General features: G+C 36.6%; 1 protein-coding gene across 3 annotated transcripts; it reads right to left on the reverse strand.

Annotated features, from left to right (window-relative positions):
- Positions 1-15,436: 15,436 nt before the first annotated feature.
- TRPC4 (transient receptor potential cation channel subfamily C member 4) lies at positions 15,437-229,714 on the reverse strand. Of its 3 annotated transcripts, none has more exons than XM_082700394.1 (11): positions 229,232-229,714; positions 167,400-167,804; positions 129,363-129,881; positions 72,496-72,832; positions 54,120-54,259; positions 44,044-44,357; positions 36,685-36,880; positions 33,295-33,504; positions 21,308-21,349; positions 21,092-21,181; positions 15,437-19,359 (listed from the first exon to the last, which is right to left on the reverse strand). In XM_082700394.1, exons 2-11 carry the CDS (start codon positions 167,775-167,777, stop codon positions 18,637-18,639), a joined length of 2,949 nt encoding a protein of 982 aa, XP_082556520.1. In that variant the 5' UTR covers positions 167,778-167,804; positions 229,232-229,714; the 3' UTR covers positions 15,437-18,636. The 3 variants fall into 3 exon arrangements, with proteins under 3 accessions (XP_082556520.1, XP_082556521.1, XP_082556519.1); XM_082700395.1 differs by lacking the exon at positions 229,232-229,714 and adding an exon at positions 227,956-228,703 and having other exon boundaries at positions 33,310-33,504; XM_082700393.1 differs by lacking the exon at positions 229,232-229,714 and adding an exon at positions 227,956-228,703.
- Between the last annotated feature and the right edge of the window lie 58,644 nt (positions 229,715-288,358).

Raw genomic sequence — 288,358 nt, forward strand, 5'->3', positions numbered from 1 at the left:
CCTTCGTAACACCATGTCGTGACAGTAGGAACTGCCTTGATTCTATGTTGACGCAACTGTCTCTGGATCTCTTTTTCTCTTCACATAAAACTAATTTTGGCTTCTGTAGCTTATGAGTTTTCATCTCCTGCTATTATATGCCTCACTTACTCAATAATCAGACCATAGAAGCTTTTAACAGAGTCTACAGTGACTGTTGTTTGTGATGACATGAATCAATGACTGTTGTTTGTGATGACATGAATCAAAAAAAAGGCGTGGAAGCTCAGGAAAGAGAGCAGAGGGAAAAGTTAAAGTAGGCACAGTCCTTTAAAATTGCTCTGCCTTTCTTAACTAAAAATGCAGCAATTCAAATGTACCTTTAATGAATCTTTAATGTTACTCTATTTTTCATAGCGTAGTTCGCTCTTGGGACTAATTCCAGAATGTGTTCCTTGAGACTCACATGATGTCTTCAGACAGGTATGTTCTGTAGAGGCAGAACACAAAGGGAGGAAAGTCTTTTTGTGTTTCTACAGTAGGTCTCTGACAGGTTCTCTGATGGGAGAGAAAACAATTACTTATGTGTAAGGGACAATAGCCTATTAATCATTGTTTCCTTATATTTTAATTTTTAGTACAATATTAGTATGTAAATGAAAACAGTGTAACTCCTGCTTACTGAAACAAGGGGATTTGTGGGAAAGAAGGAATAGCATATCTCTCAATTTACCATGACTGTAAGAACCAATCCAAATACAGTTTTCTAAAAATCAGTTTGAGTTCTAAAATAAAGTGACTATACTTTGCCTTTATTTTCTCTTAATGTTGAAGACCATGATATAATCAAAAGAGCATGGGCTTTCGCCTTTAAAATACCCTACTTCAGATCCCAGCACCACTACCTTTAGGCTATGAATTACTTGGAAAATTCACAAAAACTCTATGATTATCAATATTGAATGGTATAGGGATGAGTTTATCACATCTAATTCTTATGAAAGTCTAAGGTAAAACGTTTATCCCAAGACATATCAATTTTTCTTCTCTCTTCCTTCCCTCCCCCTTCCAATCCTACTCCTGCTTTTCCTCCTCCTTCCTTTTTTTCCCTCTTTGAAGTGAGGTGCATATGCTAAAATCCATCTTATTCTACAAACATGTTATTTGAGGGTGCCTGGGTGGCTCAGTGGGTTGAAGCCTCTGCCTTCGGCTCAGGTCATGATCCCAGGGTCCTGGGATCAAATCCTGAATCGGGCTTTCTGCTCAGCTGGGAGCCTGCCTCTCTTCCCCTCTCTCTGCCTGTTTCTCTGCCTACTTGTGATCTCTGACTGTCAAATAAATAAATAAAATCTTTTAAAAAATGTTATTTGTCACAGGGCAAAATACTAGACTTCTCTCACTCTCTTTTTCCTTCACCTACGAAACTTTTATTAACAATCTTTATGTGTTACATCAAATAATATAATTGTGAAAATCTCCTCATATAAGTGTTAAAAATAGGTTTATTTCCTTCATTTGTTAAGTTTTCTCTAAACTTTGTGATTTTAGAAAACCATTGAGTTTATATATATTTTATTATTCCTACTTTTTTGATTTACCAATTGAAAAATTTGGGATAATACATGGACTTGGTAGTATGAAGGAATATTTCAAAACTTTATCAAAAATACCTAATATCTAAACACTGTTTTTGACACCAGAAACTTAAAAGTGAACAACATGGACAAAACCCCTGCATTATATAGTAGATTTTAGAGGAAAAAGGCAAACAAAACAAAACACAAGAGATGTGATAAACAAGTTTCTGGCTAAGAACAAATTTAGGTAGTCTAAAGATTTTTTTGAAACATCATAAAAATTGAGAACTAGAAATTAACTTAACCTTCTATAAAAATTGCACTAGATCTATTAGCCCCGTTTGAAGAATTTTGGGTCACCATCTTAACCAATCTCTTTTTATTTTCCTGGTTTTCAGCAATTAGTCTTAGTGTTTCAAAAAATGTGCATTCCAGTTAGTGCTTTCATTCAACAAATAAATAGATCTACTGGTATTTAGGACACTGGTTAGATTCTTAATGTCTAAGAACCTATTATAGACCAGCTCACCAGGGCTAAGATGCTCTCAGAAACACAATCAAATATGAGGCTTATTTTTCCTAGAAAGGACAGTAACATAAGTAATGTTTTCACTTTCTTCCCAAATCCAACAGGAACTTGGGAAACCAATTATTTTAGGAAATCTTGCAACATAACAAACCACCCTGTTTTATATCTTCGTATATAGTTAACTACCCTCAATGTTATTCTCCCCAGTCATCTATATTCTCCTATGATTTCTTCTTCAAATTCTCCTATTTTTTAAAAAAGATTTATTTATTTATTTTAAAGAGAGAGATAGAGCAGGTGGGGGATGGGGAGAGGGAGAGGGAGAATCCAAGTGGACTCCAGGCTAAGCACGGAGCCCCATACAGGGCTGGATGCTATCACCCTGAGATCATGACCTTAGCCAAAACCAAGAGATAGCCGCTTAATCAACTGTGACAACCAGGCACCCCAAACCCTTCTATTTTAAAGTCTGGAACAATCATTTCCTTTACTTTGTGCTAGATAAATGAGCTTTAAATAATTACCCACTGCTTTGAAAAAAAATTTTCACCAATTTTCCTTTTCTGAATTCATGCTGTTCACGGGGGAGACCTAGTCCCATCCTATAGATGTTATTCATTCTTATCATCTATCAGGAAGTTGGGATTCTAAGTCTTCTTCAAATTTTTAGTGCATATCTTATAATATTACTCCTCTACCATGTGACTCTCATGTTTAATTGCTCTAACCTACTCTGTTCTCCATTCTTATTCCCAGGGAAATTCCACTTTTATGATCTGACCTCTCAAAGTTCTTGACCATGTAAACCACTTTCTCCTAAAAATCCTTCTCTTACTTACATCCCCTGATTTTCCATCATCTTTATGGCTATGGCTGTTTAGGTTGTTTGATCATTTCCTTGGATTCTGTTCATCCCTTGAAATACTCATTGGGCCAGGCCATAGATGTGAGCATGCTTCTTGACTTCTCCGTCCTTTCCATCAACAGCTTGAGTTGGTCTTTTAAGTCAGACCCTAGATATGCATAGGTTATGCTTGCATATACATTATGTCTTATTTCTGTAATTTTCAGAATCTGATTAAGTCAAAGTGGATAGCATCTATAATCCTTTTACTTTTTTGTTTGTTTAGCAACTTAGATGGGTCTTTAATATAATCTATAAAATTAGATTTGATAATAATACTAACAACAACTGGATATTGATATTAGAATAGTCAGTATGCCTAATGATGTAGATACGTGTGTACCTTGGGAAACATGATCTGTTTGTCCCCTAGGGGGACATCTCCTAAGCTGGCCTCACTTTAAGTAGACATAAGTCAGTGTCCGGCTCTTTGCCTGCAGGTTCTAACATTTAACTTTGTAGCATGCTCTCATCTCTCACAGACTCCAGTTCAAGACTTGCTTTCTACAATCCAATGCCTACTTCCTTGTTCTGTGGTTGTCACTGTCACAAAGACTGGAACACAATAGCAGTGCATTTGCTCTATGAGTAAAGCTAGAAAGTGGGAATTAGACATTCAAATTAGAATTAGAAAGTCAAACCTAGGCATGGTATCAGAGGCTCTAGCTAACATTCCTTTATATTCACACTGGGCCAGCTTCATTCAAAGGACCTGAATGACCCAAATCCATGGGCTAACATTCCTCCTTTTCCAGGACACTATGTAATTGGAAATCCCAAAATTGGCTGCTCTGACTCTTTATCATTTGCCTATCACATTTCTCTAAATCGGGGCTGTCACCCCCATTCTGCAGGACACTTTCTTTGGTTAGCCACATTAATACATTAGATCAGGTTACAAGGAAGCCTTTTTGGCCTGCAGCTTATTCTGCTTTCTGAGGTGATCTGCATAGATTTTCTTTGATCCAAGTGAGATGAGAAGAATCTACATATCACTTAATCCTAAATTCTCTGGGATTCCTTAGGGTTATTCTCATGTAATAAAAAGAAAATCATGTACGCCTAATTCCTTATCCTTGACAAAATGTTTTTCACTTCTTTTTCCATTTTATTTTATCTTGATAACTGAGCTCCTTCGTTCAGAGTGGTAAATTTTCTTATTTTGCAGATAAGCCAATAAAGACATTGGGATAAAGCTGGAAACTGAACTTCTTGCTACCAAGTCCAATAGATAAAGCAGAGGATTCTGGTCAACAAATTTGGATTGGGCTGGCTTTGGTTATTTTCTTTCATTAAACATGATTATAACCAAATTCCTACCCAGTTTATGTAGACATACACACACACAAACGGATATGTATGCATGTCAGAATATTTATGCCCATGATTGGCCTATTTTATTTCCTCAAAACGTTTTTCTCCTTTAAATTGCCTTTGATAGGGAGGGAAAGAGTGTATGAAGGCCAGTGGGTGAGGCACTGTTATTGTCAAGAGCATCAATCCTAATCCTTCTACTAAGAGCTGTGGATGTAGTTTCACTTGTTGCCATCTTCCTTCTTATTTTTTTTCCTTATCTGTAAGGAAATCTTAATCTTCAGATATCATGGACCTAGTTTTTTGATATAACCACCCATTTTTTTTTCCTCTTGCTTTTCCAATTAACCAATTAGTCTGGTTATGACTACAGTAACTAGGTATATTATTCTTTCTATCTTATAGAGTAAGATTAATGGAATATCTTTATTGTATACACTGGCAAAATTTGGGGACATACCTTCCATATTAGTCAAAACCACTTTACAAATTATAGTAAAATTGCATTATGAAAAATAATAAGTATTTTAATATATTCCCTATTCCTCACTTCTTATTGATCAATAATGTAATTAGATATTCATAAATGAAGTCTCCTATAATGGTTAGTGTAAGCAAATATATAAAACTCAGTTCAATTTGAAAGTTCCTTCTTAAAAAGGAACCATGGAAAGCTTGTCTTCACATTACGGTATGGTGAGATGGATGATAATGGTAAGTTCAGGCATAAGTACAAATATGTTATTAATACATGAAGCCACACTGCAACTTAAATTGACAAAAGTGATAGAGACACTATACAGGGTAATTAAAATGAGACCATTAAGTAGAAATCTGCACAAAAATGGAGAATTTTATGCTTAGATACATAATTATTCTTGGCTTTTATATGTACTGCATTCAAAACAGTTTGGGTTAAGTGGCTTTATCAATAGAAGAGATTGGATCCTCAGAAATTACAACATTACTTAGTAAAAGTTTCTAATGTAATAGGACAGAAATTTTACTTTATCAATTTTAATTGATGTAATTATAGCATTGATGAATATCTTTTTATGTATTTGTGTATCAATGTCCAACTTTTTTTTAAATTTTTTATTTTTTATAAACATATATTTTTATCCCCAGGGGTACAGGTCTGTGAATCACCAGGTTTACACACTTCACAGCACTCACCAAAGCACATACCCTCCCCAATGTCCATAATCCCACCCCCTTCTCCCAAACCCCCTCCCCCCAGCAACCCTCAGTTTGTTTTGTGAGATTAAGAGTCACTTATGGTTTGTCTCCCTCCCAATCCCATCTTGTTTCATTGATTCTTCTCCTACCCACTTAAGCCCCCATGTTGCATCACCACTTCCTCATATCAGGGAGATCATATGATAGTTGTCTTTCTCTGCTTGACTTATTTCGCTAAGCATGATACGCTCTAGTTCCATCCATATTGTCGCAAATGGCAAGATTTCATTTCTTTTGATGGCTGCATAGTATTCCATTGTGTATATATACCACATCTTCTTGATCCATTCATCTGTTGATAGACATCTAGGTTCTTTCCATAGTTTGGCTATTGTGGACTCAATGTCCAATTTTTGATAATCTTAAAAGGTAATTACAATTTCATTACAATAGCATCAAAAGAATAAAACATTTAGGAATAAATTTAACAAATGAAGTGCAAAACCTTCACTTATGTAAGATACAAAACACTGTTGAAAGAAATTAAAGATTTAAATAAATGGGAAGCCAACCCATGTTCATGAATCAGAAAATACCACATTTTTAAAATGGCAGTACTCTCTGAACTGACTGATAGATTCAATGAAATCGATGTCAGACTCTTAGCTAATTCCTTTCAGAAGTTGAAAAGCTGAATCTAAAATTCATAAGCATTTACAAGAAATGTGGAATGGCCAAAACAATGCTGAAAAAGAAAACTCACACTCTCTGATTCCAAAACTACTATGAAGCAATAATAATCAAGACAGTGTGGTAATAGTAGAAAAATAAACATGTATTTCAATGAAAAGGAACTAAAGGTCAAGAAAAAAGTCCATACGTACATCTATGATAAACTGATATTTGACAAGGGTGTTGAGACCTTTCAATAGGGAAAGAATTGTCTTTTTATGAAACCATGTAGAGGCAACTGGATCACCCCTTGCAAAAGAATGAAGTTGAACCCTTACTGCATTGCATATTCAAAAATTAAATAAAAATGGATCAAAGACCTAAATATGAAAGCTAAAAATATAAAACTTTCACATGAAAACATTTGGCTAGATGTTGATGAAATTGACAAAGCATTCTTAGATATGACAGTAAAAACATGAATTACAAAAGAAAAATAGATTAATGTGGACTTCATCAAAATTAAAAACTTCTGTGCCTCACCATGAAGAATCCAGAGAGCAAGACAACATTGCAGCTCATATATATGATAAAAGATTTGCATCAACGATATATAAAGAACTCTTAAAATAAATAATAAAATACAAATAATCCAATGAAGAAGTGCAAAGGATCAGAATAGACATGTCTCCAAGGAAATTACACAAATGGACAATAAGTACATGAAAAGATACTCAGCACCATTGGTTATCAGGGAAATGCAAAACAAAACCGTAGGAGATAGCACTTCACACCCAGTAGGATGGCTAGAATAAAAAACTCAGAGGAAAAGTGTTGGTGAGGATGTGGAGAAATTGGGATTCTACACTTCTCATAGGGATGTGCAATTTGGCAGCTGCTGTGGAAAACAGTCTGGCAGTTCCTGAAATGATCATACACAGAGTTACCATATAACCAGTCATTCTACTCTTAGGTATTTGCCAAGAGAAATGAAAACATATGTCCACACAAAACCTTGAATCTAAAAATTTATAGCAGCATTCATTATTCATATTAGCCAAAAGGTGAAAACAAACCAAATGTCCATGGTTAAACAAACTATGATATATATATACTGTGGATTTTTACTTGGCTCTACTGAAGTGCTAACAGAAGTTACAATATGGATCAAACCTGAAAGCATGCCAACTGAAAGAAGTCACAAAATACCACATATATAATCCAATTCATATGAAAGTCCAGATTAGGATATCTATAGGGACAGAAAGGAAATTAGTGGTTGTTTAGGGCTGGAAGGTAGTGAAATGGGAGCACAAGATGGTGATGGTGAAAGGACACAGGTTTCCTTTTTGAGGTGATGAGAACATTTTCAAATTGACTATGGTAATGTTTGCACATATCTGTGAATACACTGAAAACCATTGAATTTTACACTTTAAGTGAGTGAACTACATGATGGATTTATTTCAATGAACTATTCAAAAAGATGATTATTCTTCAGATGACTTAAGAATTGGCTAGAGAATTCATTATGATTGAATATAAAACATATTCAGCTTTTTAAAAAGATAAAATATAAAACTAATTATAATTATATTGACTTGTTTTGCTTTAGACAAATTTATTACCCATTTATCATTGGCAGTTTGAAGGTTAGGTTATTTACAGCCATTGAGCAACATCTTAAAAATCTTTATTTTCAAAATTGAAAGGGCTCACTTTTCTTTAATTTGTAGAACAAATTCGATGATTTTCACATCTCTTTCCTTCTCTACTTTAAGAGAACCTTGTTACGATAAACTCCTACATGAAATCCTAAAGACCAACTTCAGAACAACTACTTCTCATCTTCAGGAAATGACATAAGACATCTCTTGTTAGGTGCCTTTCCTAGAGGCTCCCTCAGGGATACCATGCTTATTACACTGAATTATTATTTTCAGAAAATTTACCTTTTTTAGTTCAGTGACTTTTTGTTTTATTATTTTATTCTCAACCTGTATCATAATGCTTATCACAAAATGTGTCCTCAATCACTGCTGTGAATGAAGGAATAATTGTTGCAAAAGACAACATATCGGGTGGCTGGATAAAAATATAAAGACATTAATTGATCCGTGTATCAGTAATTAAATGTATCATTAATTAAATACATTTATTCTAGGCATGACATTAAAAAGTGTGAAAAGTTTAAAAATGTTTGGGGTGCCTAGGTGGTTCAGTTGATTAAGTGTCTGTCTTCAGCTCAGGTCATAATCTCAGGGTCCTGGGATGGAGCCCCAAGGCAGGATCCCTGCTCAGCATGGAGCCTGCTTCTCCTCCTCCCTCTGCTCCTGGTCACCTCTGTGTGTGCACATACTCTCTCTCTCAAATAAATAAAATGTTTTTAATAAAAAATGTTTCTGAAAGTGTGTCTTTTCTGTATTTCCTGTTACATTTCTACCTCAAAGAAAACTAAAATACATACCTCATTTAAAAGAAAACAGGTTTTTTTCAATGGTTTGATGAAGGATGAACAGAAAGAAATCCAGTCTACAAACACTGACTGCCAACCACCAACTGTATGGTGAACAATATCATTTCTAATCTCTTACAAAACAAAACTAAGTGAAAGCTTCCAGTCTTGACTTTGTGAGCTCCTCTAAAAAGTATAGTTAATCTTTTTATCCTTGTGTTTACCCCCAGAGACCAATTTCTAGCTGGTCATAGTGAAGGGTGGGAAGGAATGATAGAAAGTAAAAACAAAATTAAAGATCTAGATCATCTAATGAATTCAGTTACAATTTCCAACTTAGTATTTTGTAAAGTGGAAACTCTGAACTGTGTAGAAGAATTCCAGTTGTTTCCATTGATGCAGCAATTGAGATAATTGCCATATTTCCATCAGAGAATCAAAACATTGTGATGTTGTCATAATAACTTGGCCAAAATTCTAGTCCCTATTTTTAAAAATTTATTTATTTATTTATTTTAAATAAACTTATAACGTATTTTTATCCCTAGGGGTACAGGTCTGTGAATCGCCAGGTTTACACACGTCACAGCACTCATACCCTCCCCAATGTCCATATCCCCACCACCCTCTCTGGTCCCCCCTCCCCCCAGCAACCCTCAGTCCGTTTTTTGAGATTGAGTCTTTTATGTTTTTTGAGATTGAGTCTTTTATGTTTTGTCTCCCTCTCAATCCCATCTTCTTTCATTTTTTCTTTTCCTACCCCCCAACCCCCCCACATTGCATCTTCACTTCCTCATATCAGGAAGATCATATGATAGTTGTCTTTCCCTGATTGACTTATTTCGCTAAGCATAATACCCTCTAGTTCCATCCACGTGGTCGCAAATGGCAAGATTTCATTTCTTTTGATGGCTGCATCGTATTCCACTGTATATATACCACATCTTCTTTATCCATTCATCTGTTGATGGACATCTAAGTTCTTTCCATAGTTTGGCTATTGCTGCTATAAACATTTGGGTGCACGTGCCCCTTTGGAGCACTACGTTTGTATCTGTAGGGTAAATACCCAGTAGTGCAATTGCTGGGTCATAGGGCAGTTCTATTTTCAACTTTTTGAGGAACCTCCACACTGTTTTCCAGAGTGGTTGCACCAGCTTGCATTCCCACCAACAGTGTAGGAGGGTTCCCCTCTCTCTGCATCCTCGCCAGCATCTGTCATTTCCTGACTTGTTAATTTTAGCCATTCTGATTGGTGTGAGGTGGTATCTCATTGCGGTTTTGATTTGTATTTCCCTGATGCCGAGTGATGTGGAGCATTTTTTTTCATGTGTCTGTTGGCCATCTGGATGTCTTCTTTGCAGAAATGTTTGTTCATGTCCTTCTACTCCTTATTTTTATAAGTATTAGTGATACTTTTCCTTTCTAATGCAAACCTTAGAAGTGATTTTAATTAGCATGGGAATTTTAGGCCACATTCTTATTCAGTCATTTGTGTGTGTATGCACTAAATTACTTTGGTTTTGGGCGCCTGGGTGGCTCAGTGGGTTAAGCCTCTGCCTTCAGCTCAGGTCATGATCTCAGGGTCCTGGGATCAAGTCCCCCATCGGGCTCCCTGCTCAGCGGGGAGCCTGCTTCCCTCTCTCTGCCTGCCTCTCTGTCTACTGTGATCTCTCTCTGTCAAATAAATAAATAAAATCTTTAAAAAAAAATTACTTTGTTTTTGGTTCATATATATTCTCATGTAGTTATAATTTTATTATTCTAATGTTATTATTTACACCAATTAAAGACCCAAAATATTATTCTTATTGTTATTAGTAGTAGTATTTTGTTGTGCACTGTTAAAACCAAAAAGGACCATTTAAACAAATGATTGGTCATTTTAATGGTACCTAAATATTAGCTTCAAATTTAGTAATTACTCTTCAGAAATAGGAGGGTGAGATCATAGTACAGGAATACTAGGTTTTTTTCAAATAGCAATTGGATTTCAGGAAGAAGTGTTCATTTGAAAATTTTTTTTTTCATTTCTGACTTTCAGTCCCCAAATAGCAACATTTCTTATTCTTTATTGCTTCTCCATCAGATTCAGGAAGTTGGAAGAAACATAATGGAATTGAAATATATTATTTTTTCTTTATTTTTTTTAAGCTTCAGAAAATCGATCCTGCTGTAATATTTGGATGACTAAGTCAGTGTTTTCTCCTAAGAATGATTTATCTTCTTTCTTGTCACCCAGTTTTAGTATTACTTGTATGTATGCCCGTCACCAGTCCTCCTCATTCTCTTTCTATATTATATGAAATCCCATTCCTCAAGATGAATTTCTTCTGTAAATCTGTATATATACTAAGGGACTTAGAAAAGAAGATAGGAAAAATAAATATAGTTAAATATAAAACATAATGGTATAAAACTTAGGAGAAAAAAAAAGGAGAGAGTTTTCATGATCCAGGCCTAGATAATTCTTTGAATTGTTATAAAACATAAAGTTGAAAAATTGGATTTAATCAAAAATTTTAAATTTTGCTCTGCAAAAAGACCCTTATTAAGAGGACAAAAAGATGGGAGAAAACATTTGCAAAACACATATCTGACAAAAGACTAGTGTCTAGAATTTAAAAAAAAATAATCTCAAAACATTAAACACACATATAATAATCTAATTAACATTTAAAAACACACATATAATAATCTAATTAGAAAATGTGCAAAAGACATGAACAGAAATTTCACTATCATATAGATGACAAGCACAAAAGGTGTTCAACATCACTTAGTCTTCAGGGAAATGCAAATTAAAACCCCAATGAAGTATAATTACACAATGATCAGAATGAATAAAATAAAAATTGGTGGCTATACCAAACACTAGCAAAAGTTCAGAGAAATTGACTCACTCATACATTGCTGGTGAGTATATAAAGTAATACAACCACACTGGGATACAGGCTGGCCATTTGTGTGTGTGTGTGTGTGTGTGTGTGTGTGTGTGTGTGTGTTTTATAAAACTAAGCATGCAGGGTACCTGAATGGCTCAGTGGGTTAAAGCCTTTGCCTTAGGCTCAGGTCATGATTCCAGGGGCCTGGGATCAAGCCCTGCATTGGGCTTTCTGTTCAGCGGGGAGCCTGCTTCCTCCTCTCTCTCTGCCTGCCTCTCTGCCTACTTGTGATCTCTGTCAAATAAATAAATAAAGTCTTAAAAAACAAACAAACAACCAAACAAACTAAGCATACAACTACCGTACCGCCCAAGAATTACAGTCCTGGTCACAGAAAAAACTGTACATGAATGTTCATTGTAGCTTTATTTGTAGTAGCCAAAGATTGGGAACAACCAAAATATCCTTCAGTGAGTGTAGTGTTGAATTAGGTAAATTCATATCATGGAATAGGACTCTGCAATAAGAAATGAACAAACTGTTGATAGATGGAACAAATTGGATGAATCTGCAGAGAATTATATTGAGTGAAAAATGCTAATCCCTAAAGGTTACATACCGTATGATTCTACTTGTCTAGCAATGTTATAATGATACAATTATAAAAATGGAGGACAAACTAATGGTTTTCAGGAGTTTGCAATTGGGAAGTGTTAGGAGATAGATGTGGTTTGAAAAGGGGCAATACCAGGGATACTTGTGGCGATAGAAATGCTCTGTATGTGACTATGATTGTAGATACACAAAGCTATACATGGGGTAAAATTTTGTAGAACTAAATACACACAAGACCACCTACACAGGTATAAGGAAAACTGCAGAAATCTGAATGAGATCAGTCAATATTCTGAAATTTTGTATTGTAGCCTTAAAACATGTTTGTTTCCATTGGGGGAAAAATAGTAACTGGTACGTGAATATCCTTATGTTATTTCTTACAACTGCATATGAATCTATAATGATCTCAAAATTTAAAAAAAAAAACTGAATAAAAAGAACCCAGAGGAATAACTATTCAGTTAATGGTTTTTGGTGCCTTTATTTCTTCTACATTTCTACATTCCTCTTTGGTACTTCTAAGTTTAGGAAGGTGATATAACATAGTTCAGTATTATAGAGATAGATGGACATTTCCATCCAGAAGTTTCAAATATCAGCAGATAAGATGGAAATGAGTGCAATCAATGCTGGATTTGCAGTTCCTCCATAGCAGGTATGTGAACATACCAGTTTCCAGCTTTCCCATAGACCACCAGGGCATTTTGCATTCTGAATGTTGAAGTAACACATTAAGTTATTTCCTGGGAGTAAATTAAACCTTTAACTATATTGACACCCTGAAAGAAAGCCAATGCAGATAACCTCTTATTCCCAGAGTGGGGAAACCTGGCTTGTTATCTGCAGGCTCAGGAAATGAAAATCTTTAAGAAAAAAGACATTGGGTAAAACAATTAGATGTAAGGGAAACCATAAAAACAGATCAATTACAATTAATTAGAAGTCTGGATTTAAGAAAATTCTTTAAAGTAATGAAATTTTGGTCCAGTTATGATCTAAGGCTGGAGGAACAGGATTTGCTAAAGTTGGGAAAGAGAAATATTAAGTCTTAAATACCTAAAAGAAATCCCGAATGGCTAAGGTCTCGTGTGTGTGAAAAGATGATGCTGGCCCATGAAGTGGGGCCACTATTTGAAGGTCATACTATGGACTCTTTACTTAATCACAAGAAAAATAGCTCTGCAAGATAGTGAACAGAAGATAAAAATGAGCATATTGGCCTTTTAGAAAGATGTTGTCTCTCAAATACTCCTCAAAACCTTATGGTTGGCCCAATAATGTTTTAGCAACAGGGTATGAATAGATTTCAATAGATAAAAACAATTAATGAATTTTTTTGAGTGGGTTCAAATAACTCTGCTATATCAAATAGCTCTAGAAAAGTCTTCCATGATACCCTATTAGATAAAAAACAAACAAGCCACTAAATTATAGGTGTAGTATAAATTCCATTCTTGATAAAAACAATAACAACCCATAACCTATACATATATTTATGTATTTATTTATATTATAAATTATATATTAATATATTATTATATGTGTATTTTATAATATATATTAATATATTTGCAAAGGCAAGGAAAAACATGAAAAACAGAAAATTATTAGCAGTGATTCCATTAGGAGACTGGGAATCAAGGAGAGACAGCAAATTTTAATTGAATGAAAACAATATTTTTGAGTAGTTGAATACATAAGTTTCACCTATGAAATTCAAATGGTAGAAATCCATGAACTGAGTGAAACGAATAGAGATGCTCCAGAGCACCACTGTCCAGTAGAAATGTACTGCAAGTTCCAAACGCGAGTCACATGTGTGTTTTAGAAATTTTCTAGTAGTTGCATCAAAAAATTAAAAGAACCATGAAACTAATTTAACTCATATATTTTAACCCAATGCATCCAAAATACTATCATTTCAACATGTAACCAATGTAAATATTAATGAGATATTTTGCTTTGTTTTCATACTAAGTCCTTAAAATCCAGTGTGTGTTTTACACTTATAGACATTTCAGGTATTTAGTAGCCATATGTCACTAGTAGCCACCGCATTGGACAGTGCAGCTCTGGAGGAAGCTGATGGTTTTCCTACTGGTAAATTTCACCGGCAGAGACAACTTCACTCTGCCAACTCAGTGACAGCATGACCCTGTTAGGCCCTAGTCTCATCGTCTCAATCTCATGTTAGGTTCATATTTTCCAGCTCTTCTCATTTTTCATTTGAGAAGGTTTAATTTTATTTCAGACATTTTATTATTACCAGACTGTGTATAGAATTATCACAGAACCTATAGTTGAAGTGAAGATGATGAACTTACCATTTCTTAGAAAATGGTAAGATGCCAGCTTTTTGAAAAAATCCATGAACACAATTTTGTAGGAAGAAAAAGGTAGTATCTTCTGAATTGAGCTGTGGAAAGTTTGAATGAATATAAATACTTTCTACTGAAGGAGAAAGCAAAGAAGACAAAATTCAAAAAAAAAAATTCATTTTAGTCGAGACATTTATGACCTGGTATCTCATCTGAATATCTACATGAAGAGTTTTTCTTTAAGCTCCAACTCAACCACTGAGTAGCAGGGTAAATTTGGATAATTGCCAGAAATGCCCTGAACCTTAGTTTCTCCATTTATCTCTGGAGAACTTATTTCATATATTCCAAAATATTTTCTAAAGTCATGTGATAACATTAATCAAACAAAGTTCATTGTAATAGATTGTGAAATAATTAGAATAATATATTTGAAATTGCATTTAAGGGGATTTATAGAAGGCAATTTCTAAATGTAAATTACAGGGAGGTCTGAATTTTGTAGAATATAAGACAAAAAAATTGCAATAAAGCTAAACTGAAGAAAATAATTTTACAGATAAATTCTGCTTTTTAAATTCAGCTTTTTAAAAATTTAAGTCATTGTAAACATATTGATAGGGTCACACAGACGGTTTTTGCTTAGCTGATTTTTAAGGGTTCTTTCTAAACTCTTCTGCTACAAACACAATTCATGATAACTAAGAATGGACAGATTTCAGGGCTTGATGCCTACTCTTCAACCAAAAGTCATGGGACTGGACAGTCATTCATTCCATTAAATTCCAGAATTGGTAAGGATTACTAATATTAGAAGAGTGCATTTTTATATCACTGGTTATTCCTTCTATACTAATTGGAAAATTGACTGCTTCTTTGAGAATAATATGAGATTTTTCCTTTCTTTACACCTCAAAGGTTATCCAAGATATTTCATTGTTTGGATTTGTGTGTTCAATTGCTAAAGTATGTTGAGTTGCTATCTAGGTCAAGGCAAGAAAATGGGTATGCTTTTGCAATATTTTAATTACCAGCTGATAAATAAATTATCTAATTTAAGAAAATTTGATATACAAATATCCAACTTATGAAATAGTTACATTCCGAGGATGATTATCACTTTGAAAAATAATTCATCATTTTACAAAATAATTCACTACCATTTTTTTCTTTTTTTACATAGCCAGTTTCCCTACTGAAGTTAATACAGAATTATTTACACAGATATTTTCAGAAATACATCTGTTGCAAATGGTGAAGTACATCTTCATAGCATTTTCTCTTGTAAATGGGTTTTCCAAAATAGGTGATAAATGAAGTGCTATTCTATTAAACTATTCTATTAAAGTTAAACTGAATTTTTTAGACATTCCTCCACCTAACCCTGGCAATAAATAAGTAAAGATTAGCAACAAATAACAAGGTCAAAATGATGTGAAACATAGGAACAGTATTTATACAAATGAAGGTGCAATGTCAAACCTCTCTTTGGTGTTTAGGAATTTATGTTAATAGAAATATGAATGGAAATGAAAAGAGACCCCAAATTACTCATTTAAAGACCTCAAAAAATATCATCCTTCTATTTTGCAATCTGCTGTTTATGTTTTCTTATTCTTTCCCTACTCTTCATCTTCATTAATGCTACTTAATATCACCTTCTATTCAGAACAATGTTCAATCCTAGGACATATTATACTAACAATATTTGATATTTTGTTTAAACTTATAAACGCATCTGTCAGTGACATCTGAGGGTTGTTAAAAACCATCATTTTCAGAACATGAGAAGGAGGGGGTTACTGGCTCCAAGTAAATCTCTCTGCCATCACCATGTTTCCCTGTAAAATATCAGCACCCTAATCCCTGATAGAAATAAATCCCTGGGAACATATTTTGTTGTTGTTGCTTTTATTGTCAGTGGTGGTATTTGAAGGAACAGAGGACATTTGAAATTAAATTCTGGAAATTATGTATAATGATGATGTATATGATTTTTACTTTAGAAATAACAGTATTAATAACAAAAGCAGCAAAACAGAATCATTGGAAAACACTGCAAGTATTGAGAATAGGTCTGTGTTCCCTTACTACCGAATGTCTGTCTGACTTAGAACAGTTTGGGTGTTTTGTTATCCCCAGGGCTTATTGTGAGTCCTAACATATTTGAGATAAATGTGCGCTTGAGGCAGTAAGAACAGGCATTAGCCCTATTGTTTCTCCAAACCTACCAGACCCATTTCCCTATCCTGAGGACAAAACCAGATTTAGGAAAGAGTAGTATCTCAGTGCCTCTGGGTTGTAGCTTATTTGAAAACTGAAATCTAGTACTTCCAGTTGAATTCTGATGTCTCCTACCAAATATGTATTTTAAATCTACTAACTTCTATAATACGATTGAGTCTAAAAAAATCACATGTATCTTTAATTTTTTGCGCTCCTCTTGCTTTACAAGAGGGAACACAGATTTATGGAATTTACCAAGCTCTTTCTCTCTCGTAATACGTCCTTTCAGAAGCAGCAACAGTAACCCCTATAAGTGGACATTTTTGCTTGGTCTGTTTATGTTCTGAGAGGGAGTACATATTGTAATTAAGGGTATGGCCCTGGAGGACCCATCATAGCTCCATCATTAGCTGTGCACCTTTACCCAATTAGTACTTGCCTCGCTTTCATCATCTATAAAGTGGGGATAAGAATAGGAGCTCCTTCAGTGAGTAGTTGTGAGTAGTACATAGATGTTGATTCTTGCACTGCGTATAGGACAGTGGATGGCACTGTTACTGATGTTATTCCTTATTTTCCATGTATGGTAATCAGAAACTATGCAATTTGGGGTCAATGCTAAATCATGTACAATTTGTCTAGTCCATGGAGGGAGTTTCTGAAGTAAAACGAACTCAGCATTTTTCTAATGATTTGAAATACATGCTAATTGTATGCGGTGAAGGAACTTCTGTTTCCATGGTGGCTTATATAGACACAAGTTATATAACTTAAACTTTATGAAGTCTCCAGTGCCTTTTTATATCAGGTAAAAATACTTTATTTTTAGTGATTCGTGAATGAGTGTAATATAATCTAGATTACCTTTAAAACAATAGAAAAAATAAGTAATTAAGAATGTTGTCCCTCTGGGGAAAGCTTTACATTTGTATCTACTGCTAAAATTAATAATGATTTTGGGTGAGTTTAATTTTAGAGAAAAATATACCAGCCACTGGGAGAAAGATGAGGAAACCATGAGGATTTTGTACTTCTTTTGAATTCACAACAATGTCACACTGATTGAAAATACAATTTAAATTTACTTAGATTTAGAGTTTAGAATGAATTTATTTTCATCTGGATATTATGAGAATGAAATCATTTTGCTTTGTTTAAGGTGCATTAACTATTCTAATTTACTGTTATTCTTTTCTAGCACTGAGAAGCTTTGCCATGTTTTGAAATTCTGTTATTCATAAAGCCTGGTATTTATAATGACTAGCAATTGAACCCAAAAAAGGTCATTAAAAAAAACTTGAAATAAAACTTTTGTCTTGACAAAATTTCATTTAAAATCATCAATTGTCAGTACTTATGAAGACAAATATTTATTTTACTTACTGAAAGGAAAAATTGGGCCATCAAAAACTCCAAAGTACACCTGACTTCCGTTTTAAGAGGGAGTTTAATCCTGACTCCATGAGTAGAGGGCTTGCTTACTTTAATTTGTGCTATGAGAAATAATTTGTTAATATTTGTGTATTAAAGCCACACTATAAGGCTGTCTGAAAAGTCCTTGATGAGTAACCATCTCTGAAGACCCTAAAAAATTATGAAAAAGCTCGAATAGTTCAGCTACATTGTTTTTTGCATATAAAAATATCTATCATAGGAGTCAACTACCACATGAATAAGTTGCGTTTGTTTTAGTTGAAAAAGAGAGCTAAAAATTTCCTGTGGATTATTGCAACATTACAAGAATACACGGTGCATTTATTAACGACAACCAAAAACATGGGTAAAACAAATTGTGAAAGCAAAAGCTGGTTACAAAACCAGGGTTTCTGATCGCCTTTGCCTCAGTTAAACATGTTACGCATTACTATGCCACAGTTGATAAATGATATAAAGTGTTAGTTAGCTTTTGCTAATTCTCCCCCTCCCCAGAGCACTAGGGAACATATCTATATGCATGACCAACGCTTCCTCCTTCAAGTGTCACAATCTGGTGGTCACGTAATCCTCATGGCTGGCTGTGTCGGTGAGGTTTCCGTCATAGTCTATGCTAGAGTCTTCTTCCTTCTCATGCTTCTCCTTTGGTATGATTGGGACCGTGTCCTCCACCACCACCTTCTCCGACTTGAAGGAACACACTCTCTTGCCCACCTGTAAGCCCAGGGAGTCCGTATTCCGTTCTCGGTGGTCTACTAATATACACTGTTCACTGAGACCCGGGATGTTCAAGTCCCCCCGGGAAGCCAACCCTCGAGATTCCAGTTGAATACTCCTCTCCATTGGTCTTTCGGCCTGTTGACGAGTGACCTCTTCTGAAACAGAGAAGATTTGGTTTGCATTTTGCTCAGCAGCGTTCTGTTTGGATCGTCTGTGAAATAGCCCGAAGTTTTTGATATCGGTCACAAAATTCACTTTTCTCTGCTTCTCCCTGGGGGGCTCCTGCATCACCAGGGCCGAGCCGTTGCTTATGTTGTGTCGCTCGGAGGCAATGGCAGCGGATCGCGGGTGGATCAGCGTGGTTAAGTCGAAGAGGCTGAAGTTCTTTCGCTTGTCCCTGCCGCTGCCCTCGTTATCGCTCTTCTCATCCGAGTCGGCCGAATTGGAGGACTCCTTCGTGGCCTGAGCCGCCTGTACTGTGGACAGTTTGCTACCTCGTAGCAACCCCAGGACTTCAAAGCGGAAACTGGAAATGTCTTGTTTTAGTTCCTAGGTGGGATGTAAAATGACGAAATTAGCTTAGGATCTAAGCAAATAGACATCAGGAACCATCATGAGCGCGCTTCGCACAGGGTTCTGTTGTGTTTTCACTCATTTTTAAGAGCGAGGATTCCGCTCTGCTGCGATTGTCTCCCTGGTACTGGAGTCATTTTGCTTCCTGCTAATTTCCCGGTTGGAGTTCTGTAGTAATGTGGAGACTCCCTGAGCTCATGCAAAAAGAAACAAGGGTATGTTGGATTTGTGGGGGCCTGCAGCTTCAAACGCTTCCTCTCCAAAAGCTTCATCTGCTTTCAAGGCACCTCTTGTTCTCTCAGGGATGCATTTTTTAAAAAGATTTTTAATATTAGCACATTTTTTTTTTTTTTTTTTGTCCCAAAGGCTATCTAAAACAAAATACTTACAGTGCTGCTGCCCTTCTACGAGCTGACAGTTACCTTCAATAGTTTGCCACCTTGGAACTGAATTTATCTCAGCATCTGGGTGAGCTACTAAATCTCACGAATTGCTTCAAATCAGATAACATGTCTTAGATTCATCCTTTACTTTTAAATTTTTTTTTTTTTTTTTTTTTTTTTTGGACAACTGAATTCTCAATAGTCCTAATCTTTTCAGACAACTGAATGCTCAGCCCTAACCTGACTGTGGCCTTCCTGGTGGCCTCCTGCCTCCAGCCAATCTCCCAACACACCATGAATCATTCAACTACAAAATTTGGATGTTGTGGCAGCAAAGAATATTTCGGATCCTGGACAACTTCCAACCTGTGCTTTACATTTTGCAGTTCATCAACCTTTTTACCAAAGCAGCTGCTTATCTCTATTCTCTTGTGAGACCTGTTGCTTTTCACTGTTAAAGAGTCTTCTGGAGGGTTCTTTACTTGTTTTTGCCTCTATGACCTTACTGACTTCGCTCATTCTTCTAAAACCTCTAAGAACTCAGGCAGAATAGCAAAGGTATTTTATACACATGTGCAAGCATATATACATTACATGTATTCCACCTCTCTCTTCTGATAAAATTAAATAAAAAAATAAATAAAAAGGGAGAAAGACTAAGTGTGTAAGCTACACTTAGGCGCAAACCTTGAATTTTCTACTACCAAAGCTGTGCAGAGCACAAACACGGTTTTCCTTGTTGCTTTTAGCTTCTTAGCTAAATGTTTCAGGTTCAGAAATCAGATTGAAATTTCAAAAACTAAAGCTCACTCATTAGAGTGCTGGTAGGATCAGCAAGTCCAAATACCGCTGGACTCTGGGGTTTTCTCTGCCTCCAAGTATAAGTGCCTTCCATATTTCAGATTAAATGTGCTCAAAAACAATATATTTTGAAAAGAAATTTCACCCCTTTTTTTCTTCTTAATAGTTAAACAGCCTTGAATTTAAAAGTAAGAAGGGGCGCCTGGGTGGCTCGGTCAGTCAAGCGCCTGGCTCTTGATTTCAGCTCAGGTCATGATCTCAGAGTCATAGGATCGACCCCTATGTTGGGCTCTGCTCTCAGTGCAGGGAGTCTGCTTGAGATTTTCTCTCTCTCCCTCTGCATTCCGTTCTCATTCTTTCTCTCTAAAATCTTAGAAGGAGGTGGAGCAGCGACAGGAGGGGGAGACAACACATGGGCTTGCTAGAAGACATGGCTGAGTTTCCAGCTCTGATTTTAAATGTGCTGTGTCTGGCTCCACGCTCTGCGGAACCCGCCTCCTGGTGATGAGGATGAAAATGATTACCTTAAAGTTCTCTTCAGTCAGCCCTTCTTCAGTTTTGGCATCTCTGATCATTGCAGCAACGTATCGCTTTACCAGGTTCCTCATAACCTCCTGAGGTATGTCAAAACACAAGAATTGATATTCAGTGCAAAAATATGATTTTTCTCTTGAGTCAGTTCTGAAGAGGAGCAATAGTTTATTTTAAGGCAAATTTCAAGATACAATAGAATAACTTACTTGATATTGGTGATGTCTTCTCAAATTATCAGCAGCTCGCCTCTGAAAAGGAAAGAGGCATTGACTTTTCAGTTAGAGTTATATATTACCATTTTGGAAAATAATTCATTGTTCTTTTAATTGAGATTATATTTATCCTCACTTCTCCAAAGTGAAAATTTTACTAGACAATGAACAATAGCTAAAGAGTGCTTCACATGAATCAAAAGAATGAATGGACCAAAGCAACGAAGTGCAAGGTTATAATCTCTACAGCAATTAACATATAGACCAAGTTAACAATGATGGGAATGTTGTACTTTTAATAGAAGGTGACAGAGAATTAGATAATCATAGCTGATATGTACTCCAAATTACTTGAAGTAATCTAAGAGACACAGATGAGACATATCAAATTAAAAATAAGAGAAATATCAAATAAAAAAATTCTGTAGAGTAAAAAGCTCATATTATTACAATATGGGGGTCTTCATAAATATCAGTGTAGCAAGCTTCAGAATTTAGCTATGATATGCAACATGTAATCAGAAACAATGTTAGACCACTAAACCCCCCAACATTAATTTCAATCAGATGTACATTAAAAGGGACTTGCTGCTTTAATTAGGTGGTTGGGTTTAACAAAAAAATAAAAAGTTCTGCTCAAACATCGGGCTCATAAATTCATCATTTTAAAAAATGAATGTCTCAGCTGTCATTTTGAAAAGATCAGAATGGTTTGGGAGTGCAGCTAGAGTTAGTACAGAGGAGTGATTCTGGAGTGCAGAACAAAGAGAAAGGATGTTTAATGACTAAAAAAGAGTCCATAATAAATTGAGTTAAATAATAAACGGCACTAAAATTATATAATTGCAGATTTCATGGGTATTCTGAAGATACTAGAAAAAAAAGCTTCATAATTCCCATTTTGTGCATGTTGAATAAATATCAGTATTGATTCTTAAGGAAGAAAACTGACCTAATTAAAATAAAAAATATTTCTGTAGTAAAGGAATGAATTTGGTAGATTGTGAGAAAGCAAAAAGATAATGTATCTAGAGTTTAAATAAATCTTTTGATCTTATTCCTTACTAAATACTTAATCATAGGCTGATAAAATGGAATTTTAAAAAGAGTTGTGAATACATCACTGTGAAATAACATTAGGGAAAAAAAATCAAACAAGACAAAAGAAACTTTTTTGTCTCTTTAGGGAAATAGGGAAAAATGGCTTTTCCACTGGCTGGCCAGGAGAATAGACTTGTGTTTCATGATTATTAGTGACTTTTAGGAACAGCTGAGATAATGCTTAACTTCCTAAAAGCCACTAATTATTTACCATTCAGTTTTACACAAATCTTAAACAAATTTTCAATATGGTATTTTGGTATTATGGTATTCATTAAGAGATTGGAAAGTTTGAAACTTACTACAAAATTAGAGTATCTTGGAAAAAAGAAAGCATGGGAATTTTATGACCGAGCCACAAGATGGAGGTATATGACTCCTATTGAGACATAGCTCAGCTGAAATTCAAGACAAAAAACACTCTGTAAGGACACAGGCCTTCCAGATCTCCTTAAAGTTACTTCAGGGGGACAGAAATACTAAAACAAGCTATATACCAAGTTCTTTAACACTATCACTATAAATATTGTACAGGATACCCATATTCCACAATTAAGTAGATAGAAACTCTGAATTTAGTATAGAATTTAATCAACTCCAGTTTGATTACTTTGGGCTTCTTCTCTTGCATTTTGTTACCCTGTTTTGATCAAAAAGCCAATAAAAAGTAGTCAGCAGAGAGCAGCTTGAAGTCAAGATTTAACTTTAAATTTCCTTAATGCAAAATTAAAGCTAAAAATGACAGAATCAGAAAATTACAAGTAACAAGTGAAAATCATCATGATGCATTTTAGTATTGATAAGAGCACAGACTGTCTTTTTTTCAGTAGAACCTGCTCATAAACACATTTAAATTTTTTAAAACAAATATAAGAAGATCAAAGATTATATTTTGAAAACTAATCTGAGATTGATTTTTTTTAGGGATTTTTTTTTTTTTTTTTTTTTTTTTTTTTTTTTTAAAGAAGCAAAATAGACTGACAGAGAGAACATAGAAAAAATCTCCTATGATTACTTTCAGGAGCTATTCCTATCCCTATCCCAGATTTAAGCATGAATTAATATAGTTAATTGTTTTTGCCAGACAGTGTTCTTACACATCTACATAGTAATACTGCACAAATATCTGTATTCTTGTGACATTATATCAGCCAACCGAACTCCAGTATCCTAGGAAAATAAGAACCGATAAAGCTAATCCTATTCTGGATAACGAAAACAGAAGTGAATGCAATAAATTCACCAAATGATGACCACTAAAGTATGCAGTTCAGATATCTCTCCTGTCTATGCAATCTCTCCTTTTCTGGTTAGCACCGCAGAACTGATTCCTATCGACCACTACTATGATGCCCACCTGTCTCTACTTTCTTACTATCTGGGAGGTGGTGGGGTGTCACTTTAAGAACATGTACTTAGGTGTCACTTTCAAACATGTGTTTGAAAGTGACTGATTGAAAGTGACTGAGTCTAAACAAGGAATTATCTCTGAGGTCCTCTCCCATTCCCATTTTTTATTTTGCTATGTAAAGTTAAATGCACCAGATGATTTTGAAGACTGAATGAGATAAGAGATTTAAGACATCTATCACTAATGTTAACTAACTAGTCCCCATCCTCTTTCCATTTTTCCCCTTTTCACTTAATAACATGATTTAGTGCAGTTTTAAAAAAATATTCTTGAGCCATAAAACCTGTGAATAATTTGACACATATCAGGATTACCCCAGAGGAAGTAAAAGAAGATGTAATTGTCCCTCTTTGTGTGATTTGCTTGACATTTCAGGCTTGAGGGCAGCATTTTATTTAGCTAAAGAGTTGAATGCTTTTAACCTAGGCAATAGAGGTGTGGAAGTAAGAAATTTGTATTTAAATAATAGTGTGAGGGGAGGCTTTTAGTAAACATGGATAGATGTAATGCAAATTCTGTAGGTATTTTTGTTTTATTAAAACTCTTTTTAGAGCAATTTAAGGTTCACAGCAAATTTGAGTGGAAGGTACAGAGATTTCCCACATACTCCCCACACATGCAGCCTCTCCCATGATCGATGTCCCCAGCCAGAGTGGTCCACTGTTATAATTGATGAGTGATTATCAACCAGAGACCATAGTTTACATTACCGTTTATTCCTGGTCTTGTATACTTTTATGGGTTTGGACAAATGTATAACGACATGTATCCATTATTATATTCTAATACAGAGTATTTTAACTACCCTAAAATTCTTCTGTTCTTTGCTTATTTATCCCTTCCTCCTCTGCCCCCACAACCTCAACCTCTGACAACCACTCATATTTTTATTGTCTTCATAATTTTGCCTCTTCCAGAATATTATATATTTGGAATCATACAGTATGTGGCTTTTTCAGATTGGCCGCTTAAACTTGATAATATATATTTAGGTTTCTCTATGTTTTTGCATGCCTTGGTAGTTCATTTACTTTTATCACTGAATAAATAATATTCAATTATCTGGATGTACCATAACTTATTTATCCATTCACCTACTGAGCTACATCTTGGCTGCTTCCAAGTTTGGGCAATTATGAATAAAGCTGCTATAAACATCCTTGTGCAGGATTTTGTATGGACATATGTTTTCAACTCCTTTGAGTAAATGCCAACGAGTGCGATTGCTGGATTGCATGGTAAGAATATATTTAGTTTTGTAGGGAACCATCAAACTGTCTTCCAAAGCAACTTACCCTTTTGCATTCCCACCAGCAATGAATGAGTGTTCCTGTTGCTTCACATCCATACTAGCATCTGGTGGTGCCAGTGTTCCAGTTTTTAGCCAATTTAATAAGTGAATAACTCTAGTCAGTTATCTTTTTTGAGGTCCCAAAAGTGTTTTGAATATCCCTGCATGATATTGGATTTTTGCTGTGACCTCTGTGAATCTTCCTTTGTGGGTTCCTTTTTCACGAATCTTAGCTTGTGGGGCCAATTTAAGATGTATTTATTAGGTGGTTATCATTCATGGTAGAAGCTGCAAGAACCCAGAGATGAATAAAACATACTTTTTGCCCTTAAATGGCTTATAGTCTACTAGGTAGGATGCCAAGAATGTCTAGAGATGAAGACAAAAAACAAAAAAAACAAACAAAAGACAAGCAAAACCATGGGGAGTGCCTTAAGAATGTGTTTTGAGTACAGGGAAACAAAAAGTAGTATTGGGCTAAGGAAAGAACCAGCAGCAGCCTTCAAACAGGGAACAGGATTTTAGATTGGACTTGAAAGAATCATGGGACTTTGACAGAAGCACAGACATTCAGAAGACAGGAATACGGTCAGCAATATGCTGGTGCTGGAGGGTGAGAAACGTGTTAGGGCGATTTCCACCAGTACAGTTGTGATGTGCTCTGATAATCAGGATATAGGGATTAGCTCTTGTTGGAAAGTTAGCATGGGTTCTTTATGCAGAATCTCAGAAAGCACAATGAATTCAGTGGTTGGTAGGCACCTGGGGTTTTGACAAATTGAGTGATATGTGATAAAAGTGGAACTTCTATGATAATCATGTGGCAGCAGTACTGGGTAGGAAAGAGGAATATGGAGAATCAGTACATAAGACATCAGTTGGGATGCTGGTACAGAATATGATGGAAGGGTAGAATGGGTGTGAGCTGAACCGGTGTTGGTGTGAATGAAAAGGAAGAGAAACAAGGGTCACAACAGGATGAGAATGTGGAGAGGGAACAGAAGCCCTGGGGGACTTGGCAGCTGGAATGAGTTTATGAAGACAAAAATTTTTAGTCTAGCTGCTGAGATGTTGGTAGTATTAAAAAATAACAAAGAATTCCACTTTGGTGATTCTGACAGAGGACATTAAAGTAGCAATACCATTGTCTATTTTGGATTTTGGGGGAAGGTTAAGACTAAAGGAAAAGATTCGAAGAGTATATGCCCAGATGCAATAGTGTATCCAACCACAAATCCATGTTTCTCGGGATTAACACAGGAAAACTACTGTGGACAATACAATCATTGATAATTTGTAAATGTTTCTATTAAGAATGCATATAATGGCCTTTTTCTTTTTTTAATTAGCTTTCTTAGGCTAAAATTAATTTAATTGTCTAATTTCCCAGGATCTACCAAAGGCCAAGGGAAATCAGACTGGCTTTTAAATTTCGATAAAGATCTATTGTTTATTAGAACCAAACCCCCAGGGGCACCTGGGTGGCTCAGTGAGTTAAGCATCCAACTCTTGATTTTGGCTAGGTCATGATCTCTGTGTCATTAGATCAAGACCTGTGTTGGACTCCATGTGGGGTGTGGAGCCTGCATAAGAGTTTCTCTCTCCCTATCTCCCTCTTCCTCTGCCCTTCCTTGCCAAAACAAAACAAAACCCAAAACCAAAACCCCCAAAGGGTTCTAGTCTCATTGCCTCATTTATAAGTAAGGCCCACAGAGCTGAGTCAGTTGAGTGAGTAACTACAATACCACAGTGTTCTCATGGCAGTGCCAGTTCTATATCACTAGAACTGACTCTTTACACTTTGCTCTTTCTATCAAGTACTGTCAAGTAGATACTTAGAAACATTTGAATACACCTACTATGTATTCTATGATTTTTGCCTCCTTCTCCCAAAACATCTTAACTTGAGGGTCAGCACAGTTAAATACCGGATCCATATTTCTTTGAATAAAAATGAGTAAGCACAGATGCATATGCTATATGTTGTATTAGTTTCTTAGGCATGACATACCATAAACTGTGTGGCTCAAACAACAGAAATTTATTGTCTCATGGTTCTGGAGGCAAGAAGTCTCAAATGAAGATGTTGGCAGGGAACTATTCCTCTGAGACTGAGGCTAGAATCCTTCCCTTCTTCTTCCTAGCTTCTCATGGTGACTCTCCATCCTTGGTGTTCCTTGCTTTGCAACTGCATAATCCCATTCTCTGCCTCTGTCTTTACAAGGAGATCTCCTTGTGTCTCGGTGTCTTCACGAGATCATGTTTTTATATGGAATCCACTTCCTTAATAATCTTTCTGAACCCAATTACATCAGCAATGACCCTATTTCCACATAAGGTCATATTCTGAGGTACTGGAATTTAAGACTTCAAAGTATTTTTGGGGGGGACACAATTCAATCCATAATATATGTACTCTTTGCAGTAAACATAGTGATAATTTTTGTCAGTTGGTGACATTATTAAGTATTATACAGTGGAACTACCATCAACAATGGTAGCTCTCTTTTTGTCATGGAAAGATCACTTGACTTTCGTAGGCATTTACTCTCACAGGGGAAGGTCTTACATCCTGTAATCATCACTGGAAATGATCGAGAACAGAACTGACCAATTTGTGTTAAAAAAAATAATGTAATATTTTGGAGAAAGATGTGCATTTTAAGTTAGCAGTTTTCTTTGCAAATTATGTCTGAAATCTAGCAGCGTGTGCAGAATGTTCCTTGGCAGGATGGCTTGTGCTCAGGCGCCCAAGGCACACGTGTGTGCCACATCGGTGTACCTCAGATTTTGCAGGTTCCTTTGATTTTGGGGGACAAGGTAAAGGCAGTATGTGTGTGGATCACAGAACTAATGATAAAGGAAAAGACCAAAGGAACTTCTGCTGCTGCAAGGGAACTCCACATTTCCATAGAAGTGTCATGCGGCCTTAGAGCATCACAGGTTTTGCTACTGGGAAAGAAAGGGATCTGGGGAATCGGCTGTGACATGTCTCGCTCTTTATCTCCCACTGTCTGCAGGTCCACCACGTGGAGTGTCGGGCACATTTCCCCCTTTCCCGAGCTGGTTCCCTGCAGTCCATCGTCAGTGCGTGGCTCTCTCATTTCCTCTCGGGTTTTGGTCTATCACTGACTTTGAGCCCATGAATTATGCCTTTTATCCTTCGCTTTGCTTGGGGAATCCCTTAGGGGCTGAAGCTTGCTGTGCTCTTCTCCTTTTAAAAATGAGGAAAAAGGCAAGGGGCCGTTCCAAGATGCGATCCCTTTTTGAAAACTGCAATTTGGCTCATTTACAGGTAGAGCTATGTATTGTTTTCTAGAAGCACACTTTTTAAGCATATAAAAACAAATGTTATAAAATGCTTGAACATTGCCTTGTCAAGACAAATATTCAGGGTTTCGCTCTTGAAACATCAAGAACATCACGCAATGCATTCTTCCACATCCCTTCTTAGGAAAGTAAACTTAAATAAAGCCCCACCCAGCCAGCAAATTTTACAGACGTAAATTAGGGGTTGGGACATACTCATGGATGAATACTATCATATCCATAAGATTTGTTGTTAGACCTACTGGAAGCCATGAAGATTAAGGAACAATGCATTTTGATAAAATAGCACTAAAAATACAGTCTGAAAAACATGTACCATTAGAATTTTCCTCTGGTGATGCTAGCTGGTGTTAATCCATTCACTGTTTCTAATTCTCTGGCAGTGGCTTCACTGAGTGTTTGTCTGTGGCAACTGGTCATACATGGGTGTTCCATCTGAGGTCCCAGAGCTGAGTGATGCTAAATGACCCTAAGACGTGGTGTTTCATGTTTTCCTCCCTATCCTGTGCTCAGGAGAAAATCAGAAAGTGGAAAATATGAATCTAAGGAAGTTAAAATCATTTGTTATCATTTTGTCCAAAGACCTCACATTTTTTAGTTCAGCATATGGATCTATACCTTAAACATTCTATTTTAGAAAACTGGTCTATGGCATTGAAATGTTTCATATCAATTAAACATTTTGGCATTAATATATTTTTACTTAAAATAATCTGGGCCTTGGGGCGCCTGGGTGGCTCAGTGGATTAAGCCGCTGCCTTCGGCTCAGGTCATGATCTCAGTGTCCTGGGATCGAGCCCCGCATCGGGCTCTTTGCTCACCGGGAGCCTGCTTCTCTCTCTCTCTCTCTCTGCCTGACTCTCCACCGACTTGTGATCTCTCTGTCAAATAAATAAATAAAATCTTTAAAAAAAAAAAATAATAATAATAATCTGGGCCTCTTGAGCAACAAGTGCAAATGTTGATTTTGTTTTCATTTAAAAAGCTGTGCTAGATACCAGTGGTTTCTTTAGCAGGAGTTTCTAATTAAAGTTACAAGGAAATGCTTGTTAAAATAGAAATTCCTGATAATTTCTAGCACGTGTTAAAGTCTAAGAATGAGTGTTTTAATATGGAGAAAGGTATTGGCTGATAAAATGGTGTTAAGCTAAAAATTAGACAAGTAGTAATATTAAAAATCAAAAGCTACAACATGTTTCTTATTTTACTGACCTCTCACTAGGCTGCCCATTTGGTGGGATGTTCATAATTTCCCAGGGACAAGCCATTTCTCAATAATGAGTTTGCTTCCTACAACAAAGGTTTTGTTCAATAAAGCATTTCTGCTTCATTTATGTTTTCCCCGTAAAGCATTCCAAATGAAAGGTTAATTTATCTGGAACTCCCAATCACCCCTAAAACGAAGTCCGAAGTTAAAAAAAAAAAAAAAAAAAAAGTTAATGAGTTTTCAGGGCGAGCTGTATCAGTATTACCCGGAAGCCATAAATAGCCAGATAAGATCACCAATGATGGGCTCCTGGAGAGTGGCCAGTGCAGCCACCCTGAAGAGCCTTGGTCTGCCTGGTCCTGTGCAGGGAATGAGTTGCCTCAAAGAGTGTATGAACTCTACCTCCAGCTTAGCTTCAATTTTCTGCGTCACAAATGTTTTCTAAATATAAACTAGTTGAGAAGCAAACAGAAGGTAAGCCAGCCTGTGAAACAAGGGCTTTGAGATACAGGAATCTGAGAGCAGCTGAGGACAATGGCAGGATCTGCATAAGCTATTGAGAAAAATGAAAGGACGAATACACAACGTGGAAGGTATCGTTGCATCGTTATTAGATTTTTCAGGAATCACGAGAATGATGGAAAACACACTGGTTTGGGGAACAAAAGACCCAGGTCACTCCCACGCACTGTCACCAAGGGATCCTAAAACACTAGGCAAGGTAAATACTCTCTCTTTGAGAGGAAATAGTTGAGTTAAATGATTTCTAAGGTCCCTTTGAAGTGTAATGTGATATTCGAAGCTTAGAAGGACAGTACAGTGACTGTCATTGGTACCTCAAAGTCATCTTTTAATTAATGGAAATGTGTATATCTCCTTGTCTTTGTTTTTCTACACCAAAGAACGGCCAAGAGGATCAACCAAATTGAAATGAATTCACAGAAAAACCAATTACTTTTTGACATTATTTTTTCATTGAACTCTTCAATGGATATATTACCCAACCTCCTTAATTTACTTTTCTTTATCTTGTATTTTTCTTTATAAATAATACATGTTATTTTTTCCATCTAAAATCTAAATGTATAAAACTCAACTACAAGTATGCAAACCAAAATATTATGTCCTTCCTATTCTGGAAATGCAGTCTAGACAAAAAGTCAATTTATAGGATTGAGTTTGATTAGGCTGGTGCTTCCCCAAACCCTTAGTATGGTGAAGAAGTGCCAAGATTGAGTGTGGGACGAAGATAGGGAACAGAGACATGACTCACAATATTTATTTAGTTTGTCATAAATTCCCAAAGCATAAAAATATCCATTACAAAAGGTTAATAAGCTATACATGGCTAAGGAAAGAGGAATGGTTTGAGGTCACTCAGTTAATTGGGAATTCTTTTTCTGTGCATCAGCTTGGATCAAAATATTCAAAGAGACTTAAAAAGAAATTTGGATAGAAAAGAAATGTATAGAAAAGAAAGCTTCTTAACTTGTACCTTTTACCCTCTCCCTCTGAAAGGTGTGAATCACTGCTTTAATAGGAAATCCCAAATGAATGTTAAGCCCTTCTTTGCATCTAAGAAGTGATGGTAACATATTCCTAACAATGCGTCAACAGTGGGAGGATTCTGGAGGTTGTGTGGGGGAACTTGGAAGTCAAGTTCTTGAGTGGTTTTCTATTATTTCGTGGCAGCACAGATGGATCTTCTAAAATATTAGAGCAGGGCCTCATATCTTGGTTACAAGTTTTGTGGCATCTTAAAACCTAAGAGTCTCTCTCTTATTGCCTAAAATTAAATCATTACAGACAAATTTCTTTTGTGTACCACCTTTATTTTGGGGCCCATAAATTCTTTTGGAATCAAAATAGCTCCGATGAGAGATAGCATAGAACTGTACTAGCCACTGATGTCTTTTCAGAGATTGATTAAATAAAATTATTACGGATTTAAGAGTAAAATGTGAAAAAGGAGAACTATATTTTAATGTGGAAGAGAGTAAGCAGAGTTTGGCTTCTCTGAAATCTTTTTTCTGTTTATCTCAAGGAAAACAATAATTATTGCTTCACTGTTGTCATACATCTTGCGTGTAACAATATTATAATGCTAAAATATTATATGACATGTACTAAGTAATATGTCCTCATATTTGTATCTCCTGTATGAGAAATGATGTCCTCAAGGATGGAAAGTATGCCTTTGTACCTACTCCCACCCCTCAGTGCCTGGCTGGCATGTGGAACACATGCAACAATTGCTTATTAAACCAAAGTCATTATATTTATTTTACAACCCTTTTAAAATAATCCAGACTTATTTTTTAATAGAAATCAAACATTGGAGGAAAATAATTTCACTCTTTTCTAAAGTTAGTGGTAAAATCTATTAATTAGTATAAGGATTATAGGCTAAATCTTCATCATAATTTAACTTTGGTTTCTAAGATCAGATATATGCCCAAACTTTAGTCCTCCAAGTTCATGGGGTAAGAATTTGTGCGCAAGAATATAACTGTATCTCCTAACCACCTCTCTATTTGCTATACGCTCTTGCCAATCAATTTCACTTTAGAATTTGAAATGTTACTGACAAGACAGCAAAATCAATACCACTGTCCGTAGAGAAAGCCCCATTTGATGCTGATAATAATGCCTCGTAGCCAATGAGGTTAATGAGTGAGAAGGATCACTTAGCGCATAGCAAGCAGTCAAAAACCATATTAAATAAAATTAAAAACAAATTTAAAAACTTCAGTACGTTACTAGTATTACTTGGTGATTCTAATATAACGGTATATTAGAATACTTACAAAATACTTTCCCTGAGCAAGTCAAAATGACTAGTGAATGTCAGAGTGTGAATTTCCAAAGGATTACTGTGAGAACTTTAGAAAATAGTAAATTAAGTAAGGAAGAATGAAGAATAACTTGTCCCACGTCAGTGGTTTGGCTGGAACAAAGTCCTAAGTCCATGTCTCTTCTGATGGAATAGCTTGAACTCTTGGTTTCCAGCATGAAAAAATTTCCAAAGGAAGTTTAATCTTATGGTATAACAGGAGCGTGGCTCTGAGGGGTCCTAACATTTTTTAAAAATACAACCTCTTGGTATTTAAAATGACTGGGAGTAGAAGCAAAATGTTGAACAATTTGACATATTCTGAAATCACTGTACTTGAACATGATACAACATTTTCAAGTTATAATATCCATTTAATCCTTTAGTTGAGAAATTTTTGTCAAACATTATACGCTGGTAGGAGCCTATGTTAGGCACTAAGAATATAAGATGACTGACACAGCCCCCTTCCCTTACAATCCAGAGAGAGTAGTAGACAATGAGTAAGTAATGCCACAAATACCCTAAGGTTGCAGTTCTGAAACAGGCTAGAAATCAGGGTACTGAGAGGTAAGGTGTTAGTTCCCCCTCCATCACTCATGGGTCCAGGAGGGGCCTGTGTCAGGTGGGGCTCCTATTCAAATAACACTGATGGCCTTCACTGTAGGAAGCCATGTCTTAGGGTAGCTGTGTGATAAATGGTCACTAAAAACAATGAGGAAAAACAAAAAGGCTAAAAATGCAAAAATATCCAACAAGAAACACAAATATATTCAAATACACAATTAAGAAAAAAAGTAATACTAACATGCTGTGTTCTTACCCCTATTGTTCCAAAACTTTCAGGCTTTCTCCTCATCTTTTTCTTGCACAGGTGTGTCCATATCCATTTGATCAGGTACCAGAGAGACTTGGGGCTCGGGATGACATTGAAGGGAGTAGGCAGAGTACCACCTTCTTCAAAATAACTCATCCAAAGCTTTGTTCTAGCGAATTTCCATTCTATATCTGCATGGTCCTGAACGGGAGAATATGACAACAGCTGACAGGTTTCTTAATTATTAAGGTGATATAAACCTCACAGAGAGCTTATAACTTGACTTGGAGCAGCTCTTGGAACATTAATTAAATTGCTTATAAAATCAAGGCTGACTCCCAGTGATAGTCATCTAAACATTTCCGATGATGGTTTACCCTGGTAAAGAGTCAGCGCTCTTGTCAGGTTTTATCCTTCCTTCTTCCATGAAACAGACATCTAAAAGAATTCCGTGTTAAAGAGACTGCAGTGATCAGTTATGACTTGAAGATAAATTTTCCTTTCCTGCACTGTAGGCTTACATTAATTAGCTCAGCTGCACTAGATTCTGGCCACAAACAGGCCTTTCTGTCTTACCCAAGGCCTAGAATCCCTGTCTAGGTAACTGCCACCTGCATCGATGCTCATGGCTTAGCCTTCTAGTGTTTCTAAGAAAAGTCTTAGTTGATATGTTTCTGTGTGAAGAATTCCTGTCCGCCTTTAGGCAAGAGGCACAAATTCAGATAGAAGTTCCTCTAAAAAATGAAGAGTAAGGCCTCTGACACAGCATTGAACCCTGATATAAGCTTGTCCAAATGGTACCAGATAGGAGTGTGATTGGCGCCTGCCTAAAATGTATGTTCTAGGATTTCATTTTACATTTAAGGATTTTCGGATACATTTTAGGATTTCAAAATAGCTCATTTTAACCCATTAATATTAGAAAGAAGAACTCAGATTTTAGAGTAGAAGCATAAACTTAGACTGTGCTTCCCTCAAGTATTTCTAAATGGCTATGTGCTAATGAATATCTGTGTTGTGTATACATTTTTACTGAGCAATAGAGATGTTTTGTCTAGACACTGGACAGATTGTGCTTTCAACAGAAAGAGCATATCTAGAAAATGTGTGGCCCTCATTGTTGCTTAGCAAATGTTTGATGGGATTGACCGATCAATAGACAGAAGCAGAGAAGCTCCAATCTGCCCGCCCTCACCATTCTCCCCACTTCCTCTCCTTTATTTCTCCCACCTTCCCTAGCTTTCTTTCTAAACAAGCTTATAGATTCTGCAGTAATGAAAAAAGGTATTTATTGTTTGCTGTAGTCATGGAGAATGGGAGTCAGTAGATTTGGCTTAAGGTCATAAAAAGGCTGTCACTTTGATTAAAATGTTGGCCTGTGAGTAGATTCTGTTCCTTCCGATTCTCCTGGAGGCACAAATTAAGGATTATCCTGACCTCATTATGTTCTCTTATGGCTATCACAAAGCAGATTCTTCCTTTGTTTATGATTTGGAATTCTGAGAGGGTCTATAACAAAATCTATAGCAAAAAAAAAACTGAAAATGAAATGTTCTATGCTGATGATGCCCCAAACCACCATCTGTTACCCAGGTGCAAATCAGAGTTGGCATGTTCATGCTCCAAGGAGCCATCATGCCCATGATGCTGAGAGGTACACCCATCTCAGGTTCTCAGTGCCCGTTCTTCTCTCAAGTAGTTTTAGAGTTTGAGCTAAACAAAAAGAGATTTGAAGATCATTCTCACCTCTTTAGGAAGTCACCTAGAATAATATATCCCACAAAGAACCAAAAAAAAAAGTCATACTATTCTTGATGTTCTCTTCTTGATGAAATCAATACATTTGATGTTTTATAGGATCCAAATTGTATATATAGTTTCTTTATATGTTGCTTGATAATTAGAGACTTTCTAATATTTTGGAAGGGTGGTCTGGAAAATAGAATCCATGTTTTGCAAATGTGTTGACCAGAGCAATACAGAACTTCGGAAGCAATTACATAGAGACTATCTTAAGAAATCCATACTTACAAGTTGCTTAAATGAAGCTCCACAAATTCATTATATTCACCTGCAAATCCTAGGACCCTGGTATATCCTATGTAAATACTTAGTTTGTGAATAAGTAGATAAAAATCATCTATTCTTGTGTTCTATGCAGTTTTTCATCTGTGACAGGCATCTTGCCCCCATAAAGATAGTTGAAGTAAGATGCAGAATGCTGCTTCTCAAAATAACTAATAACATTTCAGCAATTTAGCAATAGACACAAAGATGCAATATAATTGTAGCTATTTAAAGAGATAATTATGGTTATGAATTATGCTTATAAAATGCTACTTATCTCAGGTATAAATACAAAAGACCTAAATATATTTTATTCCAGTATGGGTTTGTTCAGTTGCTATTGCTAATGGCCATTGACGCCTGGGAAGTTCAAGGAGACAAAGGGCGTTACCTTTCTTATTCATTGCTGTATTTCTAGTTCCTAGAATAGTACTTGGCAACAGAAGTTCTCAATAAGAATTTATTGAAAGAATGAATAAATTAACTAACTTGTTTGGATTCTAGCGTTTCAAATAGGTGTATATGGTACTGTATACCCCGTTGTAGAATTCAAGGTTACTCCTACATTGCTTTTTCTGGATTTAAGAAATTGAAAATACTGTGCAATTTTTCCTCAGACTCCCCTCAAGGCTAGCTTTTCTATCTTGCCAGGCTGGCAGGAGTTTTTTTATACCTAGACTCAGGTTCAATGGTTGGAGACAATGCAGAGTGCACAGGGTGCTGCATAGAGATAAGCCACTTGTTCATAACTCATCCCTCCCCCAGTGCTTGCCATCACCAATGACTGCCTGTAAAGATAGATTCCATTTATTTTATAATCTTTCATAATCTGGCAAAACTAAGTTAGTATGTAACCAAATATGGTACAATACTGTTTAGAAACTTCAAATTAACCATTCATATTATAATTCTGTTCTGTCTTCTCAGTAGCCTATTAGAGACTGTTTTCTATGATAAATAGGATAGAGTATGGCTAGAAACAACACATTCTATGGGGAAATATATGATCTCCCTGATATGAGGAAGTGGTGATGCAACATGGGGGCTTAAGTGGGTAGGAGAAGAATTAATGAAACAAGATGGGATTGGGAGGGAGACAAACCATAAGTGACTCTTAATCTCACAAAACAAACTGCTGGGGGGAGGGGGTTTGGGAGAAGGGGGTGGGATTATGGACATTGGGGAGGGTATGTGCTTTGGTGAGTGCTGTAAAGTGTGTAAACCTGGTGATTCACAGACCTGTACCCCTGGGGATAAAAATACATGTTTATAAAAAATAAAAAATTAAAAAAAAAATAAAATAAATCAACTTACAGCAATGAGTTGGTAAGAGTTATTCATCATAGCTATTAACATGTTGAGTAGGACAACCAGAGAGATGACATTGTATGTTCCAAACATGGTGGCACCCACAAACTCAGTGAATTCATGCTGTGCTTTGACATTGGTCACATATAAGTTGATCAGCCCAAATATTGACCAAAACAAGGACTGGAGTGTCTCAAATAATCTGGAAAAAAAGAGAAAAGGACACTAATAGCTATATTAATAGAACTATTATACAATAGGTTATAAAAATAAAATGGATTCCTATTACATATATTTACTTAATTTAAAAATTAAACCTAATAAAAGGTATTAAAATTACAAAATTAAACTTAATAAAAAGAGTTAAAAAATTATTTTCATCATATAGCCCAAATAGTGTACTTCATTTTCCTAAGAACTTCGAAAGCTATTTAGTTTCTTAGAGGAGGAAATTTGACCCATAGCCCGTTTTTGCCTGGCTCCTGAGGTAAGAATGGTTTTTGCTTTCCAAACGGTTGGGGAAAAGAGCTATTTTATGACATGTGAATATTTTATAAATTCACATTTCAATGTCTATAAGTAAAGTTTTATTGAAACACAGCCACAATCATTTCTTGATGCATTGTCTATGGTTTCTTTTGTGCTAAAATAGCAGAGGTGAGTAGTTGCAACAGAGAACATTGGGCCTACATAGTCTAAAATATTTACTATCCTTTTCACAGAAAGCTTGCTAACCAGTGTTATAGGGCATTGATAGCTAATCAATGATACATCCTCAAACTTAGTCTTTGAAACTATTCTTCCTATTTCAGGGAACACTTAATTCATTCCTGCCAATGAATGAACTCTGGTGTTTTATTGAAAGTAAAGTTTCCTTAACTTACTCCAGGAAACAAAATAAGATAAAGAGTCTCTGAACCTAAATGAAGAATGGTTTGTTTCAGCAGGACCATCATCTTAGTGTAATGTAACCAAATGATAAAGAATTTTTACACTCTTTGACAAATGGTTAAAATAAAACTTTAATCACATTATTTTATAAAAACAAAAACAAAAACTATTCTCATATCAGTCATGATGACTAAGGAGGTAGGATTTCAGAAGTCAAGTGACCCAAGGAAAGCCAATCCATATGAGGCCAGGGGTTAATGGCATGGATTGATAAGAAAAAGATGAACCCACACTATCAGATTTCCTTTCTATATAAATTTACCTTAGAAATACCAAGAGAATGAGGAAGTTGCCCAAAGGAGCCAAAATGACAGGAGTTATGATAGAGAGTCAGGGACACTGGAATTATGAGAAGCCAAAAGTTTTTGAGACAACACAAATGAAGGAAGGGAGAACTGAAGAGAAATAAGTCAGGTAATAAGTAAGAAAACACTGAAGAAAATAGACTTGGAATAGATGACTCAGATTAACATTGGTTCTCAGAGTAAACGATCTTAGAGTCCAGACCTATGTCATCTACTCTTCCTGCTCTAGATTCTGCCCCTGCTAAGATCAATCCTTGCTCAGAGGATCAAAATGCTATAATCTTGTGCATGATTCTTAGATCAAACTCCTGTTCCTTGAAACCTTCCATGAATTTCTGGTCTGTATAACTAGGAGAATCTAATGATCTCTTAATTGGCATTCAGGACTTCTCTTCTTGAGTTTATTGCTTTAAAAAAAAATAAACAGTTTCACATTTTTAATTGTTTAATTAAATTTTAATTATAAAATATGTAACTATTTATTGATTTTGCTATACCTATTCAAAAGCGGAGCAAGTTATCATAAAATGATAAGGGGGCTGATCTGATCAACTTCAATAAGACTTTGTTTTGCCAGCAAGTATGTGCATCATGTGAGGCGCTGATCATGTATTCTTAAAAGGCCAACCCAGATGTCAGATTCTAACACTATCAGGGAAAGCTTAATCTAATTCCTTGGCCCTAGGCAAAGGTTAACTCTAAGTTATTCTTTGAAAACTTTCTCAGGAAATAAGTAAATTTGATCAGGCCATAAGTTTTTTTATTTTTAGTAACTTTGAGGACAATTTCTAAAATTAATGACACTGTCATTTGGATTCAATGTAAAATAATTTTTTTCTTTCTTCCTAAATGGTATGAGTTCTTACCATGAGTATACAAATATAATTCAGCTGATTTTCCCCTGGTATCAATAGCAGTTCAGAGAGAGAGAGCTGGAAGTTACATAATGTAAGTGCTATAATAAATTATATAAAATGCCACATAAATCCCTTACCAGTTGCTTTTTTGAATGTTCAAATAAAAAGTGTGATGTAAAAAAAATTAAAATTTAAATTTAAAAAAAGTGTGATGTAGAATAAATTGATTGCTATGGTTGAATAATACTGATTTGCTTCTGTCTAAAAAAGAACTACTAATTATTAGAGAATATTAGCAAACCCGTCATCAAAAAATTTATTTAGGTTTTTAATTAGAATTTGAAAAAGAGAACATTCAAAATAAGGTGACATCTTGTGACTACTTCTGGATTCATTTTTATTTTCCTTTTCTTTTCTTTTTTCTTCAGTGAAATGAATCAAAAGTGAGATGTGAGAATAGTTCCACTTAACCAAAATATATTTACTATTAGATTAATTAAGACCTTAGTGTTTCTTATTCATATTTTTATGTTAATTATTATTTAGTTATAAGGAATTTAAAAAAGCAATCTAAGTTGACATTTTAAAGCTACTGCTTCTAGAAATGCTTCCACCATTAGTGATTCCCAAAATTATCGACAGCAAGACTGCATATAGATTGAAAGGTCATTAGCTGCAGTGCATCTCAGACTACCTTTATGTGACAACTATTTTCCCAATTCTTTGGTGAGATAAGGACAGAGTGGTTCTGAGGATAAAACCACACTTAATTAAATGATTCTTAGCATAAAGTTCTACTTGACTAGAACCTGACAATTTCTATGGTTTAATTCTATAGCATTATCTTCCTAAAGATAACATTTTTGTCTCTTGCTTCTTAAAGATATTTCTCAGTGGCTACTTTAAAATACTAGCTTGCTTCCCAGTTAAATACTTATAACTAGATAAACAGAACAAGTAAAAAGGTAATATATCCACAGTTGAGGTTTCCCCCACCCCTTGAAATGGAAATGATGAGGAGACATAAATTAATATAAGACACATCTGGTTATTTTATTCTTGGTTTATAGGGAATAATGCAATTAAAACAAAAGAAGTATGCTTTCAGTTGGCCAGTTCCAATTTAGAGGAATATACCTTCAATAAACATAAAAGGAATTTTCTTAATGAGCCAACATCTGTCATAAAGCCCATGCCCCTCTCTTCACAAGAGTCCCTTAACCAGAGATTACTAATTTAAAATTGTATGTAGAATAATGGCAGTGACTAAATATTTGGTTTTCTTTTTTTTTCCTTCCTTTCTTTTTTTTTTTAGGAAGCTCAAATGTAAATATTTAATTAGAAGGAAAAAAAAACCATACCAAACCGTGAATTTTGAAAAGCTGACAAATATTCCCAAATCAACTATTTTTTGTTTTCTTTGGTATCATGCAGTTCTTCCCACATTAAAGAGAAAACAACCTGGAAGCATGAAAAGAGTAGGGAAAAACGTGTCTATTCTCTGATGGGGAAATCGAAAGAGAGACACAGAAAACACAGACTGGGCTCTGTCCACTGGGAGCTCACAACAGTCAGGAGGGGATCAGGAAGACATCCTGGAAAAGGCAGAAGGCAATTTTGCCATGTGGAAAGGACGTTCTGGGGTGAGAGAAGGATATGGCATATTTGGGGATTGACTGGTAAATGCTGAAGAGTAAACTGTTTTGGGGGGGATAGAGAAAGATGAAGCTAGATAAGGAAACAAGGAGCAGATCATTGAAAGATCTGGTATGTCATGCTAAGGAGTTTGGTAGTGTCTGGTCAAGAATGAGAAACCATGTAGACACTTTAAATGGAGGAGTATCATAGTTCAGAAAGATCACTCAGGGAACAAGATGAAAGACATATAAAAGAAGGCAGAGGCCAGGAGTAAGGGAACTTTGATTTAGGCATGGGTGGTGAGCAAGGGAAGATGGCGCCAGGATAACGAAGAGCAGGAATAGACTATTGACTGCATGTGCAAGGGTTGGGGAGGGAAGGATCTAGAATAAAGCAAAAGTTTCTGATTTAAATTTCTGGGTGAGTTGTGATAGTACTGACTAAGAAAGAGCACTAAGGAGGAGGAAGAACAAATTTTTAAAGAGACTGATAAATTTTCCTTGGATTTAAATTTTTAGGAAAGATGTATGGAAAGGCACCCATAAGACAGCTGGACGTACAGGTATCAGGGAGAGAGGTCTGTGCTAGTGATAGGAATGTAGGAGTCGTCCCTCAGGACATCTGGGGTTGCATCCATAAGCACACATGAGTTTTCACAGAGATACAATAATATGGTCTGAGGATGGTCACAAAGACCATCACTATTTAAAAGCAATAAGTGAAATATAATTATCAGAGAACAGTGAGAAAAATTTGAGGAGTAAGAGACACAATATAAAGACATAGTAACATTGAAATTAAAGAAGGGCAAGATTTCAAAAGTGAAAGTGTTAAAGGGTCAAACAATGCAGACACATTCAATAAGCTTTAAAGAGATACATATCCCTTGACAGGGGGGATATGGAGGCTCTAGATATTTTCTAGAGCAGAGTTAGTGGCCTGACGGAAGCAGCAGCCAAACTGCAATTGGGTGAAGAATGGATAAGAAGAAAACAAGGTATCCTGTTCAGGCTTCTTTTCAGGATTGTTTGGATGTAAGGAAGGAGGGTGACAGGGGTGGAAGCTAGTAGGAAATACAGGGCTCAGTTTCGGCTTAGGTTTGCACCCTGAATGGAAGGAGTAATAAAGAGGCACCAGGGAGACATAGGTGGGAGATAATGTTCTGCCACTACTAATAATGATAAACAGATGTAGCAATTTTTTTATTATCATATTCTATAGTAGGCACTGTATTAAGTGCCTTACATGAAGTATTATGTTTTTCAATCCTCAAATGGAATAAGATCTCTGAGATGGTGGATAGTAAAAAAAAAAAAAAAAAAAAAAAAAAACCCAAAAAACAAAACAAAAAAAAAATCCAAACCAAAACAAAAAAAAACTTTGGAATTTATGGAGTAATATAAATTATAAAAAGAAATTAATAAAAAGAAATTATAAAAAGAAAATCAAAGACCAACAAAAGCGAAGAAATAAGCTGTAGAGGGCTTCGCTAGACATCCTCTTGCATTGACTGGACCCATTATACTGAAACAGGGTCATCAGGGACAGGTATGCCTGTCTCAGACATTCTATATATTCTAAATATTAATTATACCAAGAATTATTGCTATATTTTTTTTTAGTTTTTGAATAAAATAATCTGTTGTTTGCCGACTTACATTCTATGACCTGGGGAAAAAATTCAGGTAGAATACCTGATTAATTTGGGCTGAATGATTTGGGCCTATAATATTTGAGATACACAGTTATCTGTTGCTTTTCATGATAATAGAAGACCGTTGGCAGGCACGCTAAAATAATACACGATCCAAGCAATTCAATACATTTGCTTCTAGAATGCAATTTATACTAGATAGTTTGCCTCAGGCTTCCATAGCAATGACAGAGAATAAAATTCGTTCATAATATGTAAACATTTACCATAATATGTAAAACAACAGTGTGATTCCTGGGAGCTCTGGGATCATACATGAAGATGGGGTTAGCTGCAAATGATCAGATGTCTGAGAAGGGGCTGAGTCTTGGAACCAGGACTCTTCCCTGAATGAAACACAATGTGGGAAGTAACTCAGTTCTAGGTGTTGTGCGGAGGGATATGCAACACACCTAGAAAATGCGGGGGGCGAGAGTGGGGGGTGTTGGCCAGACGTTTGCATCAGGGCACGCAGTGCAAAGTGACAAGACAATTGGGAAAACCGGGCTGAGCAGAGGGGCTCTCCATCAGAAATCAAGAGACAGACAACAGAGAGTGAGACATACAGCAGAGTATTTAGGATGTTTGTAAGTCGGAAGCCTGAGGTTGGTGGGATCTCAGCTGTCAGGAGCAAATGACCACATCAAGGAGCACAAATGAGTGGGGAAAGATTAAGTTCAGGTATCAACACTAAGACACAATCCAGGGCCATGCTAGTCTCAAGGACGTTGCTGCAAGGGGTTTCACCGAATCCCTCCTGTCCCGGGTCGGAAAGGGCATGAGGAAAAGGACAAGGCTGAGTAAGTTGGTCAGGCTGGAGAACTCCTGGCTGAGAGCAAGGGATGAAAAGACAAGGGGAAGCTGCATGCCCTTTGATTTCCTCTATGACTCAGGGTTTGTATCAAATCTATTTCTGGAAGGATCTGAGGCAGCTAAGGCTGAGATTAAAATTCCATGTGCAAAGAAGCAGATGTGGATTACTTAAAATGGCGTTTTAAATATTAGGATCAAAGATAAAGCATACAGAAGTGAATCAACAAAAATACTGTAGCCATATGTGACTTACTTTATATGAAGGAATTAATTTTTCCTACTTGAGAAATTATTGCACTTGCTTATTTAACATGAAATTCTATAATGGCCAATAAATAGAGTCTGATTTTTTAGTCACCTACAAAATGAACATGTATTGTTTAGGTATTATGTAGAGGAACATGACCTAACTTCTTCATTCATCTGCTAATTAACTGTTTATCACAGTTGTCTGGTGATCACAGTGGGAAGGAAATGGACGCAGGTGTGCAGACTTTGCGAGAATCAGACATAGGGCCATGGACCCATGCTGTCAGCAAACCTGCTTGAGAATGACCAGAGGTTGGCACTGAGTGAGGACTATCACTCACCAGATATAAAGGCACAGAGTTTTGTGTGCATAATTATAGTGGCCTAGGTTAGCCCGGGGTTCCTATTTTGGATTATTTCTCCATCCTTAGGGATGTGTGTGTGTGATTAGAGAGTAAAGAACATGTAAAGGAACTTTCCTATCTGGAAAACACTGAAAGCTCAAGAAATACTTGAATTTTCTCACATGATTGGCCTTATGTATATTCTATCGTTTAACGAGCTTGTAAACTGTCAGTAGGGCAGAGGTTTCCTCTTTATTTCTCATTTTAAAACTGAATATATAGCTTTCCTTTATATGAGGTCATTTTAAAAACCATTTTACTAAAACTTAAAATAAATGTTCTGGATATATATGTATTTCAATGTCAGAAGGATCCATTCATTCACAGCCACGTTAATTCTGTTTTCTGCATTAAGCACAATTTTCTTTGCAACCACTTGTCATGGTTCAAATTCATAATGTAATGCCCTCTGAATTCTGCACAATGTTACCAATAAAAGCATCTGTTCAACTTACGTTGAAAATGCATTATTCTGCTTTTCACATCGTATGCCTTTACAGCTTAACCCTTTTGTTTCTTCATAATAGAAATACAATTGATTTAGGCCGTTTGCGAATGCTAGCAACACAAGGCAGTATATGAATAGAAACTTCAAAATGTCCAGGAGCATTCTTCCCAAAGATATTTGCAGAGGCCCCAGATGAGAATTTGCAGTAAACAGCGAGATCAGGCGCAAGGAACTGAAGATGTTTGCGATGGCAAATAAAGCTTCAGCCACCAGCGTGGGATGCCACATGTCCCAAGATTCTCGTGGATTAAGTGCACTGTACTGCAGAAAAAAGAGAAACACAGGGAAAATAAAACAAACGCATACATGTGACTATGTCAAGTTCAGGTCTGAATGCTTTTACAGGTAGATGCAGCACTGTGGTCTGTCGTCCTTCATGATGGTGGCAGCAATATTCATCTACACAAAAACAAGAGTTTATTAAAGACATTTATAATGTATAAGCTTTAATCAAGGTGGCCTTCCTGGTCTGTCCTTGCCATTGTTAATATGTGAGTTACGTCTAATCTTGACCTTTCCAATTGAACTTTAAAAAAAAGAAAAGAAAATGTTACATTGATAAAAAGCTGATTTTATATGGGGAAAAGACAGCAACATGATAGCAAAGAAAGCTATATTATAAAGGAAAACTACTAAATTTTGAACAAAATTATTTAATGGTTTTACTTATTATATTTGACACATTTGCCTAATCTAGATGAATGCATGTGGGATATAAATTACATATAAACGAGTGGAAGTACTGGTTCCTTGCCCTGGAATGGTAATGACCAGTATGGGCATAACTATCAGTGCCTTCTTTGTATCTGTTATATCTTAAGTGCATATAAAACCCAACTTGGAAATCATCCTGGAAGTCAATGGATTATTAATTATTTTAATTTAACATGTAGAGCATCTGATATTTGTTAGAACATTCCTTAATTAGATAAAGTATGTGATTTGAGAGAAATATTTGCTATTTTATTAAACCTCGACTAGCAATTATTTAAAAAGTAAGACTAAGTTAATTAAAATGCCAGCTTCGAACTATCTTGACACTGTGCTACACAAAGAGCAAAAAGAAACTCATCCTTTGTATTACTGAGGTAAATTTCTATCATTTTTTAAAAAGGATCAAATATGTTCTTTGAAATACTGTTATAGAATCTATGATTAAACCTGTATAGGAACCAAACAATAAATTGAATTCTTTTCTTCATACACATCCTTAAAAAATATGTCCAGACAACTGGCTATTTTTCCTAATAATCATGTTAGAACAAACAGCTCTTCTGTATGAGTCCCATCAGAATATCAGAATATTTCCATTCCTATTATATTGCATTTTATACCAAAGACCTTTATGAATGTTAATTGATTCTCTTGAAACTAATAGATAGTATTTTTTTTTAATCTCCCTGGGGAGAAAATACATCACGAGCTTCTGATTTTGTTTAACACTCAGAGTCTTGCTTGAGTGACAACTTAAAACAATCAAGTTTGAGCTAGAGGGAAATTATTTTCTATTTTTAAATGCTGATAACTGTTCTTGAACATTGCTAACTTCACCATAAAAGAGCTAATCACTGAAGATGCATAAACATTTGAAAACTTATTATTTTTTATTCATTATAACAAGTATCAAGGCGAGGGTTTGTGGTATCAACCACTATCTAATTCTCTTAACTTGGTCGCCTCCTATACAGGCTGCCTTTCCCTTCAAAGTCTAAAATCACCTTCACCTTTTTCCCACTTCTCTTGAAGAACACATGTTTAGGTAGAGAACATCTCCCCTCACCCTTGCATCGATGGGTAATTCTCTATCTCTCTCCCTATGCTAAATATGACACAGTAAGCATTTATAAGGATGTGATCATTTACTCGGAATTCCTTATGGCGTTTAACACGATGGAGCATGCAATGGGTATCCAAGAAACATTTTCTTCCATTGAATACTTTTTGTCCACTGAGGATGGGAGAGACATCTAATAATAAAAATGCCCAAAGAGATTAACACAAAATGCTGTGGGAATAGAGAAGAGAAAGGGATAAATTCCATCTGGGGCTGATGGGGCCGGAAATGAACAGAGATTACATGTTGTTCAAGCCTTAAAAGGGCCCTTTGAAATGATCCAGGCTTCTGGAGATGCTGTTCCGTGTTTTCGGTCTCGCAGGCCCTGGGCGCAGTGGGATATAGACTCCATCATCACAGGGTGACGTGGTACTTCAGGTCCCTTCTTAGCGAACTGTCTCAGCGGGGACTTGCAAAATCAAGAGGAAGGCTTTCTATTTTGTAAATCACGAGATGCTAGATTCTGCCCCAGTAGAGTCACTCAAGTCTGCTTCAAAGTCTAGCACTTCTGGTAATTGTTGGGAAACAATGCTCTGTGAATATGTTCACATTTATGCATGGTCAGGGCTTCCTGAGCAAAACATTGCATGGCTGTTAAAAGATGTCTGAATGGCAAATAAGCCTGGGAAGTTAAATATAGAGACTTTCTGGGAGATTTGGAAACATCTCCCCTGGAGCCATCTGCTTAGTGGAAGGATAATAAAACTAGGGACCTTTGCCTCCCCTGAGAGACGGTATTTACTTTAGAAAGTGAAGGCCTTTCTCGTTCTCCAGGGGGAAGAGGGACAGCTGACACAGCTGCCCTGTGCAAGCTCTGAGATTCCGATTTCCTCGTCTCCCTCCTGTGGTAAGAGCCCCTGTGTGCAGAGGGTACATCGGGCTCTCATCTGTTGCCCTGTGGGAACTGGAGGATGGGGAAGCAATGTCAAGCTTGTTATGTAAGTAAATAATTTGTTCTCTGATCCAGAAACCTCATCATCTGTCAGGATTCAATAAAGACATAATCATTTAGTAATTATCTCTTGATGTCATTCTTTTAAGTTTGGCTTTCTAATTTTTCTCCTGTCCTTCACGTATACATTTAACTTCGGTTTTTAAATATAGGCATGGTTTTACAGAGCAATTTTTAAAATTCTTACAAGCTACGGCATTCTTTGAACTTGGAGAGAAAAACTGTAATTCTTCAACTTCAAATGTAGTTTCCAAACTCTATGATTAGGAATTAAAATCTTAACTTGAATTTAAAATTTCTCTTTGGCTCTGTTTTCTAAAACTTCTTCACAAAATCTATATTCATTTTTTAATCTCTGCATGTTTGCCTCCCGCCATTCATGAAGCTGCTTCTCAGGATCCCTTGCCTGTCCCTCTTTCTCACATGCTCCTTAAATACTGACCTTGCTTCACAAGCCTCTTCTCTTATCATTCTGTCTACTTCCCCTGGAGGTTTTCAGTGGTTTCAACTGTCAGTTATGAGCTAATAACGTCCAGTCCTCTAACTCTAGCCCAGATGTCTCCCCTTACAGTCTTATTTTATATTCAACTGCCTCATTGACTTGTCCACACAGATACCTCACAGGCATCTCAACCTCACAGGCCAGAACTGGAACTCATGACTGTTCCTCCTCAAACTCTGTCTCCGTTTCTGCTCCCTGATCTTAGGGAGTAGCAACAAATCACCCAAAGCAGAATCTGTGGTTGAGAGTCTTCACTGGTATTTTCATTGACTAGAAATGTCCCTATGGGGACACCTGGGTGGCTTAGTCAGTTAAGTGTCTGCCTTTGGCTCATGTCAGGATCCTGGGATCAAGTCCCATGTCAGGCTCCTTCCTTGATGGGTGGGTCTGCTTCTCCCTCTGCCTGCCATTCACCCTGCTTGTGTGTGCTCTCTCTCTCTCTGACAATAAATAAATAAAAACTTAAAAATAAAAAAGCTCCACTGTTTCCCTCAGAAATTATTATAATAGCCTCCTAATTGCTCTCCCTGCCCTGGGCCTCATTTCTACAATTATCTATTTTTTCCAGAATCATCTTTTAAAAAGGTCAGTCAGACCGTCTTATATCTTGCTTAAGTACTCTGCAGTATTCTTGAGATGAAATTCCAGTTTTCCGACATGTCACATGAAGCCTCTGGAATCTGGGTCCTGACTTCTTTTTTTGAGATTGACCTACCATTTGTACTGAATTTGGTGCTTAATGCTCTGGCTCAAAGCTTTAGTACTTTTCATTCTCCAAATTACTTCACATTCTCACCAAAGTTCCTTCCTATGAATATCAGGCCCTTTGTCTAGAATGGGTTTAAATTCTAATTATTTTCATTCTTCAGCTGTTAATTATTCTTAAATATATGCTGAGTGCCCACTCTATGTTAGAAACCATCTTCAGGGCTCACAGTGGTGAGGAAATAAAATACAGTTTATGTTTTATGAGCTTATATATAGTGAAGAAAACAGACATTAAATAAGAAATGCTCATCATTCCCTTGACAAGTACTCTTTGACCATCGGGGAGTGAACACTAGGATCCTCTTGACTGGAGCTGGTAGTTGCATGTTATAGAATAATCTTTGAAAGAGAAAGATCAAATATGTTAATTATGCTTGAATTTAATTAATTAATCAATTAATTATTTTAAGAAAGGAAAGAGAAAGATCAAGAGCTACTGTATACATCGAAGCCTTCCTAGGACCATCAATTCTTGTCTTCCTCTTTCTTTCAGGTATTTGTTTTTAAATAAAATATATCATAGTATGGTTTTACTCTAAATCTTAATTTCTACTCAGATTCCTTTAAAGAGACTCACTCACTCATTGCAGACCTCCAAACCTCTAAACCTCTTGGATTACCTGTCAGTTGCCCCATGCAGGGAGCTCTGTTTGATGCATTTAAGGAAGCAGACATCTTATAGAGTGTCTTATAGATGATAGGAGGTCAAAAAGCACTCGAGGATGAAGAGTCATAGACATACTCAAAAACGTGGTTGTTGGAAAAGATGAATCATGTGTAGAGATGTGATATCTTACCGTAGCTGGAATATGGAGAGTTTGGGGATAGTGATGACTCCAAGAGGAAGCTGGAGTCAGGTCAGGAATATGTTAGCAGAAGTGTTTAAGAGAGGAAGATGACCTGAATCATGACCCTGGGTTATTTATATCTTCTATAGTCTCTGATGCATATTTATAAAACTCAGGCAACCAATAAACATGCATAAAAAATTAAACTGATACAAAATTAAAATTTTGTCATGTGAGAAAAAACAGAAAACGTAAACTGGTTTTAATGTTTGACTTTTAAGGTGAAAACCTTATCCCTTCCACAAATTGGTTAGATAATGGAGTAGGGAAAGACAATAAGAAGGCATCGGATTTTCTCCTGTGATAGATGATACCAGATTAAACAATTAGGATTTAAAATCTCTACAGAGCTCTATGCCATAAAACTAGAGAATATTTAGAAAATTCCCTAATTTGGAGAGTACGTTGCAGTTACATTTGTGAAATAGAAACAATATGTGTCTCTAGTCTAGCTGATAAGCATAGGAGAGATTAATGAGGTATTTATTCAGAACTATCTCGAAGAATGGCACTATGAACAATTCCATCATGACTCCTAAAATAAATGTTCTTATCCATAATGGTTTTTTTTTTTTGGAAAATATTATTTATATAACAGGCTGGAATAGGCATAGGAATTCAATCATTACTGCCAAATGACTAAAGATAAGTATAAGAGACAAGTTAGACATATAGACAAGGACTGGGTAATATTTAGGAGAAAACTAGTCCTAAAGAAGACAAAGTAACATTCTGTAAGAGTGCACAAACATCAACATCAACAAGCTCTGGATTAACTAGTATTTCATACATAGTGAGAATGGGAAATGGTCAACTAACCTTCTCCAAGACAAAAAAACAAGAACAGCAACAACAAAAACAAAAAAACACAAACCGCACAAAAAAACTCCCACAAAAAAAACCAAAAAACAAAAAACCTAACAGATCACGAGCTGTGAGATGTCCATGAATCAAGGTATTTAAAGAACCACAACAAAGCCTTTTGTGTAAGGAGAATAGTGAAGTCACATTTACTTTTGTACTGTCTTTGGCTGTACAATATAATGTTATTGCATGGTACATTCAAATTAAAAACAATACCAAGTGTTTATATTAAGCTCTACTTATGACATTAAATGTTTGTTACTGCAATCCTCACAAACATTCTATAGGATTTGATTAATAGTGTCATTTTACACGTAAGAAAATTGAGGTATAGTTTAAGTAACTTGCCCCAAATCACACAGGTAGGAAGTGGTGTAAGTGGTACTCAGAGGAAGTACAGATCAGATCTGATCTGAGCTCAAACCATGGCCTTAGAAGGACCCTTTGGGGTGTGTGTGTGTGTGTGTGTGTGTGTGTGTGTGTGTGTGTGTTTAAAAATCACCTCTAGGTGGAGAATTACAAAAGGATAAATCAATTAACCATGTGTGGCCCTTCTGCCACACCTATTCTAAAAGTTTCTCCCCTTGGAAAAATCTGTTTCTGAAAGGTTTTCCTTTTTGTGGACTGACAGGTTTTTTTGGTCTGGATCCATGGCTTGGCTGAAAAGATGCAGGGTTGGATTTTTACTCCTATTTATGCACCTTCAGACTGGAGGTAAAACCTGTACAATCCCACAGAGATCTGAGTTATAGCTCCTTAGTACTTGTGCTTGCACCACAACAGTTAAACTATTTACCAGTAAGCAGCATCATGGGATTCCATCTGCCTCATATTTCATAATTAATAAACCACGTATCTTGTGGCTCTTCCCTCCTAATTTTTGTTTTCAAATCCAGCCTCCAGCAGCTTTCCCTGTGTTCATTTCTCTACTTCAGGCATTCAGTATCATTTGACTCATTCTCTGCTTAAATCTTATTAATGCCCCTCTTTATTAATAGGGTAAATCCCACATTCTATAGCAGAATGTGAAAAGTTCTTCCCATCCTCTCCTCGCCCCCATTTACAGGATCGTTTGTCTTTGATATTGACCTTCTTTATATACTCAGACTCTTTTGTGCATTGTGCCCTTTCTCTCTGGATTGCTCAGGCACATTCATGAGCCCAATCAATGGCCACTGGCTCTGTCTTCGAAGATACCTCCGGTAGAGTTTAGTTCCTTCCTTGATGCTACCACAGGCCATGTTGGAGAGTTTATTGTTTGGGAACGTTCTTACTTATATGCATGTCTCTTTCCTCCACCTGATTGTGAATTGCTTGAAGCAGCAGATATATCCCATGCATCTTTGCATTCTTAGAAAACAGATGAAATCCTGGTTTATAGTGTGCTCTCAGAAATTCTTACTGATTGATTCATATAATGGCTCTTTGTCTTATTTATAGCAGTCTATTTTTATACACAAATATGGCACCTTTTCCAGAAATTTTAACTTATAAATTACTTAGAAATTAGCATGAAAAATCGAATGATAAATAAAAGAAGGTAAGGAAGGGTGAGTCAACAAGTCGGCATTAGACTCCCAAAGTAAGTGTTCTTTTGATTGTTATCATCATTCAACAGGTAATAATACTGAGGCTGATGTTAAATAACTTGCCCCAACTCACACAGGTTTCACGTGGTAAAGGTGAGTGTGAATCCAGAGCTCCAACTTTTTTCAATGAACATAAAGTAAATGAAGGGACATAATAAAGACATTTAAAAAGGCAAGTCCAATGGGCATATAGTATATGAAGGAGGAGGACATAGAAGTAAAAGAAAAAGAAGAAAAATTAATAATGCATGCTTATTCTGTAACAGCCATTTTAATTATGTCACCTCATTTACTGCTCCTACCAACAGCACAAGATAGAAATGATTAGTCTCATTTTATAGCTAAGGCACAGAGAGGCAGAGAATCAGGTCAAGTTCACATAACTAGTAAGTGATGGAGGAAAGAAGTGAGCCCAGAAAACACTACCCAATAAATTCCTCCCCAGCAACTCAAGTTTTAGTCTCACAAACTAATCATCAGAAAGGACACTCCACACTTTCCATTATAATCATAGTTGAAATCCTATGACCACAGTGCATAAACAAACTGTATTTCTTGAGATTCCGTGTTATTTACATCACTGTCATCTGAGGTAATTCATGTGCACTTTCCATCTCCTCTTCACTCCTTTACCCTTTCTTCATCACATCGGGTAAAGAATTTTCCTTGGTGTAGAATAAGGGCCAATATTTACATCTTACTATTAAAACTGATGTTGCACTTGAAGAACTTAGAACTTTTTAAGAAAATTCAAATCTCATTCATAAAACTAAGACAAAAAAACCTACAAATATTTATTAATTTATATAATTGTACCCATCATATACCAGAGTTCTTATATATTAAAATGTATATGTATTATATGTAAACACCATATAAATGTAATATATGAAATATTCTATACGTAGTATAAATATTATATATAAAAATATGTAAGAGAAGTTCTTTTTGGTATCAATCTCATACTTCTCTTAACTGTTGAACAGAATTACACAGTCCAGTATCATTAACGTATCTTCCTTAGATCAGCTACATCAGCAACATCTGATGAATTTGTTATAAATGCAAATTTAGGATCTTTTCTAATATTCCTACTTTAGAATTTCTGGGGATGGAGAAAGGGAATCTGTGTTTTAGAAAGACTTCCATGTAATTCTTTTGCAGCTGAAAGTTTGAGAACTGCCACAGTCACCAGAATTTTATACTCGTACAGGGCTACAAAAAAACAGATACATTACTTGTTTGTAGAAAGATGGATAAATCGGCCTTATAGATACACTTAAGGATCATTACAAAGAAAATAAGAATTGGACAGATATGCACTTAACAAGAGACTGCCTGGGGCTCCTGGGTGACTCAGCTGGTTAAGTGTCCTGGGATCAAGTCCCACATCAGACTCACTGCTCAGTGCAGAGTCCTCTTCTCCCTCTCTGCCTGCCGCTCCCCGTGCTTCGTGTTCTCTCTCTGTCTGACAAATAAATATAATCTTTTTAAAAAATTTTTTAAAAATACAAAAAAAGCAAAAAAAAAAAAAAAAAAACCAAAACCCTGCCTATCTCCTATATAGATGCATAACCTCCTTAGTTAAGATAGTACCTTCTTTTCTCTTAAGGTCATCAAGGGCATTAACCTCAATTCAGGTAGGAAAAATTACCAAATTATCATTCTATTCTTAAAATATAGCTTCCTGTCCATGAAATTGGTAGGTAATGCTCTTTCTGAATGTTTTGGTGAATGCTGGCAACATTTTAACTGAACAAATTCTAGAAACTCTGGCCTTTCCAACTTTGGGTACAGCTGAACTCTGTACTAAGAGACTCAGGTGGCCATTTTAAGAATTAGATGAAATGAACATGAGTTCACCTCCATGTTAGTATTTTCTAGATCAGATCCCTAACTCGCTTGAATCGTTCATGTAAAGCCCAATTAGACACTCTTTATTTTTTACTAATACACTAATCATTTTGAAAGAAAAAAAATTAAAAAGGCAAGAAAAGGAAATGGGGAAAAAGAAAGGCAGGAAGGAGATGATATTTTGGTTCAAAAAATATCCCCCAAAGTACAAAATAATCCAGATTGTCATTGCAGAACAAACATGTTTTACATAAATTCTGTGGTTTGGAAAAGACTGATATTGTACAAAATCTGGGGGAGTGACGGGTGTATGAGATTTCAGGCACTGTCATGTTGAATGGGATGAAGAGAAAGAAATTATATTCTGCTCTATTTATATCAAACTATATTAGTTTGAGCTGAAATAATTTCAATGCTTTGAAAGTAATATTTTGATCTATGTAATGTTATCGTTTAGTTGTAACTGATAAAAATAGATTTTGGTTGCCAAAATTTAAATAGTGTTTAAGGTAGAATTTCATTAGAAGCAGAGAAGATCAGAAGCGAGAGCAACTATGGTGAGTAATTTTGAAGCATTATTCAGTTTAGATGCAATAAAATTGGGTGACAACTTCAAATTGTGACATTGTTTTATGACTATAAATTGGATATTATCTATGTATTTTATACCCATCTATCAAAGTGATGAGGAGGTGAATATCACATATACATAATGCTCTAAAAGTAACATTATTAGTAAAATTAATAGCAATCAAAGGCATATCAGTATTTATCAGAACTTACGCTTTATCAACAATGTAAACAATAGTTACCTTTACAAATGCAACAATTTTCAAAGAGATCGTTGCCAAATATAAAGAATTCATCACAAAATCCATTAGATTCCACCAATCATGGATGTAATCTTGAAGTCCACCATCCCACATTTGTTTAATTTCTCCCCATATAAAACCTGCAATTACAAAAAGAGTCACCGTAAGTGTGATTTTCAAATTACTAAAAATTGAGATATGCAACTTAAAAATTATAGAATCTCAGAGCTGCAAGAGACTATATTGTTTTCCTACATGAAACATCTATTTTTTTAAAGACAGTAATATTCAGTCTCAGCCAGACTCTAAAACTTACAGGACACTGAGCTAATTGTAGAGAATGCTCTTAGGGCAGTTTCCCTTTCTTTTATTCATTTGATACATTCATAAGAAGGTGTAATTTTGGAATCAACTGTAATTTCTATGTAACTATAAATATTTCTCATGGAAAATCTGATAACACTGATAAACAAATACTTAAAGACACATTTCCGCCAAAGTTGAGATGACTCAAAGATTCATGAAAAAAACAGTGTATCTGGTGAACATAACTGTCTTAATTACATCAAGCAGGATGCTTTGTTTTGCTTTTATAACTGATTAGCAACTTCAGGGATCTGATTTCAGTTCTGAACACAAAAGAGTCATAACATGCATGATATTGCATTAGAAGACCTTCTATCTAGCAATAGCTTTGAAACTACATCTAGAGAAAATAAAAATCCCTTCCCTTTATAATGATCATATTTTTAATAGGAAATGTTTTAATTTTCAAATTCTAGCAAGTGCTACGAAATATCACTATATATCAATTTATTTCCATAATCTTATTAAAATTTTATAAATCTAATTTTCAGGCCCAATGATGAAAGAGAGAGATATCAAAGGGTGTAGAATCAGGAAATATTAAAAGGATAAATATGATTTCATAACTACATTAACATAAGCAAGTAACATGACTCTATTAAGATAATAATAGTCTGGAATGTCAAATGTATATCACAGTGTTTCATATCTGTCTTGTACTAAAAGCCAGAAAAAATCAGGTTAACTATAAAATCATAATCTTTTATGGACCTATCAAAGAGATGGGAAACCAAAGAGCCTACATATCTAAGGAAAGCAGTTTCCTCCAAAGATAGCCTCAGGGTGAGTATTAGCTCACCTGTGGCAGGGTGCAGTCGTGAGAGACAAAGGCATCATATAAGAGGGTAAGAGGATTTCAGAAAAACTTTTAAACTAGCTTCTAAAGGCTGAGTCTGAGCTAGCACAAGAGAATAGAGCCTCTGGGACAAAGACACAAGGGAGTTTCCAGCTCCTTCAGTGCTCTTTCTCATGGAGTACTCCTCTTCCTTAGGGAACCCAACACATGAGCCCTATAGGAGAAGCAGGAAACGGTCCTGGGCCTAGGGTTGACACCAGTATCATTCGAGGTTTCTTACCACAGGGGAAGGTCAGGTCTCTCATGACCTGCAAAGTGTCATTGCCCTTAAGTAGTAAGATAGGGCGCACTGAGAACTTCCATCCCTAATGCCCAGGCATCGTCCTACCCAAGTCTGACCACAGACCAGGACAACAGAGAATCTGCCTGTTTTATATCACCAGGCCAACAAACACAAGTGACAATCGGAAGCAGACAACCCCTGGAGGAGTGGCGAGAGCATGGGGAGAGAACACCTCTGAGGCACACGTGCACAGAGGAGGCCAAAAGGTGTGGGTGCTGCAGGAATTCTGAGAATTACCTTCTTTCCTACTTATCTGGGTCAGTTGAGGCTACTCTAGCTAAGTATCACAGAGCCCCACTCTATGATAATAATCAAACTTCATTTCTCATAGCTCTGAGGGCTGCAAGTTTATGATCACGGTATCAACATGGTCAGGCTCTGGTGAGAACCCTTTTCCGTACTGTAGATACTGACTTCTCTTTCTGTCCTCACATGGCAGAAAGAGATCAAGCTATCTCTTCTGGCCTCTTTGTATAAGGGATTTATATCATTCATGAGGACTCTGTCTTCATGATGTAAGTTGCCTCCCAAAGGCCCCACCTCCAAAAGCCATCCTATTGGGGGTTAGGATTTCAGTATATGAATTTGGAAGGGACACACGCATGCAGTCCATAGCACCACCTGAAGCAGAGTCTATGGTGCCCTGAAACTGACTGTAGCAATGAAACTCAAACCCGGTTGAGCTCCTGACAATATTGCCTCAAATTCCTGCATGATGTTCTTGGGGAAGAAAATGGTGCATCTATTTTCAGGCATCAATGCAATGTACTTCTGTCTGGCCTTCTGTACAGGTGGGATACATACCATCTCTAAATACACACATGCATGTACACTCTGATACATCATATTCAAAATGTTTTTAAAAAGGTAAAGAAATAATAGTGATGGCATCAGGAGTGGGAGTGGGGTGGAAATAAAAGACACATGGCATTCGAAGGAAGAAGTTGAAGCCTGACATCAGATTTGTTGTCTTAACTATGTAAGACAGGTGACATTATTTCAGCATTGAAAGAAAAAAAAAGTCTGCACAGATGTCTAAACAAGGCACAAATAACTCTCATAATTGAAGATGATTCAAAGACATTTTTTCAGACAATCAAACACTCCGTTTACATGAGACGCAGGCCACAAGAATTGCTGGAGGGACATATCCTAGGCAGAAGGCACATGATACTGAAAAAAAAAATTAGGTCTATAAAAAGAAATGAAAATCTATATCCAGGAATGGTTAAAAAGAAAATAAATGTAAAAGATATTTTTTCTTTTAGAATTGCTCAAACAGATAATTGCCTAAAGCAAAAACAGTAGCAAAGTATTGTGGTTTATAACATATATAGCATATGGAAAAGTAAAATGACAACATTAGCACAGATGATGAGAAAGAAGAATTAGAAACATACTATCATAAATTCTTAGTTTACTTGTCAACAAAATAAATATTATTTGAAGTTATACTGAACAAAATATTATATGGTAAACCCTAAGGCATTCTCTTAAAATATTTTTAAATGTAGGTAGGGGAGCCTGGGTGGCTCACTCAATTGAGCATGTGACTCTTGATCTCAGCTCAGGTCCTGATCTCAGGGTTGTGAATTCAAGCCCCAAGTTGGGCTCCATGCTGGGCATGGAGCCTACTTGAAAAATATATTTTTATATACAATGTATATAAAAGAGATAGAAGGCCAAAGAACCTATACTTCTAAGGGAAGCAGATTCCTCCAAAGAGAGCCTCAGGGCTCACTGTGGCAGACTGCAGATAAACACACACACAGACCCACACACATGTATATACACACATATGTACATGTATATATGTATATATACAAAATTAAATGTATAAAGATCCAGAAATATAAATAAACATGAAGTTATGAACAATATTCAATATTATAACAGGCAGAAAAAAAAAAGGAAAAGTGCAACAAAGAATGGATAGAGCCAGTAGGAAAAACTATACCAATGGGGTAGATTTCAAATCCATCAATATTAATAATTACATTAAAGTGTATGGTCTTAAAAAAATGTATGGTCTAAACACACCAATTCAAAGACAGAGATGGTCATATAGAAAAATGCAAAACACAGCTATATTCCAATTCTTTAACAGGATAAAAATAAAAGAATAATAAAGACATATGAAATACTAATCAAAAGAAAACTAAAAAAAAAAAAGGAAGGTGAGTTGGCTATATTAATATGACTAGATATATTTCAAAAGAAAGACTGTTACCAGGTAGGTAGAGGGATATACTAACATATGGGTGAAAAGGTCAACTCACGGAGAAGGTCAACTCACCGAGAAGACAGAACAATTCTAACAATGAATGCAGCTAACAATACAATCTTATAATGCAGGATTCCATAATTAAAATTGAAACAACAAAGAGAGAAAGGTATAAGTTTAGTCGATGGAGACCTTAGTGTTCCTCTCTGTAGCATCTGTAGGCAGAAGAATATCGAATTCTGAACAACCCTATCAACAACCTGACAGTGGTAGAACACTTTTTTTTTTTTTCAAATGCATGCATGTGTAGTATTCACCAAGAGAGACCATATCATCATGGGCTATAAAACAAACCTTAACATATTTATACAAGTGGAAATCATACAAAATGTGTTCTATGACAATATAACAAACAACAAATCAATAATGAAATGTATTTGGAAAATCCCCAAATATTTTGCAATCAAACAACATACTTCTAATAATTCTAGATCAAAGAGGAATTTGCAGATTTTTAGAAAATATTTTGAAATGATTGAAAATGAAAATACATCCAAATAAATCTGGGGTCCTGCTAACACAGTACTTAGAGCTATAGGTTTAAAGACTTTATTAGAAAAGAATAAGTCTCAGTGATCTCTGCTTCAACTATGACACTATGAATAGAAAAACAAACATGTTAAATCCAAAACAAGCAGAAGAAAGTAAAAGAGATAAGAGCAGAAGGCAATAAATTTTAAAACATAAACCTTGAGAAAAATCCACAAAAACAGATTCTAGTTCTCTGAAATGATCAGTACAACTGATAAAACTCTAGCCAGAATGGTCAAAGAAAAAAAGAGAGAATATATAAATGATCAATATCAGAAATGGAAGAAGGAGCATCAGTACAGATCTTAGGACATTTTAAGGACAACAAGTGAAAAAAATGAACAACTTGATATCCATAAATTTCACAACTTAAATGAGTTGGAACATTTTCCCTGAAAGACATTAACTTCTAATCACATTCAAGAGTATACAGAGTAACCTGGTTTGTCCTATACTTATTAAAGTATTATGAATTCATAGTTAAAAAAGCTTCCACCAAAGAAAAATTCAGGTCCAGTTGCTTTATGGTGAATTCTACCACACATTTAAGGAAGAAATAATACTAGTGCTAAGAATACAAGAACAAACACTTAAGAAAATATAAGAGAAAGAAACATCTAAGAGGCAAGCAAGTGTTATTCTGATAAAAAGTCTGACAAAAATAATACAATCAAAGAAAACTACATACTAATACCTTTTATGAATGTGCATAAAAATCCTCAACAAATACTAACCAGTAAATTAAATAGAGCACTATATAAAATTGATAATAGCTGTTTTTCCAGGAATGCAAGACTGTTTCAACATTTAAGAACCAATCAATGTGATTTATGCCATCCGCAGTCTATTGGGGGGGAAAAAAGATCTCAATAGATGCCATAAACGCATTTGACAAAATTCAACATCCATTTATAACAAAAAACTTTAAGCAAAGTGTGAATAGAAAGACTTCCTGATTTGATGAAGGACATCTATAAAAACATACAACTACCATCATGCGTATTTTGCAGAGGGCCAAAGAATAAATAAGTTAGGTTTGCAGTAAATGAATGGGTGTGGCAGTGTTAAAATAAAACTATTTATAAAAACTGTCAACTGGAACCTGGGTGATGCAACTGGTTGGTTAGGCATCAGACTCTTGATTCCGTTCAGGTCATGATCTCAGTCCTGGTCCTGGGATCCAGCGGACATGGGCGGGGGTGGGGGTGGGATGGGGCTCTGGCTCAGCAGGGATTCTGCTTGGGATTTTTCTTCCTCTGACTAGCTCCTTGCGTGCTTGAGCACTCCTTCTCTCTCTTTCAAATAAATAACATAAATCTTAAAACAAAAACAAAATCTGTCCAAGGGTCATAGTTTTCCAGCCCTTGTCTTGTATCTTGATTGTGGTGGTACTTCATGATTGTGTGTGTTTGTCAATGTTTTAAATCTCTGTGCCCTGAAAAAGAAAAGTAATGCTACAACTTGAAGACAGCAAAAAGGATGAGAGGTTGATGTTGACAAATGGCAATAGGGATAGATTAAAAATAAAGAAATAAATAAATATAAAATATATCATAAATATCATAAATATAATATTAATTGTGATATCTTGCCGATAGGTATGTTTGAAAACTCCCATAATAAGATTTTGGAAGAAATAAAAGTGAACTAGACTTAATAGTCTATCATCATTTAGTGATAACTAGAAATGGTTATTTACTATTATTTAAATTTATTTCTTCAAATTTTAAGTTAGAGCTCAGTTGATAACCTAGGTGAGGACTGATTTCAGTCTAACTAATTTTAGTGTGCATTTTTTAAAAGTTTTTACAGAAGTTCCAGTTGGTTAACATACTGTAATATTAGTTTCAGGTATACGATATAGTGATTCAACACTTCCATACATCACATGGCAAGGCCCTCCTTAATCCCCATCACCTGTTTCACCCATCCCCCACCCACCTCTTCTCTGGTAACCATTGGTGTGTTCTCTATAGCTAAGAGTCTGTTCTAACTTCAGACTTTTAAATATAGTGTAGATTTTAAAGTCTGCTGTAGACCCTGCTTTAGTATGGATTTGGTGTTTATATATCTTAGTTTTCTCTTTGAGGTTCTTTCAGAAAGAAATCTCTCTTGAGAGCTCAGATAAGATAGGGGCATAATTGGGGAGATGATAATGATCACTGCCTCCATATTGAAGAAAGGAATATAATAAACCTGACTAGGATATGATGCAAGCTCGGATTTTATAGTTTGTGGGAAACTTAACAATTTATATTATCCAGTGAGGAAAAGCGCTCTGGAACCTCTCTCCTCTCCCCATTCTGCGGTGCTTTTTCCTGCTGAGCCTGGGGACAATCTCAGAAGCCAGAACACAACCACAACCTACATAAGAAAAATCACACCAAAAGAGGCAGTGTGACTATGCTCCACTACCAGTTAATAAAGAAACCAGAATTCAAGCTCCTTAGGCAGTGCTCTTAGACAATGTTTTCTTATTTCTGAGATTTCACAATGTGGCTTATTTGTTTTGTTTTATTGGAAACTTGGCCAGTTCCCAGAGATGAGAAGATGTGTGCACTGTAATCATTAATTGAACAAATGCATTTCCAGTGAATCTTCACCAGAGATAAGAATTTAACTATAGCAGGTGAGTGAGGGGCAAGGCTCAGCTCAACTGGTACTCGGCTTTGTAATCTTAGACAATAGTGTTCTAATGTTACTCCTCATTTCAAAAGCAGAGAGGTTTGGATTATATATAGAATTCTATATATAGAATCAATAATTATACAAATCATACCATCTACCTCAATGAAATGAATCACCAGACATTACTTCTTCCTATCTGAATTATCAAATTTTACTAAAATCAGTCATCACAATAGTTTCCATGAAAGATTAAAAGCTGTTTTATACCAGAGGACACAGACTTGCTTTGGTCTGCTACAAAAAGCACAAGTTGGATCTTTGATATGAAAATTATAGGGAGAAACCTTCTTGACCAATGTAAGAGAGAATTCTCTGGCAATCCGAGTTGTTCCAAAACTGGAATGGATCACCCTGTGGGGTCAAGATTCCAATCCAAGCCTAGAATGTCTTCCATCACTCAGGCTCCAGAGTGATTCTAAAAGTAGGTGAAAACCTGTTCCATCTGATCTCTGAAGGGAATTCCAAGCCTATGAATCTGTGATTCTGTTATTTTCAGATTTGTATGTATTATAAAATGAAGTGTTTTTTAAATATCTGCTAACTAACTAGAGTATTTATATCTTTTTTCCTTTTATTGATAAATTGTTACCTCTCTTCTTGCTTCTACCAGACTGGAAAGCCAGATGTGATTATTAACAGCCACAAAATAGGTAACTTCAAATATTTTATGGATAATTACATAAGGGAATAGAGAAACTGTGGGAAAACAGTTAAAAGAACTAGTTAAAAGCTCAGTACAAAACAACATTTTAACTTGGAGCTCCTTAATATCTGAGCAGACTCTGTTCCAATTAGATGAGTTCAAGAAGATGGCACTTCCACTGGAAGCTTGGGCTAGATGACCTCTATGGTTTCCTAAGAAGGCGAAGAGCAAACCCTCACAATTCAGAGATATTACAGTTCTTTAGGAATTCAAAAAGTAGACATTAAACCTGACTCTCTGGATCACACACAAAAATTCACTTCTGACCTCTGTAAGTCACAGCTATGTGGAAAAAACAGAGATCCTGATGAAACTGAAAGTTCACACCATCATTTTTTAACCTGAGCTGTAAATCAAGACTATCAGTCAGTGCTTGTTGGCTAATAGGGTTTGGGATCTTGTGTTTTTAGAGCACCAGAATCCAGTTGCTTTTCATAGAGCTCTAGTCACCACATACGTGTTTGATAACTAATGATTTCTATTTCTTATGAACACATTAGCAAAATACCAAGTTTCCTCTGCTCTGGCGACATTCACCAAAATTTTTGAAGAAACAAGCCTTTTAGAAAAGCTAGAGGGTGCTATTAACTGGCTGGAATATGCATCCAGATCAACTATTTGTGGTAACTAGTCTGAAGAGAACAAAGCTTCAGTGAGCTCCTGTCACAAAATGTTTGTCCTGTTCCCACAATGGGAACATTTCAAAATTGCTCTCTGCTGTTTATAAACAGATGACATGATTTCTGAGAGTCACGGTGGAGGTCTAATTACTAGCATGGATGTCAAGACTGTGGGGACCAGCGAAGGAAAGATCATAGTGCAAATGAGTCAGAGAACTTCCTTTGAAAGATATTTGTGGATGCCTGGAAGTTTTTAGTATTTATTTTTCCTACCTTTCCCATAACAGTTTTCATCAGGGCTACTTGAGTGTCTGATTATATCCCACTGTGTGAAGCTGGTTGTGAGAATAGGATGAAGTAGGCAGACCTCAGACACCACATTTAACAGCCCCGATTTCAGGTAAGAAGAGTGTAATTCTGTGAACAGACCTCTTGTCTTGTTCTTCCTTGCTTTCTGTACTTACACAAAGGATAAATAACCCCTAAACAAAGAGCGAATCACCTTTTCACCTAGGGCAACCTCCAAGGACCTGTCATGGCAGCCTAAGATCTAGTCAAGGAATCTGACCTTGGAAGTCTCTTCATAGAACACCAAGTTCTATACTGTGGCACCAAATCAATGTAGATAAAAAGAACAAAAATGAAATAATTCCTCCCTGCTGGAGGTTTTGTTTTGTTTTGCTTTTCCCTCCCCAGATCATGGAATAAAAAGTGGTCTCTGGTGAAAATTTTGCTTTTGGTTAGAAAAATCTAAATTTTTTAGTAGAGACTCAGTAGAGACTCACATTCTGCTGGACCCCCAAAAAGTGCTGAGTTAAGGGGCAGCTTCTATCTTCTCAGTGCTAATCTTAAAACCCAGACAGAGATAATGATGAGAGCCCCCACTAGCTTACAGAAAATTGTAGCCACACCCTTCCCTCTAGGGCATATAAGGAGACATTAGAACCATATCTATTACCAACTAACTGGCTCTCCAATCCCATAGTCTAAACTGAGAGAACACTTGGAATAAGTGGCAAGAGAGCCATCATGTCAGGGTCATACAGTTTTTGTGCTAATTCAGAATACCAGATGGAGAGACAAAGGTGACTGCTCTCCAGCCTACCACCTCCCCTAAAACAAGTGAGGAAGAGTCTGTGAAGAATCCCTCAAAAATCTGGGGGATTTCTACAGGAAAAACTGGCATCTCAATTCCTGCTGGAGTGTCTGGTCCACAATTGGCTTGCTCATCTCTTCCTGGGTCTGGATCCTCAGGGACAATAGACAGTATGTTTTGGCAGTAAGACAGCTGGCAGCAGCCTGACCTCCTGCCGTGAGATGTGGCAAGGTTTTGTGATGCTCTTGGGGAATGAGGGCTTATCACAGGAAGAAGCCAAGCTTTAGCAATCATGCCCTCTTGTGCTTGCCAGGTCATAGGACCTCTAAAGGAGCCAAGTACTAGTTACAAGAGTTGAGGGACTGGAAGATGTCAGGCAGAGCTCTATTGTGCAGACGCAAGAATATGCAGTGTGGAAGTACCCAGGGTCTCCAGAGAACACTCATGCGCCCATCAGGAAAGCCATGAGTCACAGCTTGTCATACTGGCTACACAGTATTAGCCAGAGACACACAACCAGGAAAGAGCTGTGACCGGGGTTCCAGGGAAATCATGAAGACGTGTAACTTTTCTTGTCATTCCTCTTCCCGACAGCCACCAAGCAGGAGAACATGAACAGTTTGTGTCCCGCTTTCCATTCCAGAGTTGGGGTTGAAGAATGAGCAAACGGACAATTCTAGGTCCTTTGAGCCATGGGCCACGCTTTTGTCAGGAAGAGGAATGCTTTAAACTGATGATAAGACTCAAACTGTTTTTTATTTTTTTTTAAGATTTTATTTATTTATTTGACAGAGAGAGAGCATGCACAAGCAGGAGGAGAGGCCAGCAGAGGTAGAAGGAGAAACAGATTCTCCGCTAAGCAAGGAGCCCAACATGGGACTTGATCCCAGGACCCTGGAATCATGACCTGAGCCGAAGGTAGACACCTAACCAACTGAACCACCCAGGTGTCCATGGGACTACTTTTTAATAACACAAAGGTTTAGGAACTTGATATCTACTAAATGTATGATTAAGATATAGGAAAAGGATATCTGGTATAGGGTGCTTGGGAGGAGTGATCAGAAGTAAAACCATTTCATGTTTAGATTCTAATGAGTTGAGACTCCTTAATAAAGCTTTCACATTAATACATATTTTGCATGAAATTTTGCTTCCAGAATTGTTTCTCAGTCTTTAATGTTTAAAGACCTCTGGAATATCTGAACTAATCAACCAAGGGGAGAATTCAAAATATAAATTTTTTGTAGAAATCCACAATGATTTTGATTTTAGTCAGTTGGTCACACTTCAAGAAACACTGACTTAAAGGGACAGTGAGACATGTAAAAGAACAAAACTGGACAACTTTCTTACCCCATAGATAAAAATAAATTTAGTATGGATTAAGGACTTAAATGTGAGACCTAAAACCGTAAAAACCCTATAAGAGAACATAGGCATTAATTTCTCTGACATCAGACATACCATCTTTCTCAGTATGTCTCCCGAAGCAAAGGAAACAAAAGCAAAAATCATCTATTGGAACTACATCAAAATAAAAAGCTTCTGCACAGCAGAGGAAACCGTCAACAAAACTAAAAGCAACCTACTGAATGGAGAAGATATTTGCAAGTGAGATGTCTGATAAAGGCATAGTATCCAAAATATACAAAGAACTTTCACAGGTCAACACTCAAAAACAAATAATCCAGTTTAAAAAATGGGCAGAAGACATGATTAGTCATTTCTTCAAAGAAGATATTCAGATGGCCAACAGACACATGAAAAGATGCTCAATATCACTCATCATTGGAGAAATGTAAGCCAAACCAAAATGAGATATCACCTCATACCTGTAAAAATGGCTAAAATCAAAAACACAAGGAACAACAGGGGTTGGCAAAAATGTGGGGTAAAGGGAACTATCTTGCACTGTTGGTGGGAATGTGAACTGGTACAGCCACTATGGAAAACAGTATGGAGGTTCTTCAAAAAATTAAATGTAGAATTACCATATGATCCTGTAATTCCACTAGTGGGTATTTGCCCAAAGAATATGAAAACACTAATTCAAAAGGATATATGCACCCCTATGTTTATGGCAGCACTATTTACAGTAGCCATGTTATAGAAGCAACCCAAGTGTCCATTGATACATGAGTTTGGATAAAGAAGATGTGCTGTGTGTATGTGTGTGTGTGTGTGTGTGTGTGTGTGTGTGTGCGCGCGCGCGCACACACATGAGTGTGTGGCAGAAAATTAGCCATTAAAAAACGAAATCTTGCCATTTGCAGCAACATGGATAGATCTAGAGAGTATAATACTAAGCAAAAAAGAGAAAGACAAATACCTTATGATTTCACTTATATGTGGAAATTAAGAAACAAAACAAATGAGCAAAGAAGTCTTGTATTCTTGGGCTGTTTTTGCCACCTCGAATCCTACCCCTCAAATTTGGGGGGCAATATTTATGGAGGATAAAGGTTCTAGCTCCGGAACAACTGATTTATGAATCAAGTCTCAAGCATTTGCTAGCTCCTGATCCTGGACAAAGGATCTAACTTCTCTAAGCCTATTCCTTCTCTATGAAATGAGATACAAACATTTATTATGATTCAGTGAAGTGGAGTTACTATGAAGTTCAGATGAGAATCCACATTGAAACATTTGGCAGGGTGCCTAGCTTAGAATATCTTAGAAAGATATTCTATCTTATCTATCTTATCTTAACTATCTTAGAAAGAATAGTTTCTTTCTACTATTATTACTACCATCACTGCTGCTGCTGTCATTCTGAACTCAAGAAAACCACTTCAGCCTTCTTTCGGTCTCTCACACTGACCCTCCCTTGTTTAATATCTACTCCTCTTTCTCTATCTTTTGCCCCCTTCCCTTGAACCATCTGCTTGGATCATGTTGTCAAATATTCCCTCAAAGTGGGCTGATTTCACTTTTGGGTTATCATCATACCTAAAATACTTAATCTTCTCCCCAATAAAGAAGTCTTTTGGTCAGCAGTAGAATGTGCCCAACAATTTAAATCTACATAAATATTTCATTGTTTGAAATCTTACTGTGTTAGTCTGGATAGATCTTGGTAAGTCTTAGTAGAGGTGACCTTAAACTTTTTTCCCCAGAGATAAAAAGGAAAATGATGATTATATGTCTTACTACAATGATTATCTGGTTTTCTCGAAAATCAAAATGTCTTTTAAATAAGCAGATGTTCTGCAGCTGTGTTTGGGTGTCTTTGTGTGTCTGCCACCAGTTTACTGAGGTGGCTTAGAGTACCTTGCCAGGAGAGAGAGTGGGGAGAAACTATAAACTTGTTTCTTATAATTGCATAAATACCTTTGGGGGGCTATCTGAGAAGATGTGTAATTCAGTATGAGTACCTAAAACCAAATGATCTTAATGCCTATTAGTCAAAAGGTGGAGAAATGGTCACAAAAAGGAAGAATTATACATATATAGAATTGCTTGTCTCTATGAGTCTTTATGTAGGGGAGAATGTGATCACAAGTTTTCTTTTTCTATTTGCAATTTGGCAGCCCTTATCGAAATGTTCAGATTTGTTAATATCAACCCTTTACAAGATAAAAATATAAAATAAATCATGGAAATGAGAGGCCAATTTTGTTAGAGAAAAATTGTCAAATAAGTATGTGTTATGGGCAAGATGTATAATCCGGATATTATGAGCAATTCTTAGTTTATGCCTAGGAATTCACTAGAAGTTATTTTTAACAGAGCTCAGATTTCTTCCTATGATACATCTTTTCCTCAGTTCACCCTTCTCCTTATCATGCTCAGTGTGCATGGATTTATATACTACATAATTATGGCATATTCTTAGGCACACACATAATATCAAGTTACTGCAGCAGACGTTTTTCCTTCTCATTGAGAACAAAGTATTTCCTGCTTTCTTAGTGTGATAGCCTTCAGTAACATCCTACTTTTTTGAAAAGTGTTGTCAATATCATGGTTTCTCTTTGCTAAGTTGATAACCTAAGTCTACCTCCTGATAATTCACATGCATATACATTTGTGCAAACTTTTTTTTTTTTGCAGGGAATAAGCTATGACACGGATTTGACTGTTATAGTCAAATTATAATAGATTCTGCAGAAAAATCAAAACTGGCTTTGGGGAAAGCTTTAAAAATTAGCATTCAAAAGTTGTTTTTTTCTCCCCCTCCTATTTTACTCCACATTACCTTCAGAAAACAAATGACATCTATTTGAGATAAAACTGCTGCTATAATTTAGATAAATTCTCATTGTACATTATAAATATAACATGCTATATTTAGTTTGCATATAAATTTTATGTAAAAGGGAAATTCTGACATGAATATTCATTTCATATCCCTGATATTCTATGTTAAAAATCAAACCCTGAATAAATTAAGAGCCTCCAGGTCATGGCACAGCAGAGCACAGAAGCAGCTAGGTCTCTAATCTGGCCCCAGGCTCTTTTTAATCCATTGTCCAGACTTTCCAATGACACTTTTTCTCTGACACTGATAGAACGTAGCTCTGTCATCAAGCTCATATGCTTGCTTGATGGAACATTGTTGCACTTCTTACTCTAGTTTAAATGGGTAAGTTGGCAATATGAGAAGTATATTGGCATCTATCTGTCCAGAATCTACCTTTCGAGATAGTTCTAACTGAATTATTTGTGATTACTTTTCTCTTTTGGTTAGGACTGTATCTCAAGATGACGAAATCCTAAATTTGATCCCTGCATGAGGCTTTTAGATCTCTTTGCTAATATGCTAAAGTTGATCTTGACAGCAGGCATCTATAAGATCTCTCAAAGTTGTTCAATGGGAGAAAGAAGGGTCAAGAACTTTCCATACAAGAAAGTTCTGAAGGAAAAAATTCAAAACGCCTTGCAAGAGATGAGTTACCGCGTATCTATGAAACCACAGTGGAAGAGTACAAGGGTCATTGCAGACTGTTTTCTAAAGATACAAAACTCAATAGACTTCAATTTAAATAGTCAACAGGATGTGGAACTTCCACAGGGAAGATATTGAAAATAACAGGGAAGCATTATCCTGCCACTGTACTAAATCACAAGATAGCTGGATCTGTCACACCAAATATAAGTCTGTATTGTTGAAACATAGCAAAGTATATGAAAGAACAGAAATTCCAAAGCAAAACCATATTTCTTAAGGAGATAAAGGGATCGATTTGAGAGATTAGGTTTTACAGTTAGAAAAACTTTTCTACTCAGGAAGCGTTAAAATTTATATGAATACATAAAATGAATAAACAAAAGTCTTTTTTTTTTCCTCAGCATAAAAAAAAAGGATGGTATAAAAGTAATCATTTCTTGTAAGTTATGTTATCAAAAGTCTGGGAAACATCCCTTGAAAATGGAAGGAAAGTAAATTTAGTAGGAATGAAAACGTATTTTTTTACATACTAAGTAGCTCATAGAGTGACATGGGTTGAAAATCAAGTCAGCTCAAGAAGACTTGAGAAAAACCCCTGCACAGAGCTTCAGTCTATCACTGGGAAAAAAGCAGGACCAAGAACTTGTTTGTAAGCCACTCTCTTCTCTGTAAGTCGTTCAGTCATATTGCAAATCTAGACCCTCACAATGGAGGGACTATGAAATGTTTGACAACTTCCTTGGCCAGACCTCAGTCATTAAATGAGACAAGATAGAAGAAGACTCATTAACGGAGCTATTAAATCAGACCTGGCCTTTTTGTCTATATCGTACTTGGGTAAAATGTTACAGCATTCCTATCCTGTTGTCCTTAGTTTCCTCCTCACCTCCCACCTCCTGTCCAAAAAAGACCAATTTTCTCTGCCTTAATAATGATTGCTCCCTAGTACAGGACATTAGGACTCAGTGGGACTCTAAATCCTCCATTTTATTGAGAGGTTGTGACCACCCATAATTTAATTTTCTCTCAGTGATAGAACCTGAGATATATTCAAGTACAGTGTGTTTTCTACAAGAGCCTAATGAGAACCCCCTTTATATAGTTACAGATCTAGTAAAACACTTAGAACTCAGTGTCAGATGGGAGGCACTTAGAATTCATCAGCTTTAATGAATAATATACTGTTTGGACAGATATATTTGATATAGAAAATCCTCCAAGCGAGAGAATCATTCATATATAATTTTTATTCTAGAAAATCTCCTTTTATCTTAAAAATCCCTAGAAAAATTAACTCCATGAAGTCAGGATATCTTAAAGAAATGTTGTCTTGGGGTGCCTGGGTGGCTCAGTGGGTTAAGCCTCTGCCTTCAGCTCGGGTCATGATCTCAGTGTCCTGGGATAGAGCCCCGCATCGGGCTCTCTGCTCAGCAGGGAGTTTCCTTCCCCCTCTCTGCCTGCTGCTCTGCCTACTTGTGATCTCTCTCTCTCCCTGTCAAATAAATAAATTAAAAAAAAAAAAAAAAGAAAGAAATGTTGCCTTTAGGAGATATTTCCCTAGGTTAGAATTTTAATTATCACAATTAAACATGTACCTTATTTAACCATTCAGCTGTGGTTTGGATATAATTTCTAGCCAACATTCATGGAAAATTCTGTTACAAGTTTTGCAAGTAGGAGGCAGCCAATACGTCTTAATTTCACAAGTTAATAAAGGTTTGAAGCTTCTATTTTTGTTAAATTTTAAATTTTTTATAAACATATAATATATTTTTATCCCCAGGGGTACAGGTCTGTGAATCGCCAGGTTTACACTCTTCACAGCACTCACCAAAGCACATACCCTCCCCAATGTCCATAACCCCATCCCTTTCTCCCAACCCCCCTCCCCCCAGCAACCCTCAGTTTGTTTTGTGAGATTAAGAGTCACTTATGGTTTGTCTCCCTCCCAATCCCACCTTGTTTCATTGATTCTTCTTCTACCCCCTTAACCCCCTCATGTTGCATCTCTACTTCCTCGTATCAGGGAGATCATATGATAGTTGTCTTTCTCCAATTGACTTATTGAAGCTTCTATTTTTTAATGTTATTTACCACGTTCTGACATTAAGCAACATATCTCACTGTTTATTATCTATCTAGGTCCTCTAGTAAAATTTAAGCTTCATAAGGGCAAGGATGTTTTTTTCTTCTCTCTCTCTCTTTTTTTTTTAACTTTTGTATCACTATTGCCCTGTACTGTACTTACTACATAGAAAGTACTCTACATATTTTCATTAGTTACATAAAAGAAAAGTCTAGAAATACTATATCTGTTTATGCTTCACTATATCTATAACATTTTTCAAAATTAAATATTCTGTATTTCATTTGGAATATCAGAAATTTTAGACATTCCATATAAGTTACCCATAATGGGAATTTTAGCCTCCTAAATGCTTCTTTAAGAATTATTTACAAGAGTCTATGACTATACCACCCTGAACGTGCCCCATCTCGTCTCATCTAGGAAGCTAAGCAGGGTCGGGCCTGGTTAGTACTTGGATGGAAGAATTATTTACAAGAAATTTTCTATGGAGAAAACTCCACAAAGAACATATTCCTAATGTGAAATATTTAATTTAAATGTGAATATGCATGTTTATTTTATATTGAATGTCAACTGCAATATCATAATTATTTTATGCAAAAAGAACACAAGTTATCTAAACCTTCTTTCTAATTTAAGCAAGATCACACTTTATGCATGTCAGATTAATGAGAATGCACTCTATCTTAAAGGTCACTTAAGAAGATATTTTTTTGAAACGAGATGGGATCGGGAGGGAGAAAAACCATAAGAGACTCAATCTCACAAAACAAACTGAGGGTCGCCAGGGGAAGGGGGGTAGGGAGAGGGAAGTGGGGTTATGGATGTTGGGGAAGATATGTGCTATGGTGAGTGCTGTGAAGTATGTAAACCTGGCGATTCATAGACCTGTACTCCTGGGGCTAATAATATGTTATATGTTAATAAAAAATAAAAAAATATAATTAAAAAAAAGAAAAAAGGGTATTTTTTCTAATATATTTGTAAAATATATCAAATCTTGTTGTTATGAACTATTTTATAGTCAGTATTTAGAGTATTTATAATTTTTAAAATTGAAGAATGTATCAATGTCAGATTGAGATATAGTCCTTTTTTTTCCTGCCTTTTCCACATTTTACAGTCTCTCCAGTTGTTTTGACACTTAAGCCAAACTGATCTTCTGAGACTCTGAATCATGAAATTTTCACATATTTTCTAATTACTAAATAACGAGATGGATATGATACCAGAGAGGTTTAAAATGATGGGCTAAATTGAGAAAATGTGATTTCTCAGCAAACCACAGTAGGATAGAGGAAAGAATAATTAAAATGTAAATTTTAACTATGGCTACAATAACAAGAAGAGAGGAAAACAAAGCTTTTACCAGCTACTTTAAAGTTTTCTACCTTACCAAGATTTGCTGCAGATCCCCAAACATTTTTCTTTCTATGAAAAGAACAGAGAGATTGGAAGATGTTCTAATGTTTAATTTCCTATTATTTTGATTGAATATATTTGATTAAATATATATTTGAAGATAAACTTAATGGATTGATCTTAAAGAAAGCTTATAGTTACTTTATGTGTAGAATTACTAATTCTGCAAAGTGATTTATATTTGTCTTTTAGAAGGTGTATCTATTAAGAAAATTAAGAAAATATAGCCAATGAGATATGTTGAAGATCTTAAAAGACAAGCATACAAACAAAAATACTCAGCAAATCATTCACAGACATGAAATCACTGAAATCACAAATCCTAAAACCTAGAGTTACTTCTCATAGGCTGCGTCTGGGAGCAAGTCCCCCAAAACTTGCAAAGTATTTATTTAGTTTTGGGGATTAAGCTTTGGAGCTGCAATGACAAGAACCTGTTTTAAGTATGCCTACGTCCAAAACTTTAATGACTATTCTTTTCTGGGCAACGAAATTCCATGGCAGCAACACGTTTTTATTATATTTTCTATAGTAACACATTTACCCAGGACCCACGGTAATATCATCCACTCGACGATGGTTGGTGGTGGACCTTGCCTGTTCAAGTCTGACCTGTCGATGTGCTGAGAGGCAAGCAGCAGCAGGAACAAAAAAGTCAAATAGGACGCTGTATGGCAGATGAACTTGATAAATGGCTTTCTGATGAACAGTCCCAGTGGGCTTTTAGGAGCTATAAGGTAGCACACAGAGAAGACGGGAAAAAGAAGTCCTATGATGAAACACGTCACCATCTTCACCGCCCAGTGCCGTCTCCTCCAGCCCGGGAACTCATCGTACCAGCGAGATGCAAGCAGTTGTTGACAATTGGGCTGAGCAACAAACTAAAGAGAATGGAAAGGAAAAGGAAGAGTCAGTGTACATGCGGTGCTTCAGTTCATATGTAAGACCACAGATTTATCTTGAAAGCCAGAAGTCCTGCTTTAAATAATTTTATACTGGATGCTTGGCTGGCTCAGTTGGTGGAGTATGTGACTCTTGATCTTGGGGTTGAGATCTCTACACCTAATGTGGGTGTAGAGATTACTTAAAAAAATAAAATCTATAAAAAGTAACAATTTTATAATTAATCAAAAAGTCCTTTAAATCGTTCTGTAAATAAAGCCCATTTATTTAACATTTTGGGTTATTTAACATTTGGGTTGAGGCAATAAGAAAAACATACATGAAAGCATATTAAGATTACCAGACTGTAGATCATCATAGCTGAATTTGTTGGAAATAAAACAGAAACTTTGCCTAAGTATAATCAATTACCATAAACCAAACATTTCACAAACACAACATTATTTTATCCTGACAACATGCTGGAGATATGGTATATTCCTTACTCTCTTTTAAGGATGAGGATAGAGGGTGTTACAAGAGGTCAGTAAATTTACTCAAGGTTACAGATCTAGTAAAGGATAAAATATTAGACTAACTGCTCCAGGATTTTTTTTTTTTTTTCTGCACACTCCCTTTCTCATTGAGACTGACAGCTAGGCATTATACAAATTCAGAGGGAGTTACTTCTTCCAGACAGAATGGTCCAAGAATGCTTCCCAGTACATGTAGGCTCTGAAGGGACAGATTGTATAAGCAGAGAAGAGAGGGGAAGGCAGTTAAAGGCAAGGTATGGTGGGAAAGAGAGAACACACACTGCCAAGAAATGTTTAAGGGATGCCCTATGGGCAGTCTGGCTGCAGTAGAAGCTTCAGTTTCTTGTAAGAGACTTAGAAAAACTCTACTGGCATTGTATTTCTTCTTCAGTCTTAGCCTGTATGAATTTCCTTTAGACAAGACTTTGCCCTTACTCTTTTCTGATTGTAAGCAAGCAAAAAATCATGGAGTTCACATAAAGAGCCTTGGCTATCACAAACTAAAAGTTGCTTGAGAGTGAAAACAGAAACAGGATGATTGACTGAAAGAGCAATTCAATAGTCCAGCTGTGCAAACATATGGGCTGGACATGAAATGATTTCTCATGCAACTGTTTCTCATCACCTTGTCTTAGAAGCCCTACTCATCAAAGGATATAGCAGGCAAAGAAATATGTAATAAATCAAATCAAATTTATAATAATAAGTTAAATAGATATAGATAAAATAATACTGCATTTCTTTAAGACTTGGGTGACATGGGCTGTGTTTATTACTTGCAAGTAATCAGTAAAATCAGATTTTATAATTCAAAGAACAGCTTTTCTTAACACCATCCTTGACTATTATTCTGGTCAAAGTCAGGTATTTGACAACAAAATAGAGTTCTTGCTGATGTATCTGCAGAGTAATGGCGAAGAGTGATTAAGTCATTAACAAGCTCTGTTCTTTTTAAAAGACCTGCCCCCCGATACACATACACAATCCTTCCCATCAGCATTTTATAAACAAATCAGTCTATCATCTTCTTTCTAGTTTTTCATATAAAATATTCTTCATACCATTAGAATTTAGCACAGATGAAAGGCCTTAATAAAAGGGAGTTTAGCTTACAGAAAATACAAGATCTAACAAGCAGTTGCTATAATATCTCATTAATATTCACAAACTGAAGAAACACTGTGAGGGCATATTTAATACGCACAGAAAAAGTAAAAGAAAGGTATGTACTTTGTTTAACATGATCTGGGTGAATTCTAGGACTAACCACCTCTGCACTTCTTGGCTCAAATCTCATTATAACATGAAACACCCCCGTACAATTAAACAAATAACTTTATTAGGAGCATTTAAGGTTTTCTTGGATAAAAAATTTCTGTTGCCCAATACACACATATAGACTGTGTTAAATTACCTAGAAGAAGCAAATTATTTAGTCCTTCTAGAACACCTGCCATTGCCAAGCACTAGGTGAACCTTAATTTTTACTAATGTTTTTCTTAAAATTTTTTTTCTTTAATTATTGGAAAGTATACATCTGTGCCTAGTAAATGAAGAGGGTACGTGATTTTCTACTAAACACTGACACAGTGGGCCTATGTCGAGGTAGAGAATAGAGACAGGATTGTAAGAAGAGTAGAAGTGAGTGTATATAATATACAAGTTTCCTCAAATGTGGATATTATTTTACTACAAATCTTTTTAAATCATAGGATTGAAATAACCTGTAAGTATTCATATAAGGAATACTATTCCTATAAGGAACCCAAAGGAATAATGTAATAACCCAAAAAGAATCACTATGAATATAAATGCCCTCACAATGGTTTTATATCCTTTCTCTACTATCCCTGTTCACTACATGTCCATACCAGCATCCCCCAAATTGTACATTATTAATTAGTAGATTTTTCATGAAAAAATGGGTTTCATGTTCAATTAGCTACCAAAATAAGGATTAAAAGAATTAAACTTCTAGATTATGATTTTTTTTTAAATCTTTAATTGCTAAAGTGGATTAAAACATTTCATTATCTCATGTGTCCCTTCTTCTTTCTATTCTTTGGGTTTTTTTTTTTTCCCCCTTTCTTTCATGCTCACTGTGTACTTCATTTCTTCTTTGTCTCCCCCTTCCTGTCTTTCTTTCTCTTTCTTCCTGTCCCCCAACCCCACTGCCAGTCTCCTGGTTTATTTGGATTATTTACAAGAACAACCAGCTTTACTCCATCTCCTTCTGAAAGACCTCCTCAGAGAGGGGCCATCCTATGTCTGACACCTGCCACTGGGCCATTCCAAAAAAGCCCTCCCCAGATGGGCCACGCATGCTGGGAGCCCACAGCTCCTACCTCCCCTGCATCATCTTTCTACTGCACATTGAGTCACAGGAACTACCCTTCCAGAACTGGGGAAAGCGGAGTATCTCTTCAGGCACACTGAGTTACAGCCTCCCTTCTCCCTTCAGTTGTTGGCCAATTCTAGTACAACTCCTGCCATCACATTAAAATTCATATTAAAACATTAGGAACATTCAAATTCACATTTGTGCCATGCATTTATAAAAGACACTTAAAAAAAAAAAAGGAAAAACTTTCTATCCCTCCTTTCAGTAACTTTTAAGAAAGTTTCAAAAGCCTGATCTCATGATTATATATAGAATCATTGAATCATGATATTTGAAATATTAAAAAACCATAAATGTTATTGAAATCTAATTTTTACAAATAAAGTGAGATCCAATATTAATGATTTTTAAAACAACTACTCAAAATACTAAAACACTCAACACCATAGAAGAAACAAAAAAATGATGAAAAGAAAGGGTTAAGCTACAAAGTAAAAACAAACAAAAAACCCAAAAACTGAAACCTTACTGAAGCAAAATAAGAAACCTTACTCCTACATGGAGAGGAATTAAATATTAACTGCATATGGACAAAATCAACAGAAGAGAGTTCAAAAATTAAGGAGCCCTAGTAATTAAAATAACTACTGATCAGATTTACTTGGTAATTGTTCTTTCTTCATCTTTTCAGTTTTTAAATATATTTTCTAGTTTAAAAATTGTATCCAAGATTCAAACTGCAGCCATATTCTCTGTAAGAGCAAAATCTAGATTCTGGGGACAACCAACCTGGCTACTTTATGCATCTTGACTAAGTCAGATAGTACAGGGCAGTCTCAATTGAGTTGAGTCTCCAGAGAATTGAAGCTTTTGAGTTGAATGTATTAGAGTGATTTACATATAGGCAATCTGTTTTCTTTGCTTAAAAAGGACCACAGTTTCCTCTGGGTCTTACTGTTTATTTCTGAGCAATTAAAGAATAATCTATATCCTTTGGGGTTTCATTTCCTCTGCCCAGGAATGCTTTCCAACAGCTCATTTTGTAAAGTTGATAGCAGGGTTTAAGGATGATTTGTAGGCTGAGGAACTTTAGGGAATTATGTCCGTAGCTAGAAATGCTTTCTTCAACTTCAGTCCCTAATTTCCTTCATCTCTCCCAATACCCTTTAACCATCTGGGCCTGTCCCTGTCTCTTAGAGATAGCTCTAGTTGTGTTCCTAATTAAAACAGTTCTGGTCTCCTAGAGCCCCACTATGCTGCATAACTGATCAGACGCTGCTACTTTATTAACAAACATTATTTTCACCTGGTCCTCCCCTAATTTAATTAAGCCAGTAGCATCATCTGTGAGTTGGACCTTGCCTAGGTAAGTGTGGAGAGGACCAAGATCTGGAAGAACTGGATAAGTCTGTCTTCTGGGAACTCAACATATGTTGGGGATTGATCATGTGACCAGTCTACCAGTTTTTCTAATTTTTTCCAATTGTTTTATTTTTCATTTTCCTCACTTAAGGTCTGTCTTCTGTCTGAGGTTATGAGTAAGCAGATTTAGTTCAGTGAAGATGACTTTGCTGTCAGATGCATAGAAGTCACACATCTAGCACACAGTCTATAGTACAGATGAGTATAACAATACAGAGCACTATATAATTTGTTAAAAAAGAGGTAGAGACTCTAGGAAGGATTGTGCCAATATGAAACAGTCTGGGAAAACTGAAGATAGCAAGCAGAATTTGTAAGTTAAATCTGAAATAATGGGTAGAATTTGACAGGCCCAGTAGTAAGTGGATGTATTTTAATTTAGATATAGAGAATATCTTGTTAAATACTTGAAGATGGAGGTGGGTCTGTTCAGGTGAGCTATCCCTTGTGCTTGAAGGTCATTATTGTTATCAATGATGAATGTACCAGTGATAGAGTGTAAAGGGAAACCATAGTCATATTTTGAGACATAGGTGAAAATATTTATTGAGGCAATGGTTGAGTCCAGGTCCTTGCTGCTTGGTGTGGCATCAGCTGGAAGCTCATCAACCAGGCAAAACCTTAGGCGCCATTTTGGACCTGCTGAATAGGACTGACATCTGACAGGGTGATTCCAATGAATGTTAAAATTTGATAAACACTGGTTTAAGGAATTTGCTGTCTAATAAAGTTCTATTTAGCTCCACTGTATCTGATAATTGCTCAAAGAGTAGTTTTAATTCAATGTAAACATGCATTTGAACACTTATAAATCCTAGGAGCAAGTCTGCGGTGAGGAAGTGGGGTGCTGGGGTATATAGTGTGTGTACATGTGGGGGCTTTGTTTTAGGCTAAATTCAGCTGTGGATGGAATGAGAAGTTGGGTGAGGGGAACTAGCCACAGAGAGGAGGGTTCTCAAAATGGAGTAAGCAGCAGGATTGCCTTGAGGCTTGTTAACACCCATGTTTTAAAAGATTCTAGAAGAACTTACTTTCAGAAGATGGTGATAATTATTTAAGCATAAGGTAATACCAATAAAGTAAGTAGTTGAGTATTTTTTATTAACCTCATGAAAAGTTAAAAAATTGGTGAAGTTTCAATCATATCTGAGAAGGCATCGTAATAAATAAAAAAAAAAAAGCTCAAAATTAGGAAAACTGACTGATAAACTTTAGAGCCTCTCCTCTGCAGACTATATTGGCCAACAAACCCCTTGGCGCTATTAAGTTCTCCTACCTAGTCATTAAATCACCTGATTACTCTCTTTGTACAGAAAGGTCAAATTCATATTTGCAGACTGGGATGCAAGGAATAGCTCAAAGGGAATTACTAAGGCACCACTTCTGATGTCTCCATATCCAGAAGGGAAGATGACAACTGATCTCCATCTGATAGTGTTGGCGAAGCAGGGGCAGGATTTAACTTCTTACATCATTTCTGGGCCTAAATTCAAAATTGATTTGGCAACTGAGCTGGGATATGAGTGGGCAGTAATGGGAAGTTGAAAATGCAGAGGCAAAGGGAATCAGGTGGGAGGTGATAAACCCAATGTTGAATACATTAAATTATTGAATGTGGCAAATAAACAAAACCCAATTTAGGTAATAGGAAGGTAGAGTCAATACATATTGTTCTCTGAATCACAAAGGGCAACAGTTGGTAGAAATTCCACATCCATTCATCAATACCCCTCTCTTCAGGATGTATATGAAAGATTGTTTTAAACTATTATGGCAGATGGATGAAAAACTGCCCATCATTTCTAGGTGGCTACCGAGAAGGTTTCCTACAAATGAGTAGAGATAGGGAGGTAGAAAATTATACAGTTTGAAGGAACCACCATTTGACCATTGAATCATGTAGGTGAATAATAAGAGTGAATGGTAGACGGAAAATGGAAGTAGGTTTGGTTCTGATCCTGAGCAGCCCTCAGTGGGTTGGTTGCTCGGCCTCTGATGAACTGTTTTTGCACCTAGGAGTGGCATGTTCACAAAGGGTGTTCCACTTTTCCTCACCGTCTCCTGGGGACACGTTTCCGGAGGACCATCTTCCATTAGAAGGAGAATCCAGGAAGGAAAAAGAAGAGACACAATGGGAATGAATACCAGTTAGACTTATAAGACGAAGGATAGAGTCACCTTTGTTTCCCCCTTCCTTTCCCTGTCTCCTTTCACGTAGCATAGAGCACATATTTCTGAGAAAATTAAATTGTACAAGACTCTGCAAAATAGAGTGTCCTTATACCTTCTTTCCAGAAACAACAGTTGATATCACAGAACAGAGTCTCTCATCTATGCTGCCAATTTATACACATAGATGATATAAGCGAGGAGTTATATTTGTTTCAAATGTGTTAGATCCTATAAACAGACAAGTTTTTCGCTGTAGTCTCAAGGTCAAGAATAAAGTCATTTCCTTTATACTCGCTAATTTCTTTTCCTTGCCACTGAACTCCTTTCTGCCTCCCTGACAACGGCTCCTCAGACTATCTTAGCTAACATATTTCCTGGGCTAAAAATAACACTCAGTTGTTAATTATCTGTTTATTGAGGTTGGAATGAATTTAACTAGTCTACGCGATGCAGAGAGGAAAGCTATGTGTTTTGGAAACAGCAGAGCCCACACATTAACTGACCGACCAGCACTTTCTGCTCCAGCGTGTAGGACAACAGAGGGGAGAACAGAACATAAACAGCATATAAAAGAGCCGGAGGAGAAAACAGTTTCACATGCCTCTGCCAGCCTTTGTCATCACTCTCTAGAGCAGAGAATAATAAGGATAAAGTGGCTCTTCAAAGGGAATCATTCCTTGATGTCATTTTTCATTCTTTTTCCCTCCCTCCTCTCATTGTCACCCAGGCTTGTTTGTCAGCAAATTCCTCCTGCGCTTGCCTGCCTCCCCATCCCGTCTGCCCTGTCGCTAACCTAGTCCTCAATCTCTCACAGTGATTATTAACTTACGGGCTTCCCTCTCTCTGTGTTTTAAAAACGACCCAAGTCATGTTCTTAAAAGTGAGAGATGCATCATGGTTAGGATTTCCAATTGCTGGAAGTACCAGCGTTGCCCGTCCACACCCTGGTCTGAGCCGCCTTGTGATAACTCCCTTAGTTAATACGCAGCTTAATCTGTACGGAAAGATCGTGAAAGCATGTATGAAGATGACCTGGAAATAAGGAGTAAGCTATTACGAGCGAGGAAATAGGTTACTGAAAATGTAGACCTGTAGCCATCGGAAGGAATTCTTCAAAGGACCTCAACCTGTAACCCACAGGATATGAGGGCAAATGAGAGCCGTACTGAGTTTTCTACCCCAAAGCACCTCTATCCTTGTGAAGATTGAAAGGTTTTGTCTGTAAACTAGATCTTCATATGATTACTAAAGCTCTATTAAAATATATTTGCTTACTGTATTAGTTCCCTAGGGCTACCATTACAAAGCACCATACACACCAGGGGGCTTAAAATAATAGCATATATTATATCACGATCTGGAAGTTTCAAATCCAAAATCAAGGTGTTGAGAAGCCTGTGCTCTAAGGTAGAATCTTTCCTTGTCTTTTCTTACCTCCCAGTAGTAGCTGGCAATCTTTTGTATTCCTTGCCTTAACAGCTGAATTTTTCCAATCTCTGTCTCTCTCTTCACATGGCTGGGTGCTTCATTCACATCCTCTACTCTGTTCTTAAAAGGACGCCAGTCCTATTGGATTAAGGGTTTATCCTACTCCAATATGACCTTATCTTAACTAAGTTCATCTGCTATAACTCTTTTCCCAAATATGATCAAATTCTGAGGTACTTGGGGTTAGGACCCTAACCCCATAGGGTCCTTGGTCTCCCCAACTTTCCAATTACTCATTTTTTTTTTTTTTTTTAAGTTTCTTATTTTATTTATTTATTTGAGAGAGAGAGAGAGCATGAGAGGAGAGAGGTCAGAGGGAGAAGCAGGCTCCCTACTGAGAGGAAGCTGATGTGGGACTCAATCCTGGGACTCCAGGATGATGGCCTGAGCTGAAAGCAGTTGCTTAACCAACTAAGCCACCCAGGTGCCCCCAATTACTCATTTTCTAGGAGTTGCCTATCATATAGCTTTTGGTTTTATAGTTTCTATAAAAATTGCTCTATTTAAGGGGCGCCTGGGTGGCTCAGTGGGTTGGGCCGCTGCCTTCGGCTCAGGTCATGATCTCAGGGTCCTGGGATCAAGTCCCTCATGGGGCTCTCTGCTCAGCAGGGAGCCTGCTTCCCCCCCCCCCTCTCTCTCTCTCTGCCTGCCTCTCCATCTACTGTCAAATAAATAAATAAAATCTTTAAAAAAAAATTGCTCTATTTAAGTGCTCCAAATATATTTCTAATCTGTATGTACTATTAAAAACTGTCTTACACTCAATGTTCAGTTTGCCTCCCTCTTCTGATTCTATTTTTCTATTTCCTTATTATCTCACCAGAATTAATGATAAAGGACAATGGGCTAGGAGCAATAAAGAAGAATAAGCTATCAATAACATGATGATGTGAGGAGAGTCAACATGTAGGCAGCCAGCTATCCATATGAGTCAAGTTTAAGATTGTCTACTTAAAAAAAAAGTTCTGTATGTAAAACCATCTTCTATATCAGTGTACTACTATAATTAAATTTTCTTCCCAAGAGCTTTCTGGAAATGGGTGCATTTTAACTGGCTTAAGATGGTGCCTTGCTTAGGCAAGCAAAACACTAAGTATATACACGTGTTACCTAGTTGAGATAGGCTTTTACACAATGGAATGAAAATAAACAAAAAACCAAAAACCAGAATTTGGGTGGCTAAAAAAATTAGAGGCATGAAATCCCGATCTGGATCAGTACTATACAGCTAATGAGCAACTCTAAGGACAAAGGGAGAAATATACAGATGCTGATGATCTGAGAGAAGACATTTGAGATCAGGTATATAATAGAAATCTCTAGCCTAAGACTATGTAGAATTTTGCCTAAGGTTAAATTACCAGTAGATTTTTTTTTTCCTATAAGGAAATTATCACTTGAAAGTCACAGAGATACATATAGCTCAATGAATTTATAATTAACTATTTTGTGTCAACTATTTTGGATTGCTTATCCACCCGCTTGCAAATACTGTGTAGTGACACAGCACTTACCTACATGAGACATGAGCCCCTCTCTTCTCACTCCAGGCCCAAGTTAAGATCTAGGGAGCTCCTGGCATCAAAAACCAATGTTGTTTAACTCCAGTTCCCTCTGACTATATGTAACTCAACTATTTAAGTAGAAATAAAAAGAAAACAAACCACCTAAATTTTAAAAAAGGGGGAGGCAAGATTTGAACAAACACCATCAAAAGATATAATGATAACAAATATAGATGTGAAAGATGTTCAGCATCTTTTGTCATTAGGGAAATGCAATCAAAACCACAGTGAGATATCATGACACATCTATTAGAATGGCTAAAATTTAAAAAAAAAGACTAACCATGATATAAGTTGGTAGGAATATGGAGAAACTGGAACTGTCATACATTACTCATCAAAATGTAATCATTTTAGAAAACAATTTGCAATTAAAATAAATTAATAAATGGAACCTATATTTATCATAGGATAAACTCATTCCAGTCTCAGGCATTTATGTAAAAGAAAAGAAGGCATATGTCCATACAAAGACTTACATACAAACATAGTGGTTTTGTTTGTTGTAGAAAAAACCAAGAACAATTCAAATTTCCATCAACTAGTGAATGGATAAACAAAATGGGGCATGACCATACTATGCAAAAACATTCAGCAATAAAAAAGAAGGAACTATCGATGCGCACACACAGCTGAACCTCAAAATAAGGACACTGAATGAAAAGTTGGAGGCGGAAAAAGCACATACGGTTTAATTCCATGTATATAAACTCTAGAAAATGCAAGCTAATCTACAGTGACAGAAAGATGATCAGCAGTAGCCTGAGAAGGGGCCAAAGAGTGTAGAGAAAAATGATAAAAGGGCAAAAGGCAACTTGTGGGGGTGCCAGATCGGTTCCCTATTATGATTGTGGTGATGTTTTCACAGTTGTACCCGTATTATAAAAACTTGTCAAAGTATTCACTTCAAGCATGTTAATTTCATCTCAGGCAAGTTGTCTAAAAACGTCTGTCCTTATTTTGCTGGTGTCACAAGCACATTCAGAATGACCCACCTCCCCTCTGTGACCAGTACTATCAAGCCGGCTTCTTGGCTTCTTTTTGTATTCAAAAGAATACAATTCTTTTCACTTCAATACCACTTCAGTATCACTCCTTAGTTCTGATGATGAGCTGTCGTAACATCAGATGTCATCATTATTTCAGGCGTAAACTAGGAAAATTAGTCAGTTTTCTCCCCATGGCTATTTGATTCTGAGTTCTCCTCACCTACGCACCACACTGCTGAGACGATCCTCACAAAATGCAAATTTAACGGTGTCTCCTTCTCCTTTATATGTCTGTGCACTTCTTTCACAGACTCCAGGAAACAGCCCTAGATTTATAAAGCCTGAAAGGCCCTTAGCTCCTTTATCACGACCCCTCTCTCCTTTCCTCTACCCCTTCCCCTCAGCTTGCATAGTTCTGCTTTAGACATACAGACAGACAGACAGACATATGCGCTCTGACCATGTCTGGATCTTTCCAATTACTACAGGCTTACAGATGTTGATACTTTGTCTGGAATGATGCGACCCTCGTTTCCTCGTGGTGAATCCCTCCAGGTCTTCCAACCCAGCCTCCAAGTCTCCTGGTGGCTCCTACGAGCGACTGTTCTTTTTTTCATTCCATACTGATATTGTACCTTCGATCTACATTTACAGTTGTACTTACTCCCCTCATCTCCTGCATTTTAATTATGGCTTGAATTATGTGAGCTATTTGAGAAGGGTCTGTCATGTTTCCTCACATGATCCCTTGCACCAGTACCTGGTTGTGATAGGTCAATGAATGTTTACTCAGTTGAATTAAATGCTAAACATAGTTCAAGGCTTAGGAGTCCATTTAATCAGGTGCTAATCACTCATGGAAGTTCCAAAGAAAGGCCTGGACTAAGTCCTCAACCTCAACCTTAAAGGAGAAGGATGTTTTATCCTCTTGTGTTTATTTCCAAGAAAAACAAAATTAGCAGCTTCTCCTTCTTCTTAATGTAACGTGAACTAGTCCAGAGCTTCCTAGGGGATCCACTCTGTTTACTGATTGTAGGGTGAGAAGTTTGCTTCAGTCCAGAGTAGATGCCAATGCTTAGGAGCTACCTAAAATAAGATTTCTCTTGGAAAATACCTCTTAACAAGGAGCCCAGAGGCAAAGTATTTCAAGTAACTGGCAAGAAAATTTATTTCAGAGGAATGTGACTCAATTCCATGAGAATCAATGAAAGAGGGACAAAGTCTAAAGGTGGCAAACACGGTTTTCAGTACTCTTCAGTGCTCTTGACGCTCCTTTAAAAGAGGATAATAATGGTATTTTTTCCTACCTTGCTCTTTTGAGTAAGCAGAGATATGCATATCTGATGAAGAATGTTAAAAACAAGATAAACCAATCTCAAAAACATTGTTTCCTTGAATATAAAACCATTGATGATGTACAAAACATTGGGAAGAAAATACCAATTTTGGATTCTTGTGCAAGAAAACATTAAAGTTGAAAATGCATTCAATGGATTGTAAATCTTTTCCAAATCACTTTTAGTTTCTATATAGCAGATGGGTAGTGTTCACTATTCATAAAAAATTGAAACACATTAAAAGTGTTTTCAAAGTTTTGTTCTCTTACGAAGTTAAGTACATATATTGGAAAACATATATTGATAGGTTAAATCAAATTGTATTTTGAATTCTCAATTGTATCACTCAGTTCCAAAAGATAAATACATCCCCAAATTCCATTTCATCAATTTATAAGCTTCTGTAACTCAGTCTGTATATAGGTATTGTCTCTAAAGGATTTTCAGTACTTACCTTTTTTAAACTATATTCTATGCTGTACATTGTATCCACGTGTCTTATTTCTTTTATAACTGGAAGTTTGTGCTTTTTAATCCCCTTGTTCTATGTCGCCCATCCCCCCAACTCCTTCCCTCTGGTAACCACCAGATTGTTCTCTGTATTTATAAGTCTGTTTCTGTTTTGTTTTGTTTATTCATTTGTTTTGTTTTTTAGATTCCACATATAACTGAAATCATATGGTATTTGTCTTTCTCTGCCTGACATTTCGCAAGTAGTAATCGTTAAATATCACAAGATGTGAACATAGTGTTTAGGAGTTTGTTATGCATATATAATCTGATTATAAAATCCAAGGAAAATTCTTTAATAAGCTTAGCACGTAGAAAAGAGTTCAGTATCTATTAAGTTTCCTACGTCAGCACCAATATCCCTTCTAACCTCCCCCCAACCAAGACAGTATGATTCAGGCAGTACTATGACAGTAATCCAATGACTTTCAGTGCTCCTGCTCCCCTGGGATGTCCAAAATTGCATATCTACTTTTCCAGGAGCAGAACCAGACCGTCCTTCTACAGATGCTTGCAATAAACCAGGAATGGCTGATTATGAGATGAAAAGAACACATACAAAATTAAAGCTAATTGGATTCACCTTTAATCTTTCATTTGCATTTAAGAAATGATATAAGAGGGGCACCTGGGTGGCTCAGTGGATTAAGCCTCTGCCTTCGGCTCAGGTCATGATCTCAGGGTCCTGGGATCGAGCCCTGCATCAGGCTCTCTGCTCAGCCTGAAGCCTGCCTCCCCCTTCCTCTCTGCCTGCCTCTCTGCCTACTTGTGATCTCTCTCTCTGTGTCAAATAAATAAATAGAATCTTAAAAAAAAAAAAAAAAAAAGAAAGAAAGATGAAAGATAGTGATTAACAGAGATTTAGATCCCACAGCTGAAAGAACTGTGCCTTTCCACCTGGGGTAGATTAGTAGGTTCCTGGGTACCTACTAATCCTGTCTCTGGTCGGAGTCTCCTGACATATATACTGGCTCAGGGAGGAGGAAGGGCAAGCCATCAACATGTCTTTCACTCTCCCAGTGCCTTCTCTGTCCTAAAATAGGGAAGGGATTTCTTAGTTCAGACAGACAAGGGGCTTCCACACTTGATAGTGAATAGAGTTAAATCTTAGCAATAACAAAGATTATGATAATCACACACAATGCCTCTTTATTTTTGGTACCTAGACTTTCAGTAAACATAAATGAAAGCTATAAGGAGGTTTGCAAATGCTCAAGAATTTCTTGCTAAATTCCTCTCTAGTGGTGAAAAGTCCATTTGATAACAAGCAGAACCTATCTGTTTCATATCATCTAGACATATTATTGCCATGTGAGTAACTATTTAACCATCTCCAAACATTTATAATGCAATTTTAGTGCATCATACATATAAGAAATGTAGTCAAAATATTTACTTATATTTCTGTCACAGTAATTGTACTCTACCTAAAACATTGTTGAAAGCTGAAGACAGTTTGAGCTTTTTTTCCTTTTACTCAATTCAGTTAAGAGGAAGGTACATTTTCTGGATGATTCCTTAGGGTGCCTCATTACAAAATCCCAGGGGAATTCAAAAGTCACAACAGGAGTTCAAATAGAAATATCTTCATATCTAGTCCCAGAATTTAAGAACAGTGAGATTATTTAAAATATAATACTTAAAGGTCCTAATCGTTAGGACATCCTTGATTTAATTAGTTGAAATAGGTGAGCTAAAAGTCCAAAGAGTGGCAAAGAAACTTCCTTTTTCTTTCTCCTTGTAAATAAATGGCATCCAAGTGATATCCACCTTCTGGGCATGGTGAAGACGGGATTCTCACTTAGCAAAGGGCTAGAGAAGCCTTTACGACGTAATTTCTTGAAGTTCATGTATTCTCACTATTTCAGTTTTGAATGCTTGGCCTTTTGTTGTGTCTGCACAAGTTACAAGTCTGCACAGATGAAGGAAATGTCTTTCTCCAATTGGAACGAAGTTCAAGAGAAAATTTTCCACCCTGGTGTAACAGGATTTCTTTTCCTTTAACGCCTGGGGTTTTTGGTCCCTGGGCTTGGAAGAAGAGATAGACCAGACAAAGAAGAGGTAGACCAGACAAAGAGCAAAGCAGAGTTTATTGACCAATAGTAAAGTTTATGGAGCAACAGTACAAAGCTTCCAAAGAGGGAGAGGACCCAAGAGGGCTGCCACAGGAGTTTCTAACTGTAGGGGCTTCTATGGGCTTGTTGGCAGGCTCTTTTAATCTGATTAACCCTCCATAAACCTGTCATCCAATCAGGTTTTTGTCATCTATAACGTGGGAAAGGATGGAGGGCTCCTTCCAGGGTGGTATAAAATCCTTTTAAGGGTGGTTCCCTCTGAGGGTGGTGGTGGGGTTTTCCCCTTGTCCCTGCCTGTCTTCCAGCTATGTTTCATTACTGGGATATTATGGAGGCAGGAAATACTGGGCGGAAAAACACTGGGAGGGGCGCCTGGGTGGCTCAGTCATTAAGCGTCTGCTTTCAGCTCAGGTCATAATCCCAGGGTCCTGGGATAGAGCCCCGTATCAGCTCCCAGTTCAGCAGGAAGCCTTCTTCTCCCTCTCCCACCATCCTTTCTTGTGTTTCCTCTCTCACTGTGTCTCTCTTTATCAAATTAATAAGTAAAATCTTTAAAAAAACCAAAACCAAAACCCTGGGAGTCTCTTTTGAGGTAGTTTTTCCCAGTGTCACCGCAGTATTGACCTCAGAAGGGACCTAAGTTTGTAAAGTTGAGAATATGATTTGGGTTGAAGATCCTGGAATGTTCTCTCATTATCTAAAGGGTGATAACACTTTACGGTATTAAATGTCAGCATCCAGATGCTGCCCGATAGCCATATTTGAAGGAAATCCAAAGCATCATAAGCCATCCATTGTACTACACTGGAAAGATGTTAGTAAGTACAAAGTACAGATCATCTTGCCCTTGTAAAGGGTATGGAATTCATGTTTAAGAGCATTACTGATAATCAGTAATCACTGTGAAATTACTAGTTAAGGGAGGAAAGCAAAATTTGTACGTGAAGCAACTAGTGAATGAGAAATTCTACCTTCTTCCATCATGCACTTTTCTTCCCTTCATGCAGACATTCTAAGCTCCATAGTCCTCTGTCCCAAACATGCCACCTCCTCATTCAGCCACTCAGACAACCATGCCATCTTCTCCTACTCTGGCCAGCTTTCATTCCGAGAAAGCCTTCTAGAAATACACTTCGCAGTGGTGGGCTTTCTCTGGATATACATATACCAGCATCAATCATAATGAATAATATCACAGTTAATTCCTTATTGACATATTTACTTCTGTATACCTTCTTACCTACTTGACATTATTTATCTCTGTAGCTAATGTGTTGCAGAGTTTCTGGTACAAAGAAGATTCTTGAGAAATATTTTTAGAATGAATGAGTAAATATATAAATAGTCACAGTGGAAAGACAAAATTTATCTGCTGCTTTCAAAATCTGCCTTCGTTATTTTGCAGCTTTAATACTGCTGTTTAGCATGGAGGAAGAAGTTGAGTCTAAACATATAGCTGAGGGCTAAAAAAGAAGACCAAACAATTAGTTATCCTTGTAAAAGAAGTCAAAGATACAGAGCACACTATATGACTGGCTTTATTACTCGTCTTATGAATTTGGAGAAAATTATTTTCTCAATAAATAAACTTGATGCTGATATAGGAAAAAGGAACTATTTAATTTTGTTTCAATTTTAATTACTAATTTCTGACTTTGGCTGGATTCTTACACTCCTCTCCTGACTTACATAAACAGTGAGATAAAACACTGAGCCCCAGCCTATGTATAAGACTTGAAGTGTCAACAACATGTTGACGGTAAAACTGTTTTAACAGATAATCCATGAAGAATAAAATAAATTTAAAAAGCCACATAACTTTTTTGGAGGGAGCGCTATTTAGTTTAGTTTTAGAAGGAGCTGCATATTTATGCTTTTCAGACTTTGAGAGGGTAAGTTACTACTCCCACCCCCAAGAAAAAGTATTTCATACCATTTTCTCATTCCTATTTTTCAACTATGGTAGAATTAATTTTATAGTTTTGGTATGGAAATGATTTGTTTTCACATCAAAGAGAAGGATACACTTATAAATTTAAATATCAGATGATTGGTTCCTAGCTTAATATACTACTAACTGTATACATTCTACTTACCAATCCTGTTACTTATCCCTTCTTCTGTGAGAAAAAACTCAGCGGGTGAACAATCTTCTTTACCATCTTGAATCCCTTTTATCTCTGAGGTATAAGAACTGTGTGACTGAAGGTATCTGGCCATGGATTTTATTAATTATAAATTTTCAATCAATAATGAAACTATCTTTTTCAACTCTGATGACGATACCAACTATCAAAGACTGGGGGGATTATAAACAACACATTATTTATTGTTCATAGTTCTGGAGGCTGAGAAACAACTTGTGGGTTCACAGTCTTTTGACTCTAAGCTAGGTAGAGGGGAGAGGGATCTCTCTGGGGCCTCTTTCATCAGGGCACTAATCCCGTTCATGACAGGTCCACCCTTAACCTAATCACCTCCCAAAGACTTCACCTCCAAATGTCATCACTTTGGGGATTAGGTTTCAACCTATGAATTGAAGGGGTAGAGTAGAATACAAAGGTTCAGTCTATGGCACCAGCAAAGTAAATGAAGATAAAGAATTTTTTTTTTTTTTAAAGACAAAGAACTTTTGAAGAGAAAGATAGACTGACTTTATCAAGGTAAAGTACTAACAATTAATTTCCTGGGTCTCTATAATAGCTATAAAATACGCAATTAGCTATTCTCTCTTAGGCCAGGAAAGGTTGGTTTTATACCCTAAAATGAGATTTGATTTAAAAATCCTCTTCACAGAATAACCACAAATGAAATCTATTGTGAATATATGAATTCTCAAGTTAACATCACAGTGAATCCATTTAGATAAAATAGCACTAAACATCTTTTGTTTTAATAGTAACAGTCTATTCTTGCTGTCCGTTCTATAAATCTGCTTTTGTTTATGTTGTGAAAGCTGACAAATAAAGATTATGTACACAGCTTATTTTAAAATATTTTTTAAAGATGTATGTATTTATTTTAGAGAGAGAGAGAGATAGTACAAGTTAGGGTGAGAGAGAATCCTCAAGCAGACTCCCAAACGCAGAGCTCCATCCCAGGACTATGACCTGAGCTAAAAACCAAGAGTCACATGCTCAACAAACTGAGCCATCCAGGCACCTCTATTTTAGTATCATTTTAAATGAATGGTCAGAGTAACAGTTATTTCAAACAGAAGAACTTCTTTGCAGCATATTCTAAGGGCTTATCATGTAAGCAACAGTGCTTTGAAAATGTCAGGTGTGATAAAAATGTTGCCATGAAACCTAATTGTAACTCTATTCAAATTTGAAGTAACTGATTAATTAATCATAGAATAAACAGATCTCTTATTCTAGCTAAAAATTGAAGAGATTATTATGCTGAGTGAAATAAGTCAAGCAGAGAGAGTCAATTATCATATGGATTCACTTATTTGTGGAGCATAACAAATAGCATGGAGGACATGGGGAGTTAGAGAGGAGAAGGGAGTTGGGGGAAATTGGAAGGGGAGGTGAACCATGAGAGACTATGGACTCTGAAAAACAATCTGAGGGTTTTGAAGGGGTGGGGGGTGGGAGGTTGGGGTACTAGGTGGTGGGTATTATAAAGGGCACGAATTGCATGGAGCACTGGGTGTGGTGAAAAATAATGAATACTGTTATGCTGAAAATAAAAAATAAATTAAAAAAAAAAAAAAAAATAAAAATAAAAATTCCTAAATTAGGTGCATGTAAGTTCCCCCTCCCAAGGCTTAATTAAGTTCCCAAAATTAATGGATCGCCCAGACGTTGAAAAATTCAAAGTCCACATTGATTATTTTCCCTACCACTCAAGATATGAGTCTCACTGTAGGATGTAACAAACATATTTAAGAAAGAAATCGGTTGTTTCTGAAGATGTTTAAATTTGAGTAACTTTCTGTACTTATTTGCATATGTTTTATGTTAAATGCTCGGCTTGGCTTGATTACCTTGCCCCCTGAGAACAGACATTAATTTTTCTCAGTGTAATGCAGTACAGTCCCAAGAAATACAGTGGAAAAATATGTGTAATTTTAAATTTTCTAATAGACACATTTTTAAAAAAGGAAAAAAGAAACAGGTGAAATTAATTTCAATAAAAGATTTTAATTTAATCCAATATATCTAAAATTTTATTTGGAGATATAAGCAATACAAAATTTATTAATAAGATATTTTCCTTCTTTTGATTTGCACCAAGACTTTTAAAAATCTGATGTGTATTTGACACCTCGAACATACCTGAGATTTTAAAAGAAATCTCTCAGAGGGTCACTGAGTACTGACGGCAGAGAACATTAATTTTGTTGTTTCAGTGACCATTCATAAAAGGTTTATTCTAGAGGGGATTGACTGTATTTTCCCTGGTTGCTCTTTTCTCCACAGGGTGACAAGCAGGCAGTCACATATATTTAATGATTCCTGAACTCTACTCCCTCTGCCCACCCCGTCATCATCCCTAATACTACATGGTGTAGGAGATTAGCACTTCTCTCTCCCCTTACGGTGTCCCTTTCTAATCATGCTAAAACAAGATTAAATAATGGGAATCTATAAGGTTTATTCTTAGGATGTGTTTTGGAAGCAGATAGCGCTGCCCAGGCTCTGAGACCTGCTCCCACACATTTCCCATTGCCACCTAATCAATAAGGAACCCACGGGTGTTAATAGTTTCTATTTTTCAGGTAAATAACACCATTATCGTTTAGTCTATTGGTCACTGACAACTTTGTAGGTAATATATTTTTTTAAGATTTTATTCATTTATTTGGGAGAGAGTGAGAGCAAGCATGTGAACAAGAGAGAGCTCCACCGGGCAGGAGGTAGGGGGGAGGGGAGAGGAAGAGGGATTGGGATAAGTAGACTTCCCACTGAGCAAGGAGCAGGGACACAGAGTTCTATCCCAGACTCTGGGATCATACCCTGAGTCCAAGGCAGATGCTTAACTGACTGAGCCACACAGGTCTCCCTATAGGTAATATTTTTGAGCAGGCAATTAGTTTACTTTCCTCCTTGCTAAGATTATCTTTAAGAGCATGAAGGGCTGTAAAGTTTTGATTTGGGAGTACTTCCTTAGTGAGTGGCCTTGAAAAAATTTCTGCCAAAGGGGAAACTCACGGCCCTGGAGAGGCATGTTTGAGGTTGGGGGGGGGGGGGTAGGGAGGGGAGAGACCGAAATGGATGAGAGAGGATGGAAAGATGTGACCTGCATGTTAGCAAACATCTCAGTGCCTGGAGTCTTAAAATTGCAAATGCCTGGCTCATTATCTATCAGCTTTTATTCCTCAAAGGAGAAAGAAATAGATGATACTTGCTCCTAAATTATATGATGCACATGATTGAAAAAGTGAATTACAAAAACATAGGCTCACACATGCATCATCTTTGTCAGACCGACAAAGATTTGTCTTTTTTAGAAAGTTAGAAGTGGAAGATACTTCAAATATTATCAAGACTCACCTTTTCATTTACAACCAGGAAATTGAGGTCCGTGGAGGTCAGTTGAATTTTCTAAAGTCACAAAACTAGTTAGTGGCCGAGGCAGATTTAGCTGCCTATCGGATGTGGTGCTGACTGGGACTGTGCGGTGAGGGGCAGGAGCTCAGGACTAAAGCCAACACAATGAAGTCAAAGTTTTGAGGTTATAGTCCCAGCTCAGTAACTAAAGTTTTTGGGTACCGACAGTCTCACTACCATCACCTTGTATCATTGTGCATTCTTTTATGTAGACAATGAAAGACATTCATTCAATAACAATGGTTTAACCAAGCTCTAAAATCTGGATGAAATAAAACCAAACATTCAGTTCCTGGGTACTGGCTTTGTGATCAGGAAGGTTTCCTTTTCTTTCTCCTGAAAAGATTGTTGTAAACTCCATAATATCTCATGATCTAGATAACAAATAGCTGTGAAGGAAAACATTGTTCCCTAAAAAGAGAAATGTGTATTTCCACTACCTTCTCCTCTAAGTCTTACTTAGTGCTTTCTAAAGGGAATTACAAGAATGTCTCAAGCTTAAAGGATTGACGAAGAGTGATTTTATGCGGGATGAGAGATAGGAGGACATATATCAGGGGAAAAGAAAGAGAAGGCTAACAGGGGGAAAAAAAAAATTCCATGGGTGATTTGTTTTGCAGTTTAGTTTAGCTTTTCTAGAACTTTCCAGACAATTCTAGGGGGTCAGGCAGAGGAATCACCTATTGATCGAAAGGATTGGTGGAGCAATTTTTCGTGCTAAAAGAGACAAGTGCCCGGCAAGATGAGATGAGTGTAGTGACCGTATTTAATGAGAATCTGTGTAATTTCATCTCTTTGTAGAACATGTCTGGGTCCCTTTATCCTCCATGCCCTTTTCCCTCCCTCCACCTCTGCAAGCATTGAAGAGTATGTTCTCCCCACTTGCATTTCTCACTCTGCTCCAGTCACTCTGACCCAAGCTGCTGTCATTTCCTGTCTGAAATACTTTAGTTTTTTTGCCCCAGTCTATTCTAAACACAGAACCTACAGTGATCTTTCCAAAACGCGAATCTAATCATGACACTTCCTTTGCTGAAAGCCTTTTAGAAGTTTCTTGCGCTTTTTAGCATGAAAACCGAACTCCTTGAAGAGGACATGTCTGATCTGGCTCCTGCCTAGCACTCTCCAGAATTTCTCGAACCCTAGCTTTGTGTTCCCAGACTTCCAGTCCAGCTCTCTCATGACAGAACCCCCTGCAGAATGCCCCTTGTCTGCAATGTTAGCCATACCCTTCTCCCCCTTCATACATTCACATTCCTTTACCTCTTTATCTCCTACTCTCACTCAGTCTCTCTAGAGCATCTAGACTAGTTCAGATCTCCTGTTGTCATCATTATATAGCTCCTGATATTGTCCCTCATTATACTTTACAAATGTTGTGCGAATACACTTACTTAGATAATTATTTTTTGTATCATTTTCTCCTAAGAGACTACTTGTTACATAAGGGCAGAAACTATACTTGTCATATATATAAATGCATATATTGCATTTGCGATGCCTAACAACGCCTGGTGCATGTAGGTGCACAAGTGATGTTTGCTTAATGAGAGAGAAATGGGCATATGTTTGGATGCATCAATAAATGAATGAAAGCAATGTGATTCTTATCTCTCTTTCCTTAAAATAGTTTTCAGTGTCCCAATAAATTTGCAGGGATTTCATGGTCTGAACCTAGAAAAATTTGTCTATGCCTCACTTCCAGACTTGTCCATCCTTTCCTGGGATCTTCACCAGAATAGGGCTGGACAGTATAATATGTGCTACGTGATGTTGCCAAAGCTGGGACATGTCATTTGCAGGCTAGACAGGAGACCTCCTGTGACAATACATAGACCTATAAGGAAACCAACAGAGTACTTAGCTTGTGTTAAACAGTAGTAAATGAATACCAGAATCTTCTGTTTCACAAAAAGAATACTCTGGTGTTATATAAAGGTCTAGGATCCAGAGCCAGAAAGACCTGTCCTTTGATGATGACAAAAGTAGCTGTTTTTTTTTTTAAAGAAAGAAATGAGTCAAAATAACAAAAGTAATTATCACAGTACCAAGCCCCCAAATTATGATGATTCTTTCTTACTTCCCACCTCCTTTCCCAATGCACATATCTGCATCCAGATATCATACAGCTCAAATGAAGTTACAAATTGTTCTACATTCACTTGCAAGTGAATTGATAGTGAAAGAGGTGGGCTCACTAGGTTCAATCATGTGTTAGCTACTCTGAGCATTGCATCTGACCTTATAGGAAATTATTACTCATTGGATAATAACATCATAGGCAGTTTTATCACACAAAACACCTGGGAAATCTGCTAGTTGAAATGTGATCTTGGTGATGATCCAGAATTGGCAACATGCAATCCTGTCTGTCTCTCTTCTCCTGTTAACTGTGTGTGGAAGCTTGTCAGTAGCCAAAATTGAGTTCCTGACTGGGAACTATCCCTACCAATCTATGAGAAATCCAGCAAGATGACTCTGAGGAGCCATGGGAATGTGCCTCAGTTTCCCAGTCCTTCTCAGAAGCCAACGGCATGCCTAAGGTTTCCTATTAATTTTTTACATATAGGGTTTTGGCATGTCCTTAAGAGACTCCTGACTTGGTAAAACTTTGTTAGAATTAAATACACAGTTTTAAGTGTTTGTATTTTTTTTAAAGATTTTATTTATTTATTGGACAGACAGAGATCACAAGTAAGCAGAGAGGCAGGCACAGAAAAAGGAAGGGAAGCAGGCTCCCCGCTGAGCAGAGAGCCCGATGCAGGGCTCGATCCCAGGACCCTGGGATCATGACCTGAGCCTCGATCCCAGGACCCCGGGATCATGACCTGAGCCGAAGACAGAGGCTTTAACCCACTGAGCCACCCAGGCGCCCCAAGCATATGTATTTTTTTTTTTTTAAAGACTAAGAGGAAATGTAAACTTTTCTTTGTCTCTTGTATACATATATTTTAAAAATCTTTTATTTAAATTCAGCTTCATTAACATACGATGTATTATTAGTTTGGGGGTAGAATTTAGTGATTCATCAGTTGCATATGACACGCAGTGCTCATTCCGTCAAGTGCTCTTTTTCTCTTTTAGCAGCAAATCAATGGCAGAGAACAACCGTTAAACGTATTTAAATTTTTTTTTCTGAGAGAAATTACCTTCTGTGGTTGTTGTTACTTCATGGACTGTGTCTCAGGCACAGTTGTACTTAGACTATCACTTTATCCTCACACTCTAAGGAGATTCTACATATTAAAAAAATATAAGTTAGGGCACCTGGGTGGCTCCATCAGCTAAGCGTCAGACTCTTGGTTTTGGCTCAGATCATGATCTCAGCGTCATGAGTGGAGCCCTGCCTCAGGCTCCGTGCTGTCTTCCACCTGCCTGTGATTCTCTCTCTCCCTCTCAAACTCTCCCTCTTCCAAAAAATAAAATTAAATTAAAATAAAAAATTTTAAAAATATATAAGCATTACAAGTAGGAAGATGAACCAGTTCATTAGAGTAGGCACTTCCTAGAATAGGAGAAAAAGAAGTAGAAAAAGTTTAAATTAGTGAATGTATTTGATCAGTGACCTTCCTAAGGAGTGCAGAAATACATCTCTCTTTAAGCACTAAAAATTCCTGGTAAAGCCTCTGTCACTAAAATTTAAACTCGATTTTTTTTTTTTAAGAAGACAATTTTTTTTTTTTAAAGATTTTATTTATTTATTTATTTGACAGACGGAGATCACAAGCAGGCAGAGAGGCAGGCAGAGAGAGAGGAGGAAGCAGGCTCCCTGCTGAGCAGAGAGCCCGATGCGGGGCTCTATCCCAGGACTCTGATATGACCTGAGCCACCCAGGAGCCCCAAGAAGACAATTTTTTTTTAAAGGATTTTATTTTTACTTATTTGTCAGAGAGAGAGAGAGAGAGCGCACAGGCAGGCAGAGCAGCAGGCAGAGGCAGAGGGAGAAACAGGCTCCCTGCCGAGCAAGGAGCCCGATGTGGACCTTGATCCCAGGACATTGGGATCATGACCCGAGCCGAAGGCAGCCGCTTAACTGACTGAGCCACCCAGGCGTCCCTAAACTCGATTTTTAAAATGAATTTTCGAACCATAAATTTACAAATCAATAGACCTTAAAACTATTCATTTAAATTTACACTTCTATTTCATATCAACTTTTTTTTTTTTTTCATTTTTATGAACAAGGAATTTTTTACCACACATTTGTCAATAAGGGCTGTTTCATGGAAAGAACACTGGCTTTGTCTTTTGAGCCAAGCTCTGTATAGGAAAACTTCTAAACTGAGTTATTCTTTTTCAAAATAAAGTTGAACTCTGAGCCTACAGGGCATACTAAGAAAGTGGTTAATACTAACTGAGTCTCAAAGCATATGGAAGAAGTAGTTAATATTGTGTATACGTGGTGGGGGGGTGGAGGGAGTGGCTGGCTCTGAGGACTTAAAAGACCTTAGTGATGAAATATGAATGCTGATTCTTAAATATTTTTGACATAAAATCTCAAATAAACAGATCTTAAAAAAACACCATCTTTCTACTTAAGGGCTATTTTTAATCATTGCAAGTCTCAACAAGCATGATATTTTTAAACTAGGAAGCTGGAAAAAAATTTTATTTTTAAATTGTCCTCTGTGAGTTTATTTTCCTCATAGCTCCTTCTCTTGGGTACATCTAAGTGAGTTTCTTTTCTACCCACCCCCCCACCCCTTAGGCTCATATAGAAGACTGTGGTGAGACAGAAGTTTGGTGTGGGAAGTAGCAAAATGTCATAGGCTGAATATGTATTTATAAGCATATGCACGGTAGCTTAACTCTCTGACATGGAGATTTGGAGTGGTAATATCCATGGATAGAAAACAGAAACATCAGAACCGAGGCTAGCCAGGAGATACAAGCTCTTCCCATGACATTTCATATTCCCAATATTTTACAGGAAGCTATACAGAGAGAAACAGGTTCAAGAAAATTTTTCAAAACTGATCATATAGAACTTGTGATAAGTGAGTTAATATAATTTAGAGATTTAAGATGGTTTATACTGGAGTCTCACAAAAATAGATAATAGATAAAAATATAAGGTGATCATTTTAGAACAGAATACAACTTTTGTTTTACAAACGGGAAGCATGTAGAAATCTTCATGTTAACTACTGCTGGTTCATGAATGTATGAAAAGATGGTAAAATGGTTCAGACTTAAGATGTTGACCATTGTAATGAAATTCATTGTAGTGTCACTAATACAGAGACTCATAAATGCTTAAAGAAAGGGTTTCTAAACATATAATTAGTGCTCTTTAAAAAATGGTTAATCTTGCATTTTGTTGGTGCTGCTCTTCAGGTTATTGTTTTCCAATAACATCATTTCAGTGAGAGAAGAAGTACAATGGGAAAGTTAAATAATGTCCTTGTATTGATTAATTCAACAAGTATGTTCAACCATCAGTCAGGATGTCCGTTGTATTCTCAGATATTGTAACAAATGGGAAAAAAAAAAAACTGTCTTAGTGTAGCTTACTTTATGTCTAGGGAGATAGGCAACAAAACAGAATTAAATGCCTGAAACATAAGTCTGTGAACTAGTTAATGAAATAATGAGAATTGTTTACAAACTCAGAGAGCACCGTAAAGATTTTGGCTATAATCAGAGTGAAATTGAGAATCACTGGAAGGTTTTAGATGGGGAACAGTGAGCAGTGACATTGTTCTATGCATCAGTTCAGAAGCAGGGACAAACCCAAAAAGTATTATGAAGTTTAACAGAAGTTGATTATTGGGAATGAGGCATAATGGAGAGGAAACACTCATGTTTGTGATACTGATATTGAATGAGTTAGGAAAGACTGCATTTAGGCAGCAACATAGATTTAATTTTAGAAATTAACATTGTAGTTGTCTTTGTAGCTATTTCTGGTATGTAGGAACAGGGATGGAAAAAGTGCTTTATCTTGCAGGCCAACATAAGTTATTAGTGATGGGGGCCCAGATCATACACTGAATAGGAGTATGAGACAAAATTAGAATTCAGAGGAATTTTGTAATGTCTCTAATTTCTATAGCTGAGCTTCAATTTTAGAATAGCTGAAATTTTTTCTTATAGACTATTAGGAGCTGAATTTTGTCGTCTCAAGATTGATATGCTAAAGTCCTAATCCCTAGTATCTCAAAACGTGATAATGTTTGGAGATACGGTCTTTAAAAAGGTAATGAAGTTGACAGATGAAATGAAAATGACAGATACATATAAGTATCAATAAAACTAATTCTTTGTACTTACAATGCTATGCAACTTTTAATCAAGAGTAGATATATTTTTCCATTTTATACTTGAATGTATATTTCCCATGTTGCTAATGAGAGCTTTACGTGGGTATATTATACTTCATTTTCAATTCTTTAGGGATATATATTTAATATACAGAGACACAGCTCAGGAAATTTATGCAAAACTCAACAGTTGGTGGAGTCCAATCTTTAAATGCACAGATTTGTCAATGATTTACACGGCAAACACATGGGCTCATGTAAAAATATTTGCCACTGCCTGGCAAAATATTTATTATGAATACTTGGAAGAATTTGAGGAAAAGGACCGTTAGGAGACACATCCCCCCAAAAGAATTGCTTCTTTCTAACCTCACAGACGAGACACAAAGGTTTCCAAGAGACAGACTATGAATAGCTCTATTCTGTTAAGGAAGGAAGAAGACTTCTCCATTATGGCCTCTTTTTCATAACTTCTTGTATAGAAAATAGTCCACTGCTAAATAAGACTAGACAAAAAAACCCTTAGTTTTTTATGGTTTTTCCTCCAACAATGTCTTAAAAAGATTAGCAAATGCAGTAATAAATTTAAGGTTGCCTTTCAATCTACCTATTTTTTAAGTTTTTAGACTGACACAGTAGGTCATTTCTTGAAATGCCAAAGACTGTTAATAAAAATGTCCCTAGGGATTTTGTAAAGTGATATTCAAAACATATTATTTAATATGATTGTTAAAGTCTGGGGCTTTGAAAAAGAGAATCTTAGGGCTTATCCTATGACATTCTTGTTAGAGTATTGCAAAGGAATATTTGCCCAGTGTGCTTGACCCTATGGTGTGTCCCTGAGCATTATAAAGCATCCCAGAATGACCAGCCAATCAGATAAGTAGATTTTAAAACATTATAAACCCATTATTTTACCTTCAAAAATGTTATTAAATAAAAATGTCCCTAGGAATTTTGTAAAGTGATATTCAAAACATATAATTTAATATGATTGTTAAAGTCTGGGGCTTTGAAAAAGAGAATCTTAGGGCTTATCCTATGACATTATTAAATGTTCAAAGATTATTTAACTTTGAACTGATTTGTTTATAAACAACTTAGAAGAAATATTTTCAAATTAATTTTATTTGAATAAATTTTAATTTTCTCATTTCATACTTCAATCTCTTATTGTAAGAGCAATGCAACTTGTGGGCTATTTTAATTTATGACTCTTCAGGCAGAATGTCCTATTCAAGAATCAATATTACCATAGTAACATTTATTTGAATATTATGGCAGAGGATTCTTGATTATCTTCTTTGATAGGTCAAACTGGATGTAACCAGAAGATTCAAATTTGCTTGTACACTGACTTAAGTACTAGTAAACATCTAGTACTTAAGGTACTCATTAGGGATTTGGTAGGTCTACTTAACCCAAAAGTTGTTGCATAAATCAATGTCTTTAATACCATATAAGAAGAATAAATTTTTATATATAAAATGCTTAGATATTTTTAAAGGTCTAAGTTTTTAGAGCTACCCAATATGTTGTTTTCAACAATGTCATCATAGACAAGATGTCCCATTCTTTCTAATCAGTATACAAGAAAGTATGGTAGTATTTGGGTTTCAAAATATGTCGTCTTTATTTACACATAGCAGTAAATGCATGAATTTAAGACCAAATAGCAATGGCTTTGATTTTATCTTTATTCATTCTCATGTTAGTAGTAAATGAGAACTTGTTGTGTGACATTATTGTTACATGAGTAACAGGGAGTAAACATGAATAAGACAGAATCTCTGAATTTAAGAGTGTACTGAGGGAACAGAAATGCAGATAAGTAAACATGAGACATCTGGTTGTAAAATCATAGAGACCTGTAAGAGTACAAAGGAGGGATAGTTAATAAAGGAATTGGGGAGAAAGGGTTGACTGATACTTGTTGGGACCATTTCACTTAATGTAATGTCTTCCAGATTTCTCCTTGTACATGGCAGAATTTCCCTCCTTTTATGGCTGAATGATATCCCATTATAAATATATCACATTTTCTTTATCCATTCATCTGTTGACAGATGGTCATTTCCGTACCTTGTATTTTGTAATAATGCTGCAATGAACTTGGAAATGCAGATATCTCTTCTAGATACTGAGTTCATTTCCTTTCAATACATGCCCCCAAATGGAATTCCTGGATCATATGATAAGTCTATTTTTAATTTTTTGAGGGATTTTCATACTGTTTTTCATAATGGTTATAAAGCCAGACACAGCAAAGTAAATACTGTATGATCTAACTTATATGTGGAATCTAAGAGAGTTGAACTCACAGAAGCAGAGACTAGCATGGTGACTGCCTAAGGCTGTGAGGGTGGAGAAATGAGATTTAGGTCAAAGGGTACAATAATAACATTGTTATTTAAAGGGTACAATGATAATACTGTTATTGCATACTTGAAATTTGCTGAGAGTAGATCTTAAGTGTTTCTACCACACATTCACAAAAAGTAATTATGTGAGGTGACAAATGAATTAATAGCTTGATTGTGGTAATCACTTCACAATGTATAAGTGTATCAAGTCATCATGTCGTATGCCTCAAATATATGCAATTTTAATTTCTCAGTTATATCTCAATAGAGCTGAAAATATAACCTTAACAAAATAATACTTAACGGGATCTGTGGCAGCTTAGTTTGTACTATATTGAGTCCCATAAAAGAACAGTGGCAACATCTCTCGCTCTCTCTCTATACATGTACAAAGAAAACATAGGAGAACATTTTATAATCTTGTATCAGGGGAAGCCTTTCTAAATGAGATAGATATTTGAAAACACATAAAGTATATGACTGATAAGTTTGAGTGCAGCAAACTATAAAATGTTGTACACCAAAACAGAAAACACAAGAATATTTGCAATATATAAGCAAATGATTGATATTCATAACATACAAAGTATGTTTACAAGTCAATAAGAAGAAACATTCAATCCAATAAAAAAATGGATAAAGAATATAATCATTCAAGACAAGCCGAAACTACAAATGGCTAATGAATATAGGACTATTATCAATTATGCCAATACTTTGATGAAGGTAAATTAAAGCAATAAATATTTCCTCTTATTAGATTTGTAAAATTCAAAAAGAGTAAGACTGTCTAGGGGTTGACAGGTATGAAAACCAGAGAGGTCACTGAAGGAGAAGAGATTGAAAATGGTGAGGTGAAAGACTGAAAGATACATTTTTTTTCTTTGCAATTTAATTTACAACTCCCACTATTGGTGAGAGTAAAAACTTTTGTCTTTTTAATAGGAAAAAAAATCAATCTACAAAATTTCATTAAACACCTAATAGGATGGAACTATTCCTCTTCAAAAATTCTATCTTACAGACACACTCTCTCATAGTACAAAGATACTTTTACAAAAAAGTTCACTGAAGCCTATTGTGGTAAAGAAAGATTTGAAAACATAAATGTCTGCTAATCAAAGATCAATTAAATAAATAATGAGTTGTGAAACAGATAATGATTTATGTCTTATTTATGAATTTCATACATAACTTAAAAATAATGAAACAAATTTGTAATTATAATATTTTAAATATCTTCATGACATATGAACAATAAAGGAAAAATAAACCGCAAACACATACAGAATAATTTCACTTATATGCATTTAAAAATAAAAATCTAACCATTTAAAACTGAACGTGTGCCTGTATGTGTCTAGGGCGTGTGTGTTCTGTGTGCAAGTGGATGGGTCGAGTGTGAGGGTGTGCACAGACAAATATCCAGGAGTGGTGCGCCCAATATATTCAACAGTAATTCCTAACTTTGAAAAAAGAATTTGAAATAGTTTGTAACTATTGCCACTCTGCTTTTAAACAATACGAAATTTGTACATTGAGCATATACTTAGGTATTTCTTCTGTAATTCTAAATGACACATTTTTAAAATTTTTTTAAAAAAATTTTGAATTATACAATTTTCTCTTATCACATTAAACTCTGGAAGAGAGGGAACAGCAAACATTTCCTGAAACTGGGAAAACCTAAATAAACTCTTAAAAAGAAATGAAATTAAAAAATGAAAAAAATAGGGGATCAGGATACTTTCTGGTTACAAAAATAAAGATTTCGATTTTGGAAAGAAAAAGATACAAGGAGAAAGAGAAAGAAAGCAAAAACTTAAAATTAAGTATAATTAAAAGTTCTTCTACACTGTTTCTTCATTTCTTCTTTCTTTTGAATTAGTGTGACTAGGTATCACTTTGATAAACATGAGTAAGTTAATAAAGGAATGGAGAAAGCTTTTCCCAACAGAGGGGATTCATGTGGAAATTTGCAATTAAGCAAAATATTGTCTTGGGGGAAAAGGCAATTCTATGGCCATATGCCAAATGGGTTTTAGAGAATTTCATAGACCACATGTAAGATGATATATGATATATGTAAGACAATCATCTATTCCATTAAAATTAATCATTGGTTTTATTAACCACCCAGGATATTCTGGCAAAGGACCCACCTATAGAAATTCCATTTCCGTATCATAATCAGTTGTTAGCCATCAAATTGAAATGGAATAAGACTTCTGTTTTATAATGATATGAACATGAAGCCGTACATCTTTCATAAGTCTAGTTATGGATCTCCACAACTGACAACAGCTACAAATTTATTTTAGCTAGTGAAATATATTTATTCAAAATAAAACTACATGTCTATAGCCAAACAGAAAGTAGAGATTGCTGGCTATGCTCACCTGGGGTTTTTACTGGGTTTTTCCATGTAGATTATGAAAAAAATTATATCAGCATTGCAATAGTTAATCAAACTAAAGGCAAGCAAACTTTATTTAACTTCGAACATGCGATGGCAACTAATGCATATTTAAATGCCTTCAGGCTGTAATTATAGTGATTTTTAATCATACAATTGGGAAAAATAGTCTTGGCATTATTTTGTGAGTAGTGTGCTTCCTAATTCACCTATTTCGGGGGAAAGGGAGCGTTGTGACTATGTGTCTCAACAACTTCGGTCATAATACATCGAATGCTAAAAACAAAATGAAAAGGAACTGAAAGTTCCTAAGCTGCACACTGCTGGGAGCGTCAAAGATGCCGAGATGCTGGTGGTCACTCTACAAGCCTGCAGGGCAGCGTTGTGGAGTGGTTGTGGTATGGACTGTGGAAGCCAGCTGTGTGGAATTCTGGCTCTGGGTGCTCACCTTCGCCAGACTCAGCTTCCACATATCTCAGAGTATGATAGTAGTGATAGAACCTATCACTGTCGTGAGAATTAAAAAAATTTGAATTTTTTTTTTTTAAGATTTTTTATTTATTTGACAGAGGGAGATCACAAGGAGAGAGAGAGAGAGAAAGAGAGAGAGAGACGAGGAAGCAGGCTCAATGCCTAGCAGACAGCCCGATGTGGGACTCTATCCCAGGACCCTGAGATCATGACCTGAGCTGAAGGCAGAGGCTTAACCACTGAGCCACCCAGGCAGCCCCCCCCCCCCAAATTTGAATCTTTATTACAAGCGGATCAAGACATCACTCAGCACCAACCAAGTATATTTATGTGGTTTTGTTGGCTTTAACCGTTTACATCTATAATCAGAGCGGTCTCAGGTAGAGCTGCTCCAGTTGTTGGGAACATCGCTGTGATGATGGAGTAATGGCCCTGGTGTCCTCAAGAGGGCTTTTTCTAACTTTCCGGAAAGGCCTCAAGTTCAACCTGAAGCTTTAGTTTTTTTCCACTAAAACTAATTTGCAGACACCTGGAACATAGGAGGTATTCCACAACTTCTCACTGAAAGAGTGCTTGGAAGGCTGAATTAGTGATGCGTGTATGAACTAGTGACTTAAACTAGTGACTATGAACTAGTGACGCTAAAACTTAATGCGGGAAAAACAGGCTCCCTTTGAGGGACGGATCTAACCGGAGGTCACCGAAGAAGAAGAGAGTGAAAATGGTGAGGCAAAGGACTGAAAGATACACTTTTTTTCTTTGCAATTTAATTTACAACTCATTCTGAGGGTAGAACGACACAAAAGAATAGTCCCTGCTTTTCTCTTGATTTGAATTCTGCTCTGTGTTGTTCGGGTCCTCTCCTGTTACATACAGTTGGAAATCTGGTATCTCATAGATTTGTCCTAAAATAATTATGTCAACTAAAATAAGTAAATTCAGGATTTTTGATATAAATTTGAAATACCCGTAGATTATGTACCCTGTCAACTTTATTAATTTGAGTATATTGAGTATATTGAGTGTTGCATTCAGGTGTACAACATAGCTATTCAACTTCTCCTACATAATGCCCACCACCAGCCAATTGTTAGAGGAAACAATAATAAAACAACCAATATAGGGAGTGGTAATTCTGTTTTGCTTTGTTTTCCTCACCACTCATAGTCAATAAAAAAGTCAAATTCAATAAAATAAATTTGAAACTTCCCCATTCCATACTTGCTAACATTTTTAAAAACAGCAATAATGAAAAAAAATTCTCATCGAATGCCAAATAATAGCAGAACAACATACATCTGTCTATAGAAGGGACTCTCAGTTTGCCGCCTAAAAATCCTTGGGTTAGGACTCGTGAGTGGATACAGCCGCTGAATAAAACAAAATCAAAAGTACCTCTTAGTGTACAGTAAGCTTATTATGAGTAATAGGATAAACAATAAATGCATTTCCTTTAAGGACACTATTCACTAATTTCACAAAGATAAAGATTCAAGATTTGGGAAAGAGATGTTAGTGGAGGGGACTCTTGTAGTCTTTTCCTTACTGGCACACAAGCATAGTCTAGCATTATTTATTAGGGCATTTTATTAAAAAGATTGAGTTTTTAAAAATACTGTTTTTGGGGAGGCACCTGGGTGGCTCAGTGGGTTAAAGCCTCTGCCTTTGCCCCGGGTCATGATCCCAGGGTCCTGGGATTGAGGCCCACATTGGGCACTCTGCTCAGCAGGGAGCCTGCTTCCTCCTCTCTCTCTCTCTCCTGCCTCTCTGCCTACTTGTGATCTGTATTTGTCAAATAAATAAATAAAATCTTTAAAAAATTATTTTTTTAGAGCAGTTTTAGGTTCACAGCAAAATTGAAAGGAAGATACAGAAGTTTCTTAAGGTACTTCCTACTCCCCACCACCTTCCTTGTCTCCCCCATTAGGAATATCTCCCACCAGAGTGCTACATTTGTTACAACTGATGGAGTATATTGACAAATCCTAACACCAAAGTCCATAGCTCATTTTAGAGCTCACTCTTGGTGTTGTACTCTCTATGGGTTTGGACAAATGTATACTGACACGTATCCATCATTATGGTCTCATACAGAGTACTTTCAATGCCCTAAAAATCCTCTGTGCTGTTTTTACATCCCTCCTCCACACTAAGCCTTGGCAACCATTGATCTTTTTACTATCTCCCTAGTTCTGCCTTTTCCGGAATATCACACAGTTGGATTTATATGGTATGAAGCCTTTTCAGATTGGCTTGTTTCACTTAGTAAATCTACATTTAAGATCCATCCCTCCGTGTCTCTTCATGGCTTGTTAGTTCATTTCTTTTTATCACTGAATAACATTCAACTGCCTGTATGTATCACAGTTTATTCATCCATTCATCTACTGAGGACATCCAGGTTGCTTATTAGTTTCAGGAGGATTGGGGGGTTACTTTTTCTCAGATTTTCTGCACAGATAACTATGTCATCTGCAAACAAATGCAGTTTTATTTCTTCCTTCCCTCTCTGTATACCTTTTATTTCCTCTCCTTGTCTACTAAATTAGCTATATCTTCCAGAACAATGTTAGCAAGCAGTGGTGAGAAGGGGCATCCTTGCCTAATCTTACTGGAGAAGCTTCAAGTTTCTGAGCATTACTTACCATGTTAGCTGCAGGTGATTTGTAGATATTGTTTATGAAGTCAAGAAAGTTCCCCTCTATTCCTAGTTTACTGAGAGAATTTTTATCATAAATTGGTGTGGGATTTTGTCAAATGCTTTTTCTGTTTCTATTGAAATGACGATGCGATTTTATCTCTTAGTTTATTTATGTGATAGTTTGTATTAATTGGTTTTGAATGTTGAACCAGGCTTGCGTGTCTTGGATAAATTCTGCTTGACAGTGTATTCAATGATTTTATATATTATTGGGTTTGATTTGCTAATATTTTATTGAAAAAAATGTAATAAGAATTCAATTTTCATCATAAGTCTCAAGAGCTTGCCTTGATTCTTTGATTTACTTATATGACTTTTGTCTTAAAGACTAATATTTGAGTTTGTTGGTTTTCCAGATCTTCCACTCTTGGTACAAGACTATTTTGTTTCTGTAGTTAGTTGATATTTTTCAAGATCTTCATTCTCTCAAATCTTTTCCCTTAGGTTTACTAAGTTTCCTTTCAGTGTTAACACATTTAAAATAAGAATAACATTAGTCTCATAAGGTCTCAATCAAAATTATGTAAGAAAGAGTTGTGAACAATGCTTAAACTATAATGTACTTACATATATACTCTGGAACTTACAGACTAACTATTAATACATTCATAGTAGTTTGCTAGTGCTACCATTAAAAAAAAAAAAAATGCCACAGACCGGATTCCTTAAACAACAGAAAATTATTTTCTCACAGTTCTGGAGGCCAGAAGTCCAAGATGAAGGTGTGGACAAATTTGTTTTCTTTTCTGATCATTCTCTTTGGCTTAGAAATAGCTAACTCCTTGATCTGTCTCACCTGGCTTTTCCTCTTTTTGTAAGTTAGGGCTCCAACATATGAATTTTGGCAGAGGGGGTCATAAATCATCCCATACAAACATTCCACCTGATTGTTGTAGACATTATTGATATTGCCTTCCAAATAGTATTAAAGTAATAGGAATTGGAGATGGATTGTATCTCCCATGCCTTCTACAGAGGCTAAAAGTAGAACCTACATAACACAGTAAATGCAACATTTAAAAGTAAAATAACTTACTGATACCACTAGAGTTAGTATTTTTATGTGTTTATGTATTTTATGTGTTTATTATTCTTACTTCCCCGACTCACCTCTTGAAGGAAAGCAAAATATTCAAATTCTTTAGGAAAGCCTGAAACTGTCAGTACCACAAAGAATATTATCAAATGCTGAATACTGCTGTCTATTACTGTGCCCTTCACTACTTCTTTACAAACACCTCGAAGTTATTTGCTTATGAAGACCTTCCTAACAACTTTTGATTGCCTGTTGTGAAAGCAGTTCAAACCACAGCAATTTCAACATATTTTGCATGAAAATTTGGTGGGAGCATTTCATGAAGTATTAGAGCAAATATAAGCATCATCAATGTTCTTTCACTGCTTAACTAGGTAATTTGGTTTAGAGCAAGTAATTACGTTTATTTAATATGATTAGTTTAAAAAACTTCTTGTATTTTTCTTATAATTAAGGCATTCTGTAAATGCTAGCAGCATTTCTCCCATTTGTTCCCATGTTGATGATTTCTAATATATTAAATGCTTGGTTAATTAATTAAAATGTCAATACTTCCTATCAAGTCTATAGAAATTATTCCAGAGTATTTAATTATACTTTAATTTTCAAAAGGCCTAAACATTTTCATAACATGGTATCTTATCTGTTTGTACATACACATACACACACACACACATTCATTTCAAATACGAATAATTTGTTAGACAACCTTGATCCATCTGAAACCCAAGAAAGTAAAAAAGCTCTCACAAAAGTTGATAAATGTCACAGTATTCAGGCATTAAATTTTTTGCACTCTAATTATAAAGGAGTCCTTAGGCCTTCTCTCAGATAATTTTGCCTTTATTTTCCCACACTTCTACCTGAATCGATTAAACCAAAATTGAGTAAAATAGATAAATATAAAAGTGCAGACTCATCGACACCAACAAGAACTGATAATTGAAAGCCTAAGAATGCGGAGAAAGACTTCAAAACCATGAAAAGCATAGATTTCTTCTGCAATTTCATGTGGGCCAAAAGAAAGGGCTATTAAAATCAGTGTTTAAAAAATCCTAAACTTCCAACTAGACCATAGAGGTTAATTCAACTGAGGTTAATTCCAAAACTCTGAATTATAAAGAAAAGGTTAATTATGTTCTTCATATATTGTTTAAAAAGGAGATATTATATAACATGTTAGATTTTCAGCCAAAGATTTTTCATACATTGTAAGAAAAAAAATGTTGTCTCTTAAAACTCAACTATTTTGAACATTATTTGCATGACTTTTGGATCTCTTCATTCTCTAATACACTTGGATAACAGATTTTCTTGCATATTCACTCACTGCCCTTTTCAAAATGGTTTGCCAAGATTCTAAGACATTCAGTCCCATAGTCACCATATAGAAGCTAGATTACTGGACTTATCACAAGGGCCAATGCTGTTTGTACGTCCTGGGATATTGATTATTTTTCCTTAACAGAAAAAGCTGCAAAATGCCAATCTCTGCCTGTAGAGCCAAAGTCCGAGCCAGAGTTGTGTCAGCAACCATTAGCCCATGAAGAACGATAAAACAGAAGTAAAACCGGAAAGGAAAAAGACAAGAAAGTACATAGGAAGGACAGAAAATAAAATGGTTCGATGCAACAATATCTCAATTATATTTTTAATAGCCTTTACAGCTTCCTGGCATGATCAATGCTATGTAAATAATGTTTATAGCCATTTGTTTGAACAGATAGAAGTCAAAGTGTATATGGGATAGAAATGGAAATTAATCAGTATTATTAAAATGACTTTAATTTTATGTTAAATATTTAGTTAAAATAATTAAAAGCAAAATCATACAAAATAATTATTTTTACATGTTTACTTAAATATTATTTATTTTTAAAAATATTTTATTTATTTCTTTGTCAGACAGAGAGAGAGTACAAGAAGGGGGAGCGGCAGGTGGAGCGAAAAGCTGGCTCCTCAGTGAGCAAAGGGCCGGATATGGGACTCCATCCCAGGACCCTGGGTTCATACAACCTGAGTCAAAGGCAGATGCTTAACGGACTGAGCCACCCAGGCATCCCTTATATAAACATTACTTAGTTATTTCCTTTATCTTCAAGGCCTCACTTTACTATTTTTCTTGTCCTTGCCTATGGCATTTACCAGTGCCATAAACACGAGGGACAGTCAACAAAAATTATACACAAAGCCTTGTTACTTTCTCCTCACCAAGGATCAAGTTATTCTGTAGCATAAAATCTTTTCCAAGAACTACCAAGAAGATATTAGAAAAAGGAACTGTTTGACATGAAGAAAAACAGTATTGGTTCAAAAAACATTTGTTGAGCTCATCCCATGTTCCAGAGCCATCACAGATGCTGAATAGAGCAAAAGAAAAATCACAGTACTTGGCTTCAAGGAGCTCACAGTCTTATGAAGAGGAGAGACATGTAAATGACTAATTATAATATCACGTGGTAAATGTACATGCTCCAGACATGGAAGGGGGAGTGAAAATGCATCCTGAGAGAAGAAATGGGGAAACTTTCTGAATCCTGAGTCTTAAGATCTTTTATTTTTTTTCTAAGATTTTATTTATTTATTTGACAGAGAGAGATCACAAGTAGGCAGAGAGGCAGGCAAAGAGAAAAGGGAGGAGGAAGCAGGCTCCCTGCCAAGCAGAGAGCCCAACGTGGGGCTCAATCCCAGGACCCTGAGATCATGACCTGAGCCGAAGGCAGAGGCTTAGTCCACTGAGCCACCCAGGTGCCCCAGTAATATTTTATATATAAAATAATATATAAATATATATTATATGTATGAATAATATAAATATAAATTTATTTATATATAGATATATAAATATATAAATAATATAATATATAAAATGATAAAGTAAAATAATATAGTAATAATACATAAAATAATACAGTAATATTTATATATAAAATAATATAGTAATATTATATATAAAATAATATAGTAATAATATTATAATATTTTATATATAAAATAATATAGTAATTTCACCCCCCAATAGTTATTGGCAGTGAGCTGGAAGGAGCAATAGAGAGCATATACAGACAACACCACATACCAATGTCACTGGGAAGGCAAAAGTGATGGGAAGGCCTGGAGCCCCAAGTGAGGCCCTCTCTCTAAGAATGAGCCTTGGAACACTTCCATTCAGTAGTCATGGTTAGAGATGAAGACAGACTTGCTGGCTGCAGCCCCGGCCTGACCACGTGAGGTCTACTTTCCTTGGCAAGTGAGGGTATTGGCCTGGGCTCTCTTGACAAACTCCTCCTGGGCAGTCCTCAGGTTCTCCTCTCTCCACCCCAGGCCTTCACAGGGCAGAAGTCTGCAGAGCTCGGCTACAGGAGAAGATCAGGCCCAAAGCTTCAGCAGGGGGTAGGAGGGGGTGCTATTATATTTTAACAGATGGATTTTAATGTAGCAAATGTTTACATATGAATTGTTCTGGAATGTTATATGAACTTGGATGGGATGAGATAGCCATGGATCCAGGGAAACTAAGTGAAACACACTACCTAACACTCCCTCAAACAGAGCAGGAAGAGTAAGGCAGCAAGGGAGGGAAATGATTTGAGAAATATTAGGGAATCTAATTGGCAAAAAGATTGGCAGGCTTTGGTGATTAACAGAAGCCCCAACTATCTAGGCTCCAAAGCGTAGTGGTTTAAAACAACAATTTATGACATTTCACAGCTTTGTGGATGTCTCAGTCAGTTCAGACTTTTATAACAAAGGACTACAGACAGGGTGGCTTCAGCAAGAAACATTTATTTCTCATAGTTCTGAACGTTGGGAACTCTAAGATACCACAGATTCACTGTCTGGTGATCTCTTGTCTTCTTGCTGCATTCTCACACAGTGGAAAGAGGACTAGGGAGCTCCTTCATTCTCTTTTATAAGGGCAAAATAACCCCACTCCTGAAGGAGCCACTGTCATGCCTTATCTCCTGCCAAAGGCCTCACTTGCTGATACCATCACTTTGAGGTTTGGTTTCAATACAGGAATTGTTTGGTGGGGACACAAACATTCAGTCCATAACAGTGGACCAGGAATTTGAACAGGGATGAGGTGGTTGATTCTTTGGTTCCACATGGCAACAACAGAAGTTGCTAAGTAAGACTCCACTAGAGGAAGGCCTGGGGTGTGGGTGTAGGGCAAAAGTTAAAGTTGACTCTTAAAACTCTTGTCACTGGAGTGTCTTAAGGCTGGGCTCAACTGTGTTTACCAGCAAGCAAGACTACTCATTGTCCTGTGTGGTGGCCTTGGGAGTCAGACTTTTTACATGGAATCTCAGGTTTCCCACAGAGCCTAGGTGGAAGCTGCAAGGTGTCAGAGGGCTAAGCTTTGGGAGTCACAAAAAGTCGTTTCTGTTGCATTCTTTTGGTCAGGCAGATAGCCAAGGCAGGCTCTGACTAGAGAGAAAGATAATTACATGGCACCTCAATTTGCAGCTGTCTTTCACATCAAGCTTTTAGAAATGATGGATAAAAAATTATCAAGGATGACTCAGATTTTTAACATGACTTACTGGGAGGACCTCCTACTTGACAGAGATGACAGAAGAAGGACTAGGCTTAAGAGAAAGATAACGAATTCATCTTTGGATAATATAAGTTTGAGACAATAGTACAGAAAAAATTGATTTAAATCATGATTAAATAACACAAGATTTTATAAAATCCATGTTCCTTTGGTATCTATTCTTTGTCTTTTTTCTCTCATCTCCACTTCTGCCACATCCCCTAACATGGGATTCTTTACTCAGCACGCCTCTATTCCAAGCAGAGGACTTACTCTGGACGCACTGGACTTAGAGTCTTCATCATGTCAGACAAGATGATACTGTGTAGACAGGGGCGGAAGACAGATAAAAAATAATTAAATACACACATAAATAAAATGATTTCAGATTTTCTTATGGGTCAAGAAGATAATAACATTGTGATAGGAAAGGAAACAACGAAGGACAGGGGAAGAAGACAGTAATTCGAGTAGGTTTTCTGGAAGTCTTCACTGAGAAGGTGATAATATGAGCTGAGATGTGATAAAGAAGCCATCCACACATAGCAGGCTGCAGGGAGGCTGTGGGGTGGCAATGAGTGCAGAGGACCAAATCCATGATTTGCACATGACTTTTCTTCCTGGAATGCCTTTTTCTAACCTCTTTGCTTGGATGGCTCCTAACTTTCCACTGAGGTTCAGTTCGGGCACTTTCTTCTCCAGGAAGGCTTAGGTGAAGTTAGGAAACTTTTCCAGGCCTCTCAGAAGGCAGCTCCGCCATGGCTTCCATAACCAGCACACCGTGATAGCTGTTTACTTGTTTGCTAATAATCTGACAGTTGAAGGTAAGACTTTTGTCTTTGATTTGGGTATCACCGGCGAGTAGCAAATAGTGAGGGCTCTCTTCAGTGAGTGAGTGAGGACTAAATAAGGAAGGAAGAAAAGGAGGGAAGGAGGGACGAAAATGAGGGAAACATCAGGAGCGTCCTTACAAAAGGAGGTAGCGTATAAAGTGTTCGTGAGATCTGGCTACAGTGATATTTTTAGTTTATAGTCAGCATTTTCTGCGTGGGTGAGTATGTTAGGGCACACACACACACGGACTTTATTATCTAAGCAAGAGTAAAATTCCAGGTTCTAGGAAGCTTCTAGAAGAAATCTAAACTTGGCCTAAGGCTTGCTGTCATCTCATTCTGCAGGCCTCGGTTTTTGGCACAGGAGAGACATTTGTGGAATTAATTATACCTGGAGAGAGAAAGGGCATCTCTTGGCCAGAGCTGCCTAGCTCCTTCCACTAGCCTCCTTGTGGGTTTATGGCCAACAAGATTTCCAGCTACCCGTCCCCCTCCCCCCAGGAGATAAAGAGGAGAATGTGACAAAAAAGTTTCCAGGAAGCATGTCCCACAGCCGCCTGGCAAAAATCACTGAGCTTGGAGAATGCCATGGAGAAAATAATAGTGTCTATCATTTAAAAATAAAGCAGTGGTCAAGGGAAAAGCAGGTCTTTTTACAAACACGCAGAGAGCTGACAACAGGGTAGCTGGAATCCAGAGGAAGGTAAAAAAAGTAAACCATGGAGGAAAAAAAGCCTTGTTTTTTTCTGTAGCTGCCGAGGGCAAGCCACTGTGTGCTCTAAAAGCTGAAGGGAAAAAGGAAACAGAATGAGACACAAAGCCCAAGTACACAATCCTGTGTGATTGTTTTACCTGGATTATCCGTACATTTAACACAGCTTCAGAATCATGGATCATGAAATTATAGCACTAAAAATTATAGCATTAAAAATCTCAGAGTTTTACTCTAGGTTTGTTTCCAAGAAGTCCAACGATTTAGAAAACCTGACTATGCCTCCTATGGTCAAAGGAAAATGAGGGGAAGGATAAGCTGAAATGTTTCCTCTCTGACGCATGATTTATCCGGGATCTAGAATAGGAGTTTATGTCTTAAAACCATCAAACATTTCTTGCAAACAGTGTTTCTGTTTTATAAATGTCCAAGACAATCTATTGGGCTTTTGTAATTTTTTTAGGAAACAATGTGAATTGGAATAAACTGTTAAACGGGCAATTTCAAAAATTGGTAAATCTTAATTAATTTTGCTTAGTGATCAGAGACAGAGAAAATAGACCATTAAATAACAACCCAGGAAAAATAACCCTCAAATGTAAATGTAAATTTTGTGCAAAAAAAACCAAAAGAAATGATTTTTCATCATTGACAAACTAAATGATTGCATCTAAACAATGGAAAACAGGTGACCTTCTTGCTACTCTTGCTTGTCAATAATCACGGAGGCAGAAATACCAATTTCATACAGAAAACTAATTCATTTGCAGACTGAGAGAAGGTTTTCAATACACGGTGGATTTTTCAAAGATATTATCATTAACTTAATGTTTTTAGTTTAGATCTGTGGCAAAAGAAAGCTACATCAGAAAGTGTTGCTAATCCTGTGGGTATATGCATTTTTCTCAAGTGAATGGAAGAGTATACTTCTGAAAATAAATTGCTTAACCCTTTCCTTTTTGTACTTTTTTTTTTTTAAGATTTTACTTATTTATTTGACAGACAGAGATCACAAGTAGGCAGAGAGGCAGGCAGAGAGAGAGGGAAGCAGGGTCTCTGCTGAGCAGAGAGCCCGATGCGGGGCTCCATCTCAGGACCCTGAGATCATGACCTGAGCCGAAGGCAGAGGCGTTAACCCACTGAGCCACACAGGCGCTCCCCCTTTTTGTACTTTTTTAAAGCATTATAAAATATAGGAATGAATATGTTTTGTATCTAATTTAAAATTAAGATTAGTTATTTTAGGTTTGTAAGGTATTAATTGATCACTTTCTAATGAATGCAGTTTCAAAGGATACATATATACAGCATTTTGGACATATACAATTTCATGTTTAATTGTGGCAAAAAACCCAACCACTTTCAGATATGAATCAGGAGAAAGTGGTTTCATGTCATTTAATTAGTTGTAAACAAAACAAAACAAAACCTCATGGGGATTTGAATTTCAAGCTCTAAAAACCAAGTGTTAAATTAAATGCCTAATGACCTGTCATAATTTCTGTCAGTTGGGCTGACAAGTCCTGAGCAGGTCTATGCTTCATCCATGACACAGAAGCAGGTCCGGGAATGTTTGGTCCCTAGTGGGAGGCTGGGCGGAGGCATTAGGGAGTCTGTGATCCATGTTGCCTTTGCCGAACAACAGCAAGCGTGTGTCAACATGCCTGGAGCACGGCGAGGCAGAGGCCCCGGAATCAGTCAGTGAGTGTGCTCTGGAGAAGAGTGGGAGAAAAAAACTATGCTAGAGGAATGCTTCTTTTTACAACTTTTATAAGTCTCGTCATCATCTGTATCACTCAGTGTGGCCTCATGTATTCGAATCCTACTGTATCTTGGCATTTTGTTATAAGAGCTGCTGTGATATCAGTTCCCAATTCTGAGGTGTAGCGGGATAGAGGCATCAAAGCCTAAACTATATTTAAACATACGACCCAGAAGAACAAATTCAAGTCAAGTATATAGTATGCAATAAGAGATACTTTTGCCAGCCTATAATGGAAGCATTAGAATATGGGTGACCTTAAGAGTTGAGATAAAACTTCTACAATAAACATTTTTGATGAGAATATATGTTTTAATATAAATGGCTCAGAGAACTGACTCTACCAATAGACTAAGGATAAACTTATCTTTGATATTCAAAAGTGTAATGTGACCCATGAGGCTTAGATGAGCATTCATTACAAATATTAAAACACTAAATGACAAAGTCAACCCTTTTAGCTGCATCATATACAAAAGAATCGTGTATAGCATTTTCCTGTACATGTGTAGTCTTTCATATTAGGAGTCTATGAGGGGATAAGCAAAAAGAGTGACAATAATAGTAATAATAAATAATAATAGTTGGCTATTATTTCATGGGTAAATACGGCAGGAACTTGCATTATCTTGAAAACCAAAACAAAAACAGAACAAAAAATGACACAAAAAATTCTTCAGCGGTGCTGTAGGCATCGGGCAGGAGGAGGTAAGACTAAAGGCAAGGAGTTCCGAAACAACACAAGAAAAGAAATAAAGAGCAATAAAGCTGCCAGAACAAGAGAAAGCAACAATTAATTTTGACTTGGGAATATGTTGAGGGAAGGCTTCCCAGAGACAGTGGTATTTGAGAAGAGATCTGAAGGGCATAAATGTTTTCAAAACAGTTCAAATCGGAGAAGAGAAGAAAAGAGGAGGAACATGGTAAGTAATATCAAACTGAATTCGAATAAATAAGTACATGTTAAATTACTAAACCAAACTAAGGCAAAGGCATTATCAGCTTTCCTGAGATAAATGAGTCTCCAAGTGTCTTCAGCAGAAAGATCTCAGTTATGGAGAGGAATAGTGTCTGCAGTACTTTTTCTTATTTTTCTCCCTAAAAGTACTCTCTTTGCCATTCTTCTAGAACAGTTATGTGATGTCCATGAGACAATGTCTCTATAGTATGAGATATTTTCCCCTCCAAATTATTCATATTTTGATGTGGAATTTACCAGGCACAAGAAAATTATGAAAGGTATATTTCAGACACCCCAGATTTGAACAAGAATGAAAAAAATGGAAAACATTAGACTAAAAGACAATCAATGGGTCAATAATAATAATAAAATGATAATAGTTGGTCAGCTTCTCTGCCTCGTTTGTCCCAAAAGCCAAGCTTTGCGTGGCTGCAGGCCAGCCATCAAAATCTACTGGATCTAAGAGGAGAAAGCCATTGTTGGCCAGTGCCATCCCAAGGTTCTGATACAAAAGCCAGGAAGCAACATTAACATTGGTTTCTCTGTGATTTATTCATTTTTAATCTTTATTTATTTATTTGACAGACAGAGATCACAAGTAGGCAGAGAAGCAGGCAGGGGGTGGGGGAAGCAGGCTCCCCACTGAGCAGAGAGCCCAACGCAGGGCTCAATCCCAGGACCCTGGCTGGGATCATGCCCTGAGCCAAGGCAGAGGCTTTAACCCACTGAGCCACCCAGGTGTCCCTCATTTTTAATTTTTGAAAAAAATTTTTGTTTGTATTGTTTGATGAAGATAGGTAGTGGTACACCTGCGAGGGTTGGTAGTTTCCAAATAAATTCATACACAGAATGCTGTTTTTCCTCAATTGCTACCACAAGCACAAAATGACATCTGACTACAGATCTCCAGAAGGAGCTTCCCACATAGATTTCAGGTAGATAAAAAACATGAGTGCATGTTTTATTCATTTTTAATATGAAATTCATACAGTCGCAAGTTCAAATTGAAACATTTATTGCTTTTCAAATAAAATTTGAATTAAAAAATTCTGTCATGATTAACTTATCAATAAATAACTTATAGAAAACAAAACTTATGAAATAGAGGTAAAGTCTAGCCCTAGGCAGTTTTACGAAGACGAATTTCCTTTGTTTCTGCTCCATTTATTATTTAACTGCTCCTCCCACTGCCCAACACTCTTCTGCCGCCCTCACCTTCACCTCTCCTTGTCTCTCACCTGGGGCATCCCCTGGTTGTATTAGGGCTCTATTCTCCGTGGTTCTCCTGGCCCCTAATCTACTCCCTATGTCTTCTCTTTCTGACAGTAGGTTTGGTTCTTGACTCCATAGCAAGGAATTTTGAATAAATCAAGAAACTGAAACCATAAATTTTGAGAGATTTTAAGAGCTTTGATTCTGGAATATTTGGAATCAACTGAGTTCACCATGCAGGATGATCGATGGCATCTGATGGACAGGAATCTCTTCACATTTCTCTCACTGCTCCATTGACAAGATAAACAAAAGATAAGAAGGGTATGAATAGTGGGCTGTTTAGACGTTGGTTTTTTTCTCCTCCCTCTTTAACAACTCCATTAATTAATTTATAAGAGAGAACCTAGGTTAGTACCAAAGTTTAAAATTAATGTTGCAAGGCTGCTGCCATACTTTCACAAAAGAGAAAATTAAATTGAAAAAGATACGCTGTTGACTATGTAGAGTTTTTTTTCTAACTTTAATTTGAAGAACTATAACGAGATTGAATTGTAGTGCTTCCACACAATAATGTATTTCACTGCTTTCTATTATTATTCAAGATCTAAGGTTCTTTACTGTGGACTAGTACCTTCACAATGTGGACAACCATGTGTAACAAACTAGGTAAAGTCTTTGCTGTGAACATATTTAAGGAACTCATCAAGGTCTCCAAATATATACAATGATTCTGCAAATATTAGGCAAGAACAGTGACAGCATGGAAGTGATATTTAATGGCCATAAACTCTATATCGGCCAAAATTACACCAGGAGCCAAGGCAAGAGTTACCAGTTGAAGATATGTCCTCAATCACACCTCACTTTTATCTAATCCACAGGAGGAAACTGAGTTCCGAGGGGGTGGGTGCTTGGTTCTGGCTTTTTTTTTTTTTCCCCCATTTTCCTTTGACACTCTTCATTTTGAAGAGTAACACTAGAATGGGGTGCTGACTTCTACCCCTCGTGAAGAGGACTTTCCCTGCTCTCTTTTCAGAGTGAGACTAAAGAGATTACTCTTTGAAGAAAAAAAAATAAAAGTGGGTTAAGAAAGAAAGGAAAAAGAGACTTTGCACTCTTTGAAGAAGGCAAATGCTTTATCACAATGCAAAAACTAAAAAACAAAAACAAAAAAACCCTTCATGTCGAAATGCATGGCTTAATTATGAAGAAGCTGAGTTATGAAATAAACTCACACACTCAGCTGACCTTGGCTAGAAGTTGTGCTTGGATCAGATTTACCTCGTATTCACCATGAGGACACCTAGGTGGAGGCAGTAGCGGATACAGCAGGTTTTGTAGTTAAGTATTAATAGAAACAATAAAATCCTTCTGCCTATGCCTATAAAAACATCCATGATATTCAATTAATGCAGGCCTTTCTTTTTGGATGATATTACAGAATTACCAGAATAAGTCTGTAATCAAGTTCTCGCAACATGAATTGTTTTAATATTGGAATTCATAAGAAGGCTTATGGAATTCATAAGTAGGTAATTAACCTAAACACTGCAATTTAATCAGACAAAGAAACATGCAGGGAACCGTCCAGAATTAAGAGATTCTGCAACTTCGGGTATGTTCATATTGAACACCTTCTGCCTTTCAGTACAGAGTTATGACTGGTAAAGATGACGGCTGTGTTCCTGATACTCCTACCGGGAGGAGAAGGGCGAAATGCAACAATACAATGCAAAACAGAATGTGTGGAAGGAGGGCATTTATCCCAGAGATTGTACGGAGGGGGACTGCTTCATGGAACCTCCCTATCGGAGGGGAGACCTGATATGAGTTTGGAAGAGTGAGTGGGACTTAGCCATGGAAAGATCAGTAAGAAGCCATTCCAAAAACGTAAGAGATGGACCAAAGACAAACCACAAACTTTTTTAAACTAAAACTGGGAGAACTTCTGGTAAAAAGACATAGGGCAAGACATTTATGCTAACGCAGAGTTTCATTTAAGACATGCGATCTTGAGGAGGAGTCAAGATGGCGGAGAAGTAGCAAGCTGAGACTGCTTCAGCTAGCCGGAGATCAGCTAGATAGCTTATCTAAAGATTGCAAACACCTGAAAATCCATCGGCAGACCGAAGAGAAGAAGAACAGCAATTCTGGAAACAGAAAAACAACCACTTTCTGAAAGGTAGGACCAGCGGAGAAGTGAATCCAAAGCGACGGGAAGATAGACCCCGGGGGGAGGGGCCGGCTCCCGGCAAGCGGCGGAGCAACCGCGCACAAAATCAGGACTTTTAAAAGTCTGATCCGCTGAGGGACATCGCTCCAGAGGCTAAACCGGGGCGAAGCCCACGCGGGCTCAGCGTGGCCTCAGGTCCCGCAGGGTCACAGAAGGATCGGGGGTGTCTGAGTGTCGCAGAGCTTGCGGGTATTGGAACGGGAAAGCCGGCTACAGAGACAGAGCCGACAGTAAGCTCACAGCTCCGGGTTACCTTGAACCGGTCGCAGGCTCGGTGAGCTCGGAGCGCGGCCGGAGGTCAGGCAGACGGGAATAACTGGGCGCTGTTCTCTGAGGGCGCACTGAGGAGTGGGGCCCTGGGCTCTCGGCTCCTCCGGGCCGGAGACCAGGAGGCCGCCATTTGTGTTCCCGTCCTCCGGAACTCTACGGAAAGCGCTCAGTGAACAAAAGCTCCTGAAAGCAAACCCGAGCAGATTACTCACCCCGGCCCCGGGTAAGGGAGGTGTAATTCCGCCTGGGGCAAAGACACTTGAGAATCATTACAACAGGCCCCTCCCCCAGAAGATCAACAAGAAATCCAGCCGAGACCAAGTTCACCTACCAAGGAGTGCGGTTTCAATACCAAGGAGAGCAGCAGAATTCCAGAGGAGGAGAAAGCCAAGCACGGAACCCATGGCTTTTTTCCTGTGATTTTTTTTGTCTTGCAGTTAATTTAATTTTTTCTTTTTCATTTTTTTTTTTTCTTTTTCTTCTCGCCTTCGGGTAAATTTTTTTTTTTTAACTGTTACCTTTTTCTTTTTTAACGATTTTTTACTAGTTTATCTAATATATATATTTTTTCTTTTTTACATTTTTCTCAGGTGTTTTCTTTTTTTAAAAAAATTTTTTTTTCTTTTCTTTTTTTTTCTTTCTTTCTTTTTGAACCTCTTTTTATCCCCTTTCTCCCCACTCACGATTTTGGATGTCTTCTAATTTAGTTAAAGCATATTTTTCTGGGGTTGTTGCCACCCTTTTAGTATTTTACTTGCCCCTTCATTTACTCTTATCTGGCCAAAATGACAAGACGTAAAAATTCAACGCAAAAAAAAGAACAAGAGGCAGTACCGAAGGCTAGGGACCTAATCAATACAGACATCGGTAATATGTCAGATCTAGAGTTCAGAATGACAATTCTCAAGGTTCTAGCCGGGCTCGAAAAAGGCATGGAAGATATTAGAGAAACCCTCTCGAGAAATATAAAAGCCCTTTCTGGAGAAATAAAAGAACTAAAATCTAACCAAGTTGAAATCAAAAAAGCTATTAATGAGGTGCAATCAAAAATGGAGGCTCTCACTGCTAGGATAAATGAGGCAGAAGAAAGAATTAGTGATATAGAAGACCAAATGACAGAGAATAAAGAAGCTGAGCAAAAGAGGGACAAACAGCTACTGGACCACGAGGGGAGAATTCGAGAATTAAGTGACACCATAAGACGAAACAACATTAGAATAATTGTTTTCCAGAAGAAGAAGAAAGAGAGAGGGGAGCAGAAGGTATACTAGAGAGAATTATTGGGGAGAATTTCCCCAATATGGCAAAGGGAACGAGCATCAAAATTCAGGAGGTTCAGAGAATGCCCCTCAAAATCAATAAGAATAGGCCCACACCCCGTCACCTAATAGTAAAATTTACAAGTCTCAGTGACAAAGAGAAAATCCTGAAAGCAGCCCGGGAAAAGAAGTCTGTAACATACAATGGTAAAAATATTAGATTGGCAGCTGACTTATCCACAGAGACCTGGCAGGCCAGAAAGAGCTGGCATGATATTTTTAGAGCACTAAACGAGAAAAACATGCAGCCCAGAATACTATATCCAGCTAGGCTATCATTGAAAATAGAAGGAGAGATTAAAAGCTTCCAGGACAAACAACAACTGAAAGAATTTGCAAATACCAAACCAGCTCTACAGGAAATATTGAAAGGGGTCCTCTAAGCAAAGAGAGAGCCTACAAGTGGTAGATCAGAAAGGAACAGAGACCATATACAATAACAGTCACCTTACAGGCAATACAATGGCACTAAATTCATATCTCTCAATAGTTACCCTGAATGTGAATGGGCTAAATGCCCCTGTCAAAAGACACAGGGTATCAGAATGGATAAAAAAACAAAACCCATCTATATGTTGCCTCCAAGAAACTCATTTTAAGCCCGAAGACACCTCCAGATTTAAAGTGAGGGGGTGGAAAAGAATTTACCATGCTAATGGACATCAGAAGAAAGCAGGAGTGGCAATCCTTATATCAGATCAATTAGATTTTAAGCCAAAGACTATAATAAGAGATGAGGAAGGACACTATATCATACTCAAAGGGTCTGTCCAACAAGAAGATTTAACAATTTTAAATATCTATGCCCCCAACGTGGGAGCAGCCAACTATATAAACCAATTAATAACAAAATCAAAGAAACACATCAACAACAATACAATAATAGTAGGGGACTTTAACACTCCCCTCAATGAAATGGACAGGTCATCCAAGCAAAAGATCAGCAAGGAAATAAAGGCCTTAAACGACACACTGGACCAGATGGACATCACAGATAGATTCAGAACATTTCATCCCAAAGCAACAGAATACACATTCTTCACTAGTGCACATGGAACATTCTCCAGAATAGATCACATCCTCGGTCCTAAATCAGGACTCAACCGGTATCAAAAGATTGGGATCATTCCCTGCATATTTTCAGACCACAATGCTCTAAAGCTAGAACTCAACCACAAAAGGAAGTTTGGAAAGAACCCAAATACATGGAGACTAAACAGCATCCTTCTAAAGAATGAATGGATCAACCGGGAAATTAAAGAAGAATTGAAAAAAATCATGGAAACAAATGATAATGAAAATACAACGGTTCAAAATCTGTGGGACACAACAAAGGCAGTCCTGAGAGGAAAATATATAGCGGTACAAGCCTTTCTCAAGAAACAAGAAAGGTCTCAGGTACACAATCTAACCCTACACCTAAAGGAGCTGGAAAAAGAACAAGAAAGAAACCCTAAGCCTAGCAGGAGAAGAGAAATCATAAAGATCAGAGCAGAAATCAATGAAATAGAAACCAAAAAAACAATAGAACAAATCAACGAAAGTAGGAGCTGGTTCTTTGAAAGAATTAATAAAATTGATAAACCCCTGGCCCGACTTATCAAAAAGAAAAGAGAAAGGACCCAAATAAATAAAATCATGAATGAAAGAGGAGAGATCACAACTAACACCAAAGAAATACAAACTATTATAAGAACATACTATGAGCAACTCTACGGCAATAAATTTGACAATCTGGAAGAAATGGATGCATTCCTAGAAACATATAAACTACCACAACTGAACCAGGAAGAAATAGAAAGCCTGAACAGACCCATAACCAGTAAGGAGATTGAAACAGTCATTAAAAATCTCCAAACAAACAAAAGCCCAGGGCCAGATGGCTTCCCGGGGGAATTCTACCAAACATTTAAAGAAGAACTAATTCCTATTCTCCTGAAACTGTTCCAAAAAATAGAAATGGAAGGAAAACTTCCAAACTCATTTTATGAGGCCAGCATCACCTTGATCCCAAAACCAGGCAAGGATCCCACCAAAAAAGAGAGCTATAGACCGATATCCTTGATGAACACAGATGCAAAAATACTCAACAAAATACTAGCCAATAGGATTCAACAGTACATTAAAAAGATTATTCACCACGACCAAGTGGGATTTATTCCAGGGCTGCAAGGTTGGTTCAACATCCGCAAATCAGTCAATGTGATACAACACATCAATAAAAGTAAGAACAAGAACCATATGATACTTTCAATAGATGCTGAAAAAGCATTTGACAAAGGACAGCATCCCTTCCTGATCAAAACTCTTCAAAGTGTAGGGATAGAGGGCACATACCTCAATATCATCAAAGCCATCTATGAAAAACCCACCGCAAATATCATTCTCAATGGAGAAAAACTGAAAGCTTTTCCACTAAGGTCAGGAACACGGCAGGGATGTCCATTATCACCACTGCTATTCAACATAGTACTAGAGGTCCTAGCCTCAGCAATCAGACAACAAAAGGAAATTAAAGGCATCCAAATCGGCAAAGAAGAAGTCAAATTATCACTCTTCGCAGATGATATGATACTATATGTGGAAAACCCAAAAGACTCCACTCCAAAACTGCTAGAACTTATACAGGAATTCAGTAAAGTGTCAGGATATAAAATCAATGCACAGAAATCAGTTGCATTTCTCTACACCCACAGCAAGACAGAAGAAAGAGATATTAAGGAGTCAATCCCATTTACAATTGCATCCAAAACCATAAGATACCTAGGAATAAACCTAACCAAAGAGACACAGAATCTATACTCAGAAAACTATAAAGTACTCATGAAAGAAATTGAGGAAGACACAAAGAAATGGAAAAATGTTCCATGCTCCTGGATTGGAAGAATAAATATTGTGAAAATGTCTATGCTACCTAAAGCAATCTACACATTTAATGCAATTCCTATCAAAGTACCATCCATCTTTTTCAAAGAAATGGAACAAATAATGCTAAAATTTATATGGAACCAGAAAAGACCTCGAATGGCCAAAGGGATATTGAAAAAGAAAGCCAACGTTGGTGGCATCACAATTCCGGACTTCAAGCTCTATTACAAAGCTGTCAGCATCAAGACAGCATGGTACTGGCACAAAAACAGACACATAGATCAATGGAACAGAATAGAGAGCCCAGAAATAGACCCTCAAATCTATGGTCAACTCATCTTCGACAAAGCAGGAAAGAATGTCCAATGGAAAAAAGACAGCCTCTTCAATAAATGGTGCTGGGAAAATTGGACAGCCACATGCAGAAAAATGAAATTGCACCATTTCCTTACACCACACACAAAAATAGACTCAAAATGGATGAAGGACCTCAATGTGCGAAAGGAATCCATCAAAATCCTTGAGGAGAACACAGGCAGCAACCTCTTCGACCTCTGTCGCAGCAACATCTTCCTAGGAACAACGCAAAAGGCAAGGGAAGCAAGGGAAAAAATGAACTATTGGGATTTCATCAAGATCAAAAGCTTTTGCACAGCAAAGGAAACAGTTAACAAAATCAAAAGACAACTGACAGAATGGGAGAAGATATTTGCAAACGACATATCAGATAAAGGACTAGTGTCCAGAATCTATAAAGAACTTAGCAAACTCAACACCCAAAGAACAAATAATCCAATCAAGAAATGGGCAGAGGACATGAACAGACATTTCTGCAAAGAAGACATCCAGATGGCCAACAGACACATGAAAAAGTGCTCCATATCACTCGGCATCAGGGAAATACAAATCAAAACCACAATGAGATATCACCTCACACCAGTCAGAATGGCTAAAATCAACAAGTCAGGAAATGACAGATGCTGGCGAGGATGTGGAGAAAGGGGAACCCTCCTACACTGTTGGTGGGAATGCAAGCTGGTGCAGCCACTCTGGAAAACAGCATGGAGGTTCCTCAGAATGTTGAAAATAGAACTGCCCTATGACCCAGCAATTGCACTATTGGGTATTTACCCTAAAGATACAAATGTAGTGATCCAAAGGGGCACACGCACCCGAATGTTTATAGCAGCAATGTCCACAATAGCCAAACTATGGAAAGAACCTAGATGTCCATCCACAGATGAATGGATCAAGAAGATGTGGTATATATACACAATGGAATACTATGCAGCCATCAAAAGAAATGAAATCTTGCCATTTGCGACAACATGGATGGAACTAGAGCGTATCATGCTTAGCGAAATAAGTCAAGCAGAGAAAGACAACTATCATATGATCTCCCTGATATGAGGAAGTGGTGATGCAACATGGAGGCTTAAGTGGGTAGGAGAAGAATAAATGAAACATATGGGATTGGGAGGGAGACAAACCATAAGTGACTCTTAATCTCACAAAACAAACTGAGGGTTGCTGGGGGGAGGGGGTTTGGGAGAAGGGGGTGGGATTATGGACATTGGGGAGGGTATGTGCTTTGGTGAGTGCTGTGAAGTGTGTAAACCTGGTAATTCACAGACCTGTACCCCTGGGGATAAAAATATATGTTTATAAAAAATAAAAAGTTAAAAAAAAAAAAAAGACATGCGATCTTACTAGAAAATCTTACATCATTATTCTGAAGTCAATAATTTCTAAATAATTTAGGAATATGTTTCATAAAACATGACCTATGATTTCAAAGAGTTTATATGAAAGTAAAACCTTATTCTTGATTTAATAATGCTATTAGTCACCCAGTATTACTTTGCTTTGGAAAAATTGTTCAACCCAAAGGAAATGTCTTCTTCACTATTGAATGAAAGATATCCCAGAACAACTCTGTAAGAATTTTGTTTTAATTTTACCCTCTATTATCATTTCAAAAGATGAAAAGAGAAAATGCAAATGCAGTGTCTTTTAAAAAGCGTATCTTTTAAAAGGTATTACTACTTCTTTTTTTCTTGTTACATGTTACGTGTTTTTAGCCACCCTTCATCCTGTTGTGTCATTAAGGATGATCAGCCTCCAATTCCCACAACTGCATATTCGCAAAAGGTACAAGCATCTTGAAAGAAGTCTTAGAAATGATCAAACGCTTTCTATAGCTTTCCTTCTGACACTTCTAAGGACTCAATTTGTGGCTTTTTGTTGAATAGGCTTTGAAGTTAAGCATGCTTTGTATATTCCTGGAATATACAAAAAAACCTAAGCAAAGAAAAAAAGTTTAGTAGGAATGAATATTTTTAGGAGTTCAGAAACAAGACTAAGAACAATATAGATTTAACATTTTATGGTCTCCCTGTAATAGACTATCAGCTCTAGGACAGAGCCACACCCCCATGGAGTCCTAAGTGCTCTGAGCAATCCCTGGCATGTGTTTGGTAAAAGACATGTTCAAAGAGTTAATGAATGAAGAAATGAATGAATGAACAGAATGTATAAAAATGATTTGTGGGTAAAAATATAAACATATGTTAATATGTAAGAAATCTGTACTACTTTTTTTTCTTTTCGGTCTTAGACAAACTTTTGACAAGAATTTGGGAGCTTCGTTTGATTAAATGTCACCGTAGTATTCCATTCAGAGAGTATGGTAAAAGTCTCAATGAGCATTTTGTTCCAGTGCTTTCACAAAAGTCATTGTGGCAAAGACAAAGTTAAATCGGTTCTGATATCCGGACCCATATCAGGGTGGGCATAAAATGGAGCTAGGTTCGTTCACTAACTGCAGAGCGAACAAAAATGCAACAGGTGAGCAAAGCCAGTTGTAGCTACTGCGTTCTTTCTTTCATTTTGTGGATTTCTGCATCCTGGGAATTTCATCTCACTCACCATTCACAGGATAACATCAACCCTGGACAGATTTATCATAGGAAAAGACCTTTGTAATTACTGTGCCAATCCCTTAAATCTCTTTCCCCACAAAAAACTAAAGAAAGAAAAGCATAATACTGGGTTAATAACAGATACTTGAGAAGAACTAGCTCAAATTCTAAGCCACATCAGTATCTTACCTCATTTTATCCACTTTTTCTTTTTTTTTATTTCTTAGATTTTTTAATTTTTAAGTAATCTCTATACCCAACGTTTGGCTCAAACTCACAACCGGCAGTGGAGTCACATGCTCCACAGACCGAGCCAGCCAGGTGCCCCTCATTTTATCAGTTCTAGTACATGCTATTACTTTAAATGTCATATTGAGTACATAAAAATCTCTAATCAAGTAAAGTTTTTCATCATTTTTTATAGTTGTGTATTAAAATTATTCTAGTTCTGTTAAAATATTAGTTCCCTGAGCCCTAAACACAAGAAGCTAATAAAAAAAATTAGTTGATACTGTTGACAGGGCTCCAACTAACATGTGTAATCTGGAATCAGAGGGAATGCACACAAAAGGAGCTGTTTCCTTCATTGTTAGGGGAAAAGATCATTTCAACTAGTTTCAGTCTCCAATGACAACTGGCCAAAAACTACAGAAAAAACTCAAGGAAGTAAATTCAGGTAGCTTGATCCTTAAATATTTAGTAAGTAGCAGTAGACAAAGCAGCCAAAGCTAATGTAGAAAGATTAGGGCCGACTGCAAAAAAAAAAATGAATACATTTTTATTCAGAAGTCTCTTTTATTTTTCATCTTTCCTTACATACTTTTCTCCAACTGATTTCCTAGAATAGATAATTACTATAATTCAAGAATAAACATAGAACCCATATTTTCTGAGGATGGAAGTAAAATGGATTTTGGAGAACTCACTTAACTCAGTGATGGAAACAAAAACAATTATGCTAGGTGATGAGCATGACAGCTCTGAGTTTTCTTTACTTAATATTCAAATCATGGAAATTTCATGAGAAATTATAACTCTTCTGCAACTAGGCATCTTTAATCTCTTATTCCTGACCAATCAAGAGACTAAGCCAGATGTGAGAGGTTTCAACACTTTCATCTGTTGTTGGACTAATATTTTTTCTTTATTAATAACTTCTAATAATGTATTTTATTAGCATAAGGACTTATAATTTACTAAAGCCTTCACACACATCCACACATTTTATACTTCTACAAATTTCCGAGGAATATATTTTATATGTATAAATAAATACATAATAACAAAATATTATAACTATTAAACAGAGGAGGAAACCAATCTCAAAGAGATCTGTAAAGGAACAAGAGTTACAAATGGTAGAACCAGAACCTTCAGTGTGGAGATTCTAAAATTCATCAGTTTTTCCATTTTACCACAGTAAATGTGTACATCTTAACACATTTGCCTAATGCCATCACCAGTTATTACGCCATTTCTTGCCGTTCTTCCTTGTGTTTCGTAATTATTAATCTGGCAAACCATAAATATCATTCACTTCCAGATAAGTAGAAAAGGCTCTAAAGCCCAAACATAATTTCAGAGTATCGGTTGACGTCACTGTGATTAAATCATATGATATTTTGATAAAAAGGTCTGGCAACACTCACCTCTTTTTGACGGTACTTTATGGCCAATTTGAGTCTGGCGAGATCATTTCCACTTTGTTCTTCTATAAGGCTACTGTCATCTCTGTAATTAAGGATGATTTCCAGTTCTCTGGAACTCCTTGTCTGATCCAGTAGGTCCTTCGCAAACTGTTTGCACTGTCGGGACAGCTCCTCATACTCCGACTTGAATTCATTTTCCACTTTACTCAGCTCCTGAAGCTCCCAACTTAGCTGAAAGGCTGTGAGAAAAGGATCTTCACTTGACAGTGCGATGAGGGAGGGGCTGGCCAAGGCCTTGTAGATGTTGAGTCTGGAGCGTGAGTGGCGGAGGCTATCCACGTCCGAGCTGGAGACGCATTCCACGCAGTTGCAGCGGACCTCGTGGGGTCTGGGCACAGAGACTCCTTTCTGAACTAGAAGCTTGATTATTTCATAATTATTTGTATGGGCTGCCAAAATGATTGGTGTAATGTCTGGAGTGAATTCAGAGAACTGCTTATCAAGGAGTATGGGAGGCACCTAGAAAAAAGAAGAAAGCCGAGGTGATGAATATTTATTCATTTGTTCAAGCCAGTGAATTTCAAACAGCGTGCTAGAGCGAGGCTGAACAAAGTTCATAAATCTTTGCCAAGATTTTCTGCAGGAAAGAGATGGCTTTTTTTTTTTTTTTTTTCTGCTGAAAAACAAAAGAAAATTCTTGGAAAAAAAAACTTTCCAATATAATGACACATTATATTGTCCAATCTCCAATATAATGACACATTATATTATTATATTTGTTTAACCTGAATTTTGACATTTTATGAAATCTTAAAATAAGTGACTATGGGAGGTCTTTACTTCGTAAAAGACTTTCTTCTCCCAACTTATTTTCTGACACCCAGTCTTTGCTTTTCTTTCCCCAAGGTGTGGACTCCCAAAGTAATCCAGAAATACACTGAATAATAGTTAATCATTTATTTTAACCCAAGCTTTTCCTCTACAAGAGAAGTCTTTTAGCTCTTCAGTTGCTTTTGTTTGTTAAAACCAACTCAATGATTAATGGTGGCAGCAGAATGTAAGAAGGCTAGCCTCCTGCTTTCTGCTTTCATCTAATACTTTATGGTCTGTTTTCCAGAGGACCACAAGTGCTCCGTCACCATTGTATCAGAAATAAATAAATGGTTCTCAATGAATCAGGTCACCGGTGTGTTCATGCGCCATTTCCTTTGGGTTTTTCTCTTGGAATGGTAATGACAAAAATGCTGTAATAGTCACTATTTAGTGGACATTTGCTAGGTGCCTTAACCCTCACAATTCTTCACACTTTCTAGTTGGGAGCCTTCAGTTCGTTAAGTGCAAGACCCAGTGTTTGCACCGGGGTCCTCCTGACACCTGAGCCTGGGCATATTCCACCACACCACACCACTGTCCAATGTTTGGTTTAATAGTTCTTCCTGCGGGCATAAAGAGGCATCTATGAAAATAAGTGCTGTATAAGGATAAGTTAAAAAGACATGGTAGAAAAAATGATGACCCATGTACTGTATAAAATACACTGTAAACTAAAAAGGAAACCATAAAAGGATCGAAAGCAAAACAACTACATAGAGAAAAACAAAACTCATATGAAACCTTAATTAGACTATTTATAAGTAGAGATATATCTTTATGAGAATAATTAAGCCTGTGTGCTTCTTAACCTATTTGACCATTTAGAATCTCTATTGGGGGCGCCTGGGTGGCTCAGTCCTTAAGCTGCTGCCTGATCCCAGGGTCCTGGGATCCAGCCCCGCATCAGGCTCCCTGCCCCACAGGAAGCCTGCCTCTCCCTCACCCACTCCTCCTGCTTATGTTCCCTCTCTTGCTGTGTCTCTCTCTCTCTGTCAAATAAACAAATAAAATCTTTAAAAATTAGAATATCTGTTTGTTTTATAAGAAACACTCCTTAAAGAATAATGAGATTTAGTTATCTATTTAAAGGTTATTTAAAATATATGCAATCAGTTGATAAAAGATAGTACCTACTTATTATAAAATTCGGAATAACACTGTTGAGGTAGCACTGTATGTTCAAGCAGGATCAATACATACCTCATTACTTTTTAAGTAACTATCTTACATTTTCAGTATTACATAGTTGAAAATTTAACTATGTATTTATTACAAAGAGAAAAATGCCCCTAGTTAAAATTAAACAAGAATTAATCTTTTAATTAACTATATTTCAAGGTTTTCAATGGCAGACATGAAGAAAAACAAAAACAGCATAATAAGTTCCTGCATTAAATGTATATTTAAGAGATAGCTGCAATTTGGAGGGGTTTTCTGGATTCAGTAGAATTTCACTCTAGATTTCTGTAGTTCTTAAAGCTATTTTAAAAGTTATTTTAATTAAAAATAATTTTAAATTTATTAACCATAAAATGCAACTTTGAAGAATATTTCAGCAAACTTTTATGAAAAAATAAGTATAATATGGCCATATTAAAAAGCATTTATATTTCAGGAGAATGTCAGTGTCATAGTATTAGAAAGAGAGATGGCTAAATAACTGATAAAATATACCAAAAATAGATACTCTGTTCATGAGTCTTAATAGTCAAAAAATCATTGTGAATTTTTAATTCTTTAAATATATGGATGTCACTATATCTTTTATAAGCATTTATTTTAGAAAATAATCTTTAATGAAACTTTTTTTTTTTTAAGATTTCATTATTTATTTGACAGGGTGGGGGAGGAGCAGTAGGCAGAGGGAGAGGGAGAAGAAGGTTCCCCACTGACAGGGAGTCTGCTGTGGGTCTTGATCCCAGGACCCTGGAGTCATGACCTGAGCCATAGGCAGACGCTTAACCAACTGAGCCATCTAGGCGCCCTTGAAAGAAACTGTTTTAGCTATAATATAATAATTCAGTGGTCAATAGATAACTATTTTTTAAGTTATGTAATTTTAATTATCTTAGAGTTACCTCTTACTCTAAAATGTGTTCTAAATTCAATAATATATTATATGTTGTCTTTACCATTAGTTGTTTGACAACCAGCTCAACAGGGACCAGAACCTGGGCCTAAGACATGCATAAACACTGACGTGTGCCTGCTTAGCTGGCTGGTCAAAGGCACCACAGACTCCTGCATGAAGGACCTCTAAGGCCAAACAGTCCCCAGGGTCCAGCAATCTTTTTTGTAAATTCCATTCTGCATAATATTTTGATTTATGAAGACAGCACAGTTTATTTAATATTCTCTTATTGATAATATTTGTGTGATTTACAGTTTCTACTTGTAGCTAAGAATACAATTTCTATGCATATTTTTGTCTGTGTCTGCTAATACATATCTAAGAATGCAATTTTGGGTCAAATATTTTTCTTAAGCAGTTACAGCAATTTTCAAGACTACCAGAAATTATACTTAGTATTATCAATTATCTACCTATTAGTTTATATATCTACCTATTTGTTTATGCCATTCCTTATGTCAAAAAATCATTTTGAATTTTTTATTTATTATCAAGGTTGGCTGTTGAATTTGCTAAGGCCTTTTCCATGGAGATGATTATATAATTGAACCTCTTACTCCTAAAAATGTGGCTAATTAAATAAATCAATTTTTTACTATTGAAACATTCTAGCTTTCCTGAAATGAATTCCATTTGCTTAAATGTGTAATATTTTTATTTAGAATTGTTATACCCATGTTCATAAGTGAGATTGCTTTATAATCTTTACTATGCTGTCTTCATCAAATTTTGGTATGAATACTGTGTTTGCTTCATAAAAAAAACATGTAGATTCTCTCTTCCTTTGGAATACAGGGAGATGTGCCATTCAGAACTTTCTTATTTTTCTTTCTTTTTTTCTTTTATGATTTTATTTATTCCTTTGAGACAGAGAGTGCAAGCAGAGGGAAAGGGAGAGGCAGACTTCCCGCTGAGCAGGGAGCCTGATGTGGGACTCGATCCCAGGACACTGGGATCATGACCTGAGCCGAAGACAGATGCTTAACTGATGGAGCCACCCAGGAACCCCTCAGAGCTTTCTTCAAGAGAGGATTCACTGCCTACCTGGCAGTGCGTTAATAGACTCCAGCTGTCTACCTCTTCAGGTTCTTCCTCAATTTTGGAGCCCTGGACAGTAGACTGAATAAGTGGGTTGACAAGGACCTAGCTATTTCCACCCAGTACGGGACATCTCTAGTAGGTAATTTTTCTCTGAGTTCCCCTTTACACTGGCAAGGATTTTTGTCAGTTCTGGGTCATGGTCTAATGGCTTCCCCTTCTCAATCTCGCTTTCCTCCCTTTTACTTTCAAAATGTTATTTTTCCAATAAAACTTTTGCAATCATCTCTTTTATCTGCCTCTTGGGGCACCTGGGTGACTCAGTCAAGCATCGGCCTTTGACTTAGGTCATGATCCCGGGGTTCTGGGATCAAGCCCCCATGTCAGGTTCCCTGCTCAGCGGGGAGCCTGCTTCTCCCTCTCCCTCTGCTGCTCCCCTCTGCTTGTGTTTTTTTCTCTCTCTCTTTCTATTTTTCTCTCAATCTCTCTCAAATAAATGAATTAAAAAAAAAAAACTTTATCTGCTTCTTGAGGAATCCAAAATGTGATCGATCCATTTTCCATATTGTGTGGGAAAAAATAGGTGACACTGAAATTATTTGATCTTTGAAAGTTCAAAATTATAATGTGAAAACCCTGAGTGCCTGCTATTCTTTTATGGGATACTCAATAACGTTTCCTATTTATTGCATAATAAATACCTTGGCTTTTCTATCAATAATAGGGTCTGTTAATAAAAACTGCATTTGGGGGGAAGTTATTGAGTTCATCTAGTTTCATTTAGAAAAGGCAGTTTTAAATGTGCAGGAATTCAGGAAATGCTAGGCTTACAATGTCCCTCCTGAGGGATCGACCGTGGGACAAGACGATGGGGAAGTGAGGAAAGGACAAATGAGAGGCGCTAAATGGATGGAACAGTTAATCAAAGATCAATGCAAAGGTAGGAAAATATAAATTTCTAAATGTTCTAAAAAGAAAGAAAGAACAAGAGGAGAGATTGAGAGAAAGGAAGATGTGGAGCAAAAGGCTCTCTACTTAACCAGCTAATAGAACAGAAGCCTTGGTAAAGCAAAAGGGGGACATGAAGGTTTTATAAAAGGTATTAATATAAAATACAAACTACTCTAAATAACCAGAAAATACAAGTCTTGAGGACCTTTCATTCTTTCCCGCCACTTTGCAAAGATAAATTTTCCGAAATGATAATCTCTCAGACAATTCCCTTTCTTAACATACTCCCATGGCTTATAACTATTTGATTTAATATTCACTTGTCCATCAATCAGTGAATATTTATTGACTCCATTGTCTGGTGCAATGTTAGACTCTGAGAAATTAAGAAAAATGAAGGTAAAACAGTCCACGCCCTCACACAGAAGATTGCCATACTTGACACATTCCCAGATCTCTCAGCAAAGTGAATCAAATGTTTACTAACTTACTATAAATCCAGCACCATAATAGGTACCATGCGAAATACTCAGAAAAACAAGAAACAAGTGTTTGCAACAGCATATCAGATGCTCACCAAGTTTTTAATTGTTCTGAAATTTTCCAAGTGCTCGCCAAAATCTCAGGATAGTGTTTCTGCTTTATATTCTTTATAATGGGGCAGTAGAGTTAGCATAAACTATTAACTGTAAAAAATATGTTGTAGATGTTAAGAATTATTTGGTGACTTTCATTCAGTATTAACAAGAATTTAGTACTCTGCAACATTTTACTTTCCTTAACAAGTATCAAATATACTGGGAACAGAAAAGTGCAGATTTAAATGGTTTTTATGGAAATGTTAGAATATTGGGGCTGCTATTCTTTTTTCCACTTAATGAAGTACCTAATGGTATGTGCTGCAGACTATGATACTCGCTGTGACTGTCATTTCCTGGGTGACGTCATGGAATCAGATTTCTGAGTTTTCCAATGAGTAACTGAAACCAGCTCCAATGCAAAGGACCCAATCACAGTCAATCACAGAAGGTGAGAGAAAATGAAAGGTAAAATACGCCCCTCAGTTTTTTGCTCTGGTAGCCCAGGCATTTGTAAGTTGATACAACTTTGTTATCTATTAAATATTCAGAACTTTTTAAAAGTCAGCAATGTAAGACATTGGATCTCAGAAACTTTTAGAAAATTCAGAAAATGAGCTTGCTTCCCCTTTGTCATACTTCATTTCTAACCAATCTACTTTCTGTCCCAATAACTCTTCTTTGCTTTACTATCTTCAACATGTAACTCACTCTCTCTCTCTCTCTTTCCTTTTGTGGTTCCAATGTTATGGGTGAAGAGCAAAGCTCCCAACATTAAAATAAATAAATAGGTCATTGTAGGTACTCAGTAGCTATTACCTAAACATGATTTTGATAGAAAAATAGGTGTTTTTTTCAATTTTCTTTTTTAATTTGCCATCTGGCATATTTAAGGACAGATGTGAATATCATGAGCCTGTAGATGAAAATCACACCATACGTGACTTTTAGCTGAAGTAAAATCTATAGACATAAAAGCATTATACCCTGACAAATATACAAGCATAAAAATATATACTCACATCATTAATAAACAAACAACACACATACATGCCCTTTTTTAAATATAAATTCAAGTGGTTGAATGGCATATTTCACTTAATATCCACAACAAAGTAGAACATGCAATTAAAAGAGTATCCAAAAACCAAGGAAAAGTTGTTTCTTATATTGCAAAACTGGAAGGATCTCTGGTCTAAGCTCTATTAATGAATATTTGTTCAATGCTTTTTTGTCAACCTTACCATAACACTAGTTACATTATTAATGGAATCATTTTCATGCCACATAACATTAAAAGTGATGAATACAAAGAATCCATTAACTTGTAAGTAGATTGCTTTTCTCAAATTTATTAAAAATCTTCACCTTGAAGTGATTCAGCACCAATCTGAGGCATATAGCTTAAAGTCTAAAGTATGATATTCTACCCAAATATAGAAATGTCTCTTTGCCACTAAGATAGATGTTTTTGAACTGTCAATACTGAAATTTAAATTTCTAGGAGAGAAATTCATCCTAGAGTAACATTCATTCAATTTAAGAGTACCTATTTCCTCAAATTAGCATTTATTATAGTGGATTGTATAAAATGAGTAAAAGAAATTTACTTGTATTACAATATTTAGAGTGTCCTAAATCACTGACTAAATAGATCTACATTCTATTCTGGCTCTACTCTTAATTAGTTAATGAGCTTGTGAATTCCTCCTAATAAATCTGCTGTATGAAAAACAATATCCCAACTCTAACATAAAATTTCTATGGTTCAATCACTTTAAAAAAATTCCAGTTGATGGCACAATAATAGAAAATTTATGAGGCTTTTTTTTAAGTGCTTCAATAAAAACTTGTTGAATTCTTTAGTATCATCTTGCTTTTAGCATCAATATTTTTATCTAATGTATCAAAACCTTCATTTTTAAAAACTCAGGATTATAAATATTAAATTTATCTCTTTCATATACTCAGTCTAACTCAAATCAGCATAAGGGAGTTTCAACTCAGAGTTATGTTTAAAAATTCATTAGATATCGGTTATTTAGAATTTGAAATTTTCACACACCACACCCACATGCATGAAAACCAAATAGTTGTCATATGAATAAATACATGAATGAATAAAGAGACAGATGGATGAACAAATGAATGGTTAGATTACAATCTTACCTAAACAAAGTCAACTTTATTACTTTAGGCCCATACTCTTGCCTGGAAAGACTAAACAGAATTCAAAATTCTACTGTGCAGAAAAAGAAATTCCCTTTGCTTTTGGTCTCAGCACAGGACGAATGATTTATCGATATGTTCACAGCTGATCTATAAGAGCAAAGACTCTTGTGCTTTCCCCTACTTCTGAGTGGTTGAAGTCTTGAAGACACTAATAGTTTGATCTGACTTCTAATGAAACCTTAATCTAGAAAATAATTGCACAAAACAGCTTAACAGGAATCAGACACTATTATGCACATATGACTCAAAATCAGGAGTTCTCCAGTTTTCGTGTACCTCACAAAATATGGAGCAGGTTGGGGACCCTTATTCAGAAAGAAGAATGTTTCTAAACATAAATGCATAGTATTATATAGCAAAAAGTACTTAAATATATTTAAAATCTATTTAAAGACAAATACGTGATGTAGTAACATATATTCTTTTCTATTGATGGATTAAACACAAAGATCTATTGGCAGGTAATTAGACTAATTTTGAAGTAATGACCAACATGTAAATATATCAGGTATATGGTAAAATGGTAATAGGATGGGAAAATACCTATGATTTCTGCTATTGACAAAAACATGAGAATTTCTAGCAAAACTAAATTTTTTGGCTTATGTTCATAAACAAAGGAAAATATATATTCCATTTAGAAGTTAGTAAAAATAAAGATGTGGTGTTTTTCTTCCATTTAATCTTAGTTCACAGATATCCTTGAATTTTATCTATTGCATCCCGAAGTTAAGATCTTCAAGTCTGGCTTAATTGGAATTGGAAAACTCAAATGAGAATTTTAACTAGAAAGCATTAACCAGAGAGTTGTTTCTTAGGAGAAGTAATTAAAGAATTTGAAAGGTGTCTGGAAAGAAAAGAAATCATTTTTTTGGAAATAAAAAATACATTTTCCATCTTTATTCAAAGATAGAATGTTCTATAGTTACAAATGTCCTAGAATGTCAAGTGGAACAAACAGATCACAACACAAACACACACACACTGATGTTTACTTTATGAGGGAAAATTCTGGAAATTTGGGGGGGAAATCCTGAAGACTTAACATGTAAATAAATGATGTTTAAGGGGAAAATAAAGAACAATGCAGAGAAGATAACCAAAAAATAAGGCACAAATAGCAAGGGAAATTTTCCTATTCTAAGGAAATGTTGGGTCTGTACACTGAGAGGGCTCATCAGGTCTTTGGCTGAAACAATGAAAACAATGACATAAGATTAGACACATCCTGCTGATATCCCAGACTTTGAAGGGTTAAAAACAATATATTACAGACTTCTAAGACCTAAAAAAAAAAAAGAAGAAGAAGAAGAAGAAGAAGAAAGAAAGAAAAGAAAAATGTGACAAATGTGACATCATCAGATCTATAGAATGAGTGGGTAACAATGGAGATGCAACTAATATCAAACCTCTTATTTTCTCTCATTAAAATCTGCAAGACATGTCATTGTATCTATACAGAATTTTTAGTAAAGTGAATATGAGTCAAGAATACTGCATCTAGCCGCCTCTCTTCTGTTAGGATAAAAAGCATATGAGTTATAATAGAATTCAGAAGTTACATCACCCATATGTCTTATAGGAGCAGATTTTTCAGAAAGTATTATAACAAAATATGAAGTGATTCACCTCCAGGTAGGTAAGAAGAAATAGTTTAAGCAATCAATCTTGCAATACTGGAGTTAACTCAAATGTTTATTTGTATGGTACCTGGGGTTTGGTAATACAGTTAATCAGTAAAGATACTTGAAACAGAACAGACAGAAAGAGAATATCTGAAAATAGTTTGGAATTCAGTTTTAAACTATTTCACTGTAACCTAGGAATTGGTGAGTAGGATTTGAGGTTGGAGAATAAAGAGAAAAAACGTACTTTTGTTTTTACTGAGTTTCATATAAATAACATAGATTTTCCTTCATTTAGTTATATGCATGTGGGCCTCTTTTAATGAGGAGCAACTGGTTTATTAATAATAATATCATAGTAATGACATTATTATCATGAATAATAATAATATTAGTTTGGGCTTCCATATTATTTTATACTTATTGTTTATTTTCTTGGTGTCAGTTCTTACCTTTATTTTTGTTTGTTTGTTTGTTTTTTAATTTAAGTGGGCTCCAAGCTCAGAGCAGGACTTGAACTCACCACCCTGAAATCAAGACCAGAGCTGATACCAAGAGTTGGGTGTTTAAGCAAATGAGCCATCCAGGCACCACTACTTTTGTATTTTTTTTAAGTAATTATAATTTTATTTTATTTAGTTAATTTATTTATTTTAAGTAGCCTTTATGCTCAACATGGGGCTTAAACAGCAACCCAGATATCAAGAATCATATGCTCCCTAACTGAGCTAGCAAAGCACCCCTACTTTTGTATTTTATTTATTTATTTTTAAGATTTATTTACTTATTGGAGAGAGAGAGAAAGAGCAAGGGGAAGGGCAGAGAGAGAGAGAGAGAGAAGCAAACTCCCCCCTGAGTGCAGAGCCTGACATGGGGCTCCAAATCACAAGCCTGAGGTCATGACCTGAGCCAAAATCAAGAGTCTGATGCTTAGGGGGGCCTGGGTGGCTCAGTCGGTTAAGCTTTTGCCTTCAGCTCAGGTTATGATCTCTGGGTCCTGGTATTGGGTCCTGGGATGGAGACCCACATCAGACTCCCTGATCAGTGGGGAGTCTGCTTCTTTCTCTCTCTCTCTCTCTCCCTCTTCCCCTCTCCACCACTCGTTCTCTCTCTCTCTCTCTCAAATAAATTAATAAAATCTTAAAAAAAAAAAAAAGAGTCAGATGCTTAACCTACTGAGCCACCCAGGCACCCCTCCTACTTCAGTATTTTAAAGAAGAAATAAATAACCAAAAACCACCAAAGATCAAAAGGAAAAGGAAAATGAAGTTAAAATTCTCTAGAAAGAAGACCACTACAATAATTATTACCAACTTCAACAGTTTATGAAAAGAATAAAACATGGTGTAAAAATAGGGTTTTATTTCAGAAATGTAATTGCTTTTGATTATCATTATATTTTTCACTGTCATTCATTCTCATCTGTATATTTGCATGGAATATGGAGTCAGTGTGCCTGAGTTTACAAAGAGGTTTTACCTTGCACTAGCTGGGTGGCAGTGACCAAGTTACTTCATCTCTTTGTGCTTCACTTTCTTTATCTGTAAAATGGGCTGATAAAGTATGTACTGTAGTACTGTTAGGAGAATTAGCTGGTTTGTGCAGTAAAGCACTTAGAACAGTGCATGGCCCTTGGTGGTAGCTTAATATACATCCACCAGGATTGTTCGTCCCTGCATTGAAATGTAAGCTCCCCGGGGGCAGGGACTGTGCAGGTTTCCCAACTTGGCTCCCGTGCTGGCACATGAATAATAAACAAGGGCACATGTGCCAATAAACACTTATTGAATGAATGAATGAATGAATCTATGAGTGCCAACGTAAAGTGTTTCCAAAACCTTCCAGTATATTTTAAGCGTGATGATGCTGTATTACCAAAGGGTATTTGGTAAAATCCACCCAGTTCCTAACCATGAGAAAAAGTATTTACCAAAAACTGATAGAAAATTTCATGATAAAGAGTGAAAGGTTTTCCTCTTAAAATTAGAAATAAGTTAAATGTTTATGTTCAACATTATTATTCACCATTTTGGAGTTTCTGCCTAAGGCAATAAGATTAGGAAATAAAATAGCAGTAAAAATACTAAAACAAAACACAAATTTATCTCCATTTGGCAGATAAATGGTCATATATTTTGAAAAGCTGAGGGACCTAAGAAACATTAGTAAAGGCTTAATACAAGATTCATATACAAAAATCCATATTCTTTTTTTTTTAATTTTTTATTTTTTATAAACATATATTTTTATCCCCAGGGGAAAAATCCATATTCTATTAGCAACATAAGTTATAATCAGACTTGATTACATATAGAAAGAAAAATTGGTCATTATTAATAGTGACAAAATATGCAATACTTATGAACAAAAATTAATGAATAATTAATAAAACTTATAAGAAGAAACAGTAAAACATGGGGCATAAAATAAGATTTAAATATGAGGAAATGTGTTTCTTAATCATTGATATCTTAATTATGCCAACTGCCTCAAAAAATATATACATTTAATAACATTTCACTTGGGATCTTTTCTACTTATATTCTTTCATTTATAACTTGATAAAACTCTTTTATTAGTTAACATGGAGGAATGTATAGCCACAAATTATAAAAATTTTAAAATGGAGACTATGATATGAGAATATGACAAGAGAATAATACCACAAGCAATATAAACTAGTTGAATAGAGTTTTGACGAAAATTAAGCTTATTATATATAGGAACTTCATGTGTGAAAAATTGGAATTTCTATTCAGTTGGAAAATGTGGTTCACACACTACATGGCACTGAAACAATTCTCTACCCAAACAAACAAAATTGATCCCTATCTCATTTTATGATAATAAATTTGAGATGGAATACATATTTAAATGTAAAAAGAAAAAGTAACACAATTTTAGAAAATAATTTGAAATAATAATTGGATAGCCCCAGGGTTAGGAAGAACTCCTGAAGCAAGACTGGAAACACAGAGCACAAGACCACATATTTTATTACACAGTTCTTAAGAAGAATGACCAAAGATACCGTAAATAAAGTCACAAAGTTAACTACGGGAAAACAAATTTGCTATATATGAAACGTACTTTAATATTCATGTCATACAAAGAGAACCTATAAACTGAAAATAAAGTTTTAAAAACACCCCCATAAACAAATGGACAATTACAAATGAAAGTTTTATAGAATAAAATCAAAAGCTCAGAAAGAAACAGGGGGTGATCTTCCTCACTATAGTCAGGGACAGGCAAATTAAAACAACAGTGAACTACAATATTTTGGGCATAATACTGCCAAATTTAAGTAATTGTGGATAAAAGTTCCCTCTCTCATCAAAACCTAGAGCAATATGAATGACAACATTCTTGCTGGAAATTATCTGGTGCTTATATAAATTCTGGAAACCACAGTCTCACAGTCTCACGTGAAGGGATCTTTCCTACAGAGAAACAATTACCATGAGAATATTTCTTTATATTTATTTCATCGTTTGTCATGGTAGAAATTGCGGTATGCATGAATGTTTTCCAAAAGAGAGAAGCTTGCACAGGTTGTGGCATATCCCTCTATGAAATGTTAGAATGCTTTAGATATCTGCACTAGAATTAATCCTGTAGTTATCAGTCTGGAGCGATTACCCTGAGGTTTTGTTTTTGTCCTGTGGGAGAGCTGGAGCATACTTATTCACATGAAGGCTCCTTGTTTTAGATTTTTCAAACATCCGTTGAGAATCTATATCACACACTGTCCTAGGTATCACCTAATTATGCCTTAGCTACTTTTTGATAAACCAAGATGCCTATAATTAGATCCAACTCTGTATATTAAGATCTACTTTGTACTCCGCCCTCGCATGTGGCCTCTGGCCTAATCATTGCGGCTCCAAACACTCCTGTCATCGCTTTCTTGTTCCCTCCCACTTATCAAATTCTACCAAACATTCAAAACCCAACTTCAATGTCATTATTGCTATGATGTCCTTTAGTAAAACTGAACTGTCATTAACCTGCCATTTTCTCTGTACTTGGAGGCGGGGGAAAGGGAAGCTATTATAATTTGTTTTTTACAAGAGGAGGGATATAGCCATTTTCAGAAAAGGAGTTTGTCAGAACAGTGAGTAAGGCATCCATATTACACCCTTTCTGATTCTCTTCCCTCCTGTAAGGGCTCTCCTACAAACTGCCTCTAACTTTCCCCAAGCTTTGGTCTGTGACACCTTCAGTATAAATCCTATAATATCAACAACTCTTTTTACTTTTTTAGAGTTAGTATTTTACATTTAATTGGCTATATATTTTTACTGTCAGCCTACTTAAAGTTTACTTTTAATTAAAAATAACAGCAAGTAGAGATGCCTCGGTGCCTCAGTGGGTTAAGCCTCTGCCTTCGGCTCAGGTCATGATCTCAGAGTCCTGGGATCGAGTCCCTCATCGGGCTCTCTGCTCAGCGGGGAGCCTGCTTCCCCCTCTGTCTTTGCCTGCCTCTCTGCCTACTTCCGCTATCTCTCTGTCAAATAAATAAATAAAATCTAAAAAAAAAAAAAATACCAGCAAGCAGATCTAGTTTGTATTGACTCGAATAGGGTGTACAAGGCACACAGTAAATATAATTCTACAATAACTTGGATATGATACATACTTGAACCGAATGAACAAAGATAAGGCAAAAATCATTTAACTGATTGACACCATTAATAAAAAAAATATTCTTGAAGTCTGATTATAGTGACACAGGCAATAATAATAAGTATGGAGTGTCTAACATGTGCCAATGCCCCATGCTAGGAGATTTCATGCCTCAGCTTAGCTAGTCCTTGAAATCACTTTTGAACGGAGCTGTTATTATTATCATCCTCTTTTATGAAAAAGGACAATAGGCTCTCAAGAAATTAAATAGATTGCCCATGGTCACAAGGAGACCCATGCAGCTTGACTCCAGGGTCCAAATTCTTAATTACTAACTACCCATCTTATGTGTAAAGCAGTTGTGAGATCTTGGAAACTGCCCAGGCATCAAGAGGAAGAAGACAGGCATTAAATATGGCCTCCTCCACTTTTCGCTGTGTACAAATAACAAAATCAGCTAACTTCTCTGCATTTCCATTTTCCCATTTTGAAATGTGGACATTTATTCAAGATATTTCTCATTGTAGAATGAGACCCAGAGACATATATATCAAAGCACTTTCAAAGTTAACTCTCAGAGGGTTGTGGCAAAGATGAAATGTGAAAGCACCTTGTAATCTATAAATCAAGCAATAACAGGAAGGCACCAGTGTTCTGTGACAAGCCTTAGGCTGGAGAAAGAGCAGAAAACACTCTTGTTCAGTTTGGTCACTTTCGTTTGTTTCTCCTCACATAAACACAGTCCCAGTTATAGTGCTTGATTCATCCGAAAGGTAGAGCAATAATTTCCTGGCAGGAGAGTTTTGTAAGTGTAGATATCATAGCTTGGTATGTGTCCTTTTCATTACTGAAAATGTAAGCTCTGCAGCTCCTAAAATGGTGTGTGCTCTCTATTATGTACTGCTAAAGATAGATCGTAAATAGCTACTAAATACTATTTACATCTTGGGTAAAGAGCTGGAAAATCTTCTTCAACTCCTAAGGAGATATCAAACAAATAGCAACTTTAAATCACGAGGCAAGGTGTAATCACTGGAATAATTAGGATTGTTATTTCTAGCTTCTAGATCATTTAACTCACAAACATCACTTTTAATTTAAAGACTGTCTCTCTTTATATTGTTACACTGAAAGGGGGTCTATTAAATGATATCTACATGAAACCTTTTATTTGTTGAAAATGTAGCTAATGGGCCAAGTTTATACTTAATTTTGTAAGAATTACACATTAATTCTGATCAATGATTCTGGTTTTAATTTCACTTGGCAGTGTTTGATCACAGTGTCATTTTTGAAAGTCACCGTCTTTTGCCTTCCACAACTCTATTTCCTCTGGATAATAGCGTATAAGCTCAAATGTGGTCCCAATATTCACTTGTAGTTTTGGAAACTTTATATAACACATCCAAACTTTAATTTTCTCACCTGTAAAATGGAGAGCACTATAGTCTTTACCTTATAGCGTTCATTTAAGGATTAAGAATGGTGATGAATGTAGAAGTGTTTTGCATATAATATTGGATAAAACATAGTCTATTATGATTATTAAAATCATCATTATCACTAACATCATTATTTTCTCTGGTTATTCTTTCTCAGTCTCACTGATGGAGTTCTAGTTCCCCTATTCATCCTTTCAGCATTGTTCCTTCCCAGGGACCAAACTTAAGCCCTGGGTTCTTATTCTATATATATGTGTGTACTCCCATGTACATTAGCTGTTTTCCTCATGTTCATTATAATCTACACACGTTAATTTTTATTCATCTGGCCATTTAGAGATACTTTTGAGCATCCATTTTTATGCCAATCTTCTTTTCAAAGTGTGGGAAATACAGCAATGGATGGAACAGACAAAATCCTTGTTTTCATTCAACTTACATTCTAAAAAGAGAGGAGGGAGAAAGACAGCCCACATAAATGAATAAGTGGATGAGTAAATCAGTGAATGGATAAATGTCAAATGGTAGAGGCCACAGAGAAAAATACAGTGGAGTAAGAGGAAAAGAAGAGCTCCGGAGGTAAGATGAGACTGCTGCTTATCGAGGCATGGCAGGAAAGTCTTACTGGTATGGTGACATTTGAGTAGAAAGTTGAAGAAAGAGAGCACCAAGCTATATCTAGGAGCAGAGCATTGTTGGAAGAGGGAACAACAGAGGCAAAAAAAAAAAAAACAGAGGCATGAGCGTAATTAGGGTATTTGGCCAAATTGATGGGAGTACAGTTTGCAAGTAGAAAAATTAGTAAAAGACAAGGTTAAAAAAAGTAGCAGGGGAGGGGCATCAGATGTACTTGAATCCATTTTAAGGACTCTGGCTTTCACTTCTAGTGGAATGAGAAACCACTGGGGTGTTTTGAACACAAGAGTAACAGTTTCTTACCCCCTATGACAGGCTGCTGTGCTGAGAATGAAATAAGATGGAAGCAGGAAAATTAACAATGATCAAGGAAGACTTGCAATATACACGGGAAGAGTCTCAGATGGCTTAAACAAATCACAGTAAAAGTTTGGAGAAGTGGTTCTGTCTTATACAGGTAGAATGAGTGGAATTTGCTAATGAGTTCAATATTGGATGGGAGCTCTAAGATCACAAAGAGAGATCAGTGATGAGGAAACTTCCTGGCCTAGAGAGATGAAGCTACAACCTACTAAGAACACTGGAAAATAAGGTTTGGGATACAATGAAGATTGGGTTTTTGCATGTTAAGTATAAAATACTAGAAATGCGGAAATAGATATTTGAGAGTTATCAGCATACAAACAGTATTTAAGACCATAAGCATGGATGTCACTTAGCAAGTGAGAAGAGAGGGTTGAAAAAAGAGAAGTTAGAATTTTGAACTCTCTGACATTTTAAATTTTGAAGTTTGAGAAGATAAAGAAGAAGCAGTAGAGGATGCTGAAAAACCCAGGGATAGTGTGAAAGCCTGGAATAATGAGGCATATATTTAGGGTAGGTGTGGTGGTGGAAACATATGGAAGTTCTCTCATGATCGGTTCCATTTTCTTAATAAAACAAGGAACATAGGACATCTGAGAAAGAGGACATGTTGGGTGTTTGAGGAAAGAGAGGGAAAAAAAAATGAACTCATCATCTTGGAAAATGGAAGATTATATGGAACCAGGAAATGCAGAAGGATTGCTGAGCACCGAAAAGTGCCCAGCTGAAGTTGGTGATCAAACATTTAGAGTGAAAGTAGTTGAAAGTGTTGTTTTTCTTAAGTCTCTCTGGCTATCCCGATGCAGATATGGAACTTTATCAGATAATAATTATCAAGAGACTGAAGGAAAACTTGTCTTTAGATGACAGGCATCAATGATGGACGAGTGAGTATTAGTCAAGGAAGTGACGTCATGAGGGTGAGGGCTCAAGGAAGTGTTAGTGTGTAACACTAGCTATAGGGAGCAGGAAAGAAACTGTGGCCATGGAGGTGGTATAATAAGGACGATAACAATTCTTGGTACAGCCATGGGAGTGGGGGGCTGAGGTAAGATGGAGCTCCAGAAGAAGAAAAGTAGGTTAAAGAAGCCAGTGTAATTCTAGGATTACCTGTGTGTATCAACAGATAATTTGGGTAAGGCCGTTGCTGAGGAGTTTGACCATAAATCTTGGGCCAAAATATTTCAGCAATGGGAATACTGTATAGAACACTATAATGGGGGCTGAAGGGGTTAGAAAAAAAGGAGCGAACAAAGGTGGGAAAGAGTCAATGAGGAACAAGGCACAGAGGGTAATGGAATTTGCAAGAAAGGCTCAGTTTTCAGTTAGAAATGAAGGGGCTTTCAACAACATTTTATAAGTTCCCCTTGAAGCTCCTGCACATATTATGTCAGATATATCCTAGACAATTTTTTTGTTACTGCTGAACATATTCTCTTTTTGTTAAGTATATACTATATATTTGTGTATCTTTACATACAGTTTTAAATTATAGCTTGTTGAAACTAGTATTAATGACATATACACCAGCTTGGATTAGTGTCTTGCATGCATTTGGGTTTTCTATATTAATGTTTCATACCATGGCTTTCATAAACTAATGAATTATAATAATTTGTGGATTATATTTTGTTTTTCTGTAGACAAAATAACTGAATATGCTTTTTATCCCTTCTAGTCTGTTTTTTTAAAGATTTTATTTATTTGAGAGAAAGAGAGCTAGATCATGAGAAAGAGAAAGAGCACAGGAATGGGGGAAGTGGCAGAGAGAGAAGGAGAAGCAGACTCCCCACTGGGCATGGAGCCCAAGATCAGGACCTGAGCTGATGGCAGATGTTTAACTCACTAAGCCACCCAGGTGCCCCTCTTCTAGTTTTTGTATCTTTTACTTCTACCTTTTTGGTTGTTCAAAATAGAGCCTCAGGTAAAGTGCTACATGGAAGGAGCAATAATGAGAATTCTTATTTTGTTATGGATATTAATATGAATGTTCAGGGGTGCCTGGGTGGCTCAGTGGGTTAAAGCCTCTGCCTTCAGCTCAAGTCATGATTCCAGGGTCCTGGGATCGAGCCCCACATCGGGCTCTCTGCTCAGTGGGGAGCCTGTTTCCTCCTCTCTCTCCCTCTGCCTGCCTCTCTGCCTACTTGTGATCTCTCTCTCTCCGTGTCAAATAAATAAATAAAATCTTAAAAAAATATATGAATGTTCATAATATTTCACTGTTTAGAATGACATAAAATATAGGTTTTTGGTAGATTCTCTCAATCAAGTTAAGGAAAGTCTTTTGTTTGCTCTATTCTGGTTTGCTCCGTTTTTGTTTTGTTTTGTTTCATTTTTCTTATTATGGATAGATATAAATTTGCCAAATGCTTTATTTATTTATTTTTATTTTGCATGTAGTGAGGTAATTGTTTATTTCCTTCTTTACCTATTAAGGCATAATATATTTTTCTAATGGATTGCTGAAGATTTTTGCTTTTATGTTTTTGATAGGTCATATATTTTCCTTTCTCATACTGTCCTCTTTTTATTTTAATGCCAAAGTTATACTAGTCTCATAATATTAAAATTTGTTTTTGAAAGATTGGAATGATAATGTTCTTTGAATGGTAGAGCTTACCTGTTTTTATCCATCATTTTTTATTAAATATATTAATCTCTCTTTTTTTTTTGGTCTATCATATTAATTTCAAATATTTTTCCAAGTGTTAGTTTTTGCGTGAATTTTTATCATAAAGATTATCTTTAAAGATTTTATTTATTTATTTGACAGAGAGAGAGATCACAAGGAGACAGAGAGGCAGGCAGAGAGAGAGGGGAAGCAGGCTCCCTGCTGAGTAGAGAGCACGATTCGGGGCTCCATCCCAGGACCCTGAGATCATGACCTGAGCCGAAGGCAGAGGCTTAACCCACTGAGCTACCCAGCCACCCCATAAAGATTGTTAATGTCAGTTTCATCTCACTAATCAAATCTATTGGTCCTTCCCTTCAGCCCCAACATTGTTCAGTGTAGCCCAGGCACTAATTCATTCAAACAGGTAACCGATCTATGAGAATGTATGCCATGAGTATAGAGTTTTGCACAGGCTAAATATCTGCTTTACTTTATAGGCAGAGAAAATTTTGTCCACATGCAAACTTCTAGCTCTTATAAGAGATTTAGTACTCACATTCTACTTAATTTTTAAAAGATTTTATTTATTTATTTATTTAGTTGAGAGAGAGCATGAGAGAAAGAGAGCATGAGCAGGAGAGGGAGGGAGAAGCAGACTCCCCACTGAGCAGGCAGCCCAATGTGGGGTTTGATCCCAGGACCCTGGGATCATGACCAGAGCCAAAGGCAGACGCTTAACTGACGTAGCCACTCAGGGGCCCCTCACATTATATTTTAAATTAATTGCAATATTATTGATCTAATCCATGTGGAATTCAGTTGTTATTTTATATTTGTTTATCCCTGGATCGATTTTAAATCTATTAAATATTGTGATGACTGTACAATATTTGAATTAAAAATACACTGTAATTTACTTTATCAAGTCACTTTTGAATACATGAAAGAATGAGTGATTAAATTGAGTGTATTCTTTGGTTCTGCTTTTGCTAAGCATTGTTAAACTGCTTTCCAAAAGAATTCAGCTTCAACAAAAATATAAAGTGTTTGTTGCATTATTATTGATGGAGTATAAAATACAGAAGATTGCATAGTTGGGTTATTGCCCTTTGCTGATTGATCATTTAGTGTTAAATAGAATTATTTTTGATTTATTTATTAGGGGACCTGGGTGGCTCAGTGGGTTAAGCCTTTGCCTTTGGCTCAGGTCCTGATCCCAGGGTCCTGGGATCGAGCCCCGAGTCAGGCTCTCTGCTCAGCAGGGAGTCTGCTTCCCCCTCTCTATCTGCCTGCCTCTCTGCCTACTTGTGATCTCTCTTTGTCAAATAAATAAATGAAATCTTAAAAAAAATATTTATTTATTTATTTAGTTAGTTATTTGAAAAAGAAAGAGAGGGAGAGGGCAGAGGGAGAAAGAAAATCCTGGAACCAACTCCCCGCTGAGCACAAAGCCCCATGTGGGGGTTCCAGCCCAGCACCTGAGCTGAAATCAGAAGTCAGCCACTTAACTGACTGAGCCACCCACGCACCCCAAATAAAGTTATTTTTTATCAATGGTTGCCATGGTTTATAAGTTCCTCTCTTCTATATATTTTTATTTTAAGGAATATGTACTATTAAAATATTACAGAGATAATTTTGAAATAAAATGGATCTTCCAGAGGTTCCAAATGACAGCAAGGTTAATCTTTATTTATTTTTTATTTATTTATTTATTTTTGGTTTTATATTTTTCTTCATTAGTTTTGTTTGAAGTGTGTTGCACATGAATTACTGTAAATGTCAAGTACTGTGATTTTAGGTTCTAGTAAAGGCTCTGTGGAGTACAATATGTCTTAGTTTGTGTTAAATTTAAGCAAGTTCGCCTGTAATTGTCAAGTGGCCTGAGGCTTTTAGGACTATGGAGAACATAGCACTGGATAATGTCCTCCAGGTTGGACAGGGCACCAGGGTGGGAGGAATGTAGGCTCCAGGGTGGCAGGAATGTAGGACCAAATCACTTGAATTTTACATATTAATCCACTTTGATGAATATCAAATGTGGGTAATGTGGAAATATAGGAACAAGGTCTCACCAATCTCATATGGCCATATACTATTGCCTGCTGTTAAAGAATTTATGCTACAAGCAGAAAATTTACTGTAAGGGTTTTTCTCAGTCACAACACCTATTAAACAAAAAAGATAATAAAAAATGTCATATAAGTGGTCCTTTTCTGGCAGCGGGAGATGTCGCAAAAATTACATAGATTGTGTGTCTTAATGAAAAAACATGCTGCTCCAAAATGCCAGGATGGGAACCCAGATGATCCTGAGTGAGGAGAAGCAAAGTGAAAATCTGGAAACAGCCTCTGAAGCTAAGAAGATAGAGTGGGGCTCTCAGTTAGCGGAGCATTACAGGGTCAGACGTCCAAACGCCTGGTGGTTATGACCGAGTACAGAGGGTGGTGTGGTTGGATCAGTTACCTTAAAAGGGGCAGAGGAGGGGTGTCTGGATGGCTCAGATGGTGAAGCATTTGACTCTTAATTTTGGCTCAGATCATGATCTCACGGGTCCTGAAATCAAACCCTGCCTCGGGCTCCGCACTCAGCCTCTTCCCTCAACTCTAAAATAACTTAGCTCTCTCTCAAAATAAAAGATCTTTAAAATAAAAACAAAAAACAGAGGCTAAGGAGTCAAGAGACCTTGGTTCATCTGCCATTGGTGTGGCCTCCAGCACACCATTCAACAGCTTCACGTTTGGAAGGAATTGCATTGCCTGTCCACACATAGGATGGAGTGACCTTAACACAAGCGTGCTTTGACAGAGGTGGACTGACCTAAATGTAAGGAGGAGAAAATAAACTTTACTTTTATAATATTAAAAATGATTATATATATATATATATATACAATATATATTACATATCGTATATATAAGATGATTACTGTAGTTGTAGTTTTATTTTTCTGGTTAATAATAAGGAAATTAAGTTTAAGAATACTAAATAAAATTTTGAATTTCGTTTATGAATAATCAGATAACTGGCCTATTGAGTGGCTGTAAGATTCCTAAATTTTATGTCCCTTTTGTTGATTATTATAATAGTAAAATAAAATAATTCTTCCAAGAAACAATAGTAACTATATTAATGCCTAACCTACCCATATATTTAATAATTCCCTGCTCATCAATTGCCTTTGTTGTGGTGGTGTGCACCAGTATTATGATCTTTTGAGACAAGCATTGACATTTTCCTATTACAATAGCTATGTGTCCTTATTGCCTGAAGATTTTTACAAAATGTCAAATTACAAAAGCAGAAAACAAAAATTCAACCTAAATCATATTGCCAGAAGATATACCTTATCTAGATAGATAGATAGATATGTTACAGAGTACATATATTACAGAAAATTGGAAGTGTGCTTCATATTTTTTCAACAATCACAGGTTTTTATGGAAATATTGTAATCGCTGCAAGGAAATCTGCAGACTTTACATGGAACTTTGACTTTTTGACTTGTCAGATGCGGTGAGGCTCCTCAATGTTATACCCACTCACAGTCCTATGGACCCTTGTGCTGAAAGAGGCTAAGATTAAAAAAAAAAATCTTCCCAGAAAATTTCACAATGAAGATATTAATAATCTTGTTTTCACTCTGAAAATGATCCAAATGAATATTTTACCTTAATTAAAGCTCACAGCTCTTTGATTGATTTTATTTTGTTAGATTGTTATTTGATTACTTTGTTTTCATGAGCGATAATGGGAATTTTTAATGTTCCATAGTCATCTATCTAGCATCTATTTGACAAACCGTTACTTAATACTGATGATGGACATAATGTTATGTGGCCAGCAGAAGAAAAAAAAGACCAGGATTTGATTTGGTTTGGAGAGTGATTTATGGCCAAGAAACAGACTGGAATTCATAAATTCAAGAAGAAATTGAACTGACAAAGACCATCACTGTACAAGAATAAGATGAAAAATAACTTTGTTGTAAAAGACCCAAATGCAACATCAACAGCTCAGATGAGCTTTTATATTTATGTAGTAGTGATCATGTGATGCAACAAATTAAAGAGAAAAAAGCTTCATTAGAAAGAATTAGCAAATTAAATTGGAATACAACAAGATCTATCAATACCACACAGTGTGTTTGTATAGGTAAGCATCTAGGCAAGATGAGGCCACAAAAACGAGTCTTTCAAGATTAAAACTATGGCCATAAATCTAAGCAGTGTTGCCAAAATAAGTTGTTTTTTAAAACTTCTCTGAGACTGCATAAAAATAACTGAAATAACACTTGGAAAAATTCTAGGAATTGACAGTGAGAAGAGTGTAGCAAAGCTTTCTAGGTAAGAGAAAAGTGATGGGCACCCTTATTCCTCTTAATGGAATGATGCCTTTATTCTGCTCACAAATAAAGAAAATATCACATAGATTTTTGACTGAATGTTGAGAAAGGCACAGGTGAAGGGAAAGAATCATTTTTTTTTCTTTCTTCCACTGAGTTCCTTTAGCAGTGAACTTGAATCTTGAGATATAAGAAAGACCATCAGCAATTTATGAGCTCTGTAGCAACCTGCTAAAAGACTCCTTAACCTCTATTTTAAATGTGTTTCTCTCTATATGTATATCTACATCTATATCTATATATATTATATATATATATATATATTAGGATAGATGGAGGGGCAACATTTTACTAGAAGATGAAAATATTGGGGGGGGGGCACCTGGGTGGCTCATTGTGTTAAGACGCTGCCTTCGGCTCAGGTCATGATCTCAGGGTCCTGGGATCGAGTCCCGCATCGGCCTCCCTGCTCAGCAGGGAGCCTGCTTCCCTCTCTCTCTCTCTCTCTGTCTGCCTCTCTGTCTACTGTGATCTCTCTCTGTCAAATAAATAAAATCTTTAAAAAAAAAAAAAAAACCATTGGGGATTAATTCCTTACTTCTCATGCCCCAGGTGAAATATACAGAAGGGGCTAAAGTCCCAGGGAAAATCAAACCAGACTCCCACTACAGAGTTAGTTATACAGTGAAAAATGATCTCCTGCTTTTTTGCTTTTGGATCAGATTTTCTGTAACAAATGGGATATATTTGCATGATAGTAATCTTAAAATATCAATTTTTTCATTTTTCTATACCAGTAAGTAAAAAAGGAATCCAAAAAGTATAGATCATCCTGCTTTATAAATTTTTGTTTGCTTTTTTATGATCACTTTCAATCTGAATTAGATAAACTATAAGAGATGAAATTGCACCTGTTAGTAAAATCAGGTAGCAATAGACAAATATCATGGAAACTTAATTTTGCAGTGCTTTAAATGCGAGATCTCTGCTAGCACTTCGGACTGCAAAAACTTAAATCTACTGTAAAAATAAAGTATATGACTAATTTTTAAGTTCAAGAAGATGTTTAAAACTATTACATGTATTTTTAACAACCTCAAATATTCACCAGGTGGCAGTCTTTTCCTTAAAGGTGATCAAAATAAATTTGATCTGCTTTATTTCATCCATTAAAAGAGATGATGTGACCTAGGTGAGCAGATATCTTGCATTTATCTGACAATACTGAATTTCAGTGCTGTCTGAAAACATACTCCCGAAAATATCCCTGAGGGGATTTGCTTATTCTTCTAAGGAATCATCTCCAATCATTTTCCTTTATCAAAATTTTTTCTTTTCTTTCTCTTTATTGAGAGTGAAACTACATTTTATGTGATAATAGCACGTTTGTACTTATTTAAACTTCACTATGGTTTTATAAGCCTGGCCCTTTTCCTCTCTCCTGATTTTCAGACCTCCTTGATGTAAGGGTCACGCTTCTTGGCTCCGTCCAACCTCTTTTGGATTCGCAGCCCTCCTAACTATTATGTGGATATCCAGGAAGCTTTTCCCAAGAGATTCCATCATTACTATTCAACAAGTTTGACTCCTGCGGTCTACATTAGCATATTAACTTAGGAACGTGATACAAATGTGAATCTGTAGATGTATACTCAATTGGCATGCTCGGTTCTTGTATGGTGATGCTTCTTGGGTGTGATGATGATGATGATGATGGTGATGGTACTGCTTCAAATGTAAATACATTGAACCCTTTACATGAAGGACTTCAAATTTCTGATTCTCATAATTGTGGGAGGTAGCCATTACCGTTTTCTGTTTTATGTTAAAATCATCATTGGGTTACACAAATAAAAGGGGGTGGAGGTAGGACTTGAATTCCTGTCTGTCTGATCTCAAACCTGAGATTTTTCCACCCTAAAATATTCCTTTTATGCAAAATAAAGCCTTAAAACATTTATTTATATTTACATGTTTTTTCCTTATTCCACAAAAATACTTAGAGTGGAATTTAAGTGACGTTTATGAAAAATGTTTCTATTTTATTCTGGACAAAAGACTGAATTTTATACCTGGCTCAAGAATGGATAATCTCAGTCATCGCTGGCAAGTTTCCTGGACTCTGAGCTTCACTTTTTTCATACCTGTATAAGGTGATGGTTCTAGGAGTCAGTATGTATACGTGTGTGTGTTTGTGGGGGAGGGGGTGTGAGGATGATATCAAAATTCTTCTTAATTCTCTCTGATTTCAAGGTTAGATACTTAATTTTTCCTTTTTTGGTTGAAAAATCACGCAGCTTAGGTCAAGTTTAAGAAGAATTTGGTATAGTAAGTAAAATTCATCCCCAAAGGGTGCTTCTAGAACATATGATTTAATGATTACTACTGACAGGTCAGACATTAAGTTTAGGCTGAAAAGCACTAAATGGAATATACTTACAAATGTACTTTACTGCGTGCTCAGTGGGTTAAGCCTCTGCCTTCAGCTCAGGTCATGATCTCTGGGTCCTGGGATCGAGGTCCACATCGGGTTCTCTGCTCAGCAGGAAGCCTGTATCCCCCTCACTCTCTGCCTGCCACTCTGCCTACTTGTGGTCTCAATCTCTCTTGGTCAAATAAATAAATAAAAATCTTTTTTAAAAAAAGTGTACTTTATTAAGACTGGTCATTTGAGGTCAGACCAGAAGAAGCAAAACACCTCAGATGATAAAAGACTAGTGGGCTCTTATACTCTAGAATAAAGTATGCCAAAAAGGTATGAATTTGCAACATTTAATATTACTTAATTTATTAAATAAAAATTTTAAAAACTTAAGCACTTCATTGATAGAACTAATAGTTATATATGCACAAAGCAAACATATTTCATATTGATTCCATTAAGACTGAAGAGTATATCACATTATTATATACAAAAAATTCATCTAACATGCCAATGTATTATACTTTCCCACAACCACCGAATACTTAAGCACTTTGATCAATTTATGGAAATGCAATCGTCCTAGTTCCTTCTTTTACTGATGTTAAGTTTTTTCAATTTTTGTCTCTTAACACAATCAAATACAGATACTTCTTAGACATCAGGGGCACTATTCTTCTACTCTCACAAAAATGCAGATGTAAATGCAATTAGAAATCTGGGTTATACAGAAAACAAAATAGATTCAGCTGTGTATTATATATTATTACTTTTATTTATCTCGAAGTGGGCAATTGATTGTTGGATTAGATTCCTTGCGTTCAAGGGTTTCTTTGTGCTGATTTTTTTTTTTTTTATTAAATCGTTGACTCTATGACCACATTCTATTCATATTTTGGTCACAGTTGCAGCCAAAGAAATCATAAAAATAATAGAATAAAGGAATAAGTGAGGAAATACATGATCCCTTTATCAAAACTTTGCTCACCAAAACCATTCTACTAAATTTTCTGTGTCTTTTCATCTTAAGTTGTCCTCCTCCCCTCTGCTATTGCAGAGCCAAAGGAGCAGAAGCCAGTGATTCTAGAACAAGAATACTATAGTGATTCTATATCGCCTGAGCTTCATACAAATAAAAAAACACTCTAGGGGTGACTGCACCAGATAACCTTTAGAATCTCTTCCAAACCTAAACAACTAGGATTTTAAGAAAAACAGTTCCATTTTCCTTTATTTTTATTATGAAGGGTGTGTGTGTGCATGCACAAACATATGTGTGTGTACATATATGTGTGTGTATATACACATACGCACATACTTCTTGGTATTGTGAAGTTCACTAGGTAGGGGAAAGTGATACATATTTTCAACATAACATTCTAAGAAATATAAAGGTGTGACTAGGCTATGACGAGAACAAACAAGAGGGATATTTCATTCCATCAAGGTTTCACAATTTATCTCACACATGAACAAGGAGAAAGATTTGTGTTGTCTGCAAAATAGCCTCCTTCAGTCTAGGAGACAAGGTCCCTCTCTGCAGACTCCACCGTCAGGTTCCAAGACAAGCTCCTCTCTGAGCCCCCAGCCTCTGTGTCTGGCCAAGCACAGGTGGATGCTGTGATGAGCACTACTCAATGGGTCATCTACACTCCTCTTAATATGCTCCTCTCAGCTTTTGCTAGCAATTTCTCTGTGCACGAGTACTGCTCCCTTATTACGGCCAGTCTTTTCCTACAACAATCTAGGGGGATTGGGGATATCAGATAACCAGTTTCATAAAATCATTAACCGAAAAACACTTAAAATTGGATCAGGAGACTGGTCTGCAGGAATTTCAGGATGCTTCTGTGCAGTCAGGATGTGGAGAGATCGTTCCATGCTGTTCAAAGACCCAAGTTGTGGCATGATCTCAAGGGCTGAGCTTGCTGGATGTATCTGATGGTCAAAGTAACCAGGCAGTTTAGCAAAGGAAGAGTATAGACCATGAACACAGGGTACCTACCCTCAGACCTCCCTTGGGAAAATTACTCAATTTCTCTGAGCTTCAATTTCCAGACGTATGAGACAATGATGTAAAATGGTCTTAAGAGAATGCCTGGCACATTGAAAGGCCGAATTACTGTTAACAATTTTTATTAGTAACCTTTGATCTGCAACCACTATAGTATAATGAAATGTACAATGCATTTAAACTGTTTTCTTTTTCAAATTATGAGTTTTTGAGGAACTAGTTTTTGAGGAAAACTAGTCAATATACTGCTAATTGAGAATTCACTGACATTTTGAGCAGGGATAATACACATAACAAAATCAAATAAATGCATACTTATTTCTAATTTATACTTTATTCATCGTGGTGTTTTTGTATTAAAAATTCACATTTATATCTGATGGTAGTAGAATGGCTTAACAATTAAACAAATAAACAAATCTCTTTCTCCCAGAAAAATTCAGGAATCAAGGAGGAATATTGCAATTAGGTTACACACATGAGGGGTGAGGATCCCACAAAGTTAAGCCTAATTCCACTCACTCATGGTCTCATTTAAGTGGAAAAAAGCTATGGATTCAGTTGGTAAATCTGCAATTATGAGTTTCTCTTATCTCGCATAAACCACCCTTTCCTCTGGGTAGTCTATAAATAGGTCCTCCTGTGCTCCAAGCTCATAGTTTAGAATTATTGTCAAGTGTTTCTAATACATGATTCAAACAACAGTGACTTGGAACATTGATATATCTAGAAGTTAATTGATCCAAAAAATTACTGCATAAAGAAAAAATTGTGGTAAGGAAAATGAGAGCACTCTTTCTTTCTAACTGCTTGAAAAATTTGTTCTTGAACATTTAAAATTCCACACTAAAATCCTCATTTTCTTATGATTCATATTTTACAGTAATAAAATTTTACTTATTTTGCATTTAATCAGAGAAAAAGTAAATACAAGTTGAAGAAAGAGGGCATTTTGAAAACAGTTATGAGACATTCTAATCATAATAGGTATTTTTTTATAATTCCCAGTTATATTAACACCTTATCTATTTGATTAATTATAGTTGTTAAATGACTCACTGTGATTCCTTAGGGATTAATTTTTCAACTACTATAATTAATTAAGTTCAATGAATATGTTGCTTACTGAGACATCATGTTATTATTTTTGGATTTAATCACAGCATTTATAATGGATTAGGGGAATTTAATAAAAATGACTCCAAAAAAGCTCTTCATCAAAGCTCGTATTTGAAACCTCAGTTTCAATCTCTCTTATTCTAACATGAACTCACTCTTCATACTAGCACTAACTTCATAATGCATTTGCTTGGGGCAATATTTAGCCTCTTCAATCATATATGCATTTTTTAAAAGATTTTATGTATTTATTTGACAGAGATCACAAGTAGGCAGAGAGGCAGGCAGAGAGAGAGAGAGGAGGAAGCAGGCTCCCCGCTGAGCAGAGAGCCCGATGCGGGGCTTGATTCTAGGACCCTGAGATCATGACCTGAGCCGAAGGCAGAGGCTTTAACCACTGAGCCACCCAGGTGCCCCCATATATGCATTTTGAATTAAATTTAATTTACTAAGTATAAAATGATAAATGGTATCAAGGTGGAGGGACTTCCTGGGCTAACTCTCTTAATGTTAGGCACTTTGAGGTGTTAATTAATGTTTACAACAACCTGTTGAGTAAAGACTATAATCCCCCTCTTCTTTACAAACATGTCAAGACCCTAAAGATTAAATGATTTGCCTGAGATGATAAAACAGGATTTATATCCAAATTTTTCCAAAAATGGGGACTAAGAGCTCTTTTTGTATATTCTTATTCTTAAAAAGACTTTATTAATTTATTTATTTATTTGAGAGAAAGAGCGCGCACATGAGTGTGTGGTCATGGGGAGCTTGATTCGGGGCTTCATCCCAGGTCCCTGAGAGCAGACCAGAGCCAAAGGCAGATGCTTAATGGACTGAGCCACCCAAGCGCCCCTTATATGTTCTTATTGTGGAATGGAAATATCTCAATGCTTGGAGTTTTGTTCAATTTCTTGAACTTGGTTTTTTTGTTTTTTTTGTTTTTTTTTTTTTTCACTTGATTTTTAAGAAAGGCTAAAAGCCCTTTTCTCTTGTGGGTTGCAAACATATTTAATGATCATTATTATTTTACTTTCATAATAAGTGTGGTATGCTTTAAGGAAAAAGCAAGGGCATGAGCTTCAAAGGGATTATTTATAATTGGCTGGTCTTCGAGAAGAATAAAATGTCAAAGGAACTATGGAAGTTAAATTGTGTATTATGTGATGAGTCAGAATGACCAGTTAGCTTATGCCTCGTCATCATATTAACAGTATAACATAGGCCACCTTTTAAAAATTCTTCCATTTAGGACAGAATTATTCATATCTGTCTTGATTGTCATTTGCCAGGTGACTAAACACAATCTATGCTTAATGATATAATAGCTTTTAAACTTGCTGCTGTGGAATAATGACTCAATTTGATTTTTAGACTTTCAAAGTACTTGTTAATAAAAAATAGTTTAAACCAGTTACTACTTTACATCATTGGGGATAGGTTTCAGCTTTTTCATATTAATGGTATATTTAGACAATATTGTAAGCAATTTTTCTATTGATGATTTAAATCAGAATAGACAGAAAATATAATTAATGATTTCTCTACTATGTCGCATGATAGGATAAGTATTTTTGAGGGAGAGCATCTTTAATACTTTACTATATTTCTCTCTCTTGCCCACTCTTCCTCTCAGTCTTGCTCTCTCTGAATTTTGATAGTTCCTAAGATTATGGTCACACATATATTTCAGTTCATTTACTGTCAATACCCAGGCTGTAATAAAAATAACCCAAAGAGGTAACCTCAATTGGTTAACTACTGAGGAAAGCAAATTTTTTCATTGTGCAAGGGCGGCTCTAAAGACTAGGGCCTACAGATGGTCTTAGCACACAGTATCATTTACGAGGCATCATAGAAAGTTCATGGGAGGGGTGCCTGGGTGGCTCAGTGGGTTAAAGCCTCTGCCTTCAGCTCAGGTCATGATCTCGGGGTCTTGGGATCAAGCCCCATATCAGGCTCTCTGCTCAGCAGGGAGCCTGCTTCCCCCTCTATCCCCCTCTCTCTCTCTGCCTGCCTCTCTGCCTACTTGTGATCTCTGTCTGTAAATAAATAAAATCTTTAAAAAAAAAAAAAAAGAAAGAAAGAAAAGACTGTGGGACTTGTTCCAAAGCCCAATGAGGGAAATGAAATGAGTGCAAGAGTTAAAAGTAAATTTTTCAGGGTATCTGAGGTCTTGAGGCAGAAAGCAAATGGTTTAGATCTGAAAATTTTAGATTTAAAAGCATAGTTCTCTGCCCAGTAACCAGAGATATATTTATTAGTACTCGTATCGATTGAAAAAAAAATGTTCTTTAGTTTTAGACAGCAGGATATATTTTGGATTGGCTATATATTTGCATTAACATGTTAATGCTGGGGGCACCTGGCGGGGAGCAGTCAGTCAGGTGTCTGACTCTAGATTTTGGCTCAGGTCATGATCTGAGGGTCCTGGAATCAGGCCCCCTGTCAGGCTCGACACCTAGCACGGAGTCTTCTTGGGAGTCTCTCTTCCTCTGCCTCTGCCCCCTCCCTGCCCCTCACCCCTACTCTCTCTCTCTCTCTTTCTTTCTAATAAACAAGAAAGAAAATCTTTTAAAAATGCCGAAACATCCTAATGCCAGTCTCTTATTTCAGACTCTTTGTTTTTCTGATCACATGAAGGGCACTGTTTGTAAAGTCATAAATTGTATTAGCAAATCTACTGAAACTACTTTAAAAAAGTTCCCCTACATGCACTGAAGTGAAAAGGAAAAGAGTAAACTGAATTAAATTCTCCTTTGCTCTCTCTGAATAGGGTTTCCAATGACTGCATTTTTCAAATGAAAAAAGAAGTCATGCACTCTAGAGGGTAAATTGCCAATGCCGAACTTCATCTTCTCCACATATGTTGTGTCATTAAGATATTTGTCAACAGGAAGATAGATTATGGCATAATACAGTGGTAACAGGATAGTATGCTATTATAATGGGTTAGCTTATAAAATACTTTTATAGAATTTGAACACTAGACTTTAAGAAGCAAATAAATTCACACTAAGACTCTAATTAACAGCTAAGAAAATCAAAAGCTCAGAATGACAGAGAGATTTGTCCTGTTACAAAGTGGTGATTGGGGTTAGAAGTCGGTGTCTCTATTCCTCAGCTCTCCTCCTTCCCAGCTTCTAATGACTTTGTCATTCTTTAGTATTTATTGAGCAACCGAATTATAAATACTATAATATTCAGGATAGAGATCCTCAAGATCCCTTGGATATGGAGATCTAGAGACTCTTTTAAACTTATCTCTTATCCCAAATGAGGATGATTAACTCAGGATTTCAATGACTCCTGTTCGCACTGGTGTAGTGGCTTCAGCTTGAGAGCATAGAGTTATCTTTCAAGACACTTAAGTTCCATCACTCTGTGACCTGAAACATGTCGATTTTTCCTTTTTATGACTTCATTTATAAATGAGGAAAACAATAGCACCTACCTTTGTACAAAATGCTTATCACAGTCCCTGGCATAGTGACAGGCTTAATGAATATTATCTAGTATTATTGCTTTTATAAAGAAAATTACCACCAGCATCATCATTCAGACTATCTCAAGGTTCATTTTCTAGCTATTAAGTTATATATAGATCTTTTTGGTCAGGTCAAATACCAAGTCCACTGGGTCCCTCTTTCCCTTTTTTGTAAAATGAAGTGATTGGGATAGGTAATCGCCAAGATCTCTAAAAATTATAAAATCTGATACTCTTTTTAAAAAAGACTTATTTATTTATTTGAGAGAAAGAGAAAATGAGAAAGTGGATGGAGGAAGGGGCAGAGAGAGAGGAAGAGAAATCTTTAAGACTCCGTGCTGTGCACAGAGCCCGATAAGGAACTCAATCCTAGGACCCTGACCTCATGACCTGAGCCAAAAACAAGAGCCAGACATTTAACTGACTGCACTACCCAGGTGACCCTAAAAGTCTGATATTCTTTTCAATAGAGCTTTGAAATACATTTCTTCAAATGAAATACTCTAGGCTTAACTGTTGAACTAATCAGTAATGTTTAGTGAAATCTTCTTCCCAAAGAATGGAACAATATAATAAACATATTAGTAAAATTGGGAGACTCTCATATATTAAATATCACTTAATCATTAATAAGGGCATTAACTGAAATCTCCTAAAGGCCAGGTTAGCACAGTATAGTTCAATACACCTAACATAAAATATACGATCACAGACATTCTATAACTTCCAACTTCCTCTAAAGTCAGTGGTTCTTAAAGTGCTGTCTCCAGACCAGCAGCATTCGTATGGAACCGTAAGTTCCGGGGTCTCATTCCAGACCTGCTGGATCAGAAACACATGGAGCAGGATCCAGCAATCTGTGTTTTATTAAACCCTCCCAGTGATTCTAATGGTGCTGAAGGCTGAGAACCACTTCCTAAGTGGAAAAAGGGAGAAGAAAGCTCTGTTGCTGATAAGCATGCACTGAAGCAGCTGAAACTGAAATTGAATGTGGCCTTGAATCTGGCCTGAGATGATGTCAAGGAGAAAGGTCTGCTGGGAATCATTAAAGGTCAAGTAGCCAATCAATTGGCTCAAAACTGGGGCTAAGAAGCCACTCTCAGTTATCCCCTGTAGAGAAATAAGGTACTCAGAAGGTAAAAGAAAAGTATAATAAAATTATCAGAGAATATCAGAGTAATGATTGTAGCAAGGGAGCAGTCCCAGTAAGATATGTGATGTTCCGTCTTCCTGTTTAATGCAGAGAATCACATGTTCTTTATATATATATATACACAGATATATATATATATATACACAGATATATATATATATATACACACACATATATATATATAAATATAAATTTTCTCTATTTTTTTAAGATTTTATTTATTTATTTGACAGAGATCATAAGTAAGCAGAGAGGCAGGCAGAGAGAGGAAGGGAAGCAGGCTCCCCTCTGTGCAGAGAGCCCGATGCAGGGCTTGATCCCAGGACTCTGGGATCATGACCCGAGCTGAAGGTAGAGGCTTTAATCCACTGAGTCACCCAGGCTCCCCGAATCACACATTCTTTAAGCTGTCTACTATATGGAAGAAGTTAAGAATTACTCTTTCTATTTGTTGATAGTAAATTAAAAATAAATCACTAGAACTCAATACTCTGATTTATGTTGGTCTGCATTAAATATGGAAGGAAATAATTAATGATCTATGCCCATCTATTTATCTGGCAAAACTGAAATACCTTTGTTAGATGCTGCACTGAGAAAATCTTTTAATAGCCTAATAATTACAAACACTTAAACAATTTATCAGAGCAAGAAAAGAAAATCAATGTCAGAGTGATAGGAAGACAGGAGGCTTCAAAGTCCTCACTATCATCTGTGTATCAATCCCAGACTCCTTTCTTAAGTCCAAAATTTCAAATTGCCTCCTAGATGTCAATTTCAACAAAATAAAAAACTGAGTATATCCATTCAGGTCCTATAGACCATGTCTATAGTCTCTATGCTAGTGAATGGAGTTAACTTTTTCGAGGTAAACACCTGTCAACAGCCTTCCTCCTTCTTCTTTAGGCCCTTCTCCTACCTCTTCATGTCCTCTACCTACTAACAGTGTGTATATACCAGTCAATACCTAAGAATTTATTTCTCCTTCATCTTTTCCACTGTAATCACTCTTACTCATATCCCCATGATATTTTTCCTCTCTTCACAACTAGACCTTCAGACTCCAAAGAATAGGAACAATGTCTACTCCCTAACATCCAGCACAAGGCCAGGCACAATAAGCATATGCAAATAGTAACTTGTTCTCTGGAGAATGTACACAAACCAATCTGAAACACAGCTCCTGTGACTTCAGGATACCATGCACACTGTGTCTTCTTCCAGACAAAGAAAGGAATGTGTGACGAATTTATAGAAGAGTATATTTCCTGATCCACATTTCTCAATTTTTAAGTTCCTTTTTAATTTTTTTTTTAGATTTTATTTATTTATTTGAGAGAGAGACAGTGAGAGAGAGCATGAGCGAGGAGAAGGTCAGAGAGCAAAGCAGACTCCCCATGGAGCTGGGAGCCTGATGTGGGACTCGATCCTAGGACTCCGGGATCATGACCTGAGCCGAAGGCAGTCATCCAACCAACTGAGCCACCCAGGCGTCCCCCTTTTTAAATTTTTTAATTTGTTTACTTTTGTGTGTGAGAGAGAAGGAGAGAGAGACTAGGCATGGGTAGGGGGAAGGGTAGAGAGAGAAGCAGATTCCCCGCTGAGCAGGGTGCTGGACGCCTGGCTCAATGTGGAGCTCAACCCCAGGACCCTGGTATTATAACTTAAGCCAAGGCAGATGCTTAACCGACTGAGCCACCCAGGTGCCCACATTTTAGGTTCTTAAGTAAGTGTTCTAATAATCAGATTTGTATAATTTTTATATTATATCCTTATTCTTGACCCATTTCTGGACAATTTATGTTTATTTCGTCCACTTGGATGTTATTGTTTCTAGGTATAAACACTTGGCTTTAGTGATCTCAATAGAATTAATGGCAATGTGTCCCACAGTCTTTGGGGGATGCCCATGTGATAATACACAAAATGGCTTACAACAATCACAGGAATCATCTAAGAAATTATAATTTACAAGAGAAAAAAATTCCTGTTACAAACATATTTGCTACATACAACACAGATGTATGGAAACTTACTCCAAAACGTGTTGGCTGTTCCTAAGAGATATATTATCTAAGTAAATCACAGATAAACGGCCAAGATCTAATGGGATTTACTGTATCTCCCATTGCCAGCCCAGAGAGCATCTTTTGTATGCTACATTGTATACATGTTATGTTCTAACAATAAGGTAACATTGGTTTTGTTCTTTCAAAATTATCAAATTCAAATAAAAAGATACATTTTTTGGGGGGGGGGTTGTTTATTCTTAGTGCCTTCACTGAAGAGGAATTCTAGAATGTGCAAATACAAAAGGAAAATTCTTGGCCAGCAAATAGATACAAGAGAAATCTTCCAGAAACACATGGCCTGGGATATTTCTGACTCCTGGCAGACTGCAAACCTTTACTGCCTTTTGTTAATAATCAGGGTTCAGATCAAGTGCCTGTTCAGATCAAGAGTAGCCAGGACCTACTTATGAGACCAGAGTTTAGCTCAGAAGTTGAGTATCTTCCAACAAACACTCTTATAATAGCAGATATCTTCTCCAGACACCAAATTACTCTGGCCAGCACAAATGTCATTTGCTAAAGAGACATTGATATGTATGGCCAGTGTTCACTACAGAACAGAGCTAAAGTTATTTAGTAATAAATGTAAAAAGTCCACTTAATGACAATTTTGTCCTTTAGATTCAGTGCAATCTAAAATGATCTAGACTGCAGTCATAACATCGGCCTCACGGTCCCCTATATGGACATAAGACAAGAGGGTGCACAATACAAGGTCGTTGTTGTTAGAAACCATGGGGTAAAACTAGAAGAAATTTCAAAATCACAAGGTGACAAAAGAAGCAGCAATTAAACTTACACAGAAGGTAACAGACTCCTACTCATTCCTCTCTGTGTCTGCAGTTCCCTTTGCAGTAAAAGCCTGGGCCATAACATATATCTTTAGCTATAACCATGACCTGGTCACTCCTGTCAAGATTTGGACAAGTTTCAAAGGACAGATGCAACAGGAGAATTTTCTGCCAGTAAAATTTTAGCGATGTGATGGGAAAGTAACACACAAACAATGGGATATGAAACCAACCACAAAAAGCTAGTAAAGCAACAAGCAAAGATGTTGTCCTTGTGGACTGTTGCTTTCTGAAAGCTTGGGGTCAGGTAAGGGGAGAGGTGAATGGTGGCCAGGCATAAAAAAGGACCATAGAACACAGGCTTCTGAGAATGCAGCAAGAGTTCTTCTTCTTCTTCTTCTTCTTTTTTTTTTTTTTTTTCCAGGAGACACCCAGCCATGAAGTTGCTCTGCTAATAATGGCAAGGATTCTGATAAAAGTCCTCCAGTAAAGGAGAGATAACAGGAGTTACAGCAGAGCTGGCTTTAAAAGAATGCAGCATCTCCTAACAGTCTGCACAGACTGTGCATTACCCAATACAGCAAAAATGGCTACAGTAGAATCACACACATTTGAAGATTTTATTCTAAAAGGCACATTTTTGCAGTATGTGCAATGTCTTTGCAATTAGTCAATAGGACCTCAAGCAGGGAAGTGAAGGGTTCAGTGTGAGAGGAAAAAGGATCCAATAGACAATTCGGATACAGGGCAGTCACAAACAGAAGGGTCTAGACAGACAAGAACAGATTCCTTTTTCGTTCTTGTTTATGATTTCTCCACTTCCTTAGTGATTAAAAAAAAAAAAAGTCAAACAACAACAACAAAAATAGGAAGACAGGAAAAAAACCCCACACAATGTAGAATTGTGTGCCATTTTAGCATATTTTCATTTAGTGATGACACTAAGATATAGCAACATTTTGGCATGCAGTTAAACTTATAGTCAAGGGTTAGGTATTTTCCAATAATCCTTTTTTTTAATTTGCCTCAATTTAAAAGAATCCACTGGAGTTTGTTAATGAACAATAACAAAATTAAATGATACAATTCATATCTACTTGCAGTAAGATGCAGAATTCCAGAACAGGCAAGCAGATGTAACAGGAAAATAGCAAACGGATTCAGCCTGCTGCGGCAGAGTGTTGGAAATGAAAAGGCAAGAGGAAAAATACCCACACATGCAGAGTGAGCCTCAGACAACATTCTAGGCTGGGCTGGAAACATAGGAATGTTTCCAATGAATGGGAAGCCGCCATGGGCTCCTTTGTTCTGCTTTAGTTCTCACTGAAGGGCTGGTTTGCCAGGGCACGATGGGCAGGTGCCGGTGACTGTCGGCAGGTGTGAAGTGTGTACTTACCACTAGTTCCCTATCATAATAGTTCTGATTTCCGTGCTTCTAATTCTTAAAGTTTAGAGAGAATCTGAATATCCACAGAAACCTTCTGCAAGCACAATCTATCAAAAACGGTGCTTTGGCACGTACCTGTTTTTCGCCACTGGGCTTTTTGTGGTTCAGTAACAGCTCAACAGCTCCGACAACTTCCTTCCTGATAGCGTGTAATAGGGCATCTCCAACATAGACATTAAAGCTTAAAAGAAGTTCAATGAGCTCCAAGTTCTCATTTTCAATTGCGATGAGGAGAGCAGTTCTTCCAAGAGGATCAATGCAATTAATATTGATTTTAAAATAAATTTCAGCTTCCTCCAGGGATTTCTTGACACTTGCATAATCTCCCTTTTCCACAGCATTTAAGTAGGCTTTTTCTGATGGTGAGAGTTCTGATTCCGCTCGGACTATCCTTAGAGGGATCCGATCTCTGTAGGGAGCATTCACGTTCCTTTTGTAGTAGAACTGAGCCATGTTTCATGCCATGCTATTTCCTTGTCTCTGAAAGTGCAAAGAGAACCCAAAATATGCAAGGATTAGTGCTGGTACACTTTTTAATCATGGTGCATCACACTTAACAACTAACAATAATGCCAATAATAATAATGATACCATTTTATTAAATAATAAGAGTTATTTTCTCTTCAACAGTGGAAACAGCCTTAATCATTATTCAGTTATATAGAAACACAATTGCAAATTCCTAATCTAAGAGGAATAAAAACTGGGAATGTTACTTAAAAGGTGACATCTGTCAGAGGATATACCTGCAATTTTTGAAAATTATTTACAAAATGTGTCATAAATATATGCAGTTTTTAGCAGGGAACCTTGAAAATCAAAGGCTGTATTTTTGAGGTCCTAAAACTGGACTGAGGATATTCCAATGTATCATTCACTGTCAATTTTGTTCATCATGGAGATGCTGTCAAAACTATGAAATATCACTTTCTTAGAAAAATGCTTTTCATTTGTCATGTATTCTATTCTTAAAGTTAGTAAGTACTGACATCAAAGTTGATGTGATTTAATAATATTAATGTCAATAAAATATCATATTGAACCCCGATGAGTATAATTTTTTTTTCCCATTTGTAAGTGAATTCACTGAGGGGGAAAGAACCAAGATATTAATGATCAAAATGAATCTAAGCAATTCAAGTTCCAAAGGAAGAATTTAGAAATGGATTAAATATAGAGTTTATTATGAAAATGCTCTTTTCTTAATTCTATTACCTTTAATACCATGAAGCAGTAAACCACAAGACGGGAATACATTCATTGCAAAATGTAAAGATACACTGCCGTAAAGATACAGTTGAAGATGAGGGAATTACTTTAAAAAATAAAAGAACATCTTAAAATAGATTGATAAGAACAAAGTCACTGGAAACTCTACTGATTTAGTATCATCCTACTGATAAATATTTACAGAAAAATCTATTGTTTGGAATATAATTTTTTATTGCTGTTCCTGATTTCATACTTATGTGCTGAACTATTATTTTATTATTCTATGTCATTTATATTCAACTCACTTGTTTATTTACATACATTTACTATTAAATTAAAATTAATGGAGGATTCTAGGTACTAGAACATGCATATTCATCTTAATTGATCTTTTTAGACCCAATCATTTTATGAGTAAATTAATCTGATTTCAATGATACTTTAACATAAATTAAATGTGCATTGAATGAACATGTGTGACTACATTTAGGTAATGTTCTCAATTTGGGAAATTGCTTGCATGCTACCTCAGTTTAATAGGCATTTCGGTTACCAAGTAGTTGTCTCACTTTTTGATGTTCAGATTATTAATCCCAATTTCTCAAGTATCTAGGTTCAGGATATAATACACAAAGCTTTTATTTCATAATTTGCTCCTTTCTGGTTCATTAAATTTAGTATTTTATTAAGGCCCCTTCACAGATAAAGCAAATATAAGAATCTGTTAGTCCAGAATATTTTTCTCAAATACTTCCTATTTTATTAGTCTTGGTGTTTTAACTGGATAATGACCAACTACACGGGCATGATATGCATTCATTTATGCAACTGCAGATAGGGGGTGTTGTGAATTCTTTAAACGGCAATTTTTTTTTTTAAAGAAAAATGAGAAGTGATCTTGGTGTTTAAATCTAACAATTTTAGGTGTGCAAGTTACTTGCTTGAAGCTTGTATTTAATTTCAGTAGTTGGAGATGCTTTAACTCACTAGAATTGTAGGAGAGACTTTATAGATTATATTATGAGATAACAAGGACAATTTAATATTCTTCTGGTATAACTAAAACTACAATAAGCCAATATCATTATGATGCTACATATCTCATTATAATTTTCTGATCTGGAATGACAGCATGTCCTTCCCAATCCATGTCAGCTTTTGTAAGAGTGTGCAGAATCAATGGCAATGGGCTCCCACATTGTAATTTTACCAGGACTGCAATGTAAATGCTTCATAATGATAATAAGTGGCATTTATATTCTATTTCAACAGTATACATTCTTTATTTCCTCACTTTGTCCTTACCTAAGACTCTCGGAAAAATATATAAATATTGCTTTTTAGAGTTGAGTTCAAGGTTTGCCACCAATAATTGCTTTGCTTAAGACTAATGTTTGAAGGTAGCTTACCAAAAATGCAGGTTTAAAATGAAGGTATGAACACACACACACACACACACACAGAAACAGAACTTTGAATTGTGACTCCATCAAGATTAGGAAACAGCCTAAAGGATGGAAAATTTTTATTTTGTTTTTTTCATTTACTCATTTATTAATGATGGCATCAAATAAAGAATTAGACAGTAACTAGCATTTTTTTGTTTGTTTTAAAGACTTTATTTACTTCTTTGAGAGAGAGATAGAGCACATAAAGCCAGCCAGGGGACGGTCAGAGAGAGAGCACACAAGGGAGAAGCAGACTCCTCCCACTGAGCAGGGAGACTGACGTGGGGGTGGGGCTCCATCCCGGGACCCTAGAATCATGACCTGAGTAGAAGGCAGACACTTAATCGACTAAGCCACCCAGGCACCCCAACAGTAAACAGCACTTGACTTCTCCTGCATAAAGCACAGGATAGTGTGTGTCAGTGATATGGGGGTGAGCATGACTTCCAAACTGCAGGATTTCGACGACAATGAAGGGATTGGTGGACAACACAGAAGGTACTGGAGAAGTTGGGGGAGAGGAGGATAGATAATGAGAAATTAGATTTATTAAAATCTATTTCATTTAATCCAGATAACGGTCATAAATATAAACTCCTTAAGGATGGGTTACAATGTGAGACTCGCCTTAAAGGAAGACATATTCTAACCAACACTGTATTTAAAATGTGAACTGGGCATGAGACATTACATTCAGGAACCTATTTCTCCATCCATAAAGTGAGGTAAATAACATTATCGAAAGAATGAGTGAGAAGATTTAGAGTTAGTGCTGAAAAAGCTCTTCTATTAAAGGTATTGTCCTCTTTCAAGTTCTCAGATTTGATTTTTTTTTTTTTAAGATTTTGTTTATTTATTTGACAGAGAAAGGGACAGTGAGAGAGGGAACAGAAGCAGGGGGAGTGGGAGAGGGAGAAGCTTCCTGCAGAGCAGGGAGCCCAATGTTGAGCTGGATCCCAGGACACTGGGATCAGGACTTCCTGGGATCGTGACCTGAGCCATAGGCAGACATTTAAAGACTGAGCCACTCAGGAGCCCCAATTTCTCAGATTTTAAACGAATATGAAACCCCATGTGAATTGGGAAGAATAGGTGGATTTGAAATATACCAAATATTTTAAGAATTTACATTAATCATTACATTTTTTTACTTTGTTTTATTTACATTACATTTATTTATTATTACATTACATTTATACATTAAATAAATGAAATTTAATTATTTACAATGGAATATAAAACATGCACATAAAACAATTATAACTAAAACTTTAAGGAAGATTATACAATTTTTAGACAAGTCTCTGTACTGGATAACTTGAGATACAGGGATACTAATAGAAGGACAAAACTAAAGTTTCGCTTTTCGAAACTGTGATAGATGAATGTAACAGTGAGTGCAAAGTGCTGATAAGGCTGAAGCAGTTCCTGAGCTGACAGACTTGTCAGCGACTCCGGAATTGTTGCTGGATGGAAAGCCCGAGAAAGAACAGGAGGCTCAGGACAGCAGAGATCCTGAACTAAAGCGTGTAAATAAAAGCCTGTTCCTGGTCCTGCACTTTCAGAATGAGCTTTCTGGGGAGGAAAAGATCTTTTCCCCCATGAAATCACAGTCTTGATTTCAATGCTCCCTTTATAACATACCATCCAGAAGTGAAATGACTGTTTCATCAAGTTACACTTCAAGGACTCAGAAGAGAGATGGGAAGTGATGGGAAAAACCTTAAATTCTGTATGTGAAATTTTAAATAACCTAAATTTTAATTTCTGTAAATGTGTTGGGGATTAAAACAAGCACAAAGCTGGAGAGAGCTACACCTTACCATCAAGAGAAATGTTAAGAAATTGCCACTAGATGTGAGAACTACAATTATCTAAGCAACATAAATAGAAAAACAAAGGTCCTACATCTTTTTATGGATCAGATGGTATATTTCTTAGAGAATGAGACTTGTTCAGTGGAAAGAACAGTGGAGATATATATATTTATATACATATATGTGTGTGTGTGTGTGTGTGTGTGTGTGTGTGTTGCTTTATAATCCCTAGTTTACGGTCAAAAGATCCATGTTTACAGGTGTGATTTCATGGCTCAGTGAGAAATTGATTTCCATTCTTTTTTAAGGATTCTATCACACATATTTCAGTTGCTTTTTTTCTTTTTCTGGACTCTTATATGAAATGACATTTTCCAAGATAATTTATTCACACTCAATCCAATTCAGATTTCTTTTTGGCTACTGGTGCACTACATTAACTCTAATCTTTGACATAATACTACTCCATAAAAACATCAAATGCTGTGATTTTTGCTATTCTGAATTCCAGACCCTTTCCTACTTTCCTCAGGCAGGATACTATATGCACATTTCAGTAGTTTGAAGTCTTGTACCAAAAGTACCACATAACTCCTGCAATGTGATACTTTTTTGTGATTTAGCCCGGCTAAAACCTGTTTTCTCTTTTTTTGTTATTGTAAAGACAAAATAAACCACTAAATTCCTTTGAAGGGTTTTAAGGATATTTCTGTGAATTTCAAGAAGTCCAAGTTATAATACTTACTGAAAGAAAAAACACTACTAACGAAATATTATGACATCCTAAGATTTTAAAGGAGGAATTCGAGATTCTGCTTATCTTTAACAAGTACCAAGCTTAGAACTAAACCCTATATATCCCTATTAAAAAGCAAAACAAAACACAAAAATCCGTACCTGGAAGAATGCATTTGCAGGGCAAACATTTTTATTTATCTCGATTATCTCATGTCTGAGAAAATACATACTGTTGTCAACGTTTGAATTTCCACCCTGGGAGTTCGAAGCTGCACATTGATCTATTTCTATTTTCTCCTCAAATTTCAGAGGAAAGGATGTTCTCTCTCTGGCTGCCTGGGTGTTCGGCCATTGCCATCTCTCTAAAACTTTACATCAGTCCTCTCCGCCTTTCAGACCTTAAACTTCTCTCTGCAAACTGAACTCTTCTCAAATTACAAATGTATTTAATTTTCACCTAGTTATTTTAAAATTCTAATTATCTTTGGCAATTCTTTTTCTCTCTTATCTCTGTTTTTTTTTTTTTTTTTTAAGTTTAAGCTTACCTGTCATTTACTGGTTTACTCTAAGATGGTATTTATCAATATGATGGAGTAAATATTTTTCTTATAGTCAGTCATGTCCCGCTAGTTTCCATATACATTTTGGGGCTCTTCGAGCCACATAACACTTGGCTTCTAGCAGCCTACTGTGACTGAGCCTTTCTAAATAAAACATCCCTGCCTTGAGTTCTATGACACTCTTCTCTAATGCTCTACCTTCTACCTCAACATGACCTCTCTCTCCACAGTTCCTCCAGCTTCTTTTCCTTCGACCTAAAGCCCAAGGGTTATTACCAGGGCTCTGCTCCTGGCTCTTTCCTTCATCTGTCACTCTCATCAGCTCTGCTCATCCATTACTCATTATTCGAAATGATCCGTAAAACCCACAGATGTCTTTAAAATATGCCACACTTTTAAAAATAGGCTCTAAAGTCCATGCTCAGGGGCTGCACTTCTCTAAAGTTCTAGACCTGTGTTATCCAATGCTGTTCTCGCTATTCATATGTGGCTTTTTAAATATAAATCAATTAACATTAAAAACAGGACCATTTCGGGGCGCCTGGGTGGCTCAGTGGGTTGGGCTGCTGCCTTCGGCTCGGGTTATGATCTCAGGGTCCTGGAATCCAGCCCCGCATCGGGCTCTCTGCTCCGCAGGAAGCCTGCTTCCCTCTCTCTCTCTCTGCCTGCCTCTCTGCCTACTTGTGATCTCTGTCTGTCAAATAAATAAATAAAATCTTAAAAAAAAAAAAAAAACAGGACCATTTCTTAAGTCTTACTCACCATATTTGGACTGCTCCCTAGCATTCCCTGTGTGTACTGCTGACCGACTTTATCTCCTCATCATCTTTTACCTGGACACACTAATATCCTTCTCAATCATTTCACTGACATTATTCTTACATCCTCTTTATTTAGCTTCCACAGTGCCACATACCTAATCATGCCAAAATGTAAAACTGATCAAGCCACTCTCTTATAATTCTTAAGTGACTGATAATCACTCACTGGAAAACATACTGAATTTTTAACAGAATACCGGACTTCTCCATGATCTGGTTTCTAAATGCCTTCGTAGACATATTTCCCAAGATCGCTCCTGGAAAACTATTTTACACTGACAAACTACTTGGCTACCATAGCTCTAAGCATTTTTTCATCTTGTTCTTTACAACAGGAATACCTTTCCTCCCCTTGAGCCTCTGTCAACTCCTGCCAAGTTTTAAAACCTTTTGTGAAGTATCACAGCCTTGAGGCTTTTTATTCCCTTCTTCCTAAGAAAGAGTTATATAGCCTTTTTATGGGTCTTCATATACTCTGCGGACCTCTTAGATTTAGAACTTTTCTTATTTACTGTGTAAGATGCAACTTACAGTTTCACATCCACAGTGCTATGAAAAAGATATGTGCCAAAATTTTGCTGATGAATCAAAGGAATTAATGACCACACTTTTAGAGTTATTTCATTGCCATTTTAGGTAAAGGAATAAAATTAACGGGATCAAACTGCTTTAATCATTTCTCTAAAATTGGTTTAGCTCGTGGTGGCCCTTAAATGAAACAGTGAATAACTGGTCTGCCAGTTAACAGTCACTGAGCTACCAAGAGTTTGTGAGAAGTGCTTTAATTTTTACCTATTTTTCTACTCTGAATATCTTTTCTCCCACGATTTGTCAACGTATGAAGAATTAAAACCATAATGTATACTTCAACACGTACATAGCTCACAGCTCTGTAATATGTCTCTTACCACTATTATCTAACATCATCAGAAGGGCATTTGAATAAAGAATGAGATTAACAAAAAAAAAAAAAGAATGAGATTAACATCAGACCTCTTTTATTTTAACATTTATTTGTTTATTTTAGAGATACAGAGAGAACACAAAGAGAGAGCATGTTGGGGAGGGAAAGAAGGAGAGAAACTTGAAGCAGACTCTTCATTGAGTGAGGAGTCTGATGTGGGGCTTGATCCCACAGCCCATGAGATCAGGACATACTGAAACCAAAGGCTGGCCACTTAACCGACTGAACCACCCAGGTACCCCTAACATCAGACCTCTTAACAGCAAATTTGGAAGCTAGAAGATAATGAGGTATTTTTGGAAAATATGGAAGCAACCTCCTCCCCCAATAAAACAGAAGTTTGAAGCTAGAATTTTATATTTTACTGGAATATTTTAGATGTAAGAAGAAATAAAATCAGACTCATATGTGTAGCCCCAGAAGATTTTTCACACAAAGACCGTATTTGACCGTAAGATCAATATATGGAAAATTGAAAGATATAAAAAGAATATTTTTTATTGTGTAAAGAGTAGAGGATTTTTATCTCTTTTACTCATTTGATATACATGCAGTGCAGAAAAAGGTCTGGTGTAGAACAAGTACACAATAAATTTTTGTTGAATGAATTAAATACTGATTGAATATCTATGCGTCAACATGTGTGTACCAAACATTGGCAGTACTGTGGTAAATGAAAGCCAAGATCTTTGTGCTCCTAGAGCTTATGAGCCATTGAAGAGGACCCACAAAAATTAAAAACAAAAAACAAAAAACAAAGGGGCAAACAGAATACTTAAAATTTTGTTAAGGTTATAATGGAAACAGATGGTGAGATATTATGGAGAAGCATGGCAGGAGGGGAAGGGATGGAGAGCTGCATAAGGTAGAGTGTTTGAGGGTGGCCTTTCTGTGACATGAGAGAGAAAATGCTAGCTATGGAAAATGTAAGAAGTGCAGAGAAAACTGTTAAAAGGATCTGAAAGTGAGAAGATGGTAAGGCAGGCAGGTAGAACATTCTAGAACGTGGAAGGGGCCAGCTTGCCTGGAGTACAGAGAATAAGAGGAAGAATAGAGGAGGTGACTCTGTAGCCCAGAATGTGGGGCATGGATTCTGGAATGTATTCTAAGAACAATAAGAAGTTACTGAAGGGCTTTGAGCTGGGGAGTGACTTGATCCAATTTCTGTTTTTATAGGTCCCTTGGGGGATGAAGGCATCTGGGTGGCTCAGTCCCTTAAGCCTCAGCCTTCAGCTCAGGTCATGACCTCAGGATTCTGGGATCAAACCCCTGCTCAGTGGGGAGTCTGCTTCTTTCCCTCCCTTTGCTCCTCCTCACTAGCTCTTGCTCTCTCTCTCTCAAATAAATAAAATCTTTTAAAAAATAAAGTTCACCTGGGCTGTTAATTGATTTGGGATTGTGCAAGAGTGAAACTAAGAGATCATCATCCACTAAATTAGTTAATACCATTAAGAGTCTCTATCAGGAAAGAGGAAACATTAACCCCTGTGATTGAGAATGCAAAACTCTCAGACTTTGATGGTAGTGTGATGTGATGGGGATTTAAATGTCTGCTCATATTTTACTGAGTTTATTAATACGTGTATATTATTACATTATTGAATATGTTTTAAGTAATCTTACCCTGTCTTTCCCAAATCTCTATTTTTCCATAATTTCCAGAATTTGAAGTTGTTGAGGAATATGTATGTCATTTTGTAACAAGGATGTGTGCATACATCTTGCTGTTACTATCCTAGAAATATCTGTACTTCGTTCATTGTGTCAAAGATGCTGTTACTTGGCTTGTTGGCAATGAAAACATAACATGGTAAAGAAAGCAATGTTAAGAAAAAATGGGGAGAAACAATGCATGTCCTAAATAAGTACTTTGCAAAGTTAGACCAAAAAAAAAAAAAAAAAAAAAAAGACAACTAACCTAGTTTCAAAAGAAAATTATTCACTTACTTGTGGAACATAAGGAATAGCATAGAGGACATTAGGAGAAGGAAGGGAAAAATGAAGAGGGAGAAATGGGAGTGGGAGACAAACCATGAGAGACTATGGACTCCGGGAAACAAACTGAGGGTTTTAGAAGGGAGGGAGGATGGAGTGATGGGTGAGATTGGTGATAGGTATTACGGAGGGCATGTATTACAAAGAGCAACTGGGTGTTATATGCAAACAATGAATCATGGAACACTACATCAGAAACTAATGATGTACTGTATGGTGACTAACAACATAATAAACAAAATTTAATTAAAATTTAAAAAAAGAAAGAAACTTATTCAACTGTAAAATGTAATCAGAGTACCCCACCACACTCAGATCCTGAAATCTATAGCCAACCTGTATTCTCTGAAATTGTGTGCATGTACATGCATGTGTCTATGTACTGTCACAATAGTAACAGTAAGTCTCTAGCCCAAAACAAAAAGAAATAAACCTTTTTGGGAAAACAAAAATAATATAAAAATGCTCAAATTTGGATGCACATACAGAATTTTTGCCAAATATATGACCTTTTTTTTTTTTTTTTTAAATATCACTTACATCATTGCAATAGGTAAGAAAGGATACCTTGTGGTTTAGCTATTACTCCTGTTGGTGGTGGTGGTAGAGGCGGAGGTGTGGTGGGATGTGTGTGTGTGTGTGTGAGAAAGATAAATGAACCCATACTGCATAGTAGTGTTTCAACAGGGTAGCATGACAAATCAGCACAGGGAATGGAAAAATAGTAAATAATATTGACACAACTGGTTAAAAATTTTGGAAATAATTATTTTGGAACACCATGAATACGTATTCTAAATGAATTTAAAAGTGAAATATTGAAACAAATGGAATTTCAATAGGGAAGACTTTACTAAGCGAAAAATAATGGAGGAATGACTATGAGAAAGACTTATGGATACATAGAGTTCAAAATACTTTAATATTCACACATAATACACAAGGTTAAAAGCAAAATAAGGGAAATTATTCAAAATACACATGACTTCAAAGAGTTTATTAAATAGAAAAGAAAACCACTGGGATTCAAAGGGTAAAAAGAACAGCTCTCTTAGAGAAAAAAGAAATATAAATGGAAAATATCATCTGAAAATTCACTCTAGGGGTACCTGGGTGGCTCAGTTGGTTAGATGTCTATCTTCAGCTCAGGTTGTGATCTCAGGGTCCTGGGATTGAGCCCCTTGTCAGGCTCCCTGCTTAGTGGGGTGTCTGCTTCTCTTTCTCTGCTCCTTCCCCAACTCGTGCTCTCTCTCTTTCCCAAATAAATAAAAAATAAAATCTTTAAAAAAATGCATTCTATGTTTCTGAACTCTACAATTGAGAAGTTTACCAGCATGATAAAACATATTACATGCCAAATGTGGTCAGATTAAATATAAAAGAAGAGCCACTATCAGGAAGAATTCAGCAAAAATACTTCTCTCATAAATTGCTGGTGATAGTTTAAACTGGAAAGGAATTGGAAATTTGTGTATCAGTCTTTTGAAAGGCTCAAGTTCTTCACCCTAGGAATATCTCTTCCAGAAATCTAAGCTAGAGTTTTAATTTATTAGACAAGCGATGATATATTCACAAAAGATAAAATAGCTTATCTATTGTTGGGAAAAAAAACTGGAGAGATTCAAAAGCCAATAATTATCAGCTAGTTTAATTAAGAGCTGAATATTTATTTAATAAAAAATGTGTAACTATTAAAATAATATGTATTAAAGGTTAATGTCACCTTTAATATATTAAAGGTTAATGTCATAAAATCATTATGCTAAGTGCTAATCATGAATAAAATTTTCAACACAATAAAGATTAGCATCCTCAACAATGATAAAACCTATAAGAAGGAGGTAACTATGCTCACAATTAAGAAAGGTTTTCCATGGGTAATTGGTGATTTTTTTTTGTTCTGGCCTACATTCTCTAGGTTTTTGATAAAGAGAAAACAATGATTTTAATAAAAAAGCCTTTAATCACAAAGTAAAAGTTTATTTTATTTTATAAAAAAGTAACACTCTGCTGTCCTTAGTAATTAGCAGGACTCTCATGTTTAAGAGGTATTTGACATGTTTTTCACAATTCCAAAAGCCAGAACTAAGACTAAGACGTAGAAATTATGAAGAAAAAGCTTTCTTCTCAACAAAAGGGTGGTCACTTAAGAGTAAGATTTGTTCAAACATGGAATGTGACCCTCAAAGGCTAGTAAACTCCCCATTGCTGACAGTATTCAAACACTGAGGAGACAACTTATGGGAATGTTGTAGAGAAGATTCAAGAACTAAATAGATGGATATATTGGATATTGTTTAATGACAATGATGGTTAGACTCTATGATTCTATCAGTCTCTGTTTTGGTCACTATCTCTGCCAATAAACCATGTGACCTTGAGCACATTTCTAACTTTGTCACTCTTTTTATTCTTCCATTAAAGTTATACAAAATGATCTTCATGTTTCCATGAAGCTCTATAATTTTTTATTTAATTTTTATAAATAGTATTTGCATTTTGCTTTGATACATGATTTTCCTGCTGTTGGTCATAGATAGGTTGTCTCATTACGAACCACTGAGATTTCCAAAATATATTACTTGTTCAGATAAACACAACTACAAGAAATAGTTTCAAATCCATTTATTTTATGGTAACCACAAAGAACAATTTGGTTTTTAAGTATCCTACAGTCTTTAGAATTTTCCATTGTAGTTTGCACTCTAAATACTAATCATATTATGAAGTTAACTTGGTTATTTTTATTTCTACAAAGTACTATTTTTTATTAAACAAAAATCCTTTTTTTGTTGTTTGGGTAATGAAAATACATAGGTTTATCATTATGCTGGAGCTATAATTTTCTTATTAGGCATACAATTTTACAAATCCCCACATGTATTTTTATGTGTTATACCTGTAAATAAGACAGTCTATATTGGTTTTTTCCCCCCTAAATGGGGTGGTTATTATATGGCATTAATTTCTTATATAACCTCTATCTGAAACATTTAGGGGAAACATAAAAGCAGAAAACAGTATTCTTACTTATTGATTTACAAACTGCCATAGACTAATCATTTTGACATTATCATGAGAGGTCTTAACATTTTGGTGGATAAAACTGGACTCCCCTGTAATATCTGATAAATATAATTTTTGTGTATTTTTACAGGCTGAATCCATGAATGCTTTCAAATCTATTGTTCTCGGTATTCCTAAAACAACCTGTCCTGATGTAAAAAGAAAAAGACAGACTGTTTTTCTCCCTATTTCCAGTTACTAAAGATACCATGGTGAGGCTATTATCAAGGTTCCAAGTTGTAAATCCTGAAGCTAATTTATTTTTATTAGTCCACTGCAGTTTCAGCAAGGGGTCACTTTTGGTGAAGAAACGTCCTCCCCTCTGAAGGCATATTCTTTAAAGGAAAAGTACATGAAGTGTGGGAGTAACAGAGGACAATCTGATCAAATGTCTCAGTCCTAAAGACAAATTAGTTCACTAGGGTGCATCAGCTTCACATCTGCTTCATGACAGCTGGAAATCTTTATTCCTCCATATGTTGTTTGGAGGACTCAAAAAAGATTTATTACAGCTTATTCTGTTATCAGATCAAGACTATTTTGTAGGCTGAGGATATAAAGTCAAATAAAACACAGTCCCAATGGGTGAATTTTTTATGTATGTAAATTATATCTCAGTAGAGCTGTTAAAACAGCAAGAAATCCCTGACCTCAGGGAGAATGCTATCATGTGGAAAAAGAGTTTTGTCTATAACCAATAGTAAATACCATGTGATAAATTCTCCAGGATAGATTATAGATTTATATAATATTTCCTTGGGATTCAGAAGAGAAAGCCATTATTGTAGGCACGCCATGGGAGGGCATCAAGATGTTGCTAGAAGAGGTGGGCTTTTACCTAAATATTTGAGTGCTATTTCCCCAGTGACTATACAGAAACGAGGAATTCTAGGAAGAGGAAACAAAGTTTTTAAAGGCATGGAGAGCAGGAAAAAACTCGCTATCTTATTCTTGTTTCCACTCTTGGAATAACTGGTCACATTTTTACATAATGACTTTCCTGTTATATCTTTTAGAGTTTTTGTTATCTCAATTTTGTTCTAAATCAATCAGTGACCCTTATTATTTCCTATCAAATACTATTCTTTTAAGTGATTGTATACATTTGGGAATATGAAAGAACTATACAAAGTCACAGGAAAAGTCAAGTTTCTATGGCTCAGAAAAGTTAAAAATTTCTGCAAGGTCACACAGCGATTAAATATTACATCCAGAAGCTGCAGCAAAAGGACAAGCAATGAAAATACTAACAGTTTCTTTGGCAAATCAGATGTGGTAAACATCCTCGGGCTAGATTCTATCCCACATTGCCAAGCAATTTTTGGTCTAGGCAGGTAGGAACCATAGTTCTATTAGGGCTGCTTCTGAATGAAGCTGGTCTTTTCATGTCTCTAGGAATTTTGTTCTTGCCTTACAAGATCTCCAGAGATTAAGATTCTATCTGAAACCTCAGTTCCTTGAAACAACAAAACAACATAGCAACAAAACAACAGCACTTTCTGAACTCAGCACACACCAAGCACTATTCCAAGTTTTACATGTATGAAGTCGATTAATTCTTAGGAAAACCCCTTGGGGTAAACACTATTGTTAGTGCCCTTTGGGATGGATATTGAGATAAAATAACCTGAAAAAAATTACAAGGGCTTGATAAATGTGTTCCTTATCTTATGTTCATTTTTTCTTATCCCACATTACACATTTTCCCTTACTCAGCTTTTGAATGGCCATTTAGCATCTCAGCAACCGGTTTTTATCAAGCTCCCTAATTCTCATGATTGTATTACCTGTGTAATGAGTGGATCTACCAATTCTGAACCTTCATTCCTCATTACTAGCTCTCAAAGAGTTCTTTTGAGTCCTTACCAACACTGCTGGACCTTCCCTAAATATGAATCTGTCCCTCAGGTCTTGGGTTTCTTTGCAAATTGAGTCTTGACTGTGGTACCAACTGGTACTCAAGGTAGTGGAATCCTATTCATCACACCTTCATTGGAGCTTCACCTGCTAAGGAATATTTCCAGGTTCACAGATGCCTGCTCAGTTGTATCTAAGAAGAAGACCCATGGCAAGTTCTAGGCACCTAATCCCTTCTTTCCCATTCTCTGAGTCCACATTATCAGGTAATCTGGTTCAATTCACTATAGTGCAACCAAGAAAAGATAGCATAATCTAGTCATTTGCTCATTGTTAGAAGGTGCAGGAGGGTCAATAATTATTACCTCATTGTTAGAAGGTGGAGGAGGGTCAATTTGCTCATTGTTAGAAGGTGCAGGAGGGTCAATAATTATTTGCTCATTGTTAGAAGGTGCAGGAGGGTCATCCTTTTTACTGACAAGGTACTTTAATATAGAAAAACAAAGCCATGCCCTTTACACAGAGTTTTATTCAGGGTAATTTCCTGACAGGGGCCATGGGTGGTAGAAAGATCCAGGGCCCTACCCAGCCATTCTCTGCCTCTATTCTCTGCCCAGTCCAGATGTTAATCCCAAGCATGTATGGAGTGAGGAGCATGATCGGGAGATCATAAAGTTGTGATCTCAAACGGGGCTCTCTGTACACCAGTGTGGAGAAAAAGATGGAAGGCCAAAGATGGAGTCAGTGCTGTTAGCACTCCTACACTCATGTAAGATGTAGCAATGGTAAATAATTAAACGTAGGCTTCACTTTCAATGTTAAATTGAGTGCAGAAGGTTAAAGCTCAGTAGGACTTTGCGGCATGACAATTCTTACTTCCTTTACTATTTCTGGATAGGAATTCAGATTGAGTATTTAACATTCTACAGGCACTCTATACTTAACAGAAAAGTAGAGGATATAAATATTGTAAAATTAGTCTCTTCCTTTTGTCCTGAACTTTTAAATCTTTTACTCAATCTTTTCATGTCCTTAGAATTAACCAAGTTTATTTCTACACTGAACTCAAACATCAGTTATGCAAATCAAAGGCAAATTAGTTTTTTTTTTAAACTAGAATGCTTAGAATACTCTTCATAAAGGTTCATTATGCACAAAAAATTTAGCATCTTCTAAATACCTCCAACAAGTATAGTAATTACCATAGCAACTTAGATTAAATTTATTTGGCAAAACAGTTTTTCCAGGTTATTTGGTTATTGTCCAAATTTATGATTGATTTGCTGTTCAGAGAATTTTGTTACTCTGTACAGCTATTAGTCCTATGACATTGTGATCATTTTTAATGATATAAAGCTATATTATGATTTTTAAATATTCATCCTAGAAGTTCATCTTTTCAGTATATCAGAATTGAAATATTTAAGATTAACTTAAAGCCACTTTTATCAGCAGGCGTGTTAACATTTTCTTTTAAATTCAATTAGCCTTATGCTTTGGATGCTTAACAGATATGATTAGGGTTATTTACATAAGCAGCACAGCTTATTTTCCATTAAGTCTTCATTTAAACTTTAATTAAATAAAACAAGTTCTCTTTAAGGCAGGTCTCCTGTTATACTAAGAGTTCACCTAAACTAATTGAAAGTATTGATTTAAGAAATGAGAATGCACTATTGACTATTTCATCAAATCCCCCATTTAACTTTGGCTCCTTTACAAACAGCTCTTAGATCTCTGCTAAAGTTTTCCGCTTCTTGGGGACCTAGCTGCATTAAGGAAAAGTGAAGATTTAAACTACCGAGATCTACTCTGATTTGAATAGATAATGTAAGGGCTTATGCAGCCAGAGCAGCCCCACCCCCGGTGAACTGCCATTTTGTTGTAAAACTTAAATTGACCTTGCCTCCTGCAAGGGGAACTTACTGAAAAGCAAGTCCGGGAAACCAGTTCCAGGTAACAAAGTCCAAGTACAGGGTGGGTCAGGCCAGGTGGAGGTATTCAGTCAGTGGGGGCGCATACAGTCTCCTAGCTACCAAGGAGCCCCTGCCCTTTGGGCGCCTTTTGGCACCAATCCTAACCAACGTGTGATAGGCTGGTTCAAATGTCTACTAGGGTAAATTGTAATTCAGTTGGTCACCTAGCATGACTGTGGAGTTTCCTGTGTGTGTTACAATCTCATTGGCCACCTCTGTGTGGCCAAGCCTACCCACATTGCCTTTGCTCTATAAAAGTTAGTCTGGAAAGCAGGGAGGGGTCGTCCTCTCTGGAGGGGCGGCCCCAACTGGTCTGTTTGATGGTCGGTATGATTCCTGATGCTTGGCGTGAAATAAAGCTTTGCTTGACCTTCGCTTTGTATCAGTCTCGCTCCTTTAATCACGGACCCATTATTGGGGTACCCAACAATAAGATCCCTCGTCCCTTCAGGTAAAACAGTTATTAGTTTTGTAAGCAGCTGCTGATTAATTGAAATTATCATGAAAGTGAAGCTGTGGGTTGATATTATAGTTGTGAATTTTCCATTTTCCATTCAAAATTAAGAATTCAAAAGTGCCAAGATATTAAAAACCTTGTAGGCCCTCTGTATGCACTGATGAAACATTTAGATGAAAAGTGAAAAAATATTTCCATCAATCAGATATTTTCTCTACATAGTATCAAAAATTGGAATAGCTATAAATACTGCTTTTCTTACTTTGAGCCAGATGTTTGATACATTATAATTACAGCTCTCTGCCACTGAAAATGTCTTTCTCTTAAACTCAGATTAGCCACTCCATTTCCCAGAAGCTTAGTCTCTCTGTCAGTGAAGGAAGAGCATGTTGTCCACATGCAGGGTTGTTAGTATGGAAATATCATATGGTGTACAACAAGTGGCTGATACACAGGTGTTCATTTGATGGTGATTATATTTAGTTTTATTGAATTTCTACCTGGCAAAATCATGACGTGTAAATTCATGAAAAAAATTGGTCAATATTTTATTTGTTTAAATAGAACTTAGATTTCCTTAAATTAAGACATAGGTAAATTGGCACATATATTCCATGATATACATAATAAAAGTGTAATGACCGGTGTATAGTTTTATTTTTTTAATGCAAGAAATATTTGTTAATTTTATAAAATTAGTTTTCAAGCAATTAGAAAGATGTTGATCAGCTAGGTATAGAGTTTGTGAGAAAACCAGTTTCTTTTCTTTTCTTTTTTTTTTAAAGATTCTATTTATTTATTTGACAGAGAGAGATCACAAGTAGGCATAGAGACAGGCAGACAGAGAGGGGGGAAGCAGGCTCCCTGCCGAGTGGAGAGGCCAATGCGGGCCTGGATCCCAGGACAGTGGGATCATGACCTGAGCCGAAGGCAGAGGCTTAACCCACTGAGCCACTCAGGCCTCCAAGAAAACCAATTTCTAATAATCTATTATCATCCCATGCATTTAGTATTTATCTGTCAGCTTCAGTTTTATAAGATTGGGAAAGCATAACAGCATGTTTTAAAATTAATGGGGATATGAATGAATTACTTTTACTTGAGGTATTCTCCAAGATGCAACATATATAGATAAGTAGATAGAAAGGTTTAAGAGCTATTAAGATAAAATATATACATTTGTAAAGAAATGCATTTTTAATAATTACTTAATATATTACTAAAAACATAACAGGACACTAAATAAGGATAATTGTCATAATATGAACCAGTAAAAGAGAAAATTATGATACAACACTTGATTGATACTTTAAACTTTGTGACATGAATTAATATGAATTTCATAAATCTATTACTTCAAGTAGAATCCCACAAGAGTATTTTCATTCTATTTAATGACTTGATTTTTTAAAGAAGATTTGTTTATTTATTTGAGAGAGAGAGAGAGCACGAGTGGAGGGAGGGGCAGAGGAAGAGACTCTCAAGCAGAATCCCCACTGAGCACAGAGCCTGACACAGGGCTGGGTCCCAGGACCCATGAGATCATGACCTGAGCTGAAACCAAGAGTCCAACACTCAGCTGACTGAGCCAGCCAGGTGCCCACAACTTAATTTAATTAAGCTGAAAATCAGATCTTTTAAAGAAAATAAAAATTTTCAAAATTTCAACTTTATGAACACTAATCAATACTAATAAGTCATATATACAATAGCAAGCAACTGATTTCACCACACTCCAACTGGTCAACCATTTTGCCATCTTTCTTTTGATAGAAAATATCTGGAAGAACATCTGTCTAAGCCTGATGTCAGTCCCAATCTTATTCATGCCATAAAGAGGCAATATGTTCGAAATATAAACATACTTATTGTTCTATGGAATGTAACATAATAGTCTTTCTAAAACTGTTTTTCCAAGATAGGGAAATACCTCCATCATGGCAAATATTTTAAAAAGTGGGTGTTTCTCTCTTTTAGCAGAAGATCCTATGAAAGCTACCCTAAAAAGTATAAAATTTCTCACAGAATAGACAAAATGAATGAAAATATCACAGCAAATAGGTGTTCTACTACATCAACCTCCATTCCACTCTACTAGAACTACAAGTGGGAACCATAACTGTGCAGTAATAATGATCACTTTACATTGGGTTTGTAAGACATTCACTTATACACATAAAATGAAATTATGACTTGTTTACAGCTTTCGGTAAGTGAAGGGAAAAAAAAGACATGAATCTTTTATTCTAATATCCTGTTATTGAATATAATAACAAACTCAATAACAAATGTAATGGTAAATTGGCACATATATTCCACGACATACATAAAAAAAGTGTAATGACTGGTGCCTAGTTTTATTTTTTAATGCAAACTCAACTCAATAACAAACTAATATCAGAAATATTATTTTCAAGTTATTTATTCTCTCATGTATACATCCATGGAAACTTTATTTTTTATTTTATTTTTAAGAGAGGGAGAAAGCAAGTGGGGGGAGGGGTGGAGGGAGAGGGAGAGAAAGAGTCTTAAGTAGGCTCCATGCCTACCACAGAGCCCATTGTGGGGCTCAGTTTCACAACCCTACGATCATGACCTGAGCCAAAATCAAGTGTCAGACACTTAACCGACTGAGCCACCCAGGCGTTCTCCTCCATGGAAACTGTATTGAACCTCTACTGGCTTTGGGCACTAAACTGAGAATTAAAAAATATGAAGATATAATTGAATGATAGAAGATATTTGCAAATGACTTGTCCAATAAAGGGTTAATATCCAAACTATATAAAAAACTTACTCAACACCAAAAAACCACAAATAATCCAACTAAAAAATGGACAGAAGATGTAAATAGACATTTTTGCAAAGAAGACATCCAGACATCCAAAAGACACATGAAAAATGCTCAACATCACCGATCATCAAAGAAATGCAAATCAAAACCACAATGAGATATCACCTTATACCTACCAGGATGGCCCAAATCAAAAACACAAGAAACAAGTTTTGGTGAGGATGTGATGAAAAAGGAACCCTTGTGCACTGTTGGTAGAAACGTTAACTGTTACTGACGCTGTTAAAAACAATATGGAGGTCCCTGAAAAAATTAAAAATAATGAACACCCACCATTTGCATCTACATGGATGGAACTGGAGAGGATTATGCTAAGCAAAGTAAGTCAAGCAGAGAAAGACAATTCTCAGATGATTTCACTCATATGTGGAACATAAGCAACAACATGGAAGACAATAGGGAAAAAGAGGGAAATCTGAACAGGGAGAAATCAGAGAGGGAGAGGAACCATGAGAGACTATGGACCCCGGGAAATAAACTGAGGGTCTCAGAGGGAGGAGGGTGGGGGGAAGGGGTAAAGTGTGATGGATATTAAGGAGGGCACATGTTGTGATGAGCACTGAATGTTACATGTAACTAATGAATCACTGAACATTACATCAAAAACTAATGATGGCTAACTAAGCATAATGAAAAAGAGCACAGGCAAAAATAAAAAAAAAAAAATTAGGATGACCATGTGATATAAATACTGGGTATTTACCCAAAGAAGGCTAATTTGAAAAGATACATGCACCTCTGTGTTTATTGCAGCATTATTTACAATAGCCAAATTATAAAAGCAGCCCAAGTGTCCCCTGATAGATAAATGCATAAAGCAGAGGTGATACACACACACACACACACACACACACACACAATGGAATATTAGCTTTTAAAAAGAATGAAATGTGGTCATTTTAACAACACTGATGGAGCTAATGAGTATAATGCTAAGTAAAATAAGTCAGTTAGTGAAAGACAAATACCATACGATTTCATTCATATGTGGAATTTAGAAACAAAAGAACAAAGAAAAAGAGAAACAAGCTAAAAAACAGACACTTAACTATAGAGCACAAACTGATGGTTACCAGAGGGGAAGCAGGTGGGGGTATAAGTGAAATAGATGAAGGGAATTAAGAGTACACTTATCATGATGAACTCTGAGTAATGTATAGATTTGTTGAATCACTATATTGTACACCTGAAACTAATATAACATTTTGTGTTCACTATACCAAAATTAATACATATATATATTTTTCTTTCTTTTAGGAAACTCATATTCTTAGATGGTGAGAAAACCACATAAAATACCAGGTGTAATATCTTCAGCACAAAAATATATTTTAAAAGACTTATAGGTACTTGGAAAGCCTCACAAAAAGGTCATATTTGGACTGTGATTTGAAGGATAAAAAAGGTATCAGGTAGAGAAAACAGAGAAGTTCATTTTTGGACAATGGAAACTGTAAAAGGATGGAATCATAAAAACCCCAAGTATACTTAAAGGTAATGATTTGGCTTGATGGAGTTGTGGAATTACATATATATCACAGAAGATAATTCTATGGCAATATAATTTTTTTACTATAAAATACATTAATTAATTCATTTAGAAACCTATTGAATGCCTAATCTATGCTAGGAACTAGATTTAAAACACTCCCACTATTTTCTTTAACTTTTTTTTTTTTTTAAGATTTTATTTATTTTGCAGAGAGAGGGAGAGAGTGCAAGCAGAGGGAGTAACAGGCCAAGGGAGAAGCAGGCTCTCTGATGAGCAGGGAGCCCAGTGTGGGACTCAATCCCAGGACCCTGGGATCATGACCTAAGCCGAAGGCAGCCGCTTAACCAACTGAGCAACCCAGGAGTCCCTATTTTCTTTAACTTTAAATTTTGAAAATAATTTTAGTTGTACAGGAGTTGCAAAGACAGTACAGAGAGCTCCCCCTAAGTCAATAACTTACATGGGCATGATCTTTTACCAAAATTATGAAATTAATGTTAGCAAAATACGACTAACTCATCTAGAGACTTGATTAAGAGTTTGCCCTTTTTCCCTCTCCTATCTTTTCCAGGGTCCATCTTATATCACCACACTGCACTCAGTCACCATGTCTCCTTAACCCAATCTGTAACGGTTTCTCAATTTTTCCCAGTCTCTCATGCCCCTGACATTTTTGAAGATTACTGGTCAGGTGCTTGGAATAATGTCCTTCAGTTTAGATTTGTCTGCTTTTCCTCAGGATGAAACTGATATGATGGATTTAGGGGAAGAATGCCACAGAGGCAACGTGGCCATCTCACTGTGTCATTGCACAATGTCAACACAACTTGTTACTGACAACATAAACCTTGATCACTCCATGAGATCATGCCCACCATCTTTGTCCGCTTTTCTATTAGATAGAAGCAATTCAACAAGTCCAACTCATGTTCAAGATGAGGGGAATTTAAACTTCACCTGCCAGGAAGATTATTAAAGAGTTTTTGGACCTATGTTAAAACCATGATGACAGTTAATAAATATCTTAGGGAGATACTTTGAGTTAATGGAAATATCCTTTTCCTCCTTGAAGTCTAGCGCACCAGTTTACTTCCACATCCATCTGCAGATCCTGCCTGTGGCAGTTATGAGCAGAGCACTCTCTCATTCCCTCTACATTACTTGGAATACATTACTTAAAGAAATCTTGTCCTTCCTACCCTTATGTACTTCTTCATCCAATTATTTATTTTTATCATTATGGCTTTGCAGATATTTATTTTCTTTGTGAGTTATAATACTACTGTCATTTCTCTTGTTCCAACACTTTCATCTTTAGCTGTTGGAAGTTCTCTCAGGTTGGCACCTGCATTCTTTTGACATGATTTTACTCTTTTAATTGATTCATTTGTTGAGCACTTCCTTACTTTCCAACACTACAAGATGCTCCAGGCACATCTTGTAATTTCCCTGTCCTAATCTTAGATACAACATTTTTCAAAGGTGCCCCAGTTCCTTTTATTGGAACGTGGTATTTAAAATTTACTATCTGAATGCTAAGTGTCCTTGTTGCTATGGGGGGGCAGGGGGAGCCTTGATGTTCATTCTACTGTTTCCTTTTGCTTACTGTAACTTCTTTTTCTGACAATAAGAAACCTGGCTCTCATTTTTCTACCACATTTTACCGCATCTTCACTGAACTTTAGTATACACATAGTTTCAGAGTTACTAGGCCATACTCCTGTGAGAAGAAAATTTGCCAACCAGAATACAGTTTTTGGACAATTCTATATGTCTCAGCCTTGTAATATCTAGACAAAGTTTATTTTCCAATGTTATTTAGATTCTATCCTTTCTTCTCCATCCCTTCCACTGTCTCTTTATTTTTACAGTTCAAAGGAGATTGACCATTAACAAATTACTGTGTAAACCAAAGATGTAAAGTTTATGTTAGATCCCTTAAAGCAAAGTGAAGAACTCCAGCTTGTGTTAACAATGGTGACGAAACATGCAGTAACTCAAATCATAACATGTCAATATTATTGAATACCCTGGTGCTTGAAAACTAATTAATATTTGTCACAAATTAAATATCATTAAATTGGCATTGGGAAAATAATAAAATATTTATGCATTCAAAGAATATTATTATTATTTTTTAAAGATTTTATTTTATTTTATTTGACAGATAGAGATCACAAGTAGGCAGAGAGGCAGGCAGAGAGAGAGGGAAGAGGAAGCAGGCTCCTTGCTAAGCAGAGAGCCCCATGCGGGGCTCGATCCTAGGACCGTGGGATCATGACCCGAGCCGAAGGCAGAGGCTTTAACCCACTGAGCCACCCAGGCGCCCCCATTCAAAGAATATTATTGAGGATTTAATATATATTTGAAAAGAGTTTAATATATATTAAGATAGATAGGACACAGTCCTTCCTTAAAAGAAATATCTGTGTATGAGTCAGTGCTGTTCTAAGGGCATAAACAAAAGGAACTGGCTGTGAGGTGTCAGGGGATAGTTGTGGCATACTTTCTTAATAAATCTGTAATCTCGTACAGCCTAAAGAGACCTCTACGTGTGTACTAGAGAAAGAAACGGTGTCGACAGCAATGTACGGCGTTCTGTTTTCAGGGTGGACCCTTTGGAAATTGTTCTCTTCCTGCCAAAGATCAGGAACCACTAAACTCTTCTCAACAAATTTCAGAGGAAAAAGTGGCCATGACCTTCACACATTAAACAGATAAAGTAAAGAGATGAAGGATCTGGGAAAAATAGAAAGAGTAATTTGTAGATCATGTACTGGGAGTACTAGGACCTCCAGCACTGTGCACGTCTGTTCAATAACCATGTCTGTGATGAATAAAATTGCTCAACTTGGTTATCTCCAACTCAACTCCATCAACATGGTTATCACCCTGAATTTCAAGCATTCCTTACTCTTGGGAGAATTTCCTGACCCTCCTCACTCTCACTAATGACAGGTTCAGGAAGGTTTTTCAGTCCCATTCCCTGCTGCTAAGAGTCTCACACTTCTCTGAGCAAATAGGTTCTCTGAGCATTTTAAACCTCCAACTGTTTTTATTAGTTTTCTATCTTTCTCTTCCAACATATCTTAATGTAGTCCCTTAACTGCAGGGACTGCTGTGCTGTTCCCTATATCCCCACTACCTACCTCGTAACGATCAGCTTTGTTTCACTGGGTACAAGAAAGAAGACTGTGCATTTGGACGATATCCAAGAGCAGATGGAGATGATGTATGCTTACAAGGTGTGTTAGAAAAACCTTGAGACAAAGAAAAGACTATTGAGTAGAATTGGGAGGAACACTAAGGTGGATAAACACATGATGATAAATTTATCAAAAGCAAATCTAAATTTCACCAGAAATACTGCATTTTGTTACATTGGTTAAAGACGTCTCTTGGGGTGCCTGGGCGGCTCAGCGGGTTAAAGCCTCTGCCTTTGGCTCAGGTCAGCTCAGGTCGTGATCCCAGGATCCTGGGATGGAGCCCCGCATCGGGCTCTCTGCTCAGTGGGGAGCCTGCTTCTCCCTCCCTCTCTGCCTGCCTCTCTGCCCACTTGTGATCTCTGTCTGTCAAATAAATAAATAAAATCTTTAAAAAATAAAAAAAAAAAAGTAAAAAAGACGTCTCTGATTTTTTTAGTTAAAAATAATTGAATGCTAAAAATCAGTACCTATTTTACATTTTTATAGTTTTATATATATATATATATATATATAAGCTGGGGCACCAGGGTGGCTCAGTGGTTTGGGCTGCTGCCTTCGGCTCGGGTCATGATCTCAGGGTCCTGGGATCGAGCCCCGCATCAGGCTCTCTGCTCAGCAGGAAGCCTGCTTCCCTCTCTCTCTCTCTCTCTCTCTCTCTCTCTCTGCCTGACTCTCTACCTACTTGTGATCTCTGTCTGTCAAATAAATAAATAAAATCTTTTTAAAAAAAGAATAAATAAATAAATAAATAAATAAGCTTATTAAGTATATAACAAACTCATGCAATTATTTTTCCATATAGTAATTCTCAACTCATCTTTTAAAAATATCTGAACAGGGGCGCCTGGGTGGCTCAGTGGGTTAAGCCGCTGCCTTTAGCTCAGGTCATGATCTCAGGGTCCTGGGATCGAGCCCCGTATCGGGCTCTCTACTCAGCGGGGAGCCTGCTTCCTCCTCTCTCTCTGCCTGCCTCTCTGCCTGCTTGTGATCTTTCTCTGTCAAATAAATAAATAAAATCTTAAAAAAAAAAATATCTGAACAAAAGAATCTCCTCATGCTGTATAACCTGAACCTCACAGTTAATTATGGTTCATCTTAGAGCCCAGTATGGACCAAGGATGTAAGTAGTTCCTCTTACAAAGTCATATATGACCAAGGTCTTTGGATCTAAGGGAGTTGTACATATGTAGGAGTACGTAGGAGGGAGAGATTCATAATTTCCCCTTTGAGGCTTAAAAAGTTTCACAGAAAAGGCTTTAAGTGCTATTTTGACAAATAGATAAATGTGGGGAAGATATTCTGCATATAAGAATTTGTATATTCTGCATATAAGAAGATATTCTGTATATAAGAATCTGCCACTTTATTGATAATTTAGTTTTTGTGTGTATGCATTCAATACGTATGTGCCACATAACAGGGGAGATCGTAAAGAAAGCTAAGAATACTGAGGTAAGTCAGTCGGATCTGGCCACTACCTTTAAGGACCTGACTACATCTCATGATGGAGAGATAGGACAAATAAAAGATAACCATGAAACTCATCAGGAAGCACAGACAAAATCAGTGACATGATCCCTAGCACCTGTGTGACTACTTTAGTCCCGTTACTGTGTTGGGGGAACGTTTACTGGGCTCTGAATGACTTGAGGAGTGTGCCTTGGAAAGATCAAAGGAGACAGCAGCAGCTCTGGATGAAAGAGGCAAAGCCCAGTTTCCAAGGCTGGAAGGAGCTTGGCTTGTTCTGCCAGGCTTCAGAATGAAGGTCAGCGTTGCTGGGGCGTTGGAAGAGGATGTGAAACGTGGGCGGGAAACATTAAAAAAGCCACCAAGATACACATCTCGTTAATCCTGGACTTCAAGATCTTCAAATTGAGAACTGCAACCTACAGTCACAAAATCAGAGCAGACCCAGACTCGTCTGGAAGGTAGAACCCAGATGGTAAGATTCATGAGGATCTGGATGTTTAAGAAACTCCTTATGGGGGTGCCTGGGTGGCTCGGTGGGTTAAGCCTCTGCCTTTGGCTCAGGTCATGATCCCAGGGTCCTGGAGTCCTAGAATTGAGCCCCGCATCCAGCTCTCTGCTCAGCAGGGAGCCTGCTTCCTCCTCTCTCTCTCTCTCTGCCTGCCTCTCTGCCTACTTGTGATCTCATTTAAAAAAAAAGAAAAAAGAAAAAAAAAGAAACTCCTTATGTCCTAGGGAGTAGGGGCTGTACTGGAGCAGGGAACTGATTAGAAACTTCCAAGGAAAACCACAGTTAAAAAAAAAAAAAAAAAAAAAAAAAAGCTGACATTCATTGGGTGCTTGGTATGTTCTAGCTCTCTGCCCTGTGCTCAATACCTACTATGTCACTCAGTTCTCACAGAAACGCCAAGAGGAAGAAGCATGACTATTGTACTTTATAGAAGCACAGAAAGATAAAGCTATTTCCCTAGGTAACTAGTAAGGGGTAAGACTAAGGTATGCAGCCAGGAACTCTGGTGACGAACACCCACTCATTTTATTCTGGCATTGTTTTGCTTTTCAGTAGAATGGAAAAGAACTGTGAAAAAAGGATATCAGTTCTTTTATGGACAAAAAAGAGAGATTATGACTGATTTATAAAGAGTCATCACCTTTCTTAAGATCTATTATTAACTAAAAAAGGTTGATGTAGTTTATAGGTTACAAGTCATTTGTAGATCTCTTCAAACTTCATTTTGTGCATCTATAATAACAGTGAAGGACCGGAGTATTTTAAAATACACATGAAATGATATTAGGTGATTTGAAAAGAAATATAATGGGCAAAGTGAGTAACAATTGTAGGTATAATTCTGATACATAATGTTTTGCTCTCTCAAAATGCTTTCACATATATGAATTCTCCTAACAATCCCAGGAGAAAGGATATCCATTTTAGAGGTGAGGAAACAGGCTTGGAAGTTAATGTGTCTGAATGACTTCACCCATAAAGACACATAAAAAATACTTAAACTATTTCTGTGAGGACATGCCTTAACAACTAAGAATTGTGTCAAAAACTGTAAGTGAAAAATCAATTATATATGATTCTTAATTGTCAAAAATGCCTTGATAGTCTCAAACTGTTGGTATTTTATTTTTATATGGCATAGATTACTTTAAATATATCATAAATAGATCAGAGAATTTCATATCTGGAAAGTCGTACACTGATCTTCTTATCCAACTCCCTTAGAACATTCTTTGGTCAAAGATTTCATATTTTTAATATACCTGCTACTAGAAACATTTTATACTATTTTTATTATATGAGCTAATGGATATGACTGATTAGTCTTGTTCTATAGGCAGAGTATTGTCTTGGGTTTTGTATAACTTACTATTATGAACTCTGGCAATGGAAACATGCTATAAGCCACCTATTATATACATCGATGGCAAATTATACATCCGCTTACGCAATGAAGTAAACATTGCTTCATTGCTGTTACCATGCTTTATATACACTTTATTGCCTTTTGGTAAAGCCTCCACTGGAGGATTCTTGAGTTAGTAACCTCTACCTCTATTCCTTTAAATATAAGTCCCTAATTTTTTTTTTTTTTTTCATTTATGGTAAGGATGTCTACATAGAGAACACCACCAGCTGACACAAGGTTCTAGTGCCTGGCTGGAGAGGGACTTTTCTCTCAATAGTATCTGACCCCAAGGTTTTGTTCTTTTGAAGAGTATGTTGTGCATCAGTTTGGAAGATTATGCTTCTTTAGCTGAGTGTCTGGTTACTACTAAATACATCTAAAATTCTGAAGCCAATAGCTTAAAATTTACTGTCCAGGGCTTTGCATGCTATATTCATTTATAATGAACATCATGACGACAAGTCAGAAGAGCCAACCTATGGTCAACTCATATATTCAGAGAATGAATCTTTCAGTTTGTCTGCACATGTGAAGTTCTTCTTAACGCCCTTAATTGTGACCAATTTCACTGTTTTAAACTCTGTCTTGTTAAGAAATAAAAACATTTTCTTCTTGAGATCCAGTTGGATGTTTTCTAAGTAAAATTGGAAGGAATCAGAAATGTCACTGAAACAAGGGTAAATAAGGATAAGGCAAAACCAGAGGAAGAACAAATGTGTAGTTTAACGCAGGGAAAACAGAAGGGAGGTTTTAGAGAAAGAATGATGCCTTTATTGAGTTTGATGAGTTCAGTTCTAAGCCTAAGGGAAATATATGTGGACAAAAGACCTTCCAAATAGAAAATATGTTAAGATTCTGGAGAAGGTACTAGAAAAGTCAACCATACACTGTTGAATATCAAAACAATTAAGAATATCAAAACTCAGAGTTAACAAGTATACTTTTCCTTCCAACTTCATCTTTGTACTGTTGCCAAGAGGAATATTTTACACAGGGTGATCTCCATATGTTAACTTCAACTTTAATACAAATCAAAAGGTGACCTCTTGAAATTGTTGGACAGAACATGGTACTTATTGAGTTTAATTAAAGGCTAAAGAAAAAATAAAATCTGAGGGGATTGTTGGTTACTATTCCTAAGGATCTATTGTTACCTCACCAAACCTTCACTGATACTAAAGCAGCTCAGATACCCAGTTGCAAACATATAGACTGGACATTTAAAACACATGTAATGAACAATTCCTTTAGCTACTACAATGATATTGGTGTATATGAAAAATTCTTACCCTTGTCTCTATTAATCTCTCAAGTCAGTGTACCTAACCTATGAAAACTTTCATGTTTGTGAGTAAAAAGGGAATTAATTTAGGCTGGGCAGACTTCAGAACCGAAGTGTGAGGTCAGGAAGATTCATTATACTCACTGCTCTCTTCCTGATTTTACCCCATTAACTGGGGAGAAGAGCAGGGGTAGTATGGGAGTTTAACATAAATGCCTGTGTCTTCCTCTCACAGGCTGTTACTGCAGGCTCTGGCCCCATGAACCCCCGCCCCATTGTATCCCACTAGCTCCTTCTGGGCCTCGAGCATCAGGTAGAGCCAACACGCTATTCTTATTCTTCAAGAGTCCTGAAATTTTAACTTTTTCTTCCCAAAGGAGTGTCTCATCAAAACTCCGACCTTAATAATGTCCATGAACCAAACTGCAGAAAATTGCTTTAGAGAAAAATAATTTCTGGGGCGCCTTATAAATTCAGATGCTCTATAAGAAAATTGCACTGATTACACGGGCCGACTTCCTTCCCTGCCCTTTGTCCATACTTGATTAAGACTTCAAACAGAGCCAAACGCACTTCCCTCTCCCTCTCCTTCTCTCTCGCTCTCTATACAGAGTTTGTTAATATGCTAGTTAATATGCTGCAACAATTCCTTTCTGGCTTTGAAACCCTTCCTTCCTGATTGCCATCAATGCTCATAACTACATCTATATCAGCACAGCAACACTGCTGGCTCTTATGCAAACATTCCATTTGAGCATTTAGACTGGACAGTGCTCAAAGCAAACAGTCCCCTAAAATATGGGTGTTTAAAATCATCACACTTGCTTTTCAGCCTTTGTCAGCATCATCATCATCATCATCATCATAAATGGCAGCATTATTGCTTTAACTAGTTGAATATCAAGAATTCCACCTAATTACTCCAGAGTCTTAATTATAATACAATTTAGCCTCTCTCTCTCTCCTTTTTTTAAGATTTTATTTATTTATTTGACAGACAGAGACATCACAAGCAGGCAAAGAGGCAGGCAGAGACAGAGAGGGAAGCAAGCTCCCTGCTGAGCAGAGAGCCTGATGTGGGGCTCAATCCTAGGACCCCCGAGACCATGACCTGAGCCAAAGGCAGAGGCTTAACCCACTGAGCCACCCAGGTGCCCCAGTTTAGTCTCTTTTTAAAGAAAAACGAGTCAGCAATATAAAACCATGTAAAACACTGCAAACTACTTAAGGATAAGACACCTGCGTTCCTCTTTCTCTATCATGCCCATTTGGCTATGAAAAAGTCTCTGTCTGGACCCAATATAAGCACAAAGGGAAGAAATCAATTTAAGCCAGCCCAAAAGTTGTCCACTACATTGCCATAACCCAAGAGAAATGAACAGAGACTTCATCCTTCCAAGATGAATCATAAGTGCCATGGCTCTCATTTATGTCTATTTTGCTTCAGAAATAGCAAAAAAAAAAAAATTTTTTTTTTTAGATTTTATTTATTTATTTGACAAAGGGAGAGAGCACAGGCAGTGGGAGTGGGAAAGGGAGAAGCAGACTCCCCACTGAGTAGGGAGCCCAATGCAATGCAGGGTTCAATCGCAGGACCCTGGGATCATGACCTGAGCTGAAGGCAGATGTGCCCAGACAAACTGTTTTAAAGTAAAAAAAAATACCTAGCATAAGATAATTAATGAAAGGCGGAAAAAAAGTCTTTAAAAAACATATAAACCTTCAATTAAATGACAGAAATTTGGGTTTCAAGTCATTAATTTGCAAATGTAATTCTTACTTATTTTCAAAAGACTCACACCCTTTTGGTCACAGAAGATGTCATATGCCATAAATCCTGATTACTGACCCCTTTCAGTCTGACAGGTGCTAAAGGTCTTGTTCCTTTCATATTTATCTCCTTTCTTCTACTTATTTAAAAGAACATTTCGAAGATTCTGTTCTCTTTCTTCAGAATTCAAAGAAAGAAATGAGCATAACTATGAAAGAAATGTTCTATGAATTCAAAGCTCTGCGTTCAGATTATTAAATTATTATCTCAGTCTTATGTTGAAAAGGTCCCTGAAACACCAAAAGTCCACCGCCCTTTAAAAGATCTTTAATGAAACTGAAATGAAAATGAAAACATGGGTCGACCTAAGAAAATTACATTAGTATTTGCTTTGCAAATTTTGGGGAGTAGTGGAAAGGGTATCTGGTGCAAATGGCTATTACAGAGAAAGGAGGCATGCCCCACATTAACAATTAAATAACCCCAGGGAGCTCATTATCATTGTGTTACCTATGCGGAATCACTATGATGAACCACCCAGATCTCTCCTCAGTGAAGACTTTATTGCCTCAATCGGTAACGATTAAAATGCAGAGACTGTAAGACTGGATACAAAATGATACCAAACTAGAGGCTGCTTTCAAGAACAATCCAATTTAAATACAAAGACAATGATAAGTTTAAAGTAAAAGGAGAATAAAAAGTATACCATGCTAACTTTCATCACAGAAAGCTGGGATATTATCTGTGTCTATTGTTTTCCATCGGAGCCTTTAAAAACCCTTTATTTACAGTTGTTTTGATTTTAGACATTTTCCCTCATTTTTCCTACGATGCCCCTTACTCTTTTTGCAGCAGTGTTTATTCCTGATCCTTACAGTTTCTCTCTTTTCGTGGTTTCCTTTTATTTTTCATTTCTAGTTCTGTCTGCTCACAGTCCTTTTCATTTTTTTTCCTTGACTCATTATCTTTTCCCCACGTGTTTTGTTACTGGTTTGTGGTCTTGCTTCACAGGCGTTATTTTTAAACTCATAGTAAAATGTCAGTTACTTCTGCTTCCCATCATACATTTCTAGTAGGCACTCCTCATCTCCTAATTTTATCTTCTTGCCTCTTCCTCATTATTTTCCTGCAGTATACTTGTAGAGCTCCCTTCTGGTTCATTTTTTAACTCATCAACCACTGGGAATTTTGCTAGGACAAGCTATCATCTGGACATTTCGGTTGATTTAGTTGTTAATGTCTTTATAGCCAGAGAAGAGGAGCAGCTGAGAGATTTTCAAAGTGAAAAGGTTCTCTCTCCCTCCTCTGCGGAAGAGACAGAAAAGAGTTTTCCTGAGTGGTTATTTATTCTTGCCTGGGGTCTAGGAGATCACCTGACACCTCTAGCTGCAACTGCCAGCCTGTTTTCATTATTAGAAAGAGATATTTTTAGCACCTCAAGGTTCAGTGCCTCAACTACAGGAAGAGTGTTTTGGCTACATCTTTAAGAGATTTGTTGCCATCTTCTCTCTGTGGCTCCTGCTCAGGCCTCATGCTTCCCATAATCCTCCATTCCTTTAGCTCTCTGTGGGCTTAACTGTTTTCTAATTTTAACAAAAACTGAGGTTGAAATTCTAAAATTTTCCTTATTTTCTTTGTATTTTATCGAGGAAGAGTAGGCTATCTTCAAGTAAGAAACCTCTACAAAGAGCTAAATATTTACTGTAGATTATACTTAAATGCAATTTTCTATAATCAAGTTTATAAATCATAATATCTTAATATTTTTTCATTTACTGGAATACTATTTATCTTCATGTTACATCTACATTTCCCTCATAAATTTAGTGCATGTTACATCTACATTTCCCTCATAAATTTAGTGCACGTAAATAAAATAAATGCAATTAATTTCAACTAACAATCGTAGTATCGACTTGAATTTTTATAACTCAAAATACTTGAGTAAAGAGGAAGCTTCAATATTTAACTTTGTATTTGGACTTAAATAATATTTGCATGAGTTCACACTTAGCATAAAATCAATTATTGAACAAACTTTTTTAAAAGGCACAATTGCCTAATAGCCGTAACTTACAGAGATGAAAATTTGAAGAAAAGTTTTTAAGTGAATCGGATATGAATTTGACATTGGAAAACAAGCATGCCTGAGTATTGGAAATCAGAGCTACACTGCTAGAATAATTGAAGGTGACTTAAAAAATTATATTGCCATTTCCCAGCAGGAAAAAGGAGTTCAGAATGACAGAATTGAGGGATAGTTAATGAAAAAGTCAATATATTTAATGCTTGTATCCAAGATATTACTTCTCACAAATCCAGTTACGCTTAGATTTCTAAACTTGAACAGTATTATCACTAATACTGTAGAATTAGTATGTATTACATAAATATTAGCACATTTTCACCTAAAACATAAAATAATTTCATATGTGTTCTATATAGTTACCTGATTTTCAAAGATGCTGAGTACGATATTGACAAGATATTTAATTAGCTACTCCTATCCATCCTTTCAAATTTTTTTTATTTCCAATCCTAAATTATGTGTTGCTTTTGAACACTTTCAGTTGGATTTACTCTTAGTTTTGCCCGTTTTGTTTTTATTTAAGGAAGGGTATTACTTAATATAATGATAAAATTAAAATGTTGCCCATTGAGCTTTTTTAAATAAGAATTAGGCTACTGGTAGAAAGTCATAAACAAGGCATTTCAAGGAAATTATTTTCTACAAACTCTAAACCACGAAAACTGTCACACTGAGAATGGTTATATTCCTTATCATTCCTAATTAAATTCTAAGACATGCAAGAATGTGTTCTTGTCATATTTCTTATGTTAAGTTTCTTGCCTCTGAGCCCTCTCTTGGACATAATTTCCATTATAACATCTTAAGATAAATACAAAGTGACGAGGAGGAGTCAAGATGGCGGAGAAGTAGCAGGCTGAGACTACTTCAGCTAGCCGGAGATCAGCTAGATAGCTTATGTAAAGATTGCAAACACCTGAAAATCCATCGGCAGATCAAAGAGAAGAAGAACAGCAATTCTGGAAACAGAAAAACAACCACTTTCTGAAAGGTAGGACCGGCGAAGAAGTGAATCCAAAGCGACGGGAAGATAGACCCCGGGGGGAGGGGCCGGCTCCCAGCAAGCGAGGGAGCAACAGCGCACAAAATCAGGACTTTTAAAAGTCTGTTCTGCTGAGGGACATCGCTCCAGAGGCTACCCGGGGCAAAGCCCACACAGGGTCAGCGTGGCCTCAGGTCCCGCAGGGTCACAGAAGGATCGGGGGTGTCTGAGTGTTGCAGAGCTTGCGGGTATTGGAACGGGAAAGCCGGCTACAGAGACAGAGCCGACAGTAAGCTCGCAGCTCGGGGTGACCTTGAACCGGTCGCAGGCTCGGTGAGCTCAGAGCATGGCCGGAGGTCAGGCAGACGGGAGTAAATGGGCCCGGTTCTCTGAGCACGCACTGAGGAGTGCGGCCCTGGGCTCTCGGCTCCTCCAGGCTGGAGACCAGGAGGCCGCCATTTGTATTCCCGTCCTCCGGAACTCTAAGGAAAGCGCTCAGGGAACAAAAGCTCCTGAAAGCAAACCCAAGCGGATTACTCACCCCGGCCCCGGGTAAGGGCGGTGTAATTCCGCCTGGGGCAAAGACACTTGAGAATCACTACAACAGGCCCCTCGCCCAGAAGATCAACAAGAAATCCAGCCGAGACCAAGTTCACCTACCAAGGAGTGCGGATTCAATACCAAGGAGAGCAGCAGAATTCTAGAGGAGGAGAAAGCAAAGCACGGAACTCATGGCTTTTTCCCTGTGATTTTTTTTAGTCTTGCAGTTAATTTAATTTTTTTCTTTTTCATTTTTTGTTTTTTTTTCCCGCCTTCGGGTAAAATTTTTTTTTTTAACCGTTAACTTTTTCTTTTTTAACGATTTTTTACTAGTTTATCTAATATATATATTTTTTCTTTTTTATATTTTTCTTGGGGTGTTTTTTAAAAATTCTTTTCTTTTTTTTTTCTTTTTTTTTTTCTTTCTTCCTTTTTGAACCTCTTTTTATCCCCTTTCTCCCCCCTCACGATTTTGGATCTCTTCTAATTTGGTTAAAGCATATTTTCCTGGGGTTGCTGTCACCCTTTGAGTATTTTACTTGCCCCTTCATATACTCTTATCTGGACAAAATGACAAGATGGAAAAATTCAACACAAAAAAAAAAGAACAAGAGGCAGTACCGAAGGCTAGGGACCTAATCAATACAGACATTGGTAATATGTCAGATCTAGAGTTCAGAATGACAATTCTCAAGGTTCTAGCCGGGCTCGAAAAAGGCATGGAAGATATTAGAGAAACACTCTCGAGAGCTATAAAAGCCCTTTCTGGAGAAATAAAAGAACTAAAATCTAACCAAGTTGAAATCAAAAAAGCTATTAATGAGGTGCAATCAAAAATGGAGGCTCTCACTGCTAGGATAAATGAGGCAGAAGAAAGAATTAGTGATATAGAAGACCAAATGACAGAGAATAAAGAAGCTGAGCAAAAGAGGGACAAACAGCTACTGGACCATGAGGGAAGAATTCGAGAGATAAGTGACAACATAAGACGAAACAACATTAGAATAATTGGGATTCCAGAAGAAGAAGAAAGAGAGAGGGAGCAGAAGGTATACTAGAGAGAATTACTGGGGAGAATTTCCCCAATATGGCAAAGGGAACGAGCATCAAAATTCAGGAGGTTCAGAGAACGCCCCTCAAAATCAATAAGAGTAGGCCCACACCCCGTCACCTAATAGTAAAATTTACAAGTCTCAGTGACAAAGACAAAATCCTGAAAGCAGCCCAGGAAAAGAAGTCTGTAACATACAATGGTAAAAATATTAGATTGGCAGCGGACTTATCCACAGAGACCTTGCAGGCCAGAAAGAGCTGGCATCATATTTTCAGAGCACTAAATGAGAAAAACATGCAGCCAAGAATACTATATTCAGCTAGGCTATCATTGAAAATAGAAGGAGAGATTAAAAGCTTCCAGGACAAACAACAACTGAAAGAATTTGCAAACACCAAACCAGCTCTACAGGAAATCTTGAAAGGGGTCCTCTAAGCAAAGAGAGAGCCTACAAGTGGTAGATCAGAAAGGAACAGAAACCATATGCAGTAACAGTCACCTTACAGGCAATACAATGGCCCTAAATTCATATCTCTCAATAGTTACCTTGAATGTTAATGGGCTAAATGCCCCTGTCAAAAGACACAGGGTATCAGAATGGATAAAAAAACAAAACTCATCTATATGTTGCCTCCAAGAAACTCATTTTAAGCCCAAAGACACCTCCAGATTTAAAGTGAGGGGGTGGAAAAGAATTTACCATGCTAATGGACATCAGAAGAAAGCAGGAGTGGCAATCCTTATATCAGATCAATTAGATTTTAAGCCAAAGACTATAATAAGAGATGAGGAAGGACACTATATCATACTCAAAGGGTGTGTCCAACAAGAAGATTTAACAATTTTAAATATCTATGCCCCCAACGTGGGAGCAGCCAACTATATAAACCAATTAATAACAAAATCAAAGAAACACATCAAAAATAATACAATAATAGCAGGGGACTTTAACACTCCCCTCACTGAAATGGACAGATCATCCAAGCAAAAGATCAGCAAGGAAATAAAGGCCTTAAACGACACACTGGACCAGATGGACATCACAGATATATTCAGAACATTTCATCCCAAAGCAACAGAATACACATTCTTCTCTAGTGCACATGGAACATTCTCCAGAATAGATCACATCCTCGGTCCTAAATCAGGACTCAACCGGTATCAAAAGATTGGGATCATTCCCTGCATATTTTCAGACCACAATGCTCTAAAGCTAGAACTCAACCACAAAAGGAAGTTGGAAAAGAACCCAAATACATGGAGACTAAACAGCATCCTTCTAAAGAATGAATGGGTCAACCGGGAAATTAAAGAAGAATTGAAAAAAATCATGGAAACAAATGATAATGAAAATACAACGGTTCAAAATCTGTGGGACACAACAAAGGCAGTCCTGAGAGGAAAATATATAGCGGTACAAGCCTTTCTCAAGAAATAAGAAAGGTCTCAGGTACACAACCTAACCCTACACCTAAAGGAGCTGGAGAAAGAACAAGGAAGAAACTCTAAGCCCATCAGGAGAAGAGAAATCATAAAGATCAGAGCAGAAATCAATGAAATAGAAACCAAAAAAACAATAGAGCAAATCAACGAAAGTAAGAGCTGGTTCTTTGAAAGAATTAATAAAATTGATAAACCCCTGGCTCGACTTATCAAAAAGAAAAGAGAAAGGACCCAAATAAATAAAATCATGAATGAAAGAGGAGAGATCACAACTAACACCAAAGAAATACAAACTATTATAAGAACATACTATGAGCAACTCTACGGCAATAAATTTGACAATCTGGAAGAAATGGATGCATTCCTAGAAACATATAAACTACCACAACTGAACCAGGAAGAAATAGCCTGAACAGACTCATAACCAGTAAGGAGATTGAAACAGTCATTAAAAATCTCCAAACAAACAAAAGCCCAGGGCCAGATGGCTTCCCGGGGAATTCTACCAAACATTTAAAGAAGAACTAATTCCTATTCTCCTGAAACTGTTCCAAAAAACAGAAATGGAAGGAAAACTTCCAACTCATTTTATGAGGCCAGCATCACCTTGATCCCAAAACCAGACAAGGATCCCACCAAGAAAGAGAGCTATAGACCAATATCCTTGATGAACACAGATGCAAAAATACTCAACAAAATACTAGCCAATAGTATTCAACAGTACATTAAAAAGATTATTCACCACGACCAAGTGGGATTTATTCCAGGGCTGCAAGGTTGGTTCAACATCCGCAAATCAGTCAATGTGATACAACACATCAATAAAAGAAAGAACAAGAACCATATGATACTCTCAATAGATGCTGAAAAAGCATTTGACAAAGTACAGCATCCCTTCCTGATCAAAACTCTTCAAAGTGTAGGGATAGAGGGCACATACCTCAATATCATCAAAGCCATCTATGAAAAATCCACCACAAATATCATTCTCAATGGAGAGAAACTGAAAGCTTTTCCGCTAAGGTCAGGAACACAGCAGAGATGTCCATTATCACCACTGCTATTCAACATAGTACTAGAGGTCCTAGCCTCAGCAATCAGACAACAAAAGGAAATTAAAAGCATCCAAATTGGCAAAGAAGAAGTCAAATTATCACTCTTCGCAGATGATATGATACTATATGTGGAAAACCCAAAAGACTCCACTCCAAAACTGCTAGAACTTATACAGGAATTCAGTAAAGTGTCAGGATATAAAATCAATGCACAGAAATCAGTTGCATTCCTCTACACCAACAGCAAGACAGAAGAAAGGGAAATTAAGGAGTCAATCCCATTTACAATTGCACCCAAAACCATAAGATACCTAGGAATAAACCTAACCAAAGAGACACAGAATCTATACTCAGAAAACTATAAAGTACTCATGAAAGAAATTGAGGAAGACACAAAGAAATGGAAAAATGTTCCATGCTCCTGGATTGGAAGAATAAATATTGTGAAAATGTCTATGCTACCTAAAGCAATCTACACATTTAATGCAATTCCTATCAAAGTACCATCCATCTTTTTCAAAGAAATGGAACAAATAATGCTAAAATTTATATGGAACCAGAAAAGACCTCAAATAGCCAAAGGGATATTGAAAAAGAAAGCCAACGTTGGTGGCATCACAATTCAGGACTTCAAGCTCTATTACAAAGCTGTCATCATCAAGACAGCATGGTACTGGCACAAAAACAGACACATAGATCAATGGAACAGAATAGAGAGCCCAGAAATAGATCCTCAACTCTATGGTCAACTCATCTTCGACAAAGCAGGAAAGAATGTCCAATGGATAAAAGACAGCCTCTTCAATAAACGGTGCTGGGAAAATTGGACAGCCACATGCAGAAAAATGAAATTGGACCATTTCCTTACACCACACACAAAAATAGACTCAAAATGGATGAAGGACCTCAATGTGCGAAAGGAATCCATCAAAATCCTTGAGGAGAACTCAGGCAGCAACCTCTTCGACCTCAGCCGCAGCAACATCTTCCTAGGAACATCGCCAAAGGCAAGGGAAGCAAGGGCAAAAATGAACTATTGGGATTTCATCAAGATCAAAAGCTTTTGCACAGCAAAGGAAACAGTTAACAAAATCAAAAGACAACTGACAGAATGGGAGAAGATATTTGCAAACGACATATCAGATAAAGGACTAATGTCCAGAATCTATAAAGAACTTAGCAAACTCAACACCCAAAGAACAAATAATCCAATCAAGAAATGGGCAGAGGACATGAACAGACATTTCTGCAAAGAAGACATCCAGATGGCCAACAGACACATGAAAAAGTGCTCCATATCACTCGGCATCAGGGAAATACAAATCAAAACCACAATGAGATATCACCTCACACCAGTCAGAATGGCTAAAATCAACAAGTCAGGAAATGACAGATGCTGGCGAGGATGCGGAGAAAGGGGAACCCTCCTACACTGTTGGTGGGAATGCAAGCTGGTGCAACCTCTCTGGAAAACAGCATGGAGGTTAGTCAAAATGTTGAAAATAGAACTGCCCTATGACCCAGCAATTGCACTATTGGGTATGTACCCTAAAGATACAAACGTAGTGATCCAAAGGGGCACGTGTACCCGAATGTTTATAGCAGCAATGTCCACAATAGCCAAACTATGGAAAGAACCTAGATGTCCATCAACAGATGAATGGATCAAGAAGATGTGGTATATATACACAATGGAATAATATGCAGCCATCAAAAAAATGAAATCTTGCCATTTGCGACAACATGGATGGAACTAGAGCGTATCATGCTTAGCGAAATAAGTCAAGCGGAGAAAGACAACTATCATATGATCTCCCTGATTGAGGAAGTGGTGATGCAACATGGGGGCTTAAGTGGGTACGAGAAGAATAAATGAAAGAAAATGGGATTGGGAGGGAGACAAACCATAAGTGACTCTTAATCTCACAAAACAAACTGAGGGTTGCTGGGGGGAGGGGGTTTGGGAGAAGGGGGTGGGATTATGGACATTGGGGAGGGTATGTGCTTTGGTGAGTGCTGTGAAGTGTGTAAACCTGGTGATTCACAGACCTGTACCCCTGGGGATAAAAATATATGTTTATAAAAATAAAAAATTATAAAAAAAAATACAAAGTGACTTTTGTCTCTTTACCATGTCTGGATAAATCTTGGATAAATCCTATTTTCTGATTTTTTTTTTGTATATCTTATATATTGATTGCTGTTAGGAGGAAAATATAATACAAAACAAAAAAAAATGCATGCAAATGTGTGGCACTATGAAATCCATTTTCTAATGGCAGTTATCTTCTCAAAGTTGTTAGTCAATAGTTAATACTTTTACTTGTTTTGATCAGTTGACTTTCTGTTCTCTTTGATGGTTCTTGTAAGCTTTTAATTTTTACTTATGCCTCCTAAAAATCACTATTCCTTGCTTCTCAGGAACCAATGGCACCTTCAGTTTCACTGTAAAACATGGTCTATGACTGCCCACATCCTCCATCCAAGCCATCCTTCTCCCTAGTATTAGAAGCTTCGAGGTGTTTCTTTAAATGCTTCACCCATGGTCTTATCCAAACTCTTGTTGCACACTTATCCTTTCTTGCTCTCACATCTTTGTGATGGTGTGCAAACACCATGGGTTTCTTAGCTTTCTTACTCTGTCACAGCTCTTTCCTCTAGGTCTTGCCAGCTGTGGACAACACTCAAGTTACTGGCAGGAGTTGTACAGAAAGGAAGGTGGTAGGCAGCAAGTGATTGCAGCACAATTCACTGGACAATCTGATATGACAGTAACAAGGAGAGCCAAAAGAAAGTGGAAGATAACTTAAATGTCTGTACTCTACCTACTCTCAAACTTATTTTTCAAATCAACACACAAGATGGGTGACATTCGTATGCATGGTATATTCCTATGCCCAATTCCCAAGACTGATTTATATATTAGAAGCGACATTATTAAGGTAAATATAAATAAGCTCCAATGTTTAGTCATATATCTTCCAAACACTGCTATTTTATATCTAATAATGAATTATTTGCACTAAACTTTACATCTGATCACATAAGAATGCTACAATGTTGAGATGGAAAAGCACTGATCCAGACCAGTGGTCCTTAGTGTGTGATCAGAAGCATCAACATCACCTGGGAACTTGCTGGAGATGCAAATTCCCAGGCTCTACCCTAGACCCACCGAACCAGAAACTCTAGGGCATAACCCAGCAATCTGATGTACTCTGATCTAGATGCTAGATCAATTTTTTAAAGAAAACATTGAATTACAATATCACAGTGGCAGAGTTAAGGCTCTTGGATTACAGTCTAAATAAATACTGTCTTGTGCTTAGTAATTACTCAGATACATGTCAGTTGAATAAAATAGCTCAGGTGGTGTGTTACCTATTTTTTTATAGAATGAAAAATTTAGATTTTTTTTCTATTTGAAAAGAAAAAATATCAAAGTGATTCAGTTGTATACAACTGAATATACAACAAGCTTTTTCTTTGCCCTGACACAAATTAGTATATAGACAATAAGCAACATCCACTTTTCTATGTACCACATTTTAAGTATAGGTCTTTATTCTTATACAAGAAGTACCGAGGGTAAGTTAGGAATATATACACCGAGGTTAATATTCTAGACTAGTGCATGCTTTCTGCAAGGCCTTGACAATTGAAGTCCTAGTGCCCTCATCCATGATAGAATGGTCAAAAATACTCTCCATTTATAGAAGAAATAGGGGCTTAATTTAATGAATAACTTATCCCAAAGTGACATAGCTAGTTAGTGACAGAGCTGAGATACCTAGTAAGTCTGATGTCATGCTCCTAGCCACTGTCTGTGGAGATGTTCACAGAACTTATCTCATAAAGCTAAAGTGAGAATTAAATTACGTAATATGCATGAAAGTTTCAGTGTTTTGAGCACATAATATGTGCTCAACAAATAGTAACCACTAATATTATTGCTATCACTACTAGGCCAGTACCCAGAAGAATTTGCTGGGATTGCCACCACCAGGATATCTTGATACTTTATAGCTCTACATGCTCTCTAATGGAGCCATCAAGTGCATTCTTTTCCTTGACTCTCTCCATTCAGAGGCATCCTTACTTCACTGCAAAACAGTGGGAAGGGCTTTAACAGAAGCCATGAGTTCCTGGTCTTTAAAACTGTACTCTGATCACATCTCATTCTCTCTCTCTAAAGCATGACATGGTTACAGTCAAGGGCGTCACTTGTTTCATAATGCAGTCATATCTAGTGTTAATCTACATCTCTAACCGTTCAAAAGAGCATGATTTCAATGAAAAGTTATATATATATGTACATACACACACACACACACACACACACACACACACATATCTTGCTAAGTGCACGGTAAGTTGGATATTTTTATCCTTAGTTTATGGATGAGAAATCTGGAGAGCAGAGATATTAAGTAATTTATACAAGGTTATCCAAGTAGTGAATGTGAGGGCCAGAATTCTAACTGGGGTCTTTGTAACATCAAATCTGAGGCTTTTAATCACTTCCTTCCACACAGCTAGGATGGTTTAGCACAATTCAAATGACAGACATTCACTGAAATGTGTGAAAGTGTGTCATAATGCTATCGTTTTTCTCAAATGCTGTTAACCATAATATTCCATCAACCAGAACATTCCATTCTCCTGGGGTAATTTACTGTAAAATCAATCACATTTGAGTCTGAAATGTGATCTTTTTATTAGTCAGACCATCAATAATTAATTTTCAGACAAATTTTACCTTAAGCAGAATTTTTGCAAGCAGAAAATAATATGCATTTTCTTGTGTCTTGATGTTTTTGTTTTACTCTACAACTTTGTTGACAGGTTATGTCAGTGAAAATGCTGGGAAGGGAAATCAAATCAAATCAAATAGAGGTTGATTCCAGAAGAAACCATATCAATTATTTAATTCTGTTTTTTCACCACTACTGTTGTCAGGTACTTGGTAGCACAGGAAAAAAATATTTCCAGTTGTTTTAGACAATAGACCTCAGAAAGTCAGTGCTTCAAATGAAAAGGATTATTACAATTAGGAATCTTTAGTGCAAATATAAAAGAAGATATCAGAAGTATTTACTTAAAAACATACAGTTTTTTCCTAAAAAAATTAAAAATAGACCTGCCATATGATCAGCAGTCCTACTTCTGGGCATATATCTAAAGGAAATGAAAAGAGAACACCAAATGCCTTTACTCCCATTTTCATGGCTGCATTAGTCACAATAGCTAACTTACAGAAATCATCTAAGTGTTCATCAAGGGATGAATGGATAAAGAAGATGTGATGCACACACACACACACACACACACACACACAATGGGCTATTGTTTAGCCATAAGGAAGAAGGAAATCCTGACATTTGAGAAAACATGGATGGACCTTGATGGCATTAGGCCAAGTGAAATAAGCTGGACAGAGAAAGACAGATACTGCATGCTCCCACATATGTGTGGAATTTTGAAAAAAGTGTCAAATTTAGGGGCACCTGGGTGGCTCAGTGGGTTAAAGCCTCTGCCCTTGGCTCAGGTCATGATCCCAGGGTCCTGGGATCTAGCCCTGCATCTGGCTCTCTGCTCAGTAGGGAGCCTGCTTCCCTTCCTCTTTCTCTACCTGTGTCTCTGCCTACTTGTGATCTTTCTCTCTCTGTGTTAAATAAATAAATAAGTATATAGATTTTTTAAAGTGTCAAATTTATAAAAATAAGGAGTGGAAATGTGGTTGCCAGGGCCTGTGGGGTGAAGGCGAGGTACATAAAGAGAAATTGGTAAAATGATACATATACTTTCAGTTTGTAAGATGAATTAGGTCTGAAAGTGAATACTTATAAGGAGAAACTTCGTAAGAAAAATATTTTAATGTGATTCTTTAGACACATATCGATGTTCTGCTATGAACGATAAAGGCTTAGTTCACCTACACCATCTCTTCTTATCCTTTCCAACCTCTTCCCTCTAGCAATCTAATGATGATAATTATTTTAGTATCTGGTTGAATCATGAATTGCTGTGTGAAAAAATGATTAAATATAGGCAGTTTCATATGGCCCAAACGACTGCATATTTTAGGGTACTATTAGCTAAATATTCATAAATTAGTATTTAATGTTCTCTCTTCATTTTAATTTCTACCTTCTGACTTCAGTGAGCTACAAATTTACTTATATGTTTTCAACTTTATAACGTTTCTAGTAGGTCCTACACCAATTATCAATACTTTAAAAATGATACATAATAAAATAAAAAAACAGCTGAAATTGTGCTTAATGGTATATAATAACAGATAATTTACAGAGGGTCATAATAAGCAAGTGTATAAGAATATGCAAGATAGGCGTGCCTGGGTGGCTCAGTGGGTTAAAGCCTCTGCCTTCAGCTCAGGTCATGATCTCAGAGTCCTGGGATCGAGCCCCACATCGGGCTCTCTGCTCAGCGGGGAGCCTGCTTCCTCCTCTATCTCTCTGCCTGCCTCTCTGCCTACTTGCTCTGTCTGTCAAATAAATAAATAAAATCTTTAAAAAAAAAAAAGAATATGCAAGATAAATTTTTACCTTCTTCTAAACCTCTATGTCAACAGAAATACCAATAGTCTAGTGGTGAGCAGATAGACAGGGACAGAATCACTGAGATACTCATCAATAGAACACTGTAATTAGAAGCAAGTGTTTGAGGCAACAAATTGGTTTGCTATGAGAATTTGGGGAATCCCTTGTTTTCTCTATGCTTTATTTTTTTTTAAGATTTTATTTATTTGAGAGACAGAGAGTTAGCAAGCATGAGCAGAGTGGAGGGAGAGAGAGAGAGGGAGAAGCAGACTCCCCACTGAGTACGAAGCCCAATGTGGGGCTCTATCGCAGGATCTTGAGATAGTGACCTGAGCCAAAGGCAGGCACTTAACAAAATGAGTCACCCAGGTGCCCCATGCCTTCTTTTTTTTCCTTTTTAAAAAATAAATGTGGTATGAAAGAAAGAGGTCATATGTTGGATTTCAACAAAATTAAAACATTTGCTCTACAAATGATCTTGTCAAGAGGATGACACAATAAGCTACAGACTTGAAGAAAATAATGGCAAACCATATTGGATAAATGATCATTATTTAAATATATAAAGAACTTGCAAAGCTCAACACTGAAAACTAAAACAAAAACAAAACATTAGATAATGTGCAAAAGACATGGAGGGATATTCCACTAAAAACATATAGATGCAAGCAAATAAAAAGATGTTTAACATCATTAGCCATTGGATAAATGCAAATTAATACAATAAGATGTCACTAATAGAGGAATGACTTAAGTAATAATCGGTAAGGATGCTACTTTATCCTATGTTACCACACCCTGATCTTTAAGGATATGGAAAAACTAGATCATTCATACATTGCTAGTAGGAATGTAAAGTGGTACAGTAACTCTAAAAAACAGTTTGGCAGTTTTTTAAAAATCCTAAACATGCAACTAACATATGACTCACAATTACACTCTGGGCACATTTCCCAGATAAATGAAGACTTATGTTCCCACAAAAATCTGTACACAAATGTTTATAGCAGTGTTATTGGTAATGGCAAAAACCTGGAAACAACCCCGATGTCCTTCAATGTAAGAAAGGTTAAATGATGGGTGATTCATCCACACCTGAAATACTACCCATTAATAAAAAAAAAAAGAAACAAACTATTTTTGCACACAACTTGTATGGATCTCAAGGGCATTATCTTGAGTGAAAGAAGCCGATCTCCACAAATCAAATATTATGATTTCAATTATATTCTCAAAATGACAAATTATAGTGATGGAAAACAAATGAATGGTTTCTGGATATTAGAGATGGTATCTATAAAAAAAAGTAAAAATATAAATCAAGAGGCAGACCTTGTAACAATCATATTTAAAATATACTTGAAAAGGAGGAATAAAGATAAAAATTTGGTGATTCTTCCTGAAATTGACATTGATAAATAAGAATGAGACATGAAAAAAGAAATAAGGACACTGTGTTTCTTTAGGCATTGTACAATTGAATTTAAAACCAGTCCTTATAAAGTCAGTACCTTAGCAAGTGCTATAAAATCTTAAAAGCCTTGGAAACATGGTGTCATACATACTAAGACCAATAAAGAAGAAAAGGATTGTAGAGGCTGCTTAGTAATTTACAGGGGTAGAGTGAGAAAAATGCCCCAGATTTCAAACTTGCCTTATAGTGTAATTGTTAAGAGATTTGGTTTTGGAATTTGTAGGATTTGGGTTAAATACAGGGTGATACCATATACGACTTATGTGACTTAGTTTCCTGATCTCTAAAATGAAGATAATGACAGTTATCATGAAGCTAATAAAATAAAACAATTTAAGTAAACCAACCAACCCAGGGCCTACCATAGACTAAGCAGTCATTAAATGTTAACCCATACTACTTTGCTACTGTTTTCAGAAAAAAGTTGGAAAACTTTATTCTAGCCAGTAGAAGAGCATCTTAAACTTCCCATGTTCTTAGCTTAGCTTCCCAGAATCATTAAAAGCCAGCTAGCGACTTAGCATGGTAATTGTGTATTCGGGGGATTGCACTTATGCTGTGATACTCCAGTGCAGTATCACAGAATAAGAGATGAGAAAAAAATGTGAAGGAAAATTATATTAGGTGTGTTGCTTTTCAGAAAATACTCAAAAAAACTGAACTCAGTAAGGTTAAAATCTCATCTACTTTAATGGTTCAAAGAGGTTTTCAGTCTTGAGGGTTTGACATTATGTAGTTATGAAAGTATGTCTTGAAATTGACGTTTGTAAAGAAAAATATGTACGGTATAAATTTTTTTGGCCTTAAGAAATTTAAATAGAAAAATCTTTAATATACAAACTGCAAATCTACATACACAGCAGCATCTATGGACCATCATAGTACATAAAAAGAGTGGACAGGGAGGGTAGGGGGAAATGGGGATGCTTGGAGGAGAGAAGGTGTTCAGGTTCCCGACTTCTTCCTTGTCCACACCATTCTTGTTGCCTGCAGAGCACATGGTTTTCACAGAGAGCATGTCAAGAGATAGAGGAGCCTTGAGAGCATCACTATGAAGATGAGAAGGAAAGCATAGTACGCCCCTCCAGTGTCACACCTCAACCCCCATGCTATCATCTAGGAAAAAGATCCAGTTAGAAGACGACTGAAAGGTCACTGAAGTCATTTTCCAAGAAAGTCTTCAAGCAGGTTAAGGAGGCTTCTAAGGAGGTGCTCTTAGTCATGAGTACAGATAAAAGTCGCATGATGATTTCCGGCAAATCTACACAACGTGTGAAGAAAAAAGAAAGTACTCAGGTCACTAAGAATTAAGAATTAAAGTATTTGCTTATAGGTCTGTGACACAGAAATAAGCTGATCCTCTGAATCAGGTTTGAGAGACCTCCAATATCTGCTCTTTCCTCAAGGACTGTCTTGGATTATAGCCCCAAAGTCTTCCAGATGGCACACCAAAACTTATGGGGAAGCTTGGTTACCTCCCTCAGATGTACCAAGGTATTGACTGAAGTCCCATTACAGTCTGTCACAAAGACCTGGATTCCCACAGTTATATGAATTCTCTGGGGTTCCAGGGTAGGAGACTGGGTGTTCAGCTGCTGAGGCTCAGTCTTTGATAAGAAGGTAACTCAGGGGGAAAATGAGATCCTAGATCATTATACCTTCTAGCCTCCCTTGTTGTTATCCCATTGATATGAAAATTTTATTTCATTCAAACCATGGACTATTAAGGAATGAAAAAGAATAAGCTACTGATGTACACAAAAACTTGGATGAATCTCAGGGTTAGTGGCCAAGATGCTCCACTGGAAGGGAAAGCCTGGCTTTAAGATGGGTTCTCCTGAAGCTCAGAAAGGTGTACCTGTTGTTGATCATGAGATGAAGTCCTTTCTATGGTGGGAGAGGTAGTGTTGAGGACCATGGTCATAACCATGGCATCGGATTTTGTGTTGAGGAACAGGTTAGGAATTTCAGTCAAAGGACAAATGTGGATTTCCCTTTAAGACACAACTGATCAGTACTGGGACTAAAATTAAATCTAACTCCTCACTATCTTCTTAGCAAAATTTACTCAGGCCATCTAATAGGGCTCCAATGCACATAAAACCAATATTAAAGAAGAAGAGGTTGTGAAAAAAAAATTGATTCTCTAGACCCAAAAGATTCAGCTTTGACAACTTCTGCCAGGCCAGAGCTGACATCATGTTGTGTTGGGATCCAACCATGGTCAAGTCTGTAATGGGAATTCAGCATTGCCCCATCCACTCCTGCATCCCATTAGCAAAGACTAAAATTATAATATTTTTTAAAATAGACAAATGCACATCTCAGGGTAAACAAAGTCTGATTAGGATCAAACAAAAACAAGTAGCAGATATATTAATCATATGCTGAAATAATACTGATGAGAAAATCAGAAAAATGTCTCAATAGCAGGTTTGATGATGTCAAGTTATATTATCTGGCATAATATAGTAATGTAGTCTGTCTGCAGAACAACTGTAAGGAAATATGTCAGGGCTTAGGTAATTTTACCAGTAATAGTTATAACTATAACAAACAGTAATAAGCAATAGCATTTTTATAATGGACTTCAAGTGGAAGAAATGAAGATTACTTAGAAAACCGCGGCCTGAAAAAAATCTCACCTCAGCGATAAAGAGGTCAAATTGCTACTGCACTATATTGCCTCTACTTCTGCAGTTAATAGTGTATTTGCTGTTCAGTAAGAAAGAGCTATTAATTAGAACTAAATTATAATTGATTTGTGCCAGATTAATACAGTTTTGTTTAGAATTTATTATTTTTATACAAAATACTTTAAAATGGTTGTTTAGTTACTAATGTCAAACACTTACTAATTCTTCAAGAATAATGTTGTTATCCAAATAAATAAATGAATGAATACACAAATAAATAAGGTTAAAAATTCCAGAGCTCTTTTGTAGTTGTTACATTCATCTCACTATGGGTATAATTACATATCTATACTATAGTGTATGAGTATAGTTTCTTCTTTTTAAATATTTTGACTGAATTTTTCATGATTAAAATCAAAATATAAAAGAAGACTTGTGTCTCTATGATGGAATGACATATAGTGGATCAAGGTTCCTTCTGATAGCTTTTAGAAAAGCTGGACAAATATAAACAAACAAACAAACAAACCTCTGTCTAAAGAACTGTTGCAAACCTAACTAGGACTTGGGGAGCCAAGATTCCCAATAGAAGTCGTAGAGAGGTGAACTGACCTTCTACAAACCAAATTTCCCCTCCAGGCATTTATACAAGGTTCCTATATTCTGGTAAAAAGGAAGTCAGATGGAAGTGAGTGTCACACTCAATAACTCTTCTCAAAGCATTTTGTTAAAATCTTAAGCTCTGCAAGAAAATAAGTAAGATATTTTTCAGAAAGCTGCTGAAAAGTAGAGCAAAGTATTCATCAATCTCACAAAAATTCAAAGACAAAATTCATTTTTTTGGAACCTGCAATGAGAAGTAGTCTTACCAAACTGCCAAAGTTCTTAGACCCTCAAACACTACAGCATATTAGTTGGGACAACTAGGGATTCATAGAATCTTCCAAAGTTTGAAAATTTAGCCTCTAAACAGCTTAGTTTGTGACTGGATTAAGAGGTTTATTCCCATCCTGGCTGCCTGTCAGAAGGTAGGGTTTATCCTCTTTGGGAGGAGATAGTAAAGCTTCTATAATTTTATTTCTACAATTTGTGATACACATTTTCCACCTTTAATAAAAAAATGTGAGGCATTCTAGTAAAAATTAAGAGAAAGGGATTAACACATAGCCTTGTTATTGTTGTTATTAGCCTCCAACTTTAAACTTAATGTGTTATTCAACAATATTCAGAAATGAGATGGAAAAATTGAAAATTTTATGAGGAATCTAAAATCTATTAAAAATCAAATTAAAATAATGAAAGTGAAAAATGTAATAATTAAAATTAATAACTTAACAAATGAGTTTAACAGCAGATAGGACATAGTAAAAACAATAGAAAGGACTCATGGATGGGAAAATAAGGCTACAAAAAATATCCAGATTACAAAAGAAAGAGAAAAAATGGATGGAAAATAGATTTTAAAAGGATTAAAAGACTGCTAGATATATGACAGAGTAAAAAGGTAAAAATGTGTAACTGGAGGCCATAGGGAAAAGAAAGGAAAGTGCAAAACTGTATCTGAAGATTTTAAAGAAATGTTCCAAATGTCAAGCAGTGGAAATCCAAAGAAATCATGTAAGACTACAAAACAAAATTATAAGACTACAAAAACAAAAGACTAAGAGAAAACATAAAAGCAACAACTAAAAAAAAAAAAATAAAGAACATGCTGTTCTCAGGAGCAACCATCAGACTGATGGCTGACTTCTCATCAGAAATGATGGAAGTTGAAAGTCAATTGGGTGATATATGTAAAGAAAATAATTCCCAATCTAGAATACTCTAAAACAGCATTATAAGTGAGGTGAAAACAAAAACATTTTCAATCAAAGACTGAAAAAATTTATTGCCAACATACTGACACTAAACATGCCAATGAGAACTCTTGGTTCTCCACAGAAGGAAGAGAGGGCATCCAAAAGTAGCAGGTGCAATATATGCGATTATAAAAATAAAAGAGAAAACTAAAACCAAAAATAAAACAGATTTATAATTATTCTTGGAAAGAAGAGAAAATTAAGTTTATCCAGCTGAGCCTCACTAGCCCCCAAAAGCATATGCATATTTTATTTTAATTAAAGATAAACACACTTTCCCTCACAGGTACTTCAACACACTCTAGGGCAAGAAACAAAGACAACAGTTCATCAAAAGTCAGATAAATATTTTATAGTGTTTGGTCTTACATTTATATTTCAAATAATTGGTAAACACTTTCAAAGTACTGTCAAAAATTTTAAGAAATGAAAGTACTTGTTACATGATTTAAAATTAAAATGTTAAATTCTTTTTAAAATAAATGATTATCTATGATTAATGAATCAATCACGTGTGTTAAGTATTTTGATGTTTCACAAAAGACATTTGAAAATATTCATATAGTAACTTAAAATTATATTCATTTTAGTGTAAACCTAAAAAAAAAAAAGGCTAAAAAATCCCAGCACCAATTATGTAATGATTTTCTCCTCATAAAAAAACAGAGAATGCGATTACTCCTTTTTCTTAAACACAATAGATTAAATTCCTTGTGCCTTTCTCTATTTATCTAGGGAGAATGTGACAATATGAAATCTCCTTCCTTAAAAAGCTTTTGCTTAAATCCTTCCTAATATCAAATTTTCTTAAATATATTAGAAAGAAACTTCTATCTCTAACCTAAAGAAAAAAAACGATTAATGGTATTTTATCATAAGTCATAGTTCAACCATGAATAAGGATATTACCACAATTTTGTACATATTCAGAAAAAAAAAATGTTCATCATACTTGCTATCTATATATGGAAGCACCCTGGTCTGTGTGAACCAGCAGGGATTGTGAATTTGTATATGGCAACTCCTCTGTCATAAGCCTCCTGTCCATGAGGGTGCAGCCTCAAACAGGAAGCCCATCTGTTGGTAGAGAACTGAAGTACAAACAATAATGACGACTGAATGTTGCATTGGAAATGAACCAAAGAGTGTATGAAACTCTTTGTGCAGCCACTGTCTTTGCCATACTTGTATATCCATTTCATTTTGATTAAAATAAATAATCAAAATAAATTCTGGCAGACCTTAAAACACTTCTAAAAGCTAATGCTTTTATGAATAGTTAGAGATTCTCTTTAATTACATTAAATATTTGACACACAATCCTGGTATATTTTTACAGATGAGATTTTATTTTGAGTCTCAGGACCAGGAGCATAGTAAGAATGTAGCTCAGCTTTCAAATAGCTTTCTTTAAATAAACTGAAACGAATAAAAATTATGTTTCAAATACACTAGATTATTCAACAATGGATTATTTCAAATATTCAAATTGTTTACCTCTCAGATTGTCCTGTCTCTATTTTTACTTCACAAATATTTATATTATAAAAAACCAGAGGCTAAAAAAATAAAATCAGAGGCTAAAATATTATAACATAAAACAGATATCAAAATTATTACAATTAACTATTAACCTTAAAGGGGGCAATTTTTGATTTTTAACTGTACCCAATATTTCAATTCAGCAGTATAATAACTAACAAGAAAGTATTTAAGTATATTAGAAAGTTATGTTTTAAATTCTGCTTTTAGTGGTTCATTGCTAAGTATAAGAGAATAGAAATAAGCTTTTATTCTTCAAGTTAAAGTTGTTGATATTTTGTATTTTGGGAAAAATTCTGTATCATAAGCATACTATTATAATGAAATGTATTTTCATTAAACCTTCTTTTATTCAAGAAAGGGCAAAATCATTTGCTGGTTCACTTTGTTCCAAGAACGTGCTGGAGTGCTAAATGAAAGTATGCCGTTCAGCTAAGTACCTTGCACATTACAAATCAGAATGCTAAACTGTGAGGTTAAAATGAACTAGATAAGCAAATAAGTCTTTTGCCTTTACCCACACTTTCTTTTTATTTAGCACATGTATAGAGACATATCTTATTTTTTTAAGTTACAAAGCAATTATTTAATACCCTACAGAGCAATAATAAACCTGAAATTTGACTGTTCTTTAGAAATATTTCTTTCTCCTTAACTATGGAGGTTCTCAGAGGCTTAGAGGTAGGCACTCTGATTGTTTCACATGAAGACTCTCAGAAAGCAAAAATTCTGGCAAAAAAGGGGTTGCAAAAAGTGGGTTTTTGTTTTGTTTTGTTTTGTTTTTTTAATCAAAGATTAAGGTAGCTAGTCCAGTCCCTTTCTTTGTTCCAAATATTTCAGACCATAAGAAACTCGGTCTGTTTCTAGATTTTCAGTACATTCTCAGCTATAGACAGAGGAGTCAGCTAGGAAACATTAGTAGTGGATACTAAGAACTTCTAGATGATTCTAGAATGGAACTACCCTTTCAAGAATATCTTGAGCCAAGATTTTTTTACATCCCAAGGCAAAAGGTAGACCTGAGCATCCAAAGTACTATATCCCTGGATCTAAAACAGGCTTCTTATGTTTGCTTCATCGCTTCTAAGGAAGATTGGATAACATGTGGATGTATTACCATAAATCCATCAACACTTTGGAATCCACTGACTTCCTAAAATACATAGTCTTTGAATGGTAATTTAACACTCTCTACATATAAAAGGAAAGCATTATTGTGCTATTTGAATGTAACATAGATTTATAATTGGAAGACCCAAATCCTATTCTTAAAGAAAATAGTAGTTTGAGGCTAGGAGGATGTATTTGGATTTCTTATAATATGACCCAATGTTATTTTGTTTAAATTGCAAGTACAGGCTAAAAATATTAAATTTTAGTAAGAGTTTTAGTTACTCAGTGAGTTCTTTATTTTCCTAAGAAAAGAGCAGTCAACAATAAAATAGTACAATGTCTCTACAATAATATGGGATACTGGAGCATGATAACGAAGTTAATGAGAATCCTTTGTTTGAAATCTGAAAGAAACAGGAAAACATCTGCCTCTGTATTTCCAGTATCTAGAACAGTGATCGTCATGCACTAAATAAGCCCTCAATAAAACACCCTATATTTGTGTATATACAATATTATATGTGTATGTATTATATTATAAAAATTATTAAGTAAGATTTGAGAGTCTTGCTTAAAAAAAGATTTGAATTAGATGACCTTCCAAGTCATTTATTACATATCTAACCAATACCAGGGACACTGATATTGGCAAACAACTTCACTTTTCTCTGATGAGCTACTTTGCACTCTACTATTTGTATCTCATGGTTTCTGATAATTATTCTGATCATTACTTTAAGACCTTATCACCTAGGAGCAGTCCGCCAATTTTTTTGTTATGAACATTTTGTACACATGTAGATATGTGTACACTCTGTTTCTAATATGTAAAATAGATTACATATAAAAACAAATGTATTAAAATATCACATTTATATTAATTTATCATATATTTATTATACAATATATCTCATATATAGTTTAGATTTTATAATTTATATATAATTAATGAACTTAAAATTTAGTTTTTAATGTTGTTTTATGTTTAAATGCAGATATAGATATGTATGAGTCCAGATTAAATTAAACAAGACCCAATTACACTGTGCTTGTCACACTACAACTATCACAGAAGAGAGTTCATTTAAACGTAGTCTTCAGTGAGATCTTCAGGATAGGCAGCTTCATCCCACCTAGCATGAAGGAGATCTTTACATAAAATGATACCTGTGCTGTCATAAGTAGTGGAAATGGCTACTATTTATGGAGTACAGTGGATTCTCCATTCTTTACTCAATGTACACTATGCATCATGCCTGCCCTCTCATCTCCTCTCATTTGGAGTTTCATATTGGTGTGTGATCACGTACTAGAAAGCACAGCATTTGAAACATAGGGGTTGAACATAGCAGCTGACAACAGACCAATCATCCATGCATTCCTTTACTCCATTCATGTATTCAAAAAGCATATACTGAATACTAATTGCTCAAATACAGTGAAAATGAAAATTACAGTACAATGTGCCATGAACTATAATCCAGAATCTAGTTTGTTTAGTTTCTCCACTATCATTTAGAGATACAATACATGAAAAATGCAGCAGAGTATCTGAACACTTTCCATAAACCTTGATTTGTAACAATCTTATTCTCAATGAAGTAGAATGAAAAGATCAAAAGAAAAAAAAAGCAAAAAACTCATGCCACCCACAATTGGACATTATGTACTTGTCAAGTCTTTGACATGAATTCTCAACTTAATTTGCCGAATATAATCACTCAGAAGTCCCTGGCTTTCTTTAGTTCTGTAGGTATTCCTGAGAAATAACTTCTATCTGTCCCCTTTCAACTTTGACCACACTTCCCACAGTGTCATGGGACAAAAACTCTCCCTGAAGAACTGTGGCACAGTACCAGGTGAATTAAAACACACTAATAACTAGTCACATAAACCTTGTGAAAGCGAGCACTATGGAGTAACTAACTAGTCGACTGGAAGTTATATCCACTGAGTAACTGTGGTTCATTATTTTTGTAACATAGGAAGTAACAACAGTATGCAATATATCACGCAAATGAAATGTCATTATTATAGCTGGCTTCATTCTATTTATATATACTATGTATAGAGTATATATATTTTCAATGTATATATGTTTATTATGCTCAAAATTTAGCCAACTATAGTAGTATAAAACTGTGAAATAAGTTAACTATGCTCAATGAGAAAAGCACAATATTTATGACAGTCTAATTCAGTTAAAAACTCACACATTTTTTGAGCATATTCTATGTTTCTTAACGGAGTTTACTGTCTAGTTCAGGAGACAGACCTTTACACACCTGCAAGTCAGAATATAACAAGAGTTGTGCTTGTATTTATACTTGCAACACCTGGAGACAGGAAGGAAACAGCAGTAGTGAATTAGACTTTAGTGCTTGGAGAACATTTTGACAGGGGGCAATAAGGGAAAATTTATTATATACAGAGGGAGCTTTGGCAGAAAATGCAAAGATGAAGGGTTTGTTCGTGTGTCATTCATCTAATTATTCTATTATTCACTTACTAATATTCAATAAATATCTACTGAATGAGTACCATTTCAGTGTTAATTTTTGTAATGGTATTACCCATATTCAACAAAATTCTTAAAACTTCATTAAAACTTCCATGTCAAGAGGACTTTGGACATAATCACATTTGTTTTAACTGCAGGTATATCTTTGAAAAAAAAAAAAAGTGGCCAATTTCTTAAAATGTGTTACGAGCTGATAGATGCCTTCTGGGATGTATGATTAAATACCAAGGGACATTAAAAATAATTAGGCAATTAAAATTTCAGAAAAAAGTAAGTCCAAAACACTTGTCTGGAAGTTTTATATGCCATCGATAAGATGCAGCATAAACCTAACATGTCTTAACATGACTGCATTTTCTATAAACAAAGATACTCTATTAACAGCCTAGATGTGCTTCAAAGTTTGGAAGAACTGTGTATTTACAAATTGTAATCTGATGTCTCTTTAGAGACAAAAATTATAACCTTAAATTTTATCCATGAAAATAAACCTTTTTTTCTTCCCATACATATTACACTGATATTCAAGAGGAAGAAAGGAAATAATTTGAGAATCTGCTGAAGTGAATGGCTTAGCTCCCACTCTGCTTTGAATCTCTTAGAGATTTGTTAACAGAGTATTGTTTTGTAACTCGTACTGGGGTTATGTTCCAGTGTTAGAACATTCAAAAAATTAAAGAAATAGCTATAGGGATACTATGAATTCATGAATCTTGTTAAGAGAGTACTCATTTCATTTTAGGAACCATAAGAATTAAGTAAAAAGAGTGTCAGTTTTAAAATCAAGTAGACAAGGGTTCAAATCCTGACTCTGCCACAAAGCAGCTTTTTGATTTTTTAGAAATTTAGTCTTTTCAGATTCTTCAAAAAGTGGCAATGATACCTTTAGGGTAGATGTTTAGGGTAGGGTCTTAGAGTAGATGTGAAAATAAACCAGAGGAAAAGTTTTTTTAAAAGTCCCTCGCATAGTGTCCAGCACACAAGTACCCCTAAATATTGGCTCCTCTCTTTTTCTCCTTTATTTTTTCATAATAGTTCCTGTTTTCTGTCTTCAGCAAGTTTTAACTTTTGATGAAATTTGTTCAAGGAAATTACTGATGTTGACTTTCTCAACATATTTAAGGAATACAATAGCAAATGACAAGCAGAATATGATGAATGCATATCTGATTTACTTCATTACACTCACCATTTCTTGAAAAGAATGCAGTGTGCTAGATGAAGCGATCAAGGCATATTTTTAAATTAATGTTTTAATTAAGATTTCTAATTATATGTGTAAAACCGTGCCTAGATGTCATCTTTTGCTCCTCGGGAAGCCATTTCTCTATAACACTGCTGTATTTCAAAGGAAACATTTTTTTAAATGGAGACAAAACATACACTAATATTAGTGGGATGTCATCTACATTTTAGTTACAAGAGCAGATCCAGTACCAAAACCGTTCTTTTTTGTGTCCTATTTAAGTGAAACTGAACTTACAAAAGGATCACTGAGATTTGTAAAAAAATATAGATAGATCACTTCATTTACCGGCTACTTCAGAGAACAACGTAGTTTTAAATTGGTATATTTTCAAAGCATGTGTCTTTAATTTTCAGTTTAGCGAATGAATGGTTCCTTTTTCTAAATCATCATAGAGTGGTTTTGGCAGTACTAATGCTCTCAAAGATGAGGTCTATATTTGTGCTGATTAGAAAGATAGAGCCATGATACTCTATCCCTGATCAAAATATTCTCACATCTCTTGAAATATTGAGATATCATTGCATCTGGGAGGATGAGAAGTAGAAATCATAAGGACGGGAAAGAGTTCTGAAGCAATTTTTCATCACCACTAGATAGAAGCAACTGTCCAATGGAAGTGGGGTTGAATTAACCGGTTGTAATGTGTATTTGTGGTGGGGAGGTGATGGGCATATCAAGTGAAAAGACAAGTTTTTTATTGGGAGCTGTCTCCTCAATCTCATTTTCAACGACAATCAAAATACTTATGGGAGGTTTTCCATAGATATTAAGAAGGTGAAGAGCACTGGCTTCAACTTAGCCCAGACAATACAAGGTAGATAGTAAAGATGCACATTAGAATCTGATCTCATAAAATGTTTAGCAATAATGAATTTGTAAAAGAAAGATTTAATTATTTATTACATTTCCTGTCACCTAGCTTGCTTTAAAAACAAAAAAATCATCTTTTCACAAGAAAATATTCAGTCCATTGTTTTACTGTCCTAGCTACGCTGTTCAGCAATTTTTGTATATCTATATTTCTAGAATCTTTCATGTTTTTGAGCATTGATATTCAAAATTTTAACTACTGAACAGATGTGTGTATATCTTTGTGTTACAATCTATGAAGTAATTAGAAAAGATAGATTACATCAGCTTTTAACTGTTGAATGTAATGTTGGTAATCTGAATTGCCAAAAATTATCCTGGCAATTAAACATACAGTTATAAAAATATGCCAATATTCCCAACAATATATTTATAAAAATATTTTTAATTCAGGGGGTTAATCAGCATATCCTAAAGGTTATTATTTTACTTCAACAAAAATTTATCGTGCTTATAACAGACTTTAGGTTTCAAAGTTTAAAATGTGTGTGCTGAACAAGATCTGTAAGATATTTTAATTTCTCTTAATCAGAAAGAATAATAGCAATGTTTTAGATATTTCTTATTTATGTAAAGCATGAATTAATTAAGGTTTTCTTACATGGAAAGTTATTTGATCTCTTACTATTTCAACATCAAAGTGGCCATAAAATTCATAGAGAACTTTCCTTTTCTCACAGTTTTTTCTGTGAATTTGAACTTGACCTTCTGGGAATAACTACAACAGAAAAATAAACATCATAAAAATTACAAAATTTTACAGCTTATATATAATGGAAATCTATTTTACCTTTTATAAATCTTTGAGAACCACTAAGCAAGTAAATGGAAAACATCTTATTTTCCAAAACCAGAGATTTTTAGAAAAATTGTCAATGTTTGAAAGGTTTTACTAAAGAGACATTTCTTCTATCTGTTGAGCTTAGATACTTTCTGCTTTGATGAATACTCGTTGTTTCTTTAAAGTTCTTAAGAGGAAGAACTTTTCTAAATTTGCAATTATACATCTTCTCACTTTGCCTTGTTTGAACTGTCTAGTGATCTGATGGTATATTCATTATATTTACTCACTCAAATATTAAGCACCTCTTGTGTTTCAGTCTCATTAACCAGTTAGTGTTTCTCTTTGAGGGTAACTTTCTTGACATAAATCTTTCAGCTCTTCACTCCAGGACAGCGAGTTTGCAGAATGGCTGAGCTCTGATGAGAGCTCTATTGAAAGGCTCTCCAGCTCTATGTTTTCTTATTCATAAGCAGTGTAAGTGCTTGCTTTCTTTCTACCTGCACTAACCTTTATTAACATAAACCATTTACATAAAATACTTTGATAAAGCCCATTTAACTTCTACTGATGTGCTGATTTGGCTTAAACGCACTAATTCATAAGTACAGTTTTTTAAGTGTTTCTTTAACAATGTCTTATCTGAATTTTGATTCTAATATCTGAAGTATTGGTTAACCGTGTATCTCGATTCTTTGCCATCAATACTTAAGGGGAAATATTTCCTGGGATGCTTCTCCGGGTGACTAGAAGTAGGTATTACAAATGTCAGTTTAAATAGCAAACCATAACAGAGATGACGATTTCAATGTTTTAACATATCCACCCACACTTTCTTACTCTCATTGTCTAATTCATAGTTTTATTTAAAAAAAAAAAACCCTAGTTAACCATTTTTCTTAAAGAATTTGTAGTATGTTCTGTTGTGGTTACAATGATCGAAAAGCCAGAAATTGTATGAAACCTGAAAGATTTTTTTTTATTTTTTAGTTTTACAAGTCTATTCCAAATTTATTTTTTAATTAAACAAGTAAGCCTTGCTCTGCCTCCTCCCCTGCCTTGGTGCTTACTCAGTGAACAGCAGCAACCTGCTGCATTTTATAGCTGTGGAATTTAATGGGAAGGGTCTCCCTAAGAAACCATGTGAACAAGGGTGCATCACAGTGGATACAACATAGTGAACACAGACAAGATAAGAGCTCCCTTTTTTCAATCTCTCCCAAATCTTCCATCCCTTACCAGTATTCTCTAGTCTCTAGTCACAAAAGGCAGCTGAGTTCACAGCTGGAACAACAAGTTGTGCTGTGAATCTCAGTGATTTACCCAAGTAGCAAACAGGGTCATTGGCTTAATTGGAATTTCAGTTGCCAAGCGGACTAGGAATCCCTAGCGTTGGTCCAGCAACACGGATAAAAGTGTTTCTGCTTCTTGATAGAGAATGAAAATGACGCAGAGTGTAATTGATCGACAGGAAATTGATCACTTTCCTTTCTTCATTCCCCCAGTTTAGGTGCCAGCGAGTCTAGGGCTCACTCATGCATGCCCAGGGGCCACCAAGATCTCCATTTTCCCCAAACGCATAAAAGGCTAAAAACAGCCTTCTTCCCCAGCACCATGGCGTGGCTGCAGCTGCTTTGTTTACCATATAAGTCACACCAGGGGTTCACTCCTCGCCTTCTCCCCTGCTTTAAAGCTGGATGCACTGAAAGGCTGAGAAGCATCCCCAAACTCCCGCTCAGCCCAGATCAACCACAGAAAAGCTTCAGAAATCCGGTCTGGAGCCTTAAAGAGAAACCAAGCAGCCGGAGCCTTTTGAACTCGTAACCCCCCAGGGATGTCCGCCTCCCAAGAGGGAGCCGGCTTCCCAGGCTGCTTGAGAAACTTAACCGAGATCCCAGAAAGGAGGCGAGGTGCAGCTCCGGTCAAATGGAGCTCTGAGGCGACACCCTCTTTACCTGCAAAGTTGGCAATTTTCTGGCTGAAGAGCGATCGATCCAAGGACATGCGGCGCGGGTGCTATGCCGGGTGAGAGCACGCCCGGCAAATTCCAATGGGATTTCCTTAGTCGCTGCCGAGTTTTGGAGCATTCCAAGGAAAACGCACGAAGCTAGAGCCCACGCAGCTGGCACCGAACTGGGCGGAGTGAGGATGCTCTGAGAGCGGTGCCATGGGTGGCGGGGGAGGGGCAGCTCCGGAGGGGGAGGTGAGATCCGGGGGAGGAGAACTTCGCCCACCCCCGCCCCCACCGATCCCTCGGGATAAAGTTAGCGTTCCCACGGCTGACAGCGGATGAGCCCGGAGGAAGATACCCCGCCCTCCGTCCCGGGCGGCTGCCTGACTCAGGGTCCGCACAGACCCTGCTGGGTAGGGACCGCGGGTGAAGATGCGCGTCCCACGCACCGCTCTGCGTGGCGGTGGACGGGACCCGCGCGCGGGCGGGCGCTGACGCTGGGTCCCCGGCTCCGCTGCCCCCAGACAGCCGCCGCCTCCCTGGACCAACTCCTTGAGGTCAGCCAGTTAGGCGGGCGGGCTCACCCCACCGGCCGTCGTCCAGCCAAGTCAGCGGCTAGAACCCACGGTGTGGTCCCGGGTGCCGGCCGGACACCTTTAGTCTTTGGGCGGGCTCTGCAGACACGTCGGAGTTCAATTCGCGCGGGGACCCGGCTCCTGAACGTTCCGTCCCCAAACCAGTGAACCAGCACCCAGGCGACAGGTCGCCCGACTTGAAAAAAAGTAACCCCCACTCCCACCTCCACCCGGGAACTCTCAAAGCTTCTCCCACTCCGGCTCCTCTGGGCTCCCGGCACCCCCTCTCCCGTCCTCAAGGTGTCAGACTTCCCCTGCTAGAGCCGGAGTCTGCGGCTTGCCACTAGTGTCAACAATTGAGACAGTCGCAATGAATAAATGATGAGACACAGCGTTCCATCCACCCCCACCCAGCCCGGTCCTTCCAACAAGCATAGGAACTCAGTAAGTTTCCAAATATTAAATTAAAACGCCAAACACGCACCAGCCCCAGAGCGGGAGGTTTAGTGGCTTCAGGTGGGGAGTGTGTGTGTGAGTGGGGAGGAGGTGTGGGTGTGCGTGTGTGTGTGTGATGCTTGCATCAGCGTTCTGAGATTTCAGGATAAAAGTTATCTCTTGGCCAATCTCTGTGGAGTTCACGTACTAAAATAAGACCAAAGTGCGGAGAGGAAATGCCATATATTGGTAAAGTTGGCAGTAACTTACTTGCTGTAAACGAGACGTGGTGGTTCCCAGCTTGTGACTCACGGAGCCTTGGTTGGTCACGGCCCACTGACTTGAGAGTCGGTTTGTAAAATGAAGAGTGGCGTCCATGCGGAATCTTAACTAAGGAGTGTCCGCCGCGGACCGTCAGTTTCTACTTGATTTCCTTTATTTTCCGAAAGCCCCCGGGTGAGCGGTGGGTCGCCGACCCTGTCTCAGCGGCCGCCTGCTCCAGCTTCGGGCTGTGCAACAGATGAGTGGCAGCCCTTCCTTCCCGTCCCAGCCAGGCGATCTCACACCTTCCTGGAATCGGTGCTGAGCGGACTGAGAGGAGCACCAGTTTCTTCCCAAGGAATATTCCCCAAGGACGTCGAGGGTAGGCGGCAAGCCGGCACTCACACGCAGACTCCAAAGCGCAAAATTAAATTTCCTTCTTGGTTATCTCCCCCCACCCCCATTTTTTTTTTTTTTTCCTTTCCTCTTTAGTTCACGTGAGTTGAGGGTTTGGGGAGGGGGGGATATTTACATGAATAAAGAGGATATCTCTAGAGATCACCCACTTGTGTGATGTGCATGCTGCTTTCTTCTTTTAAATCACTTTTCTAATTTCCAGATGTCTCTTTCTCTCTCGTTTACTACTCGTCTCCTGTGTTTATCTCAAGCTCAGCCTTGACACCGGTTCTAAATTTTTAGGAGTACTACCTCTAGATCATCTCCTCCAAAATACTGAAGTGCAGGAGACAAACCTGGTTCCTATAATAGCTCTCCAGAAAACAAAGGCAAGGACAACAAAAGGATTCCCTTCTTCCCTGAATCTCTTTTGACTCTTAACCACAAAAATACATTAACATCTTTAAATATTTTGTTTAGCTTTCTTAATGTTAAATGATGGCTTTTCTAAAATATGCAACAACACATCTTTCTGTAGACATGGTAATGAACTTTATAATAAACACAAGTCTGCTTTCTATTTAACAAGGGGGACTATATATGAAAATCTGTTTTATGCAATACAACTGTAAATATTTTTATATTTTTTTCAGGAAATAACTCCTCTTCCTCTTCATCCTCAGTAACTGAAATGTTTCAGTACTTAAAGAAATAAAAATGAAGATAACAATTTTAATGGAATCTTTTGTCTCAACCAGATAAACAAAATTCTGCATCGTCTATTTCAGTGTCTTTAAAAATAAACCCCTAGTAGAATTACATTTACCAAGACAAGTATATGTCTTTTGTAATATATTTTAAAATACTTTTAAAAGAAGGTGGACTGGGGCACCTGGGTGGCTCAGTGGGTTAAATTCTCTGCCTTCGGCTCAGGTCATGATCCCAGGGTCCTGGAATCAAGCCCCAATCAGGCTCTCTGCTCACCAGACACCCTGCTTCCCTTCCTCTCCCTCTGCCTGCCTCTCTGCCTACTTGTGATCTCTGTCTCTTTGTCAAATAAATAAATAAAATTAAAAAAAAAAAGAAGGTGGACCAGTGACAACTGTAGCTATTAATAGCTATTCATCAGAATTTAATAACTGTTAAACTGTTAATAGCTATTCATCAGAATTTAATTTTTATTAATAAAAATTAATAACTCTATTTTGCAAATATAACACCTGAACCAAATTGTATACCTCCTCCTGCCTCTTTTGGATAGGTATTTTGTAACAAATGCCATCTCTGTCATGATGTTGGTAAGAGACATTTTGTCTATTTCCTTAAGTTGTTTTTTCTGTAACAAATGTGCCTGTGACTCTACAACAAATACAAAACAGAAAGGAACAGTGAGGATAGCCATCTGAGTGAGCTTTGTTTCCATGGGAAGAAGAATGTTCTATTGATCCTTGAACTTATTTTCAACAGTTTCAGGTGATTATTGATTGCTAACCTCATGCCACTAAAATGATTAGCAATTACAGGAAAATTATTTGAAATCTGTTTAAGCAACACAGTGAACTGTATATTACAGTCATCAGCAATAGAAGGAGGAAGGTTTATTTGTGGGTTTTGTTTACATTTTTAAAATACAAATTTGGCATCATTCCACAAACCTGCAAATGCAGTTCACTTAAAATGCAATTCATTGATGCCAAATAAATTTATAAGAAAATGTTATATCCTGGGCTGCCTGGGTGGCTCAGTGGGTTAAAGCCTCTGCCTTCGGCTCAGGTCATGATCCCAGGGTTCTGGGATCGAGCCCCACATCGGTCTCTCTGCTCCGCGGGTAGCCTGCTTCCTCCTCTCTCTCTCTGCCTGCCTCTCTGCCTACTTGTGATCTCTGTCTGTCAGATAGATAAATAAAATCTTAAAAAAAAAAAAAAAAGAAAATGTTATATCCTTACTGGAAATTTCTTTTTAGTACCTGAGTTAGAAAAACAAGAAAGCACTCTTGTTTCAAAATTAGCAAGACAAGTGACCCAAGAAATGATCACAGTAAAACAATTCTCTGCAATGCCAACTCATAGTTTAAATATATCACAGAGCTGGAATTCCAATTGTATTAGGAACTCAACTTTCAACTTAATTTCTGAAATGATACTTCCAGTTAGGACCTGATATGGAGCATGTGAAGCACTTTCTTCCAGAGCAGTTACATCTCAGACTCCGAGGCAATCACAGAAACAGGTATTTGGAAAATGGTAGTTCTGTATGTGTATCATAGTCATTATTTTATGTGGTGGTAATGCATGCTATCATCAGATATATGACTATGGCTTTTTCTTGGGCAAATTTGGGAAACAGGTGAGCATTGTCTTTGAAGCCCATGTGACCTGTCTTTTATCTGTGGGACCAGGACTTTCCATTATTCTGCACAGGGGATTACCCAAATCCCCTCACTAAAGGGCTTGAGATCACTCAGCTTTCCTTGTAGATAGTGGTTCCTGCCCCAAGTTTTTGCACCACCCCCCCAACCTTTTACCATCAGTTGTAACTAGGCTTTGATCTAAACCACATGGATCATGCTATTAATACAGCATTTTACCTGCTTTTTAAAAGTTTTTAATATTTTCTAAGTTACTAAGCTTTCTTTTAAAAATTATTTTAATAATTCACTATATACTTCTATGAAATATTTAAGTATTCTCAAGTCTTGTAAAAGTGGTTTGTTTTTATAGTTTTATTCCCTATTGTAAGACTTTGTTGAAAGACATGTCTGTACAATCAGATTTTGTCCTCAGAACAGGTTCTTAGAAATAGAGCCACTACACCAACATGCAGAAATATTTTAAAGCCTGTGATACATATTACATGTGTTTTATGGAGCCCTCATTAAGCAAGGAATACATAATCTTTTCCCTCATTTCCTTCTATATTTTTGCTAACTTACCACTTTTGAAGAACAGCATCTCAATGTAATGAGTTGTATTATTAAAAAAATATGGCTTTTATACGCTTTTTTGCTTTGCTATTTGTTTCTTTTCTTTTGAGTTTATATACTGTTTCAGTACTCACAGGGGTTTTAGCGCAGTTTCCCCATGTGTTTGGTAATAGGTCTTAATACAGTAAGAGCATTAATTACTTATATTTATAGTAGATATTGCTTGTTTTTTATTTATTGTTAAAATGTTGGGTAATGGTAGTTGTATTTTTTAAAAAAATAGTTTAATTCTTAAATGCTTTAAACTATCACATTTTTCCTGAATAGTTTATATTAGTACTTTAATATTACATAAGCCTTGTCTCCCTTTATTTTCACCAATTTCTTGAGCATTTGTTTAATAATTTCATTTCTTATAGAACTGCTTAGTTATTATTAATTTAATGAACTCTACAGGGTCATGCTGCCGATGTTTGAAATCCCAGTCTTAACATTCATTCAATAAACATTTATGGAGTCTATATTAAGTGTGAGGCACTGTGCTAGGTGCTTAGTACACATTATGAACAAAACAGATGAGATCCTGTCCTTGTACAACTTACAGCTTAGGAAAGACAAACAAAACTTAGTAAGTATATTAAATAAGTAAGTTATATGGAATATTCAAGTGTGATTCAAAGAACAGGGTATGGAGATTAGGAGTGCTAGTGGGAGCAGACGGTGAGATGATATGGGTTGCAATTTTAGACAAGCTATCAGGATACTTTTCAGTAATATGGAGACATTTGGGCAAAGACATGTCAGGTTAGGGATCTGGCTATGAAGATTAATTGGACGAACAGTTCCAGATAGAGCAATAACTTGATCTGATTTATGTTTTAAAAGATTATTTTGGTTGTTTCATTGAGAATAGACTGTGGCAAAGTAAGAGTGAAGACAGGGAGACCATTTAGGGGCCTCTTGAAACAAACCAGGAAATACAGTGTGGACCAACTTAGATTCATCAGAATTTTCCACAATATAGGATATAAGAAGAATTAGGATGGCCATGAGATTTTTGGCTTGAGTAACTAGATGACTCTGACTAAATAATGTTCTGATAAGGAGATGACTGAGGATGGATATGTTTTTAAGGGGAAGCTTCAGAATTTGCTTGTGGATACTTTGGGTCTGAGTTGGCTGTTGGAGCACTGAGAAGCTAAGTGACCTTGGACAATGTTACTTGACCTCCATCTTCTCTTTTTGTGGGAGTGAAATAATCATTCCTACCTCATAGGCTTGTTTGAGGACCAAAGCAGTTTTTTTATGTAAAGCACCTACAGCAGTGGTCAACAGAGGGTTTGCAATATGTAGGTTATGTCTATCAATAGCATCATACTTAATTCTAACATACTTGGGTATTATTTTTGCATGCATTATTTAGTAAAGATCTGTTTCTCTTTTACAAAATAGGGAGTCAGATTATTTATTATAGCTGGCAAATCATGAATTAATGCTTTCTTTCAATGCTGATTAATGTCACCTTTATTATAAACCAAATTCTTTGGCCAATGCCTTTTTCGGAGCTAGGTATTCTGTTCTTATTAAGGTTTTATTTTTAATTAATCAATTAATTAATTTTTAAAGATCTTATTTATTTATTTGAGAGAGGGAGAGAGCACGAGGTGGAGTGGGCAAAGGGAGAAGCAGACTCCCCACTGAGCAGGGAGCCTGATTCAGGTCTCAGTCCCAGGACCCTGGGATCATTAGCCGAGCTGAAGGCAGATGCTTAACCAAATGAGCCACTCAGGTATCCCCTATCTATTCTGTTCTATCTATTCTATTCCATTTTTATGAATTAGCTCCAAATTGCCATTTGTCTCATTCCCTGTCTCGTTGTGTATTGGTGACTTACTAAGTCCCCCAGCTGGCTGGCTCTTGTTGGACAGCACCTTCATCTGCTCCTGATGTCTAGCTAAGTACAGTTAGTGAGAACCATTATGATGAGGCTGCTAAAATAGTAGTATATTGTAGTACTATAGACATTATAGTACTATGTGATAGTACTATAAAGCGCTTGTGATAGGGATAAGCACATACACATGCCCAATAAATGTTAAGTGTGCACCAGCATTATCAGTACCCGTCACTGAATGAGGCTCTAGAATAATCATTTACTCTCCTACCCCCAGTCTGGCACCCCATCACATGTGGTACATGGCACACTCCGAGCCCAAGTACATACTGGTATCCCAGCACTTCTGTTCTGCACTCTGACTTGGATATTTCATGGCATACAATTCACCTCTATTAACTACTCTTCTACAGACGCCTTCTTTTTTTTTTTTTTTTAAGATTTTATTTATTTATTTGACAGAGAGAAATCACAAGTAGATGGAGAGAGAGGCAGGCAGAGAGAGAGAGAGAGAGAGAGAGAGAGAGAGGGAAGCAGGCTCCCTGCCGAGCAGAGAGCCCGATGCGGGACTCGATCCCATGACCCTGAGATCATGACCTGAGCCGAAGGCAGTGGCTTAACCCACTGAGCCACCCAGGCGCCCTACAGATGCCTTCTTTTTTTTTTTTTTTTAAGATTTTATTTACTTATTTATTTGAGAGAGAGACAGTGAGAGAGAGCATGAGCGAGGAGCAGGTCAGAGAGCGAAGCAGACTCCCCATGGAGCTGGGAGCCTAATGCGGGACTCGATCCCGGGACTCCGGGATCATGACCTGAGCCGAAGGCAGTCGTCCAACCAACTGAGCCACCCAGGCGTCCCTACAGATGCCTTCTTAATTATGTTCTGGACGTTGCAGTCTTCCTAGATCTAGCATAGAAGTTAAATACCACAGAAGGAAATGAGAGTGACGTTTGACTGCCTCAGGAGACAAGTGGTGGAAAAGACCACTTCCCTAATGGATACTAAATGTACACTAATGTATGAATGTGTACTAATCTTGATAAAGGAAGCAGATCATGAGGAGCGATTAAAGGGCCTCCCTGCCTCCAGGAGATCAGGTTTGTACATTCCCTTAAGCAGAATACTAGGGGAACATCAATTTTGTTGCATAATCCATGTGCTACTATTTTTAAGATGTATTTATTTTTGAGAGAGAGAGAGAGAGAACATCTGCAAGAGCAGGGGAGGGATAGAGGGAGGGAGTGAGGGAGAGGGAGAGAGAGGAACTCAAGCAGACTCCCACTGAGCATGGAGTGTGACGCAGGGCTTCATCTCATGACCCAGAGATCACGAGATCAAGAGTCAGATGTTTCACTGACTAAGCCACCCAGGCACCCCTTATTTTTTAATTTAGTAGAAACCCTTCCACATTCTGGTGATAGAGCCACAGTTACTCCTACATAATATCAACATTATTATAAAATCTCTGTTCTGAAACATAAATTTGCTGTATGTTAAGAGAAGTTGTAAAAGGGCTTCTAGCCAGATGCTATTTCAAGCTGGATTATTTTGCCTATCTTTAAAATCAAACTATTCTTGAAAAAAGAGGGGAAAGAGCATAAAGTTATTGGGTAGAGAGGGTTCTCCTTAACAATTGTGTGTCTTGAATTATCTGGGTTTCGCTGTTTTGTTTTGTTAAGACTTTATTTATTTATTTGACAGAGAGAGACACAGCGAGAGATGAAACACAAGCAGGGGGAGTGGGAGAGAGGAGAAGCAGGCTTCCTGCAGAGCAGAAAGCTGGATGCAGGGCTCCCTCCCAGGACTCTGGGATCATGACCTGAGCCAAAGGCAGACGCTTAATGACTGAGCCACCCAAGCACCCCTCAGTTTTTTTGTTTTGTTTTGTTTTGTTTTTAAATAAGGATTATAAATTTCTGAGAAAATTAAGTGTCCGTTAAATGGAATGGCTCTTATCTACCATACAGTATCCAAGAAAATAATATGTCAGGAAATAATATTTAGGCTATGGCTTATGCCTAGCTCACAGGAGGAACCCAACTACTACTGAGTGATCAGCCTTTAGTTTCTAGTCAGTCATTAAGAATACATCAGCAGACTGGCCTGGGTAGCTCAGTCAGTTAAACGTCTGACTCCGGCTCAGGTCATGATCTCAGGGTCCCGGGACCCGCCCTATGTAGAGCACCCCACTCCAAGAGTCCCATGCGGAGGCTCAGTGGAGAGTTCACCTTTCCTTCTCCCCCTCCCTCTGCTGTTCCTGCTCCCCCACCACCTCAAATAAATAAATAAAATATTTTTTACAAAAAATTAGAATACATCAGCAGATCAAATGACTTTTAGAAGTGGGAGACTTGCACAATACTGTACAGTGAGCAAGGACACACATCCTACAGCCCAGCTGCCAAGGTTAGAAGTCAAGCTCTGCCATTTGCTAGTTGTATGACTTTGGGCATACCGCCTAACTTCTCTCCCTCAGTTTATTTCTAAAATGGGAGGAGTACCTTCTCCATCTCTGTAAATAAATGTAAATGAATAAATATAAATTGCTTACAGTACTACCATCATAAGGGTGACATGTTTCTTGATTTTTTACTTTACATAGAAATAAGTTTAATATTCTGATTTTTTACAGAGCATGAAGCTGTTTCCTGAAATGTTAATGAAAATGTAGTCTATTTAAGAAAGTTAAGGCTTATTTGGATGAGATTCTCACAATGTATCAGAACAGAACAAAGAGCAGAGGTTTGCAATCAGTCAATTTAAGCAGAGAAAAGACCAAATTCAAGGGACTCAGAGCTACAAGAGCAATTCAGTCCTGGATTGCCTGGATTGTCTATCCGTCCAAATACGCTGGAAAAGCTAGCTCCCACTGTGAGGGAAACGGGAAAAGGGACAAGGGAAATTATGTCATAGAAAGAGCGTCAAGTTTTTAACTTAAAAAAAAAAAAAAAACTTTGAGGTTTCAACACACAGATATACATTTGTAGTTAGAACTAAGATACTTGGGTACCTTACCTTTTATGAGTTCTTTATGATGTACATTTTAAAGTTACTTCATTTTCTTTTCAAGTTCTCATTATTATATGGTGCCTAAATGCGTAGACTCTAGAGTCAGAATACCTGGATCCAAATCCTCCCTGAACTCTTTTTACAATGTGATCTTGGACCAGAATAACATAACCATTCTGTGATTTTGGTTCTTCATTTGGTAAATGGACATAATAATGGTATTTTCTTTCCTCAGTTTTTATGAACATTACATGTGGTGGTATTTGTAAAGCACAAAGTAAGAGTTCAATAAATATACTAAATTTTATCCCTTCTTTTCAATGCAGGAAACTTTCTTTAAGAGCTTCAAAAAGGGGAGCGCCTGGGTGGCTCAGTCAGTTAAGTGTCCGCCTTTGGCTCAGGTCATGATCCCAGGGTCCTGCGATTGAACCCCACACTGGGCTTTCTGTTCAGTAGGGAATCTGCTTCTCCCTCTCCCTCTGCCTGCTGCTATGCTTACTTATGATCTCTCTCTCTCTCTCTCTGTCAAATAAATAAATAAAATCATTCAAAAAAATAATAAAAAACTTTGAAAAGAATAGCGCACAGCATAATACGTAAGCCCTAAAACTATAGTTTTCATGGGAGTGTAAATTATCATTTAGGGAAGAAAACCAGTGAAAGTATAATCAATTTTACATATGAAAGGACACAGATATTTCTCTGTAACATGTGATAAATATGTGGAGATTAATTGTTCACAGTGCTCAAAAAATGCCAAAGATTTGTTAAACACATGGCTTGGTAACATGTGTGTCTATCAAACCTGCTTCCCATGATGGAATCTGGGTTACCCTATTTGTTTGGTTCTTTCAGATCCAAGAGCAATAGAATTCCTCTTTGACAAGTATGTATGCCATCAAAGCATTACTTCATTGTCAGTCACTCCACAGATGTCTCTAGTCTTTCACCTTGAAGGAGTGCACATTTCTTGTGAATTACTTGCGACTTCGTCACAGAGTCATCAGCTCATCCCTCATCCATAGACATTCTTGGTTTTGGCCCTGAAGGTCCTGCATCCTTAGAAACCCCTGAGTCCTAGACAAATCAGGATGGTTGGGATCTGACTTCGTTGATGACAACCCCGATCTAAAACAATTTCTTTTTCTTCTGAATGTCTATGCAATATGCTTAGCACGTCTCATTCATTTGGTGCTTACAGAGTTCATACCTTGTCATGTGTAAAAAGTATTACCATCTCAGTATATTTAAATTGTTCAAAGAGGCAGCGTGATGCATATAAATTTTACATATGCCTTGAAGCCAGTAGACCTGAATTCAAATGCTACTAATTGTATCAGCTTGGGAATTTTAACTAGTGGTTTTTAAATATGAATTTTTATTTATGAAAGAATAATGATATCAACTGTAACAGGTATGATTCCCAGTCCAACTGAATTGAGAAAAATAAGTTTAAAAATACATATTATAATATGTATTTATAATATGGACAATATGTATATGTAATATATACATACGTATATATGTGTATATATATATAAAATACATATAATATGTGTAATACATATTTATAATATGTATATATAATATGTACACCGATCCAAAATAGGGCAATCCTAAATACAAGGTAAAACCCTATTTTTCCTCTTAATAAATATGAAAAAGTTGCTTTGGTCAATTAAAATATAAAACATGTAGATAAAATTGAAAAATGTCTATGTATATTTAGCTTATGAATTTTCATATCAATTCATTTAAAACCATAATATATAAAATAAAAATATTTAGAAACATTGCTTATTTCTGTTCTCATATTTCATGAAACAATTAAATTCATCTGTAATTCAAAATAAATTTCCTAGTCATCACTAGAAACATTATTTGAAAAATCTAGCAATTTTATAGAAAACCTTATTTTCATTTTCATTTAAGTACTGAGAAATGGACATTGCCCCTTTGCACCCTAGTGTGAAGCTGTTCTTGAAAGGTTTATCTCAAGAATCCATTCACGTAACATTAGAAAACTTTTTTCATTTTTTACAAATCACCATGAATACTGCTGATTCCTACAAAACAAAAACATGTAATTTTTTTAATAATATAAGCCTAATTTACAATGTTTCTGAACACATATTCCTAGACATAATTACTGTATTGTAATACAGTAATGTATTGTCTCGTATTTCTCTGTGTTCATTTTATTTGCTGATAAATTTAATGGTGTGTTCTACGGAATCCATGATCTGCATTGACTGGGGTTGTCTAAGATTAATTTGCACTTCCTAGATTTTATTTTTTATTTCATTAATCAAAATGAGGTCAGTAAGAAAATTCCCAATCCCACCAACTATGCAGTATGAAAGCTAGTTAAAGACTCCAAAAGGGGTTATTATTTCTTTTTTTATATTAAAGAATATACCTGCAACTGAAACAGATTCAGTTGAATTACACAGTACATGTAGTCATGCTGAAAACGATATTCAGTGCTGAACTAGCTGTTTTCTTGTGGTTTCAGTTTTTCTGATTGCACCAGTCTTCATGTTGTATTTGGGAGTTATTTATTCCTGCTAAGGGAGAGGGAGAAAGGGAGAAAGAGAGAGAGAGAGAAAGGAGAGAGGGAGATATGGGGAGGGAAAGGGAGGGATAAACTTAAAGAAAAGAGGGGATGGGGGAGAGAGGGGAAAAGGAAGGAAAGACTTGACCTCTAAGCATCTTAGAAGCGCTTTACCCTGCCTAGTGAGTCTAGCTCCCTGAAATTCTTTAAAAAATGTATAGATAAAATCATTCTCATTTCTCAACAAATCACTGCATTTTATTATTATTTGACCATGTAATAATGACTTCATATCAGTGTTGTCACTTTTCTGCCAGAGGTCTGTTGAGTTGAATTCCAGTTGGCCATTGTAAATGTGGCATCTGTCACGTCATGTCACAGCCTGGTACCAGTGGCAAAGCGTTCACTGTGGAGATGTACATTTTTGATACAGCAGGATATAATGAAGCATCTCAGCTTCTCTAGAAAAAGAAATGTTATGTTGATTTTTTTGGCTTGTTTCTTTCAGAGTATCTTTTCCTTTTATGAGAAAATATAAACTCGGTCTTCATATATTAAAGGACAGGGTTTTCCTGGTTTTGTTTGCAAGGGTAGGAACATATGTGTGAATAGCCAAAAAACCTAGTCTTCACCGAAAGGAAAAGATGTGTCTTACCCAAGACGAATTTAATGCTATCTACAAATTATATATCAGCATTGTATGCTTATTTTTATTGTTGAAATGTTTTAAGCTTTAGGAAAATAGCTGATTTTGTATTATATAGCTGAATAGCATATTTGTAAAGATAATGAGACCTTGATATTTCTATAAAGTTAAGTGGCATTAACAAGGTTTGTTTACAGTAACCTGAGTGGTCTTGGCTAACTTTGATAAACCTTAAGCTTCTCATCTACAACTTGCAAGTAATGGCATTTTGCAATGATAACGTCACAACATTTTGATTATGTGGGTGAAATATTCTTACAAAATATATAGGACTAATATATCTAATCTTATGCTGATGTAATTTGTTATCTTATTTAAGTGCCTGAATTTTTTACTGTGCCAGCCTTTATTTCAAGGTTAACCATGTGTAGTAGAACAATTCCAAAGGCTTTTATAATAAAATGTCTATATATAAGACAAAGCTTCTTTTTTAGACAGAGTACCTTTTATAGCGTTACTACTTCATTCCTATTCATGAAAGAAAAAGGAGGCATAAGACTTGTACTCAAGGACCTACTGTAGATAAAGATTCAGAAACATCTATTTAATGAGTCATGTGATGGAGGAGAGTGGGTGATTAAAAGAATAATAGCTTCTGTAGAGATGGAGCTTACAAAGCCACGACATGAGGAGAAGATAGTACGCATTCATGGAGCCTTCCGTAACTCATGCGGAGAACCTGTGGTTCGTAAGGTCGTGGACTGCCATTAGGAAGGGTGAGTCTGAAGCAGCTCAGCTCACCAGCTCCACCAGAGCAGTCCGATGACAATGTGAAATCAGTATCCAGGGGAACAGCTGGGCAGTGCGATCACTCTGTTGTCCGTGACTTTGCACAGGGCATGCAACCCATGTGCCAAATGCCAGAACTTCCTTCATCAGTTATGAGGACTTTTGAAAGTGCAGTGTGACCTGCGCTTTCTTAGCTCTGAGCTGCCTTCTCACAAATATATTAAAATACAAAACTAAGCCCTCCGAACACACAGTTGGTATTTAAGAATTATTAAAATGGTATATATCGCGCTTTTAATTGTCTTTTCCTGCACTAGAATTGCAATTTCTGAGGAATTCTTTGGAAATGCATATGTGTGTGTGTGTGTGTGTGTGTGTGTGTGCCTATGTATGTACATCCATGATTACTGAGTCAGATTATGGGATATAGATATGAAAATATATATTTTTTAATTTTTCACACTAAATGTTAAAACGTTCTTGCAAGTAGGAACTAGTGAAGAACAGTGCTATGGATTGAAAGTCATACCAGCAACAAAGAGATGACTGCTTAATCTTTTAGCACAAATTATATCCCAAAAGGCAAACAAACAAACAAACAAAAACCCAAAAAAACCTGGTCAAGAGCAAATGAATTCAGCTCTAAGGGTTAAGTTGATCTGGATTGAACAACTAAATAATTTTATTTTCAAGTTCTTTGGCATTGTTTCTAAAAGGACACTCTTTGGGAGTGTATACATTTTTGTGTATCTCACTCTCACAAGATAGTTTCTGAGTGATGGGTCTTGATTTTGTCAGCTAAGTTCAGTTCATGTCATTGTCACTGAGGCCAGTTAGTCCCTAATTTTCAAGGCTGAAATTTAAAAAAAAAAAATGTTAATGGGGGGCGCCTGGGTGGCTCAGTGGGTTAAAAAAAAATGTTAATGGCAAACAACTCATGTTTCTTCTGGTTAACTAGCACTGAAAGAAAACAGGGGGATGGCCTGGCACCGGAACCGACACAATAGGCCTATAGATGGTGCTGTGGAGAAAATTTAAAAGTTACAAACCTCTATGTCCAGACACCACATTTCCATACCGGCACAAAGGGTGATATTGATTGCTGAGTTACAATCAGTTAGGTAAAGCCCTAAGATATTTAACTCTATCTCTCAGTTTTACAGGGGAGGAACAGAAAAAAATGAGTTTCTTAAGATCATTTAATAAAACTAGGTAGCTGAGAAACCCATGCTCAAAAATGGAGAAAAAGCGGCTGGCAAATGGTCAGTGGAAGGACCATGTGGCACACTAGCAATGAATAGGTTATGTTGGTTAGCTACTGGTATGAAATACTTGATCCCAAATCTAATTAATACAAAAGAAACAGAATTGCTGGGATACAGAGAACCATTCCACAGTCCAGGTGGATTCCTCTGAGCATATCAACCAGGATTTTTTTTTTTAACTTTTTTTTTTTTGGACAGAAAGAGATCATAAGCAGGCAGAGAGAAAAGGGGGAAGCAGGCTCCCTGCCAAGCAGAGAGCCTGATGTGGGGCTTGATCCCAGGACCCTGAGATCATGGCCTGACCCGAAGGCAGAGGCTTTAACCCCCTGAGCCACCCAGGTGCCCCAACCAGGATTTATTTTAAATAAAAACAAGGAAAATGAAAGCTAAAAATTATGCTCATTGGGACAATTTTAAGTTGCTTCCTCCATCCCTGTTTCTCCCACCACCATCAAATGACTTTTATAAATGTTTTAAGAGCGACATATTGGCTACACAGAATAATACATGCAACCTAGCAAACAATTAAATGATACTAATTTCCTTGTTATAAAATTACATTTCTCTTATTATATAATTTTCTGGTTCCCACTTGCGTTAAATATGATATATCTGATTTTTGTATCAGGATGGTGATTCATAAGCACATGAGATTATTCTAAGGGAGACATGAATACTAACTTTTGTCCTAGTCTTTAATAAATCACTAACCTTACTTGTCTCATATAGTTTGCAAACTTTTGTTGGCTTCCAAAGTTATTTTGCTCTGTGTTTTCCCCTTCTTTTGAATGAGCCATTTTCAGTATGGAAGGCATTAAGTAATAAAAATGAAACAAATTAATATTCTGAAAACAGGTTCTTCAATATGCATGTTTGTTCCCTCTAAGGTGTCAGATAACTTTATGTATTTCTCTTGGAATCTAAAATGTTCATTCCAACAAATGTCTACTTGTGTCATTCATAATAACATAGATATTCTGAATTGGTTATTAGTTGGGATAAAGCACATGAGATATTAAAGCACTTCAGATACCACAGAAGGAAGGAAATGAGAGATGAACATTTGATGAGCAGGAAAAAAAAAAAAACATTCAGAGAGGAAAAAGGACAGAAGGTTCAGTGGGAACAATGGGGTGAATGGAATGATGAGAAAGAAAAATGGCAAAATAATCATTACTTAAACCTCTGTAAGTGGAAAGACATACTTTTCTCCATTCACCCACTTCCACTTTGTCTCTCAAGTGTTCCCTCTTTATAGGAGGAATTTCTACTTGTGGTAAATACATTTACATTGTAGACATGGGTTATGGAATACAAAGGAAAAACTAGAACCCAAGGTGCAAAGATTTTCTACTTAGAGTCTCAGCAAAAGAGTTTTTTCCAAGTAGAGTGCTATTCAATACATTTTTTGGCTGTATTTTCTAGATAATTGCTATCAATTTGATAAATATCAATTTTGTAAATAAAATTTATAAATAAAATAAAATAAAAATAAAACATAGTCTGTTGGGCTAAGAAGCCATATCTCCTAATATATTTTTTTAAGATTTATTTATTTATTTTAGAGAAAGAGAGAGAGCTAGCAAGCAGGGTGAGGGGCAGAAGAAGAAAGAGAGAATCTCGAGCAGACTTCCCATTGGGCACGGAGCCTGTCACAGGGCTCCATCCCAGAAACCTGAGATCATGACCTGGCCTGAAACCAAGAGTCGGACACTTAACCGATGGAGCTACCCAGGTGCCCCTCTACTAATACGGTTTTAAAAACATGAGTTCTGTCTTTAGCTCTGACAATTGAGTTAAAATTAAGGGCTGAGGAACAGCTATTTTTTTCTGTCCTCCCAACTTAGCTCTCTCTTACATCTCAGTAGATGAGATTGCAGGACAGCATACAGAGAGGTAGAGAGACAGAGCCGTTATAACGACAGAGATGAAAATGAAAACAAGGATAGAGAGATCTGAAGGCAGCAACCGAGTTCTTGGAACAAGTTGAACCTGAGAGAAGCCCTACAGTTACCCATCCTCTTGAGGTGATAAGTGCATTCCCCTTTTGTTGGTTGGTTCACTTGACTTGTACCTTCTATTAAACCCCAAATATTGAGTTGGGGTCCTGTCGCTTAAAAATAAATAAATAAATAAACTCCTGCTTAACAGAAAGGCTGTAATAATAGAATGTGAGGATTTTAAAGCCCATTAGTATATCAGTATATAACCTTTTTCGCTCTGAGACTTTAGAGAAGTGATTTATTCTGTCTTAATGGCAGTTCATGTATTAGTAAAACATGGATGTTAAGCATTGTCTCATAGAATGGCTGGGAAAATCCAATGTGAGTTGAAAAGAAGAGGGAATATCTAATAGTTCTGTGCTGAACCAGCAGGTCTGCCCACATGTATTATATTAGAAAACTGAGCCGGAGGGCACCTGGGTGGCTCAGTGGGTTAAGCGTCTGCCTTCAGCTCAGGTCATGATCTCGGAATCCAGGGATCACATCCCACATTGGGCTCCCTGCTCAGCAGGGAGTATGTTTCTCCCCCTGCCCCTCACCCTGCTCCTGCTATCTCTTGCTCTTTGTCTTTCAAATAAATAAATAAAATCTTAAAAAAAAAAAAAAAAACTGAGCTAGAAATTGAGCACAGTGGAGGACAAATAAAGAGTGGATTGATTTCCAAGATGCTGTTGGCCACCTTGTTGACAATGTTTCATGCTGTAATATGATGGGTCTTTTCAGAATGGCTGCTCTTTGTCCTAGGAGACCCTTCTGCCTGGAGTCACTATATCCACAGTTCACCCCCCAGAAGTAGACCCCTGTCTCCAATAACCAATCCCACACTCCTTTTTCTTTCACTTCTCACTTATGCCCAGCTTTTTAGACCAAGTCTACAAGATCATCTTCTAAAACATTTTATTGTTGTTGGCAGCCTTTGTAGCTCTCTCTCTTCTTTAGGAAAACAAGCACTTGAGACCCACTTTCATGACTTTTAAGAAAGTTTGGCTTCTCCTTTATTTCTTTTGTATTCTGACGCACACCATTCAGTGACATTTAGTGTAGAACATAAAAACTGTCTTCTGTTTTATTTCAATAAGGTTCTGTTGTTGTTGTTGTTACTGTTACTAGTGGTTGCGGGGTGTTTCTGGATCCATGCCAGAAACCAAAATATGAGTCTGCTTTATGAACCTAGAGAAAAATGGCACCTGAGACACGTAGGAATGGCATTTTACCTCTCCTATGATTTCATTGTTAATAGTTTAGTGACTGCAATAAAGCAGAGCAGAGGGATCACACTGTCCTCCAACCAGCCTATGCCTGTTTATCTGCCCCACGGCTTTTGGGAAGAGGTGTTTGCTTTGTTTTTCAATCAGATGGTGTGATAATGGCGAAGAATAGCAGGTGGGACAAGGTTGCTAAGGGATGGACCCCCCCCATCAGCTAATCTTTTCTGGATTGAAGTGTTCTCCCTCTTTTCAGCACTTCCCTTCCAGCACCCCTACCAGTTCCAAAGTACAATACCAGTAGATACAATGGAAAACAAGATGAGGTTAATAAGGAAACATGCTAAAATGATCCCAAGATCACATTTCTAAAATGAATCATCTCGGGTGAGTTTTTGAATGAATTATTTCACATTGCATCACTTTCTCAAATGCTACTTGTTTGTGAAAACTTTCTGTAAGGAAAAGGTAGAAAAGTAAGAAAACTTGAAAAGCTACTTAGGCAGAATTCCGATGAATCAGAAAATGTTTACACTGGAGTAGCAAATGAATTTTCTATACTCTAAAGGGAGTTACTTGTTGAATAGAATACTGACTAAGGCAAGGTCATCATAGGCAAATACAATGTACCTCAAAAGTCCAAATAAAATGTTGAAAGAAGTCATAATAGCTTATATTCCATTTCTGAAACTGGAAATCCACTAATAGCAAGTCACTGTGGACTTGTTTGTCCTAACCTTTAAATAACATCTCTGTGCTTTAAGCCTTCAAGAGTGTATTCTATGAAGAAGATGCTGATGACTCTAATGGTATAGCTACTTAAATTATCTTAGTTTGCAATTGCTTGACTACAAACAGTATTATGTCCTATTTTTCTCCTTTAGTACCAAGCACTAAATACAAAGAAAAACTTAAATATAGGTGTAGGAGGGGAAAAAATGCTCTTACTAACTTTGATGAGGAAACTATGACATAGAAAATAGTTCAATGTCTCAAAATCACATTACTTATTAGTAATGAAATCTGGGGCTCTTAATATCTAATTATGTGCTTCTTATGCCTAATTGTCGATAAGTAATGCTAATTTCAGTGGTCTTTATAGCTGGAGAGGAAAAAAAAAAAAAAAGAAAAGAAAAAGAAATTTCCCTCTTGTGTGACTTGCAGAATAATCCTGTCAAATGTATGCAAACTCACATTCCAGACTAGAATATTAAGGCAAGTCATTTTTACAGGAAAAGATGTTTATTTCAGATTAGGGGCATGTGAGTCACACTTCTGGAAGGACTTTCTCAACAAAGCAGCTTCATCTCTTAGAAGGCCATGCATTCTTCTGGAATGGCCCAGTAGGATTCATCAGTGCTTACTATTTTGCATGTATTGTACACATATTATCTGCTTTAAATTCCGAATAGCCCTGCAGGAGAGATATTCCCATTCCCAGTTTACAGGCCGTTCATACAACTGAGGCTCAGAGAATTTAATAAACAGCTTGAAGTCACAGAGCAGCACCACGCAACCCCTCGGGGCCCAAGGCGGATTACCTGATTCCCCAACTTCTGCTTGTCCAATCCTCTGAGCTCCCTCCACACAGAAGAGTGGATCTAAGCCTGTCCAAATGTTAGAATCACATGGGGAGCTTAAAAACATTAATTTGTTTGTTTGTTTGTTTAAAGCTTTCCCGACAAGACCCCACCTACAACCCATTAAACTGAAATCTCTTGGTGGAGACAGAGGGCGCAAGCGAGGACCAGGGGTGTGAGCCTTTGCTGTGGACGATAATCAGTGGGATCACTGGTTCCTGAAGGGAAATGAGCTGTGAGAGCAATTCCTCATTGGTATTGCTGACTTAGGGCGGGACGTACGATTTATCATCCAAATCAGGGCACATGAGAGAGGGCAAAGAGACTGGTATTAATAAAAAGCAGGGACAACTAATATAAACCAGGCTGTCTTGAGCTAACAAATAGATTTTTACCTTTGTTGTGACCCCAGACTGAGTCCCAGGAATTGTAAGTCTAACAGCAAGGATTGCTTTCTTTTACTCTGTCTCTGATGGAATGGTGTGGAAAGGCACACAGTATTTGCAAGATGAATACATTCAAGGTTACATTTCTATTTTATAGAATATCATTTTCTCACATAAAATAGTTGCTGAAATAATATAAGGTAGATTTTTAAAATAGTCAATATTTTCTGAAGACAAAAACAAAGAGCTTAAATAATATTTCCATTATGGAAAAGCTTTCTGGACAGATGTTGTCTGAATGCCCCACCTAACTTTGCACTATTTAGTAGACTATGTCATTTACTCTGGGAATTAATAGAGTTATCTTCCCCCTTAGATTATAGATCTGAATTTTTAGCTGAGATAAATAGACCTATGGATACTTTAGATATTGGAATAGCAACATAATTACATTTACACTGAAAAAAAGATAGGGGTGGTTTTGTACAAATAACAACCGTAGGCAAAGTACATAGGAAATAAGGAGACAAATTTTTGTTGGATAATGGACTGAACCTTGTTACCCAAAGCAACGGACCATGTCTAATCTCTCTGTCTCTGGATGGCAATTTAGAAGAACACGTGCAGCACTAATGTGACCAATATAATTGTCTTGAGATTATTTAAATCACCATACAAAAGCTTCATAACTTAAGATAAAGAGCAAACTATATATTTTGAATAAGGAATGTCAGAACTTTTAAATGGTGAGGACTTAATATGCACTAATGTACACTTAAAAGAAGCCCCAGAGTATGCAAACATACTCTTTTTTAATCCTCCTGTTTGTAATTTATACTGCTAAATTAACTTAGAAGCCCATGAGCTGTTCCTATATGCCACACAGAGTAATACATCATGGAAGACTTTCCTATGGAAAGCTCTAAAAGATACATTTACGTTCTCTTTCCAATCATAAAAGATAATTTTTCTCTTCTTTAAGATTTTATTTATTTATTTGAGAATAAGCAAGAGCAGGGGGAGGGTCACCAGGAGAGGGAGAAGCAGACCAGGGAGCCCAATGGTGGGCTCTATCCCAGAACCTTGGGATCATGACCTGAGCCGAAGGCAGCTGCTCAGTCGACTGAGCCTCCCCTAAAAGCTGATTAATTCTTAATTGAAAACAACACTATACAGGGACGCCTGGGTGGGTCAGTTGGTTGAGCAGCTGCCTTCGGCTCAGGTCATGATCCCAGCGTCCTGGGATCGAGTCCCACATCGGGCTCCTTACTCGGCAGGGAGCCTGCTTCTCCCTCTGCTTCTGCCTGCCATTCTATCTGCCTGTGCTTGCTCTTTTTTTTTTTTTTTTTAAAAAAAGAAAGAAAACAACACTATACAAAGTAACTCTAGTAAATTGTATTGTTCCAAGGTTTATTAAACAGTGAAATTGTACCAACTTTTTTCTAGGAAAATATTTTACGCAACTATATTGTACTTGATTATTCAAAACACTAACTGATGGGTATATATTACAGAAAAACACGATAAGTATAAAAAGACTTATTTTAAAAGAGATAGAAGTTATTTGAGTATATTCTAAATTAAGAGCAGAAAATGAGAAATAATAATTAAAAAAATATATGATCCTGGTCCTCCACTGACTTCTGCTTTTATTTCTTTACTTTTCTTTTCCTTCTTGATGTCCGCTGCAGTTTCTGAGGGTTTCACCCTCAAATCTCCTCACTTGGGGGAAGAACAGGCTTCAGCTCTTACCACCAAGCAGATGGTTCCGAAATCCCTGCTTTAACTCCTCTTTCTTGCCACAGTCTCTCCTTTGATCTATAATTTCACATTCCCAAATGAAACTCTCACTGGGTTGTTCCTCACTAATGTCAAATAATGAATCTACAGATGAATCCATCATGGCGGTTAGAGATAAATACAACTTTTGGTGATCTTGTCAAATATATTTGACACAATGCTCAATTCCCTTTTGTGGGATTAACAAACTTAGTCATTCAACATCCTCACTATTTATCTTCACTATTTAACATGGACTCCTTAACCCCACAGCCTCAATTTTTTTGCTCCCCGAGCCATGTTTTCTTTCCTACAAACACTCCCTAGACACCTGTCCCTAGAACATGCACGGGGGCATTCTAGTCACTCCTCCGTAATGGTGGCCTTGGCCTCACTAATTATGGTAATCAGGCTTCCATTGTTGTGGCCTCTGTTTCGCTGCTAGAAAAATTGCTCTTTTCTGTAACCACAGCAACAAAAACATGGCTTTCTCTGCCCCAATTCCAAAATTTAGTTTCCCATGAAGCACCAAAAGAGAAGTTAAGACATTGTTTAGGTTTAGAAATTTGCATATGGACTGGGGAAATCGTGATAAACATGCTTTCTTTGCCCTACTTCTATTTACTGTGTAAAAAAAACTGTCAGATTCTTCTCCCCTTAAGAAAGAAGGGCTACATTACTCTAATGCATCTAAGTGTTATTTTAAACTAGTTTTTACTTTATTATTTTGAGTGACTTAATGCAAAGAAAGAAATCTAGATTTAGCCGTGTCCTAGTAGGGATAAAAAATAAAATGGAAAGTAGAATAATGCAACCACCCACTGTGGGCCAGAGGGAGAAGGTTTTAAAATTATTCCATCTTAAAGTTTTATAGATAGCCTCATGTGCTGTTATCAAGTAACATAAATGAATCCATCAAGACAAAAATGTAAGTTGCACCACTGAATTCTTCAGGTACATGTTCTGACACCACATGGGCTTTAACTAGTTAAATAATAAGACCCCATTCTGCCACACTTGAAGGGGCAACAAGCAAACTGAACATGTCTGCAGGGGTAGAAAGACTTCCACATATGACTTACCCTGGAAGTCATCCTTCTACAACATGAAGGGGCAATCTATGCAAACTCGTCCCCACGGTGCAGAAATGAAGAAGATATTCCTGAGAAATGAGCTGTGGCAGCAGGGAATTATAGACAGAAGAGGCAGAAATCCCTGAGTTTCTAGAAATACATTGATTTGTCCAGTATTTAATTAAGAACATGGAGAGCTAAGTCTGTATACATGGTTGATGGAGATATTAATAAAATCAATGCATGATATTACATGCATACCTCTGTATCTTTTGCCAGATTGTCCATTCCATTAAAACTATTCCTGTTCACCACACATGCATCACAAGAAGTTACAATAATGTTGGGTACATATTAGGCACTAGATAACTAATTCTAAGAAGGTTGAGAATTTTCTGTAAGTAAAATAAAAGCCCTGATAAGAAGAAAGGGCAACTCCTGGCCTGGGTGACACAGAAGATGACTAGCAGATAATAGAGAAGCAAGTGACAAAGAAAAAAGTAATAGCAAACTGTTATATAATGCTCACTAGGTACTAGCCGAGATTGTGTATCAATGTATTAGGTTCTCTCAATAAGCTTCTGTGGCAGGAACTATTATAGCAGCAAAAAATCAAAGGTATAGAAAATTAAAATGAATAGATAACTGTTTTATCTTGCCCAGGGTATGATTGTTGTACAAGAAACAATTAAGAAAATTAAGTAATTAAGAACTATTTAAAAAGAGAATTCAGTGAATTAGTGAGGCACGTGATTGATATATAGTAACCAATAACATTCAGATATAAAATAACATGTATATAGGACCTATAATGAAGGTTAAGACCCCATTTGGAATATTAACAGAAAAGATAGAATATATAGGAAAAATTATACAGAAATTAGGAAAACCTATGGGAAGAAAATTGTGAGATATGGAAGAGGGAAAAATGGGAAGCCATGCAAGTATTTTGTGAAATATGTGTAACACATCTCTGAAAGCTGTCCAAGAACACTCGAGAACATATAACTTGGTTGTTATATGTGTATGAATTGGGGGTAGTGTGGGAACTGGACTCATCAGGTCAAGAGTGGAAGGCAGACTCATTATTTTCTCTTTAAACACTTTTTGGTCTTTAAATCCATGAACAGATCACCCATTCTAAACTTAAGAAATAAGTTTATCCAAATCTTAAGCATCTATTTTATCTTAATAGAACAGAATTCTTATACATATATCATCTAAAAAGTCCCCCAAATATTCCACCAACCTCACACTTTTAAATGCGTAATGTAATGAATGAATATTGCAGGTGAATATGTAATGAATATTGTAGGTGAAATGTAATGAATATTGTAGGTGAATTATTGTAGGTCATAAGCTTCTAAAATGAGTAGACAATAGATAAGTCACTCAGCAAATTTTGCAGGCATGTGGGGTTGTCTATCAGTTTTAGGGCAGTAAATCAAATTCAAATTCACCCTCATCATAATATGAACAAAATAAGAAATTTAACAGAGCAATGAAATCATCTGAAGATCAGCTTTGAAGATCTTGTTTTAGAAAAAATGATTTTTTAAAAAAAGCTTTCAGGGGATTTCAGCAGTAACCTGTGACTACATCTCCATAACTTTTCTGTCATCAGTTGGAAGATATTGAGTATACTAACCCCTTTAGTTATGGCAACTTCATGATCAGACAGCACACAAATGCACTGAATGCTGAGCACCAGGTTTTTGACTAGAGTTTGCACAGAAATAATGAAAGGACTCAAGTAGGAAACAATCCACCAGAATCTAACTGAGGCTTACAATGCAATTCTTCTGGCACCCCAGTGAAGGAAGTGGGGGTTAGGGGATCTTCAGGGCACTTGACACATGACTTACAATCTGGCAGTAGACTTGAGTGAGTTGCTGCAGGTTTTTTAAAGCCTAGAGAGTGATTTTTCCTCAACCAGTTTTAAAAAGGCAGATCATTTTGTTTGCATGTGAATGCATGTTTTATTAAATTAGGTGACTTATTAGATGAGGCTTAATAATGAACTATAATGAATAATGAATTATTAAGCCTAGGAAACACAATTATTCCTTTACAAATTCACCTTGTTAGAAAAACCATAAGAGACTCTTAATCACAGGAAACAAACTGAGGGTTGCTGGAGGGGAGATGGGTGGGGGTAACTGGGTGATGGGCGCTAAGGAGGGCATGTGATGTGATGAGCGCTGGGTGTTCTATGCAACTGAAGAATCATTGAACTCTACATCTGAAACCAGTGATGTACTATATGTTGGCTAATTGAATTTAAATTAAAAAAAAAAAGAAAATCAATCAATCAATAAAAAAATTTGCCTTCTAGATGAAATCAGCATCAAATGTAAAAACTAATGTTAGGACAGAATTAAGGTAGCGATGGAACTGTTATGTATTTTTTCTCCAATTAACTAAAGGCCTTCATCAATGTTGTACAAACTGAAATGAAATCTATGGAATGTGGATATATTCTGATTGTCAAAGTGGAAAAATAAAATGTTCTAGGCGCTACATAGTGTATAATTTTTTATTTTTTATAAACATATGGGTAGGAGAAGAATCATAGTGTATAGTTTTGAAAGCTCAGAAATTTGGACATTTTTTGAAATTACTATACTTAAATTATTCCTTTTATTTATCTGTTAGAAAATTGTGTAGTATCTAATCAGCTGCAGAACAACTTATACTTCAGCAATAAGTAAGTTTAATGTAGCAGCTGGGAGCATGGACCCTGGAGTCCAGTGGCTTGGATTTTAATCTCTGCTCTGTCCCCTACCAGGGTGTGACCAGGAACCAGCTGTTGAATTTCTCTGTGCTTCTCTTTCTTCATCTACAGAATGGGGATTATAATTGTGTCTTTCCCATAGGGTTTTTGTGAGTATTAAATGAGTCTTTTTCTTATTAAGAAATTATTTTTACTCATGTAATCATATTGGTACCTGGCAAATCTGAGCTACAATCCCATAGCAGAGATATTAGAGAGATGTAATGTACCATAGAAAATTCCAGACACAGTTTAAGCACAAGGGTTCTGGATGTGCTTGCATTTGAGTCTGAGCTGCTTTGCTCACTAGATGAGTGCTCTTTGGAAATTTCCTTAATCTTTGTGTGACTGGGTTTCCTCATTCACAAAACACATCTTCAGTGGTGACTTCTTCATGTTCTTGAGAAAATAAGATGTATTAATGAATGAAGGAATGCTCAAATTGTCTTACTTAGAGTCTCAAACAGTCTCTGGTACATGGAATAGTTTAAATAATCTTATTTTATTTTATTTTATTTTATTTCTTTTCTTTTCATTGTTCCAGCATTCATTGTTTATGCACCACACCCAGTGCTCCATGCAGTAGGTGCCCTCCTTAATACCCACCACCAGGCCACCCAACCCCTACCCTCTCCCCTCCAAAACCTAATAATTATTCTTATTGATGTGGAAATACTGATGTACAAAGCTGATGCTCAAGAAAAAAATTCTTGAGACATCTTTGGTGCTGAAAGGTAGTTTTATTAAAACACAGGGACAAGCCTGTGGGAAGAGCTGCCCTGGGGTTGTGATGGGTAACTGATTTTGTAGTTTTAAGTTGGGAGGGGATTAGGGACAGCACAAACCTCCAAGGCATTTTGGAAACAAATGATCTTTCCCAGAAAAGATCATTTATTACTGATTAGAAAAACTCAGTCATGAGACCCTTCAGATGGATTTTAATGGGCCATACGCTTGGAGGATGAAAGCTAACACATGTTTGGAGCAGATTCACAGGTTACTGGGGGTTGGGCTAAGATTGCCTTTCGCCCTTAGCAAAATGTCAACCCTGTACCCCTGGGGATAAAAATATATGTTTATAAAAAATAAAAAGTTAAAAAAATATATATATATAAAAAATAAATAAATAAATAAATAAATAAATAAATAAATAAAAAAAACAGCTGAGTTCCCAGAGGAAGGTCACTCTGCCTGTTTCAAGGAGTTACCAATGAGCTGTCAGTAGTAAGGAAATTTAATTTTTTACTTTTGCCGTTATTTCCCACATTGCTTACTATATTTCATCTCTTAAACTGATAAAATTGATCATCCAGTTAATCATTTTTCCTATCTTAAAACTCAGTGTACATTACTGCTTGGTAGTGATCGAGATGAATGAAAGAAAAATGTATACTATAATATGGAGCTCTTTTCCCAAATGTGATGCATGTGGCAGGGAGGTATGTGAGGTGGTCCCTTGGAGCTCAGAAAGAAACCATTCAAATTGGAATTCTAGGTGGCTCAGTCCGTTCCATGTCTGCCTTCGGCTCAGGTCATGATCTCAGGGTCCTGGATGGAGCCCCACATCGGGCTCTCCACTCAGCGGAGAGTCTGCTTCTCCCTTTCATGCTTCTTTTGTGCTATCTCTCTTTCAAGTAAGTAAATAAAAATCTTAAAAAAAAAAAAAAGCAAACAAATAGGAATTCTATTGAATAAATAAAACTTTAATAATAAGAGAATAATATTTCAATAATATTTAATGCATACCTTGAATATAGTAGATACAAATGAGGCTGGGACCTCAAGGAGGTTTTACAGATTGGTGTGAACTTTCTGGAAGTTTAGAAATAACTGACATAAAAGAAAAAAGCTAAAAACGAATAAGCAATTCTTTAGACGGGACTAAAGAGCCAGCACCCTGGGCCTCCAATGTACTTCTGTCACATCTTGTTCTGTAATTCTAGGCCAATAGTACTAAAAAGTTGTTCTGGATTAAAAGCATTAACATCACCAGGATGATTCTTAGAAACACAGATTCTAGAGCCCACCCCAGATGTACGGAATCAAAAATTCTGATGAAGTGAAGTTCAACATTCTATTTAACACCTTCCAGGTGGTCCTGATGCGGGTTAAAGCTAGAAGAATTGTCACTGGGTTCATTTCCTTAACTATTATTTATAATAGTTAATTTTATATTATTAATTTTATATTATATTAATAATATAATAAATTATTGTTCATTAATAAAATAAAGAGGTTGAACTATGTCCCTCCTTTCCTTTATTCCTTCAGTCCTCACTTTGCAGGGTAGTGTGGGACCCTAAAATGACTTTGGATGCTGACACCCTGCAGAGCAGTTTTACTAATCAATGGAAAATTTTACAAATGTCCCATGACCTTTAAAATTTTTTGTTAACACATTAAAAACTGTCTTACAATCAGTCATAATTGTATCAGGAAAAGAAAGAATGCTAATATTTTTAGTACATTCTAATTCAATGCTTTAATAATATTAAGAATTAGTGTTTTCTTTATTCCTAAGAACTTTTTAGAAAGACATGCTTCTGGGATATGGAGAAGACATACTTCTCTCTACTTCTCCCATTAAGAACAACTAAACAAACATGGATATTATATTTAAACAAACATAAGACTGAAAATTGGAAAGAAGAAGTTCAACTGCCCAGGGGCCCCAGGGCCTGAGGAACAACATGGTGGTAGGTTACATTTTCTCTTCACCTCAAATATCTCAGACTTAGAGACAAAGAAGCCACCAAACAAGCATGGCCAAAGGATACAGACCCAGAAAGCCTCAACACAAGCCTGTTGTCTCTAAATAATGGAGCAGGAAAGGGCAGCCTAGCAACACAAAAAAGGTTTCAACAATAATCCTACTACCTCGAATATGTACTATAGGAGAGACTGTAGACCCTCTCTACAGCATCAGTAGAGGCTGAGTGGGGACCTAGACTTCCACTCAGTGGAGGCTATAAGGAAGCACCCCAATCACCCTCTCCTCATCCAGGGCAGTATCAAGAAATCTGAGTGTGGGGCCAGGACTTTCATCCCTGCCAGGTGGTAATGAATGCTGCCACCAACCACTATGATGTCAGTAGACACACCATGTGAGGATCCTGGACTTCTACTCTGTTCTGCCAGTAATGAGGTACCACTGGGATGGTGTTAGAAGTGGCCTCATGTCAGGTTAAGACTTTCACCAACACCCTGTAATAATGAGGCCTGAAAACTCCCCATCATCAGTGGAGCCCACATCGAGCGCAATAATGAGGCACTTCCACATCCCTCAGCCAGAAAAGTATCAGAGGGGGCCTACTGGGGAATCAGAACTACCCTTTTTGCTCAATGGCACGGAGGAGTCAAAGGTGTTAGAATGGAGACTCCCACCCTCCCTTGCCAGAGCAGTGGCAAAAAATACAACAAAATTAGAAGGTTTAAATAAAATTCTGAGTCTTGTAATGTAATATTCAAAATGTTTGGGTTTGAACTGAAAATCATTTCTTATACTTAGAACCAGGAAAATCTCAACTTGAATGAGAAAAAGACAATCAACAGACATCAACACTGAAATGACAAAGATGTTAGAATTATTTAAAAAGATTATAAACAAGCCTTCATATAAATGCTTCAGAGAGTAATTATGAGCGTGCTTGAAATAAATGGGAAAACAGAAAGATTCGTTAAAGAAATAGAAAGATATAAAGAAGAACCAAATGGAAGTTTTAGAACTGAAAAAATATAATAGCTGAAATTTAAAAGGTGAGTGATGATCTCAACAGCAGAATGGAAGGGCAGAGGAAAGAATCAGTAAACTTGCTGGTAGAAAAACAGAGAGAAGAGAGTGAAAATGAACAACAGGGAGAAAAGAGTGAAAATGAACAGAGCCTCAGGGACCGGTAAGACTATACCTGAAGGCTTAACATTTCTACCAACAGAGTCCAGAAAACAAATAAAGGAAGAAGGTACTGTTTCAAGTTCACCTGACACAAAACAAAACAAAATAAAAACTACAAATTCAAGAATCTGAGCAAATCCCAAATGGGATAACCTCCCCAAATTCTGTAAATATCTATAGAGTATATATATGCCAAACTGTCTAAGGTGTTAGGATGGATAAAGTAAGGCCACTGCCCTGCAATGGTAATTTCTAGTGTTAGATATATAGACATGGAAACATAGTTTTAATCAGTGTGATAGTGTTGCAGTGTTCTTATCTCACGAAGTCAAAGAATGAATCTCAGTGACACAAATAGTGAAATGAAGTGAAAGTTTATTAAGTGACGGTGAGGGGAAAAAAGGACAGAAAAAAAAAAAAAACTCTAGAGTGAGGAGGTTCCAAATGTGTTGCTCTGGCAGGCTTTTAATGGTCAGTCTTTCACAGGGAACTTGGTAAATATCTTGTCAATAACATATAAGACAAAAGGGTGGATTTGTAACTTTCCAGAGAACATCCCATCTATATTTAGAACAAACAAAGTGGATTTATAGTCCCTTCTCTCTGGTTAATATCTCATCTATAGCATTTCTTCATGTCTGAGATTTCTGTGAGCCTGGCCAGGTAGCCCTCTACCTATCCCTACCTAACCCTCACCTGTCCCTTACTCAGCAGTTGTAATGGTGAATGTTGGTGCACTTTGCCCAGGAGAAAAACCTAGAGGGAGAAACCTAGCATGCAATAATTCAAGCTGAGCCTCCAAGTACAAATGCACCCAAGAAGGGATCTTGGGTAAGGGGCATAAGAGGAACACACTGGCCCAAGGAAAAGCATGACCAAGGACAAAAAGACTTGGTACAATACAGTGTGACTATATTTTGATAATACTACACTGCAACTTGTGAGGTAGATGGGGGGAGATAAGACTTAAGAGTGATAGTGTGTGAGACACCGTTAGCATTTGGAAGATTCGAAATTAAGTACTGAAAGTTCCTTATTCCCTTTGGGGAATTTGGTAAGGTGCTAGTAACCTGCTATTGTGTTATTTGAAGAGCAGAAAAGGACTAATGTTCTACAAAGCATTTTTCTGACTAATTTGATATGGTCATGGTAATCAAAGCTTTTGACTAAGGCATTAAATGCCCTTGCCAGTCTCCTTAAGTTTTTTATGCAAACGGTAAAATAAGAATTCACCATCTGTCGTTAATATTAGGGTGCTATTTTTAGCTTCTTTCTTATCATCTGTAATGTGTAAACATCCTATGATAGCATCACAAAAACAAGCTCTGCTGTACAAAAATCAGGGTATTGGGGTAATGTAGGGGCATCTATGTAGAAATTGATGTTGATGAGGAAGTTCTTGGAGAAAAAGACACATAAGTCAAAATATATAGGTTTATATGGATTTGCTTAAATGTGGGTTAAATAGATCAGTGCAAGTAAATAAATTAGCACTGAGTTTAATTTATGAAGCCTGAAAAATAAACCCTTTGAAGAGATGCAATAATGAATAGTCTGTTCCTTTTCTTTCAACAGTTCCATCTTATTCCAAACCACCAGATCTGGTCTCTGCTGATGAGCCTAGCAAATCTTCATGTGTCTGCACTTTGCTCTTTTCCAGACTCCTAAGGAACAAATTAATAATGTAGCTAAAACCAAATCATCAAGTAGCATTCATTGCTGGACATCTATTTTACATGACCTTGGATGGAACCCGACCTCTTAGTGCAGGAGACACTAATAGTTAAATCTGCAGACATAAGCCTCCAAGCACACAAGCTGAAATTCAATTAAATCAGCATTTTGAGCTCCAGTTGTAACATTTAAGTTACTGCTGTACATCTGGTGTCTGCCCAGCAAGCTCAAACAAAAAGAAATCACAGCTGATGTTACTGGTATTGGATCAAGCAAATACTCTATTGGTTTAGGGAAAAAAATAAATTAAACAGCAAGGCCTTGAAATATTGGACTCAAGTTAAACATGGACAGTGGGATAGAAATTTTCTCATTTCTGGAAAGAAAAATTAAAAAGAAAGTAAATGAAAGTGGAAGAAATACACAGGCAACATATATGAATATCTAGTACTTCATTGAGGGAGAAGTTATGAAGAATATTTGTCTGATCTATACTTCAACAAGAAAGAAAACTGATGACATTTTAAAAAGTTTAATGGAAGATCCCCACGTCTATTCATGGTCCTGTGTATGAAAATGGCTATAAATTTCTTCCACAAATTTTTATTGAGAACTCAATTTTATACCAGACACTATTCTAGCACTAGAGTCACATACCCATAAGGTCCTGGTTTTCACTGAACTTACTTTCTTATGGAGATGGATAGAAATATGTAAGTAAACACAGACTTAAAATTCTTTTAAAAATTGAAAGTGTTATGAAGAAAATGGGAGGTTTCTGAGGTGGGCAGAAGACTACTTCATTTATATGTTTTTGTAAAAAATGTTCTTATTTATTTGAGAGAGAGAAAGAGAGAGAGAGAGAGAGAGTGCTCACAGTGTGCAAGCGAGGGAAGGGTGTGAGGGAGAGGGGAGAATCTCAAACAGATCATCCCATCCCATGACCCTGAGATCATGACCCTGAGATCATGATCTGAGCTGAAACCAAGAGACTCTTAACCAGTTGAGTCACCCAGGCACCTCAGAAGACTACTTTAGATAACATACTGCAGAAGGCCTTTCTAAGGAGCTGAATTTGAACTTTTATAATGAGTAGGGAATAAGCATTTCACTCCAGGAAGAAGAATGGAAATAAATGTCCTGAACCAGGAAAAATCTTGGAATACTTGAAAAATGAAAAGAAGGGCAGTGCACCTGGAAGACAAACATGAGAACGAGAAAAGTAGGAGATAAAGTGGAAAGCATATGCAGGGAGAATCCCATTCTGGGTTGTCATTTTTTATTACCTGTAATTCCACATGGAAATGTAAGATAATAGTTTATGCCATAGTTAATTAAAAAAGAGGAAGATGACTAGGTCAGCTCTTGGCTGGACTTCAGATTAAAGAAAATTTCTGGAATTAACAGTGATTTTCTGAGGCAGTGATTAGCATCAAAAGCAGCTGTCAGAATAACAACAGGACGTTTTTGATGGAATAATCTACTTTTCTTTATTTTTTCCTGAGATGTCTCTAAAATGTGTTTGGAATGAGGAGCAAGGACATTTCTCTGCTTATGAAGCATTTAGCATCTCAGAATCTACGCTAACATTTTGTGGGTAACAAGAATGTTTATTTGTAAACAATGTTTCTTTGTAAACATTGTAAAAATAATTCTCATAGGCTACTGCAGTTGCTTCACGTGATTCCTGGTTCCTATTAACTGTCATATTCTATAATCCTTCGAAACCTGAATCTGGCGGTAGCAGGATTTAGGCAAGAAACAATTACAACCTGGGATACACCTAGAATCAAATAAGACTCCAGATTTTGCAAATAAGAAAATTTCTTAACAGCTTGGTAGAACAGAACAACAAGATAATGCATGACAAGCAGAAGGAAGGTCTTGAGAGGTATTGAACTTCCAGAGACATTGTGTTTAAGGAGAACATACCTATTAATGGACTCTCAAATTTCAGGTCAGAATTCCACCATCTAGAAGAACTCAAAAGAGGCAGGACTAGTGGGGAAGGGATTTGGGGGCAATGCTGCAACAGAAGTGTGCCTGACTGTTGATCCAAATGGGAACTTTTATTATAGTACAAACTATAATAGACTTAGAGAACAAATGTATTTGAAAGCCCTTTTTAGGGCTTTCAAAAATTTTCATATCATTTAGAAAGGTCATTCTTCTAAAAAGACAATATTTGACTAATTGTGAACCTGTCTCGATCATTTTTCTCATACGAGTGAAGAGAAATGAATACAGGGAATTTTATTTAGGTTGGTGATTGGTAAGTGATGTGACTGTGTTCTCTTGTTTTTGGAGATAGAAAAGGAGGAAAATGTTATATAGATGGGCTAAACCTCATAAAAAATATAGCTTTAAAAAATTGGTACTATAAAATATGAACTAATGGCCAGGCTTTAGATAATATCACCTAACAAGAAGGAAAACAGACATGAAAATTCCGAACCATAGAGCTCAAGAGAAGCGTTTTGTGTTAGATGAATAGATAGATCTAAATATTGATAAATGACAGATAGATAGAGAGAGAGAGAGAGAGAGAAGTAGATAAGTAAATCCAATATGGCCACACAAGGAAAGGTTTGATGAGCACAATTTTTTAAAAAAAATTGTATGAAATATAAAGGGAAAATTTTATTAACTCCACAAAACCTACAGTGCTCAAAGGCACTTACTTAGTGGTCAATTTTAATTACACTAAAAGGGAGAAAAATTAAAATATATCACCAAAGACTATAAAGAAGGCTAAAGCCAAGTACCCATTTTGGTGAGTTGCTCAGACAGCAGAACAGATCAGAGAACACGTATCAGGTTGTGTTCTATATTTTAGGCACAGTACTTGGCAGTTAGGCTTGGCAGGATTTGTAAAACCATAAAAATTGTTTTCATTTGTATTTAAAGAAAAACAAAATAAGCATACAAACCAAATTGTGATAATTTATTGCTTATACTAACTAGTATAAACGTATAAGAACAAAGAAGATGGATGTACATAGTTACCATTTTTTTCAACATTTTTCTTAAAGAAAATGATTTACAAACTGTAAATATCAGAACAATTCCATTATTTGGGAATTTGAGAGATTTTTGGATAAATGATCATTTGGCAAATGATCCCTGATGCAAACATTTCCTCTTTATCTCTAAAGTACTCATGAATAGAAAGGTGTACTTACCCTAGCATCAAAAACTGTGAAATCGTAAATGGGATGGACTCCTTAATTTCTCTTTCTTCTGTCTTGCTGTTGGTGTAGAGAAATGCAACTGATTTCTGTGCATTGATTTTATAACCTGACACTTTACTGAATTCCTGTATAAGTTCTAGCAGTTTTGGAGTGGAGTCTTTTGGGTTTTCCACATATAGTATCATATCATCTGCGAAGAGTGATAATTTGACTTCTTCTTTGCCGATTTGGATGCCTTTAATTTCCTTTTGTTGTCTGATGGCTGAGGCTAGGACCTCTAGTACTATGTTGAATAGCAGTGGTGATAATGGACATCCCTGCCGTGCTCCTGACCTTAGCGGAAAAGCTTTCAGTTTTTCTCCATTGAGAATGATATTTGCGGTGGGTTTTTCATAGATAGCTTTGATGATATTGAGGTATGTGCCCTCTATCCCTACACTTTGAAGAGTTTTGATCAGGAAGGGATGCTGTACTTTGTCAAATGCTTTTTCAGCATCTATTGAGAGTATCATATGGTTCTTGTTCTTACTTTTATTGATGTGTTGTATCACATTGACTGATTTGCGGATGTTGAACCAACCTTGCAGCCCTGGAATAAATTTCACTTGGTCGTGGTGAATAATCTTGTTAATGTACTGTTGAATCCTATTGGCTAGTATTTTGTTGAGTATTTTCGCATCTGTGTTCATTAAGTATATTGGTCTATAGCTCTCTTTTTTGGTGGGATCCTTGTCTGGTTTTGGGATCAAGGTGATGCTGGCCTCATAAAATGAGTTTGGAAGTTTTCCTTCCATTTCTATTTTTTGGAACAGTTTCAGGAGAATAGGAATTAGTTCTTCTTTAAATGTTTGGTAGAATTCCCCCGGGAAGCCGTCTGGCCCTGGGCTTTTGTTTGTTTGGAGATTTTTAATGACTGTTTCAATCTCCTTACTGGTTATGGGTCTGTTCGGGCTTTCTATTTCTGCTATGAGGAAGTGGTGATGCAACATCGGGGCTTAAGTGGGTAAGAGAAGAATAAATGAAACAAGATGGGATTGGGAGGGAGACAAACCATAAGTGACTCTTAATCTCACAAAACAAACTGAGGGTTGCTGGGGGGAGGGGGTTTGGAAGAAGGGGGTGGGATTATGGACATTGGGGAGGGTATGTGCTTTGGTGAGTGCTGTGAAGTGTGTAAACCTGGTGATTCACAGACCTGTACTTTTGGGGATAAAAATATATGTTTATAAAAAATAAAAAAATTAAAAAAAAACTGTGAAATCATTAAAAGAATCTTGAAAAAGTTTTCACAAGAAAGAAAGAAAGAGAAGAAAGAAATAAAGAACAAATGAAAGAAAGAAAGAAAGAAAGAGAAAAAAGGAAAGGAGGGAGGAAGAGAAAAAAGAAAAGAAAGAGGAGGGGAGAAATGGTATATAAGACTGAAAATTGACAGAAATGAAGCAAACTTCCCAGACCAAAATAATCTTTACAAAACAACCTTAGCTGTTATCCGTTATCTATTCCAAAATGCTCACATATTCTAAAAATGTCAGATCTGTATTAACCATATAGGCATGTCTTCTCTTCTGGACATTAAAAATTCTTGGTGGTTTTTTTTTTTTTTTTAAGATTTTATTTATTTGTTTGACAGCGAGAGAGAGACAGCAAGAGCAGTGGGATTGGGAGAGGGAGAAGCAAGCTTCCGCAGTGCTTAATCCCAGGACCCTGGGATCATGACCTGAGCTGAAAGCAGACCCTTAACAACTGAGCTACCCGGGCGTCCCAATTCTTAGCATTATTCTGTTGATTTAGAGAATGCTCTTTGGAATTCATCATTCCTGACATCTCATCACAGGGGAAATATTAGAGAATATTATGATTGCTGTGGTAGGCTAAATAACAGCCTCCAAATATGACCTTGTCCTAATCCCTGGAACCTGTGAATATTACCTTATATAGCAAAAGAGACGTTAGAGTTGGGATTAAATGAAGGGTTTTGAGATAGGGAGATTATCCTGGTTTATCCGGGTAAGTCCAGTATAATCACAAGGATCTTTGTAAGAGGGATGCATGGAGTCAGAGTAAGTAAGAGAAGACAGTGATGTGAGGGAAGGATCAGATTGGAATGATACACTTTGAAGATAGAAGAGGCCACAATCAAGGAATACAGGCATCCCCTAGAAGCTGAAAGAGCCAGGAAATGGATTCTCTCCTGGGAGCCTTCAGAAGGGTCCAGCCCTGCTAACACCCTGGCCCAGTGAGACTGATTTCAGATGTCTGACTACCAGTGCTATAGAATAGGTGGTGTTTTGTTGTTGTTGTTGTTTGTTTGCTTGCTTTGTTTTGTTTTGTTTTGTTTTAAAAGATTTTATTCACAAGTAGAGATCACAAGTAGGCAGAGAGGCAGGCGGGGGGTCGGGGGCGGGGGAAGCAGGCTCCCCACCAAGCAAAAGGCCCAATGGAGGCTCCTTCGCAGGACTCTGAGATCATGACCTGAGCAGAAAGCGGAGGCTTAACCCACTGAGCCACCCAGATGCCCCTACAGAAGAGGTTTTTATGAATTTGTGTTGTCACTAAGTTTGTGGCAATAGTTACAGTAGCAGTAGAAAATTAATATAGTATAGTCCAGTGTTGTGAATGGATACATAGCATGGTAAAAACCTGAACAGTGGTTTTTTTCTGGGCTATGTAAAATTCTTCAGGCCTTTTTGTATTTTTTCAAAAGTTCTTCAATGGACTTGTATTGCCTCAGGAATTAGAATAAATACAATAAAGCTAAACAAATAGTAGGCATATATAGGTTGAATTCGTGTTTTTTAATTTTCATGTAAAGTTTAGAATCGAAGGTAGTTGCAAGGACAATCTTTCCTTCTAGGTTTCCACTGGTAAAAAATGTTATTACTTCCATTTATTGGTTTGCTTATTATTTTTAAAATTTTCTCTGTATTAATAATTTTAGCAGCTATTCGTATGTTTAAATATACTGCTACTGTTAACTCATGCAAGTTTTTTTTTAACTTTTTGCTTTTTGTTTTTGTTTGCAATTATCAATCCCTCCCCTTTGTAAGAACATGCTTTCTTTTTAATGTTATGATAGTCAACATACAGTACATCATTCATTTTTGATATAGTGTTCAGTGATTCATTATTTGCATGTAACACCCAATACTCATTACAGCATGTGCCCTCCTTAATACCCATCACCTGACTAACACATCTCCTGATCCACCTCCCCTCTGAAACCCTCAGATTGTTTCCAGGAGTCTATAGTCTCTCATGACTTGTCTCCCCCACTGATTTCTCCCCCTTCAGTTTTCCTTTCCTTCCTCTAATGTCCTCTGTGCTATTCCTTATGTTCCACATACGAGTGAAACCAGATGGTAATTGCTCTTCTCTGCCTGATTTACTTCACTTAACATAATTCTCTTCAGTTCCAACCATGTCAGTGAAAATCATGAGTATTCATCCTTTCTGAAGGCTGAGTAATATTCTTTTTTTTTTTAATTTTTTATTTTTTATAAACATATATTCTTATCCCCAGGGGTACAGGTCTGTGAATCACCAAGTTTACACACTTCACAGCACTCACCAAAGCACATACCCTCCCCAATGTCCATAATCCCACCCCCTTCTCCCAAACCCCCTCCCCCCAGCAACCCTCAGTTTGTTTTGTGAGATGAAGGCTGAGTAATATTCTATTGTGTATATGGATCACATCTTCTTTATCCACTCACCAGTTGAAGGGCATCTTAGCTCTTTCCATAGTTTGGCTCTTGTGGACATTGCTGCTATGAACACTGGGGTGCATGTGCCCCTTCTTTTCACTACATCTGTATCTCTGTGGTAAATTCCCAGTAGAGCAATAGCCTAAGTGACAATTTTTTGTGTGTGTTTTTATTTTTCATTCTTGTAATTAGAAAAAAAAAATGAAATCGGGTTTCTTGAGTAATTATTCCTGATCCATGTTTTCAGATTCTCTCACTCAGATGAAAATTGAATAAAAAACCCCAAACTTCAAAAATTAATCTAATAGGGCATAATAAGTTCCAATTAAATGTCTTAGAAAATAATTCTTCTATGAGTTGCTCTTCTCTGGATATTACGACTAGTCCTGAAATCCAGGATTAGTGTCTTGGTGTTTTATATAGAAAGTTACATCAGATTAATTTGTTTTGGATTGAGATATGAAATTGTTTGTAACTGGAAAAGAAAGTTAAAAAAAATCATAAGACCATTTGTTTTAAAAGCTTGAGAAATAAATATGTATCCAAATAAAAATAAAAATGCTTTATATCATTCATTAGTCTACATTTCTTCAACTCTGGATGGCTAAATTATTACTATTTTTTTTGGAATAGAATAGTTTAAGTACAAAAGTAAATGAAAATACTTCATTTAAAATTTCTCTTCATATTTCCTATTGCGACATGTTACTTAGTCTCATACTCCTGATTCCTTTATCTGCTCTATTTTTTAAATAGACTTATCATCTTCTAATAATACACAATATAATGCTTATTTACCATGATAAAACAAGAATATTATGAATATATTGTCAAACATTATGCTAGACTTAAACTCTATATTTATGTATTTTTATTGACTGATACATCACAAGTGCCTAGTATACAACAGAATCTCAATTAATATGATGGGAATAAATGAATGAGTATGTAATATCGAGAGCCAAATATTGCTATAGGCACTGGGAATAAAGAATGAACAAAAGAGACAAAATCTTTCCTAGTGCAATTGAGATTCTAGGAACTGAGGTAAGCAGGGCCCCAAATAGTCTTCAACAACAAATGAAGTTTCTGATATTTTTTTAATGGAAGTGGGAAAAAAATGGGATGATGAATTAATAACTGGCCCTTTGGGTGGCTGTGTTAGTTTTAAAATGCAGAGAAGAACTCAGTGAGGTATTGATCTTTAAGCTGAGCTTTGAATGAAGAAAAAAACAGAACGTCTTAGAAGAGCATTTTGAACAGAAAGCACAGCAAGTGCAAAGGCCTTTGAGAAAGGCAAGGATAGCATGTATGAAATCATACTAGAAGAGTTGGAATAAGGTACCAAGAAAGATGTGTGATTAAGCAGAAACCAGAAGGATGAGATCAGGAGTGGGTGAGAGAAGCATTTTAGATTAAGAAATCAGCCTAAAAGAAAAAGAAACAGGGTGTGTCTAGAACACATAATTTTAAAGGCTATGGTCAAGAAATTGGGTCGTTAAGGAACGGCCAGATCCTGAAAACATTCTACTTCGTGCTAAGGTCTGAACTTTATTCTGAGAACAGTCTGAAGATATTGAGGGATTTTAAGCAAGGTTAAAAAAAAAAAAATCATAAAATAGACTTTTGTTTCCGCTCAGCACAACTAAAAAAGCTAGGTATTATAGAAAACAAACTTAAGATTGTGAAAGAAGTCTGCAGACCAGTTAGGAACTTCAGGGCCCAAAGAACAAATTGTAAATTCCCTGAGTTTACTTCTGCCTTATGTAATCTGGACGTGGAGCTGAAGAAGCTAACACTCTGAGAAGGCCAACAAGCAAAGACAAAATTAGCCCAAACAAAAAGCCTGCTTCCTCTAACAGAAGGGCCAGGAAAGAGCTAGCCCAGCAAGACAGAAAACCTTTAGAAAACAATTCGTCTACTCAAGTCAAATACCACAGAAGAAAACTGGCTTCACCACCAACCCTGCCAGCAATGGCTAAGTGAGGAGCTGAGATTTCTACCCTAGCCACAAGGTAAAAAGCACTGCCATCCCCAGCTGTGGCAGAGCCAAAAGCATCAAGGCTTTCACCATCCAGAAGAGGTAGTGAGGAGAAAACTCCCAAGCCCCATAAGGAGCCTCAGTTCTCAAATTTCCTGGTTCTTTCCTAGGTTGGGAAGGGAAAATTTTCCCTCTGCTATTGTAGATTCTTCTACCTGGTCTAAGAATTAAATTGACATGAGACAAATTAACAGGAGAAAATCAAGTTCAATTGCATACATACAGAAAATCCACACAGCTTTGAGATACAAAGATAGTCAGGCAAAGAGGTACAAATGTCATCCTGAACTAAGAAGGGGATAGGGGTCAGGGACTTCCAAGGCATGGGAAACAATGTACAGGAAGACAAAAAGGAGTAAATATTTGGTAAACCAATGTTGGTAGTGCCACACAGAAAAAATGTGATCTATGGAGGACTTTCAGCAGACTCTGCCAAGTTCCTCCCTGTCCACTGTACCTAGTTCATAGAACCATGTAGTTACCTATGGTGATGGCTCTTTTCCTGCAGTAGGTCCTCAATCTAAATCCTTTTGGGAAGTTAGGGGGTATATCAAAGTTTTTTCCTGAATCTTTTAAGCCTTGATTGTTTTTAACTTAAAATAATCTGCAGGTCAAAGTGGCACCTCTGGGGGTGACCTGCCTTTGGCTCCTAAACTGCAAACTAACCGGTGCACAGTCCAATCTGTATCTACTTTAACTCCACTGATTTCCTCCTCCTATCTTCCACAATAATCTGCACAGCTTTTGAGAGTATTCTTAGGTTTAAACTTTTCCATGTGCTGTTGCAAATGCAGTTATTTCCTTTGATAGCAGATTAGGAGCTACCTGGTTTATGGTCTGCTTCTCCTCCTCGGCAAAATCCAAGTGGGTCTCTGAAGCTGAGGGTTGGGACAACAGCAAGCTTCTTTTTGAATGACACCTCTACCCTTGGAGCTCAGTGTGGGGATGGGCAGTAGGCAGAGGTCCTGTGGGTTGACTCTGCTAGTGTCAACCACCACAAGTTGAGGTAATGGTAACTGGGGCCCAGGGTTCTCAATATGCTGTACCCAAGGCAGAACCTCCCTTTCATGAATGTGGGTTGTGTGCAAGAAGGGACCCTCCAACTGGTGCTGCACAATGGATAGCAAGGGGCAGGATGAGGGTTCACTGAATTCCTTCTGCCCAAAAGATGGCCCTCAGAATGGGTCATCAGTGATGATAATCAGTGATATGATAGCTTATTGTTGAGAAGTTAAAGGACAAGGTTAAAATATACAGTTGACCCTTGAACAACACAAGGGTTAGGGACTATAAAGCTTAGCTACTAATAGCATGCTATTGACTGGCTATTCTTCCCTTTCCTTCCTCCCTCCCTCCCTCTCTTTCTTTCTTTCTTTCTTTCTTTCTTTCTTTCTTTCTTTCTTTCTTTCTTTCTCTTTCTCTTTCTCTTGACTTTGGTCACAGAGTTGAAGGGCTAAGAAGGTGAAGAAAAGTGCAAAGTGGCAGATCAGACCCTGAAAGTGCAGACTGACAAGCCCCTGGAGCAAGGAGGAAGAGCCCAGCCTTGGTCCTAACAGATGAGTCTGGGACTCACTAACTGTTCCCTAATTGGAATGTAAAAATAAGAAAAAATAAAAATATAAAAATTTTAAACCTCTTGTCTTCCACTGTCTTGTTTTTTTTTTTTTCCTTTTGGCCAGACCAAATTACCTTTTAAAATAAAATATCAGTAGGCTCAGAACATTACCCTACAGGCCACATGTGGATGGCATGGGGAGAAAGCACACTGTATCAAAAAGGACTAAGTCATTTCTAACTCAAAAGAGAGTTAAAGAGAAAGAGAAAGCTGGTTTGGAAATGCAGACCACCAACACTGAATAATTTCATCTGACTATAAATAGCACATTAACTGAGTAGGCAAATCTGCCAGGCAATGACTGAAAAATCTCTTCAGAGTGCTTGCTTTATCTCTTTTTTGGAAATATATTCTTTGCAGTGAATTAAATGAATTACTGGTAGCAAGGACATCACGCACAAATTAAAGAGATTTCTTGCTTATTATATTTGTTTAGTAAAGAAAATCAAGTGGGAAAATGCAGATAACACATTTTTCTGTTCCATTGCACATCTACATCAAAAAAGTAGATAAGCCTCACATCTGATGTTATTCTCCATAGACAAAGCCTAAATAAATAGAAAGGGTTTCAACGAAAACAGTAATGCTCCTCTTATCTGAAAGAATTGTACTGAGAATAGTGCCTACTCTAAAATTGGCCAAATAGCAGAAAGTAAGAAAAAAAAATGAATATTTTAATTTGCGTATGGGGAAACACTCAGGTTTTCATTCAGTCTTCTGAACTATAGATTTAACATAAAAACTTGAAAACAACATTCCCTCTCATGGTTGCTTAGGAGTCAATGTAAATTAGAATACGACTGGAACAAATATAATGAGAGGAGCGTGACAGTGAACAGGCTAGGCTCTCATCTTCTATAATATTTGATTCCTGATGGTAACTATTTATTAAATATATGTCCAAGGTTCCAAGATCGCAAGACAGGGATTTAGTCTTATTCACTGATAAATCCTCAGTTTTAAAAACACTGCTCCGGGCGCCTGGTGGCTCAGTTGGTTGGGCCACTGTCTTCAGCTCAGGTCATGATCCTGGAGTCCCAGGACTGAGTCCCTCATTGGGCTCCCAGCTCTATGGGGAGTCCGCTTCTCTCTCTGACCTTTTCCCCTCTCGTGCTCGCTCTCTCTCTCAAATAAACAAATAAAAAAAATATAAAAACACTGCCCCCAAAATGTTAGCTATATAAATAAATGAATACTATTCTAAGATTTTTCTAACGAAGAAGACAATGTTTGGAGGATAAAGCCACAGAGTGTCATCTTTCCCTTTCCAGAGGGACGCAATATCATGGAAAGGCATATGAGAGTCCAGATGGGACAGAATGCCAGTTTTGCAGCTTGGGGGCCAGTTATAAACCGAATGCTGTAGTCATTAGAGCTACTCACAAATATTCTGCTTCTTGCGGGGGCGAGGGGTGGGGTGGCACAGAATATAGGAAGCTTGCACTTTCTCACTTCCTTTAAGGATGGGATTTTTTTCACTGATGAAATGTGAACAGAAGTGTCATGCTACACTCCCAAGTGCCTATGCACGATGCTTCGCATCACCCGCCATGAGTGTCCTGGTAGCATGGTTCTGGTTGGAGCTCTGTCAACCAACCTTCTGCTTCCCTGATTGACCAGGAAGAGAAGAGCTTCCCAACCCCTTACATATTTTTAAACGTAATTGCCTCTGTTCAACTCTACAATCAAAACCACAATCATTTTCTCTTTTTTTTTAATTAAAAATTAATGGGCAATCAGTTAAAACAGTACAGAAAAGACAGTACATGGCATGCTGAATGTATAAGACAAAGTCCACCTACAGAATTTCTCTGGATAACAGCCAGAGTGCTTAGTTGGCAATGGGGCTAGACTGTCAAAAAGAAACATTGACTGTCTGCAAATAGATCCATTTTATGTCCAGTTTCACAGCCTGTTTTGCATTTCCTTCCAAGCACTATCACAAACCTTAAACTGCAGTGTATTAGTGAAGTTTCTAGAGAATATTTTATAGATCATAAACATAAAATGTAATTTTTAGATGAAAGATGAGAATAAAAATGCCTGTAACATAACAAGATAAGATATCCTTGTAAAATAAGGTAAACCAAAACATTTAATATTCATTTTTTATCCCTAGGAAATTCTTCAAAGCTGAAAGACATAGAGATAAATGTAACAGCCAATGAAAAACCTATTTAAACCTATTTAAAAGCCTATTTAAAAATACCTAAACTAGTAAATAATTTAAAGACTTGTTCTTCAACATGACTAACCCAATTATTAACACCTGATTTATTTGTATGTTTCAATAGCATTGAGAACAATTATTAGATTTATTATTATTATTAGATTTAGGTTCTTTAGGTTCTTTCCTTCATGTGCAGATGATCTGGAAACAATGCATCTAGTCACTTCCTTTCTACTTTTTCTCTTTTCCCTAAACTAAATTCTAAAGAACTGTAATATCCATATACTCAGTAACAATAATTACAATAACAATGCACACATACCTCCTAATACATGAAATCGGCAACAGTAATATCTCAAATTTATTTTGAACTCAAGTTCTATCAATTTGTTATGTTCCATAGCAACCTGAGGAGTCAAGACCTATTGGTATTTTTGTTTTTTATAAGCAACTGGGCCACAAAGAGTGTCCTGAATGATGATACTCTCGGAGCATCGTACACTTGCCCTGTCCCTTCGATTTTCCTTTCCTTTCCTGCTATGCCAGTTTCTCCTCACCTGCACCACACACAAAAAAACAATGAAATTAAGAGCCCAGAGTTTGGACTTAGCACACCTACATTCACACTCTCCCAGGTATCCTGATTCCTAAAATCCTAGAAGTAACAAAACGATCACTGGAAATGGAAGAAAAGTTAATGTTCTGTGGTTTGTATAATTTAGCCCCTAGGAAATGACTGATGATTTTGTCACTTCAATGATCTGATATTCTATTCCACAGAAGGATAGAAGGTGAAGAAATGATGGGAGGTGTTCTTGGGTACTAGTATTCCGTCCACAGCGCCATGATTACTGAATATCTACCAGCAGAGAAAGAGAGAAGAAAGAAAAAAATCTGAAAGACTAATAAGAACACTGTTGCTTTTTTAATGAGCTTTGCATATGTTATGACTCTTAACAAGGCTGTATTATAAGATAATTTAATAGTTTCTTGATGATTCAAAATTATCACGATTATGAACTATTTTACTTATAAGACACTAAAGCCCTCAAAATCTGGCTGAAAGTGTTTGATTTTACACCAAATAAGTACATTCTAAAGTCTCTGTATTGTGAGAGAGTATAATAATAAGTAAAAGTCATAGAAAAATGGAATTTATTTTAGAAAAATTTTAATAAAAATAACTATTATTTCAAAACAGACAAATATCAGGGCTTTAAAAATCATTCATTGATTGTCTGGAAAATTTGCTTGGGATTAAGACTTCATTTGCCATTCAGGGAGCTGACTCCTTGCTCTGACTGAACATTTGAATGTTTAATGCAAGAAAAAAAAAATCAAGAATGTTGAATCAGGTTTTCAGCATGTATTGTGATCCATCTTGGTCAAGAGCCAATAGGGCTGTTATCGTCTTCCAGTAGTTTGAGCATCATTATAGAGTTCCTACAAATAGATAGCTATTATTTTAATGCAATTCTAATTGTAGCATTTGCCATAATAAACTATGCAGGCTAAGAATACTGTCAACAAAACTGCTAATCAGATGATTAGTGTAACCACTGTATTTTAAGATTTTAAAAAGCTGTTCAGCTTAACAAACATGTGGCTGCCATGATCTTTCTTTGCCAGTGGCAAGTTGTATTCACTGAAGTCAGTAAATAGTATGAAAGGAAGAGCTACACACATCTTTGCGCTTTAACTTTCACTACAGCTGTGCTTTGTCTAAAGCTTATACAGTTAATGCAGCTGTTTCATGTGTCCTTTTCCTCGGTACCTGATGAATGTATTGGTACTTTGAACTAAATAAGATGCCCTACTTTCCTTTTCCACATTTCATAAGCATGCTCTGAGAGCAACTGCCTGTTTTCTCTTTGTTCATGTTATTTCCTGACTTCTTGTTACACAAATTTGGCAAACACCATATTGAATTCATACTTTTCTGCATTAACCTTTCAATCTTGGCTATAAAACACATTTTGACTTTGTATTATTTTGACTCATCCTACTTGTGATTCATCAAACAGTCATTATCTGTAGTTACAGGACACTTCATTTTTAGTTATCTATCATGATGGAGTATTCTCAAGAGCTGGCCATATCTGCTTTATTAATATACCTTCAGAGACACAAATCTGGACAAAATAGCACTGATTCAAAATTTTAAACATCCTTGTGTGTCGTAGGCACAATAGGAATAAAAATGAACTGTAATCCAACCTTTAGAAGTAAATTGGGCATTTTAAGAGAAACATTAATGAAATGAAAGAAATAATTTAATCTTTTGTTATATATTAAAACAGTGCTTTATTTAAGAAATTCTGGGATGGGAAAAATACATATCTGTGAAAATGTGAGTTTATATGCATTTACAAAATGGGCTATTTTAAAATCAGCTTTTTAAAAATATTTCTGAGCAAAACTAAAAATCATTCTCGGGTGCTGGATGACTCAGTTGGTTAAGCCACTGCCTTCAGCTCAGGTCATGATCCCGGAGTCCTGGGATTGAGTCCCGCTTCAGGGTCCCGGCTCCACGAGCAGTCTGCTTCTCCCAATCACCTTCTCTCCTCTCATGCTCTCTCTCTCTGTGTCCCTTTCACTCTCTCAAATAAGTAAATAAAATCTTAAAAAAAAAAAAAAGAATCATTCTCTGTACAATCAATTGAATAGCTCTGTAGTGTGCCCAACTCAGCATTTATTAATCAAAGTAAATGCCCTTCTTCAGGTGTAGTTGTTAGATGAAGAATGTCATGCCTTAAGTAAAATCTTACTGGGAAACCTATCCAGAGCTAGAATTTATCCAAACAGTCAAGTGTAGGTCACAAATATTAAATAGGTCTTCTTCGAATGCACATAAGCTATAGATTAAGAAAGTTCTCTATACAGTCAAAAAGTAAAGCCTGGGAAACATTCTAAAACCTAGGGGACCTCAAGGGGTAAAAATGAAAATCCAAGAGTAGACCTAAAAGGATGTTGTATACAGTGTCTCTCCTTGTTTTCTCTTCATAGAAATTCATGTCGGCCTCAACTGGGAGACACAGCACAGGCCCAATACCTTGTGCTTGACATTTGGCTTCAGAGCCAGTAAATACAACTGTCTTCCAACTTCCCTCGGTTCGCCTGACCTTAAATATCTCAACCATCCCACTATAAAAAGTTACAAAAACAATCGTAAGGACAAAGAACACATCATAAAAAGGCATCTTGGATTTTTCCACTACTCTCCATCGCCACCGCTCTCCTAACATCAGCCAAAAAGTCTTCCTGCAACAGCACATCTAAACAGTTATCTGTGGTGCAGATTAATGCCCACAGAGTTGACTCTGAGGTAGTGTAAGATCCTGAAGGGGTTTGGGATTTATCAAAGGTGGTACTACATTGTAACATATGCTGCACACCCTTCTCTTTTTAAATGAAGTTTCACATAGAACACCATTCTATTAAACAGATCAAAGCAGACAGTCCATGGGAGAATCACAGAAGTCACCTGTGAACACCTCAGAGGAACTCTCGGGCTCCCTACAGCAATGGGAAAGCCGTTGGCCAGTGTCAAGGAGGTGATGGGATGTAGCAATTGGGAGAATGGCCTCTGGGGCTCTCGATGGCCTGGATTTGAGGCTGAGTGCTGCCATTTTCTATCTGTGTGAGGCCGAGTAAGTTCACTTGACTTCTCTAAATCTTGGCTTTCTCCTGTGTAATACAGAGTTAGAAGAATTAAATGAGTTTATGCAAGTGTTTAAAAAAAGCATTCCTTCCTTCATTCATTTTAATGTCCTCTGAAATGAGCAGCATGAACAATAAAGTATCCTAGGACTAGATTTTATTGAGTAGGATTGTGTACTTTCTAACCAGATTTTATTGCTCTTAAGTCTATTATACGTTGGTTGACCTTATCCTAGAGAGATCAGTCACCACGGTGATTCCAGAATTTGCATGTTTTATACGTATTCTTGCGTGATGTTTTCCCAAGTGGGACATGCCATGCTATATTTGTTTTTAAAGATCAACCATCATTTTATTTTTATTTTTTAAAGATTTTATTTATTTATTTGACAGACAAAGATCACAAGTAGGCAGAGAGGCAGGCAGAGAGAGAGGAGGAAGCAAGCTCCCCGCCAAGCAGAGAGCCCAATGCAGGGCTCAATCCCAGGACCCTGGGACCATGACCTGAGTCGAAGGCAGAGGCTTTAACCCACTGAGCCACCCAGGCATCCCGTCAACAACCATTTAAAAATGACTATTAAAAATAACTACTTCTAATTTAAGATCGGTTTCTCAATTAGCTCTTCCTTGACTTTCTTTACATATTAATTCAATTAACACCTAGGTTAATATAGAGTCTTACTATCTTAAAAAAAAAAAAAAAGAGAGAGAGAGAGAGAGAAAAGAAAATTCCAAGGCATTTTGAATGGCCTCCAGCAATCATGCCATTTTTACACAGTCTGAAATAGAGATCAGCCAAGCAACAGGCCTTTTCAATGAAGCCTCTTTTCTGCTTCAGTAAATAGAGTCTGAATTAAACCATCATAAATCAAATAGGATTAAAATTTAGGAAGTGATCATGCTACTGGTTTTAATTAGGTTTTTGTTTTGTCTTCATGTGCGGTGTGTGTGATCGTTTGTGAGCCGTTTGTTTAGACCTCACATGAAACCAGCCAGGTCGAGTGGGGGAGATGAGGGACAGAGATGCCCATCACACAGCGATGTCTGTTTGACATTAATAATTACGTGCTTCATGCTGGAAGTTGCACGTGCTCCTAGCTGACAACTTTGGCTACTTGGGGTCTGTCTCCGGCTTATGATGTAGATTTTTACTTTTGACATAAAAATACAGCCGATGGCAGGGGAGAAAGTTTCTGACATATGAAAGAGAAATAGGGCATTTAATAGCATTTATTTCTGGGGGAAATTACAAGAATTTGCATTGAATTGGAGAAAATGACTGCAAAACAGGGAACGCACACTGTGCTACAGAGAGCAAAAAGCACATTTAGTCCTCATACCCTCATTACCCACTGAGTTCAAACGGAACACAGCTCTTTCTCCAGAGCCACCTCCATGATTAGGGCTTTAAAGGATGGTGGCACAGCAAAATAAAAGCTGATTGGGAAAATTGCTAGTTGGTAGAATACACGTTTTAAGGTTTATTGCACATACTGAGCTTACATAATACCATCATTACCTGTGACTACATCTGCGTGTGTTTAGTTAGAAAAGGTCATTTAATTTCTGAATCTTCTAAAAAAAAAAAACCCCGCAAAAAGCCCACAAAAACTAGCTAAAAGAATAAGATGGATGAATTTCTGAAATAATGTCAATAGCTTTTGAAAGCTACATGCTTTCACTTCCTTTAATTTGTGCCTTCTTGGCTCAAAGCAACCATTTCCCATTTTGTTCTGCTTAAAAGGATATTTCATGTAGGAAATAAGTAAACACACAGAAAAACAAAATGCTGCAGAAAGACATTAAGTTTTAAATGGTTATTTTATAAAATAATGGCTGTTTTTCTGATTACAAAAGTGATATATGCTCATTGTATAATATGTGGAAAAAAGAAGAGTAATCATAAGAAAATAAAAACAGCCATTAATCTACTGCTAATATTTTAAAGTAGATCCTTTTCTTCCTATATTTGTATGTTTCTGTGTGTTTGTTGAGAGGATATGAGAGTTAATATTTCTATATCCTTTTATTTTACTTAAATAATACAATTAAACTTTCCTACATCATATATATATATATATATGAAACACATACATATGCATTTAATTACTTATTTTATTTGTGGACATATTATGATTTATTTCTTTTGCTTTCAGTTTTTATTTTATAATCATAGGCATTTACATTGAAATTTTAAAACAAGATAGTGACTACTGACGCACACATTTCTTGTTCACAATTTATTTCTCTAAGATAATCTCCTAAAAGCGTCAATGCTCTGTCATAGAAGATGAGATTGTATGAGTCTTTCAGGAACTTGACACCCCATTTCAGATATGTTGATCAGTTTATACTAGCACCAACAGTGTAAGCCACAAGTTTTAAACCATGTCAGCCAATTATTATTATAAAATAAATATGTTTTTCACATAGTGATATTTATTTGCCAATTTAAATTAACAAATACCACCATTATCTTGTTTTAATTGGCACAGAATTTATATCCTAATCTTTATCTCTCAGAATAAGGTAACACGAAGAATGGAATGATCCCAGGCAGTCTTTGCAGAGATCCCCATGGAGACTCTCTTGGCACAAGTAAGATCTTTAGTAACCACTACAGACCATGACATAAGGCTGCTGAACCAGAGGGATTGGACATACAGTGGTGATGATGAATGCTTAAGCGTGGTAGACCCCACCTGAATGTGCCTCTGTTCACACAAAAAATGCATTCTGAGAACTTGTAGAGATATTGCAGATCTCTTTTTTTTTTCCCTAAGATTTTAAAAAATTTATTTATTTGAAAGAGAGAGAGAGGAAGAGGGAGAAGCAGGTTCCCCACTGAGTAGAGAGCCCAACATGGGGCTCCAACCCAGGACCCTGGGATCATGACCTGAGCCAAAGGCAGACAGTTAACCAACTGAGCCACCCAGGCGCCCCTAGAGATTGCAGATTTCTTAATCAAGATACATTTCAAGAATCTCCAAGTAGTATCCAAAGGAAAGGAACTTACAAATTAATCCTTTAAAACATTTTTTAAGGAAATCTAGAGAAATAACCTTAATAACCTACACATAAATCATCTAATGTGAGCTCTAAAAAAACATTATGACCAAACACTTTCAGGATGGTATTTTTATTAGTTTCATTGTATAAGGAGGAAAACTTACATCTGTAAGTAACTTGCCCCATACCACACAGCTACTTGGCACTGTGTTCTCTTTCTCTCTCTCACTGCACATGCGCACAAACATCCCACATACATACATATACAACACCTATACAGATGCATATACACTAATTCAAATATATGTATATATTTGAACTGAGTGTTCAATGAGTTTAGATGTGTATGTGTGTGTTTGTGTACTATGTGTGTGTGTACATTTTATAAAAATTAGTATTTCAGAGCTTCAGGAAAATTTCAGTATTCATCACAGACTAGATAAGATAAAGTAGTTTTATTGCTTTTTGATTCTGTCCAATTTTCTAAGTTATCTGTGACTCATCCTCAAGATGAATTTTCTTGCCCATTATTAATTACAGAATAATATACCCAGATCTAAGAAGGTCTGTCCCATGTGTCCTTGCATGTGGAAGAGTATACCCAGCGTATATTTATGCCCACCGTCTGTCCAGTTCAGCCTCACTGTCAGACAATTCCATTGCGTAATGAACTCTCTGAGATGTCTTTAAAGCTTCTGCCAGTAAAGATGAGGGCATAGCTGCCGAAGGATTATGGCTACATCCTCTTCGGTGAGCTCTCAGATGCTGTCAGAGCTGAATTTCTGACCCCTCCTTTGAGGGCTAACTGAGTGTTAGTGGTTTGCTAAGACTTCTTAAGTACCTGAGCTTTGGTTATCTAACTCACATCTGGAAAAACGGGTGGCAGGAAGTCAAGCCAGGCTAAGTGAGTGAAAAAGCGGTCTCATATTAACAGGCAAGGAATTGAATTGCAATGTTAAATAAGTATTAATTCAGCATCCAATGCTACATAAATTTGGAAAGCAAAAATTATTATAGATTGACTAAAAAGTTTCTTTTTTATTTCAATTAGAACTCCCTTTGTTGTGTAAACTAATGACCCCAAAAGGCATTTAAGTAAGGTAGATACTGAGACAAATTCAAAGGTAAGTCAAATCCACTGTTTAAGAAATATTTTAGGGGCACCTGGCTGGCTCAGTGGTTTAAGCCTCTGCCTTCAACTCAGGTCATGGTCTTAGGGTCCTGGGATCAACCTCCACATCGGGCTCTCTGCTCAGTAGGGAGCCTGCTTCTCCCCCGCCCCAACCACCCCCGCCACCTGCCTCTCTGCCTACTTGCGATTTCTCTCTCTCTGTCAAATAAATAAACAAAATCTTAAAAAAATATATATTTTAAATTATAATCAAAGTTATGTGTGTGTGTATATATATAGTATATAAACACATCTATATATGTTATATATAAACACAAACATATAGGGAGAGCTACAATGAAAAGTCACAACTTTTCTTCCTTAGAGGAAACTTCCTGACTATTTCTATTTTAGTACTCTTCACTGTGAACTCAATAACTCCAAGTTATATATTTAAACTATTACTTATTGATTTATAATTCTTTAGCTATATTTATTATTTATTGTAAAAATATTCATACTATCACTTTCAGTCATCCCTCCTCCAATGTCTTTCTAAGTATAGTCTGCTGATTATTACTTATAAATTTTAAGATAACGGGAATATTTGTTTATTGATTCAAGAACTTCAGGTAGTATCTTAATGTCCTCCTGCATGAGAAGAAATATGGTCCATCCCAATCCTTGCCGTTCAGCCTGTGGTCTGCCAGGTTTCCCCTGGGGACCAGACCATTCTAGAAGCCTCACCCACAGAAGTGAGCAAAGTTTCAGGAGGCTTGTGCTAGGGGAGCTTCTAGACCTCAGTGAGGTGGGTATGATGGGAGGGAGAAGAGATGATATCCTTCTACTTCCATCTGCCTCTTCTTTCCTGACGTATGCTGTGAAATACTATCATAATTTTTTTTTAATAATTTGTCAATTTGCCTTGTAACTATCAATCGCTGTTGTTACTGGTTCTTCTTTGGCCTTCTGATTCTTTATCCACATTTCTCTGTAGGCCTTCACTAAGTAATCTCCCTTTGTCTTTAACCAAATACAATTTATGTATCCCTAATTTGGCAAAGTGTCCCAAACATTTTCCTTTTTGTGATTTCCATCACCTATTTTATTAAATTCTCAGTGTTTCTAGGAGAATTGAGGTGGTTCACAGTAATAGTTATATAATTCAAAGATTTTGTTTATTTATCTACTCTGCCACTTGCTAATTGTATGAATCTGGACAATTACTAAGCCTCTCTCAGCTTCAATTCGCCTTTTCTATAAAATGCATATCGCCAACAACACCTCATAGCACCACATATGTGGTGGGGAGAACCTAATGAGACGTTGAATGCGGAGTACTCAGCAGTTTCTTCTATATAGCTAGTGCTGAAAAGGGTTAGAAAATTACATAGCAAATATGAAGAAAACACAAAGAGAGGAAATTACAATCATAATATCTCTAGCACCAAAGAGAAAAAAAGTTGAAGATTTAAAAGCAAGCTGGAAACATCAAGGGCCCAAGTGAAATAGGCACTCCCAAATTAATGACGTAGTATCTCTATGTGGTAAAAATAGAGTATTCAATAAATGAGGGGGCATATTATAGATATGGATGGTAAATGTGTATCACTGGGTGAAAGTATTACCTTTGGTAAATGAAATCAGTCATTTGTAGATGTGAACTCAGTGGACTAAAAGACTAAATGAAAATTGTATTTGCTTCAATCTGAGCCATTTCTGGTCAGTTTATCTTTCATCTCCTGGGAACTCCTTAGGGAAACTCACACGGTATCTATAGGAGAAAGTAAGTCAAGAGTCCTCAAAATTTTGACTGCATATTTCAGCAGTAAAACCTTTTGAGGACTTCTCTATTTTGGGATATGTATGTTTACTTGTGATTTTTAAAAATATGTAATACTAAATACTGTTCTAAAACTATGTACAACTTAAAAAGCCACAACATAGTAAAGTAATAAGTAAACATTATAATACAACCTCCTATATTCCAAAGCATTATTTTATTATGTGCTTCCATAATGGAAAAGGAAAAAAACATTCTCAGAACAGAAAAATTATGAAGTGTTCAAAGAACCAAGCAGGTTGGTTCTGCATTGTTGATCTTTAAGTTGTATCCAATTCTGATGGTGGTACCTTGCATCACTGCACACAAGTTTGTTGGAATGAAATATGCTACAAGTAGAGGTAATTTTTTTCAAATCTATTTGATCCCTTGCCTAAAGTGGTACTGTTTGGATAATTAATTACATCAGGAGTTAAAAGACAATACAGTAAAAAACAATTGGTCTCAATTGTGCTTTTGAAAATTTTCATGTCATACACTCAAAGAGGTGGGGATATTTGTACAGCCTGTAGGTGTAAGTGGTCAAGACTTCTTACAGTCAGAAGCAACTGGCCATAGGTCTCTCTCCAACCTTGACTCCTCAGGGGACCTGAAGGCTCACGTGCTAGACATACTTGGAACTGATCCCTGGTATACCAATGGAGAAGCTCTGCCTGGACCATGGATTGCTCCTGTAAGGAAGTGATTTCTGAGTTGTTTTTTTAAAGATGTGAGTCCAAAAAATGATTTTTAGTAATTTGATATCTTTTATGTATTATGCAATAGTACCTTCTTAGACTTGATTGTTCTTATATCTTGGTAATCCCCCTCTTCAGACTGGATGTACTCTAGTAGAGTTTGACTCATGTACTCCTCCAGATACTATGTCCTCTCCAACTACTTTCGTATGACCACCAGATGTGCTCTTAAGCATTAGTTTCATTAAGCCTCTTCATTATTTCAAAACCTCAATGCTGTTCTATGTCTTGGTACACCAAATGCAAGAACTTGTCTGGCTTTTACTGCTCCTCATAGCATGGATCTCTCTCCAATTACAGTTTGGCTTCTCGGACTTTTCATGCATTCATGAAGGTATCTATCCCTTCATTTATGCACCACACATGTATCGAATACCATATATGCACCTGTTGTGTTAGGCATTAGAGATTTATGAATTAATAAGACGTGCCTTTGATGAACTAGCAGGCAAGTACGGGAAAGTGGAAAAAGTATTATGGGCATTCATGGTATTTTATTATTTAATTGTTTTCCTGATCCTTAAAAATGTTGCCAGTGGAAGGGTTTTATTTCAGAAATGAATCTTCTCTGATAGTTTGTTTACAGGAAAAAATGTGGCAGACAGTGTGATGCAGAGCAACAAGCTTTAAAGAGTTGAATTTTAAAATGTGATTAACTTAGAACGTGGTATAGAATAAATCATTTTACTGCTTTATGTCTCAGTGGTTTCATTCATAAAATAAGGACTGGCTTCAGTGATCTCTAATGACTATTTCTGGATTACAATTTATGGTTGTACATTTGGCCACTATGGTGTCTGCCTTCCAGATGTCCAGATAAGATAATCTATTACCAGTTCCAAATAGATGGATTTGGAATCTGGGATCCTCAGGTAAGAGTAGTTCTTAAAAACACACTTGGGCTGGGTTCCTTAACCTCATGTATAAGGAATCAGCTAGAGATGATAGGAATTGCAAAGTTTCACAGGTGTCCCTCCTTCTTCAGGTGTGGACCCAGGAGGTAACAGTCTGGAGCACAAGGGTAGCAGAGCAGGCTCTGAGGAGCAAGCCTCCTCTCAGATCCTGATGGTTTTCCTCAGGCTACTGGCCAGATGAAGAAGTGACACTCCTTGCTGGGGAAACTTTAAGAAAAGAATGCTCAGCTGGAATTGGAATGAGTTGTATTGTATTTGTTTTTTTCTTAAAGCAGAAGTTTAAAAACTCTTGGATATTGCACACCCGACTGAATTTGACCTCCTCTGTCATTTCACTCCTTAAGTCCTCTTAAAAGCCTCTAACATTTTATTTATTTTGCCCATATACAGTACCTTTCAAAAATAACTTCCATTTCCTTATGAATGTTTTAAAGTCTTTTTTATGACTCAGAACTAGAGTTCGCCTTTTTTTTTTTTTTTTTATCTTAAATGTATGTAAGTTTGACTTTTGTCTTACACATGGACAATTAATATTCAGGAAAACTAATGACTCAAACCTTCATATTTGTTGTCAAGATGTCAGAAATTCTTTTGTCTATGTAGAATTTATTCAGATTAGTTGTCTATGTCCTAAATACTAAGACTCTAAAATAAGAAAAAACAAAACAGAACAAAACACTAGATAAACTTTTAAAGAAAAAAACAAAAGTCCTAAGTTGAGATGGAAGTCACATATGAGGGTCCACTCTCTCCATCTTTTCTACAAAAGGTTCTACTCTGCATTGTGGAGTGAGTAGATGAGTATGGAGGAAGGAAGAAACTGACATGTGAAGGAACTATCCAAGATTTCACATATGGAGAAGAGGTTTATTTTCTCTATATACATTTTCATAAAATGTACTTGTTTTCCAAAAAGCTTTTTGTGAACTTTATGGTCAGTGCTATTTTTGTGCGGTCACTTGTCAGAATTCGTTTAATGAAATATTTTCTCAGCATTTTCCAAGCTAGACTGGTCTTCTGGGACCTTGAATCTTTGGTTAAAAAAATAATAATAAACCTCTATGACATTAATGTTCCCATCTAATAACAATATTTTCATCTTTCATTTTATCCATTGATATTCAAAGGAATTATGTATTTATCAAATCTTTTTAAAGTGAGTGTATAAATTCCTTGTACATCTTCAACATCTGCTCAATGTCAAAACTTTTTAGAATTCTTGAAGTTAACGCTGGTGGGAAAATTTTAAAAAGAAGAATGGTGAGAAGAAATGTACCTATCATTTATTTGTGATAACACCATAATTGCTCTATGTATCCTTCTCATGACATACTCAGGGCCTAATACAGTGCTGTTATGCTCATATAGGCACATACTTAAAGATGCTTACTAGCCTACATGACCATGAATCAACTTCCATATTCTCTTAATTGATACTGCTCCTTCTGTTCTCACCATCGGGCTTTCTCTAGCCAAACTATCTAAGAAAACCACTCTGAAGAATTGATAATTCTTCTCAGAATGTATCCACAGCCTTATTTGTTCACTTGATTATTATGAAATGATAAGTCATGAAGGTAGGCAAGTTTCTTTGTTGATTCATTAATCTAGCTCTAGAAAGGTAAGTTGGGGGTGCTAAAGAAGGCATTCTGCAAAGACTTTCTAAATAAAAGAATAAGTGAATTGATAGATGCAGTTTGAAAGGAAAGGAAAAGTGGGAGTGGATGGAAGAAATATTAAGATGAAAATTTCATAATAATGGATAACGTCTCATAGAGAAAGGGTGAGATAAAGTTCAAGCTATGTCCAAAGATCACTAGACAATGGGAAGACTGACTTTGTTATTAACTGAAAGCAGATGTGGAGAAGAAGGTGGCAAACGGGGCAGAGAAAGGGTTCATTTTGAGGGCCGCCCAACTGTCCTGCTAGAGAAGCCCACCAGAGAGATAGAAAGGCAGCTTTAAAGCCTAGGGAAGAAATATAAGTAGAAAAGTAAAATTAAATAATATTATCAAGGATTTCATAGTTTAAATGTTCATATATATTATTCTTTCTGCCAGGAGGGCTCACTTTTTCTTCACATATATTGACAAGTATTGTATATGTTCTTCATGGTTGAGATCAATGGTGACCTCATTTGGCAAGTCTAACTGACTGAAGGTTCTTTCACCATTTCTGCCTTGGTACCATCATTATATTATTACTTGAATACAGTAATACCCTTATGGCACAACATTACAGACATTAAGCTATATCTCTGTCTGTTCTAATTCCCATGTCCATACATACTTAGCTACTCCTAAGGGCAAGAAACATATTTATCATTAAATGATAGTAATAAAATTTTAATAATAGTAATGATCACTTTAAGTCTGAATTAATGAAAGCAGCAAATGGAATCAATCAGCAAGAAAGTGAAGAGAAGATGATACTGGAAGGTTGGGGAAAGCTATAATAAAATGCATGAAGAAATGAAATTTATGATTTATGGATTTATGATTTATGAGAATAGTAAAGAAGATGGAGATGGGGCAGAGGAGTAGGAAATGAAGCAAGAAATGTATTTTCTACTCCTTGAGGAAGGAGATTTCAAGAAGAAGGTGTTATTAAGGTCAAAACATAGATAAGACCCATGGGTTCCTAGCGACTCTGGGCACTGGTGACCTATAAGACAACCATTTGGTGGAGTAAAAGGAATAGAAACAAGACTGAAGAGAGAATGGGAGAAAGACAATGCTGAGGAGAGGATGTAGTCCAGTTTTTCCAAAAGGTCTGATGGCATGATGAAAAGAGAGGTAGTGATAATTCAGATTACTGTAGGATCCTTAACAGTGTCATATTCTTACTTCCCTTATAATTTTAATATAAAGAAGAATTGAGATACTATGTACTTAAAAAAAAAAAAAAACTATCCAATGTAAAAGAAGCCAAAATTGCGAGAGAAAGAGACACTTAATGGAGTAGTTTCTCAAGAGTATACATACTCCTACAGGAGAGGGGAGGAACATGAACAGAGAAAGAGGATTTGACTGACTTTAGAAAAAGGGGAGAGAACTCTGAAATGGGAGGAGAGAAGAAATAGTGAAAGTAAAGGATTTTGTTTTGTTTGTTTCTGCTGGAAGGAAAAATTAAGGCCATTGCACAGAAGAGTTTTTAAAATCAGTGTTATTAAGTAGATACTATGGCATAATTTTTTCTGTGTCAAAAAGATTGCCAGTTAGATGTGAACAGAAACATACACATAATAACAGTCTTCCTATGATGTAATTGAAATACAGTAAAAATTTTAATGACATTTACAAAATCTCTTAGAAGCCCAGAATACCCTTTTTGAGCATTTGATTATCTTAGCATTTTAATATTATAATTACAGCATGTCAGTACTCTATTTAAAATGCAATTATCAAAGCTCAGAGGAAACTGATTCTTGTGCATCCATAATTTCATACAATGTAATTTTAGAGCTTGAGTTATTTTTGTGTTATCATTTCAGTCATAGAAATATAGTCGGAAGTCTAGGGACTTGTAGCTTTCATGTTTCAATGGCTTTTAAAGATAATCTTTCCTTTAAAAGTGGCCTTGTCACTGGATCCACATTTCCTTGAAATAAATCAAATTTCTTCTGATAGAATAAAAGGGTTCATTCTGTTTTCACAAACATAGCATGACAACAAAACTATATCCTCCAAAAAACCAGTTTTATACAACTCATGCAAGCCGTTTTACCCTACAAGAATTAGGACATTGTTAATTATAGTGACTGATGGATGATTTAGTAATTTTATTTGAGTATTTACTTAAATGTGATGTCAAGTGGCCTTTTCTATCCACCTTATTTTAAATATCCTCTCAGTAAAATGTAAACTCCTTGACATCTGAGACTTTCCCTTGTTCATCCATGGGGCCCAGACAGAGGGTTCTCCATATTGAATCAGTAACTGTTTTTAGGAGGTCTATGTATGTGCTTCACAATGATGTTAGCACTGATTAAAACAATGGTGGTTCCCAAAATATCTGGTATCAGAATCACCTGGAGGGACTTTTAAATATTAACCTTTCCAATCTTCACTTCTTAGAGACACTATTTTGATGGGTTTGAAGTAGAATTTGAAGCAGATTTTAAAATAATATCCTAGATGTTTTGCATAAGTTGGAATGGAATGGCACTCAAACAAAAGCAGTATCTGTTTCTTTTTTTTTTTTTATTAAAAAATTGCATAACCTGTGTCTCTTTCCTTTCTCCCTCCCCCTTTCCTTCTCTCTCTCCAGCCCTTTCTTCCTTCATCCAACACGTATTATTAAGCACATTAAATACGTATTTTTAAGCATATTAAATACTAAATATTGTGGATAACAAAATGAAATAATCATCCCTGCCCTTAAAATACTTTCTGCTAAACAGTGAAAGGCTTTTACCCTTTGAGAGTGTATATGCTTACCGCAAAGAGAAAAAGATGAGCAAATAATAAGCAAGGAAGTCGGTTAATACAGCATGTGTATGGATGAGTGCGTTTAAAAAAATGAGGTGTGAATGAAGTAATGAAGCTAATCTTCTTATGAAATTTATGACGGACCCAGGAGACAACGCAAAAGAGACACAGTAGATTGACTGTGAGAAAGAGCATAGTTTTTGGAATAACTGTGGAAAAAAAAATCCCTAAGTGCCCTGAGCCAGTCTCCTACAGAAGCACTGATCCCAATGCAAACAGCCTCTTTGCATTTACTAGAGACATATACAGTGGTTACGATCTTTGGCCAACTATATCTAACTAGTTCCTTAGCTTCTTGAAACAGGTAAGACCCCGGAACCTACCACCAAGTCTAACCGAATTTCCCATTACAATACATTCAATACACTGAAGCGAAAGGGCGGGAACTTGTTACTTTTACTTGCCACTCTGGTTCAGAATAGAATTCTCCCCTTCCTGCAACTGCCCTCCAGAACAGTTCTCATCACACTTCTCAACACAGCCTTTCTAAGTTGTAGTAGAGTTGACAGCCAGGTGGGGATTCGGGGTCCCAAAGAGTATAGCAGAGGGAAGACATCATCTCTTTTATCCCCTTCACCACCATTCTTTTGTGGATATTCCTCTTCGGCCCCAATATAATCAGCTCAAAAGCAGGGCAAAAAGAGGAACTAAGAGATTGACTGAAGTTGCTCTCTGATGATAAAAGAAGGGAATGATATGGAAGGAAGTGTCAATAAATCACTTTAATAGCAAGTGTTACTGATGAGAAACAAGGAAGAGAATTCAAGAGCTACACATATTTGACAAAGTACATCGGGGTGTGTTAAGTG

This window comes from Mustela nivalis (assembly GCF_964662115.1).
Source record: "Mustela nivalis genome assembly, chromosome: 15".
Lineage (NCBI taxonomy): Eukaryota > Metazoa > Chordata > Mammalia > Carnivora > Mustelidae > Mustela > Mustela nivalis.

Coding starts and splice junctions, on each gene's coding strand:
- TRPC4 (XM_082700394.1), bottom strand. CDS start 167,777: ATGGCTCAGTTCTACTACAAAAGGAACGTGAATGCTCCCTACAGAGAT. Junction 54,260..72,495: donor GATATTACCGTGGGTCCTGG/GTAAATGTGTTA, acceptor TTGTAATTGCAG/GTTTTATATGGGGAGAAATT. Junction 21,350..33,294: donor TAGGGGTAAGAACACAGCAT/GTTAGTATTACT, acceptor TTTCCTTTTCAG/AGGCGAGCTGCTGATAATTT.